This window comes from Notolepis coatsorum (genome assembly GCF_963971535.1).
Source record: "Notolepis coatsorum genome assembly, chromosome: 16".
NCBI classification, from domain to species: domain Eukaryota; kingdom Metazoa; phylum Chordata; class Actinopteri; order Aulopiformes; family Paralepididae; genus Notolepis; species Notolepis coatsorum.
This window is the reverse complement of record NC_140180.1, coordinates 23,720,195-23,987,694: the sequence shown is the minus strand read 5'-3', so window position 1 is coordinate 23,987,694 and position 267,500 is coordinate 23,720,195. Positions and strand designations below refer to the sequence as shown.

The 267,500-nt window shown below is 43.8% G+C and overlaps 6 protein-coding genes and 1 pseudogene across 19 annotated transcripts in view; 3 read left to right on the top strand and 4 right to left on the bottom strand.

Moving 5' to 3' along the window:
* Nucleotides 1-25,780: 25,780 nt before the first annotated feature.
* On the bottom strand, nt 25,781-40,252 carry LOC311242312 (heterogeneous nuclear ribonucleoprotein H2-like). Its single transcript, XM_084331257.1, has 11 exons — nt 40,012-40,252; nt 39,356-39,451; nt 36,755-36,910; nt 36,354-36,497; nt 34,659-34,797; nt 33,618-33,796; nt 32,915-33,030; nt 31,941-32,076; nt 31,736-31,819; nt 31,071-31,163; nt 25,781-27,958 (listed from the first exon to the last, which is right to left on the bottom strand). The coding sequence occupies exons 2-11, from the start codon at nt 39,435-39,437 to the stop codon at nt 27,840-27,842; spliced, it is 1,248 nt and encodes a 415-aa protein (XP_084187383.1). The 5' UTR covers nt 39,438-39,451; nt 40,012-40,252; the 3' UTR covers nt 25,781-27,839.
* Nucleotides 40,253-59,016: 18,764 nt separating this feature from the next.
* LOC311242649 (heterogeneous nuclear ribonucleoprotein H2-like) lies at nt 59,017-70,208 on the bottom strand. The gene is made up of 11 exons (XM_084331647.1): nt 70,055-70,208; nt 69,332-69,427; nt 68,724-68,879; nt 68,278-68,421; nt 66,630-66,768; nt 65,649-65,827; nt 64,821-64,936; nt 64,213-64,348; nt 64,008-64,091; nt 63,341-63,433; nt 59,017-59,872 (listed from the first exon to the last, which is right to left on the bottom strand). Exons 2-11 carry the CDS (start codon nt 69,411-69,413, stop codon nt 59,763-59,765), a joined length of 1,239 nt encoding a protein of 412 aa, XP_084187773.1. The 5' UTR covers nt 69,414-69,427; nt 70,055-70,208; the 3' UTR covers nt 59,017-59,762.
* A 42,795-nt stretch (nt 70,209-113,003) lies between these two features.
* On the top strand, nt 113,004-208,834 carry ankhd1 (ankyrin repeat and KH domain containing 1). 11 transcript variants are annotated; one of them, XM_084332219.1, is made up of 39 exons: nt 113,004-113,438; nt 118,901-119,054; nt 151,856-152,012; nt 153,398-153,545; nt 155,852-155,999; nt 160,446-160,679; nt 164,036-164,130; nt 165,972-166,127; nt 166,657-166,738; nt 168,711-168,902; nt 172,254-172,363; nt 172,458-172,545; nt 173,524-173,651; nt 173,774-173,917; nt 174,050-174,152; nt 176,008-176,264; nt 177,278-177,583; nt 177,781-178,213; nt 178,537-178,676; nt 179,181-179,292; nt 179,778-179,923; nt 180,790-180,932; nt 186,963-187,176; nt 187,613-187,788; nt 187,945-188,107; nt 190,979-191,074; nt 191,215-191,331; nt 192,903-193,071; nt 194,790-194,989; nt 195,593-195,951; nt 196,120-196,272; nt 198,834-198,983; nt 199,995-201,465; nt 201,627-201,816; nt 203,242-203,367; nt 204,452-204,703; nt 205,875-206,062; nt 207,327-207,491; nt 208,153-208,834. In XM_084332219.1, the coding sequence occupies exons 1-39, from the start codon at nt 113,151-113,153 to the stop codon at nt 208,210-208,212; spliced, it is 8,013 nt and encodes a 2,670-aa protein (XP_084188345.1). In that variant the 5' UTR covers nt 113,004-113,150; the 3' UTR covers nt 208,213-208,834. The 11 variants fall into 11 exon arrangements, with proteins under 11 accessions (XP_084188345.1, XP_084188341.1, XP_084188340.1 ...); XM_084332215.1 differs by having other exon boundaries at nt 201,624-201,816; nt 205,848-206,062; XM_084332214.1 differs by having other exon boundaries at nt 165,966-166,127; nt 201,624-201,816; nt 205,848-206,062.
* On the bottom strand, nt 181,967-185,108 carry LOC311242378 (coiled-coil domain-containing protein 39-like; annotated as a pseudogene). Its single transcript has 5 exons — nt 185,015-185,108; nt 183,771-184,097; nt 182,699-183,396; nt 182,420-182,606; nt 181,967-182,073 (listed from the first exon to the last, which is right to left on the bottom strand). The product of its transcript is annotated as a coiled-coil domain-containing protein 39-like (transcript).
* Nucleotides 208,835-213,214: 4,380 nt separating the features above from the next.
* On the top strand, nt 213,215-216,857 carry higd2a (HIG1 hypoxia inducible domain family, member 2A; the record flags this gene model as incomplete). Its single annotated transcript, XM_084331702.1, has 2 exons — nt 213,215-213,397; nt 216,691-216,857. The coding sequence occupies exons 1-2, from the start codon at nt 213,217-213,219 to the stop codon at nt 216,855-216,857; spliced, it is 348 nt and encodes a 115-aa protein (XP_084187828.1). The 5' UTR covers nt 213,215-213,216.
* A 1,896-nt stretch (nt 216,858-218,753) lies between these two features.
* cltb (clathrin, light chain B) lies at nt 218,754-233,257 on the bottom strand. Its single transcript, XM_084332549.1, has 5 exons — nt 233,002-233,257; nt 232,171-232,226; nt 231,679-231,823; nt 230,361-230,472; nt 218,754-220,006 (listed from the first exon to the last, which is right to left on the bottom strand). The coding sequence occupies exons 1-5, from the start codon at nt 233,216-233,218 to the stop codon at nt 219,835-219,837; spliced, it is 702 nt and encodes a 233-aa protein (XP_084188675.1). The 5' UTR covers nt 233,219-233,257; the 3' UTR covers nt 218,754-219,834.
* A 21,105-nt stretch (nt 233,258-254,362) lies between these two features.
* The window catches only part of pdlim7 (PDZ and LIM domain 7), a 71,880-nt gene continuing 58,742 nt past the window's right edge, over nt 254,363-267,500 (top strand). Inside the window, exons 1-2 of one of the 3 annotated variants that reach the window (XM_084332524.1) lie at nt 254,363-254,555; nt 258,979-259,077. In XM_084332524.1, the coding sequence (XP_084188650.1) occupies nt 254,526-254,555; nt 258,979-259,077 (129 nt within the window). In that variant the 5' untranslated portion in view covers nt 254,363-254,525. Of the gene's footprint in view, nt 254,556-256,271; nt 256,379-258,978; nt 259,078-267,500 lie in introns of those variants that run through there. The other 2 variants (XM_084332522.1, XM_084332523.1) reach the window with 2 other exon arrangements.

Below are 267,500 nucleotides of genomic sequence, written 5' to 3'. Positions count from 1 at the left end.
TACACAAACACGATAATGAGATTACTAGAGATAAAGCTGATGCCTCCACTGTTCTGAGGAGCTGGATGAGACTGTTTAATGCTCCCAATTGATGATGATGATGATGATGATGGGAAAAACGGTTAAAGCTGCTTTTTGTTTGTGATTGAAAAATTTATTAATAGATTGAAGAATGGGTACAATACAGTACAGCTCAATACACACAATTGGGGATGCAGACCAGAGAAAGACTTTCGTCTTGTTTACATCAGGGTCCCCCATTTAAAAAGTTTCATAACATAATATGACATACACGACATACAGGTAGACAGTACTGCTACATCTATACATTTATGACATACCAGATTTACAAATACAGTACTGTTTGTGATACAAAAAGAGTCTAAAAAAGAGAGTATATACATTTGACGTAGAAACTGTACATTGGAGGAGGTGGGGTGCGGGGGGGAACTGTACATTGGAGGTGGTGGGGTAGGGGGTGGGGGGGTTGGGTAGGCGGGGGGGGGGGAACTGTACAACTGTACAAGCAAAACTGTACATTGGAATATCGACGAAACCATACTTGGTTCCAAGAAGAGGGTCTCGTGTATTATTGGGTTAGGACATTTACTGTACATTGGAGGGGGTTGGGTTAGGACATTTACAGGGGCCAGTTTCGAATTGCAGTCTCCCGTAGGTGCTCTTTGAGAGTGGTTTTAAAAGTGGGTAGTGATTCACATTCCTTTACAGCTGTGGGTAGGGCGTTCCACATTGATGTGGCATAATTGCGAACGTGTTTAGTCCCTTGTTTGAGCCGAATCTGGGTTTAACATGATTTGTGGAGCTCCCTCTCTGGTGTTGTGGTCGTGGTATTCACTGACTTGTGGAATCGGTAGGCAGGCAACTATGACTCCAGATTCCTTGTCTCTTATTAAAGATCATTTGATTGACATGAACCCTTTCACTACCACACTACAGAAGGTTAACCCTTTCACTACTGGTTGAGCGTCAGGCGTGTCAGGCGTCCCGTGACGGGGGGACATGGCGGTCTTCCAGAGGCTGCAGTCGGCTCAATTCTGAAAGCTAAAAGAAGATCATTTGCGGAATCTGTAGATACCAACCATGTCATACTAGCTTAGCTGGAAAGGGTCTGAATATTGCCGTGGAGAATGGGCATTGCCATTTTGAAAGGGGGCCCCTGACCTTTCACTTCAAGGTATCTGAATGTTCATCTATTTTTTTTTTATTTATACATCTTTTAAAACGACATGATGTCCATGGGTCTCTGTTGTGGAGTATTCTGTGGAAGATTCTTTAGGTTTACAGCTTTTTTAGGTGAAAATGTTGACGAATTCCAGCATCGCAGCTTGGCCAACAAGGGACGACCGTGATGTTGGTGAACAGAAGACCAGGGGGCAGGCTGCATTGTCCAGGCTGGTCCATGATGGTGCCCACTACAACTCTGCCTTATCCCGCAGCCTGGACTCTCTTGCCCCCATCAAAACCCGGACGGTCACCTACACCCATCCTGCCCCTTGGTTCACCACTGAACTTTGCTCCCTGAAGGCTGTCGGCCGCCAATTGGAGAGGCTCCAAAAAAGATCTGGCCTCACTGTCCAGCTCGAGGCCTATAAGGACCACGTGCAGTCTTACAAGGTAGCTCACTCCAAGGCCAAAACACACTACTATTCCACCCTCATCTGTAACCAGCAAAACCACCCCAGGACGCCTGTAGCTGTTCTGCAACCGTTCCTACTTCCGGGGTAGGCCTGATTGGCCCCGACAGGCACGTGACCCGCCGCGGCCACGCCCCGCGGCAGCCCCAGGAGCAAGCGCGCTACTGCTGGAGTTCGCTTCGCCTTTCACATCGCTGCCGTTGGCGAAAGCAGGATGAGAGCAGGATGAGAGGCGAGAGCGTAGATTTGGCTGTGTATCATTTAATCATTTAACATTTGAAAGGCATACATTGTTGTCATACAGAAGTACAGAATACTTTTATCCAAAATGCTTCTTACTGTTACACTGTTAGAGACTGTGCAGTGCACGGCTTTAGTCTCACTCGAGTGAGGAAGACCGCTGGTTCTCCAACATACAGCGGTGTGCTCTTCAGAATGTACCGGGAGAAACGTTTACTGTACCCCGCAGACATAAGCGTCTCACAGGGCTGAGCTGTGCACGGCTTCACTCGAGTGAGGAAGACCGCTGGTTCTCCAACATACAGCCCGCTGGTTCTCCAACATACAGCGGTGTGCTCTTCAGAATGTACCGCTGGTTCTCCAACATACAGCGGTGTGCTCTTCAGAATGTACCGGGAGAAACGTTTACAGCGGTGTGCTCTTCAGAATGTACCGGGAGAAACGTTTACTGTACCCCGCAGACATAATAAGCATATAAGCAGTGCTTACTAACGTTATTAGTTACGTTATTTCTGACCGAATTAGTCATTCATTTGTCTGCTTTCGCCAACGGCAGCGATGTGAAAGGCGAAGCGAACTCCAGCAGTAGCGCGCTTGCTCCTGGGGCTGCCGCGGGGCGTGGCCGCGGCGGGTCACGTGCCTGTCGGGGCCAATCAGGCCTACCCCGGAGTAGGAACGGTTGCGGAACAGCTACAGGCCCCCAGGACACTATTCTCCACCATCAACCGGCTACTCCGCCCCTCGATGGATGGTCCTCAAGTTGCCAAGCTTATAGCTTCGACCAAAGCCTCCACCTGTTCACTCGACCCCATGCCTACTACCCTGGTCAAGATCTGCCTCCCTGCTCTCTGCCCCACCATGGTCAACATTATCAACTCCTCACATCTGGTCTCGTCCCCTCCTGTTTCAAAACAGCCTCCCTCACTCCCATCCTCGGTCCAACGGTACTACCACACTACATAAGGTTAACCCTTTCACTACCACACTACAGAAGGTTAACCCTTTCACTACCACACTACAGAAGGTTAACCCTTTCACTACCACACTGCATAAGGTTAACCCTTTCACTACCACACTACAGAAGGTTAACCCTTGCACTACCACACTACAGACGGTTAACCCTTTCACTACCACAATACAGTACAGACGGTTAACCCTTTCACTGCCACACTACAGAAGGTTAACCCTTTCACTACCACACTACAGAAGGTTAACCCTTTCACTACCACACTACAGACGGTTAACCCTTTCACTACCACACTACAGAATGTTAACCCTTTCACTACTACACTACAAACAGTTAACCCTTTCACTACCACACTACAGATGGTTAACCATTTCACTACCACACTACATAATGTTAACCCTTTCACTACTACACTACAAACAGTTAACCCTTTCACTACCACACTACAGATGGTTAACCCTTTCACTACCACACTACAGAAGGTTAACCCTTTCACTACCACATTACAGACGGTTAACCCTTTCACTACCACACTACAAGACAGACGTTTTAACCCTTTCACTACCACACTACAGAAAGTTAACCCTTTCACTACCACACTACAGTACAGACGGTTAACCCTTTCACTACCACACTACAGAAGGTTAACCCTTTCACTACCACACTACAGACGGTTAACCCTTTCACTACCACACTACAGTACAGACGGTTAACCCTTTCACTACCACACTACAGAAGGTTAACCCTTTCACTACCACACTACAGACGGTTAACCTTTTCACTACCACACTACAAGACAGTCGTTTTAACCCTTTCACTACCACACTACAGAAGGTTAACCCTTTCACTACCACACTACAGACGGTTAACCCTTTCACTACCACACTACAGAATGTTAACCATTTCACTACTACACTACAAACAGTTAACCCTTTCACTACCACACTACAGAAGGTTAACCCTTTCACTACCACACTACAGATGGTTAACCCTTTCACTACCACAATACAGTACAGACGGTTAACCCTTTCACTGCCACACTACAGAAGGTTAACCCTTTCACTACCACACTACAGATGGTTAACCCTTTCACTACCACACTACAGACGGTTAACCCTTTCACTACCACACTACAGAATGTTAACCCTTTCACTACTTCACTACAAACAGTTAACCCTTTCACTACCACACTACAGACGGTTAACCCTTTCACTACCACACTACAGAATGTTAACCCTTTCACTACCACACTACAGTACAGACAGTTAACCCTTTCACTACCACACTACAGAAGGTTAACCCTTTCACTACCACATTACAGACGGTTAACCCTTTCACTACCACACTACAAGACAGACGTTTTAACCCTTTCACTACCACACTACAGAAGGTTAACCCTTTCACTACCACACTACAGACGGTTAACCCTTTCACTACCACACTACAGAATGTTAACCATTTCACTACTACACTACAAACAGTTAACCCTTTCACTACCACACTACAGAAGGTTAACCCTTTCACTACCACACTACAGAAGGTTAACCCTTTCACTACCACACTACAGACGGTTAACCCTTGCACTACCACACTACAGACGGTTAACCCTTTCACTACCACAATACAGTACAGACGGTTAACCCTTTCACTGCCACACTACAGAAGGTTAACCCTTTCACTACCACACTACAGAAGGTTAACCCTTTCACTACCACACTACAGACGGTTAACCCTTTCACTACCACACTACAGAATGTTAACCCTTTCACTACTACACTACAAACAGTTAACCCTTTCACTACCACACTACAGGTGGTTAACCCTTTCACTACCACACTACAGAATGTTAACCCTTTCACTACTACACTACAAACAGTTAACCCTTTCACTACCACACTACAGATGGTTAACCCTTTCACTACCACACTACAGACGGTACAGGTAGGCAATATACCCATCAGCTACCCTGGGAGTGGAAAATGGAGAGACATATAATCAATAGGGGTGGACATCATCTGGAAGCTCACCAGTTGATTACCTTCTGATTCGGTCCTATTCAGTATTTTAATTTGGATTTTAACGTCAATATTCACTTTACATCAGTTCACTGCATAATAATGAGTATGGCTGCTGTCGATCTGGGCCTACCACCACCACCACCACCACGCTTTATAGGAGGCCGACGAGGGCCACCACCTCTGGACACGTCTGGTTGTGCCGGGGCTAGTGCACTGAAAAACAACAATTGCAATCAATCAATAAAACAATTGCAATCAATCAATAAAACAATTGCAATCAATCAATAAAACCCAATTATATTATTATATATAGTGTACTCACTTTTCAACCGGATCTATGGCAGGTGGTATCATGGGTCTGGTTGCTCCGGGCCGACGAGGGCCACCACCTCTGGACACGTCTGGTTCTTCCTCTCCTGGTTCACTGATGACAATGAAACAATGATTTATATCGTTTGGCCACACAACTCTTTTGCATTACAGTAATATCATGAGGCTAGGTCTAAAAGATTACAAGCAGCAGGCATTATTTATATATATTTATATATATACTCACTCCTCTACTGGATCGAGACCGCTTCCGTATAAAACTTCGTCATCTGTGAAAAAGCTTTCACATCCAGATTCCTCATCGACCTCTTCATCAGTTAGTAGTACCAATTCCAGAGCTTCAGCTGGGGTGAGGCGTCTCGATGCCATGACTGAATGACTGATTCTTGTAAACATGTGCTTTATATATTCAGTTCGGGCCATTGGCTCTGGTATTTCCATTGTCACAGCCAGCCACATAAGTGATTTGCAATTGAAAAGTCAATATGATGAGACTGAAGTATATACCCTATAAATATGTACAGCAACAATTAGCGGCTGAATGGGACTAAGTATTCACTGTGAGAAAGAAAAGAAAGCATCTGCATTTTCAATGCAAATTCAATATGATGAGAGAGAGAGAGAGCACTTGTCATTTGAATTGAGAGAGAGAGAGAGAGAGAGAGAGAGAGAGAGAGAGAGAGAGAGAGAGAAAGAAAGAAAGAAAGAAAGAAAGAAAGAAAGAAAGAAAGAAAGAAAGAAAGAAAGAAAGAAAGAAAGAAAGAAAGAAAGACTACAACATCAATCCATTCATCTTTCCTTGTGACAATATTGTCAACCACTGTACTAGACTGTACAAGAAATTTCTTCTGTAATGTACTGATTTCTTTTGATTTCTCTGTTTGAGAGAGAGAGAGAGAGAGAGAGAGAGAGAGAGTGTGTGTGTGTGTGTGTGTGTGCAGGGGAGTAGCTGGGGGGGGGGGGGTTAGGATGATTCCAAGGGCCCAGCAAATGCCCCAAATTTTTTTATAGATTGGGGGCCCCACATTTTTTAATAGATTGGGGGGCCCACAAATTGATTCTTTCATGGGGCCCAGAATCTCCAGCTACACCCCTGTGAGCGCACCTTTCTACTCTAGAGCTGTCATCACCGTGATGCGCGCTTGAATGAACTGCGAGATAACTCATAACTCGTACACACACGCACTCTGTCTGCCATACAGTAGTTTATGTTGTTTTAGCGCGACGTGGGTATATACACGGGCGAGGATGAAAAGCATAAGACTACTTTTAATACATAAATTAACGTTCCGTCGGGTCCCGTGTATTCTCGAGAGAGAATGATAATAATAATAATAATGCAGGACCAGATTATATTATCAACGACAGACAGTGAGAAACACAACCCCCCCCTCTCGTGCTGAAGAATATGCATATTAGATCACTCAGTGATTAACACCTATGCGCTGTTGGTGTGTGCGCGCGTCCATGGATGTGACGCGCGATGTAGTTCTTATCGCAAATGGAGATTATTACAAGCATACCATCTAGCAAGAATTAAACGTATTTACAAGTCGTATTAGGTTTAGCAAGTTGGGGGACCTATACCTTACATGTCAAAGCACTAGAAATGGCAATTTTTCTATTTTTATCGATTTCTGAAAAGATGTCCTTTTTGAGCATTTAAGAGGGATTCTAATTTCTTTTGTTGTCCGCCGACGGGTTCAAAGCTCCAGCGTGACTCCTATAATTGTTACACTTCTTGTTACATTTCACGGGTAAACAGTGAGTCAGAAGAGGGTTTAAATTGGCACACAATGCTGGGGAAAATAACAATCAAAAGCCAGGCAAATGGACTAAGGATATTTACTATGGGATTTTGTGCATTGATTATTACATTAGGGGCGACAGTGGCTCAGGAGGTAGAGCGGTCATCTGGTAGTCAGAAGGTTCCCAGTTCAATTCTGGCTCTTCCCGGACAGCGTGTCGAAGTGTCCTTGAGCAAGACACTTAACCCCTAATTGCTCCTGATGAGCAGGTTGGCACCTTGCATGGTCGCCTCCACCGTCGGTGTGTGAATGTGTGGGTGAACGTGACGCATAACTTGTAAAGCGCTTTGGATAAAAGCGCAATATAAATGCAGTCCATTTACATTAATACATTTCCCATCCGTATTAATAATAATGGCCCATTTATGCCACTAGGGGCCCCCGGGGAAGAAAATGTCCTATCATATACTAATTCCTAGGGCCTTTTGATAAAGGAAATCGTAGGAAATCTTTCATTTAAACAGTATCCTGGGACCCCTTTCAGTTAAAATGATGCATATTGCAACTGAAATTTGTGAGATGATGCAATTAATCTACATACAAACCTGGGGCTTTCAAACCCTTTGGTGGTCCGACACCCTGGGGCATTTGCCAGTATGCGTGGTTGATAATCCAGACATGGTGAAAATGAAAATAAATATAATAATAACATATTTTTCCACCGCCCTTCTCTACCTTTGCAGAAGGTGTCGGTCTCCTCCCTCCACCCTGCAGTAGAGTGCCACTTACTCCTTGGTGCTAATAGGGATCCTAATCATAAATAATAATGTGCTGGTCCACCATGCCGGCGGTGATGCCAGGAACAGTCTCCCGTTCCACCTGCTCCCTCTTGGCCCGGCGCGGTCAAGGCAACATCTCCAGGATGCAGCAGGACAGTTAGGCCATGAAGATGGGGTGAACGGGTGCACCCTGCTGCCAAGTGGTAGATGTGGGGCGACAGTGGCTCAGGAGGTAGAGCAGTCGTCTGGTAATAGGATGGTTCCCAGTTTGATTCCCAGCTGCGTGTCGAAGTGTCCTTGAGCAAGACTTAACGATAGGTTATGACTATAACCAAGTTCTGTTAGTTAGGGGCGATGCTTGGCATCACTACTGCACTATCTCGCGTACGTGCACGCGTACTGAATAAACCACAAATGTACCTCTAATACCAGTATTAGTCTGACCACACCCCTCATCAGCTTACCTTCATAAGCAGGTGTGTGGTCACCTGCTCTCCTCCTTCCCAAGCTTTCACCACAAGGTGAGGACAAGGGCTGCAGCGGCCGTCTGATGCCAAGCATCGCCCCTAACTAACAGAACTTGGTTATAGTCATAACCTATCGTTCTGTATCGTTAGTGGCTTAGCTTGGCATCACTACTGCACAAGGGAGGCCAAGCGGAGCCACTTGGCTGACAAATACACCCCGCTGACAGCCCCCCAAAACCATCAGACAGGGAGGGCCGAGCCCCCCCGACCCCCCCTAATGGAGGGTATCCCCCCTATTAGAGGCTTCACGGGAAGGCGACGGACCCGACCGTGCGAAGAGGCACTCAAGCAACTTAACGCACAGGGTGAGCAGACCGTGGCCTGACCCCACGACTACACACACGCACAACCCGCATGCCACCCGGGAACGAACGGAGGAACAACCTCGTTACTGCCCCCAGAATCACGGGGCCAAGGGCAAACCCAACCCCGTGGCAAGGCCGTAGCAGCGGAGCGCGAAGGAAGACCCAGACCCACCAAAAGGACTGGACTCCCTGGAATGGGGGCCCGGAGAAGTCCATGATGCCAGCATCAAGACCCCACCAGGTGGGCACGTAGTGCCCCGCCCCCCACATCGCCAGCGTATTCGGACAAAGGCCCCTCAGTTACTGCACCTGGTATTCCCAGGCGGAATCCCATCCAAGTACTAACCAGGCCAGAACCTGCTTAGCTTCCGAGATCGGACGAGATCGGGCGTGTTCAGGTTGGTATGGCCGTAAGCCGAGCGGGCCCCGTCCCCCCAATAGTACACCGCCTGGCACACTGACCCTGCAGAACAGGCAGTCAGCATGGCCGTAAGCACACAAAAAGGTTAACCAACGGAAGCAGGCAGCGCACCGGGGAAAAACCAGGCAACAGGCTGTTAACCCTAGCCTGGAGACTGCGGACGAGACAGGCGCCAGAGGGGACAGCTGAACACAGCCGCCCCGGCGGAAGGAGCGTAAGCTGGCGGTGTTGCATGACCAAGCCTCCATTTAAAAAAAACCCACCCAGAGGGGTCGAGGCAGAGAAGGCTGACACGATTGGCAGACGTCATGAACGTGCAGGGGCACCCTCAAACGGTGAACCCGGGAGTTGACACTGCTCCAACACACCAGGGAATCAACCACCTCGGTGTTACCCAATGCGGTGGTTGTTCTTATAACCCCTCAAGAAAAAACTCCAAAACACACCTGCGGGCATACACCGGCTATACCGCAGTACAAGTGTTTCAGTTTCCAAAAAGGGTTAACCCAGGCCTACGGGTCGCAAACATCACTTCGGACCGGGCCTGGCGGTACGGGAAGCACAGGGTCACCAGAGGAGGTCAAAAAACCACCCCCACAGGCCCCTCTTCGCCATGCGTGAGAGAGGAGCGAAAAATAATGGAGAACCAGCCCCTAAGCACACCGTACCTGGTATTCCCCGGCGGTCTCCCAACCAAGTACTAACCAGGACCAACCTGTGTAGCGGCCGAGATCCGACGAGATCGAGCGCGTACAGAATGGCATGGCTGTAAGCCATGACGACAGTGCTGAGTAAAAACATACCCAACCAGGGTCTCCATAGCGCTTAACCCTGTGGCACCCAGACCGACCCGGCATTTTTCCCCCTGAAAAAAGCCCAAGTCCCTCAGGGTACCAGAACAGCAGATCTGCATCCCCGGCGGACAACGGGTTCAACTGATCTGGACCAGCGTGACCAGAACCAGTCCCGTGCCCTAACCACGCCGACATGCCTACTCCAGGAAAAGGGCAGATATGCGTGTTGATCTTAACATGAAAAGAAGGCGCCACCCAGACGTTCGGACGAACCGCGCCTGGTGGCCCACCCCAAGGGCGTGAGACCCCACTACATATGTTCAGATCCATCCCGTCATCATCCCCCAGACATGAACGAGAATCCGTCGACAACCCACCCAGGTCATGGGATGTGGTCGTCGGAAGAGGAAAAACCCCCATCTCAGTTGCTTTATAAAAACGCTGTTTCAACCACAAGCAACCAAGGCGTGCCAGTCAATCGCCCTGTTTACAGCGAGCTAGCACTATACGTGCGTCGGGACACACCCCCATCAATGAACAGGCTATTTAGACCTGTCATTGAATCCCCAAGGCGCCCAGGGGAACGACAAGAGGGGTGTGACACTCCCTAACTCCAACACTTCTGGAATAGAAAGAAGGAAGCATCAACAGTATGTATCCCAGTCTACACAGCCGGGGTAAAAAATGTTCACATTTTTACATCCCACCACCCTCCCATAGGAAGAGACGGGATCCCCAGAGAGACTTCCCACGCGAGCTGTACAGATTGAAAAGAATATATTGCACCTTGAGCCATGTAAAAAAATGGTTTTAGGGCCTCCGGGGAAGAGGCACTGAACCCATACACACTCAATAAACGAATTGAATCGAATATACATACAATAGAAAAGGACCCTTCTAGAGGGTCCACTCACTTTGACAATCTGAGGAGGAAGGCTCTGTACTCTGATGGAGGCTTCCTCACATGGAAGAAGGAGTCCGAACTCACAGAAGGCCTGAATAGGCGCTTGGTGAGGAGGAGCCCTGACCACCCCCCCTGAAAACAGATCCATCACATGGACCTGAACAGCACACGGAAGTCCTACCAACAGAGACGCGCACGGTGACGTACTCTATGGCGGGGGAATTCCTGCGGTGCACACGCCCAATATACCAGGCCGTGGGACCAGGAACTCCCTCCCCCCCCCCCCCCCCCCCCCCCGTAACGTGCCGAACCGCCACGTGACGGGAACCTTGAAGGACAGGGGGTGTACCCCTGACCGACAGAACAATGGGGAGAGGAAAGGTTACCAGTTCACCCCTTTACGACCCCACACCCATGATACGACGTAACGACAAAAAGAGAATATGACACAGTCATAGTCAGCTCTATGAAGCGTTTCACAGCTCCACACAGCGCATGAGCTAACCTGCCATCTGATTTTTACTAAGGAAAAACACAGAATAGAGAGGGCTCTAAGAACCCCGGTCCAACATACACATGTGCTTCTGTGGCCAGTACAACCCAGTTGTAGGTCACATGACACACACAACCCATCATCACCTACAAAAAATGGCAAAAACACTCAACAGAGGAACGCCGTTTTTTTCACAATGAGAGAATACATCATTCTTGATTAGTATCGACCACAGGCCTTGCTAAGCACACATGACAGCAACCAAACCAATTTCCCTTTAGGAAATAAGTTTCTCCAGCAGACTTAGCACAACCTCAGCAATCAAGCTAAGAGTTACATCGTATCCCTACCACACAAAAGACACAATTAATGCACAACATGTCTGATAGGAGGTGATAAAGTCCCCAGGGAACCGGGGGGGAAAACACAATCCTCCTATTTTACCCTCAATACGGCCAGTTAAAACAGGAAAACCTGTTAATGTGTGAACACACTGTTCATTGTCATTACAGTCTGAGAAAGAATATTCTTTTACTCACTTGTCACCAAGCATAGCTTCATAGGTTAGTTACCTTAGTTGTGAGTACACGGTCGTGTTACTCACACAACAACCAGATCATTACATCCCGTTTGCACGGAGAAGCTAACTGCCAGTGACAAAAAACAGCTCACACATAACCCGCAACGTATCCTAAATGCATTTGTAGCAACACACGTTTTGGGAAAAACACCGTTATTCACAATACATTTAGCAAAGTAAAACCAGAAGACGTGTTATGAGGTCTGGCCAACCCCGTACCTACCCGGAACGCAGATCAGCGAAGTGCAGTCACAAGACACCGTAGAACACAGCCGTCCTGTGTTGTTCGATCCGGGCAGCGTCGCCGCTCCACCAGTCGCTACAGTCCTCTTTGTTGACGCAATCCCCGTCCAGGCTCAGGGCAGGGTCGACGAACATCCCCTGTCAAGGATGACGTCGTGGTCAAGAGTGTAAAACATGTTAAAATCAAAGCACGTTCAACAGAATAGCATCAAGCTAACGGCTGCTCCAACCATTCGGGTGCTATTGCTTCTGCTCGCGAGACGCCAATCTAACGACGCACGCGATCAGAAGCGAGCTCCCGGCGGCGCGCGAGAAGCTAAGCTACCCCGCGCCAGGCAGCAGGCCATGCAGCGATCCAGCAGGCTAACGCAGCAGTTAACAGCTGACCGGCTAACCGTAAGCTATGAACATGTAAACAATGACATAACACTCACCCAGACAGGCCGCCGTTCTGAACCTCTCCTCACTTTTTAAGAGAAAAGAGAAACAAGATGTCCACACCGCTTCACAACGGTGACATTACCACATCCGACGGATCAGCACAGTACCAACTGGCCTGTGTAGCTGACATTGAACATGAATCTGCCGCTATCGCACATTACATGCACATATCCCCTCGTGAAGGAATACTCTCATTTGGATATGAAAGATGGGGCCTTAACACGGTGACAGAGAGAATCCACTCGTCCAGAACACACAGGGATCACCAGTGTCAATGGTCGCGGCCCACTAGTTAAAACTATAATGGTCTCCAGACCAAGGCCTTCTGTCGCCTAGGTGGCTGAACAAAGGACCCTAGTCTGGGGCCGGTTTCCATAAACTTTGTCAAGTAGCCCCCATAGCACTAACAGACAAGTGGAGCCCGCCAGCAAACACTACTCACCCAACCTGGAACGCACCGCTTCTCACAACAGCGGCATGTCCGACAGTTCAGCTGTGGCCTGACAGGTTTCACCCCAACAAACACAGCAAGGAACTGCAGTTGAGAAGCATGCAGCGGCGTGCTCCCAATACGAAAACCGGTGGAGGGTTTTTAGAATGATCATCATCTTCCAGACCCTCCAGTACGAAGACAATATCGCCGTATTTTCTCGAAAATAGTGAGAGAGAAAATAAAGATATGATGTCAACGTATCCTTGTTTCCCAAGCTGTTCCTAATCCAATTTCTTCCATCATGGTGTCAAGTGTGGGGATCTACCGAGGCACTTCTTCCTTGTGGTGAAAGCGAGAAGGAGGAGAGCAGGTGACCACACACCTGCTTATGAAGGTAAGCTGATGAGGGGTGTGGTCAGACTAATACTGGTATTAGAGGTACATTTGTGGTTTATTCAGTACGCGTGCACGTACGCGAGATAGTGCAGTAGTGATGCCAAGCTAAGCCACTAACGATACAGAACTGCTCCCGATGAGCGGATTGGTAACTTGCATGGTTGCCTCCGCCATCGGTGTGCGAGTGAATGGGTGAATGTGAGGAACAAATAGTAAAGCGCTTTGGATAAAAGCTATAATTATAATATAATACACTGCTAAAACAAATTAAGGGAACACATAATCATTACAATGTAACTCCAAGTGACAAGTCAATCATACTTCTGGGATATCAACCTGTGCAGTTAGGAAGCAACACTGATTGTGAATCAATTTCACCTGCTGTTGTGCAAATGGAACAGACAACAGGTGGAAATTAAAGGCAATTAGCAAGACAACCCCTAGTTGGGCTGAAGTGTTGTAGCTGTGGTGGGGGGCATAGTGTAGCGTTTAGGGGTTGTGAGGTGATGAAAAGGGAGGTAGTGGTTCAGAGAGTGAGAAGGGAAGGAAAGATGTCGTATGCAGAGGCAGCTAGGGTGGTAGGTCAGGGAGATCAAGCCAGGTAAGGGACAGGGGGTTGGGGAAGGGCATTTGGTGGAGAGGGTGGTGCAGGAGGTTAAAAAGAGGGTGTGGGAGGAGAAATGTAATATTGTGGCCTTTGTGGCAGGAGTGGTCAATGTGACAGCTCTGGTTAAGAGTAAAACGGAAAGGATCAAGTTGGTAGTTAAAGTGGCAATTCAACACTTGGGTATGGAGGGTCTGAGGTGGGAGGAAGTGATTAGTGAGTAGGTAAGGGGATTGTAAGTAACCAAGAAGGTCATAGTCAGAACTCAGGAGGCAGTGAGTGCATCACAGAGGGGGGCCTAGTCGGGAAGTAGCAGCACGATGGTGCTTTGTTGTGGTTAGGTTTTAGGTTTAGATTTATTAGGTTGGATAGGGTGGTGAGGTTAGGGATGGGTATTGTTTTGTTTATCCTGGGTTTATGTTTATTATTATTTTTATTGTTAGTGTTTTCTTTTATTTGCCGGGTTCTTGCTTTATCTGGCCCAGCCGCTGGGTTGTACAGGAGGTGGCGGTATGCGCCTTTCTGTGGTTGCGACCCGACATTAAGTCCAAGGAAGAAGAAGAAGAAGATTGAACAGTTAGGCAGCCAGAAATTCACAAGAAGAAGAAGACAACCCCTATAAAGGCAGATTTTGCCTAGTTCTACAGCTTTTTTCAACCTGTAACTTGTTCTTGTCGGAGACCAGCAGGGCTGAGTCATCCGCAAACGGGAACAAGTTGCAGTCACAAGCTGATATGTCATTTGCATAAATTAGGAACAGTAGCGGACCTAGTATGCTTCCTTGTGGAACACCACAGCTCACTGAGAGGGGGGGGGATAGGGTACCCTTTACCTCCACCATCTGCTCTCTCCCCTCCAGGTAGGATTGCATCCAGCTCACTGATAGACTATCAAAACCAATTGCTTTTAGCTTGTCAATCAGAATGGTGTGATTGACAGTGTCGAAGGCCTTTTGTAGGTCCAGCATGACCATGCCGCAGTATTTGCCCGCGTCCACCTCTTGTCTGATGTGGTCGTTTAAATAGAGGCATGTGTCAGTGGAGTGGGATGTTCTGAAGCCAGATTGGAATTCGTAGATTAGATTTTTTCTCGCGAGGTATTTTTCGACCTGTTCGTATACAATTTTGCTTGTACAGTTGTACAAGCAATTGGTAAGGTAAGGCTTCCGTGAGTTGTTCAGGTTCTATGTTATGGTTCTGTTTCAGGGAGTTTTCAGAGCCTCCTCCTCAGAGTTCTTCTTCGGGGAGAAGAGCCTTCTGTGAGTTCGGACCCTCCCTCCCAGTAATAAAAGAAAAGAGGGAGCCTCCTCAGAATTTCAGAGCCTCCTCCTCAGATTGTCAAGGTGAGTAGAACTTCGAAAAGGAGTTCTGCTCTGTTGTATGTGTATTCGATTCAATTCAATTAGATTATTGAGCTTGGTGGGTGATGCAACGCAGTAGAGACGTGGTTCTTCTGCGCTGCTCCCTACTGGTAGTGTGTGTATTGGGTCAGAGCCTCCTCCTCTGGTGTTTGGAGTCTTCTCCTCGGGGAGTTCAGAGCTCCTCCTCGGAGAGTCCTAACCCAATTGTTACATAGCTCAATGCTGCAATATGTCTTTTCAATCTATACAGCTCACGTGGGAAGTCTCTCTGGGGGTTCCCCGTCCTCTCCTTTTTGGAGTAGGTGGACGGGGTGCCTGTACGTTAATGCCAAGCAAGCAGTGCAAAAATGCTTCCGCATTCGTCACCGCACGCTAGTGCGGTAAAGTGCCCTTCTTTTCAGACAAATGCTACCGTGCGTGCACCGGCGGCGGCGTGCTCGCTCAGGTGCGTGCGTGCGCCGGCGTGCTCGCGCGAGGTGCCCGCGCATGCGACACGAGCGGAGCTCAATATATATAAGTCACCGCCCCTTATTCAGTATCCAACAAATAGCTCAATTGACAAGGACACATGGCTGTGGATCCTATGGCTTGTTTGCTGGCGAGTTCGAATCCCATCGAAAATATTTTTTAACGTGATTTTTTTTTAACGTGTATTCTTTCGCCGATTAAGGTTAGGCATTGTTTCGGAGTTGGTTAAGGTTAGAACGGTTAAGTTTAGGCGCTGTTAAGGAGCTGGTTAAGGTTAGAGTTTGTCAAAGAGAATGGCAATATAATTTCTATGGTTAAGGTTAAGGTTAGGCATTGTTTCGGAGTTGGTTAAGGTTAGAACGGTTAAGTTTAGGCGCTGTTAAGGAGCTGGTTAAGGTTAGAGTTTGTCAAAGAGAATGGCAATAGACAGCCTATTTCCGCGAAAATGAAAGGCGCATTACTGCATGCCACTACGGTAAATTTTTGCACTGCTTGCTTGGCATAAAGCTACACGCGGACGGGGTATTGTTTAGGGTTTCCCTGACTCCTCCTTACAGGTCTGTTGAGTCATGGGTTTCCCCCCTCTCATAGGGGTACGTCGCTCAGCGTCCCCTCTTATGAAGTGTGGTTGACGGGGTGGTGTTTTCCCTCAGCCGCGTCGCATGGGACCCATGTCCGTATTCTTTTTTATGAAAAAATAAATAAAAAAAACTGCTTCTTGTCGTTCCCCCAGGCGGCTTGGAGGAACGGTATCTGGTGTCTTGTTAGACTATTCATTGATGTGTTTTGGGTCTCGACGTGTACATAGTGCTGGCCCTGGGTGTTTCTGATAGGAATCACGCATGAGGCTTGTGCGCCTTGGTTGCTCATCATTAAAACTGGGTTTTTATGGGGCAACTGGGATGGAGTTTGTCTCTTCCGAGCGCCAGTTTACTAGGTTGTCTCGACGAATTCTCGTTCATATCTGGGGGATGTTAACGGAATAGATCAAAGCATAGGTAGAGGGGTCTCACGCCCTTGGGGTGGGCCACTGAGCGTGGTACGAACGGGACCGTCTGGGTGGCGCCCTCTATAATGTTTTAGATCGACACGCGTACCTACCCCCCCTCCTAGAGTTGGGGATGTCGGCGTGATTAGGGCACGGGACTGGTTCTGATCACGCTGGTCCAGGTCAGTTAACCCGTTGTCCGCCGGGGACGCAGATCTGCTGTTCTGGTACCCTGAGGGACTTGTGCTTTTTTCAGGGGGAAAAATGCCGGGTCGGCCCGGGTGTCACAGGGTTTGATATTATGGAGATATTCGTTCTCCATTCTTTTCGCCCCTCTCTTCTCCCGCTTACGCATGGCTGAGAGGGGGCTGTTGAGGTGGTTTTTATAGTACTCCTCTGGCATCCCTGTGTACGTCCCGGTCCGCCGGGCCCGGTCCGAAGTTGTTTTCGTCGACCCGTAGGCCTGGGATAACCCCTTTTTGAAAACTAAAACACTTGTACTGCGGTATAGCCAGTGTATACCCGCAGGTGTGTTTTGGAGTTTTTTCCTGAGGGGTTATAGGAACAACCACCGCATGTTGAACCAAGAGGGTGGTTGATTCCCTGGTGTGTTGGAGCGGAGTCAACTCCTGGGTTACCCGGTTGAGTGTGCCCCTGCACGTTCATGACGTCTGCGAATCGTGTCAGCCTTCTCTGCCTCGGCCCCTCTAGAGTGTCTGGGATTTTTTGGTGGAGGCTTTGACATGGTGCTCAACAATGCCAGCATACGCCCCTTCCGCCGGGGTGCTGTTTTCAGTTGACCCCTTTGGCGCCTGTCTCGTCCGCAGTGCTCCAGGCTCGGGTCAAGTGCCTGCTGCCTGGATTGAGGGATCGGCCTCTTCTGGAGGTCGTCTCCCCGGTGCGCTGCCTGCTCCTGCTGTAGTGTAGCCTCTTGAGTGCTTCGAGTTACAGCCATGCTGACTGCCTGAGTATGCCAGGGTCAGTGAGCCAGGCGGCGTGCTAGTGGGGAGAAGGGCCTGCTCTTGGATGGGCCCTGTCCGAATACGCTGGCGATGTGGGGGGCGGTGTCACTAGTGACCGCCTGGTGAGGTCTTGATGCTGTGGCGTCATTGGCCTCTCCGGGCCCCCTTTTTCCGGGGGGATCCAGTCCCTTCTGGGTCTGGGTCTTCCTTCGCGCTCCGCTGCTACGGACTTGCCACGGGGTTGAGCTTTGCTCTTGACCCCCGTGATTTTGGGGGCGGTAACGAGGTTTGTTCCTTCCGTTCGTTCCCTGGTGGCATGCGGGTTGTGCGTGTGCGTAGTCGTGGGGTCAAGCCACGGTCTGCTCACCCTGTGCGTTGAGTTGCTCGAGTTCCTCTTCGCACGGTCGGATCCGTCTCCCTCCCGTCCTCCAATAGGGAGGGTATCCCTCCATTAGGGAGGGTCGGGGGGCTCGGTCCTCCCCGGTTCTGATGGTTGTGGGGGGCCTCAGTGGGGTACATTTGTCGAGCATCAGCTCCCGCTCAGCTCCCGTTGTGCAGTAGACGCTGAGCGGAAGCTTATACGACATAGAACAGTAGGTTATGAATATAACCGTGTTCTATGAGTATAGTGACGCAGGCCATGTGAGCGGCGCGGAGCGGGCGGTTTTGACGTGAGCGAGTGGGTTTTAAAATGAGTCGGCGCGACGTCCGGAGCGAGTTCTCCTCCGCTCCAATCCACTCCAGGCCGCTCACAGTGGTTTAACACTGTTGATGTAATATATACATGCAGTACAATGCCAAAGCAACAGATGGCGATGTACAAACATGAAGGCCATTTTCAACCAATGAGAAGGGTGAACCTGTGATATCCTGTTCAGGCTTTGTCACTCACTCCTGTTAGAAAAAGTATCAATGCCACCCAGTCTTCAGTGAGCAAACTTGAAACATCTATGTCGCAAGTAACTGAATGGATTGACAAAACAGAAGGTAGAATTACGGTAATTGAAAAAGAAATCACGAAACTGGATGATAGTGGAATGAGACACCAGAGGGCGCTCAAATACCTTGTAAGAAGAGATGCAGAAATTACAGCAACCTGTGAAGACTTGCAAAATAGACTCAGACGCAACAATATCCGGATCTACCAAGTCCCTGAAGGTAGCGAGGACAAGGATACTAAAGAGTTTGTGAAGCAGCTATTGACAACATCCCTGAAAATAACACCTGAACTTGAGTCTGAGATTAAGATAGAAAGAGCGCACAGATCACTGATGGCCAAACCGAGAGAGTCTAGCGCACCCCCGCGCTCTATCATTGTGCGCTTTCTAGATTTCAATATCAAAGAACAGGTTCTACAGCTCGCATGGGGACAAACCGTCACATTTCAAGGGAAAAGGATCTATTTTGATCACGATTACTCCCCAGACCTGCAAAAGAAGAGGGGTCAGGTGCGTCACGTCATCAAACAGCTGAAGGAAAAAGGGATACGCGCTAATTGCCCATACCCGGCACGACTCAGGATGACAACAGAATCGGGAACGAAGGTGTTTGACTCTCTGGTAGATGCAATTCCCACACTGAAAGAACTGGGAATTCATGTCCAAATCGACGAAAGAGAGAAACTACAAAGAGAACTGACAAGGGACAGGGACAGGTGGCGAACACAAAGAAGAGGGCGTGAGCAGCGAACGAAAGGAGCCATGACGTCACTATCTGCCGCAGACCTAAGATCATTCATGGACGATAAAGATGAGTAAACCAGTTAGATATAGTAAACTAACGAAATGTTTACAATAAGTGTAAAACACAAGAAATAATGGACATGCTGCTGACTAATATGATTATCATTTACCCTGAGTATTAATTACCTGTTGGGAACATTTAAATATATTAAATCTACTTTAATTTATATGTGGTTCTGAGGCCAGAGACTGAGCCATAGACGGATCACACTTAGCCTGTGTTACCAGGCAAAGGTTAACCCTATACGTTTGTGGTTAACTTCTCTGCACTTAGTGCAATATGCTCCCTGAGAGAGAAAGCTACACCTCTCTAGAACATCGGGAGATTATTTCATTTGTGATTTATGTAAGACAGCTTACTGGAAAATTGGAAGCCCTAGGTTTTCCCTTACAAGTGAATAGGGGACCATTTTGTTTTGTTTTTTATGTTGTATACTCTTTGACAAATGCCTCAAGCTCATATACTATGGAAGATAGATCTATGTTGTACATACGAAATACAATGACATTATGACAAGCCTTAAATGTATTAGTTACAATATAAATGGTCTTAACAACCCAATAAAGAGGAAAAAACTTTTTGGACAACTTAAGAAAATGCAGTGCTCTATAGCATTCATTCAAGAAACGCACTTATCAATGAACGAACACCAGAAACTGAAGAGAGAATGGGTGGGCCAGGTGTATAGTGCGTCCTGTCAAACAGGGAAAAAGAGAGGAGTGGCTATTCTATTTAACAAATCAGTATACTTCACCAAAGAAAAGGAAATTGCAGATGACCAGGGCAGATATGTTATGGTCCTGGGGTCAATAGGAGGATCAATCATAACCTTTCTAAATATATATGCACCAAATGAAGACTGCCCCAATTTCTTTAAAGGTATAGCCTCACTTTTGGCTGGTAATGCCAAAGGAATTATCCTTATGGCCGGTGATTTCAACTGTGTACTAAATCCAAAAGTAGACAAACTGCCTGTAGATTGTGGACCCATTTCAAAAAAATCTAGATCACTGAATGCAATGATAAAAGAATTTGGACTTATAGATGCATGGCGTTTCCACCATCCTAGGCAGAAAGACTTTACCTTTAGGTCTGGGGTCCATGGTAGCTACTCTCGGATAGATTACTTCTGTATTTCCAAGCAAGATATTGACAAAGTTGAATCATGTATCATTGAACCAGCGACCATCTCAGATCATGGGCCTCTAACTCTTCAACTTAACCTCAGTACCAATAAAATCTTTAAATATTGGAGGCTCAATGTATCCATGCTGTCTGACTCTCACACACGGGAGAGGATAAGTGAAGAACTGAAGAGTTATTTTGATCTCAACAATAAGGGGGATGTCTCACCATCAATGTTATGGGACGCGGCAAAGGCTGTAATGAGAGGTAAAATTATCTCAATTTCAAGTGCACTAAAGAAACAGCGAAATGAAAAACAGCAGAACCTAGAAAATGAGTTAAAAATACTAGAAAGGAAACATAAACTGAACAGAGATGAAGAAGATTTAAAAGCTCTACTAACCTGCAAACAAAAACTAGATGACCTGTTGACATACAAAGCGGAAGGAGCCCTTAGATTTGCTGGTAGGAATTACTATGAGATGGGAAATAGGGCAAGCAAGCTACTGTCATTCCAGCTCCACAAAATACAGTCAAGTCGGATAGTTCCAAAGATTAAACACCCCAGCACACACATGGAAGTAATGCAAACGCAAGAAATTGCTAATGCATTTGCAGATTACTATACCGACCTCTACAAAGCACAGCAATTGGAAAACAAGAAAGAAAAAATCAACAACTTCTTAGATAACCTTAAACTTTCTAAACTATCCCCAGATGAGGCGGATGAGCTAACCTCCCCTATTACGGAGAAGGAGATAGGGGAAACTATTCAGATGCTTAAGAACAATAAATCACCAGGTACAGATGGGTTTTCAAATGAATTTTATAAACATTTCACTGAACAATTAACACCAGTATTAAGTGTAGTTTATAACTATGCCCTATCTGAGAGAGATCCACCAGGAAGCTGGTCAGAAGCTATTGTCTCGGTAATACATAAAGAAGGTAAAGACCCCACAAGATGTAGTTCCTATAGGCCCATAAGTCTCCTTTGCAACGATTTCAAGATATTGACATCTATACTTAAAAAAAGAATACAGAAACATATAACAAAACTGATACACCCAGACCAGACTGGCTTTATCACTGGTCGACAGGGTGCTAACAACATCAGAAGAACTTTAAATCTGCAAACAGTGGCTGGATTTCGAAAAGAACCATCAATGCTTCTCGGCTTAGATGCCGAGAAGGCATTTGATAGAGTTGATTGGCTGTACCTTGAACTAACATTGAAAGGTATGGGATTCAATAACACATTTATAGAATGGATAAAATGTTTATATAAAAATCCTAAGTCTAGAGTAAGGGTGAATGGTCACTGCTCTCACTTCTTTGACATACAGAGAGGGACACGCCAAGGAGACGTTTTGTCTCCATTACTATTCGCGATTGGCATAGAGCCACTAGCGGAGATGATTAGATCAAACCCTCAGATACAGGGAATAGATGACCAAAAAGGCATTACACACAAGATCTCGCTATTTGCTGATGACATTTTACTTTATATCAAAAACCCTTTAGAATCAATTCCAAACATAATGATGGATTTAAGAAATTACGGCGAACTGTCGGGTTATAAGATAAATGAGACCAAATCAGAAGCCATGATGATAGTGGGAACATGGCCAATACATCTGAATAGTATAGCACCCTTCCATTGGGCTAGAGACGGATTCAGGTATTTAGGAATCATTTTGACTCCCAGCAGCAATCAGTTATATCAAGCAAACTACGAAAAGTTGATTGTACAAATCAAATCAGACATGGCCAGATGGGACATTTTACCTCTCTCCCTAGTGGGAAGAATAGAATCAATTCGAATGAATGTGCTACCTAGACTTATTTTTCTCTTCCAGTCTCTACCTATACCAATACCTGCCACTACCTTTAAAAGGTTAGATAAACTCCTATCCAAATTTATCTGGCAGAGGAAAAAACCTAGAGTAAGGCTTAAAACACTATGTTTGCCAAAGAACAAGGGTGGTCTTGGTCTACCAAACCTAAGAAACTACTACTGGGCAGCTCAATTACGCATACTTGTGCATTGGATACAAAAGGACCTAGACTCAGGATGGGTACAGATTGAGCAAAACTCAATTCCAAAGACCCCTCTCAGATCCATAATATTCCTGGGGAAAGCATACTGGAAAAAAATTAAGATTGGTAACAAATGGATTACAAATACATTAAAGGTATGGGAAAGTGTAAGGAAAAAGGGGGGAGGTCCACGATCAATATCTAGGGCCATGCCAATAGCAGACAATACAGAATTCCGGCCAGCTATGGAGGATGGGGGTTTTAAAAAATGGGCGGATTTGGGCCTGGTTACTATCAATCAATTAATGGAAGGAGACTGTTTTAAATCGTTTGCACAGCTACAGCAATGTTTTGATCTACCTTCGAAAGACATGTTTAGATACTTTCAAATAAGACACTATGTAATGACTCACAGTGAGTGGGAAGCAATTAAGAGACCACCAACAAATGTGGAGCGGTACTTTATAAACACAATAGAAAAAAACTTGATGGAAAGAAAGCAGATATCCAATATTTACAACATGTTACAACTAGACGATCCAGGAGACACCACCTATATTAAAGAAAAATGGGAGTTGGAAGCTAATGTGATCATAGAAAATGAAGAATGGGAGGACAGCCATTCAAGCAATCATAAAATCACAAATAGCCCAATGTGGAAGGAGTTTGACTGGAAGGTCAAGGTCAGGTACTTTAGGACTCCTCAAGTTCTCTCCGGATTTGCTGGTGGGTCCTCACCACTATGTTGGAGAGGATGTGGAATGATCGGAGATCATACACATATTTTCTGGGACTGTCCAAGGGTGCAGACATTTTGGATGAATATCAAAAATGAGATTAAAACCATTCTAGATCTTGACTTACCTCTGAATCCATCGTACTATATCTTGGGATGTATACCGAAAGGCACATACTATGGAGATACGTTATATATCTTGAGAGTGATACTGTTAATAGCAAGGAAAATGATAACTATGGCATGGCTACAAAATCAACCACCGACAATCAAACAATGGACCAAGAGACTGAGACAGATGTATACAATGGAAGAAATGACTGCACAATTGCAACTGAAAAAAGATATGTTTATGCAGAGATGGTCACTTGTAACCTTGTACCTGGAGATACATTAGCATGAGCCTGACGCCCTCTCTCTTTTTTTTCTTTTCTTTTTTTGTTGTTCTTTTTTTTCTGTTAAAGTATATATTTTTTTCCTTTTGCTAAATTTATTTTTCTATTTATTTTTTCGTTTCTTATCCTACAAAAAATCATAAAAAAAAATATTGTAAAAATCCCTCCCCACTGGGTTGTTTAAGAGGCGTACTCGGATTATACAGCTTATTTTGATTACGCTGAATACCTTAAACAAATTGAATAAGAGGGAAGAGCCTGAGTAACAAATGTCATTGACTATGTGAATCAAGTATATTATACTGTATGATTAATGCAATGTGATGTTCAATATGACACAAAATAAAAGAAAGTTCAAAAAAAAAAGAAAAAGTATCGACGCCATTGTTGTCGTCGTTAGCTTACATGCTAACGTTAATGGCAGCGACCATAGCATTGTGGCTCGGCTAGCCTATCATCGCTTAATAGAGCTAGTGAATGGATAAACAACGTTATTTAACATTGCAGAATGGGTACAATTACAATGCGGCTCAATACAAACAATTGTTAAGGGGCCCAGGGGGTGTAGACTGTTGTAGTTTGAGCTAATTTACACCATGCTCCAAAAATAAAAAAAATAAAATCTGCCAAGCGATCTGGCGCAGGGAGCGCTCGATTCAAGGTGAGCGGGGAGCGAGCGGAGAGCGACTTGGGGGCGGGGTCAACATGAGCGATTAGCGGAGCGGACCAAGCTTTAAAGAGCGAAGAGCGGATTTCTCGGCCGCGCCGATCCGCTCACGTGGCCTGTAGTGACGCTCAGCGTCTAGACACCACTGCGGCCCTTGATCTTGCCTTGTGGTGAAAGATTGAGGAGATGAGTGTGTGGCCACACCCCTGCTTATATAGGTAGCGGATGGGGGTGTGGCCAGACGGATGTTGGCATGTAGGGGTACATTTTGTGAGTTTTTATTCAGTGCACAACACTGGAGTGAGATATGTGCAGTAGACGCTGAGCGTCACTATACTCATAGAACACGGTTATATTCATAACCTACTGTTCTATAAGGTAATTTAGAACTGTACTTTGTAAAGAAAGTGTTAAGAGCGATGCACTGCTGTTGTAAGTTAGAACTTTGTAAAGAAACTCAAAGTATTAAGTGATGCGCTGATGTTATATTTTTTAAAGATTTATTTTTTTGGCGTTTTTATCGCTTTATTGCTACTGGGCAGTCCAGTAGAGAGAGACAGAGGAGGAATGGGAGACAGAGTGGGGGGGAAGACATTCGGCAAATAACGACGGGTTCGGGAGTCCACTGATGTTATAATTTTATTGAACTATTTTATCACTTTTTACTGTCCGTTCTATTTTTATTATTTTTAAACTGAATCAAACCGCACTTTTTTACTGTCTATTCTATTTTATTTTTATTACTGGATGAAACCGTAAACAGAGGCCTATTGGGATGCCAGATCCTAATGTGAAAAACTGTGTTTACCTTACCTTGCTACCTCTAACTTTTTTATGCTCGCTTGTGCCTGTATTTTTTTACTGCTGTGAAGCACTTTGAACTGCAATTTCTGTATGAAAAGGGCTATACAATATTATTATATTATATTGATGCTATGGATGGACTGGCCTGCCCATTCCGCCAGGTCGCACCAGACTGTCCAGGAGTTGACTGATGCCCTAATCGAGGTCTGGGAGGAGATCCCCCAGGAGAACATCAGTCGTCTCATCAGGAGCATGCCCAGACATTGTAGGGAGTGCATACAGGCACGTGGAGGCCACACACTAGTGAGCCTCATTTTGAATCGTCTTGAGGAATTTACACAGAAGCTGGGTCAGCCTGTGATCGGATTTTGAATGCAGACATCCATGGGTTAATGATTTTGATTTCCATTGATCATTGTTATTTTGTTCTCAACACATTCCACTAAATAATGAATAAAGATTTTCAACTGTAATATTTCATTCATCGAGATCTAGGATGTATTGTTCAAGTGTTCCCTTTATTTTTTTGAGCAGTGTATATAAATGCAATCCATTTACTGACCATGCATGGAGTCTGGCCATCAACCAAATCTGGACTTCAGCTTGGCCCTACGCCATATGTCCGACTGACACTTTATACATGCATCCATGGTATGGAGAAATTCACAATGTAATAAGTTATGGTATAGCTATGCATGCATGTACAGCTATATAGTAACTTATTCTGTGAATTTCTCCAGACCTCTCTTGGCAGAACCCAACATGTGGCCAATAGCAACCAATCCCGTTCCCCACTGAACTCCCAAGACACATCAGACCAAAACAAAACATGTAAACAAAATGCAATACCGAGAGAAGCACTTTGTCACTGCATTACAGATTATACCTTCAAAGCTGGATTAATTATTCAGTTTCGACAATGAAAGCCTTTTATAGGTAGTGAATTTGGAGGTGGACATTGTTATTTTTTTTAGACTATCGTTTAAACTACTAAAAAACAAGTTCAAGTGAATGACATGGAAATACTACTAGAATACATCGGTTTATTTGGATAACACTTCCGAAAAATGCCAATTTATAATCTCATTATCCCAAGGCTCTAAACTGCTTTACACATTAATTTAGATTCGACAGTTGAGTTAATCGGTTTGAATGTGGCCACCAGTGATGTCATCAAAAGACACGGAATCCATGTCTCGTTTTCCTTACAGCTCAATGAGATGTAGATGAAAATGGCAATCCCCATTGCAATCCTTCCTTTTTTTTCACAGCGCTGTAATTGACACATGGATACTCAATAACCGTAAATGTGTGCAAAACAGTAGAGCCGTGGGATACATGTGAGATTATGTGAAAAAATAATTGGGTGAAGTGAAAGGCTTTCACCCCATTTCAATAAAATGTCCAAGTTGTGAAAATGAGAATGCCTGCATAAGTGTATTTAACCATTTCACTACCACACTACACAATTAACCTTTCACTGCCACACAACAGTTTAACCTTTCACTACAGATGGTTAGTGTGGTAGTGAGTCTTTACCCTTTCTAGTGCGATAGCAAAATGGTTAAGTCTTTGTAGTGTGGTAGTGAAAAGGTTAAAATACTAGAATGTTCACAAAGTAAGATGACCATTTTAGAATGTTCAACAATTGAATTTTGTAATCGTTTGACCAGTGCTATGAAGCCACTTTCTTAGGTTATTAGGGCACATCTTGATTTTTTTTTTTTTACAGCTTTATTGGTCACGCAGGACCAACAGAGGAGAGGGCGAACGGGAGGAGAGGTGGGGAGGACATGCGACAAATAACGACAGGAGCTGGGATCGAACCCGGGTTGGCCGCGTAGGTGCACGAGGCACTATGGTATGCGCCACGAGGGTGCCCTGCACATCTTGATATTTGATAGAGATACAGAGTTTAATAAAACTTTGTTTTCTGCTCAATTCATTAAGAATTTAACAGACTTTGTTTATTCACTTTGTGCACAGGGAATACAAAGAACATTAATTGAAGCAGTAGAACCCTTCATGTCAACAGAACATACCAAATGTATGCTTTTGCCATCGATGTATCCGTCATGAAAAACGTCCCATATCCACGCTCACGAAAAAAACAACACATGATTTTTAACTAAGAACTCTCAAATTCACATTTAACATTTGAACCCTAAATAAAAAGAAAAAAGGCTACACTTTAATATAAAGATGAAACAAGGAGGACGCATCCAGAAATTCCACTTATTTACAAACGAGTTTTCATTGTTGTTCATGCACTCTTGTCATTTACTCCAACATAAAAGCTATCAAAACGAGCTACTCTAGGTAATTGACAGGCCCTTTTTTTTTTTTTTAGAATGATGACAAACAGTACACTTCCTGGTAATGAAAATTCCAAACACAAAAACAGTTATGCAATCTTATCATGTCTGTGAGGATAGAGGAGAAAGAAAAACAGAAAAATTTAAAATTCATTTGTTGTCAAATGTGTTATGGTACCAGATGATCTCATTTCTTCATGAAGGTAATCAGTTTTAAAAAAATGTATCCAAACCATCTTAATTTTCAAAATGACCTTACCCACCCAACCCTGCCCATGTTAACAAGGTGAGATCTACATTTCCAGTCCGTCCAGCAAAATGCAGAGTAAAAAAATAAGAAAAAATAAGAAAAGAAAAACTACATTCCCCATCCTCCGCCAATGCCGTTCATGGAACCTCTGCTTCCTCCTCCTCCTCCTCCTCCACCTCCTCCGCCACTGCTGCCATAGTAACTGCTGCCCATTCCGCCCTGGTTACCTAACAAGAGGGAGAGAATACACAATATAGGACCGAGGAGTTCACAGAGGGGTTTCACCGACTTCCCTTATGCAATCCTGTTCAAAGAGACTAAAATCACATTTCTCTAAGGGAATGGATACAGGTGATGCAGTACTGCCTTCACCAGTATATTTCTCTTTTATTATTATACCTTTTTTTATTTAACAACTGATCTAGGGTCATTCAGACAAGTTATGTTCTGCAAAGGACATAATTAGTTGGCCATCCCGCTAAGGCAACATCTTCGAAAATCAATGATCATAAAAAAAATGTCCTCTTCCATCTCAGGTTAGTTTAGATGTGAGGTCTCCAGTAGGGTTAAGGTTAATGGACCATCATACCAGTCACATTTCAGACTTCTGCCATTACTGAAGAATGACCCGTGTCTGGTGAAGAATGACCTGTGTCTGGTGAAGAATGACCTGTGTCTGGTGAAGAATGACCTGTGTCTGGTGAAGAATGACCTGTGTCTGGTGAAGAATGACCCGTGTCTGGTGAAGAATGACCCGTGTCTGGTGAAGAATGACACCTGGTGACTTTCATGTCTCAAAAACCACACACAATATGCACCAATGAACACAACATTTCTCAAAGAGGTAATGGTGAGAAGTCCAACATTAAGGCTGGTATCAGGGTTCCCACAGACATTGCAAAATGGAATTCAAGGACTTTCAAGTACTTTTCCAAACACTATTTTACATTTAAAAAGGGCATTTAACACTTCCAGTGCCATTCACGGATTAACATATTCCTGGATCGTTATTTCTTTTATTTGCCATTTCCTCTTTTTCCCCCCACTTTTTTCATTTTATTCGCTATTTCCATTGATAATTCATCAGGCAGCCTGTGCAGGCTGTCCTGAATGGGTCTGAGATCGCAAACATCCAATACCGCCGCCTAACGCCTTGCGGCCGCTATTCCACTCAATTTGAAACTATGTGGCTTGGTGTCTGGGCCGAGCTGCGGCGTGCGGGCGGGGTTTAACTACTCGGGCAAGGCAAGCGCTTATAACCGATGCTGGATTACGTTGAAAACATGATCGCGATCAGTACTTGGAATGGCGATCAGATAATTGGAATATTCTTTTTGCAGTACATCAAAGACAAGGTAAGGGCTATATGTTATCAATCTTGCGTTGATCCGATAATTCCTTCCCCGCGATCGGAGTGTGTCTGTAAATGTAGTGTAACGTATTCCGTTCGTGACAACCAAAGCATAGAAAAACGACCTCCCCCCAAGCTTTCATGCATGATGATACATAATCCCGATAATCTAGCGTTGATTTCAGATTGATTGTCGATCAAAGCAAGGAATGGCACGCTTCCTAATGAAATGCAATAAAATGTTGCTGCGTTTCCTGGGATTACACAGAAGTACTCTAAAACTATACTCATATTCACCATGGTATAAAACGGTAATGTATTGATGAAAAAATTATCTGTTTTTTGCATCTTGACCAGAAGAAACTCAATGACAATCGACTATTATTAGATCCATAGCTATAATATTTAATTTAGTTTTAGCACTGCAAACACTGGCATGTATCCCCATTCATTAAGCGCTGGCACACAGCCCACAGCGACCTCTCGTGACTGGCACTGGATGTATTAAAAGGATACGATTCAGTTTTAAAGCGTTTTTTTTTAATAGAAAAAAGAATCGGATCCAATATTTATGGCTTAAAACCAATTTCCAACAATTAGTTACTTTACCCTGTTCCACCCGTGGAATATTTTCGCCTAAAATATATACCTAGGTAAATGGAACATTGCTCCACTTCTACAAGGTTTATTTGCATATTCTTGGTATCTAGGTACATCTATGGACCCCAGGGAATGTATTCACAGTGTCAGAAATATTGTGTCTATTACTAGGCTTGCTTAAATTGTGATGAAACAAAGAATATGAATTATGATTTTTCTTTGAATCTTTGACAGTGAATAACACCATGATAATAATGACCAAACTTAAAAAACTGCCACTGATCTTGTTCAGTACCTTCTTGAAATCATGTGTACAAAATAATTCTATGGAAATTAATAAAGGGAAGATGATTAAACAAGGTTCTGTAGATACAGTACTGAATTCTCCCATCCGGACCAATGCAAGTTGAAATATTATTATAGAATATGATGCTTATAAATTACATTATAGCCAATTTGCACATTTATATATACACATATTATCTTTCAAATGCCCGAGTTCAATTTGGATTTAGCATCACCAGGCATGCATAAGAACAGATAATGATATCTACTGTACCTTTTTATTTTCACCACAGTGCAACATTTTTAAACTAATTTCAGATCCAATTGTTGCTACATGCTAACAATAGGGAGGAGAAACTAACTGAGTTTCAATATTTGTAAAAAACATTACCTTTTGTGGCTTATTATCCCAAATAATAACAGTTATTGAAATAATTCATTCAGAACGCTGAACCCCTACAGTATCTGCCAGGAAGTGTAGTTCGGAATAATTCCAACGCTGATCCACAGCTATGCATGCCCTCGACAAAATGGCCGTAAAACACTACAATTCCCATGATTCAAATTTTCCAAAATGGTCGCCGTCTTGCAATAGACTTGAGCAAATCGAGAAGTTAAAACTATCTAATGGCACTTTTAACCTATTGCTAAACTAACGTATTGATGATAATATACATTCTACATGCTTTTGTGACATGTTAGTGATGTTAATACTTGAAAACGTTTGATAAAAAATAAATAAAAATAAAAATCACAAAAAATATGCAACACTGAAAAATATTGATTTATGACCAAATGCCATTTTGGGGTCAGTACCGACCCCGTCGGGTGGAACAGGTTAAATAAAAAAAATTCTATTTCTTGATTCAGAACAATTTGATCATGAATGAACAAAACTTTCAATGCAAATGGTTGCTTTGAATTTCAAGGACTTTTTAAGCACCTTGTAAAACAAATTGGCTGTTTAAGGAATTCCAGGCCTTGACTTTTTTTCTTATACAAAAAACAAGCACTTTAAGCACTTCAAGGACCCTGTGGTATGGTGCTTTAAGGGTTAGATTTCTAAAACGACGGCCCCCATGCGGAGCGGAGCCGACACTCACTATAGTCACTGTATCCTCCCATGCTGCCTTGACTACTGTAGCCACCGGAGTAGCCAGAGCTCAGCTGACCTCCGCTATAGGACGACTGGTTACCTGTAGAGGCAGAGGAGAAGGCCATCATAACAATATCCATAGAAGCAGCTCAATGCCGTTTTGATTATTTCTGTGCGTGTGTGTGTGTGTGTGTTTTGGCAAGAGGAAACCATATTGGAAGTCTGACAGATTTATGTGACCGTAATGTATGAAATGGTCAACTTTCGAGTTGTAATTCTTTGCGTTATGCTAATGTTTACTTAAACACTTACAATTATTCTGAATTTAAAGGACAGAAAAGAGAGCATTTGGCTGGTGGGGTCAAATGTCAAATTTCCCTCCCTGTACTCAGGACAAAAGCTGTTCTGCTGGTCAGTGACTACTGGGCAAGGCAGTGTGGGTATTACAAGGTATGTACAGTGCCTTTAGTGCAGACCCAAGGCCATTGTAATTAACTAAACATTTACAATACAATACAAAAAATACAATTATATATAAATAAATAGACCTAATTTGTATATCTTTGGAAACACACATGACCCGACCCCAGGGTTGACTAAGCCTAAAATAGGCAGACACTTTCAAACCAAATGGGACACTGTTCGTCTAAGATGTGGCACTGCTGTACTCACCCATTCCACCCATCATCTGATTTCCATACGCTCCGTTACTGCCCCCTGCTGTCGAGTTCAGGAACAGCTCCACATAGCGGTGCTCTGAAGGGCAGAGGGACAGACAAGACAGCTCATAAACATCTATAAGTGGAAGGGGCTAAGCAGCCAGGGGGCCCGGCTGAAAGGGGCTGCTACTCAAGAGTCTTCAAATTAGGAGACTCACGCATGTTGGCCTTGTCCTTAGACATGGCCGCCACGGCATCCTCGTGAGACGCAAACTCCACGTCGGCCTCGCCCGTCACTCTGCCGTCTGGGCCGATCTCAATGTGGACCCGCACCGGATTCAAGGGAGAGAAGAACTGGGGAGAGAGAAAGAACACATCAACATGGTGAACATTAGAGTTCCACACTTCAGATAATGCACTAGATCCCCACTTTACTTCAGATACTGCACTAGATACCCACTTTACTTCAGATACTGCACTAGAGCACCACTTTACTTCAGATACTGCACTAGAGCACCACTTTACTTCAGATACTGCACTAGAGCACCACTTTATTTCAGATACTGCACTAGAGCACCACTTTACTTCAGATACTGCACTAGAGCACCACTTTACTTCAGATACTGCACTAGATACCCACTTTACTTCAGATACTGCACTAGAGCACCACTTTACTTCAGATACTAGAGCACCACTTTATTTCAGATACTGCACTAGAGCACCACTTTATTTCAGATACTGCACTAGAGCAGCACTTTACTTCAGATACTGCACTAGAGCACCACTTTATTTCAGATACTGCACTAGAGCACCACTTTACTTCAGATACTGCACTAGAGCACAACTTTACTTCAGATACTGCACTAGAGCACAACTTTACTTCAGATACTGCACTAGAGCACAACTTTACTTCAGATACTGCACTAGAGCACCACTTTATTTCAAATATTATACTAGACTACTTTATTTTAGGTGTTATATCGTTGTTTGTATTAATAGGAATTGTACTTTGTCGTTTTTAAACGTTGTATTTATTTAATAATTATTATAATACTAGTATTATATATAATTATTGTTCTGCTATAACCAAGCCATGGCAAATTGCTAACAACTGATTGCAAATAAGGCAAAAATACAGTATTGAATATTTCACACTAGGTCAGATAGGAGGCCACTTCTCCACAGCGCTTACATTGTAGATGTCCGTCTCGGAGGCTCTGTAAGGGAGACCCCTCATGTGGACACAGTGGCCTGTTGTACTCTGGAACGATGAGCCACCGCCGTCGCTATAGCGCCCATCCGACGCACCTGGACGCACACGTATGAGATGAGGAAGATTAAGACGAGCTCTCGCAAAGACTCTTCATCTCACCAAGGCTTTCGTGTACCGGTCGGCTGAAAGGACATACAGTAAGCAATTGTGTTTTGAATGAAGTCTAAATGCAAAGGACGCCCCGATACGGACGTCTGGCCAATAGCAGGTGTATACGAGACGTCATTATTGAACAATTACTAACAACCCAACACCCGGAGCCACGTGGTGGAAATGAAAGCATGCGCGGCGTGGAATCTCGTCCCAAAATTGAACTAACGGTCAAGGTCTATAATGTGCAGTCAAAGTACTGTATAGACCGGTTTAAAGTTTCAACAAAAACATTCTAAATTAAATTGTTATGAGCAAACACTGCAACAGGAAATCAACTGCAGTTCAAGCTGTTTGCGAACACAATTTTGACAGTGAAAACATGTCATAGGTATCGACAGTGAAAGCCTGTTATCGGAATGTATGGTGAAGATGTGTTACCGGTCAGTGCGCCTCTAATAAATGCAGCAGTTGAAACCTCAACCTCTGATCAATTCGGTTCTGTAAACCACACAACAACCCCATCACCCACCTCCTCCATAGCCTCCGCGACGCATCCTGTCATAGGAACCTCCTCGGCCCATCATGTTGTAGCCACGACCTCCGGAGGGGCGATCGTAGGGGCCGGGTCTCTGCATGCCCATGGGCTTCCTCTGGGGCTCGTAGTGTGTCCGCACCTCAGCGCGGCTGCTCTTGAAGATCTCAATGTACCTGAGAGAGCATACAGACATCACAGTGACTACTCTGGAACTCCACCGCGGTGAAGAATCACTGCATTTTGCACACACAAAAAAATTAAACTGGTGACATTGGGCTATTCGGATGCTGCCATTCTGTGTGGTCCATAGGTAATACTGCCTTTGGCTAATTCTGAGGCTTAACATATTGGATAAGAAGTACTCACATTTGAGGGCGGAAAAACACAACAAATACTAAAACTTGTCCAAATTGAAAAGGGTCTTAATGACCTAAAGACTTATGGTTACCGGATTTAATTTACAGATCATTGGTGCAATACAACATCCTGTGTCCTTGCTTTGGACAGCCATGTGTAATGTGGTGTAATAGATCATCCTGCGTCCTTGCTTTGGGTAGCCATTGTGTCTTGGTACAACAGAGGGACCGGAAGGGTTCTTCCTGATGTCCGTTTGCAAACCCACGCTAAAGCGTTTACCTGAGGCAGTGGGCTCCAGCTCCTTGGTGTAGTCACCCTCTGATTTTAGCACCTGGGGATTCCTTCCATTTTAGTCAGCCTGGACCGATATTTTAGTACCGAGGTACCATTCCTTTTTTGTTTTGTTGTTGTCATCATATACTGTCAGCCAAACTTGATCTGAAGTCTTGATAAATGGTGCCTCAGCATTGAGCTTCCCGTGAAATACTGTGAATGTATGGCATATATGGTTTGTACTAAAATGACAATGGGACTATGTTTTGAGTTTACTTGGTTGTCACTAGTGTATGAGTGAAGCAAATACCAGTGAAGTGTGCAAGTTCTGCATTTGAGTCAGATGTTGAAGGTGCAGACCATAAGAAAAGCAACGTATCCAGCCAACCGACCAACCATCCCCACCTGTGCCCTATTCTTTCCTTGTGCTTCTTTAGAGCCTTTTCAGCTATATCCTGTGAAGAAAACTGCACGAAGGCCTCCCCCGTACTCCTCCCCTGGATGTCCACCGGCAATGTTATCCCATTTGGCACGATTTCCAACCCTTCAACCCAAGGACAGATAACCCCAGCGGGGGACATATTAAAATCACATGCCCAATCACACAAGATAACTTTCTCTAATGAGAGAGAGAGAGAAAACGTATGGACAAACTCTATACATCATCACACACATACCAGTTGAGGGTTTTACCAGTTGACTGGCCGTTTAGACGGACTTATGTTCATAGCATTTGGGGGGGAATATAAAAACTAGAATGAGGGGGGGGGGGGGGATAGAAAGAATATATATATATATACATATATATAGAAAGGGACTGTGTGAGACATCTGGCTAGATCTGGTGTGTAGATGAATAGATTTGGTGTGTATGAATACATTTGGTGTGTAGATTAATAGATTTAGTGTAGATTAATAAAAAGAAAACAATTTTAAAAATCTACAAGGTACATTAATTAACATTTGCCATATTTCCCACCCATTTTCTACTGGTCCAACATACTGTTGCATGTTTTGTTATGAAATGTGGATTTATTATCCAACAGGAAAAGGTAATGAGGGGCATGTTAATGACTGTGCCCAATTCTATACAAGTAAAATAACTATATTCAAGATGGGGGGGGGGGGAGGCAAAGACAATATTTATATATATAAAAAAAAAAAAAAAAAAAAAAAAAAAAAAAAACGCTTTACAAATTGACTAGTATCCGACATAATTTGTAGATATCTGGGACCATGTAGATATCTGGGAAGATGATTATGAATGGAAGGTATAAGGTGCTTGAGAACAGGGCTGTCACTTTCCCCCAGATACTTATAATATACTTTATTGTACTTGCATAGCCCTGTTGCTGCAATAGCTCCAACATTTAGCAGCCAGGCAGCGTAAGAACGGCATCTGTTGGAATACATACTGCTTTATATAAAATTAAACATTTTAAATTACATTAAGAAAAATACAGCCTTTAGAAAGGTGGAATAAAAGTATTGCTTTCCTAAAAATATATATATATATGGTTGTGAATTATAATTAGTTTTATTACCAGGTCCAAAATTAATGCTGCGTTTATCTCTGCCTGTCCAATCGGAAGTCTGCACATTGCGTGTTATTAACTAATTGAAGTCTGCCCATTATGTTATGATTTCTCAAAACACCACTGAAGAGACTGAAACACTAGCTGGCTGGCTAACACGTATAATGCATGCAGAATGTTATCTATAGCACCTTTAATACCAGATTTTAACGAAAGTTCAAACTTCTATTGAAAAGTGACAGCCCTATTTGAATATTTGTCTGCCCTTGGAACGATAACAAAAGAAATATTCCATTAATTTCTCCATTTCAGACATTACTACTTTCCTTTTCCTGTGTCCTTTCTTCATCACTGCGGATCTGGAATATCACACGCATTGAAACTGGGCCCTTTCTTTTCCCATTCTATAATGGGTACAGTTTCTAAGATCAGCTGTTTTGTGTGCTCAGTGACCGCAAGAGAAGGGAAATAAGAAAAGGAAGGCAGCACTGTTTTTGTTTTAATCTTATTAGCAACATGTTAATGGTAGTGCCGACAACAGACCAGTGAGCGTGGCTTATTCATACCTGCGAAAAACTGTACAATCTCCTCCTTGCTGCAGCCGAAGGGGAGGCCTCGTAGCCGGACCAGCCCGTCACCCGCCGTCTCCGGACAGTTTGGACCGGTGTGCTTCATCACCCAGTCCATCTCAACGTTGTTGGATTTGAAAACTGTTCCCAATCGAGGAGACAAAACATCTCAAGTGTCACAAGACAAAAACACCAACTCGTCACACAGAATGATCCGATACGAACTGATTGGAAGTTTGTAAGCTTTTACAGTCTTACTCACCTCATCCATTTACAGTTTCATTGTTACATAACTGAAAATGTTTTGCGTTACTACTGCACCCCCCCCATCGGTAAGCAGATTAAATACTGGATTCAGATTGAATCAAAGACTTTCAAACACCAACCCCAGCACACACCTTCAACATATCTGTGTCCCATGGTTTCTCTGTCCTTCTTTACAGCAATCTTCAAATCGTCCTCCGTCTCCATCTCGACAAAGGCCTCTCCACTGGGACGGCCCTCTCTTGTGTATGTAAAATGGATGGTGCTGCCGTTGCTGGCAATTTTGCATTCTGTATTAAAAATAACAACAATCTCATCAGTCCACACCTAAACTAGACACAACAGCGATATTATTAGATCCCCTAACGGGCTGAATTCGAGCCACTGAAAACTAGTTTAGTTTTATGAGCATAGCGCCACCATGAGGCCAGATGACTGAACTTACAGGCTTCCTTGCTATGGCAAGTATATTTGTCAAGTTAGGTGGAAATCAGATCAGGAGGAGATACACAAGTATTGAATGTTTTTCCTCCCAATAGTGGCACTAGAGAAAATATCATGGGGGTCACCAAAATCCAAGAGATCATCCTGTCTAGGGTTCATGAATGCGCACAACAGAATGCAGAATGGATTGATTGAAAACTTTATTAACAGATGCAGAATGGGTACAATACAGTACAGCTCAATACACACAATTGTTAAGGGGATGCAGACCAGAGAAAGACTTTCGTCTTGTTTACATCAGGGTCCCCCATTTTCAATTCATCAGGACATATATGACATACATGACATACAGATAATAATAATAATAGATTGGATTTATATAGCGCTCTTCTCTGACTCAGAGCGCTTCACAGAGTCCATTATTCGTTCATACAGTCATAGACAGTACTGCTACATCTATACATTTATGACATACCAGATTTGCAAATACAGTACCGTTTGTGATACAAAAAGAGTCCAGAAAAGAGTATATACATTTGACGTAAAAACTGTACATTGGGGGAGGTTGGGTAGGTGGGGTGGGGGGCTGTACATTGGAGGTGGTTCGGTGGGGGGGTTGGGCAGGAGGGGAACACTGTACAAGCAAAACTGTACATTGGAATATTGACAACCATACGGTCATTTACTGTACATTGGAGGGGGTTGGGTTAGGACATTTACATGGGCCAGTTTCAAATTGCAGTCTCCCGTAGGTGTTCTTTGAGAGTGTTTTTGAAAGTGGGTAGTGATTCACATTCCTTTACAGCTTTAGGTAGGGCGTTCCACATTGATGTGGCATAATTGCTAAACGTGTTTAGTCCCTTGTTTGAGCCGAATCTGGGTTTAATATGATTTGTGGAGCTCCCTCTGGTGTTGTGATCGTGGTATTCACTGACCTTTTGGAAGTATTTTGACATGTACATGGGTACCTTGGTCATGTAGTGTATCTTGTAGACCAGGCCCATTGCAAGTTGCTGTACTCTGTCGTCTACTCTAAGCCATCCTAGGTTGTCAAAGTGGGCAGGGGTGAGGTGGGTTCTAGGAGTAAGGTCAAGCAGTAGTATGACCAGTTTGTTTTGAGATGTTTGTAATTTTGTTTTTAGCGCCTTTGAGGTGCTTTGGTACCATGAGGTGCAAGCATAGTCGTAGTACCCTTGAATGAGTGCTCCTGCCAGTCTTCAGGGTGTTCTTGTTTACCAGAGAGGAGATCGGGTACAAGAATCGAGTTCGTTGGTTGACTTTTTTTATTACTTTATTTATTTTATTGGATGCCATTTTGTCACAGGAAAGATTAGCCTCTAGGATGGAGCCCAGGTAGGTAAGTTCATCTTTCCTTATGACAATATTGTCACCCACTGTAACTGAGAAGCCGTCGATCTTGCTGAGTTTGTTATTTGAACCGAAGAGAATGGACTCTGTTTTGCCCATGTGTACTGATGTTTTGCCCATGTGTAATGATAGTTTGTTATCAGCGAGCCATATGCAGATTTTGCCTAGTTCCGAGCTGAGGGTTCTCAACCTGTAACTTGTTCTCGTCAGAGACCAGCAGGGCTGAGTCGTCTGCGAACAAGAACAAGTTGCAGTCACAAGCTGACGACATGTCATTTGCATAAATTAGGAACAGTAGCGGTCCTAGTATGCTTCCTTGTGAAACACCACAGCTCATTGTGAGGGGGGGGATAGGGTACCGTTTACCTACACCATCTGTTCTCTCCCCTCCAGGTAGGATTGCATCCATCTCACTGATAGACTATCAAAACCCATTGCTTTTGCTTGTCAATCAGAATGGAGTGATTGACAGTGTCAAAGGCTTTTTGTAGGTCCAGCATGACCATGCCGCAGTATTTGCCCGCGTCCACCTCTTGTTTGATGTGGTCGTTCAAATAGAGAAGGCATGCATCAGTGGAGTGGGATGTTCTGAAGCCAGATTGGAATTCGTAGATTAGATTTTTTCCGCTAGGTACTTTTCAACCTGTTCAAAGACTATTTTTTCCATGACTTTCGAGATGGAGGTAAGAATAGAAACAGGGCGGTAGTTGCCTGAGTCTAATTTACTGCCCTTTTTCTGCAGAGGGGTCACTCTCGCAATTTTGAAGTCCTTGGGGACGTGTCCCTGTTTTATGGAGAGGTTTATTATGTGTGTGATGACTGGGGTGATGGCGGCTGCTGAGTCTGAGGAATTTGGAGGGGATGTTGTCATGGCCAGTGGCCTTGTTAGGTTGGAGGGCGCTCCGTTTTTTAAGTGCTTTTACCCGAGAAGAACCTCTGGACTTCATCCACTGAGCAGGACCAAGGCAGCCCCCTGATACGGACCACGTATCCTTCATCGGCCATGACTGGTCACAATCCTTGATCAAAAAAAGACGTACGATTTATACAGAGAAAATATCAAATTGGCCTACAAAAAAAAGACGATAGTGGACAAATATGATTATTGATAGGGTGGTCACACAACAACAAATGTGATGCACTACGTTCATCATCCTAGAGTAGCTAAGTAGCTAACACGCAGAGCCTCGTCTTGGGCCTCTACGTTACAATACGAGCGCAGCCAGACAATAGAGTAGCTAGCCGGACGTTAGCCGGGTTGCTTACATGCTTTCATTTTTTTAACGTTTTCTTCGCGTATTCTGGTGTCTGTATAATCCGCATCCGATTGAACGTTTTTAATCAACTACAGCTATTATTATGGACCATGGGTCCGAGCGCACACACACGCTACACACCGCACCCAGGCCGAGAACAAAAGCGGCCTCCTGCGCTCTGCGACATATTATTAGCATGCTAGCTAACACCGCGTCAGTAAGATGGAGTTAACGATGTGAATAGCCGGTTAAAAATGATAACTGTGGTTACATGACGTTATCTAGTTAAATCAAACGGTAAATATAAGTAATAATAAACGTACCTGATAATTACCCGGCCTTAAAATGAAGCGAATGTTCCTGAATGAGCAGACTTGAGTGGTGGTTACTGCGTGCCGAGTCCGACTCCGACGCCGTGGGGGTTGCCGCACTGATTCTCTAACCACCCCCCTTTCAGATGTTCAACACGCGGCACTGCTATTTCAAATGTTGTCTGCTATATCGATCGACACTAAATATGTATCCTTTAAGACCGCAACACGTTCCCAACGATGTCGTCTATAGTTTTGAATTATCCGAAAACCAGGAAAAGAAAATCCACTCTCTACCATCCTTAAAAACAAACGAACGGGGCGAAATCTTGGCACGAATGGAGGTTATTTCCAACCTGGCAACCCCGTTTGTGTGCCTATTCTTTATTCCCAGCGGAAGAGTGCTGCCGCCTGCCGAGTGCTTCCGCGTTTTCCCTGATTGGCTGCGACACGCCCCGCGGCAGCGGGCAGCCGCAGAGCGGAGCGGCAGAGCTTGCGGCATTATGTAGCCGTAATCCCTGATGTTTTTCATTCGACGCTTAGCTCAACTGGTATGCCGCCGTGCTGTGGATCCTGCGGTCCGTTGGTGACAAGTTCGATTCCCTTCAATTTTTTTTTTCTTTTTTTTTAACATGCATTCTTTCGCCGGTTAAATTTAGGCATGTTAACTTTAAGCATTGTTTCAGAGTTGGTTATGGTTAAGGCAGGGGCGTAACTTGCGGGGGGTCCCCGGAAAATGTCCCCCGCATGATTTCAGAATGCAGTATTTGTCCCCCCCATGTTTTCCAAACAGTTGCAACTGCGCAGCCTGGCGGCGTGAATATTAAAGGCAACCAACTTGTGTTCAGCTTTTCGTTCAGCGTTTCTCTGATTGGCCACACGGCCACGTGACCGCCCTAGCACACGCCCTTTTCCGACAGGTAAGGTAAGCGATTTTAGATGTATCACTTTAAGTGTGCGGCTGTTGTCTGAATAGTTCAAGTTCAAGTTTCAAGTTCAAGTTTCTTTAATAGTTGTCATACAGAAGTACAGAATACTTTCATACAAAATGCTTCTTACTGTTACGCTCCAGAGACTGTGCTAGACAAGATAGTATCAAATAACATAGTATAGCATGTAATTTAGAAGAAGAAAATGAGGTCACAGTGTTCGGTATAGACATATGTACAATGTTCTGAGTTACCATATAATATACAATACTATGCAGTGTACTAATGTACAGTATTATATAGTGCAAAGCAGAAATGGGATGAGGTACAATTTAGGTACAATTTACAGTAAGGTGTACGAGTTGTAGTGCAATCCTTCATCAATAAATATAAAGTGTGGGGAGTGGGTGCTACAGTGTGTTTGTTTAAAGTGGGTGTGTGCTATAAAGTGTGTGGAGTGGGTGCTACAGTGTGTCTGTTTAAAGTGAGTGTGTGCGTGTGGATGTGTGTGCTATGTGCGTTTGGTGGTTGTTGTTGTGTAGTGTTCATTGTTCGTTTAGCAGTCTGATGGCCTGGGGATAGAAGCTTCTTCTGAGTCTTTCTGTGCTCGCCTTGAGACTCCGGTATCGCTTGCCTGACCGCAGCAGTTCAAAGAGGCAGTTGTTCGGGTGACTGGAGTCTTTAATGATTCTCTTAGCCTTGCCCTTGCAACGCTTGTTGTAAATGTTCTGGAGGGTGGGGAGCCCCCCTCCAATTGTGCGTTCGGCTGAACGTGTCACTCTTTGTAGTCTGCTTCGGTCTTGTGCAGTGCTATTCCCAAACCAGGAGGTGATGTTGCCAGTCAAGATGCTCTCTATTGTACATGAGTAGAAGTTCTTAAGGATCTTCTGACTGACTTGGAACTTCCTTAGGCGCCTGAGGAAGTAGAGGCGTTGTCGTGCCTTCTTCACAACACTGTCAATGTGTGTGGTCCATGTCAAGTCCTCGGATATGTAGGCTCCGAGGTACTTAAAGCTGTTGACTCTCTCAACCGGTGCCCCGTCGATGCTGAGGGGGCTGTAGTCCTTGACCCCCGACCTCCTGAAGTCCACAATCATCTCCTTTGTTTTGCTGACGTTCAGGGAGAGGCTGTTTTCCTGGCACCATCCCGCCAGGACCTTGACCTCTTCCAGGTAGGCCCTCTCGTCGTTGGCAGAGATCAGGCCCACCACCACTGTGTCGTCAGCAAATTTGATGATTGTATTGCTACTCCGCTGAGCCACACAGTCGTGTGTGTACAGGGAGTAGAGGAGGGGACTCAGAACACAGCCCTGGGGGGCCCCTATGTTGAGGGTGATGGATGAGGAGGTGCAGTTGCCTGCTCTCACCACCTGGGGTCTGCCAGTCAGGAAGTCCAAGACCCACTGGCAGAGGTCATGTGGCAGAGGTCACTAGTGAATGTTGAAAAATAAAGGCATGACATTTAGAGACGTCCCCGTCGTAGCGTTCTGGTGCGGGGATATGGGTCTCTGTGCGGGGGCGCAACAGCAACAGGTGGGGTAGGCTGGGCAGAGATGTATGCATCAAAACGATTACATTGTTTGTCTCGCATACATTCGATTTATAATGCGAGCACCTGCATTACAATCAAATGACTGATCTGTTATGTGTTATGGACCAGAGTCTCGAGAGGCACTTTATAATAGAAAAAAGACAGTGCAAACATGTATATGTCGCTTACAGTTTATTATGCCTATGCAGCTCGTTTATTTTGACAGAGTTAAAAAAATTTCACTAGTATCATTATATTAAATTAGCGGACGTGCAGCTGGATAAGCCCTGGCTCCACGATGACCACTTCTTACAAGAGGCGCCACCGCCTGGGAAAATGCGTATTGCACACCTGGTATTAGAAAAAAATACGTCACTGACCACGCCCCCTAATATGTCCCCCCCACCGCTGGGACCAAAGTTCCGCCACTGGGTTAAGGTTAGGCATTGTTTCGGAGTTGGTTAAGGTTAGAAGGGTTAAGTTTAGGCACTGTTAAGGAGCTGGTTAAGGTTAGAGTTTGTCTTAGAGAATGGCAATAGACAGCCTATTTCCGCACTGCCGCTCTCTCGCACTGCCGCGGTCACATGGGCGTCGCAGCCAATCAGGGAAAACGCGGAAGCACGCGACGCACTCTTCCGCTGGGAATAAGCTACACGCCGTCTGTGTAGCCAAGCGTCTTTAGTCCACGCCCCAAAGCTGATGACGTCGGCTGCGCTGCGTGCCCTGCGCTCCTTGCTGTGCGTCAGGGGTTCCCAAAGTCGGGGTCGCGACCGCCGCTGAGGTCGCAGCTGATAAAAAAAAAATTATGCAGTGTCAGGCAATAACTATAACTATATATATAATTAATATACAATAAAGTTATTAAAATATGCTATAATATGTGCAAAACCGATAGGAAAAAACGATAAAAGGATGGCTGTAGATTTCTTTCTGTCATCTACAAGATGCACTTCATGCTAGCACTGCCGGCGCACTGCCAGTGTTTTTGTGAGATTGGTGGACGCGGGCCCTAATGCTGCGCTGAGAAAGCTTGTCCCGTTTGCATCAACATACCTCTGTGAAGCGGGATTCTCGGCTCTGACATTAATACAAAATAAATACAGATCTCGCCTCGAGTAGAAGCGGATCTGCGCCTCTTTCTCAGCACAACGCAGCCACGTATCGTGGAACTATAATTATTAGAGCTGGGCCGTTAACGGCGTTAACGTGCTGCGTTAACGCTATACTTCTAATAATTATGTTCAAATGTACAAGCACACCCTTCCCATTAAGTCTCGTTTTTGTTTATTTTTTAAAAGCGCATGTGAACGCATACAAAAAAAGGTTCTGACAACATATTTTGGCTAAATATTCCTAGATTGTTTTATAAATGTGTATACAGAAACAATTCCATTTGATAATATTCATTCATTTCATTAATGACATTGTGCTGTAATTTTATTTGCTAATAAATATGCATGATCAAGTTCCAACAACGTGTGCTTTTAGTTTGATATTGAAATGACACGATACACGTGTGTGGGGTCGCCAAAAGAAATCCTAAATAAAATGGGGTATGAAAAAGTTTGAGAACCCCTGGTCTACCCAAATGTTTACTGTGAGTGATTAGTGCCAAATTTCCCTCGAGTTGAATAAAGTATTTCTATTCTATCTAGGAAGCACATCTCGGTGGACGAGATGGTGGCGACCAAGGCCAGAATCGCCATCAAGCAATATGAAGGCCAAGCCCACCGAATGGGTGCTGAAGTTCTTCGTGCTGGCGGACGTCAACGGCTACACGGTAGACTACAAGCTCTATACCGGGAAGTCCAAGTTCGCGCCGGGGAAGGGGCTGTCCTTTAACGCCGTCGCCAACCTGGTGAATAAGAGCTACCTGGGCTCTGGCTACAGTGTTTACTGTGACAACTTCTACACCAGCCCCCTCCTCTTCAGGCACCTGGGCCGGCAGGGCACGTCGTACAGGCTGGGCAGAATCAATACTCCATCCACATAGGAGAATGCGCCGACCAACAAGTCGGCGAGAGGCACGATCAGGTGGATCCGGGACGATGACCTCCTCTTCATAAAGTGGATGGACACCAGAGAGGTGGCCATGTGTACCAACATCCACTCTACTCCCTGTACACACATGACTGCGTGGCACAGCGGAACAACAACACAATCATCAAATTTGCTGATGACACAGTAGTGGTGGGCCTGATCTCTGCCAACGACGAGAGGGCCTACCTGGAAGAGGTAGAGAATCTGTCACAGTGGTGTCAGGAGAACTGCCTCTCCCTGAACGTCAGCAAAACAAAAGAGATGATTGTGGACTTCAGGAGGTCGGGGTCAAGGACTACAGCCCTCCAGAACATTTACAACAAGCGGTGCAGGGGGAAGGCTAAGAGAATCATCAAGGACTCCAGCCACCCGAACAACTGCCTCTTTGAACTGCTGCGGTCAGGCAAGCGATACCGGAGTCTTAAGGCGAGCACAGAAAGACTCAGAAGAAGCTTCTATCCCCAGGCCATCAGGCTGCTAAACGAACAATAAACACTATGCAACAACCATCAAATGCACACAGCACACACACGCACACACTCACTTAAACAAACAACACACTGCAGCACCCACTCTCCACACTTTAGATCACACAAACACACTTTATATTTATTGATAAAGGATTTGCACTACAACTCGTACACCTACTGTAAATTTTACCTAAATTGCACCTCATCCCATTTCTGCCTTGCACTATATAGTATTGTATATTAGTACACTGCATAGTATATTGTATATTATATGGTAACTCAGTTACGTCTATTCTGCATCGAACATTGTACATATGTCTATACTGAACACTGACCTCATTTTTTAACTTCTAATTTACATGCTATACTGTTATTTTATTCCATACTTATCTTGTCTTGCACAGTCTCTGGAGCGTAACAGTAAGAAGCATTTTGTATAAAAGTATTCTGTACTTCTGTATGACAACTATTAAAGAAACTTGAAACTTGAAAACTCTGTGTGGAATGGGGAGACGGTGCTACGCTGGCAGAAGACAGGTATTGATATTGTATTATTGTATTATGGTTTTTGTGATGGTGTGGATTTTCTTGTGTATCAGTGTGTACATGCTGCAACTAATCTGTCTGTCTGACTATTTATCTAGGACGGTCATGGGCCACACCAGCAGGTCCCTATCCCCAGGCCCACAGCGGTGGTACAGTACAACAAGTACATGGGTGGGGTGGACACATCAGACCAGTTGCTGGGGAACAAATCCGTCCACCGGAAAACCTTGAGGTGGCCAACTTTGTGGATATAGCCACAACCAACAGCTTCATTATCCACAAGGAGCTGGCCAGCCTGCACGAAGAAAAGCCCATGGTACGGCAGCGCTTCCACGACGAAATGCTCTGTGCTGATCTGCTGGGAGTCAAGCTGGAGTCACACGCTGTAACAGACCCCCATACTGGCCACTTCCCTGTCCGGAGCTCGACTGCTCTGTCGACTGCGTGGTCTATAATGATTTAACATCTGAGACCCTCCCAGTGCAATGTGGTGTCCCACAAGGCTATGTCCTGGGCCCTTTGCTATTTTCGATTTACATGCTACCCCTCGGCAATATCATACGCAAATTTGGCATAAACTTTCACTTTTACGCTGATGACACCCAATTATATTGACATATTAAGCGAAATGATTCCTCCCAATTACAAAACCTTGAGGCCTGCTTGCTTGCCGTCAAAAAGTGGATGTCGCAAAACTTTCTACTCCTTAACACTTTGATCGCCGGGGTTAAATTCATAATTTACCATCCCTCGCCAGCCCTATTTAACATGGAGAAGTTCCCCTTCTTTGCAGGGCAACTTTTTAAATTGTATTGCTAAATTGACATTACTATGGGCCCATTCAACGTCCTATATCTATTGTTCAGGGTGTAGCAACGTTATACTTTTTCATTCACATATTCATACTAAAATACGGTCTAAAGTATAAGTATGTTTTTATCGTTTTCTGCAGCTTTCTCCAGAACTTGATTTATAGCCCTAAATGCATTATATTGATGATCAAATACAGTTTGGTAGGAATCTGTGCGAGATAAAAAATGTCAACTGGACGTGCTTCTAGGAGTTACTACGTATGATCTGATGTTGACCGGATGGGGGGGGGGGTCATTTATAATTCCGTGGGCAACGTTATATCATTCATCTAGTGTGGGTGATATGATCATTAGAGCAGTTAGTATCGAAGACATTAAAAAATAACGCTGAAACTCACCGTAGCTTCCTGGCGCCGTTGGGAGATGAGCGTGGAACAGACGTTTTTCTATTATGGGATGTCGAAATATCCGATCCATTTCCAGGTTGTATAATACTATATATGTCCAAATCATGTTGTTTATCGAGTTATTGGTAACGGATTGCTATCCGTTGTGATCAGCTCGAGTCCTGGGACTATTAGCGAGTGATCGGACCGAATTGAAATGAGCACCAGCTTCCACTTCCTGTTTCTGCCCTGGGCGATCCGCCGATCGGCCACCAGATGGCGCTCTTGAACCGTTGGAGAGTTGAGAGGGGCTCACCAGTACATATAATGTCTCCGGGGGAGAAATATGATTTCGATCACAGATTTTTGAAATATTGATATCAAAGACGCTGTCCAGCGTCTTCGGCAGAATAAGCATGGCGGGGAAAGACGCTGAACAGCGTCTTCGGCGATTAAAGTGTTAATGCAGATAAAACTGAGATGTTAATTGTTGGCCCCCCAAACCACAGAGGCTTGTTTCAGGACATCTCCCTCAACTTTGATACTTGTCATGTATCCCAGAGCTCCACCATAAAAAACCTCTGAGTAATTTTTGATTCCTCCCTCTCATTTAATGCACATATAAAAAGTCACCAAAATTGCCTTCTTCCATCTTCTTCCCATTTTAACTCTGGCTGATGCTGAAACCCTGATTCATGCTTTTGTCTCATCACGTCTGGACTACTGTAATGCACTTTTTTCAGGCCTACCTAATTCAAGCATCAAAAATCTTCAACTCGTGCAAAATGCGGCTGCACGGATACCAACTAGAACTAGAAAATGTTATCACATCACACCAGTTCCTATTCAAGCCCGATCTGACTTTAAAGTGCTACTCCTCACCTACAACATTTTAAATGGGCTTGCACCGCTCTATCTATCCGATCTCATCTCCCGATACTCGCCCGCTCATGCTCTGCGCTCACAAAATGCGGGGCTTCTATCGATTCCTAGGGTTAAAAAGAAATCCTGCTCTGTCGAAGCTTTTAAATCCCTGCTTAAGACCCATATTTTCTCTCTCTCCTTCAACCTACCCTGATCTCACCTGGTCGGGGACTGACCTTTAGATTAATCTGTCTAGTTTAGTTATGATGTCTATTTTGTCCCATCTCTGCTTTTCCGCAGCACTACAAACCTCTGTCCCCCCCCCCATCTCTCTGAGTGCCTGCTGTCCAAGGTGATGGCTGTCTCGGGGTCTTGGCCAAGATTGCAGACTGCTCTACGTGCACCACCGAGGCCACGGATCAGCTCCTTACAGTCTTCTGTCCGTGGTCGGTCAACGTGGTTTCATTGCTGGGTTAAGTACTTCTATTCTATTCACATAATATGCTTACTTCATATATCTACTCTATTCACACATATGCTTAGCACTTGTATCTATTGCTATGTCCGCCCACTACAATCAAGTCAAGTCAAGTCAAGAGTTTTAATTGTCACGGTATACAAGTATAATCACGCGAGCTGTCTAACGCCTGTCCCGTCTCCCTGTCTCCCTGTGAGTTGCTGTCCCGGAGTGTTGACCGGAGTGTCGGATGTCCCGCGATGAAGGCCGGGAGGATGCGACCCTCTCTGCGTGCCCTCCTGTCTCCCTGTCTCCGGCGGTCTCGTAGTGGTGACCGGAGTGCTGGACGTCCCGCGATGATGTCGGGGAGGTTGCGACCCTCTCTGCGCCGCCCCCCATCTCCCTGTCTCCGGCTGTCTCGGAGCGATGACCGGAGTGTTGAACGTCCCGTGATTAAGACGGGGAGGACGCGACCCTCTTTGCGTCGCCCCTGTGCCTCAAATAGATTCGCTATCAGCTCTATCTTTAATCTCTCAACATTTTCAGTTGCTATCGCTATCAGCGCTATCTTTAATTTTTCAAAATGTTCAGTTGCTATTGCATGCACTCATCTGTGTTTCACTACACACATGAGTGCATGCTTACCAACTGTTAGTCTGCAACACTACTATCACCGACATCTAAGAAGGGAGATCCCCCCTTGAATGGCCCTTCTAAGGTTTCTCTCCTCCACACTGCCTGTGGAGCATTTTTTCCCTATTGTTAGGTTTTAGTGAATTTTTCCTTACCTTCGCGTGGGGTATGTCTGGGAGTGCTTGCATTCATTTATTTATTTGCATTTATTTAAAATTAGTTGGACCTTATGGTGTTCTTGTTTTGTTGACTTATTGTTATGTTTCTTCTTGACTTGTTTAAAGAAGACGTGTCCGTGTCAAGTCAAGAGTTTTATTTGTCACGGCATACAAGTATACAATGAAATGCGGGGGGTCTTGAGGAAGTGTCGGGTTACACTATGCCTACGTCCCCGACGCTTATTGCTTATTGCCAGCGGAAGAGTACAACAGAGTGCTTCCGCGTTTTCCCTGATTGGCTGCGGCAGGCGCGGCAGCCGCAGAGCGGAGCGGCAGAGCTTGCGGCATTATGTAGCCGTAATCACTGATGATTTTCATTCGAAGCTTAGCTCACCTGGCAGTGCTGCGGTCCTGCGGTCCGTTGGTGACAAGTTCGAATCCCTTAAATTTTTTTTTAACGTGTATTCTTTCGCCGGTTAAGGTTAGGCATGGTTAAGGTTAAGGTTAGGCATTGTTTCGGAGTTGGTTAAGGTTAGAAGGGTTAAGTTTAGGCGCTGTTAAGGAGCTGGTTAAGGTTAGAGTTTGTCTTAGAGAATGGCAATATTCTTTCTATGGTTATGGTTAAGGTTAGGCATGGTTAAGGTTATGGTTAGGCATTGTTTCGGAGTTGGTTAAGGTTAGAAGGGTTAAGTTTAGGCGCTGTTAAGGAGCTGGTTATGGTTCGAGTTTGTCTTAGAGAATGGCAATAGACAGCCTATTTCCGCACTGCCGCTCTCTCGCGCTGCCGCGGTCACATGGGCGTCGGTGACGAATGCGGAAGCATTCTTGCACTCTTCCGCTGGCAATAAGCTACACGCGTCCCCGACACACATGTAGTCAAGTTTGTGTATGTGTGTGTCCCAGTGGCGGCTGGTGAATTCTTCACGGGGGGGGGGGGGGCGGAATTAATTAGTATCCCCCTCTATCTCTCTTTCTCTCTCTCTCTCTCACTCACACACAGCGCGACGTGGAATCGATTCGTTACACAATCAGACCTAGTATGTGTAGTATATACCAAGAATAACTTCAGTATGAGTACAGGGCTGTACACATATTTTGCATATTGTTAAACGAGCCAAGGCTAGCTATTAAACTATCGATATGAATCGAAAATGGGGGACCCTGATGTAAACAAGACAAACGTCTTTCTCTGGTCTGCATCCCCTTAACAATTGTATGTATTGAGCCGTACTGTATTGTACCCATTCTGCAATCTGTTAAATAAAGTTTTCATTCATTCATTCAAACATAGACGATATTGAACAAGCCATAATCCACTTATTTTAAATCCAAAAGAAACTCCACTCTCTCTCTGATCAATACAATAATAAATGAACACATATGTATATCTTGTCATTTTAAACAAGTTACCATTCATTGTCTGGTTGATTATGATCCACCCGCGACGAAATTAATGAGTTAGTTCAACAATAACACAGCATAGAGAGAGCGAGAGAGAGAGAGAGCGAGAGAGAGAGAGACCGCAACTCACTTTGTTTAGTTTAAACGCGGTCCAGGAGGCGTCCATGCTTTCTACAACGGAGTTCGGCGATTTGCGAATCTGATTGGCCACTTGCCCATTTCCGCGTCGAACAGCCTGCAAAGCACCTGGCGTTCTATCGCCCTGCTCTAAGACAAACTCTAACCTTAACCAACTTTGAAAGAGTGCCTAAGCTTAACCGTCGAAAGAACTTGCCGTCATGCTCTAAGACAAACTCTAACCTTAACCAACTTCGAAGAGTAACTACCTAACCAGTGTAGAAACTGGCGTCGGCCAATCAGAGAGCGTCTCCGAGAAATGCGGCTAGAGCGTCTCCGAGAAATGCGGCTACGGAAAGTATAGACGCTGCTTGTTTAGATGATATATATCGCTTGAAAACGCGCCCGGCTTCCATCATATTACATCATATTTCAACGCACAGTGCGTTATGTGCGTTGACCTATTTGATTGGCTGCGAGGATACAGCGATGAAACCAGTGCACGCCCACTGTAAGCGCTATTGCGTCTAGCCCGAGAGAAATGCGGCTACGGAAAGTATAGAGGCGGTATTATTCTCTATCAGAGAGTTATTTCCTGTTAATGAAAACAATTATTTATATTTGATATATTAACGTTATATTGTGCATTGGAAACATAAACATACTTAAAATGAGTAAATATTATTCATTTTAAACATGTTTATTTTATTTCTGGGGCTCAAAAAAAGAAAAAAAATCTTCTTCTCTCTTTTAACCAGGGAGGGCGGCGCTCTAGCGCCCACTATCGGCCAGCCGCCACTGGTGTGTCCCCGACGAGGGAGAGATGGCGCACACACATTACACACTTCTGCAGTCCCTCCCGCTGTCCCTCTCTCTCTCTCTCCCTCTCGCTCGTTCTCTGCCTGTGAAAACCCGTTTGAGGAAGTGTCGGGTTACACTGCACTACAACCATAGAGGGGGCGTTACTGCAGATCAATGCTATGTCGACGTCACAGAAACCATCAAATCAGAAGTTTAGTTGAGTGAGGGAAGATCTCGTGAACTCGAGACTAGACTGATGAGTCAATATGGTAATTAGAGACACAGACCCATTGATACTAACCTGTATTACTATAAAACCGCCCCTCCCTAACCTGTATTACTATAAATCCGCCCCTTCCTGACAAAAGAAGCCACCCAACTCCTCATCCAATCAACAGTCATCTCCCGCCTCGACTACTGCAACGCACTGCTCGCTGGCCTCCCGGCCACTGCCACTAAGCCTCTTCAACTCATTCAGAACGCAGCGGCCCGCCTGATCTCAAACCTACCGAAGTCGGCCCATGTCACCCCACTTCTTAGGGACCTGCACTGGCTCCCCATTGCTGCACGAATCCGCTTCAAGGCCCTCGACCTAGCATACCGTGCGGCAAAGGGAACCGCTCCCGCCTACCTCCGGTCAATGGTCTCTAACTACACACCCTCAAGACCCCTACGCTCTGCATCTTCTGGCCGCCTCAGACCTACTCCTATCCAAGCTCCGGGAGGGTCATCAAAGAGAAGTCGCCTATTCTCAGTCCTTGCCCCACAATGGTGGAATGAACTACCCACCCCAGTTAGGACAGCCGAAACACGTCCAATCTTTCGCCGTCGACTAAAGACGCACTTCTTCAACCATTATCTGAATAAAAAAAAAAAAAAAAAAAAAAACGAACTAACCTTACTGTCATGCACTTGTCCTAATAAACTAACCTACACTGTAGCACTCAACACTTTGATGAACATTGTTGCTCAGCTGATAGAGTTGTGCCCTTCCTGATGGCTTGTCGTACAGAACATGTAAGTCGCTTTGGATAAAAGCGTCAGCTAAATGACTCAATGTAAATGTAAATGTAAAACCATGCTAAACACAGAAAAAGGCATTTATAATGCATGTCCCCTTTAAATCAACTTTCAACCCCTGTCAACTGTCAAATGATGTCAACTGTCAACCTGAATTAACATTCAGTATTCAATATGGTCCGATATTAACATTCAGTATTCAATATTGTCTGATTCAATATTAACATTCAGTATTCAAGTAGTACAGCTAGCTAGCCGTTGTGGACACTCACCTTCCCACAGCAAAACAGTAGGCAAGGCACCTTGGTTGAGAAATGCAGGCTTTAATCTATGTTGTTTAGTCTATCTGTTCAGTACTGTTTCAAGATGCACAATGAGATATTCTGAGAGAATTGTTAATAGATACACAAATGTTCTAGAATGTTTGATTATGACATCATACTGTGACATCACAAATGTTCTACAATGTTCTATTATGACATCATACTGTGACATGACAAATGTTCTAGAATGTTTGATTATGACATCACAAATGTTCTAGAATGTTCTATTATGACATCATACTGTGAAATCACAACAGCACATGTTTGAGTCCATTTGAATAAAATAAATAATGTTTGGTAAGGCTGTCCCCGAAGCCTGTTTTTGGGATTCAAACTTCATCAGGGTTTTTCGAACGGACGTTCTAACCTTCATTTTTAACCCTTTATTCGCCAATGACGTGTTACCACGTCATTCTCCGCCATGCGTAATCTGCCGTTGAGATCAATATTTCAAAAATCTGTCATGTCAATCATATTTTACCCACGGAGACTTGAGACTTGCTGTTGATCTCCTCTCAACTCTCCAACGGTTCAAGACCGCCATCTGGTGGCCGATTGGTGAATCGCCCAAACCGGAAGTGACGCGGCAGGAAGTGGTGCTCAACCATAATATTTCGTCCGGCCACTCGCTATTGCTCCTGAGACTCGAGCTTGATACACTGGATAGCGATCCATTGCCAATAACTCGATAAACAACATGATTTGGACGTATATACTATTATACAACCTGGAAATGGATCGCATATATCAACATCCCATAATCGCAAACTTTCTGCTCCACGCTATAATAATAATAATAATACTTCGTTTTATATAGCGCCTTTCAGAGGACCCAAGGTCGCTTTACATAAGGGGGGGGGGGGGGGGAGATAACAAGTCAACAAACATAGTGGACAGACACAACACATACATATAAAGTGAGAAGGTTAGGGGTTGAAGGCCAGGTTGAAGAGGTGGGTTTTGAGCAGTTTTTTAAATGAGTCCAGAGTTGGGGTGGTGCGGAGTTCTGCGGGGAGGGAGTTCCAGAGGGTGGGAGCTGCCACACTGAAAGCTCTGTCCCCGAACGTCCGCAGTCTGGTTCGGGGGATGGAGAGCTGACCAGTGTCCGTGGATCGCAGGGACCGTGACTGAGTGTAGGGGTGGAGGAGGTCAGTGAGGTACTGAGGTGCCAGGGCGTGAAGGGATTTGTAGGTGAGCAGGAGGGTTTTGTAGGTGATGCGGGATTTGATGGGGAACCAGTGGAGCTGGATGAGGATGGGGGTGATGTGCTGCCAGGGTTTGGTGCGGGTTAGAACCCTGGCAGCTGAATTTTGAACATACTGGAGCCTGTCCAGGGTTTTGCTTGGGACCCCGGACAGGACCCCGTTGCAGTAGTCCAGGCGGGAGGTGACGAAGGCGTGGATGAGGGTCTCAGCTGTGGTGTCGGAAAGTGATGGTCGGAGTCTGGAAATGTTTCGGAGGTGAAAGAAGGCGGATTTGGTGAGGGAATTTACATGGGATTGATAGGAAAGGGTGGAGTCCAGGATAACGCCCAGGTTGCGGACCTTAGGGGATGGGGAGATGGAGCAGCCGTCAATGTTGAGGGTGAGATCCCCAACCTTCCGGAGCAGGGCCTTGGGTGCCACAACCATGAGCTCGGTTTTATTGACCACCCAACGGTCAGAGGAAGCTGCGGTAAGTTTCAGCGTGTTTGATTATTATGATCCATATAAACTGCTGTGATCTATGTATCGCCCATACTACATGAATGATTTAACGTCGGCCACGGACTTATAAACCGCCCCTCCGGTCACCAGCAGATGATGAGGCATGACGTTTAGGACCTTGTACAATTGAAATTTTTAATCTGACGTCAATCGGTATCAAACTACATTTGATGATGTAATTGTATTTATAGCTATAACTCGCGTTCTGCAGAATGCTGCAGAAAACGATAAAAACATATTTATACTTTAGACCGTATTTTAGTATGAATATGTGAATGAAAAAGTAGAACGTTGCTACATCCTAAACGATAGATACTTGACGTTGAATGGGCCATAGTAATGTCAATTTAGCAATACAATTTAAAAAGTTATAGCCCTGCAAAGAAGGGGAACATCTCCATAGATTTACAGTACTGGCAGACAGTGGATTAAGATCAGAATAATCCCTGGCAGATAAAGGGTTCATTTAAAAAGTAAAATTTCAAAAAAAAAAATTATAAATTCATTTTTTAATATATATATATATCCTCAAACTAAATCCTCAATTTGAATAAAGTGATTCAAACTTTGTCAGTGTATTTCAAACAGACGTTCAAACCTTCGTTTTTAATAAAAAAATAAAAAATATAAATGTTTATAAATGTTTTTTTTCTCAAACTAAATCCTCAATTTGAATAAAGTGATTCAAACTTCGTCAGGGGTTTTAGAACGGACGTTCGAACCTTTGTTTTTAATAAAAAAATCTAAAAAAAAAATCTAATTTTTTATTTTATATCTTCAAACTAAATCCTCAATTTGAATAAAGTGATTAATCTGATTAAATTAGTATTTTCTTTTCTTTGTGATGTAATCAAAAATAACACTAGGAACAAAAAAAATGATTATATACGATTGGTAAACACTGATTAAGCCAAAACACTTAAAAGAAAACTGGATGAATTATTATAATATGTGGTTGGCACTTCTTTATCGTTGCTATTGTAGATAACTGTGGCAATTCTAGAGTTAATACATGTAACAAAATGTATTCATTGATAAGTGATAACCCAAAAAAAAAACATTATCTACTTGAGAGAATGTGTATACCGTAAATCCTCAAATATAGGACGTGTCTTCTATTTACCTCAGCTGCAAAGAGCACCAGGCTTTTATTAGAGAGGCTTATATAAAAGGCAGGCCTTAATTTCAAAAAATGACACTCATGGACATAATCCCTTCATTTTCAGACTTTTATTGCATTATTATTATTTAAATTTTTTAATACGTACATTGTCTGTCTACATTTATTTAGACTAGCATTGGTATTTAAATATTGAGTGCAGTTGAGTAATTGTGGGATTAACGTAATTCACACACTGAAGTTGGAACTGTCTATACTAGGTTGTGGGGTCCGGGGACGGTTTAGCGTGTGGTACCTTCTCGACTTCCTCAGTCGAATCGAGTTGTCATGCAGTAGCTTTAGCTTTATCATAGCATCATGGTCTGTAATGTGTCAACTGGACAACGCCAGCCTCGTCTGCCAACGCCATATAGATAGTGAACGTTAACGTTTCCAAACGAAGTCAACGTCATCCAGCTGACACCACAGATCTAGATATTATGACGTTAGCTAGCACTAAGCTAACCAGAGGGAAACGTTAATGTACGGTAGTCAGTGTAGTGGGAGGCAGCACTTGATTTCCATTGGCAAGAGTTTATCTCATTCTATATCACGGCACGAAAAATAAAAAAAATACCTTTTTTTGCGACGTTATATTAGAGACCGGCCTGTGTTTGTCTAAATGCATCAACACCCCGGCCATTATAAGAGGCCCCTCCTTTATTGGAGGTCCCTCCTCTATTTGAGGATTTACGGTATCTGTGTTTTAACTTTGTGTACACACTTACCGCCCATAATGGGAGTAGGTATGCGTTACTCATGAATTGTTTCTGCTTGGGGAGAAGTCTTGGTTTTGCGGAGAGTAATACTTAGGGTTTCCAACCTGCTCTACTTCTAGAAACAAAACAGTGAACAAAATGTGTATTTTAGCAGCTTTAGGGGCTACAGGCGTGTAGTTCACCAGTTTGATAAGAATCTATTATTTGGGAAACAGAAAATACTGTTACACTATATTACTATAACTGTAAATGACCACCAATGGTCAAGATGCCTATCATCTTTATTATCAGTAAGCTTTAATTTACATCGGTCTAGATTATCAACATTTTCTTTATTGGTTTATGTTAAACTTTCTATTCAAGAACACCGTGTTAATATCTCAGTTGCCGCTTGTGCATTTTCCTTTAGTGTCCACATGGGGGCAGAGCTCGTCTTTTCTATAGTATAAAGGTTGTCACAAGATCCTGTTTGTTCTCACGAGACCTGTAACTAATACAGGAAGTAACCAAGTGCGATATCTATAGACCACCGCAACACTTCCGGGATTCTGAAATCAGGGAGGAGATTGCGGGGGGGGGGGGTCAAATGAATGAATGTGGACGAGAGCCGTGATGTAAATGGTTGCCGATACGGCTGTGGGGGTGCTGCAGCTAGAGACATGATCGAATAGACGTTTATGCGCCTCGCTCTCCTGAACACGGCGTGACCCATAACTAATCGATCAGAACTAAATCGGCAGAGAAAAAGCCCATTTTAAAGCACCTATTCCGCATGGACATGCGCAGAGTGCCCATGGAGTCTGGACGACGCGAGATGACGCTCGAATGAATGTGGACTGTTCCATCAGAGGGGGGAGCTTCTATAGATATCTATGGTGCGAACGGCGTCTATACTTTCCGTAGCCGCATTTCTGGCAGACGCTCTCTGATTGGCCGACGTCAGTTTCTACACTGGTTAGGCTTAGGCACTCTTCGAAGTTGGTTAAGGTTAGAGTTTGTCTTAGAGCGTGACGGCAAGTTCTTTCGACAGTTAAGCTTAGGCACTCTTTCGAAGTTGGTTAAGGTTAGTTTGTCTTAGAGCATGGCGATAGAACGCCAGGTAGTTTGCAGGCTGTTCGACGCGGAAATGGGCAGACACAGCTCGTCACGCGATTGGGCAAACATGTCAGTGGCCAATCAGAGAGCGTAGAATGGGGGACCCTGATGGAAACAAGACAAACGTCTTTCTCAGGTCTGCATCCCCTTAACAATGGACCTGTCTCAAAACCCTGCCCTCTTTTCTTGATCCTCCAATCACAGCTGTCGCTTACCTCTGACTTCCTCGTACAAACAAAGTCAGAGGAAGTCAGAGGTAAGCGACAGCTGTGATTGGAGGATCAAGAAAAGGGGCAGGGTTTGAGACAGGTCTATTGTATGTATTGAGCAGTACTGTATTGTACCCATTCTGCAATCTGTTAAATAAAGTTTTTCATTCATTCCGCCAGAAATGCGGCTACGGAAAGTATAGACGCCGTCGGTACTCTGTCTAGAGTACCATGACCTTAATTCAGAAATTAACACCCCTTGGTAAAGCGGAATAAGGTACTTTGAACACTAAAATGTGTATTATTATTAGTTTCCGTAAATGCCCTTTTGTTATGGAAGACGAGTTCACCCTTGATATCGTTAAGTTAAAATGTTTGTTTGAACGCATTATGAGCTTTGTTGTGGTTCTGTGAACAATATAACTAATTCTTGTGTATGTTATTTGTGTTTTGACCGTTAGTTTTCACGGTGCACCGAAGACTACTAAAGAAAAGCTACATTGCTAAAATGCAAAAGAAAAGAGAAAATAAAATAAAAGCACCTGTACGAAACATAACAGCGTCTTTATTTCTACACCATGCGGGGGGGGGGGGGGGGCAGTTACAATAACCACTTGTAGGGCTGGGCGTTATCGATATCATATCACGCGATATCCATAATTATCGATGTTGTTAAATATATATAAGTATTAAAAAACAGATGTATGTTTATTTTGCAGAAATATTTGTCGTTGCCGCCATCTTTAGTGTTACAGCCCCACTCCAGTTCTCAGGCTGCAGCTGGTTTGAAAGTGAAAGTAAACAGGCTTCTCTGCTGGCTGTGGCACCAGGGGAGTTGAACAGTTCTGGCTCTGCTAGTTGCTTTTCTATCTTTTGGCACTTTTTTGGTGGACAAACCACCGGACCACCGTGACTGGAGACTAGCTCTGCTAGCACACATAGCCTACTGTGTACAAACGGTTTCAAACTGTATTTTACATTAGAAAGCAAACAAAATAAATGGAGAAAAAAAAATCTCAATTTGGTCAGTATTGTCATTTGGACAAGCAAAGCCATTACTTTAAGTTGCAGGCAAGAAAGACAAGTATGTCCACTGTCTCTGAGTTGAAAAAAAAAAAAAAAAAAATCATAAATATGCCGAAAAATTTTGTGTATTCCACTAAAGGGCGATTATCACAGAATCTTTATATTTTCCTGAAACTTTCTTTCAAAATGGTATAAAACAGAAATGAACAGATTAAAAAACAACCAGTTTAGACAATGTTGACTGCAAACAAGTCATTGATAAGCGACGGCAATATTATACATGTGAAAATGAGAATGCCTGCATAAAGTGTATTTAACCCTTTCACTACCACACTAGACGGTTAACCTTTCACTACCACTACAGATGGTTAGTGTGGTAGTGAGTATTAACCCTTTCTAGTGCGATAGCAAAATGGTTAACCCTTTGTAGTGTGGTAGTGAAAAGGTTAAAATACTAGAATGTTCAAACTAAGATGTCTATTTTAGAATGTTCAACAATTGAATTTTGTAGATCGTTTGACCAGTGCTATGAAGCCACTTTCTTAGGTTATTTGGGCACATATTGATATTTGATAGAGATACAGAGTTTAATAAAACTTTTTTCTGCTCAATTCATTAAGAATTTAACAGACTTTGTTTATTCACTTTGTGCACAGGAAATACAAAGAACATTAATTGAAGCAGTAGAACCCTTCATGTCAACAGAACGTACTAATTGAAGGAGTAGAACCCTTCATGTCAACAGAACATACCAAATGTATGCTTTTGCCCTCGATGTATCAGTCATGAAAAACCTCCCATATCCACGCTCACCTGACAAAAAATGCTTTAACTAAGAACTATCAAATTCACATTTAAACCCTAAATAAAAAAAGAAAAAAAGGCTACTTTATTTCAATATAAAGATGAAACAAGGAGGACGCATCCAGAAATTCCACTTATTTACAAACGTGTTTTCATTGTTGTTCATGCACTCTTTGTCATTTACTCCAACATAAAAGCTATCAAAACTAGATGAGCTACTCAAGGTAATTGACAGGCTTTTTTTTTAGAATGATGACAAACGGTACACTTCCTGGTAATGAAAATTCCAAACACAAAAACAGTTATGCAATCTTATCATGTCTGTGAGGAGGATAGAGGAGAAAGAAAAACAGAAAAATTAAAAATTAAGTTGTCAAATGTGTTCTAATGTTCTAATTGGTTCATGAAGGTAATCAGTTTTTAAAAAATGTATCCAAACCCTCTTAATTTCAAAATGACCTTACCCACCCAACCCTGCCCATGTTAACAAGGTGAGATCTACATTTCCAGTCCGTCCAGCAAAATGCAGAGTAAAAAAAAAAATAAGAAAAGAAAAACTACATTCCCCATCCTCCGCCAATGCCGTTCATGGAACCTCTGCTTCCTCCTCCGCCACCTCCTCCGCCGCTGCTGCCATAGTAACTGCTGCCCATTCCGCCCTGGTTACCTAACAAGAGGGAGAGAATACACAATATAGGACCGAGGAGTTCACAGAGGGGTTTCACGACTTCCTTATGCAATCCTGTTCAAAGAGACTAAAATCACATTTCTCTAAGGCAGTGGTTCCCAAACTTTTTTTGCCGTGCACCCCCTGTCACCTCCCGGCCCAGCTGACTCACCCCCCAATGGGTTTCAGTTAGAAAAAAAATTGTTGCTGGTCTCCATGCACAGATTTTATTTTTTATTTTATCTCTTCCCACGGCGACTATGGATAGGGAATTTCTTTATTTAATTAAAATGTTCACGACAACATGGATGCATGTACTCTGCCAGCATGTTTAATATCCATAATACTAAAGGTTTGACTAAGATTTTTATGAAATTTTATTGTAAATAAAGTTTACTTTTTTTAAATGTACCACCATTAGCCTTTTCATGTCACGCACCACCTAGAGGGCGCTCGCACACCAGTTTGGGAACCACTGCTCTAAGGGAATGATACAGGTGACGCAGTACTGCCTTCACCAGTATATTTTTATTTTATTATTATACTTTTTTTTTTATTTAACAACTGATCTAGGGTCATTCAGACAAGTTATGTTCTGCAAAGGACATAATTAGTTGGCCATCCCGCTATGGCAAGATCTTCGAAAATCAATGATCATAAAAGATTTTCCTCTTCCATCTCCATTCCAGGTTAGTTTAGGTGTGAGGTCTCCAGTAGGGTTAAGGTTAATGGACCATCATACAAGTAAAATTTCAGACTTCTGCCATTACTGAAGAATGACCTGTGTCTGGTAAAGAATGACCTGTGTCTGGTGAAGAATGACCCGTGTCTGGTGAAGAATGAGACCTGGTGACTTTCATGTCTCAAAACCACACACAATATGCACCTATGAACACAACATTTCTCAAAGAGGTAATGGTGAGAAGTCCAACATTAAGGCTGGTATCAGGGTTCCCACAGACATTGCAAAATGGAATTCAAGGACTTTCAAGTACTTTTCCAAACACTATTATAAATTTAAAAAGGGTATTTAACACTTCCAGTGCCATTCACGGAGTAACAGATTTCTGGATCGTTATTTCTTTTATTTGCCATTTCCTTTTTTTTTATCCACTTTTTCATTTTGTTAGCTATTTCCATTGATAATTCATCGGACAGGCTGTCCTGAATGGGTCTGAGATCGCAAACATACAATATCGCCGCCTAACCCCTTGCGGCCGCTATTGCACTCCATTTGAAACGATGTGGCTTGGTGTCTGGGCCGAGCTGCGGCGTGCGGGCAAGGCAAGCGCTTATAACGGATGCATCCACAAGGGTCGGGCGCCCCCCGTTCATGTTCAATGATGGATTACGTTGAAAACATGATCGCGATCAGTACTTGGAATGGCGATCAGATAATTGGAATATTCTTTTTGCAGTACATCAAAGACAAGGTAAGGGCTATATGTTATCAATCTTGCGTTGATCCGATAATTCCTTCCCCGCGATCGGAGCGTGTCTGTAAATGTAGTGTAACGTATTCCGTTCGTGACAACCGAAGCATAGAAAAACTATCTCCCCCCCCCCCCTTTCTTTTTTTAAAACAGAAACAGGTTGAATGGGATGTAGAGTAGGGGAAGACACTCTTGAGAAAATACGGCGGGTCCGGGAATCGAACTCGTGTACCCCAGATCCGTGACTAGCACGGTTGTCCCTAGGCCTGCCACGATAACACATTTTGCTGGGCGATTAATTGCCCCCGAAAATATCGCGATAAGCGATATTATTGCGACCGGTTAGAGAATTTTTTTTTGCGAAATTTATTTCCCAAAACTTTTATTTTGAAGCCCACCGCTCCGTCTTTTCCGGTGTTTTAGACTTTTATTTTGAAGCCCACCGACCGGACCGGAAGTATTGTTGTTATTATCCTAGCGGCACCTATGAGCGGCCAACTTGTCTCGTCCGGTTCTGTGTTTTTGAGCTAATGATAAAACAAATATTGAGATTGTTGGTGAACAACTAACTTTAGGTTAGTTTTAACGTTAGCTACTAACGTTAGATGCAGCTACTACAGGCAATCAACGATGAGGAGGAAGCGTCAAAGCAGTATATAATAGAATAGCTGTGGTGCGTAGGCACTGCAGCACGACTCGAAACTACCTACTACGTTATAATAAATTAATTCATGTTTAACTTGTCCCCGTGTCCAGTCCTTTGACTAGCCCCACCCGTTCATTGTAAACAATGATGCATGTAATTGTATTAACGTTATTCTGTGTTGTAGCTATGCTATACGTTGTATTTCGTTTGTTAGCTATTTAGCTAATGTTGTTAGCATTGAATGAGAATCAACACTCGATCTTTCATCTTTATTTAGCAGTCCAGTTTCTCCGGGCAGTAGCGAGTAACTACTTGGGTCTAAAATTAGCTAACGTTACACTATAAATAACGCTACTTGGTTAAAAGGAGCAACACCATTGAGAAATGTAGTTAAGCTATATGTGGCGTTGCTACTGCCCCACGGAGCTCCCGTGCTGTGCTCTGTAGTAAGGCGAGCGGCCCCCCACACAGACAGTGACTGACAAGGGGCACTGGTTCCGCCTCATTAAAACAAACGCGCAAATAGCAATTAATCGCGCCCGTCAAAATCATTGCATTAATTTTAATTATCGCGGCAATTAATCGATTTATTGCTTATCGCGGCAGGCCTAGTTGTCCCCGACGCAGAAATAGCGCCGAGGTACGGTGAGCTACGGGAGCCCCCCCCCCCCCTTTCATGCATGATGAAACATAATACCGATAATCTAGCGTTGATTTCAGATTGTCGATCCAAGCAAGGAATGGCACGCTTCCAAATGAAATGCAATAAAATGCTGTTTAGCAGCGTTTCCTGGGATTACACAGAATTACTCAACTATACTCATATTCACCATGGTATAAAACGGGAATGTATTGATGAAAAAAGTATCTGTTTTTTGCATCTTAACCAGAAGAAACTCAATGACAATCGACTATATTATTAGATCCATAGCTATAATATTTAATATAGTTTTAGCACTGCAAACACCGGCATGTATCCCCATTCATTAAGCGCTGGCACACACAGCGACCTATCGTGACTGGCACTGGATGTGTTAAAAGGATACAATTAATTTTTTTTTAAATAAAAATCAGATACTATATTTATGGCTTAAAACCAATTTCCGACAATTAGTTACTTTAAACAAAAAAATATAAATATTAAATTTCTTGATTCAGAACAATTTGATCATGAATGAACAACTTTCAATGCAAATGGTTGATTTGAATTTCAATTACTTTTTAAGCACCTTGTAAAACAAATTGGCCGTTTAAGGAATTCCAGGCCTTGACTTTTTTTCTTATACTAAAAACAAGCACTTTAAGCACTTCAAGGACCCTGTGGTATGGTGCTTTAAGGGTTAGATTTCTAAAACGATGTCCCCCATGCGGAGCGGAGCCGACACTCACTATAGTCACTGTATCCTCCCATGCTGGCTTGACTACTGTAGCCACCGGAGTAGCCAGAGCTCAGCTGACCTCCGCTATAGGACGACTGGTTACCTGTAGAGGCAGAGGAGAAGGCCATCATAACAATATCCATAGAAGCAGCTCAACGCCGTTTTGATTATTTGTGTGTGTGTTTTGGCAAGAGGAAACCATATTGGAAGTCTGACAGATTTCTGTGACTGTAATGTATGAAATGGTCAACTTTCGAGTTGTAATTCTTTGCGTTATGCTAATGTTTACTTAAACACTTACAATTATTCTGAATTTAAACAACAGAAAAGAGAGCATTTGGGGTCAAATGTCCCTCCCTGTACTCCGGACAAAAGCTGTTCTGCTGGTCAGTGACTACTGGGCAAGGCAGTGTGGGTATTACAGGGTATGTACAGTGCCTTTAGTGCAGACCCAAGGCCATTGTAATTAACTAAACATTTAGAATACAATAAATGCAATTATATATAAATAAATAGACCTAATTTGTATATCTTTGGAAACACACATGACCCGACCCCAGGGTTGACTAAGCCTAAAATAGGGAGACACTTTGACAATGTCAAAAAGAATGAGTGCTTTGTTCCATTCAAACCAAATGGGACACTGTTCGTCCAAGATGTGGCACTGCTGTACTCACCCATTCCACCCATCATCTGATTTCCATACGCTCCGTTACTGCCCCCTGCTGTCGAGTTCAGGAACAGCTCCACATAGCGGTGCTCTGAAGGGCAGACGGACAGACAAGACGGCTCATAAACATCTATAAGTGGAAGGGGCTAAGCAGCCAGGGGGCCCGGCTGAAAGGGGCTGCTACTCAAGAGTCTTCAAATTAGGAGACTCACGCATGTTGGCCTTGTCCTTAGACATGGCCGCCACGGCATCCTCGTGAGACGCAAACTCCACGTCGGCCTCGCCCGTCACTCTGCCGTCTGGGCCGCTCTCAATGTGGACCCGCACCGGATTCAAGGGAGAGAAGAACTGGGGAGAGAGAAAGAACACATCAACATGGTGAACATTAAAGAGTTCCACACTTCAGATAATGCACTAGGTCCCCACTTTACTTCAGATACTGCACTAGATACCCACTTTACTTCAGATACTGCACTAGAGCACCACTTTACTTCAGATACTGCACTAGATACCCACTTTACTTCAGATACTGCACTAGATACCCACTTTACTTCAGATACTGCACTAGAGCACCACTTTATTTCAAATATTATACTAGACCACTTTATTTCAGGTTATATAGTTTTTATTAATAGGAATTGTACTGTCGTTTTTAAACGTATTTATTTAATAATTATTATAATGCTAGTATATATAATTATTGTTCTGCTATAACCAAGCCATGGCAAATTGCTAACAACTGATTGCAAATAAGGCAAAAATACAGTATTGAATATTTCACACTAGGTCAGATAGGAGGCCACTTCTCCACAGCGCTTACATTGTAGATGTCCGTCTCGGAGGCTCTGTAAGGGAGACCCCTCATGTGGACACAGTGGCCTGTTGTACTCTGGAACGATGAGCCGCCGCCGTCGCTATAGCGCCCATCCGACGCACCTGGACGCACACGTATAAGATGAGGAAGATTAAGACGAGCTCTTGCAAAGACTCTTCATCTCACCAAGGCTTTCGTGTACCGGTCGGCTGAAAGGACATACAGTAAGCAATTGTGTTTTGAATTAAGTCTAAATGCAAAGGACGCCCCGATACGGACGTCTGGCCAATAGCAGGTGTATACGAGACATCATTATTGAACAATTACTAACAACCCAACACCCGGAGCCACGTGGTGGAAATGAAAGCATGCGCGGCGTGGAATCTCGTCCCAAAACTAACGGTCAAGGTCTATAATGTGCAGTCAAAATACTGTATAGCGGTTTCAACAAAAACATTCTAAATTCTAACACGCAACACTTGATGAACATTGTTACTCAGCTGATAGAGTTGTACCCTTCTTGCTGTCTTGTCGTACAGAACTTGTAAGTCGCTTTGGATAAAAGCGTCAGCTAAATGACTAAATGTAAATGTAAATGTAAATTAAATTGTTATGAGCAAACGCTGCAACAGGAAATCAACTGCAGTTCAAGCTGTTTGCGAACACAATTTTGACAGTGAAAACATGTCATAGGTATCGACAGTGAAAGCCTGTTATCGGAATGTATGGTGAAGATGTGTTACCGGTCAGTGCTCCTCTAATAAATGCAGCAGTTGAAACCTCAAACTCTGATCAATTCGGTTCTGTAAACCACACAACAACCCCATCACCCACCTCCTCCATAGCCTCCGCGACGCATCCTGTCATAGGAACCTCCTCGGCCCATCATGTTGTAGCCACGACCTCCGGAGGGGCGATCGTAGGGGCCGGGTCTCTGCATGCCCATGGGCTTCCTCTGGGGCTCGTAGTGCGTCTGCACCTCAGCGCGGCTGCTCTTGAAGATCTCAATGTACCTGAGAGAGCATACAGACATCACAGTGACTACTCTAGAATTCCGCCGCGGTGAAGAATCACTGCATTTTGCACAAAAATATAAATAAAACTGGTGACATTGGGCTATTCGTATGCGGAGGTAATACTGCCTTTGGCTAATTCTGAGGCTTAACATATTGGATAAGAAGTACTCACATTTGAGGGCGGAAAAACACAACAAATACTAAAACTTGTCCAAATTGAAAAGGGTCTTAATGACCTAAAGACTTTTCTTATGGTTACCGGATTTAATTTACAGATCATTGGTGTAATAGATCATCCTGCGTCCTTGCTTTGGGTAGCCATTGTGTCTTGGTACAACAGAGGGACCGGAAGGGTTCTTCCTGATGTCCGTTTGCAAACCCATTCTAAAGCGTTTACCTGAGGCAGTGGGCTCCAGCTCCTTTGTGTGGTCACCCTCTGATTTTAGCACCTGGGGATTCCTTCCATTTTAGTCAGCCTGGACTGATATTTTAGTACCGAGGTACCATTCCTTTTTTGTTGTCATCATCATATACTGTCAGCCAAACTTGATCTGAAGTCTTGATAAATGGTGCATCAGCATTGAGCTTCCCGTGAAATACTGTGAATGTATGACATATATGGTTTGTACTAAAATGACAAAGGGACTATGTTTTGTGTTTACTTGGTTGTCACTAGTAGAAATGTGTATGAGTGAAGCAAATACCAGTGAAGTGTGTAAGTTCTGCATTTGAGTCAGATGTTGAAGGTGCAGACCAAAAGAAAAGCAACGTATCCAGCCAACCGACCAACCATCCCCACCTGTGCCCTATTCTTTCCTTTTGTTTCTTTAGAGCCTTTTCAGCTATATCCTGTGAAGAAAACTGCACGAAGGCCTCCCCCGTACTCCTCCCCTGGATGTCAACCGGCAATGTTATCCCATTTGGCACGATTTCCAACCCTTCAACCCAAGGACAGATAACCACAGCGGGGGACATATTAAAATCACATGCCCAATCACACAAGATAACTTTCTCTAAGGAGAGAGAGAGAAAAAAAAACTTAATGACAAACTCTATACATCATCACACACACATACCAGTTGAGGGATTTACCAGTTGACTGGCCGTTTAGACGGATTTACGTTCATAGCATTTGGGGGGAATATAAAAACTAGAATGAGGGGGGGGGGTATAGAAGGGATATATATATACATATATATAGAAAGGGACTGTGTGGGACATCTGGTTAGATCTGGTGTGTAGATGAATAGATTTGGTGTGTATGAATACATTTGGTGTGTAGATTAATAAAAAGAACATTTTTAAAAATCTACAAGGTACATTCATTAACATTTGCAATTGCCATAGTTACCACACATTTTCTACTGGTCCAACATACTGTTGCATGTTTTGTTATGAAATGTGGATTTATTATCCAACAGGAAAGGGTAATGAGGGGCATGTTAATGACTGTGCCCAATTCTATACAAGTAAAATAACTATATATTCAAGATGGGGGGGGGGGGGGGCAAAGACAATATAAAACACTTTACAAATTGACTAGTATCAGACCCACTTTGTAGATATCTGAGACCAAAGATGATTATGAATGGAACAGGGCTGTCACTTTCCCCCAGATACTTATAATCTACTTTATTGTACTTGCATAGCCCTGTGGCTGCAATAGCTCCAACATTTAGCAGCCAGACAGCGTAAGAACGCCATCTGTTGGAATACATACCGCTTTATATATATATATATATATATATATATATTATATAAAAAAAAAAAAAAAAAAAAAAAAAAAAAAAAACAGCCTTTAGAAAGGTGTGGAATAAAAGCATTGCTTTTCTAAAAATATATATATGGTTGTGAATTATCTTTTTTTTTAATTATTATTACCAGGTCCAAAATTAATGCTGCGTTCATCTCTGCCTGTCCAATCGGAAGTCTGCACATTGCGTGTTATTAACTAATTGAAGTCTGCCCATTATGTTATGATTTCTCAAAACACCACTGAAACACTAGCTGGCTGGCTAACACGTATAATGCATGCAGAATGTTATCTATAGCACCTTTAATACCAGATTTTAACAAAAGTTCAAACGTCTATTGAAAAGTGACAGCCCTATTTGAATATTGTTCTGCCCTTGGAACGATAAAAGAAATATTCCATTAATTTCTCCATTTCAGACATTACTACTTTCCTTTTCCTGTGTCCTTTCTTCATCACTGCGGATCTGGAATATCACACGCATTGAAACTGGGCCCTTTCTTTTCCCATTCTATAATGGGTACAGTTTCAACGACTTCTCTTTTTCTAAGATCAGCCGTTTTGTGTGCTCGCTCAGTGACCGCAAGAGAAGGGAAATAAGAAAAGGAAGGCAGCACTGTTTTTGTTTTAATCTTATTAGCAACATGTTAATGGTAGTGCCGACAACAGACAAGTGAGCGTGGCTTATTCATACCTGCGAAAAACTGTACAATCTCCTCCTTGCTGCAGCCGAAGGGGAGGCCTCGTAGCCGGACCAGCCCGTCACCCGCCGTCTCCGGACAGTTTGGACCGGTGTGCTTCATCACCCAGTCCATCTCAACGTTGTTGGATTTGAAAACTGTTCCCAATCGAGGAGACAAAACATCTCAAGTGTCACAAGACAAAAACACCAACTTGTCACACAGAATGATCCGATACGAACTGATTGGAAGTTTGTAAGCTTTTAGTCTTACTCAACTCACCTCGTCCATTTACAGTTTCATTGTTACATAACTGAAAATGTTTTGCGTTACTACTGCACCCCATCACCCCCCTCCAAATGCTTACAACATTCAATAAGGGATTTGGAAATCGGTAAACAGATTAAATACTGGATTCAGATTGAATCAAAGACTTTCAAACACCAACCCCAGCACACACCTTCAACATATCTGTGTCCCATGGTTTCTCTGTCCTTCTTTACAGCAATCTTCAAATCGTCCTCCGTCTCCATCTCGACAAAGGCCTCTCCACTGGGACGGCCCTCTCTTGTGTATGTAAAATGGATGGTGCTTCCGTTGCTGGCAATTTTGCATTCTGTATTAAAAAACAAAACAATCTCTTCAGTCCACACCTAAACTAGACACAACAGCGATATTATATGCCGGGCTGAATTCGAGCCACTGAAAACTAGTTTTACGAGCATAGCGACACCATGAGGCCAGATGACTGAACTTCACACGCTTCCTTGCTATGGCAGAATATATTTTGTCAAGTTTGGTGGAAATCAGATCGGGAGATACACAAGCATTGAATGTTTTCCCCACCAATAGTGGCACTAGAGAAAATATCATGGGGGGGGGTCACCAAAATCCAAGAGATCATCCTCTCTAGGGTTCATTAATGCGCACAACAGAATGAATGAAAACTAACAGATTGCAGGATGGGTACAATACAGTACGGCTCAATACACACAATTGTTAAGGGGATGCAGACCAGAGAAAGACGCGTGTTAATGTTGAAGTGTGGCAAAATAAGTGCTTAGTTACCTGAGAAGAACCTCTGGACTTCCTCTATTGAGCAGGACCAAGGGAGCCCCCTGATACGGACCACGTATCCTTCATCGGCCATGACTGGTCACAATCCTTGATCAAAAAAATATTAAAAAAAAAGGTACGATTTACGATTACAGAGAAAATATCAACTTGGCCTAGAAAAAAAGACGATAGTCGACTAATAAGATTGATAGGGTAAACAACAAATGTGATGCACGTTCATCCTACGTTACTTAAATGTGAGCAGAGTAGCTAAGCTAAGTAGCTAACACGCAGGGCCTCGTCTTGGGCCTCCACGTTACAAAACGCGCGCAGCCAGACAATGGAGTAGCTAGCCGGACGTTAGCCGGGTTGCTTACACGCTTTCATTTTTTTTTAAACGTTTTCTTCTTTGTGTATCGAGTATTCTGGTGTCTGTATAATCAGCATCTGATTGAACGTTTTTAATCAACTACAGCTATTATTATGGACCATTTATGGGTCCGAGCGCACACACACTACACCCAGGCCGAGAACAAAAGCGGCCTGCTGCGCTCTGCGCCATATTATTACTGGCGACTAGCATGCTAGCTAAGCGAACACCGCGTTAGTAAGATGGAGTCAAAGCAGGGCATATACTTCAATAGCTGGTTAACGGTGTGAATAGCCGGTTAAAAATGATGGTACATGATGTATCTAGTTAAATCAAACGGTAAATATAAGTAATAATAAACGTACCTGATAGTTACCCTGTCTTAAAACGAAGAAGCGAATGTTCTTGCGAATGTTCCTGAATGAGCAGACTTGCGTGGTGGTTACTGCGTGCCGAGTCGAGATGCTTACTATTGGCCGAGTCCGACGCCGTGGGGGTTGCCGCACTGATTCTCTAACCACCCCCCTTTCAAATGTTCAACACGCGGCACTGCAATTTCAAATGTTGTCTGCTATATCGATCAACACTAAATGTGTATCCTTTAAGAGCGCAACACGTTCCCAACGATATCTTCTATGGTTTTGAATGATCCAAAAACCAGGAAAAGAAAATCCACTCTCTACCTTAAAAACAAACGAACGGAGCGAAATCTTGGCACGAATGGAGGTTATTTCCAACCTGGCAACCCCGTTTGTGTAGCCAAGCGTCTTTAGTCCACGCCCCAAAGCTGATGACGTGGGCTGCCCTAGGCTCCTTGCTGTGGCCTAGGCCCGGCCTAGGCAATGGTTGAGGCCTCTACTGTGCTTTACCTCTGGCCTACAAATCCCTACACCTAGTCCTAGGCTATTAAAACCACGACCTTGTTTAAAATAGTAATTAGATGACGTGATCAATTTAGACTTAACCTAAAACTTAACCTTTACTTTCATAGTCGAATTTCCCTCAGCACGGTCCGGTGAGATAAACAGTCTTACCAGGGCAGGCAACCAGGGCCATCCACAAAATGCTGCACTGTTTTAAAACTAAAGCATCGACAGTTTACCACAACATACAAACTCTTGTTTGAGGAAAATGTGATGATATAAACAATGAGTTGATACTAGCCATGTTTGGACGTGTATTGCAAACCAGATGTTAGCTAAGGCCCAGGATACTGGGGCCTGGGAGCTGGGGGTGGTGGTAGTTTAAATGTTAGCGAGGTAGACTTGTGAGTGTGATGGGGTGACTGGTTTCAAATCTAGGTGGGAGAAGTGAACCAGTACTGTAGCTCTCGCCTTTGCCTTACAATAAATAACTTTGACATTAAACCACCCACTGCTCCAGGGAAGATGCCCAGTGGTCAATAGTCAAAGACTATATGGTTTGAAAATCCCCTCCACTCAAAACATATTTTTATTTTATTGTTAACTCCTTTTGAAGGCATGACTTTGACTATACATATTGTTATTTGTCATCAGAGTGGTAACCAGAGTGATAACTTAAACGTTTTAGCTTCAGTAGCCACATAATGTTGAGTACTGACACATCTTGGAAGAATATAAGCTGCCAACTTGGAATTCCTGCTAAATATCAACGGGGTGCTTGTTCCCAATTTGCATATTCATAGGTGCTTGCATTCTCACTGGGGGTAAAAAGGTGTAGAGATGCTGCTAAGCTATCACATTTACATTTAGTCATTTAGCTGACACTTTTATCCAAAGCAACTTACTTAATTGTGAACAACAAGTCAGCAAGAGAGGTTCCTGTGGAAGGGTCAGTGGTATTGTTCATCAAATAATAACAAGCTTGTAAGTAATCAGTAGTAGTAGTAGTAGTACACTGTAGCACTCAACACTTTGATGAACATTGTTACTCAGCTGATAGAGTTGTGCCCTTCCTCATGACTTGTCGTACAGAACTTGTAAGTTGCTTTGGATAAAAGCGTCAGCTAAATGACTAAATGTAAATGTACTGTAGTATAAGTATAGTAGCATACTAGGGTACATAGTATCAGTAGTTTATTGAACAATTTGATGGGGGAAGAAAAACATTCATACAAGTTGTCATTCAATATAGAACATTTTATAAGGGAGGATCTTTAACACTATGTAGCTCCCAGATGTGTGTGTGTGTGTGTGTGTGTGTGTGTGTGTGTGTGTGTGTGTGTGTGTGTGTGTGTGTGTAACTCTCCCTTCCCCCAGGTGGTTCCTAGTAAGTAATCTACTCCACAACAGGGTTCCTACATGTTTTTGTTGATACAATTCCATGACTTGACCGTGACTTTTCTATGACAAACATTTGTCAATATCTATGTTTTGATACATTTAATTGTTGAATAGTTAATTGTGTGTCCCAGGCTTTATTTTGGCCAACTGCAACAGTCACTTGGGATGCAAGTAATCAAGGAGATAGGCAACGGTTATTTGGGTTATCCATGACATTTTTCATATGACTTGGTGAAAACAAAGAATCTAAACAAATTACTTTAGCAATTCCAAAACCTTCTGAGCATACATGTGTCATTTTCCATAGCCTTTCCAGGTTAAAGGGCTACTCCTGATATTTGAAACCCTAGCCAACAATGATGTTGTTGATTGGTAGAGTCCTTTGTCCTTTCTCAGCACAATCCATGCTGCTCTTCATACTAGCTCTGGTTAGTTAGCCATAAACCGATACAAAGTCAATGGGGTTGAGCTACTGTCTAGTATACACGCTGACCGGGGCTCACTGACTTTTACCCCTCAAAGAGCACCTACGGGAGGCTGCAATTCGAAACTGGCCCCTGTAAATGTACCAATCTGTACCAACGAACAAGATTCTTGTACCGGATCTCCTCTCTGGTAAACAATACCTTGAAGACTCATTCAAGGGTACTGCGACTATGCTTGCACCTCATGGTACCAAAGCACCTCAAAGGCAGGGGCGGTTCTAGCATCAGACCTTTAGGGGGGCTCAGCCCCTAGAGCACTTAGCATAATTTCACAAAGTGGATTTTTTTTGGTCAAATCAGTTGTGCAATAGTCAATTTTGGTGAGTTGTTTCTATATTATTCACTTATGACATTTAGGTAACATTAATGAACAACTACAGTATTAAGGAGACAACTACAGTATTAATAAACCTATTATTATTATTTTTTTTATTCCAGTCAATCATAATGATCATGATCATATTACGGAGCGCTCACTGCGTTCGAGAGAGAGAGAGAGAGAGAGAAAGAGGGAGAGATAGAGAGGGAGAGAGAGACTCACATTTTCGTATATCCTGACATTACACAGTAATGCAGTCCCTCCCGCCGTCCCTCTCTCTCTCTCTCCCTCTCTCCCTCCCTCTCCTCGCTAGTTCTCTGCCTGTCAAACCCCGTTTGAGGAAGTGTCGGGTTACACTATGCCTACGTCCCCGACACACGCGCAGTCAAGATTGTGTATGTGTGTGTCCCGACGAGGGAGAGAAATGGCGCACACACATTACACACACTTCTTCAGTCCCTCCCGCCGTCCCTCTCTCTCTCTATCTCTCTCCCTCTCGCTCGTTCTCTGCCTGTGAAAACCCATTTGAGGAAGTGTGGGGTTACACTGCACTACAACCATAGAGGGGGCGGGGCGAGGGGCGGAGCTAGGCGATCATGGAGTAGACGTGTTTCACGTGAGCTCCCTTCTACCGTGCGAAATATACTTTTCTCCCCATTAGTCTTTATTTTATTTTTATTTGTTTTTTGTCTGCTTGTTGAGTCGTCGAGTTTCAACTACTGTCGTCGACTTTTTTCAACTTTCTGCAATGTCGGTGGTGGAGACCAGATCCATGAGCGCCCCAGCCAGCAAACTACCACCGGGCCTGCCCGCGCCGTCGCCCGGTATCGGTGAGATAAGCAAAGCTGTGCTCTCGGTCATGACCAAGCTCCATGCAGACTTTGAGACATGCTTCGCTGAAACACAAAGAAAAGTGCTGGCGGAATTTTGTGATAACCTTCATCGAGAGATATCAGAGGAAATTAGGTTGGCGGTCGACCCGTTGAAAGACAAGATGGAGTCGCTGCACGTTGTCTCCTCGACTAATGCTAACGAACTAGCCACGCTAACGACAGAGGTTTCACTACAAGGCGAGAGGATGGCGGGTCTGGAGACCTCCCTGCTGGCTAGGCAGGCTGAAGTTGCCAAACTACAGTCGGTAATTGTGGAAATGCAGTCCCGGGAGAGACGCTACAACATCAGGATTGTTGGAGTACCGGAGGGCAACGAGGGAGGCCGTCTCTCTGAGACCATGCCGGAATTGCTGCAGGAGATACTGGGGAAAGATGTCCTCCCCACCCCTCCCGTATGTGAGTCGGCCTACAGAGCGGGCAGGACCAGTCCTGGAGTGAACAAAGAACCGAGGCCCATCATTGTCAAGCTGAACAGGCTTCAGCAGAGGGAACTCATCATGCGGTCGGCCCGTGCCAGAAGGGGTAAACTAAGGCTTGGCGATCACAAAGTGGCCATTTTCAAAGACTTTACGCCGGAGGTTCAAGCACAGAGAGGCGAATACAAAGTGGTCATGTCCAGGCTATGGAAACTAGGCCTGAGGCCTACGCTATTCGCTCCCGCGAAATTATCTGTGCTGGGTAAGGACGATGATCGGCGTTCATTTTGGTCGTTGGCTAAAGCGAAGGAATATCTCGAGGGGATAGCCGAGACTGTAGCTTGATATCTATGTCGGGTGAGTGACTTGGCGATGTGGGCCTGAATACATTGATAGGGCCGACTACTCACAAATGCTTGCTGTCATGCGACATGCTAACTGTCCACTGCCCATCCAAACTAGTGGGGCTTCCCAATGACTTCTGTTACTTGCTAATGCTGACCTCATGGTCGTACTTGTGTGTCGCCTCTATGGAAGCTAGCGAGCTAGCTGAACAATGTACATAACAGATTCTAACGTGCTATCCGGATTCATCACTAGCTTACGCGCTAGCCTCGGGCTAGCTAGCGGGCTGCGTCTATCGTCTGCGCCGAGGCATTCGAGACCCGTTAATGTTTACGTATTTTGGTTGTTGTTGCTGTTTGAGTGACATCGGTTTGCACAATTCAACAGTGATCGGGTCCTTAACTAACTTCTTGTATGCTTTTATTTTTATATCCAGGCTGTTTTGAGCTTTGGGCTCCAGTAGGAGAAGGTCGGTTGAATATATATATATACAATATATGATAACAGGTTGTGTCAGGTATAGCTTATTACTATCCCCGGCTTAATGAAGGTGTTTAATTCTATTCTTACATAGGTTATGTCATTCCAGCCGTTGTGCCTGATCAGAGGGGCTGTTACATGTGTGCACTTTGACCATAACCCCCTTTTTTCCCTTTCTTCTTATTGTCGATGTTTAAATGACATCTGTTTGCGCAATTTACCTGTGATCCGATCCTGCCTTAGACTATCTGCTGGTATGCTTTAATTTAATTTTGTTTTGAATTTTCCTTTATCCATTTATGCTATAACATTGCGACATTAATACGCAGACTCAGGAGTAGATGGTTACAGGGTTGATGTTGAGTTATTATATAATAATGGCTATTTTTTCCATTATAGTTGTCTCATGTTAGGGCCAAGGCTCACGGTGGTTTTCGACCGATATCTTTATTGAATTTAATTTTTATTTTTATTTGTGTTTATTGGACTAATGGGGGTTTAATCAGGGGTTTATCTAGAGGGGGGTCGGAGTGGAGAGCGTCTTATTGGATCCATGACTCCAGTGGGAAATGATAGGAAGATGACCATCCTTAGCGGATGGGGCATAGGGAGGGGATTGGAGAGTGGGTATAGGAGGGTTTATAATAGGACGGTGGGTTAGGGTTTAGAGTAGAAGGAGGGGGGGTTGTAACTGGGGTGGTATTTCTCTGTGTTTTATGTACTGTTGTCTTATATGTGTGTAATTGTTCCTCCTCTGAACTCCTGGGATTGACCGTCTGGGCCCGCCTGGATCAGCACCTCTGTACTCAGCCTGGCTGCACTGGTATGTTCTCTATGCATTTAGACAAACTCGACCATGGCTAAATTGAATATTTTAATTTGGAACGCGGGGGGTCTTAACGCCCCACACAAGCGTGCCAGTGTCCTTTGGTTATTGAAGAGAAGAAATATTGACATTGCTCTCCTTAGTGAGACGCATTTATTGGTGGGTGATGTGTCAAGGCTAGCAAATCGACAATATCACGTTATCTCCTCATCCTCAGCCGATGATAAGACGAAAGGAGTCGTCATAGTTACAAGACGTAACCTTGATATCAAAGTCCTGGATGTGTGGTCGGACACGGAGGGAAGGATTACTATAGCAAAAGTTGAGTTCTCTCATAGGATAATTTGGCAATAATAGCATTGTATGCCCCTAACACATTTGATTCAGCGTTCTATAATACAATCACGAAGAATATGTTGGAACTTACTGGATACGCTCTCATTGTGGGTGGCGATTTTAATGCGTGCTGGGATGCGGAGATGGATAGGTCCTCTGAAACAAGCGACCAAAAACGGTCCTCTAAGGCCCTCAGGATGTGGGCCCAGGACACGGGGCTCGCAGACCTATGACGCTTATCCAATCCCACCCTCAAGGATTACTCTCACCTGTCTGCCAGACACAAAACCTTCTCTCGAATAGACTATGCATTCGCATCCCCTAATATGTTTGATAGTTTCGACGTCTCATTGGTTCCCCTGGCTCTCTCAGACCACAAGGGGATTTTCCTTGTGGCAACCTTTGGCAGGCTCTCCACGAGAGCTCCCAGGTGGCGTTTAACTCAACCTTATTAAAGAACGATGATTTCTGTTCTGAGTTCAGGAGTAAACTAGCTGAATTCTTGCAGATCAATGTTGGCACGGTCGATGACCCCAGGGTCCTATGGAACGCATTGAAAAGATTTATCAGGGGTAATGTCACACTTTTCGCCTCCAATTTGCATAAATCCCGGTCAAAAAAACTAGAAGGACTGGAAACATTATATGCGGACCTATACGCATCTTTGCAAACTAACTATAGTGAACGACTAAACACACAACGTAAGATAGTCAAGAAGGAAATAAACTCCATACTTAAACAACAGTCTGAGTTCTTGATACATAGGACAAGGCAAAATTACTACTTTCACGGCTCCAGGCCTAGCCATCTATTGGCAATGAAAATACGCTCGAATGATCATTTCTCGGATATCCCCTCGATCAAGACGCGACATGGTACAATCACTACTGATTCGAAAAAGATCAACGACACTTTTAAAGAGTTTTACTCACAGTTATATAGCTCAGAGGTTAATCTCGACGACTCTAAATTTGAATCGTTCATTGGCGGGCTTGAGATACCCCACATTTCTGAGGAAGAGGCCAAGGAACTGGGGAAACGATCACTCTTATGGAACTAAGGGAGACGATTGCTGAAATGCAGAGGGGTAAGGCACCAGGCTGGGATGGTATTCCACCCGAGGTGTATTTAGCTTTCTGGGACCAACTGGGTCCATTGGTGCTCGATATGATCAATTACGCTATCGAACAAGGGGAGTTCTCGAGAGATGTCAACATGGCGTTGATTTCTTTACTTCTCAAGAAGGACAAAGATCCCAATGATTGTGGTAGCTATAGGCCCTTGAGTCTTCTCGGGGCCGATTTAAAAGTGTTTGTCAAGGTGCTGGCCTGTCGCCTGCAGAGATTTATGACGGTATTGGTACACTGCGATCAAACTGGTTTTATCCCGGGGCGCCTGGCTGCAGATAATCTTAGGAGGCTGTTGCATGTAGTCGATAACAGTAAAGACAATACAGCTCCGTCCACTGTTCTGTCTTTGGATGCCATGAAGGCGTTTGACAGACTAGAATGGTCATACCTGTGGAAGGTACTGGAGGTCATGGGTCTTGGAAAGAATTTTATTCATATGATTAAAGTCCTGTATGCCTCGCCGTCGGCAATGATACTGACAGGCAAAAACTGTTCCACACTTTTCCCAGTCTCCAGATCTTCTAGACAGGGTTGTCCTCTGAGCCCAGGACTATTCGCGCTTTCCCTCGAACCATTGGCCCAATTTATTAGGCAATCGGAGGACATCGTCCCCATAATGATCAATAATACACCACACAAAATTGCTCTCTATGCGGATGACCTACTGACCCTTCCCGGTCGGCCAGAAAATTATTGGGAATAATCGACGACTTTGGTAAATTGTCAGGCTTTAAGATTAACTGGAACAAATCAGCCTGCCTACCTCTTAATGAGTTGGCCAAGGCGGTGCGACTACCAGCTGATATCCCCATAGTGGAACATTTTAAATACTTAGGTATAGAGATATTCCCCACGCTGAGTAAAACTACTAAGTACAACTTCACAGGTACTTATGATAAAATACGCCAGGATCTAGACAGATGGTCGTCCCTTCCTAACTCCTTACAAGCCCGAGCTTCCATAATCAAAATGAACGTCCTGCCTAGGATACATTTTGTTAGCTCAATGCTCCCCCTGCCCCCTCCAATAGACCACTGGCGCAAGGTACAATCGATGGTATCTAAGTTTATCTGGAATAACAAACGCCCGAGAATCAAAAGAGCTACTACTCAACGTAGGAAACAAGATGGGGGCCTCGCAATCCCTGATTTTAAGCTTTATTTCTGGTCCTTTTCACTGAGACCTCTAATGTGCTGGCTAGACCCTGTAGATGCTGTTTCTTGGCGCTCCTTAGAAGCGGCGGCGGTCTCACCGCTAAGATTGCAGGATGTGGTGTACTCCACTGTCTCTATTTCGAAATGCCGGCTGAGGTATGGACCGATCATAACTCACGTGATCCAAACGTGGCGTAATGTACAGAAGTCGTGTGGGGTTAAATGCCCATGGCACCTGGACTCTCCAATTTTTAATAACCAGCAATTACTTGTTGGGCACAAGCTCTTCCCGGCGAGTCCTTCTTTCTTTACCTTCAACTAAGGTCAGCGCTGAGGGCGCATGGCGTGCCGTGGGCTCAAGCTTTGCACCCACACCCCTTCCTCAGGCTCATAGTAGACAGGTCGACCTCCAGAGGGTTTGTTTCAGACTTTTATACGCTCTTAATTCAATCCACGTATAAAAATGTATCATTGGATACAATCTGCCGTTTGGATATCCCGGAGTTGGACCCCGATTTTGACTGGGATGATGTTTGGGCAAATGTGGCATTGTCTTCCCGCAACCCCAATCACCAGCAAATTAATTTTAATTATATTCATAGGACCTATCTTACACCTAGGAAGTTATTTGCTATGGGACTGATAACCGACTCTCGGTGCACTTTGTGCTCTCAAAAGGCCACTGGCACTTATATGCATATGTATTGGGATTGCCCACCAGTGGCCCGCTTCTGGAGGTCAATAACGAATCTGTGTGGCTTAACTATCCCATTCACAGCTGTTACGCTACTCCTGAACGATATAACAACACTACCCGCGTCCGTACAACTGAAAAGGGTTGTCCTAGCGGGCGTCACAGCAGCGAAGAAGCTAATAGCATTGAGGTGGAAGGAGCCGGAACAGCTCACAGTGATTAACTGGTCCCTAACACTGTTGGATGTGATTTATCTTGAGATATCCATGGCGCGGGTGATTGGGGTAGGGCAGGCTGGGATTGACCTGTGGTTCGCAGCAGCTGAGAAGGTCAGGACCGCCGTGTGCGGCTGAGCGGGGTTGGGGTGCTTGTTCGGGGGAGTCTGGCGGTCTCATGGGAGGGGGAGGAGGAAATGTCTTGTCTGTCTTGTCTTTTGTTATGTCTTGAATTTAACTGGGGATTTTATTGGGGGGCAGCTATTTAGCTATTTCTTCACTATTTGGTCATTTATTAGATAGCCCCCCTTGAAACCTTGACATTTTGAAATTATGAAATTTAAAATTTAAAAAGGTTGAACTCTATTTTCTTTTCTTTTTGTCTTTATAATTTATAAATTGTTATTTCTGTATTATTATTGTTTTTGTTATTTTCCTGTGGAGTTCTGTGTATTGTGATTGTGGTTATTGTGTTGTCTTGTTTCATGTAATTAATAATAAAAAAATTTGATAAAAAAAAAGAGGGGGCGGGGCGTTACTGCAGATCAATGCTATGTTGACGTCACAGAAACCGTCAAATCAGAACAGTTTAGTTGAGTGAGTGAAGATCTTGTGAACTCGAGACTAGACTGATGAGTCAATATGGTAATTAGACTTATTGTTATGTTTCTTCTTGACTTGTTTAAAGAAGACGTGTACGGCCCATGGGGACATTAACGTGTGTTGTTGGGCCTTACAAATAAATTTGATTTGATTTGATTTGATTTAGAGACACAGACCCATTGATACTAACCTGTATTACTATAAAACCATGCTAAACACAGAAAAAAGGCATTTATAATGCATGTCCCCTTTACGCGATACAACGTAAGGAGGACAGTAATAGAGGCAAAACGGCGCTACAGGGATAAAATTGAACTTCAGTTTGAACAGGCTGACTCCAGAGCTATGTGGCAGGGCCTCAAAACGATGACAGACTACAAAGGCACCTCCCTCAAACTGAACAGTGACATCTCCTTAGCAAATGATCTCAATACCTTCTATGCAAGGTTTGAGGCTGGTAATAACAACACCAGCCTACAAGCCACGGCAATGGGGGGGGGGAGGGGGGGTCTGCTGATGGAGACTCAGTGTTCAGGGTAACAGAGCATGAGGTGAGGCGGACCTTTAAAAAAGTGAATATCAGGAAGGCAGCAGGACCGGACGGTATCCCCGGCCACGTCCTAAAAGTCTGTGCCGACCAACTGGCCCCGGTATTCACTGACATATTTAACCTGTCCCTAGAACAGGCTGTCATCCCCACCAGCCTGAAGAAGTCCACTATCATCCCTGTACCTAAAAAATCCAAGCCTGCTTGCCTCAACGACTACCGCCCTGTAGCTCTCACCGCCATAGCCCAACTTCTTTCCTTAAATAAATTGCTTGTTGAAATTGGAAATAACGTCTCCTGCTGTGTCAAACGACTATTCAGCCACAACAGAAGCTAGTAAAGTGCTACATCTGCTCCTCCCTCCCCATCAACCTGGACCCCCTGCTATTTGCATACCACCCCAACAGGTCCACGGAGGACGCCATAGCCCATGTGCTGCACACAGCATCACACCTGGACAAGAGGAAGGGGAACTATGTGAGAATGCTATTCATCGACTACAGCTCGCCATTCAATACCATAGTCCCCTCCAAACTCATAGCTAAGCTCAGGGACCTGGGCTTGAACTATGACCTCTGCCAGTGGGTCTTGGACTTCCTGACGGGCAGACCCCAGGTGGTGAGAGCAGGCAACTGCACCTCCTCATCCATCACCCTCAACATAGGGGCCCCCCAGGGCTGTGTTCTGAGTCCCCTCCTCTACTCCCTGTACACACACGACTGTGTGGCTCAGCGGAGTAACAACACAATCATCAAATTTGCTGACGACACAGTAGTGGTGGGCCTGATCTCTGCAAACGACGAGAGGGCCTACCTGGAAGAGGTCAAGGTCCTGGCGGGATGGTGCCAGGAGAACAGCCTCTCCCTGAATGTCAGCCAAACAAAGGAGATGATTGTGGACTTTAGGAGGTCGGGGGTCAAGGACTACAGCCCCCTCAGCATCGACGGGGCACCGGTTGAGAGAGTGAACAGTTTTAAGTACCTCGGAGCCCACATATCCGAGGACTTGACATGGACCACACACATTGACAGTGTTGTGAAGAAGGCACGACAACGCCTCTAGGACTCCAGCCACCCGAACAACTGCCTCTTTGAACTGCTGCGGTCAGGCAAGCGATACCGGAGTCTCAAGGCGAGCACAGAAAGACTCAGAAGAAGCTTCTATCCCCAGGCCATCAGGCTGCTCAACGAACAATAACCACTATACAACAACCATCAAATGCACACAGCACACACATCCACACGCACACACTCACTTTAAACAAACAACACACTGCAGCACCCACTCCACACTTTAGATCACCTAAACTCACTTTATATTTATTGATAAAGGATTTGCACTACAACTCGTACACCTTACTGTAAATTACCTAAATTGTACCTCATCCCATTTCTGCTTTGCACTATATAGTATTGTATATTAGTACACTCCATAGTATATTGTATATTATATGGTAACTCAGTTACTTCTATTCTGCATCGAACATTGTACATATGTCTATACTGAACACTGTGACCTCATTTTTTACTTCTAATTTACATGCTATACTATTTTATTTCATACTTATCTTGTCTAGCACAGTCTCTGGAGCGTAACAGTAAGAAGCATTTTGTATAAAAGTATTCTGTACTTCTGTATGACAACTATTAAAGAAACTTGAAACTAAATCAACTTTCCAGCCCCTGTAAAACTGTCAACTGTCAATCTGAATTAACATTCAGTATTCAATATGGTCTGATATTAACATTCAGTATTAAATATTGTCTGATTCAATATTAACATTCAGTATTAAATTAGAACAGCTAGCTAGCCGTTGTGGACACTCACCTTTCCACAGCAAAACGGTAGGCAAGGAACCTTGGTTGAGAAATGCAGGCTTCAATCTATGTTGTTTAGTCTATCTGTTCAGTACTGTTCAGTACTGTTTCAAGATGCACAATGAGATCTTCTGAGAGAATTGTTGAATAGATACACAAATGTTCTAGAATGTTTGATTATGACATCATACTGTGACATCACAAATGTTCTAGAATGTTCTATTATGACATCATACTATGACTTCACAAATGTTCTAGAATGTTTGATTATGACATACTGTGACATCACAAATGTTCTAGATCTAGAATGTTCTATTATGACATCATACTGTGACATCACAACAGAACATGTTTGAGCCCATTTGAATAATATAAATAATGTTTGGTAAAGGCTGTCCCCGGAGCCTGTTTTTGGGATTCAAACTTCATCAGGGTTCTTCAAACGGATGTTCGAACCTTCGTTTTTAATTAAAGTACAATTTTCAAAAAAACATTTATAAATTCATTTTTTTATATATATATCCTCAAACTAAATCCTCAATTTGAATAAAGTGATTCAAACTTCGTCAGGGTTTTTCGAAACGTTCGAACCTTCGTTTTTAATAAAAAAAATTATATAAATTTATAAAAAAAAATATATATATATATATTATTTTTTAAACTAAATCCTCAATTCGAATAAAAAGATTCAAACTTCGTCAGGGTTTTTCGAACGGATGTTCGAACCTTAGTTTTTAATAAAAAAATTGAAATACATTTTTATTTATATTTTTTATATCCTCAAACTAAATCCTCAATTTCAATAAAGTGATTAATCTGATTAAATCAGTCTTTTTTTCTTTTATTATTTTGTTAGTGATGTAATAAAAAATAACAATATACGATTGGTAAACACTCTGATTAACCAAAAACGTAAAAGAAAACTGGATGAATTGTTATAATAATATGTGGTTGGCACTTCTTTATCGTTGCTATTGTAGATAACTGTGGCAATTCTAGAGTTAATACATGTAAAAAATGGTATTCATTGATAACCCAAAAAAAACATTATCTACTTGAGAGAATGTGTATATCTGTGTTTTAACTTTGTGTACACACTTACCACCAGATCCTTTGTTCCTAGACCCCAGGAAAAGACGTCGAGGAAAAAGGGCTGGGATCCGAAACAGGCTGAGATCCAGACGACACCGTACACCACTTCCCAGTATATTGCTAGCCAATGTACAATCAATAGACAATAAACTGGATGACATCCGAGCAAGGATTCAATATCAAAGAGACGTTAGGGACTGCAATGTCCTTTGCTTCACCGAAACTTGGCTAACACCGGAGGTTCCAGATCACGCGATTCAACCAGCGGATCACTTCTTTATCCATAGGAAGGATCGGACACAATCAGAGTCCGGTAAACAACGTGGTGGAGGTATTGCCTTCATGTTTAACAAAAATTGGAGTGATCCAACGAATGTGAAGGAATTATCCAACTACTGCTCCCCAGAACTGGAATATATAACCATCAAGTGTCGTCCTTTCTTCCTCCCGAGGGAGTTAACGGCGATCGTCCTGGTCGGAGTGTATATTCCACCGCAAGCCAACAACAACGCCGCGCTCTCCAGACTACACGACGAGGTAAATAATATACAAGCGACGAACGTTAACGCCGCCATTTTAGTACTGGGAGATTTCAATAGCGCCAATCTGAGAAAGGTATTGCCTGATTTCTACCAGCATGTGACTTGCAACACCAGAGGCGGTAACATCCTAGATCACTGTTACACGCAATTTAAAGGTGGCTACAAGGCTCATTCTGATAGTGGCTTTGGCAAGTCAGATCACGCATCCATTTTCCTTACACCAAAGTACAGACAAAGAATTAAAAGTACTCCCGTAGTCTCGCGAGAGGTGCAGAAATGGGATGTGACGTCAGAGGATACGATCCGGTCAGTGTTCCACAACACAGACTGGATTGTATTCCGCGACACAGATAACATTAATGCCTACACGGAGACAGTGCTGGACTATGTCTGTACTAGGGTGAAAGAAACAATCCCCACTACCAAAATGAAAGTTTACCCAAATCAAAAACCCTGGGTAGACAAATCCGTCCGTGAAGCTCTGAGAGAGCGCACCAAAGCATACAATGACGGCCTAGTGGCAGGCAACATGAATGACCACAAGGTGGCGCAACACAACGTAAGGAGGACAGTGTCAGAGGCCAAACGGCGCTACAGGGATAAAATTGAACTCCAGTTTGAACAAGCTGACTCTAGAGCTATGTGGCAGGGGCTCAAAACGATGACAGACTACAAAGGCGCCTCCCTCAAACTGAACAATGACATCTCCTTAGCAAACGACCTCAATACCTTCTATGCGAGGTTTGATGCTGGTAATAACAACACCAGCTCACAAGCCTCGGCAATGGGGGGGGGGGGGTCGGCTGCTGATGGAGGCGCAGTGTTCAGGGTAACAGAGCATGAGGTGAGGCGGACCTTTAAAAAAGTGAATATCAGGAAGGCAGCAGGTCCGGACGGCATCCCCGGCCGCGTCCTAAAAGTCTGTGCCGACCAACTGGCCCCAGTATTCACTGACATATTTAACCTGTCCTTAGAACAGGCTGTCATCCCCACCTGCCTGAAGAAGTCCACTATTATCCCTGTACCCAAAAAATCCAAGCCTGCTTGCCTCAACGACTACCGCCCTGTAGCTCTCACCTCCATAGCCATGAAGTGCTTTGAGAAGCTAGTAAAGGGCTACATCTGCTCCTCCCTCCCCATCAACATGGACCCCCTGCAATTTGCATACCGCCCCAACAGGTCCACGGAGGACGCCATATCCCATGTGCTGCACACAGCAGCATCACACCTGGACAAGAGGCAGGGGAACTATGTGAGAATGCTATTCATCGACTACAGCTCGGCATTCAATACCATAGTCCCCTCCATACTCATAGCCAAGCTCAGGGACCTGGGCTTGGGCTATGACCTCTGCCAGTGGGTCTTGGACTTCCTGACTGGCAGACCCCAGGTGGTGAGAGCAGGCAACTGCACCTCCTCATCCATCACCCTCAACATAGGGGCCCCCCAGGGCTGTGTTCTGAGTCCCCTCCTCTACTCCCTGTACACACACGACTGTGTGGCTCAGCGGAGTAGCAATACAATCGTCAAATTTGCTGACGACACAGTGGTGGTGGGCCTGATCTCTGCCAACGACGAGAGGGCCTACCTGGAAGAGGTCAAGGTCCTGGCGGGATGGTGCCAGGAAAACAGCCTCTCCCTGAACGTCAGCAAAACAAAGGAGATGATTGTGGACTTCAGGAGGTCGGGGGTCAAGGACTACAGCCCCCTCAGCATCGACGGGGCACCGGTTGAGAGAGTCAACAGCTTCAAGTACCTCGGAGCCCACATATCCGAGGACTTGAAATGGACCATACACATTAACAGTGTGGTGAAGAAGGCACGACAACGCCTCTACTTCCTCAGGCGCCTAAGGAAGTTCCAAGTCAGCCAGAAGATCCTTAAGAACTTCTACTCATGTACAATAGAGAGCATCTTGACCGGCAACATCACCTCCTGGTTTGGGAATAGCACTGCAAAAGACCAAAGCAGACTACAAAGAGTGACACGTTCAGCCGAACGCACAATTGGAGGGGGGCTCCCCACCCTCCAGAACATTTACAACAAGCGTTGCAAGGGGAAGGCTAAGAGAATTATTAAGGACTCGAGCCACCCGAACAACTGCCTCTTTGAACTGCTGCCGTCAGGCAAGCGACACAGGAGTCTCAAGGCGAGCACAGAAAGACTCAGAAGTAGCTTCTATCCCCAGGCCATCAGGCTGCTAAACGAACAATGAATGAACACTACACAACAACAACCACCAAACACACATAGCACACACATCCACACGCACACACTCACTTTAAACAAACACACTGTAGCACCCACTACACACACTTTATAGCACACACCCACTTTAAACAAACACACTGTAGCACCCACTCCCCACACTTTATATTTATGGATGAAGGATTGCACTACAACTCGTACACCTTACTGTAAATTGTACCTAAAATTGTACCTCATCCCATTTCTGCTTTGCACTAGATAGTACTGTACATTAGTACACTGCATAGTATTGTGTATTGTATATTATATGGTAACTCAGAACATTGTACATATGTCTATACCGAACAACTGTGACCTCATTCTTCTTCTAAATTCATGCTATATTATGTTATTATGTTATTGATACTATCTTGTCTAGCACAGTCTCTGGAGCGTAACAGTAAGAAGCATTTTGTATGAAAGTATTCTGTACTTCTGTATGACAACTATTAAAGAACTTGAACTAATGGGAGTAGGTATGCGTTACTTACTCATAAATTGTTTCTGCTTGGGGAGAAGTCTTGGTTTTGGAGAGAGTAATACTTAGGGTTTCCGACCAACCCGCTCTACTTCTAGAAACAAAACAGTGAATAAAATGTGTATTTTAGCAGCTTTAGGGGCTACAGGCGTGTAGTTCACCAGTTTGATAAGAATCTATTATTTGGGAAACAGAAAATATACTCTGTTACACTATAACCACTTGGCTGGGCGATATGGCCAAAAATGATATTGCGATAATAACGATATCGATAACAATATCATATAGCGCGATATCCATAATTATCTATATTGTTATAAGTATATATTTTTTTTTAAACAACAGATGTATGTTTATTTTGCAGCAATTCTTTGTCGTTGCCGCCATCTTTAGTGTTACAGCCCCTCACACTCCAGTTCTCAGGCTGCAGCGGTTTGAAAGCAAAAGTAAACAGGCTTCTCTGCTGGCTGTGGCACCAGGGGAGTTGAACAGTTCTGGCTCTGCTAGTTCCTTTTCTATCTTTTGGCACTTTTTTGGTGGACAAACTGCACATGTGCACTGTGACTTGTGACTGGAGACTAGCTCTGCTAGCACACATAGCCTACTGTGTACAGACGGTTTCAAACTGTATTTTACATTAGAAAGCAAACTAAATAAATGGACAAGAGAAAAATAAATCTCAATTTGGTCAGTATTGTCATTTGGACAAGCAAAGCCATTACTTTAAGTTGCAGACAAGAATGACATCTATCACACATATAGGATCGATAACGATATCCTCATACATTTTGGCTAATCTGACTTTCGTCAGGTGTACTTGATGAACAATTTTGCATTGTATCAGCCCGTGTCTTGCACAAATAGAAGAAGAATGAACAAGATGTAGAATGTCAACCCAAGTGGCATCCGAGATCTCCTCCTCTAAATCCTCCTCCCATTTACTTTTAATATTGTGTATTGTGGTGGGACATAAGGAGAGAATGAGATTATACATAGTCGATATCATGCCCTTGGTGGAAGACATCAGGGTTAAAAAGGAGTCGATGGGTGTTACCTCTGGAAGGTTGGGAAATATAGGGTTAATGCTACAGACATAGCTACGAATCTGTAGATACCGAAAGAAATGTCGGCTATGGATTGAATATTTCTCTGATAATTGCTGAAAAGAGGCAAAAACATTATCTATATACAGGTCACCTAGTGTGTTAATACCGAGTGAGGCCTATAAAGAGAATGCTCCATCCATCAGTGAAGGGTGAAATAAAGGGTTAGCTGCTATCGGGCCAAGTGGGATTGAGTTTTGAACCTAAAGTGGCGTCTGAATTGATTCCAAATTATGAATGTAGTTTTAACGATAATATTTTTGAAGTAGGGGGCCATTGGAAAACCACTGGGGGCATGTATGAGACCGGTTAGTGAGTAAAAAAAATGCAGGCAAGAAAGACAAGTCTGTCCACTGTCTTAAAAAAAAAAAAAAAATCAGATATATTTTTTTTCTATTCCCCCCCCCCCCGATATTGATTATTAAAATATATCGCGATAATTATCGTTATCGTTATATCGCCCAGCCCTAACCACTTGAATGTGTAAACACCAGAGAGAGAGAGAGAGAGAGAGAGAGAGAGAGAGAGAGAGAGAGAGAGAGAGAGAGAGAGAGAGAGAGAGAGAGAGAGAGACAAACAGACACGATATAGACAGACAAATGATCAACCATCCTTTGCTATTTTAAGCTTGTTCTGGAAGAAATTACTTTGAGTGTTAACCTTTAGTAAAGTCCTGTCTTTAGTTATCCTAAATAAATCTTATACAATTGATATCTTAATTATAACTTATTAACCTTAGTTGTATAGTGCATAATGAAACGTTTGTCAATCTGTATTGTTCTAGAGAAAGAATGGGCATTCATTCAAGTCAAAGTTAATTCATCATGGATGATTCCATCATTCCAAGCTGTTGAGAGAGAGAGAGAGAGAGAGAGAGAGAGAGAGAGAGAGAGAGAGAGAGAGAGAGAGAGAGAGAGAGACACACACACACACACACACAGACAGAGAGAGAGACACACAGACAGAGAGAGAGAGAGAGAGAGAGACCTGGAAAGCGAACAGGCTCTTGGAATGGGTGTTTGGGAGGAAGTGGGGGGTCTTTCTATGTTGATTAAACGGCAAGCAACTAATGTCATGAGTGCAAAATTAAAGGACAATAAATCTAATCTAACTGAAATTGTGTAGCACAGACCTTTCTACGGATCAAAACCTCAATATTATTATGGTGTAGTTAATACTTCATGTATCCTTAATCCCTAGGCTAATGAGGCACTAAGATGTTAGTAAAAAAAAAAGAACATATGCCAATGACAGGAAGTAACGGTATGTGTGTGTGTGTGTGTGTGTGTGTGTGTGTGTGTGTGTGTGAGTGTGTGTGTGTGTGTGTGTGTGTGTGTGTGTGTGTGTGCGTGTGTGCGTGCACTGTGCACTGTGCACGAGGGCACATCTAGGGGTGGGGTGTAGATTTGGTCTCCCTGATGTTGACTCCTTAGCCACAGCCTTGGGTTGTTTAATACTGGATGAGTGTTTCATAACGGCCGTTGTGTGGGCCGGTTTCGGGGCCGGTTGTGTGGGCCGGTGCGTGGGCTGTTGCGTCTGAATGTCCCCCTTGCTGAATTTGTGTCCCAGTCCGCCCCTGTATCCATCTATGGGAAAAAGACATTTCCAGTGAGTGAAGGTTTGTTCTTTTTTTAAACTTAAATTTGTATTTAAATTTTTTCAACAACATACATAGACAACATTCATAGACAATACACAGTACATAAATTAAAACAAATAGACAAAAAATGAGTAAAGAAAAAGTGTGACATGGGTCCTTCGGTCCCTTCTACATTTGCATTATTTATTTACATTTTTATTCATTTCCTTGTATCCTTTTCAAACCTCTGTGATGTTGTTACTTCCCCTCCTGTATTCTTCCCATTTTCCCCATTTCCATTCAAACTTTTCTTCTTGCAGCCTCAGCAGATGTGTGATTCTCTCCATTTCCTGTATCCCCTCTACCAACTCTATCCATTGATCCTTTGTCGGCACTTCTACCTTGTACCACAGTTTAGTTAAAGCTTTCTTGGCTGCCACTATCAATATCTTAATCAAATATTTGTCTTCCCCTTGGATTCCTTCCTGTGACAGATTCCCCAAATACAACACTTGGCCTCCCTGGGGTATTTCGTATCCTATTATTTCATTTATTATCCCTCCTATCTCTTCCCAGTAGTGCCTTATCTTCTGACATCCCCAGAATATGTGTGTATGGTTCGCCCCTTCCTGTCCACACTCCCTCCAACATGTTTTCTTTGCTGGTGTGTAATTGCCCTGTATTTCTGGTGTTATAAAGTATCTAATTATATTTTTCCACCCAAACTCCCTCCATATCCTTGATCCTGTGGTTGTTTGTTGTGTCTTACATGTGTATACCATTCCTCCTCTGTTATCTCTATTTCCAACTCTCTTTCCCACTTTTCTTTCACATACAATGTTGTATTTCCCTTACTGTCCATTATTGCCTGATATAGTGCTGATATCACCCTCCCCTTCCGTCCTTCGTATGACTTTACCATTATCTTAATTACCCCATTCTGTTCTTTGTCTCTATCTTGCTTTATTTCCTTGTTATAGTAGTCCCTAATCTGTAAATATCTAAAGTGGTCCCTATTCTCTAGTCCGTATCTTTCTTTCAATTTTTGTAGAGTCTGCATCTCCCCTCCTTCCGTCATCGTGCACATTGCTGTTATACCCCCCCGTTCCCACCTCTTGAACCCATGATCTTCTATCCCTGGTCTGAATTTGTTGTCGTGTGCTATCCATCTCAGTATCTTAGATTCTTTTTCTAGCTTGTATTTCTTTACTATTGTGTTCCATATGTTTATAGTGAATCTGGTAATTGGATCTAGTAGTTGTTCCTGTCTTCTGAACAGCTCCCTATCTCCTATCAGTGCCTGCACTTTGAATCCCTCTCTTTTGGTTTCTATATCTTTCCATTTGGCCTCATAGTTCACATTGCACCAGCATGCTACTGTTCTAAGCTGTGCTGCATATAATAGCTTTCTAAACTGGGTACTGCCATCCCTCCTTTCTCCTTTGGTAATTGTAGAGTCACATATCTGATCCTTGGCCTTTTCCCCCCCCAAATGAATCTTGATATCTGTCTATCCCATTCCCTAAATTGTTTTTGTGGTATTAATATAGGTAGGGATTGAAATAGGTATAGTAACCTTGGTAATATGTTCATCTTAATGATTTCGATCTTTGAACTGAAATCTAGGGGCATCACCGTCCATCTTTCTAGATCTCTCTTGATTTTCTGATTTATCTGTGTATAGTTTGCATCGTATAGCCCCTCCCCCCCTCTTGTGATGTTCACCCCTAGGTACTTGATCCTGTCCATGTCCCATTTGATTTTGTATTTTTCTTTGATCTCTATCGTTGGTGTGTAGTTCAGTGCTAATGTCTGTGTCTTCGTCACATTTATATACCCTGAGTAATATCCATATTCTGTCAGCAGATCCATCAGTGTCGGGAAGCTTGTGTCTGGTTGTCTCATATATACTATCACGTCATCTGCGAATAATCCCAATTTATGTTCCGTCCCCCTTATCTCCACCCCTTTGATGTCTTTGGTCTGTCTAATTAGTTGGGCCAGTGGTTCGATGAATACATCGAAGAGCGTCGGCGAAAGACAACAACCCTGTCTGGTAGCTCTCTCTAGTTTAATCCGGTCCGTCAGACTACCATTCACCTTAATCCTAGCCGTCGGTTCTTGATATAATGCCCTAATTGTTTTCATAGCGTTTTTGTCTAATCCAAATCTCTCTAATACTTTATATAGAAATAACCAGCTTACACTATCGAAGGCTTTTTCTGCATCTAGGCTAACTAATACTGCACTTCCTCCTTCCTTTTGTATCTCCTCTATCTGCACTGTCTTCCTTATGTTAGAGTGAAGGTTTGTTCAAATCATGAGGGAACAAAATACTATTTTGAGGCCACATGTTGATTAATTTGAGGGAACAAAATACTTGGGGTAACTATTTTGAGGCCACAAAATATTTTTCTATTTTGAAGCCACAAAATATTATTTTGAGGCCCAAAATTGATTAATTTGAGGTAACAAAATACATTTTGAGGTAACAAAATACTATTTTGAGGCCACGACATATTTTTGAACTGACATTAGCTTGATAGCTAACTAGCGAATAGCATCAGCTAGCTAACATTAGCTAATGTTCTTTGACACTATTATTACACCCAGGCATGCGTTGCTGATTGGCTGACTGGCTGCATGGTGTTTTAATGACATTAATTTTCCCTCACGTTTGCACAGGCTTTAAGACAATGCCTAATTGCCTCTACAAATGGAATGTAACACATTTCATTCACAAGTTTTGTGTGAATGTATCTGAGAACGTATTTGAACACACTTGACGACCTGAGCTATTGTTATGCAAGGTGGCCAGGTGGGTACTTAGCGAGTTGGCGCATCAGTCGAGTGCAGCGCATTCCTCAGGTTTGGTGTGAACGATGGTCTGACTCAGGCAGAGCACCGTTCACACCAAACCTGTGAACGTGATTGACATGAATTGTTATGCTTATGCAAGGTAGCCAGGTACACGCGCATGTGCGTGTACGCGCTTCTGCTCACAAAAGCTTGGTTGCCCGGCGTGCAACCCCGTCCCATGAGCAACGCACCTCTGATTACACCAACACCATGGAACTAATGACCAATTTGACAACGTTCTCTGTCAGAATATTCAGTAATTTTATATAGTGCTAGCTTACGTTTCAACATACTTGTCTTGTTGCCCATCAGCACTGGCAAATGCACTATTACTAGCTAGCTACATCTGCTTACACGTCTTGTGTTGAATGTCGGACTGGGACTTGTCTGTAATAATAATAATAATAATAAAACAAGAATAAAACAAAAATGTAATTACAAAAGAAAATTTAAATAATTTTTTTTATTTTTAATCTTAGGGGGGCTAATATTACATTTAGGGGGGCTTCAGCAATAAGAAATATTTCCCAAAGGTCAGTGAATATCACGATCACAACACCAGAGGGAGCTCTACAAATCATGTTAAACCCAGATTCAGCTCAAACAAGGGACTAAACACGTTTCGCAATTATGCCACATCAATGTGGAACGCCCTACCCAAAGCTGTGTAAAGGAATGTGAATCCCTACCCACTTTCAAAACTGCTCTCAAAGGGGAGCTCCAGTAGCTCACCGCGTATCTCGGCGCTATTTCGGCGTCGGGGACAACCGTGCTCGTCACGGATCTGGGGTACACGAGTTCGATTCCCGGACCCGCCGTATTTTCTCAGAGTGTCTTCCCCTACTCTACATCCCATTCAACCTGTTTCTGTCGGTCATGCTTGACCAGAAAAAGCGTTAAACGCTAAAAAATAAAGTTTAAAAAAAAACTGCTCTCAAAGAGCACCTACGGGAGACTGCAATTCGAAACTGGCCCCTGTAAATGTCCCAACCCAACCCCCTCCAATGTACAGTAAATGACGAAGTATGGTCAGTTTTGCTTGTACAGTTGTACAGTGTCCCACCCCACCCCACCCACCCAACCACCTCCAATGTACAGCCCCCCCCCCCTCCCCCCACCCAACCCCACCCCACCTACCCAACCTCCTCCAATGTACAGTTTCTACGTCAAATATATATACTCTCTTTTCTGGACTCTTTTTGTATCACAAACAGTACTGTATTTGCAAATCTGGTATGTCATAAATGTATAGATGTAGCAGTACTGTCTATCTGTATGTCGTGTATGTCATAAATGTTATGATGAATTGACAATGGGGGACCCTGATGTAAACAAGACGAAAGTCTTTCTCTGGTCTGCATCCCCTTAACAATTGTGTGTATTGAGCCGTACTGTATTGTACCCAAATTCTGCAATCTGTTAATAAAGTTTTCAATCAATAAATCAAACCCCCATCCACCCACCCAAACCCCTCCTAATGTACAGTATTTTCTGTTAGGATCTCTGTTAAACAGTACTGTATATTTGTATATCTTGTATGTCATAAATGTAACAGTATGTATCTGTATGTCATGTATGTCATAAATGTCATGATATCTGTAGGTCATAAATGTCATTATGATGAATTGAAAATGGGGGACCCTGATGTAAACAAGACGAAAGTATTTCTCTGGTCTGCATCCCCTTAACAATTGTGTGTATTGAGCCATACTGTATTGTACCCATTCTGCAATCTGTTAATAAAATGTTCAATCAATCAATGCACACAGTAGATTTCAGTGAGCTTCAATTCAGCTTGTACAGAGCTCAACCCCATTGACTTTGCATTGGTTTGTGGCTAACTAATCAGAGCTAGTATGAGGAGCCGCATGGATTGCACTGAGAAAAGACCAACATCATCATTGGTAAGCAAGAAATAGGGCTATGGTTCCAAAAATCACAACTATCCCACAATAACATCATTTTCAAATTCCACTATTTAAAAAAATTATTTTCCATGACGGAGCCATGACACAACCAGGGCCACCCAAAAATGTCTATCAAATAATAAATACACAGTCACTAAGTATTTTCCATATTGTCATAAAATGCAGTGTCATGCCAATACCATCAATACAATGAACTTCCACCCTCTCGTACAGCTACCTTATGATCATTTCAGTCTTACAATTGCCTGTGAAAAACATACTGCATTATTTATTTATTTACATAGCAAACACATTTCTCAAACAAAAACAGTTCCCTCCTGGGCAGAGTCACAAATCCTTCTGTCAAGCATTCCGTAATATATGACTCATCGCCTTCTCTCCCCTCCACATAAAGGGCTTGGTCTGCTCCGGTGACTGCAGGCTAGACTGGCTGATGAAACCTGTCCAGAGTATTCCATTCTCAGAAGAAGGTTATTACGTTACCATTGACTGAAGGAGTGCTCGTTGTCTTTGTCAATGTAACATAATGAGGAGACAGTAGCCAAAGTAACTAAACATAATTACCATGGTTTTGTAACAAAAGGGTAATAATTAAGTATTAAATCACGCGCAGGAGTGTGTTATACTCATTAGATCACACCTAGGGGTGGTTGTTAGACCCGACGCGCAGCGGAGGGGCGTTAGACCCCCCTAGGCGTGATTTAATGAGTATAACACATGATGACTATAAGTGATTTAATGCTATACAATCGCCCAATTCACCCAACCTTATTGCTATACAATAAACGCACAGTAATTGAAGCATAATGGAGATTTATTCACAAAACCATCCACAGAGAAAGTAGATCCAATAGTGGATCCAATGGTCTGACAAAAAAAATTAAACGGCGGCCATTTTTTTTTTAAAGTCCGTGATTTTTCTTTTGTTTCACAATGGGTCATGATCATGACAAACCAATTACATAATCCAACATATGTGTAACGAACTAACATATTCCAGTTGACTATCTTTTTTGGAGGATTCGTTCAAAAGATATTCATACTTCCATTTGTCTATCTATGGCGGACTCATTCAGACTCATTCAGAAAAAGAAAAAGAAAGTAATTCGGTTGTGGGAGGGATCTGGGGTCACGTGGAGTGTGTTATACGATATAACGTCTAACTTGACTCTTTCAGCCAATCAGAATCAAGATATTTGCATGCCATTGTATAACACAAAATAACGAACAAAGAAAACACAGGACGGCACAAACAGGATCAGCATCAGACACAGGTGAAGACAGAACAGTTATACATGAGGGAATGACGAGACAAGACACACCAGGGTTGATTACAAATGGGTACACCTGGGAGGGAAACGATAAGGACTACAAGACCATGACAGGGAACTACAGCCAGACATAACACATCACACTGGGAACACCTGATCAGGGCACAAACACCCCCCACACGTAACAAAGGTGGAGGCAAAAACTGTAATTTGACAGTTTAACTGTAATTTGGCTGTTCTGCTTCATATCTTACATTACCTTGTAATTCTATTTGGTTGTTTATTTGATGTGTTATTTCCCTTACCTCTGTGATGTATGTATCGTCTGTCTCTTGTTTTTTGGTCCCCTTTCCCTGTTACCCTCCGAGAGGCCTTTTTGCCATTGTAAATAAGAATTTTTCTTAATTGACCTGCCTGGTTAAATAAAGGTTAAGACATTTTAGAGATTAGTTGCTCCTCTATTGAGTCAGAGGGATTCCAAGTTTCAAGGTAAAAATACATTTAACCAATTTTCATGGATATTCTACCATCATAAATCAAGATAATGACAAAGAAATATAATAAATAAATAAAATAATAATTTTATGGGGGGGGAAATAGACATTCTAGGATAGTGGCTTGTGGGAGGCAGGGCTTGAGCAAGCCCCCTTTGGGCCTTATCTGTGCATATGGTTAATTATAGCTCTGCACCTCTAAACCACCACCAGCACTATATATACCAGGTCAAAATCAGACTCCCTGTACCTGAATGACAACATCTACCATAAGGTCTGCCACAACCGTTGTGGTGTTTCTCTGACTAAAGATTTAATATGTAGCTTAATTTGACTTGTTTCTATTTAAATAAACCATATTTTACAGATCTTTTACACAGTGCTATGAATGATACAATAGGAACATTTTAGATTTATTGTCATTGCAATTTATTGTCATTGCAATTTATTAAGTACAGAGTACAGTACAACAAAATGACGTTAGCATCTAACCAGAGTGAAAACTGCAAAGGAGCAGTAAAGTGCATTGTATTACACAGAACATGTGTATGAGAAAGCTATGGACAAAATATGCTAAGCTAATGTATGTACAGTATTATGTATACGAATATGAATACACTGATAATAAATCAATATAGCCAGTGTTTTAAATTATATGAGTAGGTATAGCTATACTGTATATGCAGATATAGATGTATACAGTTTGTTATACATTGTTATTATACCATGCTATATGAATAAACTATAAGTTGGATATAGGTAGTATAATGAAGGTAGGTATGAGTACAGTGTAAGACAGATGTAGGCAGTACAGCTGTTACTGCTCGACCTTAATTGACATGGACGGTGAGACACCCCATGCAGGGGCGTAGCTGGGGGGGGGGGGTAGCTTAGGATGATTCCAAGGGCCCAGCACTGAGGGGGGGCCCCAAAAAAAAAAAAAAAAAAAAAATTTTTTTTACTAGACATCACTCAGGTGTATTATTGATGCTCTCATTGATACTATGTTTGTTTCTGAAGTGTGTGTGTGTGTGTGTGTGTGTGTGTGTGTGTGTGTGTGTGTGTGTGTGTGTGTGTGTGTGTGTGTGTGTGTGTGTGTGTGTGTGTGTGTGTGTGTGTGTGTGTGTGTGTGTGTGTGTGTGTGTGTGTGTGTGAGATATATAGAGAGAGAGGGGGGGCTTTGGTAGACTATTGCATTGGTCCATTCATTTAAGATGAACGCAATGCGACATCCTTTACTAGGCTCACCCACCAACAGTGCAGGTGCTGAACTGCTGATCCGAATGTATAGGTAAAAACCATATTATGCGTTTTCATCAATAAAAAAATGGCCAAAAAAATTTCGCTCGCGCGCTTACGCGCGCTCGCATACACTGGGGGCCTACAAATACATTCTTTCATGGGGCCCAGAATCTGGAGCTACACCCCTGACCCCATGAATAGGGTAAGAAATTTAACTAATAGATATCACAATGAAACTTCCCCAGTTGATTTTGTATTACAAGTTTTCTGAAATTTTATGTTTAAATATGCAAATGAGGCATGATCTACTTAAATATGCACTAATTTGCATATAATTCCAGGACAGAAATCTGAACATTGGATAAAGCCATTTTCAAAATTATAGTTTCATTTTGTTGACATATTAGAGCCAAAGGTTATTACAGAGGGGATTTTGGATATCTCTTTTTATCACTCCATAAATCAGATAATACTGTCAACAGTCCATTTGTATGGTAAAATTCCATATTTCACCATGTTTTTAGGAATAAAATGTGATATAAATCAGGGTATGAATGCGATATCAACAAACCCTTCTGTAAATACCTTCATAACATAGATATGAATAGAACTGGACGGTTTGGTGTATGTGAATGCTACTGAAGTGGAGATTTCTGGCTCAGAGTATGAGGAAAAACTCATTTTGAGAAAACGGCCTTTAAAGATTTGTATGGTAAAATTCCATAAATTTTTCTTTCAAACCATTAGTAATAGACAACCTAAACACATGCCTGATAACTGAATAATAATAATAATAATGATGTTATTGAACTGAACAGAACTACACACAGGCTATAAACAGTGTAGTGTTGGATTCTGATGGTTCAGCCAGTATCACTTCTTCATCTGTTTGGCTTGTGTTATCATCTCATCATCCACTGACCCTGCATTGTGTTTATTTCGTCTTCTCATACTGGCTGATACAATCTTTGTCATTCCCCTTTAATGCACTCCGTAACCATACGTATTTGACACTTTTCTTGAAAAACGTGGTTTATTACATAAACAAAAGCCTTCTCTGTGGTCGTGCCACGTCAGTACTTTCCCTGCGAGGGGAGGGGGGGGGGGGGGGGGATCGTCTCAAAGTCTCTGATCAAGCTTCTTCTCTTCTGTGTGGTTCGTATCTCAGTCTGACTTACACTCGGAAGAAACTCACTTTTCTATATTCTCGCCATAGCAACGACAGGCCCGGCCTCTCTCCTGGTTGTCATGTGACGCGCTGTAATGGCAACAGTTTTTAACCTTTAACACACATCAAACTGCCGTTTCATTACTGTCAAACCTCTCTCTCTGACCATTGTGCCTGCGGCGGCTCTTATCAGTTGTTGTGTTCTGATGGAATGCAAACATTCTGCTCGCTGCTAACACTGACTGCCTCCTGCCTCTAAACCGCTTCCTCCACCGTCACCAGGCACAGCTACCTCTCTGACCTGGCACCGTTAGATGCTGTCATCTTCCCCCCAATCTATACATCACATACATTGAAAAACACCGATATATTTCAGTAGTAACAGTGTAGTACCCCCTAATAGGCAAAAAATACTTGAATAGATATCACTATGAAACTTTCCCAGTTTGTTATGGACATATAAACTAAGAAAAAATATATTGCAAGTTTTCTTAATTTTATGTTTATATATGCAAATGAGGCACTTACCCATTAAATATGTGCACATTTATGGATGCAATAAGGCAAAATGAAGTGAAATAAACAACTAAATGTGTGTTATTGACGTTTTATTGTCACTAGTTTCATAGAAGACTATATATAACAAAATATAACAAAATCTCAAAATCAACAAACAAAAAGTATATTTGCCTATTCACCTGGTGTCTCGCCTTAAATATAGAGCCGGGGTAGAAGGTTCCCAAACAGTGACACAGACACAGTAGATGAAAGGTTTAACAAGGAAACTTTATTTGCAAAATCACAAGGGGAAAAAGGAGTTTTAGGAAATGTACCTTTAGCGATCCGACATCCAGGCTGTCAATTGCTGGATGCCGAAAAACTGGTGTTGTGGTCCCTCTTGCGTCCCGAGGCACCATGGCAGGGAAAGGGAAACTGATTGATTGATTGAAAATTGTATTAACAGATTGCAGAATGGGTACAATACAGTACAGCTCAATACACACAATTGTTAAGGGGATGCAGACCAGAGAAAGACTTTCATCTTGTTTACATCAGGGTCCCCCATTTTCAATTCATCATAAATATGACATACATGACATACAGGTAGACAGTACTGTTGCATCTAGACATTTTGTTATAATCACGGCGAGAGCCTTCTTCACCCCTCCTCCTTCCTCACCATCACGGCGGAAGCTTCCCTCACCCCTCATCCTCTCACACCCTTATATGGGCAGCATCCGTTCCCCGGATCCCCACGCTGCCAGTACATCAATCAACACGGCTGTGACGGATTCCCTCATCAGCGAGAGGATACTTCAGCCCGCAGATCCTGCTCTACCCTCGTCGGAGTGTTAAACTAGCTTCCTAGGTACGACGACGAACCCTAGCCTTGCAAACCTGTCCTTGTTGTTATACCTTGTCCTAACCCTTGTTCTCTATATGCCCAGGACCTCCGCTCCAGTACACCTCCTACCTGGACGACTCGTGCTGCACAAGGTGTGCTCATGCTCTCGCCTATTACCCCTTCACTATTGCCCTGTGCTGCACAAGGAGTGCACCTGCTCTCATCTATGGCACTCTCCTGTACCTGTTGCCCCGTGCTACACAAGGAGTGCACCTGCTCTCACCTACTGTACATTCCTGTGTCTGTTGCCCCGTGCTGCACAAGGAGTGCTCCTGCTCTCACCGATAATACATTCTTGTACCTGTTGCACATTTCTGCATACTCTGTAAACCTGTCTGCTTGGGGAATACCATTAAACCACCCTAAAACGCTCCATTCTCTCTCCTCCTGTGTTCTGCTATTGGGCTCCACCAAACCCCATCCTAACACATTTATGACATACCAGATGTTTACACCAAATTGGCGGGGGTTAGTACACACTTCTAGTAATGGCGTCGCACTTACGCGAGCCCTTTGCACTCTGAAAACAAACTAGAAATACTATACCTAGCGTCACACCCAAGAAAGGGCCACTCTTGATACAAATGAAAAGCCACAAGGGATATGCTAGCGTTTGCAAGCAGGTCAACACACTCAGTGGCCTGTAATTTTCTATTCACCATGTAACAGTTTACTATACGCTCAGTGGGGGTCTAGGCAGGGGAATTACACTCCCACGGCCACGGAGACACCCCCTTCAGCAACTAACTTGATGGAACCTTGGGGGTCCGTGTACGCTAAGGGGATAAAAAAATTCTACCTGGTTACATCTTACCTATATTATTATTATTTTTTGTATCCACTTTTTCTCCTTATTTTCTATTTTTTCTCCCATCCCAATTTCGTGTTTCCAATTCTCCCCTCCCCTGTCTTGAACGTTGCTCGACTATGCCCCCCACTGGTCGGTTGTAGGGAGGATAGAAGCCTTGCATCACGTGTCCCCTCCGGTACACGAGGAGGCAGCCTGTCACATCTTTTCACCTGCCAGCGCGGACTCTCAAGTTCAAGTTCAAGTTTCAAGTTTCTTTATTAGTTGTCATACTTATACTTTTATACAAAATGCTTCTTTCTGTTTCGCTCCAGAGACTGTGCTAGGCAAAAATAGATAATAAAATAAGTATAGCAAGTATAAAATTGAAGTCAAGTACGTAGACAAAAATGTTCAGTATATACATATATACAATGCTCTATGTAGAGTAGAAGTAACTGAGTTACCATACAATATACTATACAGTGCAAAGCAGAAGTGGGATGAGGTACAATTTAGGTACAATATAATTTACAGTAAGGTGTAATGAGGTATGGGTTGTAGTGCAAATTCTTTATCGATAAATATAAAGTGTGCTTAGGTGTACTAAAGTGGTTAAAGTGGGTGCTGCAGTGAGTTGTATGTTTAAAGTGAGTGTGTGTGTGTGGATGTGTGTGCTGTGAGTGCATTTGATGGTTGTTACATAGTGTAACTGCAGCGGTGATGTCATAATAGAACCGGTTAAAACAGGCTAGAATGCTCTGGAACATTGTGATGTCATAATAGACCGGCCATAGTGTATAAATAGGGAGACCCTATAAGGTTCGTTCCTTCACTTCTCCACCATCTTCAGACAAGCCACATCGACACCAGAGCTCCTAACTGTCCTCATATTGCATGCAGTCAACAAGGTACGTTTGGGGCCGTAATGCGCTTGTAGTTAAGTTCATTGGGTTAACAACCACCCTTGCAACGACCGATAAATTGTATGTATGTTGTTATGGTTTGATTCGTGATTGATTGTATTTCATGTATGTTTTCACAGTTTTACGGTTCGGAATAAAGATGTTCTCTTCGAACGGAAATAAAGCCAATCAGTAAAGATCAAAGACGAGTTGCGTCATCATTGCAAGAGATGCAGTTACAGTAAAACTTGTATGCACCACGATGACCGTGCAATTCTAGACCATCGAACATTCACAACCTTCTGGAACATTCTAGAACATCGACCATCCACAACCTTCCGGAACATTCTAGAACATCGAACATCCACAACCTTCCGGAACATTCTAGAACATCGAACATCCTGGCATTACATCAAGATGTCTGATAGTGGCAGCCAGTCCAAGACGATGGTGGAGGAGGAGACAACATCCGCGGCAGAGGGCCGAGAAGGGCCCAGAGACCGCAGGCGGACGGCCGCGGCTCAAGAACTGCAGGATGAGCGAAGGACAAAGATTGAACGGAAGTTCGCTAGGTGCCATAAGGCATGGAAGGCGGCGACGCTGGATGCTGAGGAAGAGCTGAGCGTCACGGGCGCATGTTTCCCAGCGGACATACTCGACGCAGTGCAACATGTCACTGCAATTGGCGTCGCCAACAAGAAGCTGGTGGCGGCCTTTGAGGAGTGGAAGGGCATGGAAGTGCCGGAAGAGTACGCACGGCAAACCATCGACCACTGCAGACAGCAGACAGCGGAAATCGCAAGGAAACTGTTCAAGGCAACAGCGCCCATACAGGGCGCATGTTTCCCAGCGGACATACTCGACGCAGTGCAACATGTCACTGCAATTGGCGTCGCCAACAAGAAGCTGGTGGCGGCCTTTGAGGAGTGGAAGGGCATGGAAGTGCCGGAAGAGTACGCACGGCAAACCATCGACCACTGCAGACAGCAGACAGCGGAAATCGCAAGGAAACTGTTCAAGGCAACAGCGCCCATACAGGGCGGGCTGGAAGAAGCAGACGGTCTCGAGAGCGCGTCGGTAGCCTCAGGCAAGACAGGCATCAGCTCGCGCCACAGTAACTCCGCCGCATCCGGCGCTAAATCATCCGGCAAGACAGGCAGCAGCCCTCACCACAGTAACGCCGCCTCCGCTGATGTGGGGTCTCTACAAGCCGTCGTAGAGGGCCTGCGAGAGCAAGAGGAGAACAGGGAAGCAATGCGGAAACTGGTAGCCGAAGATGCACAGGTGTGTATGTATGTATGTTATTGTTTGTTGAGCATCCTGATGGCCTGGGGATAAAAGCTTCTTCTGAGTCTTTCTGTGCTTGCCATGAGACTCCTGTATCGCTTGCCTGACCGCAGCAGTTCAAAGAGGCAGTTGTTTGGGTGGCTAGAGTCTTTGATAATTCTCTTAGCCTTGCCCATGCACCGCTTGTTGTAAATGCCCTGGAGAGTGGGAAGCCCCCCTCCAATTGTGCGTTTGGCTGAGCAGGCCACTCTCTGTAGTCTGCTACGGTCTTGTGCGGTGCTATTCCCAAACCAGGAGGTGATATTGCCAGTCAGTATGCTCTCTATTGTGCATGAGTAGAAGTTCTTAAGATTCTTCTGACTGACTTGGAACGTCCTTAGGCATCTGAGGAAGTAGAGGCGTTGCCGTGCCTTCTTCACAACACTGTCAATGCGTGAGGTCCATGTCAAGTCCTCGGATATGTGGACTCCGAGGTACTTAAAACTGTTCACTCTCTCAACCGGTGCCCCGTCGATGCTGAGGGGACTGTAGTCCCTGACCCCTGACCTCCTAAAGTCCACAATCATCTCCTTTGTTTTGCTGATGTTCAGGGAGAGGCTGTTCTCTTGACACCATCCCGCTAGAACCTTGACCTCCTCCAGGTAGGCCCTCTCGTCGTTTGCAGAGATCAGGCCCACCACTACTGTGTCGTCAGCAAATTTGATGATTGTGTTGTTGTTCCGCTGTGCCACACAGTCATGTGTGTACAGGGAGTAGAGGAGGGGACTCAGAACACAGCCCTGGGGGGCCCCTATGTTGAGAGTGATGGATGAGGAGGTGCAGTTGCCTGCTCTCACCACCTGGGGTCTGCCCGTCAGGAAGTCCAAGACCCACTGGCAGAGGTCATAGTTCAAGCCCAGGTCCCTGAGCTTGGCTATGAGTTTGGAGGGGACTATGGTATTGAATGCTGAGCTGTAGTCAATGAACAGCATTCTCACATAGTTCCCCTGCCTCTTGTCCAGGTGTGATGCTGCTGTGTGCAGCACATGGGCTATGGCGTCCTCCGTGGACCTGTTGGGGCGGTATGCAAATTGCAGGGGGTCCAGGTTGATGGGGAGGGAGGAGCAGATGTAGCCCTTCACTAGCTTCTCAAAGCACTTCATGGCTATGGAGGTGAGAGCTACAGGGTGGTAGTCGTTGAGGCAAGCAGGCTTGGATTTCTTGGGTACAGGGATAATAGTGGACTTCTTCAGACAGGTGGGGATGACAGCCTGTTCCAAGGACAGGTTAAATATGTCAGTGAATACCGGGGCCAGTTGGTCGGCACAGACTTTTAGGACGTGGCCGGGGATGCCGTCCGGTCCTGCTGCCTTCCTGATATTCACTTTCTTGAAGGTCCTCCTCACCTCATGTTCTGTTAACCTGAACACTGAGTCTCCATCAGCAGTGTCCCCCCCCTCCATTGCAGTGGATTGTAGGCTGGTGCTGTTATTCGCAGCCTCAAACCTCGCATAGAAGGTATTGAGATCATTTGCTAGGGAGTCACTGTTCAGCTTGAGGGAGGTGCCTTTGTAATCTGTAATCGTTCTCAGTCATCGAGGTGTAACGCATGAGCAGGGGCGTCCATTTGGTATGGCAAGGTATGGCACTCGCCATACCTTGGCAAATAAAAATGTAAAAAAATAAAAAAGAAATAAAAAAAAAAACATTTTTTTTTTTTTTTTTTTACAATTTTTTATGTTGATTTAGAATTCGAATGTCAACATTATGAACGAAGCTTCGAACTATTCGGTACAGCCCTAGCATGTTTTGATATTGTCAATTATCTCACTTTTACTAGGTGACTTTTACTGTGACTAACTGAAATATGCCCAAAAAAAGGAAAATGGACATAGGGACGTTTTTTAATCAAAGGGCAGCAGAGACAAGTGATACAGGGACACAGGTAAGGTCTGGCTTAGTGATTATAATAGTGCAGTTCAGCATTCAGTAACCCATACTTTTTGTGAATGTGTTTTTGATACTACATTCTGTTGAACACACAGGAAAATTGGCTCAATTGCAATCAATCAATCAATCAATCAATCAATCAAATGTATTTGTATAGCACGTTTAAACATGACGCTTGTCAACCAAAGTGCTTCACATAGCTAAGCTAAGTACAAAGAAAAGTATAAAATAAACAGAAAAATAAAATAAAATCAACGGATAGACAAAGGAAAAACAGAACAACACGTCAACAAGTACGGCAAGAGTCAAAGTGAGTCAGGGAAGGCCAGGCGATATAGGTGGGTGCAAGAAAAGTAATAGACAGTTATGATATTACATTCTGCATAATTCGTATGCAAAATATTGTGGTTCCCTGCTTTAGTCTGTTGACACATTTCTATACTAAAAATGCTTGTGTAGTCCTGTGTCATACCTAAATGTCATATAACTGAATTGTATAGAAACAACTCACCAAAAATGACTATTGCACAACTGATTTGCCAAAAAAAATCACCAAGGGGGGGAAACCCACCCTTCACCCCCCCCCCCCCCCCCCCCCCCACCTCCTCGCCATACCTTGCCTTTCAGTGAAAGGACGCCACTGCGCATGAGCGGCTCACACTACCCCCGCTACTTCCTGTCTCTGCTGTGCAGGCGTCCCCCAACCGACCTGTAGGAGTTGCTGTCCACAACGTCCAAATCCCCACCCATCGACTTCGAATTGAGCCAGTATGACGGCCGGCCCAAGCCGGAGGCAATGCTGACACCCTGATTCGAGACCGGAGTCTCTTGCATTGGTGACGTGCGCAATCTCCGCTGCGCCACCCAGCCGCACATCTTACCTATTATTATAATTGTTTTATCAAATTCTTTTTTTTTCTTCTCTTTTTTACATGGATAAAACTAAACATAACACATAATACAAGAATAATAATAATAATAATAATAATAATAATAATAATAATAATAATAATAATAATAATAATAATAATAATAATAATAAACAGAACAACACCAGACAATAATAATAATAACAATAACAATAATGTCAATAGAATGACAGTAGAACAACAAAAATAATAAACACAGAACCTAAATCTGCGTCCCCGAATAAATCCAGTTTGATCACAGTGTACCAGCACCGTCATATACTTATGTAGATGTCGGGCTAGTACTTTGGCAAACATTTTAAGATCGGCCCGAGAAGACTCAGGGGCCTATAGCAGCCACAGTCATTGGGGTCCTTGTCCTTTTTGAGTAGTAAAGAAAGAAAGAAAGAAAGAAATTAAAGCCATATTTACATCTCTCGAGAATCCCCCCTGTTCAATGGCACGTTTAATCATCTCGAGCAACAATGGGCCCAACTGGTCCCAGAATGCTAAGTATAATTCAGGTGGAATCCATTCCCAGCCGGGTGCCTTACCCCTCTGCATCTCAACAATTGTCTCTCTGAGTTCTATAAGGGTGATTGGTCTCCCCAATTCCCCGGACTCCTCCTTGGATAATTTTGGTATTTTAAGCCTGCCAATAAACTTTTCAAATTTGATCAAAGTTTGATCAAAGTTGACCTCTGAACTATACAGTTGTGAATAAAATTCTCTAAACATGTCATTGATCTTTTTTGAGTCAGTAGTAACTACTCCTTGTTGTGTCATGATTGAAGGGATATCCGAAAACGTATCATTTGCGCACATTTTCATTGCCGGTAAATGGCTGGTTCTAGAACCATGAAAGTAATAATTTTGTCTCGTCCTATGTATTAAAAACTCAGAGTGTTGTCTAAGTGTAACGGTTGTGACAACGTCACCTCAAACTTCGATGCCCAGAGGGAGATTCGAACACGGGTCTCCCACGCCGCGTGCAACAGCACAGACCGCTATAGGAAGAGCTCCTCCCCCTCAGAGCGATCCATTTCTTTCTGAGTTTAAAAGGTAGGCGATACTGCAACGTAGGCAAACGAGCCAGGGACACATAGAATGATCCGGATGATGGTTTAGAATGGGGATCAGAGGAAAAAGATCAAAGGATCTAAAAACGTATTATTACATGTTATATTACGTGTTTGGCCCGAATGAGTTAAAGTAGGATTGATTATGCGCCATAGGTCAGTGAGCCCAGTGTCATGGGCCCACATCCTAAGGGCATTAGAGGCTTGTTTTTGGTCATATGTTTCTGAGGAGCCGGATCTGTCAATCTTGGAGTCCCAGCATGCATTGAAATCATCACCCACTATGAAAGCATATTCATGAAGTTCTAACATAATTTTGGTGATTGTTTTGTAAAACTCTGCATCAAATGTATTAGGAGCATATAAGACGATTAGTGCTATTTTCCTGTGAGAATATTCAATCTTTGCCATTGTTAGGAAGGATGGCGTGGTCAAGGCTAGTCACCGTCTGGTCAGCTCTACGACGATTGTGCGTACTTTTTGTCATTGTGTTTATTTTTAGTACTTTTTTTATAGAAACTACACTGGCATGGATGAAATATGATCGCCAGTCACTGATAGACTTAAACTCCGGCTTGAAAGACGGGTTTAACAACACTTTTTGCCAAAACTGGCCACCGGAGATTCGACGAGACGACAACAACAGCAGAGACAATGGCAGTGCGATCAAACGGAAACACAGAGGACGCAGAAGCGGAATTAGGAAAAGACTGAAAAGTTCTCCTTTCGGCCGGCAATTCCCTCAATTCTGCTGGCAAACGTCCGTTCGCTGGAGAATAAGATGGACGATCTCCGTGCGAGGGTCCGCTTCGATCGAGACGTGAGAGATTGCAACATTATGTGTTTCACTGAGACATGGCTGAAGGCAACAACTCCAGATCACATCATCTCTCCGTCGGATTCCTTCTCCATCTTCCGAGTGGACCGTACAGAAGAGTCCGGTAAGAGCGTTGGAGGGGGACTCTGTCTTCTGACCAACAACAAATGGGTCAACCCGAAGGAAGTAAAGATACTCTCCCGTTCAAGCTCGCCGGACCTGGAACATCTGTCCATACAATGTCGCCCGTTTTACCTCTCCCGAGAATTCACCGCCATTATCATGACGGCAGTGTACATCCCACCACAAGCAAATACCGCCAGGGCCCTGGCGGATCTACAGGGACATCTAAACAAGCAACAGATCAAGCACCCAGATGCAGCAATGATCATAGCCGGCAACTTCAACCAGGCGAATCTGAAGAAGGTGATGCCAAACTTCTTTCAGCACATCGCTTGCACCACCAGGGGAGGAAATACGCTTGATCATTGTTACACCCCGTTTAGAACCGGTTACAAGGCAATACCAGCCCCCCCATTAGCTGGTTCAACAAGCGCATCGGATCACGACGACATCTTGCTTATCCCCGCATCTCTGTCGATATGCGGGGATAAATAAGCAAGATGTTGTCGTAAAGAAGTGGTCCGACCAATCAGAGGCCACGCTACAGGATGCACTCGATGACGTCATCTGGGGAATGCTTCAGGCGAGCTCCAGTGACGTCAGTGAGTTTGCTGATGTTGTTGTTAGCTTTATAGCAACGTTAGCTGACGGTTTTGTCCCCACGAAAAAGGTGCAGGTTTTCCCAAATCTCCTCTCCTGGAGCGGGCTGCTCGGACTCTGGCAGGAGCACTCATTCAAGGGTACTACGACTATGCTTGCACCTCATGGTACCAGATTCCTCCTGAGCAACGTCAGAAGGATCCGCCCCTTCCTGACAAAAGAAGCCACCCAACTCCTCGTCCAATCAACAGCCATCTCCCGCCTCGACTACTGCAACGCACTGCTAGCTGGCCTCCCGGCCTCTGCCACCAAGCCTCTTCAACTCATTCAAAACGCAGCGGCCCGCCTGATCTCAAACCTACCGAAGTCGGCCCATGCCACCCCACTTCTTAGGGACCTGCACTGGCTCCCCATTGCTGCACGTATCCGCTTCAAGGCCCTCGACCTAGCATACCGTGCCGCAAAGGGAACCGCTCCCGCCTACCTCCGGTCAATGGTCTCTAACTACACCCTCAAGACCCCTACACTCTGCATCTTCTGGCCGCCTCAGACCTACTCCTATCCAAGCTCCTATCCAAGCTATTCTCAGTCCTTGCCCCACAATGGTGGAATGAACTACCCACCCCAGTTAGGACAGCCGAATCCCGTCCAATCTTTCGCCGTCGACTAAAGACGCACTTCTTCAACCATTATCTGAAATAATAATAAAAAAAAAAAAAAATAAAATAAACCTAACCCTAACTAACCTTACTGTCATGCACTTGTCCTAATAAACTAACCTACACTGTAACACGCAACACTTTGATGAATATTGTTACTCAGCTGATAGAGTTGTACCCTTCCTGATGACCTGTCGTACAGAACCTGTAAGTCGCTTTGGATAAAAGCATCAGCTAAATGACTAAATGTAAATGTAAATGTACCAAAGCACCTCAAAGGTGCTAAAAACCAATTACAAACATCACAAAACAAACTGGTCAGACTACTGCTTGACCTTACTCCTAGAACCCACCTCACCCCTGCCCACTTTGACAACCTAGGATGGCTTAGAGTAGACGACAGAGTACAGCAACTTGCAATGGGCCTGGTCTACAAGATACACTGTCTACACCACTCAGGTACCCATGTACATGTCGAAATACTTCCCAAAGGTCAGTGAATACCACGACCACAACACCAGAGGGAGTTCCACAAATCATGTTCAACCCAGATTCGGCACAAACTAGGGACTAAACACGTTTCGCAACTATGCCACAACAATGTGGAACGCCCTACCCACAGCCGTAAAAAAAAATGTGAATCCCTACCCACATTCAAAACCGCTCTCAAAAGGGCGGTCAGGTGGCGTAGCGGAGATTGCGTTCGTCACCAACACCGGAGACGCTGGATTCGCATGTTCGAATCCAGCTCACAGCTCCGGCGTTGTCACCAGCTTGGCTGGCCATTCACACTAATACAATTGGCTGTATTAGAGGGTGGGAAAGCTGGCGGGGTGGGTCTGGGTCGTTGTAAACAGCGACTCCTACAGTTCGGTCGGGGCGCCTGCTGAGCGCGGATAGGATCTAAGGGGGGTAGTGTGATCCTTCCACACGTTACACCCTCTCAGTGAGAGTCCGCGCTGCCAGGTGAAAAGAAGCGGTTGATTGGCTAGACGTGTGTCGGAGGAAGCACGTGATAGCCTCCTCTCTCCCAGACCGACTGTGGGGGGTAAGTGCGCAGCGACCAGGAAGGGGATTTAGAATTGGCATAACGACTAACATTGGGATGGGAGAAAATCTGAGGAAAAAGGAGGGGGAAAAAGATCAAAAAAAGAAAAAACTCTCTCAAATTCGAAACTGGCCCCCGTAAATGTCCAAACCTCCCCTCCCACCCCCTCCTAATGTACAGTCTCCTCAGCATCATATGTATGAATGAATGAATGAAAACTTTATTTAACAGATTGCAGAATGGGTACAATACAGTATGGCTCAATACACAATTGTTAAGGGGATGCAGACCAGAGAAAGACGTTTGTCTTGTTTACATCAGGGTCCCCCATTTTCAATTCATATCGACATTTATGACATACACAACATACATGACATTTATGGCATAGGGACATACAGGTATTTAGTACTGATATATTTGTGACATAAACGGTATTCAAATATACAGTACTGTTACCCATAGATCCTGACAGAGTAGGCTATATACATATGATGGGGAGGGGACTGTACATTAGGAGGGGGTGGGTGGGTGGGAGAGAAATATACATACGGTGGGGTGGAGACTGTACATTTGGAGGGGGTGGGTGGGAGAGGAATATACATACGGCGGGGAGAGAATATATACATCGAATTGCAGCCTCCCGTAGGTGCTCTTTAAGAGTGGTTTTGAATGTGGGTAGGGATTCATTCCTTTACAGCTTTGGGTAGGGCGTTCCACATTAATGTGGCATAATTGCGAAACGTGTTTAGTCCCTTGTTTGAGCTGAATATATGTATATATTTTCTATTAGGATCTCTGGGTAACGGTACTGTATATTATTTGCATATCGTATATGTCACAAATGTAACAGTACTATATACCTGTATGTCATAATTGTCATGATGTCATGTATGTTGTGTATATAGAACAAAGCGGGGCTCGCAACTCACTTGATGCTCCAAGGTGTTTTAATTGACAAATAATAGCAGTAGATACAACGTTTCGACCGAGCCTTCTGGTATTTTTTTTTTTTTATCTACTTTTTTCTCCCATTTTCTATTTTTCTCCCATCCCAATTTTCGTATCGTCCAATTCTACCCTCCCCTGTCTCGAACGCTGTTAGGCCATGCCTCCCACAAGCCGGCTGCAATGTGGACGAAGCCTTACATCACGTGTCCCCTCCGGTACTCGAGGAAGCAGCCGTCGCATCTTTTCACCTGCACAGTGCGATCTCTCAGTGGCGGGGTCTGCGTGGGAGGGACACGCCGCCCCCATCGCTTCCTGATTCTGCTGCGCAGGCCCACCAACCGACCTGTAGGAGTCGCTGTCCACAACGTCCGATCCCCACCCATCAGCTTTCCCACCCCTAACACTGCCAATTGTGTTAGTATGAACGACCAGCCAAGCTGATAGCAATGCGGAGAGCTGGGCTCGAACCCAGCGTCTCCTGCATTGGTGGCGAGCTCCTTGCCCACTACACCACCTAGCCGCCCGCCTTCTGGTCTTTTTCAAGTATGAACACAACACAAAATTACATCTTTTTTATACAGGAGATTAAATAGATTAGATATCAGCCCCACCTGGTGATCAGGGGCTGTCCCAAGACTTATTTATACATTTTATACATGATTTAGTTACAATTTATCTTTTACATTTGACATTTTTTAGAAGGAGATTTTTTTGAGAAATATTACGTATATTAAACACAGGAGTATTAGACATAATTTAAAGATAGGCAGCAGTGTGTAAGGTACTTTCTTTGGACCCGATCCGGGTCCTAGCCACTGCAAACACAAACAAAAACAAAAAGGAAAAAACAAAGTCTATCTATTGACAGAGTTCTGGAGTAGGTTAAGTGAGGGGTGAGTCCAGGGGGGGGGGGGGGGGGGGCTGTCACCGTGGTACAGAGTTCAGTAAGGTGATAGTTGAGGGAAAGAAGCTCTTCCTGCGCCTGCTGGTCCTGGATCTGAGATTTCTATAGCGCCTCCCAGAGTGGAGGAGGGTACTGGTGATGCATTGGGCGGTTTTCACCACCCTCTGAAGTGCTTTCTGGTCCGAGGCAGAGCAGTTGCCATACCAGGCTGTGATGCAGTTAGTGAATTATGCTTTCTTTGGAGCATCGGTAGAAGTTCACCATAATCTGAGGAGAGTGGGTTTCCTCAGTCTCTTCAGGAAGAAGAGACGCTGGCGAGCTTTCTTGACCAGGGCCGAGGTGTTGAGGGTCCAAGAGAGATCCCCGGAAATGTGGACCCCCAGGAATTTGAAGCTGGAGACACGATCACATCTCAACAGACTGTGTTTTGAGTACACTTCCTTCAGTTTTTACTGGTACATTAGTCTGTTGATTGGCAGGTCAATAGATTGGCAAACCATTTGCCTTATGTTTTATTAGAATTGGGACAATATTATATTAAAACCTTTACTTAGACATTTATTACTGGCCCATTACAGTAGAACCCATGGATAGGGGCATATCATTACATTGTGTATGGAACCAATATATATTGGAATTATGCAGATTAGAGCAACACTTGACACAAGATAAGTGTCTATGACTGAAAAAGGCCCCAGTTTCTCTGTTCCTAATTTTTAACCTGTGCCGTTATATAGCTGCACAATGTTTTAGAGTGACTATGTCATTTATGTGAATTGTGTAATACAAATAAGTTAGACGGAACTGTAAGCAAACATGCATGAAACTATAAGAATTATGATTAGGCCTAATAATTTGATTTTTGAGGGATTCTTAACTGATCAACCTATTAAAATAAATGCAAATGACCTTAAAATGTATCATGACAATAATTATGCACTGGAGACACCCAGTTTCACACTGAAACACTTAATGCCATGTTGTGCTACAGGCTTATTTATTTGGAAAGGTTTCTTGTCTTACTGTTTATTAATATGGCAATGATTCTGTATCTAAGCATTGAAATCAAAACAGTGTCAGTATTTTGGCACTGCACACTTACTGTTTACCTGAATGCCGTATTACATTACTTCAGAGGGACTAGTAATGCTAGCTACCAGTTTAGTTGGTCTACCATGTCATGTCTTGACGTTCGTTCTAGAGCCTCGTGATATTGGTAAACCTAACATTACGTTGCGGTCTTTCACTTGATTAGCACCCGCGTAGACCAATTAGTAACAGACATTTTTTGAGCCGAACCAATAGGACTCTCGGGATTTTTCTCAGGGGGCGGACTTTCTGAGAAACAGTGCGTAGTGGGTTAGGTTGTTAGAAAGTTAATGGCTGGGGGAAAGAGATCCTCCTCAACCCTCGCTTCGGGAGAGTTTCTGGATTCCCTGAAGTAAAAACACGCAAATATTCCACAAGAAAGAGCCCACAACGGACGTTTAAGTAAACAACAAGCTCATTTAATATACGGTATCGTGAATATAAGTATGCAGGATGCAGTAGCCGGGACGGCAATGCTGACGGACGGCTTCGAGGACGAGATTGACTCGGTGACTCCTCGCTCCCCGGCGGTAGGAGGGATGATGGGGGTAGGAGCGACACCAGGAGCAGCGGGACTCGGGGGCATTGGGATCGGTCTGGGCGGAGGAAAGAAAGTACGTTTGTTCGGTGAGCCCGGTGGGCCAGGAACAGAAAGACTGGATTTCAAACTAGCTGCAGCAGCCGTCCTTTCGTCTGGTCCAGGATCCGGCAGCGACGAAGACGAGGTCTCAGAGGTAGCTACGTTATAGCTAAGCTGGCTAACCAGAGCTAGCCAACATTCCTCTCCTTTGCAAAGAGCTGGTGGCTACTAGCTAAGCTAACTAGCTTAGCGAGTTAGCTATAGCTATTGGCAGCCAACCACCCCCTCCCAGCCAGGCCGATGAAATTACGCCAAAAAATCAACCACCAGTTTATTCAAGATGGGTCTCTTGACAACTCCGATGCTTATGGGTTCTTTTGACCACGGGGATATTGTTGTAAAAGACGTCAACAAATGTTCAGGGTAAACCCGTTGGAAATGTTTTATTTATGCGGCGTAGGCTGTGACCAGGGCCTAGTTCGGGTGGAAGAAGCAGCGACGATGGCCTCGTCAGTGCTGCTGTCGTCTCTCTCTCGCACTCTCTCTGTGCAACACAACACGCACATCACACAACTTTGCAGCTCAGCTCACGAATAGCTGGCTATAGCCAGAGCAAAATGTTGAGATGCCCTGTAAACCTACCGACTAACTACTAACATGGTCAGCTAACTATAGCTGCCATTTCATAGTACAGTGGTGCAATTACGTCACCTTTCAAAATTATGTAAATTAAATCCGACTGTCCTTCAACTTAATAACTCTTAAAAGACACGTTTTCGAACCAGTCAATGCTAAGTTTCCGGTGATCAGTTCGGCAAGACTATGGGGGACATGGTTCAACTAAATCATGGCAACATCTATAGCAACTTGTCACAATGATAGCAGCCAGAGTCCCTGCTGCTGAGAAGTGGCCAACTTTCCATGTGCTGGCAGTCAGTCCCACACAACAGGGACAGGTATGATCATGGCATCCATCAGATGATGTACGCGTGCTGTCGCTTCTTGAAGCATTGATAATACAACGTATTCTTTCTATGGTACAAAAATGATTCCCATTTCAGACGAGTCACTCAACACACATACTATTTATCCAAGATGTTGCTGGCTGAGAAAGGTGTCAACAAACCCACACATGTCAAAGAATTGCATAAAGTGATCAGATATAGTCACAGGCATACTGCTAATAATATCATGTAATCTTGGCTATGTTTTCCCACAGTCTCAGAGCTCTAACTTTAAAGGCATGATGATGCCCTCTCACTCAGACGATTGTCATGTAATTGAGTTCACCAGATCATATGACAGTGTCTCGCACAGGAGTGAAACATGCAATTGAGCTCGATTGTAAATATTTGCGATAGGCTCAAATTTAGGGCTCAATCAAATTGTAATCTCAGTTTAATTTTAACCTAAATGAATAGACCATGGACAGATTCACCTGCATTGAAAGGTGATGCAACATGTACAACCAAAAGTGGTTTCTGTTCGTACATGCATGTGTCAGGGATTGATGGGTACGTAGTATGTTTGCCACTTATTTACTGCTACCTGTTGAACCACTCGTTTCCTCCCCTATGACACATTGAATTTGGCAACTGGAGAAGGTGTGCGATATGTGTTTTGTTAAAAGTGGACGTGCAAGAAAGCTTAGCCTCTTGTTGTTAGCTTACTCTTGGGTCAATACAGTATGCTGTGTAGCAGCCGAGGATGAAAGTGTCCGGGGGTTTGAAAATGATCGACTATCACGTGATTAGATTTGATCTAATGTAAATTTATTCTTTCAGTAGCATGTTGTTTTCTCTGTTGCAAAGGCCTAGAAGGTCTGCCTGAAAAAGCGAGGGTTTGTTGTGGCTGATTAGCCCAGTGAAGAGCTCACTGCTCTGGGCAGTAGCTAAAATCTGAGCCCCTGGATTAAGCAGATGCCATTCTAGGCCTTTCCAACTCTCTGGATACAAACAGTCTGGGAACTGTAGTTCATTAATTGTGAAGACTGTTATGTCCATTGTTGTTTATAAAAGCCTTTGTAGAACTACATCCCCCATGGGTCATTGTGCTCTACATTCCTATCGTATAGCTACATTCCTCCACATTGCTGTGTGCCGCCGACTCCCTCCAGCATTTGCTCACTGGGCCTGGCCTCACTAAAAGCCTGCTGCAGCTTATAGAGGCAAAAGGGCTGAGTTTTTTTTAGTCTCCTCTTTTTTACTTTGGCCTTTTTGCTTGATCATCCAATTACGCTACTATGACTGAATAAGATCACTTCAGCATGTCTTGGTGCCCTTATTTTATTGTTGGTTCGCAATAAAATAATAAAAACGTAATAAAATGTTCTAAGGAAGAATTTAGACCTAATTAATTCTATTAGTTAGACCTATTTTCAGAATGACTAGGCTATATGCCATCATGTTGTCATCCCCTGTATGCCTACTGTATGTGCTTGGCCTACTAAGACAGTATAGGTGAAAGGATCCAGGACAGCCCAGGCTGTGTGTCATACACACATGCACGCATAAGACCCTCTCTGGCATTGACCTTGGGGCTGAGTGTAGTCACTAGCTGTGAAGCTGCACAAAGTGGCCAGAGCTGTATGTACAGTACTAACTACACTGGTACTTTCCCCTGTATCCAAACCTTAGATGTGGGTCAACACACCCGGGTGCCAATACATTTTCACCTCTTGACGTGGATCAACACGCTATTCCTATACATTCGTTCCATCCTCTGTGGAAAGGAGGGGGTCTGATGCCCCCTTATTTATGAATAAATAAAAAATCTGACCCTTACACCACCTTTTTTAATGGCATATTAATTTCACTGTTGTTTAAACTACCCCTATGCTTCTGGTGTCGGCATAGTGGCAGTGTTTTGAATATATATTTGATTAGTGTCCTAGGAGGTCAGCAAGGTAGGCTTCAGACTTGGTGTTTCAGCCGTGGCAACGCAAAATGTAGCTTCTGAACGTTTCACATGCTATATTTTACACACACCTTTTTGTAGACGGCCATTACACCACTGATATAGTAATATTTCACGGAAAACAAATGCCTAAATCTACTTTAGTAACATAATAATTAATGATGTACACGGTAGAACCGCCGGGAAGGATTTTCAAAACATATTTGAAAAGCCTGTATTGCACTGGGCCCAGGCTTAGGCGTGCAACCTGGTGTATTAACCTCCCCATGTGGGCCGGCGTTCAATTCTCCACCGCAGGTCCTTTTTGTTCCGCGATTGCTCTGTCCATCTATTCCTGTCTGCTTTCCCTTTGTTGAGAGAAATGTAATATTGCGAGAAGAAGGGCATAGTACTGCTCACAGGGAAAACAGGAACAAGCGCAAATATTAGAAAATCATCTCCTGCTGGATGCATCAAGAAATTAAAGCCCAGTTGGTGAAAACATTTTCATGTTGACACTTTTGTCGCTTGGTGCGGCTGGGTAGTGTCTAAGCACTCGTAGGTACCCGGGTTCAACACAAAGCGGTGGTCGCGGGTGGGAAGCCGGCGGGGGGGTGAGTCCTGGTCGTTGCAACAGCGACTCCTACTGGTCGGTCAGGGCACCTGTTCGCCAGGGAGGATCTGGGGGAGATGCCATGAACCTCCCAGTGGAACTCGTAGCTGTCGGGAGAAAAGAAGCAGCTGGCAACTCCACATGTATTGGAGGAGTCATGTGGTGCTCTGCACCCTCCCCTGACTGACGGTAGGCCAGTGCAATGACCAGGAAGCCTATTGCTTATTAACAGCGGAGCAGTGCTGCCGTTGCTTCCGCGTTTTCCCTGATTGGCTGCAACACGCCCCGCGGCAACCGCAGAGCGGAGCGGCAGAGCTTGCGGCATTATGTAGCCCTAATCCGCCATGATTTTCATTCGAAGCTCAGCTCACCTGGCAGCGCAGCGGTCCTGCGGTCCGTTGGTGACTAGTTCGAATCCCATCAATTTTTTTTTTAACATGTATTCTTTCGCCGGTTAAGGTTAGGCATGGTTAAGGTTATGGTTAAGGTTAGGCATTGTTTCGGAGTTGGTTAAGGTTAGAACGGTTAAGTTTAGGCGCTGTTAAGGAGCTGGTTAAGGTTAGAGTTTGTCTTAGAGAATGGCAATATTCTTTCTATGGTTAAGGTTAGGCATTGTTTCGGAGTTGGTTAAGGTTAGAAGGGTTAAGTTTAGGCGCTGTTAAGGAGCTGGTTAAGGTTAGCGTTTGTCTTAGAGAATGGCAATAGACAGCCTATTTCCGCACTGCCGCTCTTTCGCGCTGCCGCGGTCACATGGTCACATTCTTGCACTGCTCCGCTGTTAAAAAGCAACACGCGACCAGGAAAGGAATTGGTATAAAATTGGGGATATATGGGAGAAAAGTAAAAGGCTAAACTTTTTTTTGGCTTATATTTTGGCTAAAACTGCTCCCCAAAATGCCTCTGATTTCAAATTATGTGTAGACGTACGTACATATGATCATGATTGAATAATTTCAAAGCATAACGTTTTCAAGTCAGTAAGCCCCCTTTCCCTAGCTCTCTTGATTGTGAAGCGACCTTGGGTTTCCTGAAAGGCGCTATAGAAATTGATTTATTATGGTGTTAGTAGGAACATTTATACAAGGTTAATGTCCCAAGAAATCAACAACTTATGGTTTCATAGAACGGGCATAATGAAATTAATATCTATAAGTAGGAGAATTGAGATTAAAAGGGGAAACGAATCGATTCACAAATTTCAGAACGTTTTTTCTTTATTTTTAATTTTTTAAACATAAGTTTTTATTAATTTTTTTCAACAACATACATAGACAACATTCATAGACAATACATTTCAACATCTCAACAGTACATGCATATAAAACAAATAGACAAAAAATGAGTAAAGAAAAAGTGTGGCATGGGTCCTTCGGTCCATTCTATATTTCCATTATTTATTTACATTTTCATTCATTTCCTTGTATCCTTTTCAAACCTCTGATGTCGTTAACTTCCCCTCCTGTATTCTTCCCATTTTCCCCATTTCCATTAAAACTTTTTTCTTGCAGCCTCAGCAGATGTGTGATTCTCTCCATTTCCTGTATCCCCTCTACCAACTCTATCCATTGATCCTTTGTCGGCACTTCTACCTTGTACCACAGTTTAGTTAGAGCTTTTTTGGCTGCCACTATCAATATCTTAATCAAGTATTTGTCTTCCCCTTGGATTCCTTCTTGTGACAGATTCCCCGTTTTTTCTTTTCACTTTTAAATTCGATATGGTTTCAACTTTCTCATGACCACATAACTATAAATCATTAGCTCGCTAAATCCTACGGATTGCCAACATTAGCTAGGCAGAAAGACCAAAGTTAACAACGATCTAGAATCTAATCTTATCGAATTGGTGAGATAGATAATCGTGATTTGTGACATCGATTTTTTAATCGAAAAGCGACCCCAAAAATTGGAAACGCGCACGTAAGAGCCCCACCCTTATGTATCCATGTGAGAAACATTTGACATTAACTTAATTTCCAGAGGCATCCAAATATAAATCATGAATAATTTGATTGTTCAGTGGGGGACGTCTTCTAGCTATATCTCCAAAATGTTAATGTCTCTCCTTCCTCTGGTCTGTCTCTCCTCTTCCCCTCGCTCTCCCGTCAGGTGGAGTCGTTTATCTTGGACCAGGAGGACCTGGACAACCCCATCATGAAGACGGCGTCGGAGCTGCTGCTGTCCAGCGCCACCGACGGAGTGGACCTGAGGAAGGTCGACCCAGAGACGCAGGCTCGCCTTGAAGCTCTGCTCGAGGCCGCAGGTACGAATCCCTCTCAGACAGCTAACGTCCCGCGTCCACAACTTCAAACCGGAACCTCATTTGATCCCACTGGCGCTACTCTACGCTCCATCCGGCTGCCGTTGTTTTACTACATCTAGAAATCAACCTACAATCAATTACATTAGCCTACTGCCTCCGCTCTTCCTGTTTGACGCCATCATTAACCAATATGTTTTTAATTTTTTTTTAATTATCTTTTTCCCCCTCCTTTTTTCCGATTTTCTCCCATCCCACTGTTAGTCGTTATGCCAATTCCCAACCCCCTTCCTGGTTGTTGCGCATCCCCCCCTACTGTTGGTCCGGGAGGCCGGAGACTGTCACATGTTTTCCTCCAACACATGTGCAGCCAGCCAGCAGCCAGCCTGGCCGCGCAGATTCTCACCGGGAGAGTGTAACGTGTGGAAGGTCACACTACCTTTCTCCAGATCCTACCCTCGCTGTGCAGGCGCCCCGACCGAACTGTAGGGGTCGCTGTCCACAACGCCCAGGACCCACCCACGGCTTCCCTCCCCCTAACTCAGCCAAACGAGTTAGTATAGCGATCAGCCCAAGCCAAGGCAATGCTGACTCTCCGGGAGTCGAGACCGCAACCTCTTGCATTGGTGATGAGCACAATCTCCGCTACGCCACCTGACCGCCGCATTAACCAATATGTTGATTAAGACACTAACACGTCCTCCTTGGCGTATTACTAGGGCTGCCCTTTCTTTGTTGACGAGTCCAAATTACCCTTTTTAAACAAAGTGTCGGCGGCGTTTTGCCAGCGGTTTGAGTCATCGTAGCTTGTGCGTACGGGCACAGCAAGTCTGGATAGTCGGAACATTGAGACGACCAAAGGAGTGATCGGAGCTTGCCACAATTACCTTGTCATCGCCGTCTTCGTCGTAATTGTAATAATATCCATGCCCTGAGGCCTCGTTTATAACCGGTGCATACGCACAAAACCCGGCTTGAACGATGCATAAGCAGAAGTTGGGATTTATATATAATATATACCGTACTTTTCGGACTATAAGCCGCGGCTTTTTTCCCCATTTTTCGACCCTGCGGCTTATATAACGGTGCGGCTTATATGTGGACCAAACCCGAAAATATAGCTTTTTTTTACTGCATTGAAATGTTATTTATCTGTTCCCTTATTTGCTAAACTTAATACAACTTGTAAATGAGTTAATTCTTGTTATTTGTCCGACAGTATTGTGACAATCCCCTCTGTGCACGAACCCTTACATATGGTAATTAAACATTAAAACACCTGCGGCTTATAGTCCAGTGCGGCTTATATATGTACACATCATTCAATTTAGCTGCTGCGGCTTATAGTCAGGTGCGGCTTATAGTGCGAAAAGTACGGTACATATAAAAATAAACTTGATGTGAGTGTGCTTACCGCCAATGCCATGCAGACTTTACACCATGTGTACTTGGTTTGGAGGGATTGGGAAATAGCGATGGGAATGGTAAAGCTAGACTAATGTAGAAAATTTATTATATACAATGTCATATATATGTGTACATTACTGTAGGCATACCTATGATTGACCAACTTTAGAATGGCGTATAAATAAATAAAAATTATAATAATGGAAATCAACCAGTAACTGAATGGGAGAACATGTCTCGGTCTGGTGCTCTTTAACCCTGACTGTCATATAATCTGCCTACTTGAGATTTTATTTTATTCGTTATTATGTTGTTTCAATGTTCTTGCATGTACTCCGTTTGTGCATGTCCATTACTCTTAATAGATATTCCTCAAACTCGCAAATTTATTGCAACTATAATCATCATTATGGTGGATTATGTTTGTGTGTAATGATGCACAATGACTGCTTTGGCACTGTTGGAAGACTGTTGCAGAGTTTGTTGAGAAAGTGAATTGAATTGGATGTTCTGGCCCTTGATGATGATGGTGTGCATTTATGACTGTCAAGGATGTAATTAATTAAAGCAATTGCGGGGGGGTTTGATTGATGGAAAGCATGTACACATTTCAAAATGTCCAAGAGCCGAGGAATCAAAACGTGATTTTCTAATTATCTATTATTTCTAATAGTAATAATTAGGGTTGGGCATCGTTTGGATTTTAACGATTCCGGTTCCGATTCTCCATTTCAATTCCTGTTCTAAACGATTCTCGATTCCGATTCTTTGAGGTGCAGGTCAAAACAGGTCACAGTTTATTTTGCAGGAGATTTTTTTGTTTGTTGGAAAAATCTTAATTTTCTTTCATACTATTCACATTTTCAGTTGACTTGATACAGTTTAATTTGGTTGCTGTACTGTAACTAGGGTATTAATTAACAAAGTAAAATTTGTATTATTATTATTTTTTTTTTAAAGAATCGAAATGTGTTAAGTTAGGAACCGGTTCCTATTAGAACCGGTTCTCCGTGCCCAACCCTAGTAATAATCTCTTAACGATTCCTACAGTGTATTTATGTCACTGTCGCTCATATGAGTGAACTACAGTACATTCAGCAAAAAACTCTTGTTACTGGTTGTGTTATCAAAGCAGTAGGGCTGACCTTCGATTTTTCTTTTGGAATTCGAAGCTTCGGGGCTGAGATTCGATTTTAATTCGAAGCTTCGAGATAATTAAAAAAAATAAAAATAATCAAAAACATTTTGTATATATTTCTTTAAAAAAAAATTTTTATGTTGTGGGACTTGTACAGCACTTTGTTCAACTTTGTCAGTGCTGTAAAGTTTAAACCTTTTTAAATCTTAGACAAACGAAACACTGCTTTCATGAAATATTGTAAGCAGTCATTAATGAGGCTTTATAAAAGCAGCACAATGAACACAAATCTGTCAGTGCCGAGTCCGACCTCATCTTAAATAACAAACAGCATTGCTTGTTGTAATTAACACTTTGGTTATCACTTGTTAACATGGTAAAACATGGTTGAATGCCGGCACCCACTTCAATGATAGCATTGTGAACGCATAATCTCTGTCTTAAATTATGGCTATGTGTCTAATCGGCCCGTCGTTTATCAATGACTTGTTTGCAGTCAACATTGTTGAAACGGATTGTTTTTTAATCGGTTCATTTCCGTTTTATAGCATTTTGAAAAGCCCTCGTTTTTCAGGAAAATATAAAGATTCTGCGATAAACGGCATTTACTGGAATATTCTGGCATACACAAAAAACAGAATTTTTTCTGCCTATTTATGAATCGTTTTCAAATAAACGCTAGATTATCGATAGTATATGTGTACTTATGCACGCTATAGAAGCGATCTGAAAAATATATTCTCATTTCCTGATCAGCGAGCACACACTCACAGCCACACACACACATAGGGCACACGTTGATATATAGATTAAAATAGATCCCATTACCCCAAGACTGGTAAAATAAATTGCTTACCTCATATCAGATGTTCTCCAAAAAGATTATTCCAATTCCTGATCGCCATTCCAAATATCGATCGCGTTTATTGATTCAGCGTTGGGTACTGGAAATACATAATCCACTCTGTTCTGAGGGTCGGCCAAGACTTGGACCTCTTCAGATGCCTCGCCCCCCCAGGCCCCCCCCCCATCAGTCTAAACCAATGGGGTGCAGTTACACAGGGAGAGACGATAGGGGGCGGAATTTTCCCAATTGAGCTCAGAGTCTGCAACACTAGCGTGAGGCTCGATTGATGAAATATGAATTCAAATAAATCGCTAATAAAAAAAAATACGACAAACAAACGCTATATGTCGTTGGTGGCACTCAACTGGCGGCATGAACTAACGACAACGCGTCCCTGGCACTCAAAGTGTTAATAAAGAGAGGCAGAGTTGATTTAGCAAATTTCTTTTATTTTAAACTTTTTTTCTTTTTTGAATAGATTTTAATTTTATTTTCATATTCTAATCCCATGCCCATCGAACGAAGCTTTGAAGTATTTAAGCCTACAAAGCAGAGACTCGGTCTGGATACTAGGATGTTTTTTTTAATTTTAATTTTTGTATCTCTCTTTCTCGTTGTGCCAATTCCCCCCCCCCCTCCCCTACCTGGTTGTTGTGCGCATGTTCTCCTACTGGTCGGTACAAGGGAGCCCTGAAGTATCCGCACGCTTCCTCCGACACGTGCGGCGACAGCCAGTGGCTCTCTTCTCACCTGGCAGCGAGGGCTCTCATTGGTGAAGTGTAACGCGTGGGAGGTCACGCTGCCTTCCTCAAGTCCTGCCTCCACTGAGCAAGCGCCCAGACCTGACCTGTAGGCGTCGCTGTCCACAATGCCAGTTTCCCACCCACGGCTTCCCTCCCCCTAACCCAGCCAAATGAGTTAGTATAGCCATCAGCCCAAGCCAAGGCAATGCTGACTCCGGGAGTCGAGACCGCAGTCTCTTGCATTGGTGACGAGCGCAATCTCCGCTACGCCACCTGACCGCCCCGGATACTAGGAAGTTTGGCTGAGCTTCACAAAAAAAAGATGTAATGACGAAAAATGCAATACATGTAGCAAGAGTATTTCTCTCAAGCAAGGAAGCTCCTCCAACATGATGAAGCATTTGCTTCAACCCTCCGTGCACAGTCACATCCCCACGTACAGTTGGCTAGCAGTAGCAACGTTAGCACTTAGAATGATCTCATGTGCTCTTGTGCCCGTACTGTGCTAACGTGGTGTGTCGAGAGAGGTCTGGCTATGTGAAACACTCGAGTGTAACAACAATAGACACAGACAGCTGACATTCATCTTTTGTATTGGAAGTACAGGTAAAACGATGACGATCCTAGGTTAACAGTCTGTAGTGTGGTAGTGAAAGGTTAACCTTCTGTAGTGTGGTAGTGAAAGATATTTTCACATATTACCAGGTGTCCAAACCATTGTTTTAGGGCTATCTGTCACAACAAATTTTGTGGCATCTTCCGATCTTTACAAATACATAGATACACAGATACCGTTAGCAATACCTTTTTCACACATCAAGGTAAATATGGAAATGCACAGCCCAAGGCAAGCGTGCCAATCACGGCTATATTCTTTTTTTAAATTTTTGGTGAGATGCATGTAGGCTCCACCCGGCTGGGTCCGCCCCTCTGGTGAAGCTCTGGCAGCATTTTGACGTTGAAGTTTCCTTGGACCGTTTGTAAGCGTCTTGGTTGACGGGTTTTTTGTGTCAATGTAGTTTTTCTTCTTCATGCTGAATGAGTTATTAGTGAATGATCAGTACTGGAAAATGATGAGCACATCTCTGGCATCAATAATAATAAATATAATAAATAATATTTTCTTTTAAAAACATTTGAAATTGGACACCAGCTATCTGAAGCTTGAGAATACCTGTTAGAGGGCACTCAATGTCACACTTGGGGCAACATGAAAGGAAAATGTGCTTGTCAACAGGAAACTAAGTGAGAGAAAGGCGACAATTCACAATAGAATAATATCTGGGCAACGTGAGGTTGCCATACAATCAGTACAAATGTGTTGTCTTGATCCTCCAATCACAATCCTTTTGCTTCCCTCCAGACAAACAAATTAAAACGGTAGTATGTCAATTAGCCGAGCCAACATTCCTTCGCCACAGTTGTGATTGGAGAAAAGAGGGCGGGGCCCGAGAGGTCAGTTGTCCAACAGTGTTCCGCAAAAAAAAGAAGTTTGCCGGTGTATTGCCACCTAGTAAAGAATGACTTTAATGGAGGCCAGACGTGCATGTCACCGAAGGCTGATCCACTGTTTCTGCAAGTCTTGCATCAGCAGATCTTTTAAAAATCGGGACAAGTAAATCTGATTCAAACTTAATGGTAATCTGTGTGTGGGAGTGACAGCGCAGATGATTCCACTAGGCCTGTGTCCTGGCCCTCTCGGGGCTTATAGACACGACCAGGCAGATTAACGCTGCACTTCGCCTGGGCCTCCACGGCAGGTATGGAGAGGCCGTGTTGCAGGGCTAATGGCTAATCTCAAAATCTGCTGTCTTTCCTCCATGATGCCCAAGACATGTGGGAACCTTTAGACCAGGACTAGTTGGTGCATTTCAAGTGGGGAAAATGCACTTGGTATTAGTTGGGCATTGTAACATTAGTTTAAGTAAAGCATTTTAGAAAGAGGCAAAGAGGGAATATCGTGCAGCAAAGAAAAAATTAAAGACATGCATGATATACAAAGTCGGCATAAATGTGAAAGAAAAACGGAGTTTAAGACTTTCTAGGAATAGTTTATTATAATTATCTTTAGCTACTACCACCAGCTCTAGCTCTATAGGTCACTGTCGCTTGGTCAGTCGACAAAATCCCCCACCCTCTAGTGGCCATTGTTTATTAAACTTGACATGGAGGTCAAGTCTGTGTGTGTGTCTGTGTGTTAATGCCAATTGGCTAATATAAAAGACATTACCCTAACTGTTTGGACAATCTGCACCGTGAGACTGCCCCCTCTTTAGTCGATTAGTTGACTAATCTGTTGTTAGGCTCTTACGTACGTGGTTATTATTGAAACCGTAGCTTTTTCTATGTGGTGTGGCCTTTTGTCCACATGCAAACTGCGTTTTTGGACCAGTGAAACTGGAGCTTATGGAAAATGCTGACATCATGGCTCTCTCCACACTAGGGCTGACCTTCGAAGCTTTTTTTGGCAATCGAAGCTTCGGGGCCGAGCTTCGATTTTATTTCGAAGCTTCGATAAAATGTTTTTTTTTATATTCTTTCTTTATTTAATTTTTTTTCTTATGTTGTGGGACTTGTACAGCACTTTGGTAAACGTTGTTGTTTTTAAATGTGCTCTATAAATAAAGTGGATTGGATTAATTAATTAAGTAGCCCCTTTCGTGACTGTGACGCAGCCAACAAGGTTTCACTCGGCTGCGCTGCCTGGGTGCAGTGGGGCTGCTCTCACAGCCAACGACATGACATTACATAATTATTAGGGATGCTCGATATTGGCTTTTTTACCGATAACGATATACCGATATTGTCCAACTCTTAATTTCCGATACCGATATCAACCGATATCACATTTTAATGCCGATATCGGCCGATAATATCTGTAGGCCGATAATATCGGACATCCCTAATAATTATGTTGCAACCTTCTATCAAGCAAACAATTATATTATATTTAATTTATAATTATATCAGACAATGCACCTACAAAAGCAGATGATTACAATTAAATTAGCCAACTTGGTAACACATTAGTCATAGCAGCATAGCCTTATTAATGTTTTGTGTGGCGTCGCTGTCGTGTACAACGATACTTAAGTTTTTTTACGTGATTTGACAAAGTTGTTGTAGAGTTGTGATATGCCATTTTCTTCTGGCATATCTGGCACTCGGCTTTTTGGGCATTGTCTTTGCATATTTTAAAGTGTAACCACACGTCTGATGACTTCTTCGTCGACATGTCTGCTGTTCATGTCCTTGTTGTTTTCAACACAGATAATCTCCACGTGCTTGTTGTAGAGAGGTGGAGTCGAGGCGCCGCTTACTTTCGTTTAATTGGAATGGAGGCGGGAAGGCGCCGCTTACTTTCGTTTCATTGGAATGGAGGCGCAAGATTTTGGAGGCAAAAAAAAAAGATTTATATTTTTTTTTACTTCGATTTTTATTTTATGTTCGAAGCTCGTGCCATCGAACGAAGCTTCGAAGTATTTAAGACGGCCCTACCACACACGCATGGATATTTTTGAAGACATAGTATTTTCTCTGCAATCAGGACCACGGAGAGCTCCCTGTAGCCTCCTGTCCAGGTCATTTCATGTGAGCGTTTTTGCCTTGTTGTGTGGACTGGCTGCGGTTACATTATAGCCAAAACTATTTCATTTAGCTTTTCAGAACGCTGTGTATTGGCAGGCAAGTTAGACGTTGTTTGTCTCGTGAGCACCGAGTGATGTATATACATGTAGTACAATGCCAAAGCAGTAGGTAGCGATGTAGTTCAAACATGGAGGCCATTTTCAACCAATCAGAAAGCTTGAACGTAGGGGTGGACGGTATAAACGGTATACGGTATAAACGGTATGAATTTGCTCTACGGTATGGATTTTGACTATACCGTGTATTTTAGAGCTGTAGGGCAGCTCTAAAATAGCAATGACGTCATGTAACCACAGCACGACTATTTCACTCGCATTTGCCCCTAAAAATAGATATAATTAGTCATAGATAATAGATATGTGCGAACTGGAAAAAGTTATTTAGGAGGCTTCGCGCAGTGGGCGTGCCAGCCCCTACCGCACGCATGTAAACACGGGTCTAGTAGTCTAGTGGGACGGGAGGACGGCGGCGTCTCCCTGAGCTAACGTTAGCTTAGCTACCGTTACAAAATGACCCAGTCAACTATTCACTTTTAGTTTAATACATGATGAGGCATTGTCTAACCGAACGGTATCTAGTCGGCCAGCTACCGATAGCTCCTGACATCAACAAACGCTCCACAAAGTCTAGTAGACTAGAGACGTGTATGCTACCTGTTAGCTCACGTTAGCGCAAGTTAGTTCACCGTTCAAAACGAAATGTCCCATTGAACTAAATAATTCACTGAGGCGTTATATTAACGTTATATATCCGGCTAGCAGTAGCTACAGATCTGCTCCTGATATCAATGTCTTATAACACTGATTCGATGCGTATTCGAGCTGAGGGCTTGCTGAGCACACCAATAGGGTCCAGGTGCAGCGCCGGAGAATCCTGGCCGTAGCTCTGCTCGAGGCTACTCGAGTATAGATCCAGGTGCAGCTCCGGAGAATCCTGGCCGTAGCTGGAGGCTACTAGAGTACACACAGACAGTGGAGCTTGTTGCGTGGTGGCGATGTCTCGCAGATGATACAAGTACAAGTCTAATTATATAATATATATATTTTATAAAAAATTAAAAAAAAATTATATAAAATTAAATTAATTTTTTTTTATCAAAATGATGATACCGTGATATATACCGTTACCGTCTATGCTTCAAATTATACCGTGATATAAATTTTAGACCATACCGTCCACCCCTAGTTGAACGCATCACTACACTTCCTGCTCAATATCAGAAAGCCACCATCTTTAAATACCTTGCGTGAGCCATTTAGCAACATAGCATTTATTTTTCAGCAAGAAACAAAGTGCAATAAACAAAAACTGATACATTCACTGTGTTCTGCCTCATTTGTTGAACAAAACCAACATCAACACAATTTACCGCGGAGAGTTTAGTCTCACAAAAAGATCTCTGATGTTGTTAGCTACATGATAATGTGATTGGTGTTTTCCATGTATATAGTTATCATCGAGGCTATCGTACATTAATGTAGTAACGTTAACGCTAGTAGAATAAATGGATGAAAACTAGGGATGTCCGATATTATCGGCCGATATCGGCATAAAAATGTGATATGGGAAAATATCGGTATCTGTATAAAAAAAAAATATATATATATATATATATTTTTTTTTTACATTTCTATAACCTTTATTTACCCAGGCAAGCAAGTAAGAACAAATTCTGATTTTATTTATTGTCAAAAGTATGCATAATGTTAATTCCACAACAAGAGACATGTAATGTTAATTACCTGAAATTATTCCATTTTGGGGGGGGGGGAAACCCTGCATATATCGGTTGATATCGGTATCGGAAATTAAGAGTTGGACAATATCGGTATCTGTAACTGAGGGGTACAATTCCCTGACTGTATTGATAAGTATGGTATCATTAAACCACTACCGCTTTATGTACTTTAATTACTGGCCATACAGTACATGATATATAAATATAATGAACACTTCCCACAATGAATCGGTTCCACACCAAATGGTAATTAAGTATTTATTGCAGCAAAAGGTACATAATATACTTCTCTTATTATACTTTGGATGCGCTTATAAGGCAAAGGAATGTGCGTAGGCAAATCAATAATGAATGTCCATTCTCTGGTTACGCAGGAGGTAATTATACAACCTGAATCTTAGGGAATTATATCTATGGTACACTAGTAATATATAGCGGGAGATACTGGAAGGGTCCCCCCGGTTGTAAGCCAGCAGGGGTAGAGGATCTGTCGGTAGTAGAGAGTCTGGTCAACGATGACTAAGGAGACTCCAAGTACAGGAGACGGTGCAATAGCCTCTTGATCCACAGACGAATACAGCTGTTCTCCGTAGACTGTAGCTCCACAGTGAAGAAAGCTAGCCGGCCTCAGGCTCTCTGAGGCGCGGACTCGACTTGGCTCCTCACAGGGTAAATCCAACACGTGTAGGCGTCGGCGATTCTCCGCTCCATAAATCACAGGACCAAAACAAATATAATCCAGCCGCAAAGGGCTATGTAGTCGTCGGGTATATTAATCCAGTGTACATGTCCACACGGTTCTCGTCTAGGTCTCCTCGGGTGAAAGCGCCATGAAAGCAGCCCAGCCTGGATAAGCACTCTAGCTGGTACGAGGAAGCGTTGGTGATGCTGGTCACTGTAGAACTTTAGCCGCACGATACACTATACACAAATAGACTATTACTGACTTAATAGAAATATGTCGCACTCGACGGTATAGCGCCAAACTCTGACAATTCAGTTATTAATTCGCACGCGGTCTCAATGCTCTATTCTGGGGCCAAACAGGCCATACTTCACCGCACGGAGTATCGTGGGTGAGGCTTCAACTTATTGGGTAACTCTTGACTTCTGACTAAGTGCTTCTGTATTCACCTGCGCCATATTTATATGCACGGCGAACAAACTAGTGCCAGCCTCATTTCTGTCTCGTAGCCCTGGGCAAGGCCGGGCTTGTACAGACATGTCTTGACGGTGACTTTGAACCTGACTCCGGAGGCATGGCTCTGGCGCCTGTGGACCGCTGTCCAATAGGAGAATGAAATATTATGGTCTGGGCTAAAGGGATATTCCGTGTATATGTACAAGGAATATACAAGGGATATCAAACGATATACAAATACTATGCAATATATATCAATCAATAAATATATATATTCGGTTTAATCTGATCCTTTGTAACAGTATCGGTAAAAAAGCCAATATCGAGCATCCCCAATGAAAACGTTATTTAACAGATTGCAGACGTACAATACAATACGGCTCAATACAAACAATTGTTAAGGGGATGCAGACTGTTGTAGTGACGGTGTCTGGGAGGATGGAGTCAAATGGTTATCCCTCTGCTCCGTTATAAAGCACATGAATAAGCAATCTGAGGAGGATGCAGCTGATATCCTGTATAGCCTCCCCATATGGCCGGTTGGTGTCGGGAGACAGCAAATTATATTAATTATAGCGCGATATTGCAAGTGACTCCCAGAAATAGTTCTGATGTTTGGACTAATGGACTGAGTCGAGGTCCAGCCAGGGGAGAATTTGGCGTCGGTGTCTACTACTGCACATGGGCGTTGGGCATGAACGGCTCCGTATCTGGATTGTGCAAATTACAAAACGAAAACCCCCTTTGAGCGTTGCCGCTAGGAAAACGCGTTTTCCTGCCAAAACGGCGTTGCCCTTTAACTTGGACATGCAAACGAAATAATTCAAATGAAACGTTGTAAGTGTAACCATGGCCTGAGAGATTTTCTAAAACACTGTTGGGCAGGATTTACTTTAAATAAATAAGTAGTTAATCTTACATTTGTCAATGAGCCAAAAACCACCCACAGTTCTGTCAATCATCCAAAATGCAACAAAGTAAGTAAGGTCTCGAAAAAAGTATAGTTTTAATCCCATGTATCGTTATTGCCATTGGTATCGCACATTTTCAAACGATACCCAGCCCTGGTCACAGGCTTTCTTTCACTCGGTTCCATCAGCCAGTGAAAGCAGTATTGAGGATTGAGGATAAAAAGGAAAGGGTTCTATCACCTGTTAGTGATTCGTAGGGCTGTGCAATATGAATCAAATATGTATATCACGTTATTCAAAAGCCCTTGTTTTCCTATTGATATATATCATATCTGCTTAGGTGTGGACAATTACATATTGGGTAATCCAATTGATTATCATATGGGTCCTGTATAGTAATGGGAAGTGTTATGCAATCAATTGAAACTCTAATTTTCTCAAACATATCGAGAGATAATTTTGTGAGAAAACATCAGAAAACACAAGTGAAGTACTAAACGACCACAGTGCCTTGTTGACTGCAATCGGCTTATCGGCCGATAAGCTTGAATGTGCCGATGGCAGTAGCCGATAAGTTCAGTCGCATCCTGCACAACGCCGGCCCCAGTCCCCCACACACACACACACAAGCTACTGCATCAAAGTTACTACTAAATATTCAACATTCTCTTTTGAGACTCCGCTTCAGACTCTTATCATTTGGCACTAAAAGCTAAACATTGTCACAACATGTCATTAATTGTGTACGCGAGGTGGTCGCTCAGTGACGACGCTAACATGAGCTAGGTTAGCTAGCATTAGCTACCGGGAGATGGAAGACTAACGTTACTGGTGAAAATGTGATTTACGTTGGAATACTCCTTTGCCAACTTGCTGTACTTTGCTTGCAGGTCTGCAGCCATTATTGCTGGATTATGAATAGCCCCAACTTTAGCCAAGGTAACGTTATGGCTAAACCGTTAACATTAGTTAACGCTAGCTTTCGGTTAGCTGTTCAATGCTATTAATAACACAACCAAGCGAACCCATCACAGCTCCCCGTCAACACCCCTCTCTCGGGAAGATGGCATTTAAGAAAGTATCTGCTGTTAAAATGACACAAACATTCGTTTTGTGGCATTAACGTTATATAGTTAGTGTTACACGTTCAATAACATCAGCATATTATTTACCCGAAGGCATTATAATGCCTTAAGCAAGGCATTACTCCGTTCATAGCTCAGTTCCATTCTGTTGCTCATTCCGTACCCAACTACCCATTCTGCAATCTGTTAATAAAGTTTTCAACCAGACAAATGTATAGAAAGGCTTTGTTTTATTATAACATTTGTTGCAGTAAAATCATTGTGTCTCGTTTGGTCATTGCTGTGGAGCGCTGGTCGGCGGGCCGGGCAGCTAACGTATTAGCTTGTTGTGGTTCTCGCAAGCAGATCAATGGCGGCATGCCCGGAAGTAGAAAATGATTAAACGCTTGCCGATTGGTGGTAAGAACAGCAGGAGGTGGGTGCTAGCGGTGTGGCGTAATTGGCCAAATCGACTGTCAATCAAAATGGTTCTATTGCATTGGCTGAGAGCTCTGGTTGAGAGAATAGTATCCATCTGCAGGCCGCCAGACGATACTGGGAGAGGGATAGTGCTACATGGCATGGTGGAATTAATACCATAAACATATTTCTTGATGTTTCCTTTTTTTAAGTAAGTAAAGAGGCCTACAAATACAAACATACACATACAAATATACAGTAGTTTCATTAAAAAAATAATAATAATTACAAAAAAACATATATATATAAAAAAAAAAAAATTACAAATATTTTTTTGCCACATATCTGTATCGGCCGATTGTGTTAGTTGAACAATCGGTATCGGTATCGGTGGCAAATTTTCATATCGGTGCATCCCTAGTATTTTTGGAGTGTTAATTAAAAACAACGTATACCGAACCGAAAACCATGACCCCAAAACAGTGACACGAACCGAACCATGGATTTTGTGAACCGTTCCACCCCTAGTATCTAGTTGATCGTCATCATGCAGGGGCACAAGCTGCTAGCAGGAAGGCTATCTATCATTCAATACTATTTGCCATGTAATGTAATACTTCTCCTGCCAGGTAATGTCTGGTAGATTAGGTTAAAAAAAAAAAAAAAAAAAAAAAAGAGGCTGTGATGAAAGACTGCTGCTGTTCACCAAACAGACTTTGCACCGATCGTCGTGTGAGTAAAAATGACAAAAAAAATCCTGCCAAGATAGTGGTCAGTTTTTATGTGGTATCAAACTCAGAAACAAAGAGCGATGATTAATTTCTTCACCATCTCTTTACGCGATCCACTCTGGCTTGGAAGTTTATTTTGCTTACATCACGTAAAGCTGTATTCTCAAAGTCGAAGCTGAAATCATTTGAACTTTGAGCGCAGTGCTTGGTGGCAATTTCGAGTGGCGCGCCATGCTGCTATCCCATTGGACAACAACTGCTCAGCTGATCATCTATAGGACCTATTTGTCTTTAATAAGCGCTTAATAGATTTCCCTCAAGGTTTCTGTTGGTATCGGTCCACATTTCGTGGAGGAGAATTTCCGGTCAAATATTATCTATGTTTATTGAGCTTAAAAACAATTGATAGGGGGCGCTCCAGAGTCGCGAAGCGGTCGCCCCGGGTTCGTTTCCCAGACCCGGTGGCCATATGCCGCATGTCTTCCCCTCTTCTCCTCCCGTTTCACCCTCTCTCCTCTGTCGGTCCTGCATGGCCAAAAAAAGCTGTCTGTCCTGCGCGGCCAGAAAAAGCTGTCTGTCCTGCGCGACCAGAAAATGCGAATAAAGATAATAATAAATTTTTTTATAGGCTATATAAAGAACTACATCGAGACATTTAGATTCATAATACTTTTGCTTATAAAATAAGTCACACACACACACAGCTCCGCTACAGAGAAACAAGAGGCACACTAGAGACGGGGCTCAAGCAGGATACCATGCAGTTTGGCCCACATTTTGACTGTAGATTTTCCCTGTAAAAGAATTTACCGGATAACAGAAACCGTGGTCCCTTTGCGTAATAAGTTATGAAACACTTTTACAGATGTGTCGATCATATGGACTATTCAGTGACTATTCGACAAAATCCTATGACTATTTGCCAACTAAGCATTTCCTTATAGGACATTTGTATATCTCACTAAATGTAACACATTGAATTCGGAATAGAGGGCGAGATTAACTAAGATTATAGCAGAAGTCTCTTCAGACCTTCTCGGGCAGTCTGACATGTTATTTAGGCTCTGGTGAAAATTACATAGGCACTCCTTGACATTTGACCATGATTTAAAGTCACTCACAATTGCCCATTGTGATGTCACAAGTATTACATAAGCTTTTAATCAATCAATTTTGGAGCCAGGAACACTGCCTACCTAATGTACTGCCTGGTTTGTAAAGGGTTACTTTTTACTCTTGGAAGTGGGGTTGCCAGGTAGGGAAAATAATAAGTAATTTAAAAGTCAGTGTGTCCTAAGGTTCAATAGAAGGGAAGAAGGAGGTGCTGGGAAATAAAGATTTAGCAAAACATCTTCCATAGATTCAAGGAAGGCATAATGACGTCGTTGAAAATATGCACGCTATGTCCCCTTTTGAAATGTAGCACTGCTTACCAGAGATAATATAATCCTTCATGAAATAACTCATTCAGCATGAAAAACGATGAATCGACCAACAACATTTCGGTTGACTCATCGGGACCTGATAAATCAATGAAGAGGTGGCAGCCCTAGTATGTATTCATATGTCTGTAATGTGAGTGGTGGTGTTGCACCAGTTAGGCCTACATGCTAACTAGGGCTGGGCGATATGGCCTAAATATGATATCACGATATTTTCTGACCTTTCGGCGATACACATCACTGTTTTTCTTTTTTCCCCCAAACAATTCATTATTAGGCTTACCAAGACAGTATTTGAGTTTGCAAGCTAACCTTAAAGACAAAATAAAATACCCATGCATTTAGCATTTTTATATTATATATTAGATTTAGATTATTGGATTATTAGATTATATATTGCATATATTTAGCAATGAGATATTATATGATTTAGATATGAAATATGATGACTTGAAAATGGGGGACCCTGATGTAAACAAGACAAAAGTCTTTCTCTGGTCTGCATCCCCCTTATGTATTGAGCTGTACTGTACCCATTCTGCAATATGTTAATAAAGTTTTGAATCAATCAATAAATAGCATTTTAATGAAACTACTGTATATTTGTATGTCTCTAAATGTTTTGATGAATTGAAAATGGAGGACCCTTATGTAAAAAAGCCGAAAGTCTTTTTCTGGTCTTCATCCTCCAGTCCACTGTTGTTGTATTAAGCTGTACTGTATTGTACCCATTCTGCAATCTGTTAATAAAGTTCTCATTCATTCAATCATTCAGCCGGCAACAGAATAATTTTGATTGACAGTCGAGTCTGCCAATTACGACACACCGCTTGCACCCTGTTCTTAGCACCAATCGGCAAGCGCTATTCGGTTTTTACTTTCCGCTCTGTCCGCCATTGATTTTGACGAGAGCTCAACAACAGCAACAACGTTAGCTCGCCGCGGCCGACGAGTTAGATTACCAGCGCACCGCAGAAACGAGGCATAATGATTTTACTGCAACGAATGTTATAATAAAAGCATTTCCATACATCTGTCTGATTGAAAACTTTATTAACAGACCGCAGAATGGGCACAACTCGAGTAATGCTTGCTATCTATGTCGTCCTCGGACGTTGCCATGTTCGGGTAAATACGCTGATGTTATTGAACGTGTAACTATATAACGTTAATGCCACAAAACGAATGCCTTTGTTAGTCATAAGTAGTAACTTTGATGCAGTAGTGTGTGTGTGGGGGCGGCGTTGTTCAAAAGTTTGAACGTGTGGACCAGATTGACGCGACACAATCCTCTTGGGCAAAACATCACCATATCCACGATACGTTAAAGTGTATCGTTAATGAACTGTTCCCGATATTTATATAATATCGTCATATCGCCCAGCCCTAATGCTAACCCACTGTGTCGTCTGTTTGCTTGCATTGTGCTGCTTCCACTTGTTTTAGCTTGGGTTTTCATGGCCAATGCTAAGGATGCACCACGATATGAAAATGTACATATAGATCAGCGTTTCCGTTAGCCGGTAATTACCGGTATTTGACCGGCAAAATCTGTTGAAGTCCGACATATTTAATCTCTCCGGTCTTAATGTCCGGTGAAAATAATTCCCTGAGTCTAAGCACAATTTGATTATTTGAATTGTATTAAAATAGGCTAAAATTAAATAGCCTATGCGATGAACGAAACAATCATTTAGGGGTGGGCGATATGACGATATTAAATAAATATCGGGTACAGTTCATAAACGATACACTTTTTAAACGTATCACAGTACCGAGCCGAGTAGGTACTGTGCAGACCGTGGAAAAGCGGCATAAGAGAATACTTCATAATGTTTCATGCAATTAAAAAGTAAATATATATATTAGTGCTGTCAGGTGATTAAAATCTTTTATCTAATTAATTACAGGATTTGTAATTAATTAATCTAATTAATCGCATTTTAATCTCATAACCATTTTATGCCTGATATTCTATATTCTATAATCACATTTCAAATTGCATGTGTCCGGATGGCAGAATTCAGTACTTGTAGGAGCCAAAGCTATATTTAGGTTATTGTATTATATAATTGTCATAATAGAACATTCTAGCACATTTGTGATGTCACAGTATGATGTCATGGTCGAACATTCTAGAACATTTGTGATGATGTCATAGCCGAACATTCTAGAACATTTGTGGTGATGTCATAGCCGAACATTCTAGAACATTCTAGAACATTCTAGAACATTTGTGGTGATGTCATGACCGAATCTTCTAGACATTTCTATACAGTATATTCAGCAATTCTCTCAGCCAGGTCAGTGTGCATCTTTGGACCATCCATTTGGATATCTTTGTTTTACACTGGAGTGGCTGTGGACATAATTTTTCTTTATCAACGATAAAACGTTACTCACGAGTAAGTAATTGTAACCAGTAGAGTGGAACGTCTGCCCTCATAGTACTGTATCTACAAAACCTTCTGTTGAATCATCTTCCATTGATTAATTTGCTTCGATTTTTCAGGTATAATAATAAACTTTATAATAAACTTTATTTGTAGAGCACCTTTCATACAGAAACTGCAGCTCAAAGTGCTTCACAACAGAAAAAAGACAGGCATAAAATGAGCACATATGAGACATATAAAATCAGTTTTTCACATTAGGATCTAACATCCCAACAGGCCACCTTGTTTATGGTTTGATTCAGTTTTAAATAGACAATAATAAAAAGATGCCAAAGATGTCCATCATTATCATTTAGTTATGGTCAATGTGTTACTCATTCAGTATATATATATATATATATATATATATATATATATATATATATATATACATAAATTAAAATAAACACAACCATTTTATGCCTCATATTATATTCTATAATCATATTTCAAATGTGTCCGGATGGCAGAATTCAGTACTTGTAGGACCCAAAGCTATATTTAGGTTATTGTATTATAATTGTCATAATAGAACATTCTAGACCATTTGTGATGTCACAGTATGATGTCCATGGTCGACATTCTAGAACATTTGTGATGATGTCATAGACGAACATTCAAGAACATTGAACATTCTCGAACATTTGTGGTTATGTCATAGCCGAACATTCTAGAACATCGAACATTCTAGAACATTTGTGGTGATGTCATGACCGAACCTTCTAGAACATTTCTATACAGTATATTCAGCAATTCTCTCAGCCAGGTCAGTGTCAGGTCTGGTCAATTTTAGCATGGTGTTATTCACAGTCAAAGATACAATTTCTTTTTATTGATATTCTCATTTGGTTCATTACTATTTACTCAACCCTAGTAACAGACACACTGGGAATACATTCCCTGAGATCCATAGATGGCCCTAGAATCAGATACAATACCAACAACATGCAAATGCAGGGACTATTTTAATCGTCATGTTGGTGTGACTGTATGCTTCAAAGTAGGGCTGGGCGATATGACCAAAAACGTTATCGCGATAAAATTATAAAAGAATTTTCATATAATTCGATATCGATAATTATCGTCGATATAATGTCTGTCAAGTTTAATTAACTTCTTATGCTGCTGCGAATGTCTCGAGTCGAGTTGATGTCGTCATCAGTCCGTGCACGTTAGCAGTTAGCCGACAAGCGGAGTATCTCATGACAATGTAATAAATATGACACTAAAATACTCTCTTCCGCCACAATATATTGAAACGACGTCCACTGTATACCCCACACTACTATAAACGTGGCCTCAGAATTCACGCCACACACATACTCGGCACGTAAATATATAAAACAGCGCAGTGCAAGCTAGTTATCCTAGCCAGCCTGTTGTTTCTAAGCGAATGTCTCGAGTCGAGTTGATGTCGTCATCAGTCCACGCATGTTAGCAGTTAGCCGACAAGCGGAGTATCTCATGACAATGTAATAAATATGACACTAAAATACTCTCTTCCGCCACAATATATTGAAACGACGTCCACTGTATACCCCACACTACTATAAACGTGGCCTCAGAATTCACGCCACACACATACTCGGCACGTAAATATATAAAACAGTGCCGTGCAAGCTAATTAGCCTAGCAAGCCTTGTTGTTGAGTGAGTCCTACCTCTGGGTCTCCTTCCGGGTCTCCTTCGCTCTCGGCCATCTCCTTCACTGATTGGTTGTTAGTGCGTGTGCTCATATCCAAGCTTGGAAAATCGATATATCGAAACTTTGCGACCACGTTTCATGTTTATTTCGAGGAAATAATTTATCGCGATAGTTATCGTTATCGTTTTATCGCCCAGCCCTACTTCAAAGGGTTAAATCTGGGGCGCCCCCCAGTGGCGAACCACATAGCGCGCTCAGTCGCGGCACGGCCGACCCGGGTTCGACTCCCGAACCCGTCGTTATTTGCCGAATGTCTTCCCCCCCCACTCTGTCTCCCATTCCTCCTCTGTCTCTCTCTACTGGACTGCCCAGTAGAAATAAAGCGATAAAACGCCAACAAATAAATCTTTAAAAAGGGCTAAATCAAGCATTTTTAAGGGCTTTAGAGGAAATGTCAAAATATCGTGATGTCATTTAGAGGCCATATCGCCCAGCCCTACAATCATTACATGATTTGTTTCATTGTTGCTTCTAATAATGACAACGACGTTGTCAGCGAGAGCTTAGTGCTGGGTGTGCGAACTTTTGTGAAGCTGCAGAGCCGGAGCAACAGCAGCACAATGCAGTACTCCAGCAGTACTCCAATTCAGCCATTTTCAATTCAATGTTGGGTGGGGGGCGCTGTTGTGCGGTTCCCAGAAAAGAGCCAATAACAGCTGAATCTGCTGCTCTGCAGCGCCATACTCTCGCAAATAAGTCATTGGGAGGTGGAGAGAGAGAGAGTCGTCACGCAGACCCACGATAATGTTGCCGTCTCTCTCTGCCAAATTTCTCAGTTCTTCGCTTGATATAATTAATACAAATGTCCAATATAACGGAATTCGTTAGCTCATAAAAATGTGATTATAACAGACTGTTGTTTATTAATGTCGGGCGACTGCCCACAGACACCTATTTGATTTAAAGTCGGCAGCAGCACGAGTCTCGGGACTTATTTTATTTTTGGAATATAATGACTTTATACGCAAAAGTAGCCTAGTTTTAAGTAAAAATATTATAAATCTACATGCCTTGATGATGTCATTCTTTTGTTTTGTTGTCATTCTTTTGCCTATCAATTGTTTTTAAGCTCAATAAACTCTGACTGGAATGTCTCTCATTTGACCGGTAGATTGAAATCTACCGGACACTGAGGCCGGCAACAATTTTTTCTAACGGAAACCCTGATATAGATACAGATAACTGATGATAAATGTTCTGTGGTGGCAGACAATTGATATTTACCGATATGATATGGTGTAAACAATTTCTTTTCTTTTGTAAAACACTGCAAAATGCTTCAATGCTGTTGTGCAAAGTACCCAAATAGAACCTGTGCGGCAACACGGCCTGCAGGTCTAGACAGAAAAATAATCATTGGTTATTCAATATTCACTTCTGCCCAGTTTTTCCTCTGAAAAAATTAAAATAAATAAATCACTGTTATCGACTGATGTTGTTATGGTGCAGGGCTCTACGCTAACCTTTTTCCCCTGAATGAAACAATTTAGGAGCACACAAAGAAATTTAGGAGCACACAAAAATATTTAGGAGCACAGTGAAAATATTTCAAGTAACAGTTTATATTTTTTCCAAAAATAAATGTATATTTGTACTGTGCGTGCGTGTGCAAATGGGAATGGGACACACATCTGTGCAATAGCACATACCACCAAAGTCACTGGCCCACTGTGTGACGGGTGCAGAGGCGGGTTTGACGTAATTGGCAGAATCGACTGTCAATCAAAATTGTTCTGTTGCATTGCTTTGGTTGAGAGCAGCCTGGCAGACCATACTGGGAGAGAGATAGTGCTACATGGCATGGTGGAATTAATACCATAAACATATTTCTTGATGTTTACTTTTTTTAAGTAAGTAAAGAGGCCTATGTTCATTGTTCGGTGAGCACAATTTGTAACACAAAAAGAGAGACGTGTAGCCTATTTATTTAATATTTTATTTATTCATTTTATTATTATTTTATTTGTTGCCATCGCTAAAATAATAGTCAAGCATAGGGCTAAAACATTTTCATAAACAATCATATAATCTTTTGTTATTTGGTTATAATAAGGGCTTTTCTATGCATTTGTCTGATTGATTGATTGAAAGCTTTATTGACAGATTGCAGAGTGGGTACAGTACAGTACAGCTCAGTGGACTGGAGGATGAAGACCAGAAAAAGACTTTCGGCTTTTTTACATAAGGGTCCTCCATTTTCAATTCATCAAAACATTTAGAGACATACAAATATACAGTAGTTTCTTTTTTTTGCCACAAATATCGGTATTGGCCGATTGTGTTAGTTGAACAATCGGTATCGGTGGCAAATTTTCATATCTGTGCATCCCTAAATTAGGAGCCAAAGCACTCATGAGTTATACCTTATTTCTATTGGCTTAGTTGGCTACACTGTTTAGGTCTACATTTCAGAATACAATGGGACTTAGCTGTATATTTAGGTTATTGTATTATATGAATGTTTATGTTTATTTTTATAACTTTACATTGAAACGGCATTAGGAATATTGATTGGATTTAAATGTCATTGAACAGTCTTATTTGTCATAATCAAACATTCTAGAACATTTGTAGGGCTGACCTTCGCTTTTTTATTTTTATTTGAAGCTTCGGGGCTGAGATTCGATTTTAATTCGAAGCTTCGAAATAAAAAATATTAAACGATTTAATAATATATATTTTTTAATTTTTTTTTTTTTTTTTTTTTTTACATTTTTTTTTTTTTTTTTATGTTGTGGGACTTGTACAGCACTTTGTTCAACTTTGTCAGTGCTGTAAAGTTTAAACCTTTTAAAATCTTAGACAAACAAAACACTGCTTTCATGAAATATTGTAAGCCGTCATTTGAGGTTTTATAAAAGCAGCACAATGAACACAAATCTGTCAGTACAGAGTCCGACCTCATCTTAAATAACAAACAGCATTGCTTGTTGTAGTTAACAAAGAGAGGCAGAGTTGATTTTGCAAAAAACAATAATATATATATATTTTTTTATATAATCGGATTTTATTTTCATATTCGAATCCCATGCCCATCGAACGAAGCTTCGAAGTATTTAAGACAGCCCTAAACATTTGTGATGTCACAGTATGATGTCATAATCAAACATTCTAGAACATTTGTGTATCTATATTATATTATATTCACCAATTCTCTCAGAAGCGCTCATTGTGCATCTTGAAACGTGCTGAGCAGTACTGAACAGATGGACTAAACAACATAGATTGAAGCCTGCATTTCTAGACCAGGGTGCCTTGCCTACCGTTTTGCTTTGGAAAGAGCCGGCAAGTTGATTTACGGCTTTCAGGTGGAGGAATTTTGTCATGTGTCGAGTCGGCTGTGATTTTGGAGACTGGGAAATTACAGTTTTCTTACCTTGTAGTAGTGACGTGAATATTTCGTTAGTTTAGGAAAATAGCTTTAGGATCATTTCTGTAAAGAAAGACTTCGCTGTTGAAGAGAAATAAACCATTTGGATATCTTTGTTTTACACCGGAGCGGCTGTGGATATTGAACGTACTACTCACGAGTAAGCAACTTTAACCAGTAGAGTGGAACGTCGGCCCTCATAAAAGGCTTCATTCGAGCCACTTGAAATGCGTCCAGCACACTTGATGCATAGTTTTTCCCATTTCATGTCAGGGACCCGATGGACATCAATACTGGAAATCGCGATCAGACTTGGAATATTCATTTTGGAATACCTCCTAGCAAAGTTAAGGACTATATGACATCAATCCTACTTTGATCCTACAATGATTTCACATCGATCGCAACGATCATAATATGTAACACACTCAAACGTATGCTGTTGCTGACGATCGGAGCATCACAAAATGACCCCCCCCCCTTTGATGCCTTCATGATGAAACGATACCTATTATACCTTTTATTTGGAAATAGTATCGTGTCCAGGCGAGCAACGCGAACGACTTTCGCAAAATGCACATAGCGCTCCATAACTCTGCTTCCAGGAATTAGCCCGGATCACTCTGAAACTATACAATAAACACGATTGGATCCGGCAATGGATCGCATCGATCAACATCCCATAATAGCAATCTTTTTGCTCCACTCATCACCCAATGCTACGAGGAGACTGGGGTGAGTTTCAGCGTTTTTTCTTTACCATTTTCGATACAAACTGCTCTGATCAATATATCACCCATACTACATGAATCATTTAACGTCGGTCACGGAATTATAAACTACCCCCCCCCCCCTCCGTTCATCTGCGCATGATTAGTCATAACGTTTAGGACCGTGTACAGTTGACATTTTTAATCTGGCGTCGATCAGTATCAAACTGCATTTGATGGTCTACTCTAATATATGCATTTATGGCTATATCTCACGTTCTATGAAATACTGCAGAAAACGATAAAAACATATTTATACTATAGATCGTATTTTTGTGTGAATGAAAAAGTTAAACGTTCCTACATCCTGAACGATAGATAATTGATGTTTAATGGGCCATAGTAATGTCAATTTAGCAATACAATTTAAAAAGTTATAGCCCTGCAAAGAAGGTGAACATCTCCATAGACAAATAGAGCTGGCAGAGGATGGTTTAGGATGGGTACAATGCCCGGCGGAGAATGGGTTAACGTTAGCTTAGCGAGTTAGCATGTTAGTTCACGTTGCTCGGGCGGCACTTGGAAACATCTACAAGAGGAGGAAATCCACTTTACACACTAAAGGGAGGATCGACTGGATTATCGTGAGTGTTTACAACAGAAATGGCTTGGGTTATTGGAAATATTGGACCGTTTAATGACAATGTGGAGCAATATGAAATGAAAATGGGGGACCCTGATGTAAACAAGACAAACGTCTTTCTCTGGTCTGCATCCCCTTAACAATTGCGTGTATTGAGCCGTACTGTATTGTACCCATTCTGCAATCTGTTAAATAAAGTTTTCATTCATTCATTCATGGAGCTTGCACTGCATTTGTTGAGAAACCTGCTTCTGCAGCAGTCTGTGTGAGCAACCAGTCAGCAGCATTGTGAATTTAGAGATTCACTAAAAGTCACATTGAGAGACGGGTTTGTGTGTGGATTAAGAAATGAAGGTGCACAGAAGAAACTACTGACGGAGAGTGATTTGACACTGGAGAGAGCTGGCAATATCAGTGTAACAATGGAAATGGCATCAAAGGAAGGGCACAGAAAATTATGATAAATCTGGTTTTAAAAGAAACACTGGAAATTACAAAAAGAAGACATGTTCATGCTGTTGAACAAGGAGATAGAACAGCTAGTGACTCCTCAGATGAAGAGGAGAGGATAAATGTCCTCCTCTGGTCATTATTTGGGTAGAACACACATATTTTGAATGCCTTCGGCAGACTTTTTTTTTAGCCATTTTAATCTAGATTAATCTAGATTAATTCCAGGATTGCAGGTAGATTAATCTAGATAAAAAAATGTAATCTATGCCCAGCTCTAATATATATATATATTTCTTTTTAACACATTGACGACCGGCCCTCGCCATCTAATATGTGGCTGGAGGACAACGCTTTGTAAACAAACCGATGTACTTTTGGATAGCTATACTTTATAGTATTGCTATCTGTCCATTCTCATTGTCACTTGAGTGCATAAACCGTGCCTTCATAATGGCTTAAAGAAAATAAAAATCAATCGGTTGGTTGTCATTTTATAGCGTCGTGAATATAAGCTTTATCGCAGTTTTCGTCTCGTATTTTTTCTGGAAAGCTATTTATAGGGCTAAAGGCTAGTCACGTTATATCGAACGGCATTTCTGTTGTATATATACGAATGAAATAAAACAAACTGCTTAGCATCCGGACTATTACAGAGCATCTATGGATGAAATGGGGGCGGCGGGGGACGCCGATTAGTATTATTGATTAGCAATACAGTGTGCGTTCAAGTAGCCACATTCACTGAACGATCGCTTGCGTTTTACAACAATGTCCAATCCGGCTGTAATTTGGGCGAAGAGTGTCCTACCGTCCGTCAGCCCATGTGATCGCCGGCAGCATTTCCCCATTATTCATCGGGCAGGGAACAAACTTAACTTTTTGACTTACCAGCCATTTGGCTGGTAGATTTTTAAAAGTACCAGCCGGGCAGATTTTTTACTAGCCAAAAATTATAAATAGCTTTTTAGTATATCGCCATGTGTTATTATTACATATAATACTCTCATATGCTATTTTCAATTAATATCCTAAACAACATAAGGAATATTAGCATAATTTTGAGTGGACTGAAGGAATGAGTCAGTGTTAATAGTTTTAAATGCAAATAATTTATTGAAACATAGAAGTGGGGTCGGGACACACATTTTATTTCTATTTTTTTTAACTGTTTTAACCATGTAGTGTAGCACTTTGGGATTCCAGTGAACAAAAAGTGCATTACAAATCCAATCTATTATTATTATGTGTCTCTGCCGCCCTGGCGGACATCTGTGCTCTACTGAGTGCACCTTTCTAGAGAGAGAGCGCTGATTCCCCGTAGCTGAACAGGGTTGCATTTTGTCAACACAAGTTGGAACCCTGGAGGAAACAAATTGCTCCGCTAATCGCTCATGTTGACCACGCCCCCAAGTCGCTCTCCGCTCGCTCACCTTGAATCGAGCGCTCCCCGCGTCACATCGCTCGGCAGATTTTTTTTCTTTTTCTTTTTGGAGCATGGTGTAAATTAGCTCAAACTACAACAGTCTACACCCCCTGGGCCCCTTAACAATTGTTTGTATTGAGCCGCATTGTAATTGTACCCATTCTGCAATGTTAAATAACGTTGTTTATCCATTCACTAGCTCTATTAAGCGATGATAGCTAGCCTAGCCACAATGCTATGGTCGCTGCCATTAACGTTAGCATGTAAGCTAACGACAACAACAATGGCGTCAAAACAGGATGTGAGTGACAAAGCCTGAACAGGATATCACAGGTTCACCCTTCTCATTGGTTGAAAATGGCCTTCATGTTTGTACATCGCCATCTGTTGCTTTGGCATTGTACTACATGTATATTACATCAGTGTTAAACCACTGTGAGCGGCCTGGAGGGAGTGGATTGGAGCGGAGGAGAAGCGGTAGATGCAGTGTATTTTGTTAGCCGCCAGGTGGCGGGCAGACCTTAAATTCTAATCGCCAAAGAATAAATCTACAAGCCAGTGGTGCTGGGCGTGTAACTATTTTGTACCCTGTTCATCGGCATCTGGTAGATCGATATGTCCATTGGCTGATCATAAATCCCATTATTCCAGGCTGAAATCTGCGCTTCGAACCGTGATCAACGGTGGAGGATGTTCGCTTGGGATCCAGGCTGATATGAAACGCCCATAGACAGTAAAAAAAAATGTATCCACTCGCCCACAATAATACTGCAGTGGAGCGATGGCGCCCCTAAGAGGATCTGGCCGGTATTGCATGTCGCCTATTTCAAGGAGGCGGGTAAATCTGCAGAGTCGATCGGGGATCTTGATCCGTTTATTAATATGGAATAAAACAATAACAACTTGCCACGAGTTAACTCGTGGCTCTGGTCCTCAACGCATGGCACCGAAACCCGAGTTAACTTGTGGTTGGGCGGCAAAGTGTTAAGCATGTGTGTAACTCATAAATCATGTGCTTATTGGTAAACGCACTATGTTTGTATGTTTCACTTGCTTGACTTCCTCGTCCATTTAGGCCAGTTTGAGTGTTTTGACAAACTGTGTAGGGAGGAGCAGGTTGGCTAATGCCATAGCAAGATTCACAGTTAGAATTAGTCCTATTTCTACAGATGACAAATATACATATAAACCACTCCTTTCTTGTGACGTCACAGCTATTTTGTTACTCCCACGCCGTGTCCCTTTCAGTAAGTGTAGAGTTTTAACTCAAAACGTTGGAAGCTAAATCGCTTAAGTGAAAGCGACCTATAAATAAACAATTAAACATCCTCAACAAGAATCAAGATCATGATCCGTGAGTTTAGATTTGAACCCAAGGTGTTTCAACACAGATGAAGGCCAGTAGGAGTGAGACCAGGACGTAGGGTTGGTTCCTTTTGTTTTCATCTGGCGTACCGTGTGTGTACACCACGCGTTACGCCGTGTGAGGCACTCGTCTGTGGTTAAACTCTGTTCTCCTTTCTTCGCGCTCTGCATTAATGATCAACCTCCCGGATCTCCGCTTCCTCCGCCTTGGGGGAGCGTTGCGAAATCCCTCACACAGCCGCGCTAAGTTTAGCCCGAGTAACACGGGCCTGGTGGTAAAATCACAAGGACCTCAAGAACTGGAGCTCATGTCTGCACGGCTAATGGAGGGTTGAGGCTGAGGTGAACATTTCAAGACATCACCTTGACTTCTCTCTCTCTCTTTGCTCCCCCCTTTACTTGAGTTTTGCTCACTCACTCACTCACTCACTCACTCACTCACTCACTCACTCACTCACTCACTCACTCACTCACTCACTCTTGAATGGTCTCTGGCTGGGAAAAGGGTCCTTGCCCTGTGAAAGAGGTCCTCAATGTAGGTCATCAGAACAAGCCGTCTGTTTTTTCCCCTCGCTAGCTCTTCCCTTTCGCTCCCCTCTTTGGCTTTCTCCTGTCCCTCATGCTTCACACCACACACACACACACACACACACACACACACACACACACACACACACACACACACACACACACACACGCGCGCTTATTCTCGTGTATAGCATTCTTGATTTTCTCCCAGCTGTGGCTCCTTCTCTTGCTGTCCACTGTCCCTCCCTCTCTCTCGTTCGTTCTCTCACCGTCTCGCAGCCCATCTATAATTCACACAGAAGGGGGTTCTTCTGCCCTTTCCTCTTTTACCGTTAACAGCCTGATGCCCAACACTTTCTGCTACAACTACCACCAACAGGGGCACCGTGGAACTAACACAACATACACTCTGATCTCAACTTGGCTCACAGATCTGACATTTGTCTGGGTGATCTTATATATGTCTTTGGGAGCTGTGTGTACTCTTGGTGAACTTTTATTTTAAAATGTGTATATATATATATATATTCGTTTTTTGAATTTCCATATGTTGGAACAGGTCAAGAATGTAGCAACTACATCCCATTCCATAAACACCCCCCATCCAAAAATTGCTTGCATACAATATGTTGGCGAGTATTGCTTCCACAAAACAAATGGATCAACAGAACACACAACATGCATAAAAGTAGTGGTCGACCCATAATGCTTTAGCGGGCAGCTGATGGCCGATATATAGTGCTGCAGATATGTTTTTATTTTCTTTGCATCCGATAAAGTAATTTAATAATCAAATGAATTATTAATAACAAATGAGACAGAAAATGGCTGAACTTAAATGTATTTATTTAAAACTGATGTTATTGTCTGTCTGCATTATTTCTGTTTGATGAGTAGATCTGTTCTTTGTCTCTGCAGTGCACTTATATTATATAGTTCACTCATTGCACAGCCTGCTCATATCATCCACCAAGTGACTAACGTTAGAGGTGACAACAGTGTGAAAGAGCAGAGATTATGTCTCATAAATCCACTACTATCTCTCATTAAACACTGCCAAGTCAGCTTGGTGTATTGAATCACAGAAAACACACACACAGAGGGAGAGAGAAAAGCAAGCACACAAATGCAAGATGTGTCTGCAGAATCTTTTTTAGTTTATTCCTCAAACGATCGATGCGGTTTATCTCAATGTCAAATATTGGTCAGATTAATCGCTGGACCGATTGATCAGTCTTAATCGATCTATCACTAGAGAAAAGTATGGCTATTAGGTACATTATTTAGTAGGGATGCACCGAATATTCGGCCACTGAAAATTATCGCCCGAAAATGGTTAAAAAAGGCACTTTCGGCTTTCGGCCGAAAGGGTTTTAGCACCGAAAAAATATCACAGAATGTCAAAGAACAGGGTTACGTTCGTAACCTACCTAACGTGTTGTTGTGATGACGTAATCAAAACGCTGCTTCAGTCATTACATGCGCAACGTGAGCTCTTCAGTCCTGCGTTCTGCAGCCTGTGATAACTCCTCTTGGGACTCAGGAGTCGCGCTGTTTCTATGTAAACTCTGCAAGCGTCCAATAAATGCGTCTTTAACATGCTTTATATCCTCGCCATTACTATATGCCCGTCGCGGTTAAAAACCTTTTTAACTAACGTTAGCATTAAGCTAGCTAACAACGCTTCCATTCCTCACTTTCACCAGTCTCTCTTAAGCTACGTCATCCCCCGCTAAGAGTCACGGGAGATGTAGTAAATACAACAGTCCTTCCATGTAGGCTAGAACGCCGTGAATTATGATAGTAGTTCAAGTTTCTTTATTAGTTGTCATACAAAAATACAGAGTACTTTTATATAAAATGCTTACTGTAGCCACTACAGTAACATCATTAAGTCTGCTATAAGCTATTCTCCCTCTCGTGTGTGCAGATCTTTATGCAGTTTTAAACCACCTTGGCTTTGTTCTGAATGCACTTTGTTGTAGTTATCCTACAGAGAAAAGAAAATGCACTTGACTTTAATGCACATTTTGTTGTATGCAAAGAGAAAATGTTTCAGCAGTCAGTCTGGAATTAATGTATGCATTCAAAAGTGCTGAATAAATGTTTTATGGACCCATAATAGTGATTATTAATATTATTTAAGTTAAGTTTAGCCATAATCATGTCTTTTGTCATAATCAGGTAGCTGAACAAAAAAAAATACATTATATATATATATATATATATATATATATATATAATCTTTTTCAGCCTTGCGGCATTCGGTTTTCGGCCAACTGTTTCCTATTTTCGGTATCTGTTTCGGAACTAAGGACTAACTCAGGAACCCTGCGGGAACCAGGGTCTGAACTGCTCTGGGGAGAAGATGAGATATTCCTTTATTGATCCCCTTGGGGAAATTCAGGCGTCATCATAGCAGCATGGGGAGGGAGGTACAGGTATGGGCATGGTAACACTAATGTTAGAAGACATATAGACAATACAGTTTTAGTACAGTAGAAAAGGTAAAAGTAAGCAGTGTAAACAATATAATTAACTCTGAAAATAAGCATATGAGGACATTTCTCAAGTCCAGGAACTTTGGGGGTGGGGGGTGCTTAACTGAATGATGGAGTACTTGCAGAATTTCATTTCAACCGATGTTTTCAAAGATCCGCAGCACAAACCATTTTATTTTGTTAATTGAGCTATGCATTAAAAACATTCCTCCCAGCGAATCTTTTAGCTACATCAATATTGTGCTGTCAGAACAGTCCTAAGTTTGTAGCCTAAGTATTTAATGAGACATTTAACGTCCATTTCACCATGTCCTCTGCTTTCAACCAGGAAATGCCAACGTGTTTTTTTTAATTTTTATTCTTAATTATCTTCGTTACAATTAGATTGTATGAATTAAGTAGGTGAAATGTTTGCAGCTCAAGCATTTAAAGATTGCCATTCCCTACTGACGGAGAAGATTGCACTACAGCCCTGCTATTATAAACTGATATATCTAGTGATCTATGCCCAGACATGGTTTTAAGGCACTTCGCAGAGGCAATTATCTCCACTGCGCGTCGGGTGGTTCTTTGCCTCCACGCCGTGCATTTACAACCGTTTAGCGCACACCTACTGGTTGATTATCCCTTACTTATTTACTACAATGTACAGGATTACATCATATTTTGTTATTGGAGTCCATGACTTCTCCATCACTGTTCCATAGTACAACAGACATTATTAACTACATGAACTATTTTGTTATTGGAGTCCATGACTTCTCCATCACTGTTCCATAGTACAACAGACATTAACTACATGAACTATCACCCTATCTGGGTTTTAATTTCTTCCAGAGACCAGATGAACCTGAAGCTAGTTTCAGTATCCAGCATTTGAGAGACTCAATAGGATTTCTTTGGTTGATGCAAAGAGACGGTAATACACCCAAACAAACATTACCGGGTTAGGAGGATCGAGTCTTTACCGTTTATCTATGAAAAGGACTCAAAAACCGGATGAACTTCACAGCAGCCGTTCGTCCCTATGAATACAATTGCCAGTGTTAGTGGGTGGAAGGCTGGTGGGGTATAACTCCTTATTTATACTCGTACCTCACCGTGGTTACAAGGGTTGTGGTGAGCCTGCCAAGCTCCTCCTGGCGACGCCTACATGCAGCCGGCCAATCGATGCAAGCTGACGTAGACGGCGCAGATCTGCGATTGGCCGCTGCCTTGGGCTGGCTGGGCCTGACATACTTTTGTATTTATCATCTCGGGAGCTTTGATCGGAGCGTTCCATTATCGATCGTGATTAATTACATTACAAACATGGACCAAAATCTAAGAGACTGGCAGAGGAAGTCCGAAGATATAGCCATTTGTAGAACGCAGTTCTTCATTGAAACTCCTAACTGGTGGGAGAAGTGGCTGGTCGACGCTAGGGATGCACCGATCCGATATTGATATCGGATATCGGCCCCGATATGACAAATAGCTGGATTTGGTATCTAAGGAAAAAAAAAAAATATATATCTGATTTTTTTAAATAATATAATATAATAATAAATAACAATTCAGTACATTTATTTCTGTTAATTTGTTACATTTTGTTTCACTAAGTTAGGAAAGTAATGTTTTAAGTCAAGCCTGATGTTGCCTTGCACAAAAGAATGATCCCAGTCTCTTCCACACAGTGAGTCATACAGTTTATTAATTGAACAATGGCTATCGGATCGGTACTCGGTATCGGCCGATACCCAAAGCCCAGTTATCGGTATCGGGACTGAAAAAGTCGGATCGGTGCACCCCTAGTCTACACAGGGAATTGGCATAACGACTAAATTGAGGAGAAAATGGGGGGGGGAAAAACTAGCATTTATATATATATATATATATATATATATATATATATATATATATATACCGTATATATATATATATAACATTTAAATAAAGGACTCAAAAACAGAGGCCCAGAAATCATGAAGAGTTTGGCAGGACCAGAACGCTTAGCATTGGAGAAAAGTTGTACTTTTTTTTTTGACCCAGTGCCTATCGTCATTGAAATCGACCCGTCTCAAACCCTGCCCTCTTTTCTCGATCCTCCGAAGTTCTCATCCTCTAAAGTTTGCCCACAGGGTCAAATCCTCTGTGATTCCGCAATCCGCTGTGATTGGAGGAGCAAGAAAAGAGCGCAGGTTTGACACGGGCCAATAGAATCACACATAGGGTCATCCGATAGAACTGATGAAAGATGTATGTTTTTGGCTTATATTAACAAAATGCTTGTGTGTGTGTTATTTTTATTTTTGGATGCCGCTACTAACCTGGATTGGATTGGATTGGCTGGACTGGACTTGCTTCTCCATCCGGTGTCTCTCTGGGCTGCGTTTGGTGGTTGTGCCCCACCCTGCGGTTTGCCTCTCGCCATATGCACCTCTGCCCTCTGGTGTCCGGCAGGCATTGGTAAACTGTCCACTGCCGATGGTAAAGCTTTTGCAGACCCCGAGGTGCTACGGCGGCTGACATCCTCCGTGAGCTGTGCCCTGGACGAGGCCGCGGCAGCCCTGACCCGCATGAGAGCGGAGAACACGCTCAACGCCGGCCAAGCCGACAAGTATGTATCTCACCCAGCCTGCCTCTCGTCTCATCCACCCGTCTCACCAGACGCTCTGCTTACCGAGCAGTGAACACCCATATGTGATGGGTCTATGGCTGGGCGATAAAAAAATAAAAAATAAATAAAAATATCATCATCTAGACTATTTAGATTTTTATATTGAAATCACGATTATTAGGGCGGCTAAGTGGCGCAGTGGGCAAGGCGCTCGCCACTAATGCAGGAGATGCTGGGTTCGAGCCCAGCTCTCTGCATTGCTACCAGCTTGGCTGGTCATTCATACTAACGCAATTGGCAGTATTAGGGGGTGGGAAGCTGGTGGGTGGGGATCGGACTTGTGGACAGCGATTCCTACAGGTCGGTTGGTGCGCCTGCACAGCAGAATCAGGAAGCAGCGGGGGCGGCGTGTCCCTCCCACGCAGACCCCCGCCGCTGAGAGATCGCGCTGTGCAGGTGAAAAGATGCGACGGCTGCTTCCTCGAGTACCGAAGGCGACACGTGATGCAAGGCTTGGTCCACATTGCAGCTGATCAGTGGGAGGCATGGCCTAACAGCGTTCGAGACAGGGGAGGGTAGAATTGGACAATACGAAATTGGGATGGGAGAAAATTTTTAAAATGGGAGAAAAAGTAGATACAAAAAAAATTAAAAAATCACGATTATTAAATAAATCAAATCAAATGTATTTGTAAGGCCCGACAACACAGGTTAATGTCCCCATGGGCCGGACACGTCTTTAACAAGTCAAGAAGAAACATCACAATAAATCAGGAACAAAAAAAAAAAAAAAAACATGAAATCCAAAATATAATGTAAAATAAATAAATGCAACACTCCTAGACATACCCCACGCGAAGGTAAGGAAAAACTCACTAAAAACCTAGCAATAGGAGAAAAGCACCACAGGCAATGTGGAGGGGAGTAACCTTAGAAGGGCCGTTCAAGGGGGGATCTCCCTTAGATAAAACAGGCGAAACAGTTGGTATGTATGTATATATGTAATATATATAACGCAAATATGTACATGCAATAGCAACTGGGGTACATAAGAACATTTAGAAATATTGAAAATATTGAGGGATACATTATTACATTATTCATTGATTTTGAAGGAATGAGAGCATCACGGCATGCGGCACGATCTATCTCGATTATCTTGTTTTCATGATCGTGCAAAGCCAAAATCTTAATTTGAAACTGAAACTCGATTAATCGCCTGGCCCAAGATCGGTCTCCTGAATCTATTTGTGTTGCATGTGTACAGGTGTCTGTATTTGTTTTGTGAGCTGGGAGTAAGTTGCAACAGTGTAATTGTTAGGTGTGTGTGTGTGTGTGTTCACCTGTCACAGTGGCAGTAATTGTAGCAGTCTGGTTATTTTCAGCCGCAGTCTAGCGGAGGCGTGCTCGGACGGCGACGTGAACGCAGTGCGCAAGCTGCTGGACGAGGGCCGCAGCGTCAACGAACACACGGAGGAGGGGGAGAGTCTGCTGTGCCTCGCCTGCTCGGCCGGATACTACGAACTCGCACAGGTGTGTGGAAGGAAGGGGCGGGTATCGGAGTTCCTGTGGGGTCTTAACATTTTCAGTGCCCATCATGTGATAACACGTTTTATCAGCCCAATGCCTGAATGCCCACCACGACAATTAGCGTGTTATTTTTTTATTAGCGATCTGAATTCATATTTCATCAACCGAGTCTCCCGTTGGTAAACCAGCCCCATCAGGAGCTCAGATGTGGAAAAAAACGCCCCCTATCGTCTCCCAGATGGTAATGCACCCTTTTGGAATGGACTCAATGAAAATGGATGAGAAAAGAAAAATCCGGAATCCACATTTTACTTCTCAGGCATGTAACCCGAGCCGATCGGATTCATTGTGGACCCTCAGAACAGCGTGGAATACATGTGTACAGTATGTAGCGTTGGATCAATAAAAGCGATCGATTTTTGGAATGGCGATCAGGAATTGGAATGATCTTTTTGGAGAACATCTGATCTGAGGTAAGGAATCTATTTTACAAGTCTTGGGATAATCAGAGTTGTATTCGCTGAGATCTGTGTGATGGGTCTGTATGTGCGCGATCGCTTTGAGGAAATCAGATAATCGATTTTTCAGATCTCCTATATAGCGTGCATACTTACACATATACTATCGATAATCTAGCGTTTATTTGAAAACGATTCATAAATAGGCTGAAAAATTACAACGTTTTTGTGTATTCTAGAATATTCCAGAAAAGGGCGATTATCATGGAATATTTATATTTTCCTTGAAAACGAGGGCTTACCCGAGCCGGTAGACGCTCGCAAAGTGCCGCGACGTGCGTGCATGGGCAATACATGGCGGCCCGATTTCGAGCCGGTGCTTGGTAAGAGGTTAAAAAAAAGGCTTAGAAATGTCTTAAATATAGGGGTGTGGAAAGGTGAAAGTGCGCTTTTCGTGTTTCGATTAAAACAATTTCGGGAGGTCAATTCTCTGCTCATTCTATGCCTGTCTATAATTATGACGTGGAGCTCATTTTAGGCCTATGTCTATTTTGTGTCTACATCACTGCTGTGAATCACTTTGGGCTGCAATGCCTGTTATGAAAGGTGCAATACATATAACGTTTACTATAAACAATACACACCCCAGGTGTGATGTATTGGACTACAGCGAAGGGTTCCACAGTACCAAAGTAAACCGAAAAGTGCCCCGAACCTTGGTGGTCGGATTCTTTACCCAAACTGTTCTATTCCTAACCCATACCTTGTATGCTTTACCGCCTGTTGACAACCAGTCCCCACTTTTAGATGTGTTGACATTGTTGGATATTGTTAATTGTTGATGTTCAACACATTCCAGGATTTTAAATGTTTTAATTTGCTGTATGCCCACAAAAATCAACCTTTTTGTGGGATTCTCTCTGATCCTGCCCCGTCCCGCCTCTCCTTCACTTAGTGAATAATTACAGCATGAATAAAAAATAACAGCATTTTGACTAGTTAATGGCAAACTTAATTAAACTTAATTGAGCCACAGGAGTTTTATCTATTGCAGCTTAGCTGCGTTGCATTATGGATGATTTAGGCAACTTTCACTGGGAAATTGGTAAGTGTTTGTTTTTATGATAAACTTTGTTTGTAAATCATAAAAAAAGGTGTAACACGGTCCGTCTAGAAAGAGCCACTTTATTTTTTATATATGAAGTAGATGGTAGTGTCATTATTGTTTTGGACGGCTGATAAATTCTCAAAGACGTTTGCTGTTGCACAATATCAACACATGGTGTCCGTCAGGGTTTTATTTGCTCGTTCACTGCGGCTAATGGAAAAATACAAGAGTCGGACAAGAACATGGATACCAATTTCCTGTGCGTTGCAGTAGAAAGCTATCCGGCTGCAAGCTAGCATAGCTCAGCTCTCGACTGGGCTTTCTGTCTGGATGCACGCGGAGAAAAACACAGCTGGTATGAACACACAGGTGGGGATGCGCTGGGAAATTTCAGCCTCCTAGAACGAAACCTGTGGCCGCTAGAGGGTGTTGACTAACCGACAGTGACCCTATAGAAAATTCTATAGGGTCTATAAATTCGGAAACCGGACATATCAGCGCGGCATTGCTACTTTCAATCTGTAGGAGTGACACATATACTGCATGTTTGCCTATGGTTGTTACTAAGCGGGTCGAGGGATGTTGCTTTCCTTTTAAGAAAAAAACAAGTATTCCGTAAAGTTGACGAACAAAGGAAAACCGACCTTTCGATCTCAAGCCCTGCCCTCTTTTCACGAACCTCCAATGGCAACTGTTGCTTTTAACCCTCCAGCCTCTGATCCTCTCTCTCTGTGTATCTGCAGGTGTTGCTGGCCATGCACGCCAACGTGGAGGACCGGGGCATCAAGGGGGACATTACGCCACTGATGGCTGCTGCCAGCGGAGGATACGTGGACATAGTCAAACTGCTGCTGGTCCACGGGGCAGACGTCAACGCACAGTCCTCCACAGGTTGGACACACACACACACACACACACACACATACACACACTCCATCTCTCTCTCTCTCTGCCCTGCCTCTCTTTTCCCCTCCCCCTCTCTTACCCCCTCCCCCTCTCTCTTACCCCCTCCCTCTCTCTCCATCTCTCTTAGGCCATGGTTAGACTGGTGTTTTTGTGGCGTTTTTTTATACGTTTTTGAATACGTTTCATGTCCCTATTACACAGAAATGCGTTTTTTAGGCGTTTTTTTGTGCATACGGCTGAAACGCTAAATTGTGTTTGCGTTTTGGAGAACCGCTAAAAAACGCGCCGACAACAGCGTGTAGTCTGCACGGAGCCGTTGTTGCGAAAACGCCCATGCGCAGTAGATACCATCTGCGTGCCCTTCCGGTGACAGCAGAGCTGTCCCAAACCAAATAGCTGCAGCTACTATGTGTTGTCAAGTTATTGTTATAAGGACCCCAGTCCAAGCTACAACAGTCTGCATTCCCTTAACAATTGTTTGTATTGAGCCGTATTGTATTGTACCCATATGCAATATGTTAAATAAAGTTTACATCCATTCATTCTGCTAGCATTACCGATTGGCACTGCCACTGGATAACATGAGCTAGTGTTAGCTATCAAACCCTGTTACCTCAAAGCTCCTCTTTCAACTTAACAAGCATTAAACAAAATGGCCCAGTCATCTATTCACCTTTGTTTAATACACACAGCGTTGTCTCTAATGTTATCTAACCACTGATAGCTCCCGATATCATCAGTTTGGTGCTGGCTAAGTAGCGTGAGCTAACGTTAGCTTCTAGCCACAATGCTATACTGTTATAATGGCAAATTCCATTGATGTTAGCATGCAGCTAACAATGCTACCGATCTTTTTTTAGACTAAACTATCCGCTCTTGGTGGTCACTTGTGTTGATGTTAGTTTTGTTTCATCAACAAATGACAGGCAGAACACACAGTGAATGTATCCGTTTTGTTTATTGCACTTTTATTAGGCTTTGCTGAAAAAGAATTGCTGCATTGAGTAAATAGGCAAGATGGTGGCGCCCATAGGCGTCTGCCTTGTTGACATTTTCTTTGCTGGAGCTACCAGGAAGTGTATTGGCACATTCAAGTTCTGATTGGTTGAAATTGCCTTCATGTTCGCCACCTACTGCCACCTACTGCTTTGGCAGTGTACTACATCAGTGTGCTCAGGTGACAAAAACAAAAAAAAAACGAAAGTGTGACTCGAGGCGCAGGACGTCGCGGCGAAACGCGTATGACAATGAAACGAAAATGAAACGAAAGGTGTAACCGCAGCCTTACCCTCTTACTCTCTCTCTCTCTCTCTCTCTCTCTCTCTCTCCATCTCTCTCTCCATCTCTCTTACCCTCTTACCCTCTCTCTCTCTCTCTCTCTCTCTCTCTCTCTCTCTCTCTCTCTCTCTCTCTCTCTCTCTCTCTCTCTATCTCTCTCTCTCTCTCTCTCTCTCTCTCTCTCTCTCTCTCTCTCTCTCTCTTTTTTTTTTTTTTTCTTTTTTTTTCCCTTCACACACACTCCCCTTCTCTCCCCCTCTTACCCCCTCTCACACGCACACACAGAGTGTATCCCGCAGTGCTGGATAGGATTAGGTTCAATCGACCTAGCTCAAGCTCCGCCCTATTATTGACCCTCCAATTAGATAAGAGGATCAAGCAAAGAGGGCGGCCTTTGAGATGGTCAATTCACTTTATAGTCCAGAAGTGACTTCTCCCCAAATCAAGTTCCAACGAATACCGAGTGACGTGAAATTTGTTCAAATGAATTGGCATTTCTGTAATCGGAATCCTCTTATCATATCGTGATCTCGTGCCCCCTCCTCTGTAGACCTGTGCCTTTTCATAATCGCAAAACACATAATGTTAACTACGGTATACACATAATATTAGCTAGATAGAATTTTTTAAATTTTTGTATCCACTTTTTCTCCTCCTGTTTTTCTCCCATCCCAATTTAGTCGTTAGGCCAATTCCCCCCTCCCCTTCCTGGTCGTTGCTCGCATGTGCCCCCCACTGGTCGGTCTAGGGAGCCCTGAAGTCTATCAGATGCTTCCTCCGAGACATAGGAGACAGCCAGCAGCATCTTTTCACCTGCCAGCGCGGACTGTCATTGGTGAGGTGTAACGTGTGGGAGGTCACACTACCCCTCACCATCTCCCTCCCTCGCTGTGCAGGCACCCTGACCGACCTGTAGGAGTCGCTGTTTACAACGACCAGAATACCACCCCACCGGCTTCCCTCCCGCTGACTCTGCCAATTGAGCCAGTATGACGGCTGGCCAAGCCGGAGGCAACGCTGACAGCCGGATTCTATACCAGTGTCTCCTTGCGTTGGTGACGAGCGCTTAGTCCGCTGCGCCACCCAGCCGCCTGATAGAATTATTATAATTTAAAAAAAATTATGCAAATAATGATCCACTACAGGCAGGGTCTGAGAGATCCCGAGCCCCGACAAAGACACAATGGGTATTAACCTCTTCCGCCTGTGCAGTCCGGGGCCGGACCGCAAATTACATCACGTCATAAATCAAGCTCTCCAGACTGTCTGACATAATTATAGTTTTTTTTTTTCAAACGTATTCAAGAATAAACATCATAATTCATAACCATGTCACAACAGCAGTTATAATGTATATTTTCATCAATACGTTATTTTACCAATAGGTTAAAGTATTATTAGTGCGATTTTAGTTTTAAAAAATGTGTTTTGAATTATCGGCCGTCGGTGAATGTAGTAATTTTGAGAAGAGGACATCCAGAGCTTTCAATGAGCGTTGGAATTTTTTCAAAACTACACTTCCCAAAAGGCCTCTAGCTTTCTTCAAGCTAATTACTTCCTGATTATTATTTTAAATTTTCTTATTACTCTGGATTATATATCACAAAACTGAAAGTTATTGGCATATATTGGCGCACAGTTAGTTTGTCTCCCCTATTTTGAGCATTTAGCAACCATCCGATTTGAAATCAGTTTCAAAATGGCGGCGCTCTTGCAAGAATAAAAAACCTACTGTACATACAGTAGATTTCATTATCTGTTCTTCATGCACGCCTGGTGATACTAAATCCAAATTGAACTCGGCCATTTGAAAGAAGATTTGGCCCAATCCATAAATGTGCGAATTGGCTATAATAAAGTAAGTTATAGGCCTGCTATTCTATATTCTATAATAATATTTCAAATTGCATTGCTCCGGATGGGAGAATTCGGTACTGTATCTACAAAACCTTCTGTTTAATCATCTTCCCTTTATTAATTTCCTTAGATTTTGTACACGTGATCTCAAGAAGGTACTAAACGAGCTCAGTGGCAGTTTTTCATGTCTGCTCATTTTTAGCATGGTGTTATTCACTGTCAAAGATGCAAAGAAAAATCATAATTCATATTATCCTTTGTTTCATCACAATTTAAGCAAGCCTAGTAATAGACACAATATTTCTGACACTGGGAATACATTCACTGAGGTCCATAGATGTCCCTAGATACCAAGGATTTTCGGAAAATTAGGCTCTGGGCTTAAGGGGTTAAAAAAAAAAGTTACCAATGCATTAATTTGCATCCGCATGAAGTCACAATTGTTAAAATGCCAGCCCTCTCTTTTATTAACAACGGTGGGTGATGCCCCTCTGGCAAATCTTCTGTCGGTACGAATTTGTGGGGATAGGTTTTAGTCCTGCAGAGCCCCGCGTGGGTCTCCATCCGGCAGCCACACCCTGGCTCTCTTCATTTGGGCGTAGGCCAGAGGCCTGGGGAGCACACAAGGTGTCTCGCAACAGTGTGTCCTAACTACGTCACCTGTAAAAACGCCACCTTTTGAATCAATGAATGGTTTGGTAAGATATAACAATATAGAAAAATACAAAGGTGTAACACGTGAGCGGGGGGGGGGGGGGGGGGGGGAGAGAACGAGCGAGTGTCCATGTAGGATATTCACTGTACAGTCTGTATCAGTTATTGTCTTGTCATGTGGTGTTAAGTTATTGTCTTGGGAAGTCTTTTTATGTATTATTATTGTATTGTTTGTGATATATGTTTTGTTTCATGTTGGAGAAAAAGAAAAAAAAATTGATAAAAAAAATATATAATTTGCTGTGAAAAGAAAGAAATATATAAAGTACGGTAATAATAAACTAAACGGTATTTTGTCCGAAAAGGAATAGGAAGAAGCAAGTATGCTTATCAGGTCCTACCCCTTATTGCGATATTCCCTTAACAATCTTTCCAAACAGTGTTACATTTTCTTCCAACAGAATCATCTGCAAACAAAATCACTTGTCCATCTACTTTAGACTTTTCATCTGCGACACACAGATTGTTAAATCATTAGTATTTCAATTCAGAATTGAAATACACCGGTACAGTTTAGTCCATGGCACAAAGGACACATAGTAACAACAACCTGCAAGTTCTAACCTCCGCTCTCTCCTCCAGGCAACACGGCTCTCACGTACGCGTGTGCGGGCGGCTTCGTAGACGTGGTGAAGGTGCTACTGAAGGAGGGCGCCAACATCGAGGACCACAACGAGAACGGACACACGCCCCTGATGGAGGCGGCGAGCGCGGGCCACGTGGAGGTGGCCCGGGTCCTGCTGGAGTACGGGGCCGGCATCAACACACACTCCAACGAGTTCAAAGAGAGCGCACTCACACTCGCCTGCTACAAAGGTCAGAGTCGTGCGCCCGGTGCCACTGCAGCACTGACTGCATTCAATTCAGACTCTTTAGGTCCATATTAAAGACGAGACAATGCCTAGAATAAAATACATGTAAAACGCAATAAAAGCACCATTAAAAATTTGTTTAAAAGAGTAAAAGGAAGAACAATAAAATGAAATACAGATGAATTAGATTCAAATGTATTGTCATTATACAGCTCAAGTACAGTACAACGAAAAGAAGTTTGGCATCCAACCAGAGTGCAAATGTTTTTATTTTAAATTTTTTTTCCTCTTTTTCTCCGCCTGATTTTCTATTTTTCTCCCCATCCCAATTTTTTGTCGTAATGCCAATTCCCCCCCTCCCCTACCTGGTTGTTGTGCGCATGTTCCCCCTACTGGTCGGTACAAGGGAACCCTGAAGTCTACCACACGCTTCCTCCGACACGTGCGGAGACAGCCAGTGGCTCTTTTTTCACCTGGCAGCGAGGACTCTCATTGGTGAAGTGTAACGCGTGGGAGGTCACGCTGCCTTCACCATTTCCTGAGCAGGCGCCCAGACCTGACCTGTAGGCGTCGCTGTCCACAACGCCAGATTACCATCCTCGACTTCCCTCCCGCTAACTCAGCCAAACGAGTTAGTATGACGATCGGCCCAAGCCGCAGGCAATGCTGACTCCGGGAGTCGAGACCGCAGCCTCTTGCATTGGTGACGAGCGCAATCTCCGCTACGCCATCCGACCGCCCTAGAGTGCAAATGTAACAGTAAAGTGCAATAGTAATATACAATGTACAGGGGATTAAACTGGTTACAAAATATACAAATGATACTAATTAGTATTAGAGTGTAGTGCTAATCGGATGTATGTACAGAGTTGTAGTATAATATTTACAGTGATACAGGTATAAAGACATTATGGTATAGTCATACTGGCCAGCAGCATAACTAGTAAGAGTAGGATATGTACATATATAGATATAGTAAAGAATTATTTGCAGATAAGTTCAGATGGGTGGATATATATATGCGGTGAGAATAAATATATTGTATATACAGCATTATTGTACATGCTATCATACAGAGCTATGGGTTATGTGCAGGTGTACAAGTAGGTATATAGAGGGGTTATATGCAGTTATATTCAGACAAATGTTTTACATATAGACAGCTGTACCAGTGTTTCCACAGATAAAACTTCAGCATTTATACAGAAGATTTCTTAAGATATCTCGGAAAATATTGACTCTTGCAGCCATGAACATCTCACTTGCACTACACCATCTAGGTCTCTAATATTCTCACAGCGTCATTATAAGCTACTTGACGTTTCTGTCATCTTGCTTTTTTGTAGTTTGACCACACGTGTGCAGTATAGAGTGGTGTACAATATGCTCTGAGTCTGAACAGAGACATCTTTACTCCTTTTCTACACAGACTAAACTTACGTGAGATAATGTTTCGTGGCCTTGCCTATAAATATCATGTCATTTGTTCTGTAATAAACTCCCCAAGTTATTTGACTGTATATTGCAAACAACAATATTATTATCAGTTTGAAATTCAGGATTCCTTTAGACATTTGTCCTCTTTGGTTCTACATATCAATTATAAATTATTTTTGATATCATGTTCCATAACACGCACAACATTGTAAAGAGCTGCTAAAGACCCGCATTACTTGGACTAAAGACCACAAGATCATCTGCGTGCATTATATGGTTCACTAGAGTATTACCAATCCCTCACCCAGTAGACGGATCATCCAAGTAAAAAGTCCCCCTTGTCTGACACCATAACCCCAAATGGTATAGTATTTGGTATCTATTTATCCCCCATTGACATACATTATATTAGTGCTGTCAATAGATTAAAAAAAGTTAACTAATTAATCTCACAATTTTCTGTAATTAATCTAGATCAAAAATAGCATTTTTCTACTTGAGACCAAAGCTTGTAACAGATATTTACTTGAGTAAAATCATGGAATTAATGTAAGATCAACACAAATAAAGTATATTTAGATTCAAAGACTATTTTAACCCATGCTCCGCCAATACCGCGTTAAGGCGTGTTTCTCCGCCATGCGTTGTCTGCCAATAACAGCGTAAGGCGTTTTTGATATCAATATTTCATATTTTCGTCATGGTATTCATATTTCACCCACGGAGTCTTGGCTGATGCTGTAGGACTCCGCACAACTCTGCAACGCTTCAATACTGCCACCTGGTGGCCGATCGGCGAGTTGCCAAACCGGAAGTGCCCGTTGCAGCTCGGTCCGTCCCCTAATTTCGTCCGGCCACTCGTTTATCGTCCCGGGGCTCAATACAGACACCGTGGATATGGATCTTTGCCATAACTCAATAATCTAGATGATTTGGACGTGTATTAGTAATATACAAACCGGAAATGGATCGCATCGATCAACATCACATAATTGGGATCTGTTTGCTCCACTCTCATCGCCCAACGCTACGAGGAGACTGACGTGAGTTTCAGCGTTTTTCTTTTATCATTTTCGATACAAACCGCTCTGATCAATATATCACCCATACTACATAAATCATTTAACGTCGGTCATTGAATTATAAACGACCCCCCCCCTCCGTTCACCCGCAGATGATCAGTCATGACGTTTAGGACCATGTACAGTTGACATTTTTAATATAGCATGGATCGGTATCAAACTGCATTTGATAATCTAATATATGCATTTATGCCTATATCTCACATTATATGAAATACTGCAGAAAACAATAAAAACATATTTATACTCTAGACGGTATTTTAGTATGAATGTGTGAATGAAAAAGTAAAACGTTCCTACATCCTGAACGATAGATAATTGATGTTGTATGGGCCATAGTAATGTCAATTTAGCAATACAATTTAAAAAGTTATAGCCCTGCAAAGAAGGTGAACATCTCCATAGACAAATAGCGCTGGCAGAGGATGGTTTAGGATGGTCAAAGTGGTGGCAGAGAATGGGTTAATAGCTTTCTTTGAATAGTTTCTCTCCTGTGAAATACAAATGTTCAACAAAACCATCAACATTGACTCAGCTAGACCTTTCTTATATCCGCAGCACTAACAGAAATAAAAACAACCCATTTTTCACTCCATAGATTAATCTAGATTAATTTATTTTAATGCTTTATATAATTTAAATTAATCTCATTAAAGCATTCATTTTGACAGCCCTAATATATATATATATACTCGGCCCAAGTAATAGATTACAATAGATTATTTATTTAATGTTAGTTTCCACAGCATGTACACGCACACATTTATGGAACACAAATCAAAATGTATCCTGTTAATCTTGTCGAAGGCTTTTCGTTAAAGAACTGGTGTTCTCCCGGCAGGTCACTTGGACATGGTGCGGTTTCTGTTGGAGGCCGGCGCCGACCAGGAACACAAGACAGATGAGATGCACACGGCACTGATGGAGGCCTGCATGGTGAGTATCTGACCCAAGCCTCATCACTTCATATGAGAACACCCTTCTCTTTCTCTCTCAGGGGGAATACATCTGACCCAAGCCTCATCACTTCATATGAGAACACCCTTCTCTTTCTCTCTCAGGGGGAATACATCTGACCCAAGCCTCATCACTTCATATGAGAACACCCTTCTCTTTCTCTCTCAGGGGGAATACATCTGACCCAAGCCTCATCACTTCATATGAGAAAACCCTTCTCTTTCTCTCTCAGACTGCGGTTACACCTTTCGTTTCATCTTCGTATTGTTGTCATATGCGTTTCGCCGCGACGTCGTGCGCCTCGAGTCACACTTTCGTTTTTTTTTTTGTTTTTGTCACCCGAGCACACTGATGTAGTACACTGCCAAAGCAGTAGGTGGCAGTAGGTGGCAAACATGAAGGCAATTTCAACCAATCAGAACTTGAATGTGCCTGCAAAGCAAATGTCAACAAGGCGGCCACCATCTTTTGCCTAGTTACCCAATGCAGCAATTATTTTTCAGCAAAGCCTAATAAAAGTGCAATAAACAAAACGGATACATTCACTGTGTGTTCTGCCTGTCATTTGTTGATGAAACAAAACTAACATCAACACAAGTGACCACCAAGAGCGGATAGTTTAGTCTAAAAAAAGATCGGTAGCATTGTTAGCTGCATGCTAACGTCAATGGAGTATGCCATTATAACAATATAGCATTGTGGCTAGAAGCTAACGTTAGCTCACGCTACTTAGCCAGCACCAAACTGATGATATCGCGAGCTATCAGTAGTTAGATAACATTAGAGACAACGCTGTGTGTATTAAACAAAGGTGAATAGATGACTGGGCCATTTTGTTTAATGCTTGTTAAGTTGAAAGAGGAGCTTTGAGCTAACAGGGTTTGATAGCTAACACTAGCTCATGTTATCCAGTGGCAGTGCCAATCGGTAATGCTAGCAGAATGAATGGATGTAAACTTTCTTTAACATATTGCATATGGGTACAATACAATACGGCTCAATACAAACAATTGTTAAGGGAATGCAGACTGTTGTAGCTTGGACTGGGGTCCTTATAACAATAACTTGACAACACATAGTAGCTGCAGCTATTTGGTTTGGGACAGCTCTCTGTCACCGGAAGGGCACGCAGATGGTATCTACTGCGCATGGGCGTTTTCGCAACAACGGCTCATGCAGACTACACGCTGTTGTCTGCACGTTTTTTAGCGTTTCTCCAAAACGCAAACACAATTTTGCGTTTCAGCCGTATCCACAAAAAAACGCATTTCTGTGTAATAGGGACATGAAACATATTCAAAAACGTATAAAAAAACGCCAGGAATACACTAGTCTAACCACGGCCTCAGGGGGAATACATCTGACCCAAGCCTCATCACCTTCATATGAAAACACCCTTCTCTTTCAGGAACAACACATAAGTTGGCATCTCAGGAAAATGTTCCAGAATAGGGCGCTCCCCCGAAAGCCTTTTGATGGAAAGACTAGAACATCAAATTAAAATCTGTGTCGGCCAGGGTGTTCTGGTATCTTGGCATGAGCTAAGACTCGAACCATGCACTCTGGACGTCACAGGTTTGATTCTTGCTAGCATGGAGCATGTCTTCTTATCTCTTTCTTTACCCTTTTCCTTCCACTCTCCACACAGTATACCACATAATAAAGTAGAAGAATGCACCATAAAAGATGGTGTGGGCCAGAGATCATCCCCCTGGTCTCTGTAGCTCTCGTTTGTACCTGTGTGTGTGTGTGTGTGTGTGTGCGCTTCAAGCTTCAGGTGCTTATCTCTCCCCCCTTTGCGTCTCTCTCCGCTGTCCCAGGACGGCCATGTGGAGGTGGCGCGACTGCTGTTAGACAGCGGCGCCCAGGTCAACATGCCGGCGGACTCGTTTGAGTCGCCCCTCACCCTGGCGGCCTGCGGAGGGCACGTGGAGCTGGCGGCCTTGCTCATAGAGAGAGGAGCCAACCTGGAAGAGGTGGGTCAACGAAACGTACATTCACACCCGGGGACTGTTTTATGGTCTTTCAGTGGGTTCATGACGTGACTAGATTGTGATGTTGTGTTACACAATTCTGTGTTTTTTTAAATGAAGGATACCAATTACACAGTTAACCTAAGATTCTTCACAAAATAAGATCTGAAAAATATCACTTGAAATATCAGGGATTATCACTTGAAAAGGAAGAGTTTTTGTTGGTTATTACATCACCATCTAGTTCAATGTGATGGTCATCAATTGGATTATGTAACATGTGATTTTGTATATGTGAGCAGATATCGTGGTATATATTAATGCCAGCAAAAGAAAAGTTGATAGTAATTTCTTTCATATTGCCTAGCCTTACTGCATGAATGCATACATACATGCATGCGCACGCATGCACGCACCCTGAGCTTCCCTCGGTCAAACACCGTGAGATGGGTCCGTTGACTGTGCAGAAGACATTGACTTGAGTTGGTTGCAATGAGCCATAGTAACCTTTCCATGCTTTGTGTGCAACCAGGTGAACGATGAAGGCTACACCCCCCTGATGGAGGCTGCTAGAGAGGGCCACGAGGAGATGGTGGCGCTGCTTCTAGCTCAAGGTAAACTAAAACTAGGGCTATCTTCAAGTCGACTAACTGGGAACGTACTCGGACAACGTTGCATCGGATCGACACGCAAGTGGCACGGCAGCGTTTATGTTGCAATGTACACGGGCTGCGACTACGTTAAAGAAATGTATGGAGGCTAAGTGGCGCGGTGGGCAAGGCGCTCGCCACTAACGCAGGATACGCTGGGTTGCTACCAGCTTGGCTGGTCGTTCATACTAACACAATTGGCAGTGTTAGGGGTGGGAAAGCTGGTGCGTGGGGATTGGACGTTGTGGACGGCGACTCCTACAGGTCGGTTGGTGCGCCTGTACAGCAGAATCGGGAAGCATCGGGGGCAGCGTGAGCCTCCCACGCGTTACTCCTCGCTACTGAGGGATTGCGCTGTACAGGTGAAAAGATGCGACAGCTGCCTCCTTGTGTACCGGAGGGGACACGTGATGCAATGCTTGGTCCTCACTGCAGCCGACCACTGGGAGGCATAGTCTAGCAACGTTCGAGACAGGGGAGGGGAGAATTGAAGGGAGAATTGGCAAGGCGAAATTGGGATGGGAGAAAAATAGAAAAATAAGGAGAAAAAGTGGATCAAAAAAGAAATGTAAGGCGGCTGCGACTACATTAAAGAAATGTACGGCGGCTGCGACTACATTAAAGAAATGTACGGTGGCTGCGACTACATTAAAGAAATAACTATTTCTGGCCATAAAATGCACATAATCACTGCTGGTTCGAATTCTACCTAGTCGTTTCATCACCGGTTTCAATCGGGTCGCTTGGCACAATAAATATACATTTTGAATATATAATGTGTGCCATATTGTATGGCAAAACACGTCCCTTCCTCATCAGGAGAATACTATGGGCCTATTGATATAAAACAGCATTTCTTCCCCCTTGAATGCAATTAAAAATCCGTGGCCTCTCTCCCTCCTAGATATGATGAGACATCATTTTATTGTCATGGCACAGTGTTCCCCAGCTACCCAATTTGCGCAACGGCACCAGCGTCCAAAACAGAGTGCATGTTGGCCTCTTGGGGGGGAAGCACGACCCATAGCCTACAGAGCTTGGAAGAGGATTGACAGGATGCCGGAATGTCTAGTTGGGAGGCATTTTTCAACATGACACAATGAAAAGAACTGCTTGTGCAATGGGGATAGGATATTGGACAACTTTCAGGAGCGTTAAACCAGGCCCGCGCAGAGAAGAAATGTGGCTGAGTTTGAATGATGGGAGGGGAAGTAGGCTACCCACATGGAGAAGTAATTCATGGCACCATAATCAAATCATTGTCGGAAGGAACAAACACAAGTTGCATTATTTCTTTGCATGTGAATAGCTAGTGTAGCGTTATCTGAATAATTATCTTGCGTTTCCTAAACTGGAACTTGGTGCAGCCTTTCTTTATGTGAGCTACTGTCAAAATCCAGCTAGATGGCCTGGGTGAATTCCCTTTCTGTCCCACGTCGAAAATCTTCCGATACTTTCCAGTCATTTATGCATAGAATGGCACCGCTACTCGTCAGCTGGTTGTACGTGCCTGGTAGGGATGGCACCATACGGGCCTGGTAGAGATGGAACCATTACGTGCCTGGTAGAGATGGCAGCATACGGGCCTGGTAGAGGTGGCACCATTACAGGCCTGGTAGAGACAGCAGAGTGTTTCTGTCCTGGCACACGCTCATCATGAAAATGCATCAGAAACGCTGCCTGTGCACATTCCCCATCATAGTCATACGACTTTGCCGTCCAATTAGTTGATTACTGGTAATCAACGAATCTGTAACATTGTGTTTCCCACGTGTAATTATGCAGAAGTAGTGCCTATTGGAGAGATGCGTTTACCGTTTCTCAGGAAAATACTCATTCAGCATGAAAAGACAAAACGGACTTGATTAATGGACTAAGAGGGGACAGCCCTACATAAAACACAGCGATGATCAGAGTCTCCTCCTTTGTTTGCCAGGCGCTAACATCAACGCACAGACGGAGGAGACGCAGGAGACTGCGCTGACCCTGGCCTGCTGCGGAGGCTTCCTGGAGGTGGCCGACTTCCTCATCAAAGCTGGGGCCGACATCGAGCTGGGCTGCTCCACTCCTCTCATGGAAGCTGCACAGGAGGGCCACCTGGAGCTCGTCAAGTACCTCCTGGCTGCAGGTGAGCAGGGAGGTCTGAGGGTCTCTAGAACCTTAGATGTAAGGGCTAGGCTCGGATTCCGTGGGAGTTTGGTTGGACGCACAGCGAGAAGGAGTTCTTGACCTACTAGCTGCAGGTGAGCAGGGAGGTCTGAGAGTCGCTACAACTACAGGTTCTACAACTACTGGCTTTACTCAATGAAACATTCACGCAAAAACTGGATGTTGCAAGGTTGCAAGTGATATGAAACATAATTTCCATGCAAACTTGACCGTTTCACGAAGCATTTAAAAAAGTTTCACAACGCCGTTTATTCCACTAACGTTAACTAGCTAGGTATTATTTTAGCTGGACCCGTGAGGGCCAGCCTACATGAGGGAAGGTGTCTGACTGACGTCTGTGAGTCAACAGTTTATGTGCGGCCCGCAAGCTGCAATTACATGGAATGAGCACGCAATTTGGCCAGAGGCACTCTATATACAGTATATTGGCTTCGCCAATGTATACTTCACTTGACTGGTGCCAGTGAAGACAATTAGCCTGCAATCTATCTTCATGCTAGCAAGCCTTTCTGTCAATAACGTAAATATGATCCGACAGTTGGAGATGCACCGATCCACTTTCTTCAGTTCCAATACCTGAATTTGGATATCTACAGAACTGATACTAGAGCTATTTTTTCTTGAATAATAGCAATTATATTATTATTATTATTTTCATTATCATCATCATCTGTGAGATTACACAATGCTGTAGTAAACAACACAGCACTTCCTATTAAAAGAATATACACAACATTACATTTAAATGTATATTCCAAATAATTTATTTGAACTATAGGTTAAGTAGCTTCAAATACAAACGGGTAGTAACAGGCCTCCATAGTGCTGAGTAAAGCTGGATTAGCCCACTTACTCCTGGTAGTAACAGGCCTCCATAGTGCTGAGTAAGGCTGGATTAGCCCACTTACTCCTGGTAGTAATAGGCCTCCATAGTGCTGACTAAGGCTGGATTAGCCCACTTACTCCTGGTAGTAACAGGCCTCCATAGTGCTGAGTAAAGATATATTAGCCCACTTACTCCTGGTAGTAATATGCCTCCATAGTAGGGATGTCCGATATTATCGGCCGACCGATATTATCGGCCGATATCGGCAGTAAAATGTGATATCGGAAAATATCGGTATCGGTTTAAAAAAAATAAAAAACAATAACAATATTTGTTATATATATATCCAGTGAAATGATTAGTTACCTGAAATTATTCAGTTTTTTGGACGGGGAAACCCTGCATATATCGTATCGGTTGATATCGGTTGATATCGGTATCGGAAATTAAGAGTTGGACAATATCGGAATATCGGTATCGGTAAAAAAGCCAATATCGAGCATCCCTACTCCATAGTGCTGAGTAAAGCTTTAAAAAAAAATAAAAATAAGAAACATTGGTAAATTTTTAGTAGCACTATCTCAAAGAATGCTTGCAAAATGAGATTAAATGGTTGCACTCTGAAGCTCTGCATATGGAATCTAGATCGGTGAAGTCAGGCCAATATCCGATTAGTGAATTACGTCATATCGGAACCCGATACAGATATTGGATGGGATCGGTCCCATCTCCACTGACGATTATGTTTGACAGTGAGGTTGACTCGCTAGCCAGACATCTCATTGTTAGGGTTGCCAACCCTCCGGGGTTACATTGTAACGTTGTGACAGTGCATCATTATTAAAGATATCAAAGAGTTATTTGTTTGACATCATCACCTGGCACGTTATGGATGTTTTGATTGGCTCTTACATAAAACTAGTTTCACAAAATTGAGATGTTAGCTTTATACTATGTGACTCAAATGCAACTAGGTTTCAAGCTACTAAGGTTGCATGACGGTTTCACCCTGTAAAGCCAGCCTAAGGGGTAGGCTCAGCTCCCATGGGAGTTTGGTTGGAAGGGATTCTTAACGGTGTGTGATACAAAAACAACGGGTTGCCCCACCACTGATTTATTATTATTATTTTTAGCGATGCACTGATCCGACTTTTTCAGTCCCGATACGATACCTGGGCTTTGGGTATCGGCCGATACCGAGTACCTATCCAATACCTATTGTTCAATTAAAAAACTATGCCTCACACTGTGTGGAAGAGACTGGGATCATTCTTTTGTGCAAGGCAACATCAGGCTTGACTTAAAACATTACTTTCCTAACTTTCCTAACCTAAATTTAACAAATTAACACATAGATATAAATGTACTGCATTGTTATTTATTATATTATAAAACAAATATTTAAAAAATCCGATATATATATAATATATTTTCCCCCCGATACCCGATCCAGCTATTTTAGTCATATCGAGGCCGATATCAATATCGGATCGGTGCATCCCTAATTATTTTTAATTTTCAAATAGATTGAGTGAGCTCTTCATATAGAGATGGAGTGTATGTTGCAGCTAAGAGTTTTTAATGCAGTTTGCTGGCACAAGGGTTTTGTTTACATGTGTAATGTTTGTATACATTGGTTAAACATCTTTTGTGTGTTATGAGGAGTTACCGGTATATATATTTTTTATTCAATGAAGAATCCCTGAGCATAAAGAATCAAGATGTTCATTTTATGTAATTAAATAAATCCCAGATTGGGCCTTTTTAAGCAATTATGCCACTTTCGACAGTTTAGATTAGATTCAAATGTATTGTCATTATACAGCACAAGTACAGTACATTGAAAAGAAGTTTGGCATCCAACCAGAGGGCAAATGTAACGGTAAAGTGCAACAGCAATATACAATGTAATGTATAAAACTAGTGATTAAACTGGGTATAAACTATATAAATTAGTAGAGTAGTGCTAATCAGATATATGTAGAGTTGTAATATGAATATGTACGGTGATACAGGTATAAATACAGCATGGTAGTAAGTAGGGATGCTCGATATTGGCTTTTTTACCTATACCGATATACCGATATTGTCCAACTCTTAATTTCCGATACCGATATCAAGCGATACCGATATATGCAGGGTCCCCCCCCCCCAAAAAACGGAATAATTTCAGGTAATTAACAATCACATATCTCTTGTTGTGGAATTAACACAACATTATGCATACTTTTGACAATAAATTAAATCAGAATTTGTTCTTACTTGCTTGCCTGGGTAAATAAAGGTTATAGAAATGTAAAAAAGAAAACTATTTTTTTTAAACCGATACCGATATTTTCCTATATCACATTTAAATGCCGATATCGGCCGATAATATCGGACATCCCTAGTAGTAAGTCATACTGGCCAGCAGCGTAACTAGTAAGACAATAAATTACGCCACTTTGGACAGTCGTCCTGACCTCTCTGGTTCTGTCTCCCCAGGGGCAAACGTTCACGCCACCACGGCAACGGGAGACACGGCGCTGACGTACGCCTGTGAAAACGGACACACCGACGTGGCGGACGTGCTGCTGCTGACGGGAGCCAACCTGGTAACGCATCCCACACACACCTCATCGCTCCCCCCGCTGGTCCTCTTCTTTTGTTTTCCCCAAACGTAACATGTCATACCCCCTTGTGCTCTAGGAACATGAGTCGGAAGGGGGGAGGACTCCCCTGATGAAGGCGGCCAGGGCGGGACACCTCTGCACGGTGCAGTTCCTCATCAGCAAGGGTGAGTCACGTGGCGGCGGCGGGCCGCTCGAAAAACGCATGGGTTTTTATTGAACGGCAAACGGGGGCCAGTCGAAAAAAAACATCAATTTCTAAAGGAAATCATATTAGAAATCCACCGGTCCGTACTCGGATCTGCTTTTAAAAGGAACTGTGATATATATGTACATCCTCTTGGGTGTTGATAATTGTCAGAGTGCGTTCAGAGTGGGACGTGGCTGTGAGGAGGCATTGATGACGTGGTGAGACGTGACTGAGGCGCCAGTCTTGCCTGGTCGTTAACTATCGTATAAAATTATCTCAATTGGTTTATTTGAAAATTCAATTCAAAGATGTAATTCCTCCCGTTTCTTTTTCCTACCGGGGTTTTGTGTTTTTGGACACAGTACTTGAGCCCCCCCCCCCCCCCCCCCCCACCATTATAAATAATACTTTGTATTATCCTGATCAGCCACATTCTTGGTAATACAACTACACATTTTGCTTTCAACTTTTTATTTTGAGCAATCAAAGGCACAATTTGGCTGGAATGTACTGTAGCACAAGCCCCGGTCTAAAGCGAATGCTTCAGGGCTAGAGGTTTTTGTGACTTTTTGATCTGGTCATCGACCAAATATGAACCAGAACGGAAAACAATGGGAATGCTACTTAAACAACAACCACCACGATAGAAATATGTGTCCAATTTTGTAGTGCAATTTGGAATACAACTTGTCTTGGGAGACGGGTAAAGAGAGCCCCCTGCAATAGTTGAAAACGCAGCAAGGCTATGAGCTGGAGTGGCATAAATGAAATCCTATGTCGGTAAATAACACATTTGTGACGATGTTGTCGCAACGTATATCCACTACACATAACTAATGCACACGGGGTCGTGCCGCTAAAACCAATACGGCTGTGTAGTTATGGGCCAGAAGACTGTGGACTTCCTTGTACCCTCGAGGAACACGCTTGAATGAATTTTCCCTCTGCCGTCCAGGTGCCAACGTGAACAGAACCACAGCCAATAATGACCACACGGTGGTGTCGTTGGCCTGCGCCGGGGGTCATCTGGCTGTGGTGGAGCTGCTGCTGGCACATGGGGCTGACCCAACACACAGGCTCAAGGTAACACACGCGCACACACGCACACACAGTGAATAAACACACTAATGCAAATCTAAGTATCTATCCATTCATGTTTTGTAGTAACATGTCGCCCTGAACCCACACGTGTTTATTCCTTGTAGGATGGGTCAACCATGCTGATAGAAGCTGCTAAGGGGGGCCACACCAACGTGGTGTCCTACCTGCTCGACTACCCGAACAACATTCTGTCTGTCCCGGCCCCCGACATGTCCCAGCTCACTCCCCCCTCGCAAGACTCCTCTCAGGTAAGGGTCCGCCGCTTGTAGGAGGTCGAGACATGACCGCTGGTGCATTTATCTTTCATAATTGGTGGCCGTGGCTTGGTTTAGTCAGAACTGACTTCTTGCTGCCCCCCCCCCCCCCCCCCCCCGCTGCAGGTTCCTCGTGTCCCATTCCAAGCGCTCGCCATGGTGGTGCCCCCTCAAGAGCCAGACAGAGCCCCCTCCAACATCGCCACGCCCCCTCCCATCTCCAGCAAAGGTGAGGAGTCCGAGTCTAGATCTCTCTTTCTAGTTATTCCTTTAGAAGAAGATTACTTTATTGGCAATGTACACAAGGGAATTTAAATTAGTCTTTTTGCATATCCCTCCTTACACATACACACAGTCCTCATATCCCTCCTAGTTACACACACAGTCCTCATATCCCTCCTTACACATACACACAGTCCTCATATCCCTCCTAGTTACACATACACACAGTCCTCATATCCCTTCTAGTTACACACACACAGTCCTCATATCCCTCCTTACACACACACACAGTCCTCATATCCCTCCTAGTTACACACACACAGTCCTCATATCCCTCCTAGTTACACACACAGTCCTCATATACCTCCTAGTTACACACACACAGTCCTCATATCCCTCCTAGTTACACACACACAGTCCTCATATACCTCCTACTTACACATACACACAGTCCTCATATCCCTCCTAGTTACACATACACACAGTCCTCATATCCCTCCTAGTTACACATACACACAGTCCTCATATCCCTCCTAGTTACACACACACACACAGTCCTCATATCCCTCCTAGTTACACATACACACAGTCCTCATATCCCTCCTAGTTACACATACACACAGTCCTCATATCCCTCCTAGTTACACACACACACACACACAGTCCTCATATCCCTCCTAGTTACACACACACACACACAGTCCTCATATCCCTCCTAGTTACACACACACAGTCCTCATATCCCTCCTAGTTACACACACACAGTCCTCATATCCCTCCTAGTTACACACACACAGACAGTCCTCATATCCCTCCTAGTTACACACACAGTCCTCATATCCCTCCTAGTTACACACACACAGTCCTCATATCCCTCCTAGTTACACACACAGTCCTCATATCCCTCCTAGTTACACATACACACAGTCCTCATATCCCTCCTAGTTACACACACACAGTCCTCATATCCCTCCTAGTTACACACAGTCCTCATATCCCTCCTAGTTACACACACACAGTCCTCATATCCCTCCTAGTTACACACAGTCCTCATATCCCTCCTAGTTACACACACACACAGTCCTCATATCCCTCCTAGTTACACACACAGTCCTCATATCCCTCCTAGTTACACATACACACAGTCCTCATATCCCTCCTAGTTACACACACACACACAGTCCTCATATCCCTCCTAGTTACACACAGTCCTCATATCCCTCCTAGTTACACACAGTCCTCATATCCCTCCTAGTTACACACAGTCCTCATATCCCTCCTAGTTACACATACACACAGTCCTCATATCCCTCCTAGTTACACATACACACAGTCCTCATATCCCTCCTAGTTACACATACACACAGTCCTCATATCCCTCCTAGTTACACATACACACAGTCCTCATATCCCTCCTAGTTACACGCAGTCATCATATCCCTCCTAGTTACACATACACAGTCCTCATATCCCTCCTAGTTACACACACACACAGTCCTCATATCCCTCCTAGTTACACACAGTCATCATATCCCTCCTAGTTACACATACACAGTCCTCATATCCCTCCTAGTTACACATACACACAGTCCTCATATCCCTCCTAGTTACACGCAGTCATCATATCCCTCCTAGTTACACATACACAGTCCTCATATCCCTCCTAGTTACACACACACACAGTCCTCATATCCCTCCTAGTTACACACAGTCCTCATATCCCTCCTAGTTACACACACGCACAGTCCACCAGCGCCCTTTAGGTTACTGGCCGGCCTCTTTACCTCTAGGTCCATCCTGCCTCCCTTTTTAGCGACGCTCCCTCCCTGAGTCTCTCCCCTTTGTCTCTCCCTCCTCTCCAGGCGCGTCCAAGCAGAGGCAGGCGGCGCTCCAGCCCGGCGGCCCCAACTCAACGGGCCGCGGGGCCGAGGCGGAGCCGCCCTTCCACCTGTGCCAGCCCCTGGAGTGCATCGTGGAGGAGACGGAGGGCAAGCTGAACGAGCTGGGGCAGAGGATCAGCGCCATCGAGAGAGCCCAGCTGCAGTCCCTGGAGCTCATTCAGGGGGAGCCGCTCACCAAAGACAAGATCGAAGAGCTGAAGAAGAATCGGGAGGAGCAGGTGAGCGATGCACTAAGACCGTCTGACGAGGCTAGGGTTCTGTTTGTTACACTAAGACCGTCTGACGAGGCTAGGGTTCTGTTTGTTACACTAAGACCGTCTGACGAGGCTAGGGTTCTGTTTGTTACACTAAGACCGTCTGACGAGGCTAGGGTTCTGTTTGTTACGCTGAGACCGTCTGACGAGGCTAGGGTTCTGTTTGTTACGCTGAGACAGTCTGACGAGGCTAGGTTTCCGTTTGTTACACTAAGACCGTCTTGACGAGGCTAGGGTTCTGTTTGTTACGCTGAGACCGTCTGACGAGGCTAGGGTTCAGTTTGTTACACTAAGACCGTCTTGACGAGGCTAGGGTTCTGTTTGTTACGCTGAGACCGTCTGACGAGGCTAGGGTTCTGTTTGTTACACTGAGACAGTCTGACGAGGCTAGGGTTCCGTTTGTTACACTAAGACCGTCTGACGAGGCTAGGGTTCTGTTTGTTACACTGAGACCGTCTGACGAGGCTAGGGTTCTGTTTGTTACACTAAGACCGTCTTGACGAGGCTAGGGTTCTGTTTGTTACGCTGAGACAGTCTGACGAGGCTAGGGTTCTGTTTGTTACACTAAGACTGTCTGACGAGGCTAGGGTTCTGTTTGTTAGGCTGAGACCGTCTGACGAGGCTAGGGTTCTGTTTGTTAGGCTGAGACCGTCTGACGAGGCTAGGGTTCTGTTTGTTACACTAAGACCGTCTGACGAGGCTAGGGTTCTGTTTGTTACACTAAGACCGTCTGACGAGGCTAGGGTTCTTATGTTTTTAACTTTATTAAGATTAAATTAAGTATTTTACCAAGTTAAAAACGCATTGATTTAAGTAAACATGGAGAACCATTATATGAGATATGCAACAAACAAACAAATAAACAAACAAATAAATAGAAATCCATGACTTAGTTCCATTCTGGTCCATTATTAAATAGGAACAACTTGTAAACACTGCTAAAATATCTGGAATGGATTTGTCTGTTGCCTATTCAGGTGCAGAAGAAGAAGAAGATTCTGAAGGAGCTTCAGAAGGTGGAGCGACAGCTGCAGCTGAAGACACAGCAGCAGTTCACCAAAGAGTACATGGAGGCCAAGGGCTTGAAGGAGGAGCAGGAGGCCGGACAGAGCCAGGGCCCGGGGCCGGGGCCCGGTGGCACGCCCTGTGTCCCGGGGGCCCTCTCAGCCTCACCGGGGGCCCTAACGCACACCGGCTCCGACACAGACGAGGAGGCCCACAGAGATGGGGAGCAGGAGGAGCAGGATGAGCAAGAGGAGCAGCCGGGAGAGGAAGGAGACGAGGTGAGCCGCGCCGTTTATTCTGCTTGGTTTATGAAGTCATGCTCTGACGACGGTCTCGGCACCAGAAGCTCAGCGAACAAACCCAGTTCTTAGCATGCAGTAGTAGTTATTTAAGCCTGGGACATACTTGAAGTTTTGTACCATGAATTCCTCATTGTTCATCCCCGACGCTAAAGTTGAATGTGACTCTTGTGCAGGACGACGAGGACGACGAGGACGACGATGACGAGGATGGTTCGGAGGAGGAGGAGGCGGACGGAGACGACGACGACGACTACGCCAAGCTGCCCCAGGTGGACACCATCCTCTACCGGGACGGGCAGCAGCCTCCGCAGCAACCCCCTCTCCCCCCCTCGCCCCAGGCCCAGCCGCAGCCCCAGCCTCCCCCTCCGCCCCTCCAGACCGCCTTCGTCCCCATCCAGCCCCTCCCCGACTACAACCCCGCGGACTACCCGGGGAGCACCAGCCCGGAGCTGCAGCGGGTGCTGGTCGGGCAGCAGATGCTGGGGCAGGGGCAGCAGTTGGCCGGGTTAGGCCCCGGCATGCTCGCGCAGCAGCAGGCCCCAGACGGACTCATGGTGGCCACGCCCGCACAGACGCTCACAGACACGCTGGACGACATCATGGCAGGTGAGGCTTTGCGTTCACGTCGCCGCCGCCGCCTCTAATCGGGGAACAGGAGGCTGGTGCGGGAAAACCGCTTTGACTCCCTTTTATGTGACTGAAGTAGGGATTTCATTCAGTAATAGCAATGCTATCCTCATGCTGTATGTGGCAGATAATTTTTTAGCCTGTGTTATTTTCTTAGATTGCTATGAATGAACACATTATGAGCAGATGACTTAATACAGGCTTGCATTCACGGAACGGTATGGCGTCGCCACGCCGGCATCGACCGGTACGGCGGCCCCTCTGAAATGTTGCCGCCGCTAACCGCCTCTTTCCCTCTGCAGCCGTGAGCAGCCGCGTCCCCATGCTGAACACCACCACCTCGCCCACGCCCCTGTCCCAGCCGCCCTTACAGAGCCCCTCTAGCCTCGCCTCGCCCCCCTCCGTGCTGCCCCTCTACCCCTCCGTGGACATCGACGCACATGTAAGCCCCGATACCACGCGTACCGGTTCTAATTTCTTTGAACTAGGAAAGACGGCTTTTTCTCACTTCGCACCTTGGGCATGGAATGGGCTACGAGACCATATCCACGTAGATACCCTGGTGCCTCTTGGCAAATTTAAATCTCTGTTACATAACTTCTTACAAGAAGAATGTTGCTGCTTTCTGTAGTCGGGTCCCCACCCTCAGTCATACACTTTTACTATCATGTAGGCTATTCTGGTTTTGTGTTTTGTGTGATGTATTGTATATCGTATACATGCACTTTTATTGTGTTCTTGTGTGATGTATCGCACATTTTATTGGTGTGTGATATATCGCACATTTTATTGCAGTTATCTTGGCCAGGTCTCCCTTGCAAAAGAGATCTTGTATCTCAATTGGACTTCCCGGTTAAATAATAAAAAAAAAAAAATCAAAGACGCAATACATACACACACACACACACCTCTGCCCTTATTGAGACAAGACGTGTGGTCTCTGCAGACGGAGAGCAACCATGACACTGCGCTGACGCTGGCCTGTGCCGGAGGACACGAGGAGCTGGTGTCGGTCCTCATCGCACGGGGAGCCAACATCGAGCACCGGGACAAGAAGGGTATGAACTGTGACAAAAGTGGAATATTTATTTTAGGGGTGGGCGATATGGCCAAAATATCATATACTGTATATATATATCATCTTTTTAATAAAAACAAGACTGGGGCTGGAAAACCACGGGGGTTGCTGTGGATAATGCATAATGGTATTTTCTTATCCAATTTCCATGACATTCTTTGTAATGTGTAATTTCTCATACATTTTGGATTACCTTTTGAAAATATGTGTGTTGAAGACTGTATTGTAAAAATGCACAGCTTTTTTTTTGCTTTGATTCATGATGGACCGGTATACCTTAGAAATACGCCTATGTATACCTCCAGCCCTGAAGAAGGCCATGGCACCAATAGACCATCAGAGTCCAAGTAGCATATCGACACCAAACATAATGTCAGTTGAAGTAATGACATGAAAACACCCAGTGGGCCTTCTCCATCTCCATAACTGACCCTCTGCGCCCTGTCCCTCCTCTGGTCCCTCCAGGTTTCACCCCTCTGATCCTGGCTGCCACCGCTGGCCACGTGGGAGTTGTGGAAGTGCTCCTGGACAAAGGGGGCGACATTGAGGCTCAGTCGGAGAGAACCAAAGACACGCCCCTCTCCCTGGCCTGCTCCGGGGGGCGCCAGGAGGTGAGCACAAATCAAGAGACGCTTTCAAAAGGAAGACTAACCAGGTCCTTCCTGTAATTTGTTGCGTTAGCCACACAAGGCGCGGCTTTGTCGGGCCTGCTTACCCCACCCACTTTAGGAGACTAGAGCTGGCTTCTCTATGTGTAGTTTAACGGTCTGTTGGGTTGGACAGGTGGTCAAGTTGTCTGTAGTTTAACTGTCTGTTGTGTTGGACAGGTGGAGTTTTCTCTGTAGTTTAACTGTCTGTTGTGATGGACAGGTGGTGGAGTTGTCTATGTGTAGTTTAAATGTCTGTTGTGATGGACAGGTGGTGGAGTTGTCTATGTGTGTAGTTTAACTGTGTTGTGGTGGAGTTGTCTCTATGTGTAGTTTAACTGTCTGTTGTGGTGGAGTTGTCTATGTGTAGTTTAACTGTCTGTTGTGGTGTTGTCTGTGTGTGTAGTTTAACTGTGTTGTGGTGGAGTTGTCTGTGTAGTTTAACTGTCTGTTGTGGTGGAGTTGTCTGTGTGTAGTTTAACTGTCTGTTGTGGTGGAGTTGTCTGTGTGTAGTTTAACTGTGTTGTGGTGGAGTTGTCTGTGTGTAGTTTAACTCTGTTGTGGTGGAGTTGTATCTGTGTGTAGTTTAACTGTCTGTTGTGATGGAGTTGTCTGTGTGTAGTTTAACTGTCTGTTGTGGTGGAGTTGTCTGTGTGTAGTTTAACTGTCTGTTGTGATGGAGTTGTCTGTGTGTAGTTTAACTGTGTTGTGGTGGAGTTGTCTGTGTGTAGTTTAACTGTCTGTTGTGGTGGAGTTGTCTCTGTGTAGTTTAACTGTCTGTTGTGGTGGAGTTGTCTCTGTGTAGTTTAACTGTCTGTTGTGGTGGACAGGTGGTGGAGTTGCTGCTGCTGCGAGGAGCCAATAAGGAGCACCGTAACGTCTCGGACTACACGCCGCTCAGCCTGGCCGCCTCTGGAGGCTACGTAAACATCATCAAGATCCTCCTCAACGCCGGGGCTGAGATCAACTCCAGGTGAGGCTAAAGGACCTCAACATGGACCATGTCACCTCTTCCAAGGGTTGGGACGGCATCGTAAAGGAACACTCCCAACATTTTGTGGAAATGCATGTACTTGCCATCTTCGATGATCGACATTGCTTTCATCTCGGTGTGTCCAGTAACCCCAGAGAGGGGTCCAGGTGCATGTTAGCTTAGTTTAGCACAAGGACCGGAAGCGGTAGGGAGCAGCTAGCCTAGCGCCATCGAACGTGAAGAAATGCAAATTTATATCAATCTTCTCATTGGACTCTGGGGAAGATGGCAAATAAGTGTTTTTCCCAAAATGTTGGAGTGTGACGTTTAGGAATTGTGTCCTGCGCTGCCTTATGGATCATCTCACTAAGAGAAGCATTCCACCTGTCTACATTCCCCTCAGAGTCAATCTCTCCTATCAACTTTCGCGCCGCCTCCAAGAATTCATCCCAATTAGCCTGCGAGAAATTATACCTGGGCACTCTCTCCTCAACTTCTATTTTCAGATCCATACCAAATCTGCACAAAATTGGATAATGGTCGCTACCCAGAGTATAAATGTCCATCGCATCCCACTCTCCAATTCTGGCTAAATTTGAAGAGGCAAAACACAAATCAGGCAAAACACAAATCTATATGACTACAGGTAGAAAAAAAGAAAATCCAATTATTTGATTTCGATCTGCTAGATCCATTTTCCGAGTAAACTCGTTGTTGGCGTTATTAGATTGGCGGGCAATAACGAGTAAACTCGTTTTTGGCGCAGGATGTGTTAAGATATCAAACCTAGTGATACTAGTTCAAAACATGAACAACAATCTTGAACAACTGTTTTAGGATACCATGAATAATGAATTAGTGAAACACCATTTCTTCCTCCCTGATAGTTACAAATGCTTAATTTGCTGGTGACAGGATTCATTTTATTGTGGTATAATATAAACTACAAAGACCAACAGGAAGGTCAGCGACGCTGTGATGGCACCCCGGGCTATGGACTCTTGCCCTGGCTGCGGCTGCTGCTGCTACGGCTGCTAGCGGTGCTGAGTGGATGTGGGGGGAAGGTCACAGAGACCCAGGCCCAACTCCAGGGTCTTGGGTGTGACGGACTGCACTGCAGAAGACCTGGGACTGCTGCTGGCTGAAGATGCAGCGGATCTTAGAGAGACTGAACTGCGTGCACTGCTGGTCCTGAAGCTGGTAATTACAGAGCGAGCCGTGTATTTCCGCCATGCACTGTGACACCAATGGCGGAAATACACGGCTCGCTCTGTAATTACCACTCGTTTTGTAACAATGATTTAAAAGGTTTATTAGCAACTCTGAGCTTTCAGACCCCAGCGTTTCGCTGTGTTAAACCCATATTGTACGCTGGGTATCTTTGAAATTCATATCTGATATATTTTTGACACACCCCCAGCTCAGAAGCAGCGCTTGTTACTTAATACGAGCCTGGTAGCGGCATAGATGAGAGTGACTGCGGTTACAAAAGCCCCTGGCTTGCAGATCGCAGTCACGTAAGGGGCTATGGTTGGAGATGATGTCCTGCTGTTTGAGGGTGTTCTGGTCCAGTTTGCTGAGGTGGCTGTCTAGGCTGGAGAGGGTGGCCCTGCTCCCAGACAGCTGAGCCAGGGGGTTCTTCTCCTTTGCTCTGAGGGCCTGTAGGTTCTGAGTCTGGCGAAAAACCACCTCCCGCTGGTGGTGCAGCTCCACATCCAGCTCTTTAAGGGCCTGTTCCTCATCCTTAAGCAGCTGGTCCCTCTGACACTCTGACAGGCCCTCTCCTCCACACTAAGAGCTGTCTCTGCCATCACCATCAGCTTCTCCTCCAGACCGTTGTTGTAAATTATGGCCGCATTCAACTTGTTAGTTTTGTCCTGGATGCTTTTCTTCCTGCTGGATATCTGGGACCTCATAGTCTCTACGTCTGTGGCTGCTCTGTCCACTGTGGTCTTCATACTCGTCAACTCGTCCTGCAGCCGGTTGCGGTTGCTTTCCTGATCCTGGAAGGCCTGTCTGTTTGGCTGCCAGGCGGTTAGCCTTGGCTATCTTCTTCTCATACTCCTTGTTGTTGGTCATCTCACTCTCCAAGAAGTCTCTCTTCTCTCTGAGGATAGCGTTCCGCACCCTGATTTCCTGGTTGACTAGGCTGATTTGCGTTGCACATTGCTGCATTTCAGAATCCCGTTTCCTCATCTGTTCTATGGTGTTCTCCCACTGGCGGATGAGTTCCTGTCTCTCGAAGTGGGCCTGTCGGAGGTTCTCTGCAGTCTTGTCTAAAGCAATCTGTGCTGATGTCGTCTCAGTGAATTGATGGTCCAGGGCCTTGCGCTTTAGGTTGGCATCCTCTGTCTTCTTCTCTATTGCTAAAGTGAGTGCCTTGATCCTGCTCTTGTCCTGCTGGGCGTACTTCACTATGGCCATGGTCTGCTCGTCCTTGGATGCCGACTCCTCCAGCCAGGGCCTAACAAAATTAATAGTTGGTTTCAGGTTGGTTGTCAGTTTGGCCATGGGTAGGTAGGGATTTTTTTTTTTTTTTTTTTTTTTTTTTTTTTTATAATTCTTTCCCACGGCGACTATGGATAGGGAATTTCTTTATTTAATTAAAATGTTCACAACAACATGGATGCATGTACTCTGCCAGCATGTTTAATATCCATAATACTAAATGTTTGACTAAGATTTCTATGAAACTTTATTCTAAAAAAAAAAAAAACGTTTTTCTTTTTTTTTATATAATTTTTTTTTAAAAACTCATAAAATATATTGGGTCGCACCTAAATTGGCAGGGTCGGTCGGCAACCTGAAACCAACTATTAATTTTGTTGGGCCCAGGCGTCCAGGGTCTGCTTGGCCCAGTTCAGCTGGCTCCGTCAGTTCATCCATCTTCTGAGTGGCCTTGCTGATGTTGTTCTCTTGAGCGGTGTGTTTTTCTTACAGGTTTTCAAGCTCGCTCTCCAGGTGTCTGCTCTCCTGCCGCAGGCGACCCGTCTCTCGCTCTGCGATGGCTTTGAAGTGTCTCTCCGCCTCGATCTCTCTCCCTAGCCTTGCACAGATCATGAGTGTGAGACAGCGCCTGTCTGACATTTTTTATGTGTTCAGACATGGCTTGTTTCCTGTCCTTGTGTTGTCCAAGTTTGTTCTCCAGCTGCAGCTTCTCATTTTCTATCCTTAGAATTAGGAATGCACCGAATATTCGGCCACCGAAAATTATCGGCCGAAAATGGTTAAAAAGGCACTTCGGCTTTCGGCCGAAAGGGTTTTAGCACTGAAGATATATCACAGAATGTCAAAGAACAGGGTTACGTAACGTTCGTAACCTAAAGTGTTGTTGTGATGACGTAATCAAAACACGGCTACAGACATAGCATGCGCAACGTATAACGTGAGCAGCTTGGCAGCTCTTCCTGCGTTCTGCAGCCTGTGATAACTCCTCTTGGGAGTCGCGCTGTTTCTATGTTAACTCCGCGAGCAACGCATCCAATAAATGCGTCTTTAACATGCTTTATATCCTCGCCATTACTATATGCCCGTCACGGTTAAAAACCTTTAACTAACGTTAGCGTTAAGCTAGCTAACAATGCTTCCATTCCTCTTTGACCCGTCTCTCGTAAGCTACGTCATCCCCCGCTAAGAGTCATGGGAGATGTAGTAAATACAACAGTCCTTCTATGTGTGTGTCTTTATGCAGATCTTTATGCAGTTTTAAAGCACCTTGGCTTTGTTCTGAATGCACTTTGTTGTAGTTATCCTACAGAGAAAAGAAAATGCACTTGACTTTAATGCACATTTTGTTGTATGCAAAGAGAAAATGTTTAAATTGTACAATCTTTCAGCAGTCAGTCTGGAATTAATGTATGCATTCAAACTGAATACATGTTTTATGGGCCCATAATGGTGATTATTAATATTATTTAAGTAAAGTTTTGCCATAAAATCATGTCTTTTGCCATAATCAGGTAGCTGAAAAAAAATACATTATATATTTATATTAATCATTTTCGGCATTCGGTTTTCGGCCAACTGTTTCCTATTTTCGGTATCGGTTTCGGCCAAGAATTTCCCATTCGGTGCATCCCTACTTAGAATCTCATCTTCCAAAGCTTTGTTTTCAGCATTGGCAGGAGGGATGGCAAAGCCCGATGAGGCTATCTCAGCCAAAATAGCGTTATACATTTTCTCAAGACTCTAATAACCGCGTAATACAACAATAAAAACGAACACCGTATGTAAACGAACTCCTTACAAAGGAACTTGACCAAATAATGCTATGGTTAGCCAGTGCTATTTATTTTGTCAACTTCGTTCTGAGTGGCCTTGTACAATCATGACATCATACAACATTCTAGGACCTCAGAACATTTGTGATGTCACAGTATGATGTTATAATAGCACATTCTATAACATTTGTGATGTCACAGTACGTCTGTTATTGGGGTTACAACTGAGTGTGTGTGTGTATAAATCAAATTTCAAATCTAATTTATTTGTAAGGCCCGACGACACACGTAAATGTCCCCATGGGCCGGACACGGCTTCTTTAAACAAGTCAAGAAGAAACATAACAATAAGTCAAGAACAAAACAAGAACACCATAAGGTCCAACAAATTTAAAACAAATGCAAAATAAATGAATGAATGCAAACACTCCCAGACTTCCACGCGAAGGTAAGGAAAAACTCACTAAAACCTAGCAATAGGAAAAAATGCACCACAGGCAGTGTGGAGGAGAGAAACCTTAGAAGGGCCATTCAAGGGGGGGGATCTCCCTTCTTAGATGTCTGTGATAGTAGTGTTGCAGACGGACAGTTGGTAAGCATGCACTCCAGGGGCGGGGCTAGGGGGTGGCTACTTGGGCTCAAGCCCCGAATGTTTTCTGAAAAGCCCTGAATCTATTTTAAAAAGAAATTATTTTTCTTTTTTTTCTTTTTTTTTGACAATTCATCATTGTTACATGAAAATATGTTTGCAGATTTAGCAGAAGCTAATTTCCATCTGTGGTCTATCCAGCTGCTAACTGTATTTGAGTGAGTTAAGTCTTGGTGTCATGGTAGACTCAGACCTAAGCTTTAAATCACAATCAACAAGTTGACAAAAACGTAATTCTTCCACCTTAGAAACATAGCTAAAGTACGGCCATTTATAAATCAAAAGGACGCTGAAAACCAGATCCATGCCTTTATTTCAAGCCAACTCGACTACTGTAATGCACTCCTTACCGGCCTCCCGAAAAAATACGATGATAACTATTTTATTGCAATGCACTATTGCATTATTTTATTCTATTTTATTAACTATTTTATTGCACTGCACTATTTTACTTTGTATCAGTGAATCATAGACGCCTGGCCATAAGAGCATTCGGAGCATCTCTGCTCTCCCACTATTGAACTTGGTGGAGCAAAGGTATGATCTTGCTCCACCACTTTTTGATCATATGAAAAATATGATATACCCCCCCCCCAATATATAAATCTAACCATAACTACGTTATGGTTAACTGAGTTTTATAGTGAAAAGAGCAGCTTTATTGGTCAAGATTGAAGGCTCTATATTGCAGGAAATTGCACGTACAGGTTAATTAAATTCAAAATAAATCACCCCTTGCCTGCAAAAAAACAATTAAAAAAAAAAATCTGAAAAAAAAAATAGAAAAAGGCTGGCACCTATCTGGGCTAAGCCCCGGATCTCCTATAATTCTAAATCCGCCCCTGATGCACTCATGTGTGTAGTGAAACAATAACTGTGTGTATAACATTTTGTGTATAATAGGGAAGACTTCTAAAAAAAACTGCTACTGCAACCTGCCCTGTCTGTTTCATAGCTGCCTGCTCTGTGTTCTTCTGTGGTTCTTCTGTATAGCACAGAATTGACGACTGGCCGATAGATGTTTTTGACAACTTAGTACTTTTAAACGTTTCCCCTTTGAGCTCCATCTCTCTTCCCAGGACCGGCAGTAAGTGTGACATTGTATTTTTAAGTGAAAACATCCCGTCTCCCCCCCCTTTACACGGCCATCTCTCTTCCCAGGACCGGCAGTAAGCTGGGCATATCTCCCCTGATGTTGGCGGCCATGAACGGCCACGTGCCGGCGGTGAAGCTGCTGCTGGACATGGGCTCGGACATCAACGCCCAGATCGAGACCAACCGCAACACGGCACTCACGCTGGCCTGCTTCCAGGGCCGTGCCGAGGTCGTCAGCCTGCTGCTGGACCGCAAAGCCAACGTGGAGCATCGCGCTAAGGTGAGGCCGGCTCGCACGCTCACCAAGCGCTTAGACACCGGATTCACTAGGTCGGGCAGAAATTGACGGGAATGCACTATATGTCTGCCGTGGCAGAAAGAGACAGGGATGCACGATATCTGTCGGGGAGAAAGTGATGGGGATGCATAATAATGATGAGCAGAACTGGGTAGAACAACAGATTTATTTATTTATGTTTTGAAATAGGCTGCAGGGCAGTGTTTTCATCACTGTCAGTATTTACAAAGCCATATTGACAGACCAAACCATATCTGTTATCGGCAATAACGGAACATGTTTCATTGGCCCACGTTTGCACATCTGTGCTTCCCTAAAAACAAGATATACTTAACTCTCACACGGCGACACAATGGCCTTTTTGGTTTTGGGTGTTTTGACCTAGTCCCGTCTAACCGAGTCTTCCCTCTCCTCCCAGACCGGTCTGACTCCCCTGATGGAGGCAGCTTCAGGGGGCTACGCAGAGGTGGGCCGGGTGCTGCTGGACAAGGGAGCCGATGTCAACGCCCCCCCGGTCCCCTCGTCTCGGGACACGGCCCTCACCATCGCCGCCGACAAAGGCCACTATAAGTTCTGCGAGTTGCTTATCAACAGGTACAACCTACCTTTTCCTTTCCATGGAATTATCCGTCCTGGTTTCATAGATGGAAGCGATCTCTCCGTGTGTGTGTGTGTGTGTGTGTGTGTGTGTTACTAGGGTTTTTACTGTAATGTCTCATCTCTCTTTTTCTAATCTTGATTTGATCTTAGGGGTGCTCATATCGACGTGCGTAACAAGAAAGGGAACACGCCTCTCTGGCTGGCGGCCAACGGTGGCCATTTTGATGTGGTGCAGCTCCTGGTGCACGCCAGTGCCGACGTGGACGCGGCCGACAACCGCAAGATCACGCCCCTCATGGCTGCCTTTCGAAAGGTACAGTTACAGCCCTGACCTTCGGTCTGTTGGGACTTGTCGTCAAGTCAGGCCGGCAGGACTGGGTAGACTATTTACTAGGGGTGGAACGGTACGCATTCGAACCGTACACCGTTCGGTACGACCTCCGCGGTTCGGGGCATGTGTGTATTGTTCGGTTATTAGGATGCACAACACACCCAGAGCGGCAGTAACTAAGTTAGCCGCGAGCTAAGCTACCTAACGTTAGCCGCAAGCTAAGCTAACTAATGTTAGTCGCGAGCTAACCGTGGAAACACTCACAGCGAAGTGATTCCACGACACCAGGTCCATTAGTGGGGAAGGGGGGGCGTATATTGACGAGGCTTGACAACAGAGGTTCAAAGATAACTTCACATTTATTGGCTGTTCGTTTATATTATATCACCAGGGCTTCTCCAGGTTCCAACGCTGTGTTACTGTTGACTATTTACTTCCTCGTGTGACGTCACTTCAAATACGGCTACCAAGACGCTAAAAAAGCAAAAGAGAGTCGAGTCGATTACCGTAGGTACCATGCAGTGAAAAGCGGCATAAGAGAATACATCATAATGTTTCATGCAATTAAAAAGTTTATATATATTTAGTACACGTGATTTATTTATTTTAAATAACAGTGACTTTTCCTTTTTTATAAGAAAGTCTAGTGCTGGTTGAGCATATGTATACTTTATGTTTATGGCCTTTGTCTATAATGTGGCCACAAAAATAGAAAGGTTTAATTATTTAGTTTGTTTGCACTAAGTTAACCCATTCTCTGCCGGGCTTATATCCATCCTAAACCATCCTCTGCCAGCGCTATTTGTCTATGGAGATGTTCACCTTCTTTGCAGGGCTATAACTTTTTAAATTGTATTGCTAAATTGACATTACTATGGCCCATTCAACATCAATTATCTATCGTTCAGGATGTAGGAACGTTTTACTTTTTCATTCACACATTCATACTAAAATACCGTCTAGAGTATAAATATGTTTTTATCGTTTTCTGCTGTATTTCATAGAACGTGAGATATAGACATAAATGCATATATTAGATGATCAAATGCAGTTTGATATCGATCAACGTTATATAAAAAATTTCAACTGTACATGGTCCTAAACGTCATGACTGGTCATCTGCGGGTGAACGGAGGGGGGGGGGGGTCGTTTATAATTCAATGACCGACGTTAAATGATTCATGTAGTATGGGTGATATATTGATCAGAGCAGTTTGTATCGAAAATGGTAAAGAAAAACGCTGAAAGTCTCCTCGTAGCGTTGGGTGATGAGAGTGGAGCAAAAAGAGCTGATACTGCAGCTTTTTTAACCTTCCCCTCTCCCTCTCTTCCTCTCTGCCTCTGTCTCTCTGCCTCTGTCTCTCTGTCTCTGTCTCTCTGCCTCTGTCTCTCTGCCTCTGTCTCTCTGCCTCTGTCTCTCTGCCTCTGTCTCTCTGCCTCTGTCTCTCTGTCTCTCTGCCTCTGTCTCTGTCTCTCTGCCTCTGTCTCTCTGCCTCTGTCTCTCTGCCTCTGTCTCTCTGCCTCTGTCTCTCTGCCTCTGTCTCTCTGCCTCTGTCTCTCTGCATCTGTCTCTCTGCATCTGTCTCTCTGCCTCTGTCTCTCTGCATCTGTCTCTCTGCCTCTGTCTCTCTGCATCTGTCTCTCTGCCTCTGTCTCTCTGCCTCTGTCTCTCTGCCTCTGTCTCTCTGCCTCTGTCTCTCTGCCTCTGTCTCTCTGCCTCTGTCTCTCTGCCTCTGTCTCTCTGCCTCTGTCTCTCTGCATCTGTCTCTCTGCCTCTGTCTCTCTGCCTCTGTCTCTCTGCCTCTCTCCGTCTGCCTCTGCATCTCTGTCTCTCTGCATCTGTCTCTCGCCATCTGTCTCTCGCCATTTGTCTCTGCCTCTCGCCCTCTCTGCCTCTCTGTCTCCCATCTGTCTCGCCATCTGTCTCTCTTGTCTCTCGCCTTCCCCCACTAGTCCCTCCCACCTCGTCTCTCAAACCCACCTCCCTAGAAGTAGCTCAAGCCAATAAGTAGCTCTGCGTTAGTACAATGGAGTAACTTCAGAGATGTGCGTCCTACAGTTAAAAAGCTAGCAGTAGCCGCCTGCCTGATATCAAGAACACAAGATCTGGAAACGTGTGATTTAGTGGATTACGTCGTTCGAATATGTTCTATTTACAATGTGACACTTGGCTGAACACGCCGGGATAAGGATTACTAGGCCTACTTCTATCGCCTGTTACATTGGTAAATACCACGCTTACAACGTCCAAAGCAAATTCCTTGTATGTGAAAACTACTTGGCAAATAAAGACCTTTCTGATTCTGATTCAGAAATAATTGTGCATATTCCCACGGTAAGGAGGATCCTAAAGTGTGACTTGGTTGGGTTATTTGTAAGAGAGAACGCCAAAGTGCCTCGGTAAGTAAACCGGTTTCTTGGTTTCTTCAACATGGTTTCTTTTCCCGTCTGTCTGCTCCGTCCCAATCGTGGACAAGGTGATAGTCTTGCGTCATATATTCGAGGTGATCTAACCTTTGTAGGGAGAACAAACTGGGTGAGAGAGGACTATGTTATGCCATTAAAGCTAGCCCCATACGGCTTACGAATGCGACATGACCTAGATAAAGAAAATAAAAATGTAAAAGTAGCTGTTATGTCATAACCGTTATGTAATTCCAAGGTATTTTGTTTTGTGTCATTCATTTGAATTTTTTTTTATCACAAAATTGCATCAAAATAGATTTTCTCACCCTCTGGAACCCTTTGGAGGGCCTGAAAGACGAAGGTGTCGAGGGCCGCGTCTGGTTCCGTGGCCTTAGTAGGGCAGCCCTGATTTAGCCTCTGACCATTGCACTTCCATCATGTTTTCAGGGTCATGTGAAGGTTGTGCAGTACCTGGTGAAGGAGGTCAACCAGTTCCCTTCGGACATCGAGTGCATGAGATATATCGCCACCATCGCCGACAAGGTAGGAGTTGGACCACTTTGCAATTTGACCGTTGAAAAACGGACCGCTGCTTCTCTTGGGATTAGCTGAACATCTAGTGTGACGTCGGGAGGAGCCACGCGTTGTGACGCCGCTTGTGTGTTTTCGCCCGTCTCCTCCAGGAGCTGTTGAAGAAGTGCCACCAGTGCATGGAGACCATCGTCAAAGCCAAAGACCAGCAGGCGGCCGAGGCCAACAAGAACGCCAGCATCCTCCTCAAGGAGCTGGACCTGGAGAAGGTAAAGACGGGGGGCCCTCTGTGTGTGGGTGCTCTGTAATCGTGTAAACAAAAATGCATTCAGATCATTTTATTGTTGCAGCTTTTTTAAATGTACATACATTAAAAAAAACGTGAGATGCTTGTTTTCCCCCACCTCCTCAACTGTAGTGGGTTTTAGGGCTGACCTTAGAATTTTTTTTGGCATTCGAAGCTTCGGGGCCGAGATTCGATTTTAATTCGAAGCTTCGAGATAAAAAAAAGATTTTTAATAAAAAAGAATATTACATTTTATTAATTTTTTATTAAAAAAAATATATATATTATGTTGTGGGACTTGTACAGCACGTTGTTCAACTTTGTCAGTGCTGTAAAGTTTAAACCTTTTTAAATCTTAGACAAACTAAACACTTTGCTTTCATGAAATATTGTAAGCCGTCATTTGAGGCTTTATAAAAGCAGCACAACGAACACAAATCTGTCAGTGTTGAGTCCGACCTCATCTTAAATAACAAACAGCATTGATTGTTGTAATTAACAAAGAGAGGCAGAGTTGATTTTGCTAAAATAATTCAAAATAGTATTTTTTTCCTTTATTTTTTTTTTAATATATTGACATTTTATTTTCCCATTCGAATCCCATGCCCATCGAACGAAGCTTCGAAGTATTTAAGACAGCCCTAGTAGGTTTGTAAACATAATGCACAACGTATATTTTATCTATATTAACTATAAAGATTTTATTTTTTTTGAAAACCGATACCGATATTTTCTGATATCGCATCTTAATGCCAATATCGGTAGGCCGATAATATCGGACATCCCTAAATTTTATCTATTGAACTGTAGTTGCATTCAACAGGTCGTTATTGCAAAAGAGAATTTGTTAGCAATAACCTACCTGTATAAATAAAGGTTAAAAGTAAAAACATAACTGACACATAAGTAACATCTAGGAAAGCAATTCACCTACCGAAATTCCGAGGCTTCTACCTCCTCTGATCTCGTGCGAGCGTGCACACACACACACACACACACACACAGAGAGACGGCTCCCTCCCCCCCACCCGTGCCAGCTCAATGTTCTCTCTCTGCAATGAGCATGGCTATTTAGCTAGTTAGCGGCTAACGTTACATTACCATGTAAATTAATGACTAGGATGCAAAGCACTTTCAGTTTTCACTGCACACACAAAACGGTCGCAATATCGAGCCCTTTAGGTTGTCCTAGTCAAGGAATCAAATAGTCTGCTATGGCTGAATGCATGGCGCTAACGTTATTGTTTTTAAATGCGCAACTGTTGGAAAAACATGGCATTGATAAGAGGAATCGATAGTCACCGGTTCCCAATCGGTTCCCAATCGATTCCGATTCTCGATTCCCGTCCCTATATAATACACAACATATATTCTATCTATACTAACTATACAAACTATACAATACAAGGTATATGTTGGCAGCAGTGTGTGTGTGTGTAGTAAGTGTGCAAGTCACTTAAGGTGCTTTTGAGTGCTGTGATGATTCAGAGTCTATCCGTCAGTCATAGCTGGGTGATTTTCTCTCATGCGGCCGTTCTTGTGTTTGACCCACAGTCCAGAGAGGAGAGCAAGAAGCAGGCCCTGGCCGCCAAGCGGGAGAAGCGCAAGGAGAAGCGCAAGAAGAAGAAGGAGGAGCAGAAGAGGAAGCTGGAGGAGGAGGAGGAGCAGAAGACGAAGGACGAGTGCTTTGAGATGCAGGAGCAGAAGGAGGACTCGGCTGATGGTATATATATATATATAGTATACCGTAATTCCTCTAATAGTAACCCCGGCTTGTATTTGTTTCAACTGTAGCGGGTACCAGGCTTGTATTAGGAGGAGGCCTGTATAAGAGGGAGGCCTATATTTCAAATTTTCAAACTGATCATAATGAATAAATCAACATTTTGTGTCTGTTTGAACGTAGTAAAATGTACTGGGTTCATTTATTGAAACCAAGTACTGTATGAAATAGTAAACAGTGCAATTACAGGTGGTCACTGGTCATTTCAACGTTTTCAAAGTGAAATCAAGTAACTAGCTCAGTATTCATCTGCCCTTCCTGATGGCTTGTCGTACAGAACATGTAAGTCGCTTTGGATAAAAGCGTCAGCTAAATGACTAAATGTAAATGTAAATGTGTATTAGTAACCCGGCTTGTATTAGGAGGCCGGCTTATAATTGCTTAGCTCAAGAGCGCACCCGGCCATTAATAGAGACCCGGCTTGTATTTGAGACCCGGTTACTATTAGAGGAATTACGGTATATATATATATATAGTATAATACAGAAGTGTGTCCGACTCTTGCCACCTAAACTGCACAGACTACAGCGTATATATCGTGCCAATTAGGGTACCTTATGTATACCACACCTGTGTGAATACTGTTTACTTTACTTACTCATAGTATATATTCAGATTCTAAGTGTTATTGACCATATTTATTGTAACATAATAATATAACTGATGGGGTATACAGACGCTCATCTGCACCTTTTGATTACACTGCTTACTTGCTCATATGCTTATGTTCATAGTTAATTATATTGTTTACACTGCTTATTTTTATCTTTACTATAATTGTATTGCCTATATTTATGTACCTCCCCTCCCCCATGCTGCCTGAATTTCCCCAAGGGGATCAATAAAGGAATATCTTATCTTACCCAGGATTAGAAACCACAAAGTACTTTGTTTAAGGGACAGGTAGACATTTTGGAACCCTATTTCCTGTGATGGTGTTGATCGGTAAGAGTCCTTTCCCGGCGCTAGTCATGTTGTTCATACTAGCTCCGGCTAGTCGGCCACAAACGAATGCAAAGTCAATGGAATCAAGCGCCTCTCTGTACATTTACATTTTGTCATGTAGCTGCCGCTTTTATCCGAAGCGACTTACAAGTTCTGTACGACGGGTCGGCAGGAAGGGTACAACTCTTTCAGCGGAGTAACGATGTTCATCAAACAGTGTTGAAACATGGGTGCTGCAGTCTACAGAGTGCATAGTAGTAGAGGCGTACAAGCTGACGAGACATTCAAGTACAAGCCGACTGAAGCTCACTGAAATCTACTTTGTGGGCACTTAGTTTAGTTTATTTAAAAAAAAAAAAAAAATTACCCAGGGACAGTGCACATTAATCAACATCTTCAGTTTCCACATCAATGTAAATGTGCCAGAATTAGCTAATGAGCTAGTTTTCATCTGTAGTCTCTGCCTAACATGCATGTATTTACCGTGGCGTAAGTTTCAGTGAGCCATCAGTCGGCTTGTACAGAGAGGCGCTTGACCCCATTGACTTTGCATTAGTTTGTGAACAACTAGCCGGCGCTAGTATGAACAGCATGGATCGTGCTGAGGAAGGACTCCACCGACTCATTAGTAAGTAGCACATAGGGGCTATAAGACTGCAGCCTGATGTACCACACCTTCCATGTTTCTTCTAACAATCATTCCGTTTCCATAGAAACGGAGGTTCCCATCGAGCCCCCCAGCGCAACCACCACCACCACCATCGGCATCTCCGCCACCTCCACCACCTTCACCAGCGCCTTCGGGAAGAAGCGAGCCAGCGTGGCATCCACACCCAGCGCCAACCGCAAGAGCAAGAAGAACAAGACCAAGGACTCCACGCCCAACGAACCCATCATACTACAGGACCCACAGGTAGTGAGATGTAGTGTCTTTTTCATGGCCTCTGGTTTCTGTCCAGATTGTTTTTGTTTGTCTGAGGAAAGCAACAGTTGTGATTTGGAGGATCAGTTGTATTTTCACATTCATATATATATATATACTAGGGATGCACTGATACTAATACTGCTATTGGATATCGGTCCGATACCAGGCTAAAATAGAACATTGGTATCAGAATTTCCCTGATACTAAAATCCAATACCATAAAACCCGTCTAACATGCCAGAATTCAAAGCAAATTTACTTGATTTTTTACTTTATTTTCGACTTGATTCTTTCTAATGGAGAAAAATGTATTTTTATTTCAAAAAGATTTTGTCCAATGACTCCAAAATGATGGTCCAAGTCCATACCGTTCATTAAATGTACTGTATCGGATCGGCACTCTGTATCGGCCGATACCCAAAAGCCCAGGTATCTGTATCGGGACTGAAAAGGTCTGATCGGTGCGTCCAATAACGTACACGTTGATATTCACATCATGTAATCACATTTGGTGTATCCAAAACGAGACATACCTTGGAGATCTGTCTGGAAATCTCACACTCACATGACCAAACCGTCTTCTTCCTCCAGGTGGCGCTAGCGCAGCACAAGGCTGATAAGAACAAGATCCACGGTGAGCCGCGGGGCGGTGGCGGGGTGGTGACGGGCGGAAATAGCGACTCCGACCCGCTGGACAGCACCGACTGCGCCAGTGAGAGCGGCAGCAGCGGGGGCAAGAGTCAGGAGCTCAACTACCTCCCGGACCTGCCCTCCTCTGCCTCCTCCTACTCCTCCTCCTCCTCCTCTTCCTCCTCCTCGGCCCCCTCCTCGGGAGTGGCGCCTTCTCACGCCCTCCTGCCCGGCCCGGAGAAGAGGCACTGTCCTCAGCTGCACGGCGACGGCAAGGTCGACACCAAGGTCACCGTGTCCATCTCCAAACCAACGCAAAGGTGAGGCGGTCGTCTTTGGCGCGTCAGCCGCTCCGCATGGTGTCGAACGCTCCTTTTATCGGCCCAGATAACACAATGTTTCATGAATGTCAACAGAGATGTTATTTCTATTTTTCTTCAAGCCGGTGGAATTCTAAAGTTTGCCTCTTCTTTTTTTCTCTGCCTCAGAGCTCCAGACATGAGCGACTCGCTGCCCTGCTCCCTGCCCTCCCCATTCAAGACCATGTCTCTGCCCATCACCTCCCCTAACGGCAAGCTCAGCCTCACCAGCCCCAAGAGAGGCCAGAAGAGAGAGGAGGGCTGGAAGGAGGTGGTCAGAAGGTCAGTAACCCCCCCCCAGGGTTTTGTGCTTTTAATTTCTTGACCTTTTTTACATGACACAGGGGGTGCCTTTGGGTGATCCGGAGGCGGTGGAAAGTAGTGCTGGGCGATATAACGATAACGATAATTATCGCGATATATTTTAATAATCGATATCAATTATTTAAAAAAATTGTGACCTGCAACAGGGCAGTTTTAAAACCAGAGACAGTGGACAGACGTGTCTTTCTTGCCTGCAACTTGAAGTAATGGCTTTGCTTGTCCAAATGACAATACTGACCAAATTGAGATTTATTTTTCTCTTGTCCATTTATTTTGTTTGCTTTCTAATTTAAAATACAGTTTGAAACCGTCTGTACACAGTAGGCTATGTGTGCTAGCAGAGCTAGTCTCCAGTCACGGTGCACATGTGCAGTGGTTTGTCCACCAAAAAAGCGCCAAAAGAATAATTAGTAGAGCCAGAACTGTTCAACTCCCCTAGAGCCACAGCCAGCAGAGAAGCCGGTTTACTTTCACTTTCAAACCAGCTGCAGCCTGAGAACTGGAGTGTGAGGGAATGTAACACTAAATATGGCGGCAACGGCAAAGAATTGCTGCAAAATAAACATAAATCTCATTATCGTGATATCATTTTTGGCCATATCGCCTAGCCCTAGTGGAAAGCGTCTCTCTGGCTGACCTCTCTTTGGCTCACCTCTCCCTGGCTCACCTCTCCCTGGCTTGGATCAATCGAGCAAGATTACTTTTGGTCAATCTGCTAGTGGGGAAAAAAGAACACATAAATAGATGGTGGAGAAATAAAACCGTTGCTTTCTAGGCTCCCGGGAAGCTGTTTTAAAGGGGAACTATTTTACTATTTCTTTCACTATTTGGGTACTTTTACACAATTCCTGTGAGTTTATGGAACACCTCTGTAATTATATATATTTTTTTAATTCATTGTTTTGTATTTCTAATCAAGTCCTCAAAAACAGCATTTTTCTACCTGAAGATCTTAAGCTGTTTTGAGGCTGGGCTCCTAAACCACTGTGTGTGGCCGTCGCGTGTCGCGGCATCTGGGACATTATCATGCAGCGGTGTCTTTCTGACATCACAAATCATCACATTTTCAGATGACTCAGTTCAGTGAGGGTTAATATTGTGAGAGGAGAATTGGAAGAATGCGCCAATATGAGAATTAGAGACATAGATCATATTAATATAAGTCCACATAGCTAGGAAACAATGCTAAACACTGAAAAAGGCCATTTATAAGATAGTTCCCCTTTAATGCATTTCTATCTCAAGCTCCGCCCCCTCCTTTCTTTTTCCTCCCAATCTCAATTGTTTATGAACTTAGTTGTGATTGGAGGGGGCGGGGTTTGAGACAGGTCTGTTAGCAGTGTTGGGTAAACCTGCCACGGAGCAGTTACTGGGCGAGGGAGGGTGCATGCGCATGCATGCATGATGAATCAGAGGTGAAAAGGGCGCCTGTCTCACTGGATCCTAGAATTATAAGACTGTGAGACTACCAGCATGTAATTGTAGGGAGCAGCTATTCAGAGGTATGGTCTGAAACGTAGAGGAGCAGGTAGGACAGGTATGGCTGGCTGCCAGCCCTGCGCCACACAGCTGATCTTTTCTTAAAGGAACACGCCAACATTTTGGGAAATTAGCTTACCGTCTTCTCCAGAGAGAGAAGAGCAGAACTACTGCCATAAAGTAAAGGTTATGTCATGACTATAGTTTGATGGCAACAACCCTTAACTGGCCATGTAACTATAGATTGATGGCAACTAGGGCTGACCTTCGAAGCTTTTTATGGCAATCGAATCTTCGGGGCAGAGATTCGATTTTAATTCGAAGCTTCGAGATAAAAAAAAATAAAATTAGAATTTCTTTTATAAACAAATATATATATAAATGTTATCTTATGTTGTGGCCCTTGTACAGCACTTTGGTCAACTTTGTTGTTTTTAAATGTGCTCTATAAATAAAGTGGATTGGATTAATTAATTAAATTAATAATGAGTCGGGAGCTGCGCTTACATAATTATGTTGCAACCATCGTTTGTTGCATTGGAAGCGCAAGATTTTGCAGGTGGGAGAGGGGATACAAAAAATAGATTTATTTTTGTATTATATATATTTTTTATATATATTCAAATTTTATTTTCCCATTTGAATCCTGTGCCCATCGAATGAAGCTTCAATGTATTTAAGACAGCCCTAATGGCAACAACCCTTAACTGGCCAAGTAACTATAGTTTGATGGCAACAGCCCTGTAAGGTAATTTGGGGCCGCAGCACTACTGTAGGGACCCTGTTCATCACACCTACACATTTACTAGAGGAAGCCAGTGTGTTCATTCCACTTGCATGAAGATTCACTTTTACAGCCCATACAGAGGTCTCATGTATCTGGATATACATTAAAGGCAGCAACCTAATGTAAATGACTTGTTTGTCCGATGGTAAGCAAGCAGCCCTTTTAATTGGACGATGAAGAAAAGAGGGCGGGTTTGAGATATTTCAGAACATGACGATGTAAGCGTTCCCTTTTCCTGTGTTTCCATGTTAAGGTCCAAGAAGCTCTCGGTCCCGGCGTCGGTGGTGTCTAGGATCATGGGCCGAGGAGGCTGCAACATCACGGCCATCCAGGACGTCACGGGAGCTCACATCGACGTAGACAAACAGAAGGACAAGAACGGAGAGAGGATGATCACCATCAGGTTGGTGTGGAGCCCTCTGGTGGTTGCTAAATGCCAGCGCAGCTGTTTATGTCGAATGCGACGCACAAAGGACTGCGTTCACAAAGCATGTTGGCCCTCTGGGATGAGGTCACTCGTTTCCTACTGACTCATCCCAACGTGCATTCAATTCTATGTAGGTTTCTTTTGGTCAAGTCTTGTGGGGTGTGTTTGTAAACCCAAGTTTGCTATTTTGGAGAAAGAAAAACAAATGGTGCACCCACGTCACAGGGGAGTAGAGGACAAATAGAATAGAAATACTTTATTCATCCGAGGGAAATTTGGCACTACAAATTGCTCACAGTAAACATTTAGGTAGACAAAAACAAAGTCACGAATAAGAATAAAAATAAGCCTAAGAATAAAATAAGCCTAAGAGTAAATAGTAGCAGGATTTCTAAACCACGTCACAGTGGAGTAGAAATGACTAATAAGATTTCTAAACCACATTTTGTGGGAGACATGATTAATGGAAAAAAGGGAGGTAGGGACCGCACTCGGAATATCGTTGTTTTTTATTCTACAAGTTGTTTAAAGGACACAAAACGTTTTCAGCCATCCGGCCTTCATCAGACATGATTAATGGAAAATGATTAATGAAACAAGCGCAAATTCATAATGACTGCACCTTTTTGCCATACACCACTCATATTGCCACGCCCCCTCTTCTTGATCCCCCAATCATGAGGAAAGCAACAGTTATGGGTCAAGAAAAGAGGGTGGGGTTCGAGGTAGGTCAATTCTATGCTATGGAATGTGCGATCGGGATTACTTACAGTGCTGTGAATGTACAAACAATCCAGTTTGCTCTTGCTATTGGTAAGGTATTGTTTACCAAACACACCTGACGTTTATAAGACACTTTGAACCAAGAGACGGATGTGATAAACTAGGAGGCTGTCTCCTATATCTATCTAGATGGTCGATTTAGGGAATATCACTCAACGCGTGAATGCATTGTTAATGTGATTATTGTGTGCCGTGTCGTTCCAGAGGTGGCACAGAGTCTACGAGGCATGCAGTCCAGCTGATCAACGCTCTGATCCAAGACCCGGCCAAAGAGCTGGAGGATCTGATCCCCAGGAACCACATCAGAGCCCCGGGCTCCAAGACCACCTCGGCCTCCTTCCCCAGCGCCACGGGGGCCGCCAGTGGCTCCGCCGCCGGGCCCAAGGCCCTGAGCTCCCTCGTCACTTCCACGGGAGTCTCCTTCCAGTCTTCCTCATCCGCGTCTTCATCCTCCTCCCAGGCCGGCGGGAAGATGGGCAAGGGCCTGTCGTCGGGCGTGAGACAGCCCTTCCCGGTGTCTCTGCCTCTGGCCTACGCCCACCCCCAGCTCGCCCTCCTGGCCGCACAGACCATGCACCAGATCAGACACCCTCGTCTGCCCATGGCGCAGTTCGGCGGCACCTTCTCTCCCGCCGCCAGCACCTGGGGCCCGTTCCCCGTGCGACCGGTGAGCCCCGGCAGCGCCAACAGCTCCCCCAAGCACAACGGAGGGAGCGGCAACATCGGAGGCCCGGCCCGGTCCAACTCCTCCGCCCACAGCGAGCACAGCAACACAGCCGGCTCGGTGGCCCCCGTCACCAGCCCCAGCGCTCCCACCCATCACGCCTCTACGGCCTCGCCTCATACTCCCAACCCCGTGCCCTACAACCCCCAGCCCAGCGCAGTCACCCCTTCCTCTGTCAGGAAACAGCTCTTTACCGCCGACTCCAAGCCCTCTGGCGTCAACCCGCTGTCGGTCACCGCCGCGGTCACTAGTGGTAGTAATGCGGTACGAGGCGCAGGGTCTCCCGCTCACCACAGTGCGGCCGCCCTCAACGCCGCGCAGCCCCTAGTGGGAGCCCTCGCGCAGCCCCTCCTCCAACCCCCCAAGTCGGAGTGCGGCTCCCTGGCCCCTCCGAGCAAAGAGAAGCCCTCTCTCCCTCTGGAGAACCAGCCCATCTCACAGGTTAGCGAGAGCTCCGCCCCAACCATGGCTTTACCTCCCAAGCCAGAGCCCCGGCAGCAGTTACCTCCCCCTCCTCCTTCTGCGCCCACCACAGAGGCCCCGCCATCTCTCCTCGCCGCCCAGCCCGGCTCCCACCTCCCGTCGGCCCCCCCTCCGGTCCTCTCGCACGCCGTCGCGCACCCCAACAACACAGTACCCCACTTCTCTGCCCCGGCACCCAGGGTCTCGCATCGTATGCAGCCTCCTGGAGCCTACTACTCTCTTCCTGAGCAGCAGCAGTCTGTGTTTGTGCCCCTCAACGCCCAGCAAGAGCCCCCGAAACAGACGTCCCAGCCCCCCAACATGCCTCCCCAGGTCCAGGCTCCCCTCCAGGTCTCGTCTAACCTGGGGATGATGAACGGCTCCCAGATGCAGCACGTCTCCAGTGGGGCCAAGCCTCAGCAGATGCCGCCTAACTTCGGGCCCGCCGGGCTCTTCAACTTCAGCAGCATCTTCGATAACAACAGCCAGGTGAGTTTAGGAACGACGTTGAAGAATACCTGCTCCAAGTGATCTCCCGGCCACACCAGGGCTGTCGACGGATATCCTAATAGTCTAATTTATAATCAAATTGTAAAAAAATAATAATATTATTGTGACTTAATAATTAAGTGTGTGGTGTTCTCCAGCAGGTGGGGAACAACCAGGTGTGGGGTGCGTGCCACCTGCCGGCCCGCTCGCCTCCTGAGCAGACCTACTCTGCCCCGCCAGCCTTCATGGGCATGGGCCAGATGGAGAGCATGATCCCCCCTCCTCCCCCAGACAGCTCCAAGGCCCCTGGGTACCGCTCGGCCTCCCAGAGGATGGTCAACAGTCCCATCGGTATGACCCAAGCCTTCCCTTTTTTACCTTCTTCTGTTGGTGTCGTCATACTCAATTTAAATGTATAGGGACAACAATGCACATTAATGAACATTTATTATGTAAACATGCTAGATTGTAGCTATAAGCTCATTTTCCATCTGTAGTCCCTTTGCAGGTTGATGTGAACACAAAACATGCAAAGAACATGCAATACAAATACAAAGACAATGAACGATAAAGACGATAAACAATGTACATAGTCATGCAGTACAAAGACCACATGCTGGACAAAATAAACAACAAACATAAACAAATGTACATAACCTTATTACAACAAAACTCTGACATGACAATACACAGGACTAATTGACACACAAACAATTAACACTGTATGGTGACTGCTCTTAAAACATATGTGTATGTTATGTACATTAGGCAATATTGTGTGTGTGTGCATGCATGCAGGTGTCTTATACTGGATCAGATGTAGACCCACGTATCCAATGACAACAATGGGAAGAGGCTAAATGTAGTCGTTGACTCATACTGCACTGTAAATACATCTCATCCGATATAATAATATAAGATGAGATATTCCTTTATTGATCCCCTTGGGGGAAATTCGGGCAGCATGGGGGAGGGGAGGTACATGTATGGGCAGGGTAATAGAAGACATAAATATAGGCAATAGAATTATAGTAAAGATCAAAAAAAATAAGCAGTGTAAACTATAATTAACTCTGAATATAAGAATATGAGTAAGAGTAAGCAGTGTAATCAAATGTGCAGATGAGGGTCTGTATGTTATATTATACGTTACAATAAATATGGGCAATAAACAATCTGAATATATACTATGAGTAAGTATACAGTATACACGGGTGCAGTTAGTATACATAACGATCATTGATTTGACTAATCACTGTTCCCACCTTCCATCATATACTTATCTTTCTATTGGTCCTACCTCGAACCCCAAGCAGGTCTTCTTACTGTCTTTTTACTATTATGTACCTTGCTACTATACTATACTATACCTATCATGTTAATGATATGTCTATACTACTATGCGCTCTGAGTGTAACACTCAAGTTCGATGGTATCTGAAGAGCAACACCACTGACCCTTAGCTGCCAGAGATGTACCCCTCCTGCTCACTTGTTGTTCACAATTTGTAAGTTGCTTTGTATAAAAGAGTCGGCTTTTGTAATGTAAATGGTTGCGATTGGAGGATCAAGAAAACTGGGGCGGGTTTGAGATGGGGCTTGGCGGTGGAGCGAAGGCAAACATTTCCTTCAGTTCCACTCTTCCTGTTACGCCGCTATCTTTGGTTAATGTTCAGGTCTCGTCCCTCTGCCCCTAACAGCCCTGCTTATAAGTCCGGCGTCACCGTTTTTGTTCAGTTTGTTTCCTCTGGTGCTCACAGTGATTTGTCCCTTCTAGCTCTGACCAGCTACGCCACCAGTATCTCCGGCAGCCCTGTGTATCTCCATGGACCCGCAGCCGTCGGCGCGCCCTCCTTCAGCAGACAGCACTTCTCCCCTCATCCCTGGAGCGCCTCCACATCAGGTACCGGTCCAGCCCCTCGATTACACAGTTTGAGTTTGATGAGGCGAGAGGTGGAATGACATATTGATACTGGGCCGCCTGGTCAGGGTAAAGGACATGGTCACGGTGACATTGGATTGGCATAGAAAAAGTATTGGTAATATCTTATTTGATTGGCCAATGGGTAGAAATAGTATTGGTAATGTCGTATTTGCTTGGCCAATGGGTAGAAATAGTATTGGTAATGTCGTATTTGATTGGCCAATGGGTAGAAATCGAACTTCATATTGCTTAAAGAATACATTTTGGTCACGTTAGATTCTAACCTTACTGTTAGAATGTATTAACCTCAATGCGTGAACTTATTTTACTCGAAATCAAATTACATAACTCTGGTCACATCGTGTCAAGTTGAAGGTTTTCTTTTCTCTTTTGCAAATTGAACACAGAACTACCCAACCAGCTAATCAATCAACCGATCACTCTGATCTGCTCACCATTAAAACGTCTTAAAACATATTTAGATTTAAGGCCTTACAAGGTATTCAAAAGTCTTACATTTCATTTGCACAGGTATTACATTTATTTGGGGGCAGCATATGAAATGTTTTTGTATTTTATAGTTGTTTTGAGGGGCTACAGGGAGCTTGGTGCGTCTGGCCAGAGCTAGTATGAAACATGAGGGGCTACAGGGAGCTTGGTGTGTCTGGCCAGAGCTTGTATGAAACATGAGGGGCTACAGGGAGCTTGGTGTGTCTGACCAGAGCTTGTATGAAACATGAGGGGCTACAGGGAGCTTGGTGTGTCTGACCAGAGCTTGTATGAAACATGAGGGGCTACAGGGAGCTTGGTGTGTCTGACCAGAGCTTGTATGAAACATGAGGGGCTACAGGGAGCTTGGTGTGTCTGACCAGAGCTTGTATGAAACATGAGGGGCTACAGGGAGCTGGGTGCGTCTGGCCAGAGCTTGTATGAAACATGAGGGCACAAGATTTTGCTCCAAGTGGTATTAAAAAGTCTTAAATTGAACTCATTGAAACGGGCAGATAACCCCGGATTGTCAACTCCTCTTAACACTGACCCACTGCTCCCTCTGTCCTCTCAGGGGAGTCTCCGGTGCCTCCTCCCTCCACAGTGTCCTCCTCTGCCCTCTCTTCCTCGGCCGTGGCGCCTCCCCCGCAGCCCAAGTCGGGCAGCAACTCGCAGCAGGACCGCAAGGTTCCCCCGCCGATCGGCACGGAGCGGCTGGCCAGGATCAGGCAAACGGGATCGGTCAACCCGCCTCTGCTCACCACCAGCTACACGGCACCCGTCGGACAGGGCGGCATCTGGTCCTTTGGAGTGGGCAGCGCTTCTGGTGAGAGAGAGAACTATATTCCCTAGTTCACACGGGACTAGTGTTACATGTAGTGACTAGGGATGGGCATGAGTAATGTATCCCCAGATCTAGCATGAATTACAAAGCGCTGTTTTTATCTTTAGATGACGCTAACGATATTCCAACGCAACAAACCTTTCACTCCACAGCTTCCAGTCAGTATCTTCCTGCAACAATTCACTCCTTGCGGGATTGCATAGATTTCGGTTTCAGTGGCACTTTTGGTGGACGTGTTTGGTGGTAAAAAAAGAGAAAATTAAAACCACTCAAGTTAATTTGAAACAGCAAGTAATTGATTACTCACGCTCATCCCTACTAGTAATTCATAATCATTGTAGAGGACATCTCAGAGGTCATCTGATCATCTTAGTCCCGTGCGAATTGGCTTCTGGGTAATAATTTGGGGTCGTAAATTCGTTTTTGGTAGTAGTGAAAATCAATACCGCAGTGTGGAGGTCAATAGGCCAACGGTTCCTTCTTGGAAAAATATACTTGGAAGAACATACTGTAACTGTTATTCAGGTCATTATGTTTTCCCTGCTGGATTGTGATAGATTTCATGTATCATTGAAACAAATGTTATATAAGTGCTCTCTGCGTGATTAAATTTTTGCATCAGGCAGTGCATTTAGCGCCGTTATAAATTAGTTTGCAGTGCCATTTGAAACAACGTTTGATCACAAAACCAGGGGCGTGTCGAAGTCAATCTCAGGACACCTGGGTAAAATCACGCGCGAATGCGCATCTGGAAAGCACTTTGTTCTTTTACCATGGGTCCCCGCGTAATACACGTCCCGTGCGAACAGGGCATGTGATTTAGATTATTAGATGATAGGGTAGAGGCGGTGGGCATCTGTTCATCAGTGATGTTAGTCTTATGTGAGCCGAGACGTATGGTCTGGCGCTGTCTTGTGGGTTGTCTGCGGATACATTGGTGACGAGATTGACACGCCTTGAGAACATGACAAACCGGCACACGCCCAGAGACGTAAATAAAACAATAAGGCTTCATGAGTCTCGCTAGTTCTTTTTGTTGGTCTCTAGAGTCACACTTGCATGTATGTATGTGTATAATACCATAACCTGAAGCGCTGTGTGCTGGTGATTCACATCCGTTGATCAGGCCAACGCCCTGTGTTTCCTGTGACAGAGGCCATGTCGGGTTGGTCTCAGCCGCTGATGGGCGGCCACATGATGCACGCCCAGCTGCAGGCGGAGCAGTCGGCCTTCTCCCAGCACCAGCCCATGGAGCAGGACGACACCGGCATCGCCAACCCTGCCAACAACTACCACCAGCCCCAGCAGCACATGCCCAACAACTACATGGACTTCCCAAAGGTACGGATTTTATTTTATTTTATTTTATTAAGGATCCCCATTAGCTGGTGCCATAGCAACCAGCTAGTCTTCCTGGGGTCCACACAAAAAAAACATACAAAAACAATTATTATTGCAAAAACAAAATGATTAAAAGTCAGTACTCGATACACAATGCATAATGAAACTAACAATTAAGATGGCTAAAATTACACGCAAGCACAAAAAAAACAGTGTTGACAGTGTTAATCTACTGTAAATGCAGCAGAGGTTTTGAGGCAGGTTATTCCAAAGAGTTTTTTTTTTTTTATCCACTTTTTCTCCCATTTTCTATTTTTCTCCCATCCCAATTTTCATATCGTCCAATTCAACCCTCCCCTGTCTTCGAACGTTTTTTCTTGCCTCCCACAAGCCGGCTGCAATGTGGACTAAGTCATACATAGCACGAGTCCCCTCCGATACTCGAGGTAACAGCCGTCGCATCTTTTCACCTGCGCGGCTCGATCTTTCAGCGTCGGGGGTCTGGGCTTTGGAGGGGCCCCGCCCCCGTCGCTTCTTGATTCTACTGCGCATGCGCACCAACCGACCTGTAGGAGTCGCTGTCCACAACGCCCGATCCCCACCCTTCAGTTTCCCTCCCCGTAATACGGCCAATGTGTATTACTGTGGACGACCAGCTAAACTGAAAGCAATGTGGAGAGCGTGGCTCGAACAGGAGGCATCCTGTTTGAGCCTAGTCTCCAGCATTCGTTGCGAACGCCTTGCCCACTGCGCCACGTAGCCGCCCTGGTTATTCCAAAGAGTTAATGTTAAGGATGAATGTAGAGAATCACATATGATCACACACCCGGTTCCACCTAGGGCTGGAAGGTACTTTTTGTTTAGTTTTTAAAGACATACATACAGGTATGAATCCACACATGGGTATGCATTGTTATGATACTGTTGTCAATAATTGATTTGATTTGTAACCCAATAAATGTGGAGAATTCCACATTGCTACAGTATTCTAAAGATTGTAATGTAAACTGAATAAAAATTGACAATTTCTAAGGTAGTTTAATTTGTGTCGGAGGAGCCATATACCGTTTAATACCTTCATAACGTCTAAACTTGTAATAAATAAATATCGTAATAGGACATTTCGGCCACATCACAGAGCCATAGCGCGGACTCACAGAAAACCTTTGTGATAATATACACATATGGCAGAAAATGGGGGGACGGGGACGGACTCCCTTCCTGCAATTCAAACTCCTTAACCAATCACTGCATGTGTCTGCAGGGAATGCCTATGTCGATGTACGGAGGCACCATGCTGCCCCCTCACCCCCCCATGGCGGAGGGGCCAGGAGGACCCATGTACAATGGCTTGCACACTGGTGATCCCGCATGGAGCCCCATCATCAAAGTGGTCCCAAACAACGCCGATAACTCCGACCCACAGCAGGTACGTCTCTCGTCACCATGGAATAACCGCCCGCTCGCCGCTAGACCGCGGCCTGAGCTGTGAGCCGCGGTGCCGCACCATGTCGGCGAAGCGCGGCGTGGGAATTATTTTAATAGTTTCACGCCCTAATCGTACCCTTCGACTTCAGGCTTACCATCCTTTGCAATGAGTACCATGTAGACTCAACCCACACTATCGCACGCAATTAGACTCAAATGTATTGTAGCATAAGTACAGGACAAACGAAAATAGGTTTCGTAGAGTGCAAACGTAACGGTAAAGTGCAACAGCAATATACAATGTACAGGTGGTTAAACTGGGTATAAAATATATTAATTAGTAGAGTGCAGTGCTAATCAGATGTATGTACAGAGTTGTAATGTTAATATGTACAGTGATACTGGTACAGCAAATTGAGTGGGTTGAGTCATGGAATAAGCATAGAATTAATGGTCCAGCAATGAGGACCGTATGGAGTCGACCGCTAAATGACCTGCTTATTTCACGTAATTGTCCATGGTTGAGCCTACATGGTCCTCAGTTGAAATGACTAGAAAACAGTACACAGTGCATCTTAAAAGCGTATGTTGATATCGGTCATCGGGTGAAACGTGCCGCTGACGTCTGGCTCCCCTCTCTCTCTCTCTCTCTCTCTCCTCAGGTGTGGCCTGGTACCTGGGCCCCTCACGTGGGGAACGTGCACCTAAACCACGTCAACTAGACGGCGTCGACGGCAATCAAAAACGCACACAGCATGACCCACACAGCGCAAACACGAATACCAACTGACAATTATAAGACCGAGACGAGACGGAGAAAAGAGGAGAAACTAAAAAAGGAAAAAAGGAAAAAAAAAAGAAATTTGCAATATGATAACCGTAGTAGTGACCAGAGAGTGCAGAGCAGAGGTTGAAGAATTGGAAATTGTCTTGACACCATTCTTTGATGTGCCTATCTCGAATAAGGAAAAAAAAAGAAGAAATTTGGCGAGGGGCTGTTATCAGTGTCCTGATGATGTCTGCAAACAAAAAGATGCGTGATTACCTGTTCAACAGGATCCATTCTCTGCGTAGTTTAGCGATTTTGACTTAAAAACCCACATACACCGTTCTTGGGCTGCAGGGGGCGCTCAACATGACGTAGCTATTTCAAACTCTGCGCAGAACTAGATGATGATTACCTAAAGAGAGAAAGAAATCAGAACCTTTTAGAGTGGTAAATACATGTATAATTGTTTACATACTAAAAAAGGGTTAAATGAGAGTAAATTTCATGTCGTATAGTGGCTCTACTTTATGTAGCCTGTATTAATGTGAAATATTTACCTTAATATTCAATAAAAAGATTGAAAAGTATTTTCTCTGTGTGCTCTTTTATGAAACTAAAACTATTTTACATTTCTTATTCTATTCTGCTTTGCTCGGTGCCTGGCTGTGAATCGTGTTCCTTTTTTTTTTTTTTTGCAAAGTGTTTTCTTTTTTTGCCTGTTATGGAATATCTCAGGAAATCGACCTCAAACCCTGCCCTCTTTTCTTGATCCTTAGATCAAAACTAAATCACAGCTGTTTCTTCCCTTGGAGGATCATGAAAAGTGGGCAGGGTTTAAGATGTGGTCAAACTGAGGGAACGGGAGGAGGAGAACTGGTTTCAGTGCCACAGTCGTGAACCGTGAGATGTGTTTCAGTGCCACAGGCTTGAACCTCCAGATGTTTTTCAGTGCCACAGGCTTGAACCTCCAGATGTGCCACAGGCGTGAACCTCCAGATGTGTTTCAGTGCCACAGGCTTGAACCTCCAGATGTGCCACAGGCGTGAACCTCCAGATGTGTTTCAGTGCCACAGGCGTGAACCTTGATGTGTTTCAGTGCCACAGGCTTGAACCTTGATGTGTTTCAGTGCCACAGGCGTGAACCTCCAGATGTGTTTCAGTGCCACAGGCGTGAACCTCCAGATGTGTTTCAGTGCCACAGGCTTGAACCTCCAGATGTGCCACAGGCGTGAACCTTGATGTGTTTCAGTGCCACATCCGACAGTCAGACTCACTCATCATTCAGATCACAATTGAAAACCCATCTGTTCAAACTCGCATATTCACTATAACCTCCATCACTGCCCAATACCCCCTGCTGTTTGTTTGTCTGTTATTTTAACTTCACAGTTTTTGTTTTTTTGTTGTTTATCTTATTCTTTTCTTAACCTTGTCTTTTAACTGCCTTGCTTACTGGGCCCTGTGTGCCACTGTTTCATATTTCATACGTTTACATTGTTTGTCTTGTTTTTAACTCCACTGACACTTTTGCCAAGATCATTGTTTTAATCTTGACTGTTCTGTTTGTATGCCCTGTAAGGTGACCTTGGGTGTTTTGAAAGGCGCCTCCAAATAAAATGTATTATTATTATTTATTTTGTTAAAATGAGTGTTGAATAGTTCTACATTCGAACAGCCAGCACTAATATCAGTAACATGTGTCTCCCAGTCCCTCCACTCTGCGCAGTAAACGGAAAATACATTTCTGGTATCCCTTTCTCACGTTATCCAATTAGGAGAAAGAACCCTAGATATTTTTTATTTATTTCAAAAAATCTTGCCAAGCCAAATTTGCTGGCAGGTTATTTTACTTGTTTCAAGCACATGTTTGCTTAAAACTAGTTTTTATTAGTTATTTTTGTCAGACCATTTTTGCAGTGTGGAGTTATCTCTCCTGATTGATTGGATAAAGTGAGAATGGGATACCAGAAATAAATCATGTTTACTGCAGAGCACAGGGTCTGGGAGACCATGCTACTGACCAGACCCTATCAGTGATGGCTGTCTGAATGTAGAGCTATTATTTTAACCTTTTCACTACCACACTACAGAAGGTTAACCTTTCACTACCACACTACAGATGGTTAACCGTCTGTAGTGTGGTAGTGAAAGTGTTAACCTTCTGTAGTGTGGTAGTGAAAAGGTTCAAATGAAAGGGTTAACCCATGTCGTAGTGAAAGGGTCATGTAGACCACTTATTTTAACAAACAAAAAAATACCACTTGAATCTCCTTTTTAATTTGTTGAAAGCAATGCTCTGGTTCTTTGTTGCAGCAACACTTGATGAGCTCCTTTGGATTCATCCCATCAATGTTAACAAATAAATTAATAAAAATATGTGTATATAATATATATATATTTAAATTCATGTCATATCAGTGGAGTTCATACAAGGTCATTGAACTTCTTCTTAGAGAGGAAAAACAACGGCGGTTTTATTTTGCACATGATCTCGTACATATCCCAAGGTTCTAAACTGGTTTGCACACATTAATTTAGTTGCATGGTCATTGAGCCACCGGTGATGTCATCAGAGGAAACTGAATCCTTGTTTTGTGTTCATTACAGCTCAATTACATTTGGGGATCGCTATTTTTTCATCCACATTTCATTGAGCTGTAAGTAACGCAACACAAGGATTCATCACAGGTGGCTATATCCAAACTCATTAGCTCTCAATAACTCAAACAAATGAATGTGCACAACAGTTTAGAGCCTTGGGATATGTGTGTGAGATTTATTGCAAAATAAATCTGCAGGCAGGATATATTGTATGAGATATTGCAAACTATGTTCAGATTACAGATTATGTGTATTTCAGTTAGGTTTATGTGGATTCCTGCTCATAGAGGGATTGAGGGAAATGAAGGAGGGCGGAGGGAATCATTTTGTGCAAAATCGTGGGAAGCTGGCAAGAGAACTGGGATAAGGTCATAACAGGAAGACACGTGCAATACAACGACGGAGATTATCAAGCAGATGTAGGGAGGAGGAGAATATCAACAAGATTGAAGGGTACTTTGCAAATGATATAGGTAAACATCCAACTGGGAGGTGTGAATTATTGCCAGGAAAGAGAATCAGTTCAGCATTAATTATTTCAGCGTAGTAAGTATTCAGCCGAAAGAGACAATTATGTTGAAATTAGATGAGTATGGGATAGATGAGTATGGGATGAAAGAAGTGAATATGAAGGTTTTGTTTGGCCAACCAGGAATGTTGTATAATATGATAGTCTCCTTCTGGATTAGAAAAAAATCGAATCTACGAATTCCAATCTGGTTTCAGAACATCCCACTCCACTGACACATGCTGTCTCTATTTGAACGACCACATCAAACAAGAGGTGGACGCGGGCAAATACTGCGGCATGGTCATGCTGGACCTACAAAAGGCCTTCGACACTGTCAATCACACCATTCTGATTGACAAGCTAAAAGCAATTGGTTTTGATAGTCTATCAGTGAGCTGGATACAATCCTACCTGGAGGGGAGAGAACAGATGGTGGAGGTAAACGGTACCCTATACCCCCCCCCCTCCCAGTGAGCTGTGGTGTTCCACAAGGAAGCATACTAGGACCGCTACTGTTCCTAATTTATGCAAATGACATATCGTCAGCTTGTGACTGCAACTTGTTCCTGTTTGCGGACGACTCAGCCCTGCTGGTCTCTGACAAGAACAAGTTACAGGTTGAAAAAACCCTCAGCTCGGAACTAGGCAAAATCTGCATATGGCTCGCCGATAACAAACTATCATTACACATGGGCAAAACAGAGTCCATTCTCTTCGGTTCAAATAACAAACTCCGCAAGACCGACGGCTTCTCAGTTACAGTGGGTGACAATATTGTCACAAGGAAAGATGAAATTACCTACCTGGGTTACATCCTAGAGGGAAATCTTTCCTGTGACAAAATGGCAACCAATGTAATAAAAAAAGGTCAACCAACGAACATGGTACAAAAGAACCTCAAATGCCCTAAAAACAAGGCTCCAAACATCACAAAACAAACTGGTCAGGCTACTGCTTGGCCTTACTCCTAAAACCCACCTTACCCCTGCCCATTTTGACAATCTAGGATGGCTTAGAGTAGACGACAGAGTACAGCAATTTGCAATGGGCCTGGTCTACAAGATACACTACACCACAAAGATACCCATGTACCTGTCGAAATACTTCCTAAAGGTCAGTGAAGTGCACGACCACAACACCAGAGGGAGTTCCACAAATCACGTTCAACCCAGATTCGGCTCAAACAAGGGACTAAACACGTTTCTCAACTATGCCACAATAATGTGGAACGCCCTACCCACAGCTGTAAAGGAATGTGAATCCCTACCCTCCTTCAAAACCGCTCTCAAAGAGCATCTACGGGTGGCTGCAATTAGAAACTGGCCCCGGTAAATGTCAAAATCCCCCCCACCCCACCCAATGTACATTTTCTTCCCCTTCTGATTTATATATATTTTTTATGATGTTCTCTTTTTCTTACATAGTACCATATATTCTCTCTAGTATAGTCTCTAAATGTCTTGATGAAGTGAAAATGGAGGACCCTTATGTAGACAAGATGAAAGTATTTTTCTGGTCTTCATCCTCTTAGCAGTTGTTTGTATTGAGCTGTACTGTATTATACCCATTCTGCAATCTGTTAATAAAGTTTTCAATCAATCAATCAAACAAAACTCCTATCTGAGAGACAGAATTAGTGAGTAGGATTTAGTGTATTTTATTTATGTATTATTAATAACAATAATAATAACAACAACAATATTATTCGATTTTTTTTTTTTTTTTTTTGTTTTCTTTATTTGGGAAGAAAACGCAGCACACTCCTCCAACATAGTAGGTGGCGGTAACGCAACGTATTTGATGCTAACCGCCGTCAAATAAAACAGAAGAAGAAGAAGAAAAAGCATGGCTGCCGCAACAACTCCTGCGGCCCCAGAGGAAGCACCGAAAACAATGTCACCGGTTCCCTTTGACTTTTCCCGACCTCCAATTATTGAAGGATTTACCCCTTTGTCGAGGCCTAGGGAAGAGACTTTCCAAGAAAAGTTTCTAAGAAAAACCAAGGACAACCCATTTGTCCCCATAGGTGAGTTGCATAATGCTAGGCACTGTGTACTGTTAGTAGCCATATAGCTAACGTTACTACTTACTAGTCAGCTGTCGGCAAGGTTCAGTCTAGTTATGCAAACAAGCTGCTAGGTGCAAAACGGTTCCACGTATTATCTCGTGTCTCTTGCGTCAATCTCGCTGGAATGTGCCAGATATGCATGTCATTCAACAACTAAGAGCTAGCTAGCTTGTTAACAAATTGTGTCTTGGTGTGATTTGTTTCAGGAAGACCCATGTTACTGACCAGACACTAGGCTATATCATTGATTGCTGTCTCGGGGGTGTAGAGCACTAGAGCTATTATTTTAACATGTAGACTACTTATTTGAACAAACAAAAACGTTTTTTTTTATTTGCATGCAAAAAAAAACCAAGAATATCATTCACGTGTTTGTAAATGCTGCATGTATGTAGAGATGTCAAGACTGATGCTCTGTGGATGACATGCCTCGTCCACAACATTGCAGATGTCTCATGTCCTCCTGTAGCCCCTTTCGAAGCCCCAGGCTTGCAAACCGAAAGTCACGAAAGGGGCTAGTCCTCCTGAAGAGGCAGACCGGTGTCGTATGTTGTGGCAGTTGTTACAGTACTTTCCCTCCAACATGTCGAGTTGGTCACAAGCGGATTGCCTTTAGTGTCATCACATTTAGCAAAGTAGTAATTAAAAGAGTTGAACACATTTGTAGACTTGTTTTTTATTGGTTGTCACTCACTAAATAGAGCACACCATGTCGGCATCAGAATCAGAAATGTCTTTATTGCCAAGTAAGCTTGCACATACAAGGAATTTGTCTTGGTAATTTGGTGCATCGACGTTAACAGACAATCAAATCAAATGGAATATATAAACTAAATGAGCATAATAATAATAATAATAATAATAATAATTGTTACAAAGGATCAGATTAAACCGAATATATATATTTATTGATTGATATATATTGCATAATATTTGTATATCGTTTGATATCCCTTGTATATTCCTTGTACATATACACGGAATATCCCTTTAGCCTAGTACAGACCATAATATTTCATTCTCCTATTGGACAGCGGTCCACAGGCGCCAAGGCCATGCCTCCAGAGTCAGGTTCAAAGCCACCGTCAAGACATGTCTGTACATGCCCGGCCTTGCCCAAGAATACGAGACAGAAATGAGGTTGGCACTAGATTGTTCGCTGTGCATATAAATATGGCGCAGGTGAATACAGAAGTATGTTACCCAATAAGTTGAAGCCTCACCCACGATACTCCGTGCGGTGAAGTATGGCCTGTTTGGCCCCAAATAAGAGCATTGAGACCGCGTGCGAATTAATAACGGAATTGTCAGAGTTTGGCGCTATACCGTCGAGTGCGACATATTTCTATTAAGTCAGTAATAGTCTATTTGTGTATAGTGTATCGTGCGGCTAAAGTTCTACAGTGACCAGCATCACCAACGCTTCCTCGCATCAGCTAGAGAGCTTATCCAGGCTGGGCTGCTTTCATGGCGCTTTCACCCGAGGAGACCTAGACGAGAACCGTGTGGACATGTACACTGGATTAATCTACCCGACGACTACATAGCCCTTTGCGGCTGGATTATATTTGCTTTTGGTCCTGTGATTAATGGAGCGGAGAATCGCCGACGCCTACACGTGTGTGGGATTTACCCTGTGAGGAGCCACGTCGAGTCTGCGCCTCAGAGAGCCTGAGGCAGGCTAGCTTTCTTCCCTGTGGATCTACAGGCTACGGAGAACAGCTGTATTCGTCTGTGGATCAAGATCTTATTGCACCGTCTCCCGTACTCGGAGTCTCCTTATCATTGTTGACCCAGGCTCTACTACCGACAGATCCTCTACCCCTGCTGGCTTACAACCGGGGGGACCCTTCCAGTATCTCCCGCTATATATTACTAGTGTACCATAGATATAATTCCCTAAGATTCAGGTTGTATAATTACCTCCTGTGTAACCAGAGAATGGACATTCATTATTGATTTGCCTACGCACATTCCTTTGCCTTATAAGCGCATCTAAAGTAAAATAGAGAAGTATATTATGTACCTTTTGCTGCAATAAATACTTAATTACAACTTTGTGTGGAACCGATTCATTGTGGGAAGTGTTCATCATATTTATATATCATGTACTGTATGGCCAGTAATTAAAGTACATAAGACGGTAGTGGTTTAATGATACCATACTTATCAATACAGTCAGGGAATTGTACCCCTCAGTTACAATAATAATAATAATAATAAAAGACTCTAGCCACCCAAACAACTGCCTCTTTGAACTGCTGCGGTCAGGCGAGCGATACCGGAGTCTCATGGCAAGCACAGAGACTCAGAAAGAGCTTCTATCCCCAGGGCCCAGGAGTTAAAAACTTTTAATCCCTATCTGATCGGGTCAGATTTGGATTCATTCATTTCAACTCATTATGAATTGAAAATGGGTGACCCTGATGTAAACAAGACGAAAGTCTTTCTCTGGTCTGCATCCCCTTAACAATTGTGTGTATTGAGCTGTACTGTACCCATTCTGCGATCTGTTAATTAAAATGTTCAATCAATCAATAGGGATTACAAATTTTGAACTCCTGGGCCCAAGCCATCAGGATGCTCAATGACAATGCAATTAAGACTATGTAACAAACCATCAAACACACACATCCACACGTACACACCCACTTTAAATAAACAACTCACTGTAGCACCCACTTTAGACACTTAACACACTTTATATTTATTGGCAACTCATACCTCATTGCACATAGCCAAGCCTTGCACCTTACCACCACAAGCTACCTCATCCCATTTATATTGTATTGTAACTCTACTCTGCATTGTATATATGTATATTGAACATTTTTGTCTTGTTTACACTTGTTTAAGTATTTGACTTTCTATTTTATACTTATTATATAATTATCTATTTTTACCTAGCACTCAGGAGCAAAACAGAAATAAGCATTTCATACAAAAGTATTCTGTATTTCTGTATGACAACTAATAAAGAAACTTGAACTTTAAACTAAATTAGAATAAAAATATAATATAGGACAGGGCTGTAATTGTGCAGGATTGTAGTAGGGTATTATGGGTATATACTCTAAATTAGAAAAATACAGTGCAATTGTGCAGTATATACCTTCCTTAATACATACAGTATAGACTACCATTAAACATTGTATTCTGATTTCCACACAGCCTGTCTAGTACTTGAACAAGCTGCTGCTAAATGAAAATCTGTTTATTTTTGTTGATGGTTTTGTCTGTCTTACTTGCAGGTTGTTTGGGAACAGCAGGGGCCCTCATATACGGCCTCCGTGCCTTCAATCAAGGAAAGACTCGCCAGTCTCAGCTTTCCATGAGGGCACGTATTTTCGCCCAAGGCTTCACGGTAGTTGCCATTATCGTGGGTGTTTTCACAACAGCGTTGAAGCCCGGGCAATGAAGATGGATCAATGCCTGACCTCTGGCAAGGTCCCAGTTAACTTGATTCTACTATTGAAAGGAACTGTGATGAGCAAATGTGTTGCTAAATATTTATAATGGTGAGCAGGTTTAAAGGATGGAAATGTTTTCCCCTTGGACCATCCAAACGGTCTTATCCTTGATGCAGGCCCTGTGGGAAGTCAGAAAATAAGCAAGACAATACTACCCAGGGCAAGCAAGCTTGACTAATATAATTTTGTAGCGATAGTATTGCAGTGCAATGCTGTGAGAATCTATGGATCGGAGAAACTCGCCAGTCATTCTATATTGCCGCTCAGTGCTTAGAAAAATCATATTTGAATTACACTGACTACTCAACACACGATGGAACCATCATTTCATTTTGCACCATTTGTTTTCTTCTGTCACTTGTCAATATACCATTAAGCACTGTGTGTTCTGACATAAAATGTAAAGAAACAACAAAATAAACTGATGTCTTGTTTATATTTGAGAGCAAGGGGTCATGCAGGGGACTTGCATCTAGTTTTGTTAGTCATTTAACAATGACAGCACTTGTCTTTTAAGATTTCAGAGAGAACCCTTGAGTTTGATGTCACACCTGGATGTAAAATCTTGAATGGGGCATTAACAGTGAGCCTATAAAATGTATGCAAGCTTGTGTAATATTTAATTTCCTGTTCAGACCAGTTAACAATGCTGGAATATGAACCTCAGTTGGGTTTATATTATGGCTCCACAAAGTCCGGCTAGTCAATTCCCTATTCATAGTCTATAAAGTAGACTGGTTTTATATCCAGGTGATTTATCATCTCGGAGCACGGCCTCCCTTTTACACTGACTTTCCTTCAGTCAGCTTCTCGGGGGCCAAGACACTGCCTCATCATCACACTGTGGGTATGGTCGTTTCTACTGGACATCTTGCACTTTCAGGTTATCAGCAGGTTTCAACTTAAATTTAAGACTTTTAATACCGTTTTAATCCCACTTAGAGCCAAATTTAATACCAATTTCACGACCATACTAGCAAAAGAAACGACATAAACAGACACTGACCTGGCGACTGCACTTGCGCGTCAATTTAAATGATCGTACGTTCCATAAAAGCTTTCGCCTGACGCACCAAGCTCCTGGCAGCTCTGCAAAAAACAACGACTTGAATACAAAAACATTTAATAGTATTTAATCTATTAATCTCCCATCCCACTGTTAGTCGTTATGCCAATTCCCAACCCCCTTCCTGGTTGTTGCGCACTTTCCCCTGCTGTTGGTCCGAGAGGCCGGAGACTGTCGCATGCTTTCCTCCGACGCATGTGCAGCCTGGCAGTGCAGACTCTCACCGGGAGAGTGTAACGTGTGGGAGGCCGCACTACCTCTCACCAGATCCTACCCTTGCTGAGCAGGCGACCCGACCGAACTGTAGGGGTTGCTGTCCACAACGCCCAGGACCCACCCACGGCTCCCCTCCCCCTAACTCAGCCAAACGAGTTAGTATAGCGATCAGCCCGAGCCAAGGCAATGCTGACCGCAGCCTCTTGCATTGGTGACGACACAGACGAGCACAATCTCCGCTACGCCACCTGACCGCCCATTTTGGCGAATGTTAAAAACGCCATGTAATAATCAACATTAATTCATTGTATCCCCACACAAGCTCCATGTAACGTGATGGTTTGCAGTTCATGACTTCCTGGAATACAGCAAGGATACTGTAAAAAACGTGATGACCCTTCCTTTTAGTTTAGTTGGAATACAGTATGTGACGTGATGTTTAATCCCTACCCCAATAACCCTCAAATCAATGAATTTTGTGCAAAACAAACTGGTTTTGGGATGGGTGAGATCATCGTGGAGCTGTAGGGGAATGAAATGCATTAGAATACAGAAGCAGTCGTACTCCATAGTTTGTTTGTTTTTATTGTCTTTTCCCCCTCCAGTTCCCTTGTAACATTCGTGTTATTTTCTCTCAGGATTCATAATGACCAAATAGGCAACATGTGAAACGATTTAGGCAATATTATTAAAATTAATGACACCCGTGTTAAAAAGAAGTTGCAAAACATGACACTGATGTACAACAAACCTTGTACGTGAATGATTCGTTACAAGAAATTGTTTTGACAGTGGCCATGAAATGAGGAATCCAAAACAAAACCCTCAATCATGTGAACAAAACATTTTAATTTAGATTGTGATACAATTCTTTGGTTGTGAAGCACTTTATTTTTTTTCATTATTATTTTTATTCATTATCATTTATTTATTTTTTAACAAATGTTGCCCAACTGATCTGGGAAGGACATTTTCACCTGGCTTAATAAAAAAATACGGGAGTTAGAGAAGGAGGAAGTGAGATCAAAAAGGCCACAAGCATATAGCATAAAAAAAATATGACATTTGTATTCATCTAATATAGGAATATCATACAACCAATTAGAAGATGGTGTTTGATTATGCTACTTCATTCTTGATAGGAATAGATTGAAATCACCCATGCCTAAGTAGTGCTGCGTAGACCTGTAACTGAACCCAAAATTAAAAGTTAGTGGTTAATGACTTAATTTGAAAATGTGTATATATATAAAAAAAGAAATTCAAAACACAGCACATCCATAATATTGGCAGAGGCATGCAGTAAGTTGACCCAATAACCTTTTTAGGTTGAAGGGCAGGGCAAGGCTTAATTACAGTAACAATATTTACTTCAGTATAGCAGTGAAGCTAAGAGATGCCGAAACAATAGTCCTTCATCTTTTCCCAAGGGAGTGAGGTATACTATATCATCAATAAGATTCATGATGACAGGAATTAAGAAAGACGAGGAGAGGTTCTGTTTTTATCAAACTATAAAACATACCAGGAATTGACAGCTTCTGAATCATAAAAGGAGAAGGGCATACAAATTCTTCCGCAATGCGATCTGGATTTTGAAAAGGTAAAAGGCAAATGTATTAAAAGAAGACACACTCCCGCCTTTAGCGGACGAGCGGAGTCTGTTTGAGGGAGATGAGGACGGAGCGCATTCGAGAGACGTCCTTCGCCGTCTTGTTGGTCTTGGGGTTGAAGTCACAGAGGCGGGCCACCCTCTCCCATTCAGACCCCGGGCTTTCCCCCTCGCATTCCGCCAGGAAGGCCTCCTCTGACGCCCTGGAACCAAGACGAGACACAGATTAATCCAACCACGGAAGGTATTTCAGGGCGATTTGACCCATCTCAAAAACCCTGCCCTCTTTTCCTGATCAATCAACAGTTGGATCAATCAATCAATCAGTGCTTTACAACTTACGCCCTCACATCCACCCATTCACTCACACATGGCGGAGGTGACCATGCAAGGTGGCAGCAGTTAAGGACACCTCCCAAGCCACTGTCTGGGGCAGGGTTTGAGATCAGGTCAATTAAATACACTTGCAAACAGTCTCCGAGCAGAATAGGGATGCTCAAACACAACACACTCAAGTTATTTCACATAGACTAGCATCTTTTGTATGTCACACAATTCATCCATGCATTTCTCACCAGTGTTCATCACAACACAATAGGGGTGAAAAGGTACACGTATCCGTACTGAACGGCTGTGTAGTGTACCGAACGAATACAGCGGTATGTTAACCACTAACGACCGTGACCGCTGTTTAATCTAATATAATTATTTTTTACAAGTCGATTATTAATTTCAATATAGAATATTTGTTGACAGCCCTACAAGTACAATTAGTTACTGCACACTACATCACCCTGAGTGGAACATGGAAAGCCAAACTTTCCCTCACTGTACCGAAAACCCGTACCGAACCGTGACTTCAAAACCGAGGTACGTACCGTACCGTACCGTGGTTGTGTACCGTTACACCCCTACAACACAACCTGTGAGTGTTCAGTCGAAATTGTAAATAGATAGCATAGCAAATAGCTTGATTTAGTAGCATTTAGGTATAATGTTCCGTTAGCATTCATGATAATCAAACGCAGACTAATCCCACACAGGTCTTTCAAAAGACGTATCCAAGTAGTCTTATTATTTTTTATGTACAGCTAGAGAGCATGCATACAGTGGAGGGAAAGGAACTAGCTGGCAATCGATAACGTGGGGCATACAACATCAAAAAAAGAATTCTAAAACCTACACCAAGCCTATAACATCAGAGTTGGGCTGTTTGTAGAAAGCCTTGTCAGCAATCCTAGTACGCAGGCAAGGCCAAGAGAGCAGGAAAGAGGGAGAGAGAACAATGTAAGTAACTATAAGCAAAGAGAAGTTTAAAGGGAGAGAGAACAGTGTCAGTAACTATAAGCAGAGAGAAGTTTAAAGGGAGAGAACAGTGTCAGTAACTATAAGCAGAGAATTAAAGGGAGAGAGAACAGTAAGTAACTATAAGCAGAGAGAATTAAAAGGGAGAGAGAACAGTGTCAGTAACTATAAGCAGAGAAGGCCAGCTTCAGAAAAGGATACTGTGTAAACAACCGAGAGAACCTACCAAAGCTGAGATGGAAGTAAAGCTAGGAAATAAATCACTGCTGTCAGTTGAAAACACGGCATCTCCATTTGTCCTCGTTTTAATGTTTTTATTTGAATTCAAAAGTGGTTCTCCGTTAGGATGTTTTTTTTAACTCCACCCCCCCCCCCCCCAGGCTGAAAGTGAACATGCAAACTGCGTTGCTGCTAGATAGATGATCTCCCGTTGTGTTTTCCAGTGTGTATATTAAGCTGGCCACTACAGCAGTCTAAACCTCTCACCAGATGGAGGGTTCTCTCTGGCTGCTTACAAAGACATGGGAGGCAGAAATTAGGCATAGGCCTGAACTACAGTCATAGATGCAAACTGATACCGTGCCAGACTTGGGCAGAGTCTGTTGGAAAGCATGAGAGGAAAAAGGGGGTTAGGTTGGTCAAGAAAAAGGAAAAACCCAAGATTGTGACAGAAGATTTACTGTCAGAAATAACTTTGACTATCATTAAAAAAAATGTAATATGTCAGAATATTTCAGAGTGGAATACATTTTCTAAACATATTCTTCAGTAAAAACATTGCAAAAACACAGACTACACTAATCGAAGTAGGTAGTATGTGAAAAATTGTCCTCCGTACACGATTAGATTCACAATTCGGTGATAACGGATCACAAAGCCTTTACACAAAGCAAGCAATGTGAAATCGTGATCAGGAGGACATGTCTTGTTCCCTTAAATAATGAACATCCATCTGCCACATGAATCCCTCCCAACATCCCTCGAGGAACGGAGATCAGCAGGCACTGCTCCAAACGTCCATGCCGCTCATTGAGCATCCCGTAGCCAAACTGTCTGAATGCAAGTAGGCCAAGTAGGATGCATTTAAGTCATTCTATGGTCTTGGTGTTTTATGGCGCATCTCTTGGAGCATTATGACATTATATGTAAGGCTGAGAGTAGACGATATGCCATTTGGAAGAATCGATAAAATCGGGACACAATTATCGCTAAATATAGATTTTTATATTATTATTTTGCATGTGTAAAAAAAATATACCTTATATATAATAAAAAGTTTAAAATAAATTTCTTAAAAAAAAGAAAAAATACTATTATTTGACATTAGTTTGTGTGTGTGTCACGTGCACTCACTGTAGTTTTTGAGATGCTGTAGTTGGCCCACGACACACACGAACTAACGTTAAATGTTTTAAGAGCAGGGAGCTCTAAATGTTATTATAATAGTTATTCAGTATGTTGGCTGTTTGTTAGCCATATAATTAAGGCTGAGACCACTTATCGATTTCACGCAGTTATCGATAAATCGATAAGTGGTCTCAGCCTTAATTATAGGGCTAACAAACAGCCAACATACTGAATAACTTTATTATAACAACATTTAGAGCTCCCCGCTCTTAGGCCTTGTCCAGACAAAGACGGAACCGATCTTTTTAGTTTTCATTTAGTTTATTTCAAAAAGGTTTTCCGTAAACACGAAATCGTCTCAAGAAATATGTGAGTCCAAACGAAAACCACTTAAAATGCTGTATCGCTGCCATAAATGTACAAAATAAATGTCTTTCCTGTTTTAGATGTTGCTCTTTTATTTTGAAACCCCCTGACCGTAAGTGTTATTGTTGTTTTCGCTAGCGGAACAACTTGTGTCGTCCGGTTCTGTGCTTTTGAGCTAACACTAGTTTCCAAAGGAGAGGAGAGAGACACCACGGCTCACATGTGCAAATGCAGCTACAGGCATTCGATGATGAGGAGGAAGAGCTGCTGATTTTAATCGGCAGGAGAGAGAGCGCGTTAAAGCTGTATATAATATGGTGCGGTCGTAGGCACGACAGCGGAGCTTGAACTACCTGTTGTACTATTAAATTAATTTATTGATGTTTAACTTGTCCCCGTGTCCAGTCCTTTCGACTAGCCCCACCCGTTCATTGTAAACAATGATGCATGTAATTGTATTAACGTTACTGTGTGTTGTAGTTGTAGCTATGTTAATAATGAGCATGCTAAGGGAGAGGTGGGCTATCGCGTCATCGGTTCAGGAAAGATGCGTACTGGCTTGTAAACGGGAACGCAAGGGTGGCGTTGATCGATTGATTTATTGCGTCTTCAGATTTGTTCACTCTGGGATCCATTCTCAGAAAATAGCGTATTCAGGCTCCCAGAACGTGGTTCCGTCTGGACGAAACGTGCATACGATAAAATACTTTGGCGGATACACCCAAAATCGTTGTCTGGACAAGGCCTTAATCACCTAATAAGTTGGGTGTATCCGCCAAAGTATTTTATCGTATGCACATTTCGTCCAGATGGAACCGCGTTCTGGGAGCCTGAATACGGTATTTTCTGAGAACGGGTCCCAGAGTGAACAAATCTGAAGACGCAATAAATCAATCAATCAACGCCACCCTTGCGTTCCCGTCTTTACAAGCCAGTACGCATCTTTCCTGAACCGATGGCGCCCACCTCTCCCTTAACCCGCATGCGTTTGCGCATTATTAACATAGCTACAACACATATTGTTTACAATGAACGGGTGGGGCTAGTCGAAAGGATAGGACACAGGGACAAATCAATTAATTTAATAGTACAACAGGTAGTTCGAGCTGCGCTGTCGTGCCTACAACCGCACCATATTATATACGGCTTTGACGCGCTCTCCCTCTCCTGCCGATTAAAATTAGCAGTTCTTCCTCCTCATCATCATCGATTGCCTGTAGCTGCATTTGCACATGTGAGCCGTGGTGTCGCTCTCTTCTCCTTTGGAAACTTAGCGTTAGCTCAAAAGCACAAAACCGGACGACACAAGCTGTTCCGCTAGCAAAAACAACAATAACACTTCAGGTCAGGGGGTTTCAAAATAAAAGAGCTAGTGATGCACGATATATCGGCCGCCGATATAATATCGGTCGATATGGCCGTTTTTTTTACACATCGGTATCGGTCCGATATCAAGATAGGGCCGATATGGGCCGATACAAAAAATTTAAATAAAAATCATTTTTACATGTTTTGGCCTTAAATCAGACCTGGGCAATTACGGCCCACTTCCGGCCCTTTGGGCGTCCGTGTCCGGCCCGTGGTACATTTTTACAATGGGAGATAATGAATATTGAGCAGAATTAAGTTCACGTTTCAGCTCGTCACCAATGCAAGAGGCTACGGTCTCGACTCCCGGAGTCAGCATTGCCTTGGCTTGGGCTGATCGCTGTACTAACTCGTTTGGCTGGGTTAGGGGGAGGGAAGCCGTGGGAGGGAAACTGGCGTTGTGGACAGCGACGCCTACAGGTCAGGTCTGGGCGCTTGCTGAGCGGAGGCAGGACTTGATGAAGGCAGCGTGACCTCCCACGCGTTACACGACTTCACCAATGAGAGTCCTTGCTGCCAGGTGGAAAGAGTCACTGGCTGTCGCCGCGCGTGTCGGAGGAAGCGTGCGGATTACTTCAGGGCTCCCTTGTACCGACCAGTAGGAGAACATGCGCACAACAACCAGGTAGGGGAGGGGGGGAATTGGCACAACGACTAAATTGGGATGGGGAGAAAACAGAGAAAAAAATCTGAGAAAGAGAGGATAAAAAATTAAATAAAAATAATTAAGTTCAAGTTATCATCATTGGTTCGGCCCTCCAACACAGTTCCGGTTTCTCATGTGGCCCCTTGTAAAAGTGAATTGCCCACCCCTGCCTTAAATAGTTTCATTTCTCATTTCTGAAAATAAGTTACAAAAGTTAAAAAAATTAAAATGCGGGCGGTCAGGTGGCGTAGCAGAGATTGCGTTCGTCACCAACACCGGAGCGGCTGGATTCGAACAAATCCAGCTCACAGCTCCGGCGTTGTCACCAGCTTGGCTGGCCGTTCACACTAATACAATTGGCTGTATTAGAGGGTGGGAAAGCTGGCGGGGTGGGTCCGGGTCGTTGTAAACAGCGACTCCTACAGTTCGGTCGGGGCACCTGCTCAGCGCGGATAGGATCTAAGGGGGGTAGTGTGATCCTTCCACACGTTACACCCTCTCAGTGAGAGTCCGCGCTGCCAGGTGAAAAGAAGCGGTTGATTGGCTAGACGTGTGTCGGAAGCACGTGATAGCCTTCACTCTCCCAGACCGACTGTGGGGGGTAAGTGTGCAGCGACCAGGAAGGGGATTGGGAATTGGCATAACGACTAACATTGGGATGGGAGAAAATCGGAGGAAAAAGGAGGGGGAAAAAGATCAATAAAAAAAAAAAAAATATATATATATATATATATATATATATATATATATATATATAAAAAAATCGTTTTGGAAAATAGCTCTTTATTTGATCATCATAAAAAAGTGTTTTCTATACAGAGATATCGACATCGGTAAATATCGGTATCGGCCAGAAGCCCAGAACAGCAATATTAATATCGGTTATCGGCCACAATTTTCACATCGGTGCATCACTAAAAAGAGCGACGTCTAAAACAGGAAAAAGTTTGGACGCACATATTTCTTGAGACTATTTCGTGTTTACGGAAAACTTTTTTGAAATTAAAACGAAATGAAAACGAAAAGGATCGGTTCCGTCTTCGTCTGGACAAGGCCTAAGACTTTCCTTAAAATGAGAATCCCACTCTGGGTTGCTTTACTACAGAGCAAAATGAGCTCACAACCAGCTCTGTACATATCGTCAGGCCAGAGAAATAACCCTAAAACTACTGCACTGGCTCCAGCTTTACAAAGGACGTATATACAATGGGAAAGGAGCAGGCGTCAGTCAACGTCAGTCAAAGGTTCCCATTCCTACCAAACACACACTTCTACCAAACACACACTCTTACCAACATTCCTACCAAACACACATCTACCAAACACACTCTTACCAACATTCCTACCAAACACACTCTTACCAATATTCCTACCAAACACACACCTACCAAACACACACTCTTACCAACATTCCTACCAACATTCCTACCAAACACACTCTTACCAAGCATTCCTACCAAACACACACCTACCAAACACTTACCAAAGACATTTATTCTACCAAACACACACTTACCCAACACACACTTACCAACATTCCTACCAAACACACACCTACCAAACACACACTCTTACCAACATTCCTACCAAACACACTCTTACCAAGCATTCCTACCAAACACACACCTACCAAACACTTACCAAAGACATTTATTCTACCAAACACACACTCTTACCAAACACACACCTACCAAACACACACCTACCAAACACTCACCTACCAAACACACTCCTACCAAACACTCACCTACCACACACTCACCTACCACACACACACCAAAGACGCACCTACCAAACACTCACCTACGAAACACACACCTACCAAACACTCACCTACCAAACACACACCTACCAAACACTCACCTACCAAACACACACCTACCAAACACTCACCTACCAAACACACACCTACCAAACACACTCCTACCAAACACACTCCTACCAAACACACACTCTTACCAACATTCCTACCAAACACACTCTTACCAACATTCCTACCAAACACACTCTTACCAAGCATTCCTACCAAACACACACCTACCAAACACTTACCAAAGACATTTATTCTACCAAACACACACTCTTACCAAACACACACCTACCAAACACACACCTACCAAACACTCACCTACCAAACACTCACCTACCAAACACACACCTACCAAACACTCACGAAACACACTCCTACCAAACACACTCCTACCAAACACTCACCTACCAAACACACACCTACCAAACACACACCTACCAAACACACACCTACCAAACACACACCTACCAAACACACACTCTTACCAACATTCCTACCAAACACACTCTTACCAACATTCCTACCAAACACACTCTTACCAAGCATTCCTACCAAACACACACCTACCAAACACTTACCAAAGACATTTATTCTACCAAACACACACTCTTACCAAACACACACCTACCAAACACACACCTACCACACACTCACCTACCAAACACTCACCTACCAAACACACACCTACCACACACTCACCTACCAAACACTCACCTACCAAACACACACCTACCAAACACACACCTACCAAACACTCACACCTACCAAAGACGCACCTACCAAACACACACCTACCAAACACTCACCTACCAAACACACACCTACCAAACACACACCTACCAACCACACTCTTACCAAAAACACACACCTACCAAACACTCACCTACCAAACACACACCTACCAAACACACACCTACCAACCACACACCTACCAAACACACACCTACCAAACACTCACCTACCAAACACTCACCTACCAAACACTCACCTACCAAACACTCACCTACCAAAGACGTGAGATATTATTTTATAATATCTTATTATCTAGCACACTCTCAGGAGCAACACCGAAAGAAACATTTCATTGCAAAGTATTCTGTATTCTGTATGACAACTAATAAAGAAACTTGAACTGATCGAGAAAGACAATCGAGGTATCAGGACATTTCAAATGACCCGTCCATTGTAGCTGTTTGAAAGTTAGTGAGGGTAGAGCTATGAGTCATTTGATGCTTTTTTTCATGCTTGCTGAATATATTACTTCCTGTAAACATAGCAACATCTCTGACATCACAATAATATTCAGAAATAGGTTTTGGTCTTTAGAAAGACTAAACTAACTTGGTAAGTAATAAGTACTACATTAAATAGGTCTTGGTCTTTAGAAAGTACAGTAAACTAAGTAATAAGTACTACATTAAATAGGTTTGGGTGTTTAGTAAGTGCAGTATACTAAGTAATAAGTACTACATTAAATAGGTGTTGGTGTTTAGTAAGTGCAGTATACTAAGTACTACATTAATTGTGTTTGGGTGTTTAGTAAGTACAGTATACTAAGTACTACAATAAATTAAAAAAAGTTGCTTGGCATGTATTCACTTGCAGAGACAATAACATGGAATGCAATTTCACAGCAGTCTCCCACACGTTATTTGAACTCTAATATCAGGCAGACCCACCACAAATAAGATTTCTCAAGGTGATACAATTACACATTCACAGCGCTCGGTGTGTGGTGCGTTTACACCACGCTGTTGTTCAATCATGTGTATCTTAGTCTCCAAAGCCTCCTACCACCACAAACAACCTTAACAAGCTGTGATTAACACTGCACAGATGTGTTGACTATATATATATACTGTTCAATTAGTTGACAGGATCCTGTGACTTAGACCATTTTTGAGTTGACAGCCTTCGAGGCTCCCAGCCGTATAATGACTGCACTCATTAATACACGTTGTCACAACAGCGTTAACAGCTCACATAAATGATAAAGGCAATGGTGATTATTTTCTCAGCTCGACAACAGTGGATGGATCAGAGTAGGGCTGAGAGGTATACCGAATATGAAGGTGTACCACCATGGATCCATGCAAATATATGGATTTTTACTATACTGTATAATAAAGTGTATATATTTTTTAAGTTAAAAGGTTCCTTGCAGCAGTATTTAAGGGTTCCTACACGTTTCAACAAGCTACATTTAAGACTTTTTAAGACCTTTTGAAGACCACTTTGAATATAATTCAATAAAAATGTATTAAGGAAAATTACTATGAAAAAAGTAATTCCATACAAATTGTTGGGGGGCAATTAATAGGCTATTACCGTACTGTTTACCTTGCAGCCCAAACACATTTAAACGAGATAGAGAAGTTATCGCATCATAGAAGTAACTTGATGGTTTGATTATTGTGTGAGGATATATCACAGTTTTCACGCGTATTATACTTTTAAAAAGATTATATATAAATCTGTATCTTCCATTTGAATAAAATAGGCTTTTTCTGTATCAGGATTTCTGCATGTCAAAGAGTAGCCAATAGCACACATCAACTATCCAGTTAGTTTTTATGGTGTAACATCTGGCTACTTAAAATCACTGAACGTTGTAGCAGTTTGACCACAGCATACAGAAAGAAGGGGAAGAGAAAGAGAGAAAGTGAGTGGAAGAGAGGGAGAGAGGGAAAGAGAAAGAGGGGGGGGGGGGGATGTCTCAGGTCCTCTCATTCCTCACTGTTTGAGCTGGAGATCAAACTATTCCAAAGAGGCCCATCTCTAACTATTCTCCGCTAGGAGCGGCCTCCAGGGTAGTTCATGTTGGCAGCTCAGTTAACGTTAGTTAACTGTTTTGGGGCCAGCTTAGTTAATGTTGGCAGCTTAGTTAACGTTAGTTTAACTGTTTTGGGGCCAGCTTAGTTAACATTGGCAGCTTAGTTAACGTTGGTTAACTGTTTTGGGGCCAGCTTAGTTAATGTTGGCAGCTTAGTTAACATTAGTTTAACTGTTTTGGGGCCAGCTTAGTTAATGTTGGCAGCCTAGTTAACATTAGTTTAGGTTTTCACCGTGACTCTGGCATACAGGGACAAGCATGTTAGACGCATTGGACCCGTTGGCAATGGATATCTTTCTGTCTTTATTCAACCACCTCCGAAACGTATCTTCATCCAACCATTTGTCATTAAACTTGCATTTCCCCCACCTTGGCTCATCCCTTAGCCTGTTAGCTTGCTAGCAACCTTGACTGACGATGATGCTAATAACCTCAACCCTCTTTGATGACACACAGCCAGACACCAACGGAAATATTATATCGATGGCGAAGTCTCTCATTGTCCAATACTAACTTATTCATTTCAAACAAATACACACTATTGGACATTTTACGGTAGGCTGCTGCGTGTGACAATTTTTCCCATCAGCCTTAAACGCATCCTCTGCAAATTACCCACAGCAGATTTACGTTAAGTTTAAGACAATTTATGACCTTGGTGATTTTATTTTAAGACCTTTTAGGACTTTAAAAAAAAGGAGCTGCGGGAACCCTGTATCTAATAAGTAAAAGAGAAATAGCCAATTTTGAATTAAATAACACCATTGACAATTGACAAACAAAATATAAAGTGGAGTTATCCTTTAACACCATCAACATTCAGAACAATATCGCAATATTACACTTTGGCCATATGGCCCAGGCCCTAGATCAGCTACGAACCTGTTGTTGGCCTTGTTCTTCTCCATCTGCTCATTCTGGTGCACGTGCCAGTCCTCTAGCTCCTTCTTAGCTTTCTCTTTCCACTCTGCCTCCGCTGCCTTGGATGCAGAGTCTTTTCACAACAGCGGAAAACAACAACATGAGAATCGCTCTTGTTTAAGCACAACAGGACAAACTGCTGACAGGCTAGTAGCTCATTACATTACATTACATTACTTTGCTGCTGCATCCTCCTCCTCCTCCTCCTCTTAGGTATAAAGATGAACTTCAGCGTCAAGCTAACCAATAACCAGCGAGCGATGAAGTAGGAAGTTTCAAGTTCAAGTTTCTTTATTAGCTGTCATACAAAAATACAGAATACTTTTATATAAAATGCTTTTTTTCTGTTTTGCTCCCGAGAGTGTGCTAGATAAAAAATAAATAAATAATAAAGTATCAAATAGAACGTAAACGGGGCGGCTACGTGGCGTAGTGGGCAAGGCGCTCGCCACGAATGACGGAGACGCTGGGCTCGCCTGTTCGAGCCCAGCGCTCCACATTGCTTTCAGTTTAGCTGGTCGTTCATACTAATACACATTGGCCGTATTAGGGGGTGGGAAACTGATGGGTGGGGATCGGGCGTTGTGGACAGCGACTCCTACAGGTCGGTTGGTGCGCCTGCGCAGTAGAATCAGGAAGTGTCGGGGGCAGTGTGAGCCTCCCACGCGTTACTCCTCGCCACTGAGAGATCGAGCTGCGCAGGTGAAAAGATGCGACTGCTGTTACCTCAAGTACCGGAGGGGACTTGTGCTATGTATGACTTAGTCCACATTGCAGCCGGCTTGTGGGAGGCAAGAAACAGCGTTCGTGACAGGGGAGGGTTGAATTGGACGAGACGAAATTGGGATGGGAGAAAATATAGAAAAATGGGAGAAAAAGTGGATAAAAAAAAAATTAAAAATACGTAAACAAGTGTAAACAAAAGTGTTCAATATACATACAATATACAATACAGACAGAGTAGAACAATTTGTAACTGAGTTACAATACAATATACAGTACAATGCAGAAATGGGATGAGGTACAACTTAGGGTAAGGTGCAATGAGGTATGAGTTGTAGTGCATATCTCTTTACCAATAAATATAAAGTGTGTTAAAATGTCTAAAGTGGGTGCTACAGTGAGTTGTTTATTTAAAGTGAGTGTGTACGTGTGGATCTGTGTGCTGTGAGTGTATTTGCATTTGATGGTTTGTTACATAGTGTTATTGTCATTGAGCATCCTGAGGAAATGACCCGACGTGAACTACAAGAAAAAGGGGGGTAAGGTATTTGCTCACCTAGCTCCTCCAGGCGTGCCTTCTGCTCCTCCTTCCACTTCCGCAGGCTCTCTGGCTCCTGCCTCAGCTGATCGACCTGGGCGATAGCTGCATAACTGTCAACCTGTCCGATGGCTGCGTAACTGTCAGTCGGGCCGTTGGTCTCCTTGAGGAGGAAATGAGACGTTCAAGATGTTGCGCAATCCAGCTTGGTAGATCAGAGTGCTTGGTGGACGGTAAATACGTCGGACAACACCAAACAAAAAAGGAAGCTTACCTTTATAATATCCATTTATTAAAAGAAATTCATTGTGATGACATTAAAATAAATCTAATTCCACAGTAAAACCCTGGCAGAGGCGAAGAATTGTGTGTGAAACGGATGAGAGAGAAAGTATTGTACCCATTCTGCAATCTTGTTTTCAATCAATCAAATCAAAGAGATGTTGTAGGGGAAATGATAAATTAACTGCTAGAAAAGTGCCTGCTAAAATAAAATGTGATCAATCTTACCTCAATCTCAAACATATCCCCGTTGACTGTGGCAGCAGGTTCCTCTTCAAAGGCGTCTAGCATAAAAAAACAAAGTTGTCTCAACGCGAAGTCACTTCAGTTTTGCACAGCTCTCCCCATTTTACTACTGTAGTGTGTGACACTGACTGTAGCAACAGAAAATGCAGGAGCACCTGTTTGGCCACTAGTGTGACCAGTCCTAAGCCACCGTCGTTGCCCCCGCAGCTCTTGGCTAGATATTATTCTCAGATCACCCGGAAGAAGAGTACAAACCATTAACATTAGCCAACTAACCACTAACCAGTTAACCCAGCCACATTAACCCCTGCCAGGCTAGGGATAATAAACAACAATACCTGGCCAAATAGAGCAGTAGATGCGGTGCTGGTGGCTTCAATTTTATGATGAAATGAAAATGGGGGACCCTGATGTAAACAAGACGAAAGTCTTTCTCTGGTCTGCATCCCCTTAACAATTGTGTGTATGGGGCTGTACTGTACCCATTCTGCAATCTGTTAATAACATTTTCAATCAATTCAATCAATCAATACCACGGAGGCTGTCAAACTGCTCTAACGTGAACGTTGCCAGCGAGTTGCTGCTAACTCGCTAATTGTTACAACAACACGATTCAAACTCAACTACGATAACGTTAGATCGCCTAGTAAGTTCATAATGTCAACAGTTGCAGTGTTGCTTAATGGAATTAATTAGTTTAGGCAGTTGTTATTGCCGACTCACTGACGATTATAAGCTATTAAACTAGCAACAAGCTAGCTGTTTGCGTTAGCTCGTCGGCTAGCCAGCTCCACTGGTCTCACGTCCAGTTACCATAGTGAGCGGCGGGTTCGGGCTCCTCGGGATCATCCTGCGGGTCGCCGACTGCTTCTTCTTCTTCCTCCTCTTCTTCCTCTCCTTCTACCTCTTCTTCTTCCAGGGCTCCGAAGCCTTCGTCGTCGTTCTCTATCACCGCTATCTCGCTCTCTTGTTGTGCCAAAAAAGCTGCGGCTGGGTCCTCCTCCACCGGGTTCACTCCATTGTCAGCCATCTTTCACACAACTCAAGTCAAGTGTGCGGCTCCTGTTCTGCAAGTTCAGCTGGCAGCTAGGTGGGGTTAGCGAGCCACATATATAGGTCGATGGTTTATTATTATTACCGCTCGCACACAAAGCTGAACTATTTTAATTGTGTTTCGATAGGGGTTATTTTATTTGGGGCTGCAGGATGAGCTAACCGATTTAAAGCTGATAGCTAGCTAACGTTATGGACCTTCTTAGTGGTGATTTCATGATTTATTCACTTGTTCAACCACTGGAGTGCATGAGTGCAAATAAAGTGATGAAGCAGGGTACCACCACGTCCCTCTTGTTAGAATGTGTCTCCATCTGCTGGTCAATTATAGAATTGCACGTCCACGTCTCCAGTCGGACTCCCCATTTTTACAGTACAGCAACTTGCAATGGGCCTGGTCTACAAGATACACTACACCAAGTACCATGTACATGTCAAAATACTTCCCAAAGGTCAGTGAATACCACGATCATAACACCAGAGGGAGCTGGATTACATGGCATCCAATGTAATACAAAAAGTCAACCAACGAACTCGATTCTTGTACCGGATCTCCTCTCTGGTAAACAAGAATACCCTGAAGACTCTGGCAGGAGCACTCATTCAAGGGTACTACGACTATGCTTGCACCTCATGGTACCAAAGCACCTCAAAGGCGCTAAAAACAAAATTACAAACATCTCAAAACAAACTGGTCAGACTACTGCTTGACCTTACTCCTAGAACCCACCTCACCCCTGCCCACTTTGACAACCTAGGATGGCCTAGAGTAGACGACAGAGTACAGAAACTTGCAATGGGCCTGGTCTACAAGATACACTACACGACCAAGGTACCCATGTACATGTCAAAATACTTCCCAAAGGTCAGTGAATACCACGATCACAACACCAGAGGGAGCTCCACAAATCATGTTAAACCCAGATTCGGCTCAAACAAGGGACTAAACACGTTTAGCAATTATGCCACATCAATGTCGAACGCCCTACCCACAGCTGTAAAGGAATGTGAATCACTACCCACTTTCAAAAACACTCTCAAAGAACACCTACGGGAGACTGCAATTCGAAACTGGCCCCTGCAAATGTTCTAACCCAACCCCCTCCAATGTACAGTAAATGACCAAGTATGGCTTTGTCAATATTCCAATGTACAGTTTTGCTTGTGAGGTGAGGTGCATCCAGCTGCAGAGCCGCAGAGCAATGCGAGCGAGCGTGAGCGGCACTCTCAGGACCGGCACTCTCAGGGCCGCTCAGCAGCGCCACCCACCCAATCGACTGGACTTGTTTGGAGTATTGCAGCGAAAACAATCGAAAGTAGTAACGTTACGTGCATAACTAACACTTGAATAACTACAAATTAATATAAATATAGGAGATTTTGACAACAAAATTAACAATATGATGCCGCAAGTTCTGTTATATTTCAAACGGTATACTTTTGCTATATGCTATACACTACAGTCTATGTGATGTGGGTATGATGGGAATGGTGAATATTATGTTTAATGTAAATATGTGTATACTGGATATGAACAGCAGTATTATAGGCCTACAGCAGTATTGTACAGCAGTATTGTACAGCCAGCAATATTATACATTATTATACATGACTATTCTATGCAAGTATACGGCTATGTTGTCTAAGCTATTTTACAATATTATACATGAACTATGTGCAATTATGCATAAGACTACATAAGACACTACATATGTTCAAGTTTCTTTAATAGTTGTCATACAGAAGTACAGAATACTTTTATACAAAATGCTTCTTACTGTTACGCTCCATATGTAGGCGGCTGTTAACTTCATTCATCAAGGAGGCTCACAAAGCTCGAGTTACATTCAGTTATTTTACAGCTGGTGACTTCATTCACGCTACAACGTCTACAATGTCTACAGACTATGAATTAATGTGGCTGAATTAAAGAATGAATAAGTAAAACGTGTCAAATCACATTTGTTTACCAACGATTTTGTCATTTGTGTACTATAAGATGAAAAAATTCAAACTGTGTTTTGTGTGGTAGAGCATGGCCAGCGAGAACACAGTAAGGCTGTCCCCGAAGCCTATTTTGGGATTCAAACTTTGTCAGGGTTTTTCGAACAGACATTAGAACCTTCAACTTTCTGTTAAGCCTTAAGGTCCCCCTATAGGGGGTGGTAATGTGTACTTTTGGGTACTTTGGGGCACGCCTCACATATCGGCATGTAGCTCGAGAACCGCTGAACGGATTTTGTCACCTGAAAGGGCAATAGACAGGCAATAAATAGCTTTAATTCTATCTATATATTGTATTAAAAGAAATGCACACCCGAGCCACTAGAGGTCGGCAAAGTGGCATCGCAAATCGTCCACATGTGGGCGGTTAATGTTTTTTAAATTTTAAATTTTGTAGCCAAGAGTAAAGACCATAACCCTATCAAAAACAGTAGTCAAAGTGTATATTTTCATTTTTACCGATGTTTTATACGATTTATCGGAAATACGAATTTATCAGAAGAATGCTAATTATCGTAAAACCGCAAGGAAATGACTAAATCCAGATTCAACCCTGCCATTGGAAAGAGGAGCATTTTCCCTATCCATAGATGTATGATTTGGCCATAATAAGGTCAAGGTCAAGTTCAAGGTCAAATATGAATTCATAATTAAAATCGATTATCATTTATTACTGTATCTACAAATCCTTCTGTTTAATCATTTTCCCTTTATTAATTTGCTTAGATTTTTTTTACACTTGATCTCAATAAGGTGGTGAATGAGCTCAGTGAGCGACCTCGGTTACGGCACAATTGTAACATGGTGTTATTCACCGGCACAGATGCAAAAATAAATCATAATTTATATTCTCCTTTTCTTCATTACAATCTACTCAAGCCTAGTAACAGACACAATATTTCTGACACTGGAAATACATACCCCCAGGTCCCTAGATGTTCCTAGATACCAAGAACATGCTAATTGACCTTGCAGAAGTGGAGCAATCTTCCATTTACTTAGGCATGTACCTTTAGGCGAAATAGGGCTACAGCTTAAAAGGTTGAATATAACTCATCAGTTTTTTTTAATACTATAATATTAGTGTAGCCTAATCTTTATCTGCAACTGTGAAGAAAAACCCCATTGGTTTAAACAGAATGAATAGACACATAAAAAAAGAAATTAAATAAAAAAATTTTTTTAATTAAAAATACAAAATTCTAATGTTGATTTAGAATTCAAATGCCAACGTAACAAATGCTTTGATCGTCACCAATGGCTACCTAGCCGGGATTCAAAGCCAACTAGCCGGCTAACCCAGCTCGCTAAATGCTCCGTGACGCTGGTTGAACCGGAGCTAGGTAGCCAGCAGGCTAAATGCTCCGCGATGCTGGTTGAACTGGAGCTAGGTAGCCAGCAGGCTAAATGCTCCGCGACGCTGGTTGAACTGGAGCTAGGTAGCCAGGTAGCTAAATGCTCCGTGACGCTGGTTGAACTGCCTGCGCCGGTCTGTCTGTCGAAGACCGAGGGAACCGCATCGGGCTTCAGCTGATTAGTGGTCTTCTGGACCAGGGGCGTATTTGACGCCGGGGACAGCGGAAAGTGTCCCCCCCACGTTTTACCGTCCAAAGAGCTGAGTCTGACTACCTGTTCTATTATTATGCAAAGAGCAGTAGATGGGGGTCGCATTCTTGCCCTGCAAGGGCCAAGTACCCACTCGCTAAAGTACTTGTCTTTGCATAATAATAGCTCGGGTCGTCAGCCTAGGTGTGTGTTAAAATACGTCAAACATATTGTTTACACTGTCTTTCTTCTATTATAACCCTCCCAAATCATATTGATTGATTGATTGATTGAAAACTTTATTAACAGATTGCAGAATGGGTACAATACAGTACAGCTCAATACACACAATTGTTAAGGGGATGCAGACCAGAGAAAGACTTTCGTCTTGTTTACATCAGGGTCCCCCATATTCAGAAAGTATCACAGAGACTTCTATTGACCAAGGAATTAGTTATTATTTCGCGGTTTATTCACATAACGTTATATTGTTTACACTGTCTTTCTTCTATTATAACCCTCCCAAATCATATTCAGAAAGTATCACAGATACTTCTATTGACCAAGGAATTAGTTATTATTTCGCGGTTTATTCACATAACGTTATATTGTTTACACTGTCTTTCTTCTATTATAACCCTCCCAAATCATATTCAGAAAGTATCACAGAGACTTCTATTGACCAAGGAATTAGTTATTATTTCGCAGTTTATTCACATAACGTTATATTGTTTACACTGTCTTTCTTCTATTATAACCCTCCCAAATCATATTCAGAAAGGCACACACACAACATATTCCAGTTAAAGGGGAACTCCACTTTTTTTGGAAATTAGCTTATTTAACATCTTCCCTGGAGTTAGACAAGAAGATGCATACCTTTTTTGTCTCTGTGCGTGCATTTTAGCTTTGGGAATAGACGCTCCGTTAGCATAGCTTAGCTTCATCACTGGAAGTGAGGCAGGACAGTAGCCTTACAGTGCCTTACAGTGTATTGCAAGGTCTGACATTGACCAAACTTGATATGCATGACCTTGGTGGGCTCTAGGTCAACTCCTGAAAAGGGGGTCAATGTCAGACTTTGCAATCAAAAGTTAGGGGGCTATTAACCCTTGCCATAATTTCAGTGCGCCCCCTAACTTTTGATTGCAAGGTCTGACATTGACCCCCTTTTCAGGAGTTGACCTAGAGCCCACCAAGGTCATGCATATCAAGTTTGGTCAATGTCAGACCTTGCAATACACTGTAAGGCACTGTAAGGCTACTGTCCTGCCTCACTTCCAGTGATGAAGCTAAGCTATGCTAACGGAGCGTCTATTCCCAAAGCTAAAATGCACGCACAGAGACAAAAAAGGTATGCATCTTCTTGTCTAACTCCAGGGAAGATGTTAAATAAGCTAATTTCCAAAAAAAGTGGAGTTCCCCTTTAACGGTATATTTTTTTAATGATTCGTTATGGCGTAATCAATACTTCCATGCGTATAAATTGCGTTCGCAACCTCCGTGTTTTGGGGGTAGTCATCAGAAACCTCGGATCCGGGATTCGCTCCCATCCGTCGGGCAAGAACTGTGGGTTTTCAGCCTCTCTCTCTGGAGCTTAACGGAGTTTCTGGAGGAGTTTCTGGAGGAGCTTGTCGCGGCTCATGCGCATGCGCACGCTCAACCAATCAGAGAGGGGCTTCGCTCAACCAATCAGAGAGGGGTCTGCAGAAATAGAGTTCAACTAATCAGAGAGGGGTCTGCAGAAATGCGGCTACGGGCCCTAACCCCCCCCCCCCATCGACGTCACTCGCCACGCCCCCAAATCTGTCCCCGGCACACATTGAGAGAGAGTTACGCCACTGTTCTGGACAAACCTCCCACCCCCAACAACATAATCCGAGGCAATGAAGTGTTCGCTGCAGATCTTCATTCCCTGTCCAACAGGCTGATCGCGCCGCTTGAGTGCAGCCAGCCAACGTGCCAACAACACTGTTTTTTTCACTGGTAGTTTGTGGAAATGAACCAACTTTCCTCTCTCTTTCACGCGGTAAAATTTGTTTGAACAGCCGGGAGCAATACAAAAAGAACCACCGCGGTCCCGTTGTTTGGTAGGCAACGTTGCATTTACTGACTGACCTTCAAGACACTCCATGTTTACTAGGCAGCTAACCAGCAGTGTAAACCAGGAGCCAGACCAAACCAACACCGTGACGTCACCATCTAAAATGGCGCCGCCCATGGCGAAAACAGGGAAATTATATTTGATTTTTCAGACAAATAAGCAGGATTTCACATTTGATTATAGGACCCTGTCTTACACAAGGTACACAACAAACAAACTAGGATCACATTGTTCAATGCTTCATCTCCCCTTTAATCAAGAAATTCAAATAGCCTACTGTTCTGAATTTAGTTGCTAGGTGACCAAGCTTTTATTATTACCATTCCATTGTCTTCGTAGGCACAGCTGCCTTGCATGTAAATTAGCTGATTTAATTGCCTACCAACAACCTATCAGGGCCCTCTAACCACTTACACTTGGGAAGTCAATCCAAAGATCTTCATCTTATTTCAAAAAGGGAATTTCATCCTTGTTTTGCACTCCCAAGTATAATTAATCAGATAATTATACGACACAGTACTTTCCAATTGTATTAATTAAAGAATTATTGATAAATAATAATATTATATATATATATAGTTGAATATTTAAGTGTTAAACCTGTCCTGCGTCCCGTGCACATTGAGGACGTAAGTGTGCGTGAAATCCTCTTTCAGTGCCTCTGTGCCCATTTCTTAGGCAGTTAGCCTTGCTGGTATGCGCGCCATTAGCGTTAGCCACGCTTCTAGGCCTCTTTGCTTTTGGAAAGAATGATACAAAAATAAAAAGAATAAAATATATTATAATATTTTCTTTTTTTGCATTCGACTAAGAGGTTGGCAGTCGACTACGGCTCCTTTCGATCGATTAGTCGACTATTCGACTAATTGGGGTCAGCCCTAGCGTACTGTGTACAATTATTTTTTCATCAATTGTATGTGTACAGTATTGTGTGCAGGTCAGTAATGTGTACAGGTCAGAGGTCAGAGGTCAGGTGACACAGGCAGAAAAGATGGGAGCCTAAAGGCCCTCCCATAGTCGAGCGGACCGTACGCAGAGCGGACTCCGCATACTCTTTGTGTGAGGTTTTTGTCCGGTGCTCACCCACTCGCTCTGTTCCTTTAAGATTTTCGGTTAATTAATTGCATTCTCCTCTCCACACGCTTCTTCCTGTAGATGCCGTTTGATTGGTGCTCCCCCAACCACACGCTTCTGGAGCAATGGTCAATCTCATCCCGCAGCTGTCACAGCTTGTCATTAAGCATCCCTTTTGCTTTATATACCCTGATTCCCCATTTAGTGTTGTTGGATCGTTCTGATATATTCTCTGCATTTGCCGTTTTCCTTCCGTCGCTGCTTTTCCCTGTGCTTTGCCTCCCAGGACTCTCGAGGAGTATTCCGTTTGGAGAACCTGTTTTCCCGTTACGAAGCGCTCGCCCTGTTTGATCTGCTCGCTTCACGCACAGCGCTTTGGTGAGTTTTTGCATGACAGTCTTTGGACTCAATCATTTTTCGTGTGTGTAAAACACTGAAGAGATCCTGTTTTTCGTTCAGACTGTCTCTCACCCTTTTTGCCTGTTTTGGATATTCACTTGGATTCATTATTGTTTGGACATTGCTCACTGTGTGTCTCACACCGAAGATTCTGTCACTTGGAATTATTGTTTGGACATTGCTCACTGTGTGTTTCACACCGAAGATTCTGTCACTTGGATTATCTGTTTGGACAAGTCACTTCACCTGTCACCTGTCAGTTTCCAACTGTTCACTGAGCTAACCCGCTCTCTCTCTCTCCCTGTTCCGCCACCACCCCGGAGTACATGCTGGGAGGATTCTGCAGAGCGGCTCTGACGTCACGGACAGATTCCTCAAACGTAACCCCCCCGGGAGAAGCTGCAGAGCAGCAAACATTCCTCACATGCTTGTTTCCCAGTTTGTTTCTGTTCTCCACCAAGTTCTTTCTGTTTACTCTGTAAAATAAACAAGCCCTAGATTTTGGCTAACTCTGAAACTACTCTCTCTGTGCCGTTTGCGTTTGGGGTCGGTGTCAAACCATAACATTACGATCCAACCAATATGACGACCCCAGCCGACACAGAGAGAGTCAGAACAGCACTAGCTGGCCAGATCGAGTTAACCAAGGATCACAGTCACCAACTAGACAGGGCTGCGGCTGCTGTACAGGAACTCAGGGAGCAGGTCCAGCCTATTCAAGGGTCCCTGGCCGCTCTGGCAGGACAACAATCAAGTATTCTCCTCCATCTACACACGCTGAGCGACACCGTTAACGCCTTGCTTGTATCCCCACTTCCTTCAGGAACATTGGCAGGAGCATCCCCCGCAGCCCTGGCAGGCCCCGCGCTTCCCGATCCCGCACCTCGGGAGCCCCGTCTCTCCGAACCACGGCTGTTCGACGGCAACTTCGAGGATTGTGCCACATTCATCATGCAATGTGAGTTGGTTTTTCGTCATCAACCCAGTCGTTTCACTTCAAGAGGAGCCCAAGTGGCCTATATGACTAACTTGCTCTCAGGCTGGGCAGCCCAGTGGGTCACTTCCTCCTGGGCAATGGAGGCAGACTTCTGTTTCTCCTATCCAGACTTCGTGGCTGAGCTCCGCAGGGTGTTCCACCATCCAGCCCGTGGTCTGGACCCTGGAGCCCGGTTGGGTACCTTCCGGCAGGGCAGCGGCGGGGTTACCGACTACGTGCTGGAGTTCAGACTGGCGGCGGTGGAGAGCGGTTGGAACGACCAAGCACTTCGTCTTACCTTCATGAGGGGGCTCAGTGACGCAGTCAGGGACCAGCTCGCGACCCGGGAGGAACCTGATTCCCTCGAGGACCTGTTCAGCCTCGCCATTCGCATCGACGGACGCCTCCAGGAGAGAAGACGTGAGAGAACCCGACGGGGACCTCCTGAGGTACTCCGGACCCCCCGTACTCGTGACGTTACTGCTGGTCGCCCTGCCCCAACACGACTGGTGGTAGCTTCCCCTCCCGTTCGGTTCCCGAGGAGGAACCCATGCAGCTGGGACGTTCTCATCTGAGCCAAGCTGAACGTGAGGCGAGGTTCAGGTCCGGTCTCTGCCTCTACTGCGGTCGGGAGGGACACCGAATCGCCAACTGCCCCACCCGGCCAAAAGACCAGGCTCGCCGAGACCCCGGGAGATCCTGGTGAGCCGTTTTTCTCATTCCCAGAGCCGTGCACCACCTGGCCATCTGATGAGCGTCACCCTGGCCTGGGCGGACCAACGGGCCACGGTGGAGGCACTCATTGACTCGGGGGCAGACGAGAGTTTCCTCGACTTCGAGTTTGCTACCCGGGCCAACATTCCACTTGAGGACCTAGTGAGGCCTTTGGAGATATTCGCATTGGACCAACACCGCCTGGCCGACATCTCTCAACGCACCTGCCCTGTCATGCTGACCATCGCTGGAAACCACGTTGAGAGACTCCAGTTCCTTATCACCAGATACCCTCTTGTCCCGGTAGTCCTGGGTCGGCCCTGGCTCGCGCTGCACGAGCCCCACATCGCCTGGTCCTCCGGTACCATCAAGGGCTGGAGCTCCTCCTGTCACGCCCAGTGTCTACAGGCGGCGTCCTGTCCCCCGCCCCGGAGGTCCGTTGGTGAGCCGCCTCCAGACTTTTCGACCATACCCCCCGAGTACCAAGACCTCATAGAGGTTTTCAGTAAGTCCAGGGCTCAGGCCCTTCCACCCCACCGTCCTTACGACTGTGCCATCGACCTCCGCCAAGGGGCTCCCCTTCCCGGCAGCCGCCTCTACAGTCTGACCGTTCCGGAGAAGGCGGCGATGGATCAATACATCTCTGAGTCCTTGGAAGCAGGACTCATTCGGCCTTCCTCCTCCCCGGTGGCGGCCGGTTTCTTCTTTGTTGGGAAGAAGGACGGGGACCTTCGACCCTGCATCGACTATCGCCAGCTCAACGAGATCACCATCAAGAACAAGTACCCTCTTCCTCTCATGAACTCCACCTTCGAGCCTCTCACCCAGGCTACCGTCTTTACCAAGCTGGACCTCCGGAGTGCCTACCATCTAGTCCGTATCCGTGAGGGCGATGAATGGAAGACCGCCTTCAAGACCCCCAGGGGCCACTACGAGTACCTGGTGATGCCGTTCGGCCTCACCAACGCCCCGGCGGTATTCCAGGCGCTCATGAACGACGTCCTTCGTGACATGCTGGAGGAGTTTGTGGTGGTGTACCTGGACGACATCCTCATCTTCTCCAAGACCCTCGAGGAGCACATCCAGCATGTCCGCCGTGTGCTGGAGCGCCTCCTCCACAATCGGCTCTTCGTCAAGGCGGAGAAGTGCCGATTCCACTCCGACTCCGTCGACTACCTGGGCTTCATCGTGGAGAAGGGCTTGACCCGAGCGGATCCTCGCAAGATCCAAGCAGTGGAGGAATGGCCTGAACCCACCTCTCGGAAGGAGTTACAGAGTTTCCTCGGGTTCGCCAACTTCTACCGAAGGTTAATCCGGAACTACAGTCAAGTGGCGGAACCACTTACCAAACTGACCTCTCCCGCCCTGCCGTTCGACTGGTCCCCAGCGGCGTGTGCTGCGTTCCGCTCCCTCAAGAAGAGGTTCACTTCCGCCCCGATCTTGCTCCACCCTGACCCCAAGAGACAGTACATCGTTGAGGTGGACGCCTCGGATACTGGACTGGGGGCTGTCTTATCCCAGCGTTCGGCAACGGACCAGAAGGTACATCCGTGCGCCTTCTACTCGCGTCGGTTCCTCCCTGCCGAGAGGAACTACGACATCGGCAATCAGGAGCTGCTGGCGGTCGTGGCTGCTTTGGAGGAGTGGCGTCATTGGCTTGAGGGGGCCGAGGAGCCATTTACCATCTGGACGGACCACAAGAACCTGACGTACATCCGTGCTTCCAAGCGCCTCAACGGTCGGCAGGCAAGATGGGCCAGCTTCCTCAGTCGGTTCGACTTCTCGCTGACTTTTCGTCCTGGTTCCCGCAACACGAAGGCCGACTCCCTGTCCCGGTTACACTCCAAGGGGGCTCCACCCACTGAGGACCCGAGTCCCATCCTCCCGGAGGCCAGGGTGGTAGGAGCCGTCACCTTGGGCATCGAGGGGGTGGTAAGGCGTGCCCTACGCTTCCATCGCGCTCCAAGCAACGTACCGATTCATCGTCTCTTCGTCCCCGACTCAGTCCGGTCCCGGGTCCTCCAGTGGGGCCATACCAGCCGGTTCGCCTGCCACCCGGGCGTTCATCGCACGTTCTCCTTCCTGGCTCGTCGATTCTGGTGGCCCACCATGAGGAACGACGTCAAGGAGTTTGTATTGGCCTGCGCGGTCTGCGCCCGCAGCAAGGCCTCCCACCAGGCACCCTCCGGGCTGTTACAGCCACTTCCCGTTCCGAGCCGTCCTTGGTCACATGTGGCGCTGGACTTCGTCACAGGTCTTCCCTCCTCCCAGGGGAACACTTGCCTTCTGACCGTGGTGGATCGGTTCAGCAAGGGGGTTCACCTCGTGGCCCTTTCCAAGCTTCCCTCGGCGGCCGAGACGGCGGACCTCCTGACTCACCACATGTTCCGCCTTCATGGTTTTCCCCAGGACATCGTCTCGGACCGGGGGCCCCAGTTCACCTCCCAGGTATGGTGGGCTTTTTGCAAGGGATTGGGGGCGACGGTCAGTCTTTCCTCTGGTTATCATCCCCAGACTAACGGACAAACGGAGAGGATGAACCAGAGCGTGGAGTCTGCTCTTCGGTGTGTGGCAGCCGAGAGACCAGCTTCTTGGAGCCGTTTCCTTCCCTGGGTCGAGTACTCCATCAACTCCATGGTCAGTTCCGCCACCGGCCTCTCACCTTTTGAGGTATCCCTGGGCTACCAACCCCCTCTTTTCCCCGCACAGGAGACGGAGGTGGCAGTTCCCTCCGTGCAGGACCACCTCGACCGCTGCCGACGGGTCTGGGAGATCACCAGGACTGCGCTGCTCCGGACATCTGAGCGCGCCTGTCGTGGGGCTGACCGGCGCCGGGTTCCTGCGCCGACGTACCACCCTGGGCAGAGGGTGTGGCTTTCCGCGAGGGACCTCCCGCTTCGGTCCTCGGCCAAGAAACTTAACCCCCGGTTCGTCGGACCTTTCGAGGTTCTGAAGGTACTCAGTCCGGCGGCTCTGCGTCTAAAACTTCCTGCGTCCATGCACATTCACCCCGTTTTCCATGTGTCCCGGGTTAAGCCTGTCTCCCTCAGTCCCCTGATGCCTCCAGCTCCTGATCCACCACCTCCCGAGATGGTGGACGGTCACCCCCAGTGGCAGGTCCGCCGGTTGATGGGCGTTCGACGGCGGGGTCGGGGGTTCCAGTACCTGGTGGACTGGGAGGGTTACGGCCCGGAGGAACGGAGCTGGGTCTCCCGACAGCTCATCGTGGATCCCGGCCTGATCACAGACTTCCATCGTGCCCATCCGGGCGAGCCGGGTCGGCCTGGTCGCCGGGTGGCTCCCATGGAGGGGGGGGTACTGTGAGGTTTTTGTCCGCTGCTCACCCACTCGCTCTGTTCCTTTAAGATTTTCGGTTAATTAATTGCATTCTCCTCTCCACACGCTTCTTCCTGTAGATGCCGTTTGATTGGTGCTCCCCCAACCACACGCTTCTGGAGCAATGGTCAATCTCATCCTGCAGCTGTCACAGCTTGTCATTAAGCATCCCTTTTGCTTTATATACCCTGATTCCCCATTTAGTGTTGTTGGATCGTTCTGATATATTCTCTGCATTTGCCGTTTTCCTTCCGTCGCTGCTTTTCCCTGTGCTTTGCCTCCCAGGACTCTCGAGGAGTATTCCGTTTGGAGAACCTGTTTTCCCGTTACGAAGCGCTCGCCCTGTTTGATCTGCTCGCTTCACGCACAGCGCTTTGGTGAGTTTTTGCATGACAGTCTTTGGACTCAATCATTTTTCGTGTGTGTAAAACACTGAAGAGATCCTGTTTTTCGTTCAGACTGTCTCTCACCCTTTTTGCCTGTTTTGGATATTCACTTGGATTCATTATTGTTTGGACATTGCTCACTGTGTGTCTCACACCGAAGATTCTGTCACTTGGAATTATTGTTTGGACATTGCTCACTGTGTGTTTCACACCGAAGATTCTGTCACTTGGATTATCTGTTTGGACAAGTCACTTCACCTGTCACCTGTCAGTTTCCAACTGTTCACTTAGCTAACCCGCTCTCTCTCTCTCCCTGTTCCGCCACCACCCCGGAGTACATGCTGGGAGGATTCTGCAGAGCGGCTCTGACGTCACGGACAGATTCCTCAAACGTAACCCCCCCGGGAGAAGCTGCAGAGCAGCAAACATTCCTCACATGCTTGTTTCCCAGTTTGTTTCTGTTCTCCACCAAGTTCTTTCTGTTTACTCTGTAAAATAAACAAGCCCTAGATTTTGGCTAACTCTGAAACTACTCTCTCTGTGCCGTTTGCGTTTGGGGTCGGTGTCAAACCATAACACTTTGAGCTTTCATAGTCGAGCATACCTCCGCGTACCAATTTCCTACATGTCTCGCGCCAGGTTACACAATTTTTCCCATGCTGTTTAGACTTGTCATGTCGTCGTCAAAATGAAGAGTCTAGCTTATCTCCGTTTCCAATATTTCAAAATAAAACTGGCAGTTTTACACACTTCATTTAGAAAAGCCATTTAAACTTCTCAAGTTTCTTCAGATGATGAAAAAAAGACATGGTCCAAATGTATATGAATTGGAATGGATGACGATTAGCGATAGTAAAACTAAATTTAGCGTTATCTACCTGCCAAACGTTTTACCGTATTAGAAAATTGGAGCTTCGCACTTGGAGTCCACGCGGACCTCCGCGTACGGTCCACTCGACTATGGGAGGGCCTTTAGACAAGAGCTCTCTGCCATTTGGGCAAATTAATATCCTTTTTCGAACCCTCTACTGTACGTGCTCAAATATTAATAACAACTAACGAAAGAACACCTGAAAACTGAAATATACAAGACAAGGAGAAGGGCTCGACTACCAATGCTTTGGAACAAAGAAAACTTCTAGTCACAAAATGGCCACTTCTAGTAGGAAGAAGAGAGTCTCCGTGTTCAGGAGACTCAGGCGTAAAAAAAAAGAAAAAGTCTATTGGATCATGTCTCCAGCACCCCACAGTTATAGCTATAACCACTTATGTCAAGGCTCTAATCAACATTCATTTATTTTACCCCACCTACCCAACCACCTCCAATGTACAGTTTCTTCCCTCTCAAATGTATATACTCTCTTTTCAGACTCTTTTTTTGTATCCACTTTTTCTCCTCCTATTTTTCTGTATTTTCCTCCCATCCCAATTTAGTCGTTATGCCAATTCCCCCCTCCCCTTCCTGGTTGTTGCGCGCATGTGCCCCCCACTGGTCGGTCTAGGGAGCCCTGAAGTCTATCACATGCTTCCTCCGATACATAGGAGACAGCCAGCAGCCTCTTTTCACCTGGCAGTGCGGACTCTCATTGGTGAAGTGTAACGTGTGGGAGGTCACACTACCTTCACCATTTCCCTCCCTCGCTGTGCAGGCGCCCTGACCGACCTGTAGGAGTCGCTGTTTACAATGACCAGATTACCACCCACCGGCTTCCCTCCCGCTAACTCTGCCAATTGTTCCAGTATGATGACCGGCCAAGCCGGAGGCACCGCTGACAGCCGGATTCGATACCAGTGTCTCTGCGGTGGTAGACTGTGCTACCCGGCCGCCCTTTTCAGACTCTTTTTGTACTCATAAACAGTACTGTATATTTGTAAATCTGGTATGTCATAAATGTCAGGATGTAACAGTACTGTCTGCCTGTATGTCATGTATGTTTCTTTTTTATCTACTTTTTTCTCCCATTTTCTATTTTTCTCCCATCCCAATTTCGTATTGTCCAATTCTACCCTCCCCTGTCTCGAACGCTGTTAGGCCATGCCTCCCACAGGCCGGCTGCAATGTGGACGAAGCCTTGCATCACGTGTCCCCTCCGGTACACGAGGAGGCAGCCGTCACATCTTTTCACCTGCACAGCGCGACGTTGCTTCCTGATTCTGCTGCGCAGGCGCACCAACCGACCTGTAGGAGTCGCTGTCCACAACGTCCGATCCCCACCCACCAGCTTCCCACCCCTAACACTGCCAATTGCGTTAGTATGAACGACCAGCCAAGCTGGTAGCAATGCCGAGAGCTGGGCTCGAACCCAGCATCTTCTGCATTAGTGGCGAGCACCTTGCCCACTGCGCCACTTAGCCGCCCTTTATGTCATGTATGTTATGATGAATTGAAAAGAACCCTGATGTAAACAAGACGAAAGTCTTTCTCTGGTCTGCATCCCCTTAACAATTGTGTGTATTGAGCCGTACTGTATTGTACCCATTCTGCAATCTGTTAATAAGATTTTTCAATCAATCAATCCCCCAGTGCTCCCTTCCCCTTTGAATGTCTGTCGTCATATTTTATGATGTCATCATCAAAAAAGAAAAAAAATCCTCAATTTGAATAAAGTGATTAACTTTCTTTAATGAATATAACTCATCAGTTTTGTCAATATAAATAATCCAATAAGGGCACGGTTGGTACAAAAGTGATGGTGACGTCTTGATGGAGCGCCGAGCACCAAGCGGATGCAGATCATTTATGATAAATGTTTTATTTGAATTTTTATGATGAGTCATATATAATAAATAATAGTATAATACTATAATATTAGTGTAGCCTAATCTTTATCTGCAGCTGTGAAGAAAAACCCCATTGGTTTAAACATATTGAATAGACAAATAAAATAAAATACAAAATAAAATAATAAAATTCTAATGTTGATTTAGAATTCGAAATTTTCGAATGTCAATGTTATGAATGAAGCTTTGAACTATTCGGTACAGCCCTACTTATCTCCAAGTCTTTGTTACCCACCACATTATCCTGTTCTATTGGTCATATTTTGATAACAGATCATGCTATGGTACATGCTGCCGTGTCACGATGCAGCTAGATCACAGCTGTGGAGGTTTAACTCATCATTATTACAGGATGAGGGGTTAGAGAATACCCTGAAGACTCTGGCAGGAGCACTCATTCAAGGGTACTACGACTATGCTTGCACCTCATGGTACCAAAGCACCTCAAAGGCACTAAAAACTAAATTACAAACATCTCAAAACAAACTGGTCAGACTACTGCTTGACCTTACTCATAGAACCCACCTCACCCCTGCCCACTTTGACAACCTAGGATGGCTTAGAGTAGACAACAGAGTACAGCAACTTGCAATGGGCCTGGTCTACAAGATACACTACACGACCAAGGTACCCATGTACATGTCAAAATACTTCCCAAAGGTCAGTGAATACCACGATCACAACACCAGAGGGAGCTCCACAAATCATGTTAAACCCAGATTCGGCTCAAACAAGGGACTACACACGTTTCGCAATTATGTCACATCAATGTGGAACGCCCTACCCAAAGCTGTAAAGGAATGTGAATCACTACCCACTTTCAAAAACACTCTCAAAGAACACCTACGGGAGACTGCAATTCGAAACTGGCCCCTGCAAATGTCCTAACCCAACCCCCTCCAATGTACAGTAAATGACCAAGTATGGCTTTTTCAATATTCCAATGTACAGTGCCCTCAGCCAGTGTGGTGTGGGAGGACATGAAAGGCCTTTCTAATGACTTTATCATAAAATACGCCTCTTATAAAAAGAAGAGGACTATGGCTAATCTCATAGATCTAGAAAAGAGAATTAATCTCCTAGATCGACGATGCCGAGATGAAAATTAAACTAAATGCATCTGAAGAGGCATTAAGAGAACTGACCAAGCTTAAATATAAGTACAATTCCATTCTATTCTCAATTATATTAAAAAGAAATCAGGAGCCAAAGCAGGACAATTACTGGCCAGATACATCAAAGAGAAATAACCTAAATCTAGTATAGCAGCAGTATGCAATGACAACAAAACCTAGTGACATATTCAAGACATTCTATAACGACCTCTACACATCTGAACGTTCTGCCACTGATGGAGAGATAACATCCTTTCTCGACAAGCTAGACCTCCCTAAGTTCATCATCATCATCACCATCATTTTTATTTATTTATAAATTACTTATAAGCTGAGTACTGAACACAACGGGTAGAGCTAGATTCTCCTATTATAGATCTCAAGAAATGATTGACACAATCAAGGCCTGGCCTTACCAGCAGGCAAATCTCCTGGCCAAAATGGAATTGCAGCCGAATTCTTTCAATGTTATGCAGAGTGGGTGGGGGGTAAGGAAGATGACACTCACTCTCACTCACTCACTCACACACACACACACACACACACACACACACACACACACACACACACACACACACACACACACACACACACACACACACACACACACACACACACACACACACACACACACACACACACACACACACACACACACACACACACACACACACACACACACATACACAGGTGGGGGTTGAAGTGAGATTGTTATATTGTTTCCTACTTTCATGACATAAAACATGTTTAATTGATAACAGGTGGAGAGAGACAGAGACAGAGACCGAGACAGAGACAGAGACAGAGATGAAGACATACAGAGACAGAGACAGAGATGAAGACATACAGAGACAGAGACAGAGACCGAGACAGAGACACAGAGAGAGAGAGAGACAGAGAGAGAGAGAGAGACAGAGACAGAGACCGAGACAGAGACAGAGACAGAGACAGAGACAGAGATGAAGACATACAGAGACAGAGACAGAGATGAAGACATACAGAGACAGAGACAGAGACCGAGACAGAGACACAGAGAGAGAGAGAGACAGAGAGAGAGAGAGAGACAGAGACAGAGACCGAGAGAGAGAGAGAGAGAGAGAGAGAGAGAGAGAGAGAGAGAGAGAGAGAGAGAGAGAGAGAGAGAGAGAGAGAGAAAGAGAGAGAGAGAACAAGCTCCAGGAGAGAAGCACTAACTATCATTAGACTGCCAGAGAGAGGTTTATTACTACTGCTGCTACACCCCCCCCCCCCCCCCCCCCCACACTGACACACACACTAATAATAAGTACCCTATGGAGCTCAGGCCTTGTCCAGACGAAAACTATTTTGATCTTTTTCGTTTTCATTTAAAAAAAGGTTTCCGTAAAAACGAAAACGTCTCAAGAAATAAGTGCGTGCCACACATTTACTAAATAAATGTCTTTCCTGTTTTAGACATCGCTCTTTTATTTTGAAAACCCCAGACCGGAAGTGTTGTTGTTGTTTTCGATAACTTGAGCTAACTTAACGTTAGTTTTCAAAGGAGTGGACAGAGACCGTGGCTCAAACTACCTGTGTTGTATTAAAGTAATTGATTGATGTTTAACTTGTCCCTGTGTCCAAACGTTGTCTGTATTTAACGTTACCTCAGGATACCACTGTCTATTGTATTTAGTTGGTTAGCTATTTAGCTAATGTTTTTATTTTTTTATCCTCTTTTTTCTCCGCCTGATTTTTCAATTTTTCTCCCCATCCCAATTTTTGTCGTTATGCCAATTCCCCCCCTCCCCTACCTGGTTGTTGTGCGCATGTTCCTCCTATTGGTCGGTACAAAGGAACCCTTAAGTCTACCACACGCTTCCTCCGACACATGTGGAGACAGCCAGTGGCTCTTTTTTCACCTGGCAGCGAGGACTCTCATTGGTGAAGCGTAACGCGTGGGAGGTCACGCTGCCATCACCATTTCCTGCCTTTAGCTGAGCAGGCACCCAGACCTGACCTGTAGGCGTCGCTGTCCACAACGCCAGATTACCACCCTCGACTTCCCTCCCGCTAACTCAGCCAAACGAGTTAGTATGACGATCGGCCCAAGCCGCAGGCAATGCTGACTCCGGGAGTCGAGACCGCAGCCTCTTGCATTGGTGACGAGCGCAATCTCCGCTACGCCATCCGACCGCCCGCGCTATTTAGCTAATGTTGATAGCATTTTGAATAGCATCAATGCTAGCTGGCTGGCTACAGCTTTATTTACTCAATTATGGAGGCTTTTTAATCGTCAAGGTAAGAGAGGATTTGTCATGATCAACTGAAGGCGTATGCTATGGAACATATGTGCTTGGCTACTACTTGGGTTTTCAGAAAAAGGCCAGCTATGTGACGCTAATCTCTAGCTAGTATCGTGTATTGCATCACAGTAGCCTCCCGATCAAGCTCAATAGCTTCTGTAACACGAACGCAACTACTCTGATGCCATTGCGTAGCGGGATGGTGTCAAGAGAACAGCCTCTCCCTGAACGTCAGCAAAACAAAGGAGATGCTTGTGGACTTTAGGAGGTCGGGGGTCAGGGACTACAGCCCCCTCAGCATCGAAGGAGCACCGGTTGAGAGAGTGAACAGTTTTAAGTACCTCGGAGTCCACATATCCGAGGACTTGACATGGACCACATACATTGACAGTGTTATCAAGAAGGCACGACAATGCCTCTACTTCCTTAGGCGCCTAAGGAAGTTCAAAGTGAGTCAGAAGATCCTCAAGAACTTCTACTCATGCACAATAGAGAGCATCCTGACTGGCAATATCACCTCCTGGTTTGGGAATATCACTGCACAAGACCGTAGCAGACTACAGAGAGTGGCCCTGTTCAGCCGAACGCACAATTGGAGGGGGGCTTCCCACTCTCCAAGACATTTACAACAAGCGCTGTATGGCTAAGAGAATAATCAAAGACCCCAGCCACCCAAACAACTGCCTCTTTGAACTGCTGCGGTCAGGCAAGCGATACCGGAGTATCATGGCAAGCACAGAGAGACTCAGAAGGAGCTTCTATCCCCAGGCCATCAGGATGCTCAATGAACAATGAACAATAACAGACCATCAATTACACCCACAACACACACATCCACACGCACACACTCACTTTAAATAAACAACACACTGTAGCATCCACTTTACCCACTTAGACACTAACACACACTTTATATTTATACTTTATATTATATATTTATATATTGGCATCAATCCCATGCACCTCATTGCACCTCACCACCACAAGGTGGCACCACAAGCTAAGCTATACCTCACCATTCTACACTGTACTGTATAGTAGCTGACTGTATAGAAGTATAGACTGTACATATACTGTACATATACTGTATATATGTATATTGAACATTTCTGTTTTGTTTACACTTGTTTACGTACTTGACTTTCTATTTTATACTTATATTATACTATTTTACACTATCTTGTTATTTTTATCTAGCACACTCTCAGGAGCAAAACAGAAAGAAGCATTTCATGCAAAAGTATTCTGTATTTCTGTATGACAACTAATAAAGAAACTTGAATTGTTGTTGTGATGTGGGAGTTTGCACATGCGGGGTAAGGGAGAGGTGGGCTATCGCGTCATCGGTTCAGGAAAAGACTTGTATCACTTGTAAAGACGGTGACACAAGGGGGGCGTTTTCAGAATTGCGCACTCTGAGAGCCGGTTTCAGAAAATAGCATCTTCAGGCTCCCAGAACGCAGTTCCGTGTGGATGAAAGGTGCATACGATCAAATACTTTGCCTGATACGACCGAATCAGTTTCGTCTGGACATGGCCTTAGCATCTTCTCCAGAGTCAGGCAAGTAGATAAATACCAATTATCTCTCTCTGGAAAGCTCTCCGGCTGCAAGCTAGCACAAAATGAATGAATGGAAGTGGATACGGATCAGCTTGGACAAAAACACCTCTCCCAGAGTTTGGAATAAAGTTTGGATTGGGGCTTTAACCTTTAATTTAAAGGTGCTATAGATACACATTTTATGTAGAGTAATCATTTTTCTTTTAAATAATACATCTCCTGAGCTTTTAGAAGGGCGTGGAATAAAAGTATCGCTTTCCCCCAATAAATATTGATTAATCAATTTATCATTGAAAGATAAATGTTTGCAGGTCCAAAATGAATGTTGTTATTTACGTTTTGCATTCCCTACTTCCCATTCCCCATGTGGACGGACCTGCTTGGATTTGATTTGTGTTATTATTCTAATTCGTGACTTGTCCTGTCTAAATGTTTAAATGTTGAGCGATTTGCAGTGTCAAATTTCCCACGGGATAATAAAAGTATTTCTATTCTATTCTATTCTATTCTATTCTATTCTATTCTATTCTATTCTATTCTATTCTATTCTATTCTATAAACTACATGCTGGTGCTCTCGCGTGCGACATCTAGTGGCTGAATGTCATCCACAGCACCTTTAAGTTTAATTTAATATAATATTCTTATTCTATTCCTGCTATAATATACTCTTCCTTGAATATTCTTGCATCATTACCCTACATTTATGTATCATCGTGGGCTCTGAAGTTTCTTAAAATGAGTAAATAAATCACACAGCAATGGCATCCCCCATGAAGACTGAAGTAGACGCTGTGACACCTAGGAATCTGAATGAACCGACATGAAGCGGAGGGGCCCATGTGACTTGCTGACGTTACAGTAGAATCCTACTAAAAGGAATTACAGGGAATGCTCGCTGCTGCTTACGAACGGATCCACTCTGCCTTTCTGACACAGAATTTGAGGAAGTCCAACGTTTAGGCTGGTGTATAGCCTACTACTTATTGATCGAATTTATCTCATCAGCCAGACGAAAGTAAAGCGATGTCTGGCCAACATAAGGAGGGGCATGAGGTAGGCGAATCTCTTGTGTGTAAACATCTATAAGACTTTTCTGTGTATGGTGAAAACTTTTACATAAGTTTGTCGTGACGATCGCTTCTCTTGAATGTCAATATAACACTTAGGCTACTGCAGGAGTTTGTTAAATGCATACTTGTTTACCGATTTACTGCCACTTTTCGAGAGTTCAAATAGTCCTGTCTCGACTGCGTCGTCCCATATCTTGCTTCGCTTTTAAGTTTAAGTTTATTATTTGGATCCCCACTAGACACAGCTAGTGCTGTAGCTATTCTTCCTGGGGTCCATAATAACACATACAATAGAGTTACAGACTTACATTATACACTCAGACATTCACATGGCATACACACAAATCAAAGTCGACAATAATCTCCTAATCAATTCATTATCAATACAGTATAATATACAATTGAGCTTTTTCATTCATTATCTACGTTTATAGCAACCAATTATTAAATCTTCTAATAATATATCCATATCATGATATCAGACACATAATATTTCATTTACATCCCTATAATCCAGACTGATACATTTTCATTTACGTACAAAGGTGCATAGTCTGCGGACACTACAATTGGACAGGTCTGCTGCCTTCAATTAGTTCTAATCTAGCAATGTAGTCAGTTGAATGATTTTCAGATACATCTCTAGGCCCAATGTTTCCATCTTCACCAATTGTCTCTACACATGAATCTGACGGATCTTCTGATGACTACAAAGTAGAACGGAATTCCCTCTTGTTATTTTAGATGTTGTCTTTTTATTGTGCATGTATAATCACTTTATCAGTTCGTCTCGTGAACCTGTTGACTGTTGTGTGCGTTTTCCATTGATTGTCTTGATTTTATCCCGAATTAACGTCTAACAATAGTTTGCCTTTTGTTTCCCTTTGAGGCTTCTGGCCTTGTCCAAGGAATACAGCTCTATCCATTCTTTTGCATTATGTTATGTGCTAACAGTTTCATTTAAGGTGATGATTGAGTAGAGCAACACATATTGTGAAGTTATTTAATTATGAGATCTTCAGAAAGCAAACTGTAAGCTGCTCCTACATCTTCTAAATCTTTCTTAACACCCCCCCCCCCTTATAATTTAAGATAAGGTATTCCTTTATTGATCCCCTTGCGGAAATTCATCCTTATTCATTTATTTCCTAAATTAATTCCTAGTTCGTAAATTAATTCCTAGTTTTCATGTTGTCACAGTGTACGGTTTGACATCTAGAAGACGTAAAGAACACATTTTCAAAATCTTTGAAATTCTACTTGAAATCATAGCCTGATGATATCAGTCCAAGCGTTAAAAAAAAAAAAAAAGGTTAACTACACGTTTGATTCCTCTGCCTCTTTAAGAACTTGATGTCATATCCTCCTAATTGCCGGTTTGGTTTGTGCTGTGCTGCTGAAATGCACTTCATGCCCTCTGGAAGGAATGTGGGGTTCCTTCCACATAGGCTTCACTGCTGCTCGGGCCTTCTACTGCTACACAAGTAGACTTATTTTAAATGTCCATTAGGCTTTTATGTTCAAAGGCCGTGCCAGAGTATATGGGTGGTTGATGTTCCCTCTCTCCCTTTCCCCCCCTTCCCTCTGTGACTCATGTGGGTTGTCGAAATAGTTTGGTGTAGTTTTACATTCCTTATATAGCCTCTGAGGAGTGTGGAGAGGCAAGGACTTGCCTGTGTCATAAGAAGGGGGGGGGGGCGGTTATAGGGTTTGCCAACAGAGTCGAGCTGCCTTAGCTCACCGGCTACCTAGCTTTCTCCCAGGTTTGGGTTACCGGCCGCCAGCCAGCCAGCCTCCCAGGACGAGGTAGGTTTGCATAGCAGCCTTGCAGGTGGTGGTAGTTCTCATGGAGAGTACCTTCTACCGGGTGGGGTGTGAGGGAAGGAGGATGAGTGTATGGGGGTGAGGCAGTGTGGGGGTTTGTTGGGGGGAAGGGGGGTATGGCGGCAGGGTAGGTGCAGACGTCAGTGGTACGTCTGTAATTCACTTGACGAGAACGGTTTCATGTTGCCCTCGGTTCTTAAAATGACATGGGGCTGTTTTTACATGGCTGTGCCGATAAGGTTTGCTTGTTTATCTTGATTCCTGAAAAGTAGTGTTTTCTCTGGGAGATGTGAGGTTTTTGCACGACAGGAACAGAACGGTAATAACTTGTTCCAGTGTCATCGAACCGTTCTGCCGTTGGCATCATCATCACACTGCCTTTTCCCCTCGCCGGCTTTGTGTGATTGATGGATATTTTTGGGGAGAAAATATCAAGCCTGTGTTGTTTCTTTTGGGCAAGGACAACGTTCTGTCCCTCCCTACATCCTCCCCAGTGGTTGAACCATGAACGTAATGTCACGTTTGTCATCTGCTAGGAGAGGCTTGGGTGTTTTTCTAACTTGGTGTGTGTTGTACAAGTATTCCCACAGAGTCAGGAAGGTAGCTGTTGGGAGGGCAGATTCAGGATTTTGGACACGTAAGGATGGGTACCGAATTAGGTACTTTTAAAGGTACCTACCGAATCACGTCGGTACTACAGAGTACCGATTCACGTGAGATCCGTCGGTGCCACATTTCGGTACTGTAAAAAAAAAAAACGTTCTACTTATTTTTTTTCACGTCAACGTTCACACGCACAATACACGCTTACCTAGGATTTGACTTGATTCAACAACAAAGCAGTCGGGGAAATGGCAAGCCGAAAACGGCCGAAAGTGTGGTTATTTGATTTTTTTTTTTTACAACTGAGGTAGGTAGATTACATTTTTAGAGACTAAAGTACAGAAAAAAGGTACTGTTGGGTACCGGTATCGATTCAAATGTGAAAGGTACCCAACCCTGACGTAACCCTAGTTCCTGCTCCTCAGTGATGATAATAATAATAATAATAATAATAATTGTAGTGGCCCACCATCATAATGGCTCCTACAATAATAATATGTTGAAGGGTAGAGTCCCCTTTCAGCACAATCCATGCAGTGCTGCATTCTGGATACTCTGCCCCTCCTTGGTAAACTAATGCAGTGTAACGGGGGCCACTGTAAAAATACTTAAACATCCACAGAATAAAACACATGTTGGTGTTGGATTGGATTGTTGTAGTTGATGGACAGAACAAAGTGTGGTCTTGACAACAAACAACATCCGCAATAGAAATTGCAATGTCTCCGCTCTACCTGGCTCTATTGACGAGCCTTGTATTGACAAGCTACCGGATTCTGAGGGTTGAGTAAAAAACCCGCCCTAACCAATTATTGCAAGTTTGCATTGTATTTTCGAAGGGATCAAGAGAAAGCTCAAAGAGTCTCCGCAAAGGCTGATGGAGTGAAAACACAAGCCGCTGATGAAATACAGAATAAAATGACCCTCCATTCGACGAACGCTCGGTGCTGTCACCACTGGTCACCTCTAAGATCAGCACCTTGACCTGACCGGTCAAATGGGTCTCATTCTCCAAGGACTTACGACAAAAAGGGCTTTCTCTTAGGGCCATTTGAGACCTTTTCGGGCCGATTTTGGGATTCACCAACCGTCCCAATAAAACATATATAATTAATATTATATTATAATATATTGTCTATATTCATTTCTTGCCCGAAAAGGTCTCAACTGGCCCTAAGAGAAAGCCCTTTTTTGTCGTAAGTCCGTTGGAGAATGAGACCCTATAGTGCTTTATTGGTGACCAATGGTGGCACTGCAGCACTGAGCGTACTTGTCGAGCTTTCCCAGAGAACCACAGAAGAAGGCGTTGTTACCATTTTGAAAGGAGACTTGGGAGAGAAAAGGGTAATTTCATACTGAGTTTCAGCAGCAGCTTGTGTTTTCTTTTCACCCCGCCAGCCTTTGTTGAGACTCTTTGAGCTTCCTGTTGATCCCTTCCAAAACACAATGTGAACATCGCTGCTGTCGGGACAAAACCTCATAACTCCATTTTTTTTATTTTTTTTATTTATTATATAAATCAACTCCGTAGATCATCCTCCATATGTGTGTGTGGGTTTTACAAAGTTTAAACAATGAAAAAGCATTAAACCGATCATCTGTCTAAACCTCCTAACTCTATTCACCCTCAAATCTGTGTTAGTTTTTTTCATCTGCTGAAAAGTTGGGTTTTTGGAGTTATGAGGTTTTGTCCCGACAGCAGCGACATGCAATAACTAGTTAGAATGAGTTTTTGACTTAACCCTCAGAATCTGCGGCGGGTTTGTCATAGAGCTTTGTATATATGTAATGCACACAAAGCTCATCAATAGAGCTAAGCTCTACCTAGGTGCTTGACTCAAACAAAGCTTCAGAGGTAATATAAATCTAGCACACAATGTCTTTCGGCCAGGGTTCCTTGGTCCTGACAGCATCTCCCAGGCTTATCCCATCTCTTATTCATACTGTGTGTTTCTGTCTGTCTCCTCTCTTCTCCTCAGCCCATGAATATATACTGTATAACCCTCGCCGGCCCAGCGCCATGGGGCTTCAGACTCCAGGGTGGCAAGGACTTCAGCATGCCCCTCACTGTGTCAAGGGTAAGAAACGTGTGTGTGTGTGTGTGTGTGAGACAACCTGCTGATGCCCCATGCAGGGACTCTTTTTGCCCTCAGACGTGTGGCTATTCCGTTGTTCCTTTTGTGCTCGTGCATTTGCGTGTTTCTCTGTATCTGTGAGCTCTTGTTCCACGTCTTTATTCTATAGGGTTTGCTCTGTGGTGGACTATCCCAATCCCAGCATGCCGACGTTTGTTGCTATATCAAACTCTGCCTGTTTTCAAGGCGTCCATCTTCAATACAACCACATACAGTGACCCCTATACCGGATAACCTCATCTGTTGTGTGTATTGCTTTGATGGAAATTCATTCTGACAGAGTCCATGAGGTCATAATGTGTTGATTGTAGGGCTGTCCCCGACTAAGGAATTGGATAGTCGACTTTGATTGGTCGAAATTTGCCGATAGTCGACTGGTAGTCGACTACCCCCCTGAATGAAAAAAATAAATAAAGAATAAATATATATATTTGTATCATTCCATTTGGGCTGTGGGGGTGCTTACTGTCTGAAGGAGTCGACTGAAGGCTTCTTGTCCTCTGAAAAAGCATGCAATTGGTCCACTGATGGATACATCTTGATATTTGTCTAGTCTAGTGTGTTCATTAGATGGGTGAAATCCTCTTTCAGTGTTTTCTTAGGCAGTTAACCTCGCTGGTATGCATGCCATTAGCGTTAGCCTGTATAGCCACGCTTCTAGGCCTCTTTGCTTTTGGAAAGAATAAAAAAAAATATATATATATATTTTCATTCGACTAAGAGGTTGGCAGTCGACTACGGCTCCTTTCGATCGATTTGTTGACTAATCGGGGTCAGCCCTAGTTGATTGTAATCCAAGCCATATTCTCGGTAGTTTGCTGAACTCTTAAGATCCCCACTCGCATTCTTTTTGAGGTTTGTGAAGGCGGGTCTGTCTTCTTGATGTCATCCTTAAGTGTTTTTTACGGAGTTCTCCGCAATTATTCCGCTGCTCACAAGGACATGTTGCGTGTTTGTTTGGCCATATGCCTTGGAACATTGCAGTCTTCGCTTTTAGGTCACGGCATCTTTGCTAAATAGTTTCTCTTGATCTTCCATAAACTGCTCTCGCTATTGAGAGCAACAACCAGTTTCCAAGCCTTATATGAGCAGCGTTGCTTTACTTGACTATGCACACACACACACACACACACACACACACACACACACACACACACACACACACACACACGCACACACACACACACACACTTTCTAATATTGCTGCCAGGTATTGGCGCACACAGACATGACATTCTATTATATAGCCACTCTCTACTGGTGGTGTTATATTGCTACCTTAGAGGCTGAAATGAACTATAACGCTGCTCAGATTTGCATACCCCATAACACTTTTGTTCAATGTTGCTAGCAGTCTGAGGTTTAGTCAAATGTAGCTTTGGTCAAATGTAGCTTTACTTGGCGAGTCTAGTCCTAAGCCTCCCGTCATTCAAACACTGGGAATACTTTGCGTTGCTGACAATATTGTTCTCGCTTTCAGGTGTTCATTAATCTTTGACCGACAACGCATTGCTTAGCATAGTTACTAGGCTATATCATCCATCACTATACTTACTTTTTTGTATAGTGTTCTGTCAGTAAGATGACTTCAACGTGAGAGAGGGGGATAGAAAGTGTCAGGGGGAGAGAGGGAGGGAGGGAGGGAGAGAGCGTGCACAGAGTTGTTGAAGTAATCCTCCAGTGAAGGCAGTTGATCAGCAGCCTGTCGGTACATGTTCTATACCTAGATGTCTCTCTCTCTCTCTCTCTCTCTCTCTCTCTCTCTCTCTCTCTCTCTCTCTCTCTCTCTCTCTCACGGTACATGTTCTATACCTAGATGTCTCTCTCTCTCTCTCTCTCACTTCATGTTCATACCTAGATGTCTCTCTCTCTCTCTCTCTCTCTCTCTCTCTCTATCTCTCTCTCTCACGGTACATGTTCTATACCTAGATGTCTCTCTCTCTCTCTCTCTCTCTCTCTCTCTCTCTCTCTCTCTCACGGTACATGTTCTATACCTAGATGTCTCTCTCTCTCTCTCTCTCTCTCTCTCTTCATGTTCATACCTAGATGTCTCTCTCTCTCTCACTTCATGTTCTATACCTAGATGTCTGTCTCTCTCTCTCTCTCTCTCTCTCTCTCTCTCTCTCTCTCTCTCTCTCTCTCTCTCTCTCTCTCTCTTTCTCTTTCTCTTTCTCTTTCTCTTTCTCTCTATTTTATTCAAATGGGCTTTATTGACACGGGAAACATACGTTTACATTGCCAAACAAAACAATCAAACAGAGAAATCAAAAGAAATCAGTACATTACAGAAGACATTTCTTGTACAGTCTTTATGGTGGTTGTATTCCATTGGATGTCCTTTTCTTGTCACAGCAGCTCACAAATCTTGCTGCTGTGTTTGCACATTCTTGTATTTCTCCAAGTAGGTATGGGAGTTTTGAGTTATTGTCCATGTTTTCAAAGTCTCTTTGGGTGTTTGCAATTTGTGGGAAGTATATTATGTCTCTGATGTCTTGGTATAGTGGGCAGGTTGTTAAGAAGTGGAGCTCGGTTTCCACCTCATCTTGTGTGCAGTGGGTGCACAGTCTGTCTTCTCTTGGGAGCCAGGTCTGCCTATGGCGGCCTTTCTCGATGGCTAGGCTGTGCTCGCTGAGTCTGTACCTAGTCAAGGATCTTCTTAGTTTTTGGTCAGTCACACTGCTGCTCAGGTATTCTGCCACTGTGTACTCTCTGTTTAGGGCCAAATAGCATTCCAATTTGCTCTGGTTTTTGGTTGATTCTTTCCAATGTGTCAGATAGTTTTCTTTTTGTTTTCTTATAATTTGATTTAGTCCACTGTGGTTTCTGTCTGGTGGCTCTGCTTGTGTTCGTGAGCAGAGTCCCAGAACCATCTGGCTGAGTGGGCATCTCAAGGGTCTCACTCTCTGTAGGTGAGGGCTATGTTGTGGAGTGTGTCTGGGTCACTTTCTTTTAGGTGATTGTGGAATTTCTTTTTCTCTCTCTCACGGTACATGTTCTTCTATACCTACAGTAGATGTCTCTCTCCTCTCTCTCTCTCTCTCATGTAGGGCTGCCGCGGTATTGATGTTTTCCTTACCGCACAAATTTGCGAAATATTTCCTACCGCCGCGGTTACCGCGATTTTTATTTTATTTTTAAAATTAGAATGCATCTTTTCATTTTTCTTTTTTTAGTAGTCTACTCTTTATAGCATATAGCCTGCCTCTAGTCTAAATGTCTATCTTTAGAGGATGACTTTGCAGCATGAATATTGTTTGGGATTCGGCAAGCACGCATTCGTTATTGAAAGTGAAACACGTATTCGAAGTCTCCCCTCTGGTCGTGCGCCGTTCACTCGGTGTCGCGGGCAGGGGTGGTAGCGCCCGGCGGTTACCCCCCCCCCCCGACCCTTTCTTCTTATTATTATTATAAAGTTACTACTTATGATTAACAAAGGCATTCGTTTTGTGGCATTAACGTTATATAGTTAGTTACACGTTCAATAACATCAGTGTATTTACCGGACCATAGCAAGGCAAGCATTACTCAATTCATATCTCAGTTCCTCCCTTTTCTCAGAGCGTGCTGAGTTGTGCCCATTCTGCGGTCTGTTAATAAAGTTTTCAATCAGACGAGTGTATAGAACGAAGGGCTTTTATTATAACATTCGTTGCAGTAAAATCATTATGCCTCGTTTAGTCCTGTGGAGCGCTGGTAGTCCACTCCGGCGGGGAGCTAACGTTATTAGCCTTGTTGTGAGATCTAATCAATGGCTGACATCCAGGAAGTAAAAAACGAATACGCGCTTGCCGATTGGTGGTAATGATGTAACAGCGATACTGCGGTAACCGCGGCAGCTCTACTCTCACGGTACATGTTCTTCTATACCTAGATGTCTCTCTCTCTCTCTTTCACACGGTACATGAAACAAACAAGAAAGCGGTCCCGGGAGGAGCGGGTGGGTGGGTTACTGGAGTGGAGCTGTGGGAATGTCAGCCTGCCTGGGCGAAGCGGCTCGGGAGAACTGTCACAGAGCCAGAGTCAGAGCAGCAGGAGTGGAACCAGATCGCTTCTGCCTGCATGGCTCTGACACTACTGTCGTGAAGGAAGGGTGCGCTGCGTTTACAACACGAGACAACGCGAGAGCAACACGGCACTGTGCACAATAATCATTTTATCTCGATTATCTTGTTTTCATGATCGTGGGAAGCCAAAATCGTAATTGAAACTCGATTAATATCTTCCAGCCCTGCTATGTGTCTATCTATCTATATATCTATAGTATATACACACTATATCGGGAATTGTGATACATAAATGTTGCCGTCTAAATTAATGATCAGAAGCAAATATTAAGCCTTAATATCTCTCAAAATGATCTCCTGAAATATTTTAGAACGTCAATTGAAATGATAGTTTCAGTTATATTGTATCACTCTTCCAATTACTATGCAGTTCATTATGATGGAACATCAATTGGATCGTCTAACATGGGAGCTTCTATTCCTGGGCAGATATTGTTACATGGTTATATCGTCACATTGATTGCTCCATCGATAAACGTCCTTCTGGATGTCGCAATGTTTATTTAATTTTTTCTCATATGCGCCCAGCCCCTATTTATTATCCAGAGCAGACTACACTGGTTCTCCCATAAGCCAGGTAGCACATAATTAACACATCTTGATGACCTTCCTTCCTGTCATAGAAATGTAGCTTGGGCGGCAACCTTTCTGCAACACGACTCATTTCCCAGCTGCATCGCTGTCTTCGGCCAGTCGTGTTCTTTGCCGGGACGCGGGCCGTTGGGTCCCCCGGAGGAAAGATTGAGAACGGGCCCCGGTATGAAAAACAATGATGTCATCATAAGCCGAGCGGAAGCTTAAAGGAACTATACGCTAATTTCCCAAAATGTTTGTTGTGTTCTTTTAATAACTGCTCGGTGGCTAATGTATACCTTTGCGTGTACAAGTACTACCTTGAGGCCCTGGGGTATGGGAGCAATAAAGACGTGACTCGGGTCATACTTTAGGCCTGCCGTCTGTACCCCCCCCGCCCCCGCATCTCACCCCCCCCCCAGGCTGACATCTCTGTTCACTGTCGTCATAGACGAATGTCCAATGAATCACGCACGGTGAGTCTCGGTGGATTGGAAACAGGCCATTCTAGGCGATGTAAACCTCAGAAGTGGTCGAGGAGTGTACTCTGTGCTGACAGGGAGGCACAGACTTGACTGGAGACGGCAGTAAATGACTTCAGTGGGTGGTCGTCTCATCCCGACGTGAAGCCGGTGAGCTCACGGGAGGGTGATGTGAGCGTCTCCTACCTGACGGCCTGACAGTTAAGAGGGGGATGACGCACGGGAGAGCGAGCAGAGTTGACGGGACAAAATCCTCGCAGAGAATCAAAGAGCTGGGGGGGGGGGTCGATGTCTAATTTGTTTAGTTTGTGTTTTCTTTTGTAGGGAATATGAGATCATGTTGTTCTCGAGGTTGAAATGACCATCCGATAAGCCTTTCGAGTGTTGGTTTGTTTGTGAGTGCAGTCGCGGCACGGGCTGATTTACTGCCCCGTTAATAGCTTTATACATGATCATTTGTCCCTTTTTTACATGATGTAAATGAGGATGTTGTTCATCTGGTATTGATTTACAAAGGCGTGTGTGTGTATGTCTGTGCTGTGTGTGTGTGTGTGTGGATATATAGGCCCCTCGGTCTCTCAATACAACGTTTCCTTCCTCCTTTCTCTCAGACTCTGGAAAGCTATATTTCTCCACATTCCTGACATTTTTCTCATATCCACTGCGCTGTTGCCAACAGACAAGCCCATTGTCTCCTCCCTGCGTCTAATATGTCCACCGCACTTCATCCCCCTCCCCCTCCTCCCTCCCTCCCTCCCTCCCTCCCTCCCTCCCTCCCTCCCTCCCTCCCCTCCCTCCCTGGACGACGGCCTTCTCCGACCTCAGAAAGAATACTTTCCCAGTGGAATCATTGGAAGTGAGATCAACCGTCTCGAGAAAGACAAGAATGTGGCGCTCTGCCCCACTAAGCCTACATTTAGACCTAGCGTGAATTATGGGGTTCGCAAGGGGGTGGGGGGACGGGGGGATATTCCCCCCCCCCCCCCCGAATGACCCTTGGTCCCCTCTGGACGAAACAATAACACATAGTCTTACTGGGTCCCAACCGATGACCTTTTAACAAAAAGACCCCCAAATGCCTTGATATCGTTTGCGTACTGTAAGTACAGCTAGAGGCCTGCCAGGCTCTGCCCCCCAGATCTCTTGACGTTGTGATTTCATGAAGGTTATGATGTCACGGCTCAAAGCCCGGGGGGGGGAAGGGTGAAGGGTCCGTCTGGTTTCTATCGGCGCGCACGGCGCACTGCTGAAACCACGACGTTGGGCTTCAGGGGGAAATGACCAAGGATTGTGTCACGTTAATAAGCGAGGGAGGAGTCAGCTTTGTGTCTCTCCTGCGCTGCAGCTGGATGTGTCACTGTCTGAGCTCCGTCTGTGTTGCTGTGGGTGAGTCCGCCTGGACCATCTGTTGATTGCTCACCTCTTTGCTCACCTCTTTCCGTTCTCCTAGACAGACGGACACACACACACACACACACACACACACACACACACACACACACACACACACACACACACACACTCACACTCACACACACAGGCATACACACACACACACACAGGCACACACACAGGCATACACACAGGCATACACACAAACGCATGCACACACACATATGTACATGCGCACACACACACACACTCACTCACACTCTCTCACTCACACTCTCTCACTCACACTCTCTCACACCCTCTGACTCACACACACACTCACACACACACTCGCACTCCTACGTGCGCATACTGTTTGCCGACTTCTCATCTGCCTTCAACACTAGTGTCCAGGTAGACAGACTGGCGGAGAAGCTGGGCAGTATGGGAGTGAATCACATCCTCATAAGGTGGATCTACAACTTCCTTACTGAGCGGCGTCAATATGTTTAAGTCCAGGGAGGACGATCATCGTACATCAGCACTCAGACTGGGGCACCACAAGGTTGTGTCCTCGCGCCTCTGCGGTTTATATTGTACATTAATGACTTAATTAGTCACAGGACTATTGCAAAATTATAAAATTTCCGGACGATGTGGCCCTGATCGGCCTTCTTACTGACGATGAGACCAGTTATAGAGCTGTGATTGACTACTGAAAACTCATTGATTATTATTTTTTTGATCCACTTTTTCTCCTTATTTTTCTCCCATCCCAATTTCGCCTTGCCAATTCTCCCTTCAATTCTACCCTCCCCTGTCTCGAACGTTGCTAGACCATGCCTCCCACTGGTCGGCTGCAGTGAGGACCAAGCCTTGCATCACGTGTCCCCTCCGGGACACGAGGAGGCAGCCGTCGCATCTTTTCACCTGAACAGCGCGATCTCTCAGTGGCGAGTAACGCGTGGGAGGGACACGCCGCCCCCGTCACTTCCTGATTCTGCTGTACAGGCGCACCAACCGACCTGTAGGAGTCGCCGTCCACAACGTCCAATCCCCACCCACCAGCTTTCCCACCCCTAACACTGCCAATTGTATTAGTATGAACGACCCCCCCCCCCCCCCCCCTTGACCATGAACAACGTGCCTATTGAAATAGTACAGGAGTGCAAATACCTGGGCACTATTATCGACAGTAAACTCACATGGAACGCTAACACCAATGCCAGATCTGCAAAGGCTCAACAAAGTCTGTACTTCTTGAGAAAACTTAGAAGTTTCAAAGTGGACAGAACTCTGCAGATACTGTTCTATAAGACCTGCATCCAGAGTGTGCTGCCTTTCTGTATTCAGTCAGTGCTGGGGGCGAGCACTATTAAGTGTATAGAATAAGAATAAATTAGATAGGGTGGTCAAATTAGGAGGTAAGATAACTGGTGAAGCAATGTGCAGTATTACAAACATGTCAGACCAGTACACCAGGAAATTGGCAGAACAGATCATAGCCGATCAACTGCACCCACTATGGTCTGAGTACGACGCACTCTTACCCTCCGGGAGGAGGTACTGCATCCCTGGAACCAAACGATGCATTACGTCCTTTGTCCCACACAGCATTCAGCTGCTTAACAAATTTTGATTCTTTGGTATTTCTTTAGCACTTGCACCATGGTGCCGTGTTGAGGGTCATGCAGTGTCATGCTTTTTATGATGTTTGTATTTATTATGCTCATGTCTTGTTTTTCTGTGCTGTATTGTTAGCTAAAGCTAATTACACACACACACACACACACACACACACACACACACACACACACACACACACACACACACACACACACACACACACACACACACACACACACACACACACACA

Excerpts from the sequence above, each read along its gene's own strand:
- LOC311242312 (XM_084331257.1), bottom strand. The coding sequence starts at position 39,437 with ATGGCCGATGAAGGATACGTGGTCCGTATCAGGGGGCTGCCTTGGTCC. Across the intron at positions 33,031-33,617 it reads TCGCGGAGGCTATGGAGGAG|GTGCGTCGGATGGGCGCTAT; the intron begins GTGGGTGATGGG and ends GTGTGCGTCCAG. Across the intron at positions 31,820-31,940 it reads TAAGGACAAGGCCAACATGC|AGCACCGCTATGTGGAGCTG; the intron begins GTGAGTCTCCTA and ends TCTGCCCTTCAG.
- LOC311242649 (XM_084331647.1), bottom strand. The coding sequence starts at position 69,413 with ATGGCCGATGAAGGATACGTGGTCCGTATCAGGGGGCTCCCTTGGTCC. Across the intron at positions 64,349-64,820 it reads CCGAGACGGACATCTACAAT|TTCTTCTCTCCCTTGAATCC; the intron begins GTAAGCGCTGTG and ends CTCTCTCCCCAG. Across the intron at positions 59,873-63,340 it reads GGGAGGATACAGTGACTATA|GTAACCAGGGCGGAATGGGC; the intron begins GTGAGTGTCGGC and ends CCCTCTTGTTAG.
- ankhd1 (XM_084332209.1), top strand. The coding sequence starts at position 113,151 with ATGCAGGATGCAGTAGCCGGGACGGCAATGCTGACGGACGGCTTCGAG. Across the intron at positions 177,584-177,780 it reads CGGGAGAGGAAGGAGACGAG|GACGACGAGGACGACGAGGA; the intron begins GTGAGCCGCGCC and ends ACTCTTGTGCAG. Across the intron at positions 191,332-192,902 it reads AGGAGCTGGACCTGGAGAAG|TCCAGAGAGGAGAGCAAGAA; the intron begins GTAAAGACGGGG and ends TTTGACCCACAG.
- cltb (XM_084332549.1), bottom strand. The coding sequence starts at position 233,218 with ATGGCTGACAATGGAGTGAACCCGGTGGAGGAGGACCCAGCCGCAGCT. Across the intron at positions 232,227-233,001 it reads CGAACCCGCCGCTCACTATG|ACGCCTTTGAAGAGGAACCT; the intron begins GTAACTGGACGT and ends TTTTTATGCTAG. Across the intron at positions 230,473-231,678 it reads GGCACGCCTGGAGGAGCTAG|ACTCTGCATCCAAGGCAGCG; the intron begins GTGAGCAAATAC and ends TGTTGTGAAAAG.